At 42.9% G+C, this 288,358-nt stretch overlaps 8 protein-coding genes and 3 pseudogenes across 12 annotated transcripts in view; 10 read left to right on the top strand and 1 right to left on the bottom strand.

Annotated features, from left to right (window-relative positions):
* Positions 1 to 14,028, top strand: part of LOC308433305 (uncharacterized protein C2orf80 homolog) — a gene marked incomplete at its 5' end in the record, with an annotated part of 19,455 nt that extends 5,427 nt beyond the window's left edge. The window contains 5 exons of the mRNA XM_080933305.1: positions 143 to 230; positions 1,039 to 1,110; positions 11,011 to 11,098; positions 11,379 to 11,499; positions 13,898 to 14,028. Of these exons, the coding sequence (XP_080789431.1) occupies positions 143 to 230; positions 1,039 to 1,110; positions 11,011 to 11,098; positions 11,379 to 11,499; positions 13,898 to 13,919 (391 nt within the window). The 3' untranslated portion in view covers positions 13,920 to 14,028. The remainder of the gene's footprint in view (positions 1 to 142; positions 231 to 1,038; positions 1,111 to 11,010; positions 11,099 to 11,378; positions 11,500 to 13,897) is intronic.
* Positions 14,029 to 16,290: 2,262 nt separating this feature from the next.
* Positions 16,291 to 18,080, top strand: LOC308433373 (gamma-crystallin A; the record flags this gene model as incomplete). Its single annotated transcript, XM_080933404.1, has 2 exons — positions 16,291 to 16,413; positions 17,808 to 18,080. The coding sequence occupies 2 exons, from the start codon at positions 16,291 to 16,293 to the stop codon at positions 18,078 to 18,080; spliced, it is 396 nt and encodes a 131-aa protein (XP_080789530.1).
* Positions 18,081 to 28,646: 10,566 nt separating this feature from the next.
* LOC308433091 (gamma-crystallin B) lies at positions 28,647 to 30,629 on the top strand (the record flags this gene model as incomplete). Its single annotated transcript, XM_080932968.1, has 3 exons — positions 28,647 to 28,655; positions 28,746 to 28,985; positions 30,354 to 30,629. The coding sequence occupies 3 exons, from the start codon at positions 28,647 to 28,649 to the stop codon at positions 30,627 to 30,629; spliced, it is 525 nt and encodes a 174-aa protein (XP_080789094.1).
* A 7,135-nt stretch (positions 30,630 to 37,764) lies between these two features.
* On the top strand, positions 37,765 to 39,683 carry LOC308432977 (gamma-crystallin C; the record flags this gene model as incomplete). Of its 2 annotated transcripts, none has more annotated exons than XM_080932875.1 (3): positions 37,765 to 37,773; positions 37,866 to 38,108; positions 39,411 to 39,683. In XM_080932875.1, the coding sequence occupies 3 exons, from the start codon at positions 37,765 to 37,767 to the stop codon at positions 39,681 to 39,683; spliced, it is 525 nt and encodes a 174-aa protein (XP_080789001.1). The 2 variants fall into 2 exon arrangements, with proteins under 2 accessions (XP_080789001.1, XP_080789000.1); XM_080932874.1 differs by having other exon boundaries at positions 39,408 to 39,683.
* Positions 39,684 to 47,947: 8,264 nt separating this feature from the next.
* LOC308432978 (gamma-crystallin D) lies at positions 47,948 to 49,328 on the top strand (the record flags this gene model as incomplete). The annotated part of the gene is made up of 2 exons (XM_080932876.1): positions 47,948 to 48,070; positions 49,056 to 49,328. 2 exons carry the CDS (start codon positions 47,948 to 47,950, stop codon positions 49,326 to 49,328), a joined length of 396 nt encoding a protein of 131 aa, XP_080789002.1.
* A 9,575-nt stretch (positions 49,329 to 58,903) lies between these two features.
* Positions 58,904 to 60,237, top strand: LOC308433334 (gamma-crystallin E; the record flags this gene model as incomplete). Its single annotated transcript, XM_080933357.1, has 2 exons — positions 58,904 to 59,026; positions 59,965 to 60,237. The coding sequence occupies 2 exons, from the start codon at positions 58,904 to 58,906 to the stop codon at positions 60,235 to 60,237; spliced, it is 396 nt and encodes a 131-aa protein (XP_080789483.1).
* Positions 60,238 to 67,557: 7,320 nt separating this feature from the next.
* LOC308433069 (prostaglandin-E(2) 9-reductase-like) lies at positions 67,558 to 89,155 on the top strand. The gene is made up of 10 exons (XM_080932929.1): positions 67,558 to 67,727; positions 78,833 to 78,951; positions 79,880 to 80,047; positions 80,776 to 80,892; positions 83,596 to 83,673; positions 84,076 to 84,198; positions 85,602 to 85,711; positions 86,152 to 86,317; positions 87,634 to 87,716; positions 88,919 to 89,155. The coding sequence occupies exons 2-10, from the start codon at positions 78,871 to 78,873 to the stop codon at positions 88,959 to 88,961; spliced, it is 969 nt and encodes a 322-aa protein (XP_080789055.1). The 5' UTR covers positions 67,558 to 67,727; positions 78,833 to 78,870; the 3' UTR covers positions 88,962 to 89,155.
* A 42,975-nt stretch (positions 89,156 to 132,130) lies between these two features.
* PLEKHM3 (pleckstrin homology domain containing M3) lies at positions 132,131 to 282,211 on the top strand (the record flags this gene model as incomplete). The annotated part of the gene is made up of 9 exons (XM_080932667.1): positions 132,131 to 132,251; positions 139,471 to 139,560; positions 150,970 to 151,800; positions 165,007 to 165,939; positions 189,678 to 189,823; positions 198,203 to 198,396; positions 220,347 to 220,410; positions 259,867 to 260,024; positions 282,034 to 282,211. Exons 3-9 carry the CDS (start codon positions 151,197 to 151,199, stop codon positions 282,209 to 282,211), a joined length of 2,277 nt encoding a protein of 758 aa, XP_080788793.1. The 5' UTR covers positions 132,131 to 132,251; positions 139,471 to 139,560; positions 150,970 to 151,196.
* On the top strand, positions 229,817 to 233,549 carry LOC308432987 (ubiquitin-conjugating enzyme E2 S-like; annotated as a pseudogene). Its single transcript has 2 exons — positions 229,817 to 230,114; positions 233,008 to 233,549. The product of its transcript is annotated as a ubiquitin-conjugating enzyme E2 S-like (transcript).
* On the bottom strand, positions 236,962 to 237,733 carry LOC308432986 (large ribosomal subunit protein eL13-like; annotated as a pseudogene). Its single transcript has one exon. The product of its transcript is annotated as a large ribosomal subunit protein eL13-like (transcript).
* Positions 257,034 to 257,545, top strand: LOC308433409 (large ribosomal subunit protein eL18-like; annotated as a pseudogene). Its single transcript has one exon. The product of its transcript is annotated as a large ribosomal subunit protein eL18-like (transcript).
* Positions 282,212 to 288,358: the final 6,147 nt, after the last annotated feature.

Genomic DNA, 288,358 nt, shown 5'->3' with positions numbered 1-288,358 from the left:
TCAAAAAAATCTATGGTGAGTGGCTCCACAGGATGTCCTCTGAGGTTGACCTCTGTTCTCCACATGCATGCGCACATACTCACACCTCACCACCCCCAACACACACCACCCCCAACTCTTCTCCGTCCATATTCCCCCACAGGAGAGCACCACTTCATGGCAGACCCGTGTATCCAAACCGCAAAGAGCGAGAGGCAGTGATTTTATCATCTTACGCCGGAGTCTTAATGGTGAGGGAAAGAGCACTTTGTGTCTTCTAAGATTATTTGGCTCTAGTGCTTTTTTACATGTATTTAATAGTTTCTAAATGCCTTGGGCTTACCAACAGTAAAATGTATTATTTTAAATGTATAATGAGCAATATGAATTCCATACCATATCACAAAAGTAGTTTTGGGAGATGATGATACAGGAATAAAAGGATGAGAGACAGTAATGTCTAGAAAACTTGTTTACCCATTAATTTAGAAATTATTTTCTAAAATACCCAAGAAACAACTCACAGACCATATGAAGCTCAAAAAAAAAAAAAAAAAAAAAAAAAAAAGCCAAAAAGTGGAAGCCTCAGTCCTTCTTAGGAAAAAAAGTGTATAGTACCCTCTCAGAGTGTGGTACACCTAGACCTTAAATCATTAATAATTTAAGAGCTAATAGTGTAGCCTTGTGGCAATTCTTGGTATTTAAAAATCATTATTAATATTGGTGCTAATCTTTACACACCAAGAAAACTTTGACTATTTCCATGTTACGTTTTGTTTCGCATGTACTTTATGCTCATTGTAACTAGTAAGATTTCAATGCATACTATCAACCCTTTAAAAAAAATTAAGTACTGACAAAAATATATTCATATAGTCTTATGCAAAAATGCTTTCAAAATCTGTACATTTGCCTCTCTTTTTTTAAAATAAAGTTGTTTAATTAAAAAGAAAACAAAAGAAATGATTATCTAGTTGCTGTACTCATCCAGGAGCTGCAGTCGCCTGTTTATAATGAAGAAAAGGCACAATGTAGCAACACGCTGTTTTTATTTCACAGAACAGTATCCCCATTGAAGAAGTCCTTAAAATTTATGGGGCCAATCCTTCTGCCAGTCCTGATTCTGCCCAGGTAAGCATGATACGGGACTGTTAATACCTGAGATGTATATGGGCCCGAATATGGTATACGCTAAGCAAGTGATCTACCACTAACATATATTTCCAAGCCACACATAAAGAGGTGTGTGTGTGTGTGTGTGTGTGTGCTCTCGAGCATGCGTATTCATGCTCCTGGGGACTCTACTCAGAGTCTTATATATGCTAAGCCTACATTCTACCGCTCTGCTACAATCCACAGCCCCTGAATAAGATTATTTGGCATATACTTTTATAATGATATATTTTCATTTTCAGGCATCAGATACGTTTATGATAATATAGTTTCAGGCATCAGATCAATAACAATTGTATGTCAAAAGGTCGAAACTGAGATATTGAGATTGCTCAGCAAGCAAAGGCTCCTGCAGGCAATCCCGACTCCCTGATCCAGTTCCCCAAACCTATGTAATGGAAGGAGGAAACTCACTCCAGGAGGCTACCCTCTAACCGCATGAATACCTGTGCACACACACCTGCCCACCCCACCCTGAATAAACAACTGTACTTTTCATAAAGGCAAAAGCTGGGAGCAACCACATCCTAACCGAGTCACACAGGCTTGTAAAGGTAGAGTAGTTGAGTCTGGCAGCAGAGAGCGTGGGGCTGGGAGTCCGGATCCTGTTGCTTCCGCACACCATACGTTCTCACTCCAGCATTCAGTAATGTGAACTAACAAGCCTCACTCCACCACTGGATTCTTCCATCCAGGATGAAGACCCGATCCATGAAGCTTATGGCACACACCTGTAACCCCAGCACTTAGGCGAGGGAGGCAGGAGCATCAGGAGTCCAAGGTCACCCTTGGCAACTGAGAATTCGGGCCAGCCTGGGCTACACGAGGTTTAGCATTTGAGAAGCTAAAGTATTCTGAGTGATTTTTCAAGCAGTTCCATTTTCACAGTTCTTGAGTGTGTGGACACCCAGTAAGAATTTCAACACTGGGAATGATCCTCTTACCACTGGAAACGTCTCTGGGCCGGGTGGGTGTCAGGGGTGGAGGCAGGGCAGGAGTAAAGGAAGCTGAGCCAGCATGCTCACCCCTGGCCCTCTGCTCACTGTCCCTGGCAATGTCTCCCATCTAGATTTAAAAGGTAGTCAACCGCAGGGCCAGGGTCATGAAAACAACCACAGGACAAGTGCCCACCCTGTTTCTTTTACCTGTGGATGACGGCAAATAAGCAACAGGTCCCAACCATAAGGCAGTTTGGAAGGATTCAGAAAGAGGCCAGGGGGAGGCCAAGGTCATGAACACAGGCCAGTTATTTATCTCCTCTTCTTGTACCCACAAACCAGTGTGTAAGTAATGGCTCACAGCCACAAAGCAGTCTTGAAGGACTCAGAAGGAGGCCAGGGCCGTAGACGCAGGACAATGATGTATCCCGTTCGTATACCTGAAGACTAGACTGTATGAACAGTTTGTCACAGAAGTTCAGGTGCCGACCTCATCCACCTCCACGGCCAAGGTGTCTATGTACTAAGTCTTATGGCTTTGAAACCAACCTCTTAGCATCTTCCTCTTGCTGAGACCCTCACTCCCTTGACTCCTGAAGGAACTGCAGCTTTCTCCCTGACCACAGTAATGGCTTGTTGCTCCTCCTTTCGCTCTTTCACAATATGTAACTGAATGGCACAGATTCGGCAGTGAGCAAGTTGGGCAGGTGCCTTGTTTTATATAGATCGTCTATCTGTATCGGGGCTCATCTTGACCGGGGCTCTAACGAGACGAAGCAGCTTTTTGTTTTTTGTTTTTTTTTTGAAATGCAAGTGGATACCACATGACCTGATTTGATTTCTATGATTTTTTTCATTATTATTTTATGTGTGTGTGTGGGTGCCAGATTCCCTGGAACTAGAGTTACAGATAGTTGTGAGCTGCCGTGTGGGTCCTGGGAATTGACCCCATGTCTCCTGGAAAAGCAGCCAATGATCTTAACCACTGAACCACCTCTCCATCTCTCAAGCAGATTTTGGGTTTTTTGGTTTTGTCGTTGTTGTTGTTTTAAGTTGAAGAAAGGCCCGCTTTTGTTGTGTTCGGGCTCCACACCCTACCCTGCCCAGTTTCTGCGAGTTCGCTGCTGCGTTCTCACCTCTCGCCTGTCTCCTCTCTCCTTCACCCCAAACCTAAGCCTGGATGGCTGTTTTTCACTTAGATTTTCTCTTCTTCTAGCCTTGGGGGAGGTGTCAGTCACGCTGTCTGGGTGACGGACGGCCGTCTCAGTCCCCATACTTCATTCTGAAGGGGATTGCATGGTGACTCTGGTTTGCTGGCGTCATCCATCAGTCAGGGTTTGCAAATGTGAGTGTCTGAGCAGCTGGGCTAAGTGCTGCCTACATCGTGGAGCTAAAACAGGAGGCCACACTGGCCGTCCTCCGGATCACTCCGGATCTTTCAGTCATGAAAGAGCCTCAGCTCCGTAACATAGAGCTGCGATCCTCAGAATCATACAAACAGTGGGACAGTTCAAAATTCCTCCCGACTGCCAAATAAATGTGCCCCGTGGACAAAAATCACGTCTAATAGAGACTCGAAGTATCTAAACATTAAATAGCTAATCAAATGTGTATATTATTAGCAATGCAAATGTGGCCTATCTGGGGGTAACTCCCCAAATGATTATGGTTTGAGGAAGCAATACCAGCAGCCCCTCCCTCCCACCAGAGTTTCTACCCACGCCATACAGAGTTGCAGGCTACTCCTCCCACAAGCCTTCTCTTCCACTTAGACGAAGAACCGGCAGGATCTCTCGGAGGCAATGTAGCATTTCAAACATTAAACTGTAGGGCTGTTTTAAGACAGCCTTTTGGAGTTTAACATCACTTCAAAAATTAAAATGGTTTTAATGATAAGTCTGAGCGGTTTGAGAACAATAGATGTTATCGAAGGCTCTTTGATTACCACTTATATTAGAATGCCCTTTGATTCTTTCGGATAAAATGTCTCCTAAGCAACAACTGAAATCGTTTCTAAGCCAGAGTTTAAAGCCAAAAGGAATACAAATCAGATTGGAAAGAATTTCCGGCAACTAGAAAGGACTTGTGGGAACTGTGGCTTTCTCTGGGATTCTTCTCTGCCCCCTGGTGGTCAGAGAGCAGCAAGGCATGTACTGTTCGCTACTGGCCACAGGCTCCTGCTAAATGGCCATTTTTTTGTTGATAAGGAATTCAAGTTTCCGTTTGTTTTGTTTTGTTTTCCTGTTGAAGACCTTGGACCCAGAAAAGCTCAGTTAAAGACTTTACATAAGTTCAGGATATTTACAACTGTGTCCAAATAATAAATACAAAATGCCCAACTTGATTTAAACTAAAAAAAAAAAAAAAAAAAAAAAAAAAAAAGCATAAATATGCCTTAAGCTTATAAAGCAATTGATAAAAAAAAAAAAAAAAAACATTCTTCTGTCTCATTTGATGGAAGAAAGGGGGTCAAGGGAAAAAAAGGCAGAGAAAAATAAAAGCGGGCGAAAGGAGATAAAGGTGCTGAACCCCTGAGACCTCAGATCTCCTCTGTGTTCCCAAGGGTCATTCCATTTTAAAAGCCAGCTTTGAGCCTGTCATGGTGGTGCACACATGCCTGTAGTCCCAGCACTGAGGAGGCAGAGGCAGGTGGATCTCTGTGAGTCCCAGGCTAGCCTGGTCTACAAAGGGAATCCAGAACAGCCAGGGCTCTGTTGCACAGAGAAAAACATACCTCAAAAATCAAAAGAAAAAGGGCAGCATTCACATCCATCCATCCTAACTAACACTCAAATACCATGACTCTAGAGGCAAAGCAGACAGGGCCCAGACTCAGACCCACTGCTTCCAAGTTGGATGCTTTCGTGGCCCAGGAGTCTCCTCCAAAACCACACAAACACTGATCTCAACCAGACAGGGAGAGTTTATTGAGCATAATGCCCCAGGAATGATCCATCAGGGATACAAATCCAGACTCAGGAGCTGGTGGTGACTTTGAATTAAGATCCTACATGGCTTTTAAGCCTAAAGTCCACAAACAGCCGTGTCAAGTTATTACACCAAACACGATGTAAGGATAAGAGATTTAGGAACAAATCTTTGTTTTACACTTATCCTGCTCCCACTGGTTTCGGTAGCCAAGAGTGGCAGGGAGCTTGTATTGTCTAACATTCTGTCTTAACTTGCCAACTAGGATGTCAGTTACCCAAGAACATATCTCTTTCTGCCAAGTAGGATGTCAGTTTGCAGGGAGGTCCTGGGAACATGAACTTTACTCGACCACTACTCCAAATGCAAGTCTTATTCCAAGTAGTTTCTTAAATTGCTGGCAGTGTCTGTCTCTCTTATGTTAGGGCCCATCCCAGGGGCAGTTTGTAAAAGCAAATGTCATAAAAGCTTATACACGGGTGCAGGAAGTGCTACTGAGTGGTTGGTTTGGGTCCAAACTTATTGTGGGTATTATGAAATATAATGCAGAGGTAGGCGGGGATGCCTGGTAGGCCCATGCCAAGGTTTATTTGGGGGAAGGAAGGGAGTGAGGACCTGGAGAAGTAGAGGCAGGCAGAGCCAGGAGGACAGGGGGCAGAGAAGGGATGGGTAGGGGTACTGAGGACAGAAAGAGAGGCTGGCTGGGAACACATAGAACAGAAAAGAAGAGACAGAGAATGAGAGAGAGAGAGAGAGAGATCTGGGGTAGCAAGCAGTCCTCTTATATGTCACCAGTGCAACACCCACACCTGGTGGTGATGTAAGCTGTTGCTAGGTTGCTAGGTCCTTGGGAGGAGTTTAGCAGAACTGCTTGCAAGCCAGCAGTGGGTAACTGTTCAAAATACCTCTACTGACTTCTGTCATGACTGGTTTCTTTTTTTTTTAAATATTTATTTATTTTATACGAGTACACTGTAGCTGTTTTTAGACACACCCGAAGAGGGCATTTGATCCCATTACAGATGATTGTGAGCCACCATGTGGCTGCTGGGATTTGAACTCAGGACCTTTGGAAGAGCCAGTCAGTGCTCTTAAACTGCTGAGCCATCTCTCCAACCCAATGACTGGTTTCTAAGTGCACAGAATAACAGAGTATGTAATCAACTTGGGCCTAAAAAGGTTTCATAGTAATATCAAAATTGTATCAGAAAATGTCCTTATAATATTAGTAACAGGCATTAAATGGCAGGCTACCCAGGAACTGTTTCCTATGTGTAAGTAAGTCTGATGTCACATCTCAGGCTATTCTGGGGATTAAATGGGACTGTACACATCAATTACTCAATGGCCCAAGGGGAACCTGCCATGTGACTGGTACCACTACCAAGTCCACCCTGCTAGGCACGCCAGCCCCCTCTCTCCTGCCAGCAGCTGCTTCTGCCAGGAGCAGACGGCCTCTACCCTCTCACATTTACTCCAAGCATCTTCTCTCCTTGAAGGATTTACCCTCAAATTTGTACAGACGTGAAAATGTGGCTATGTCACAAACGGTGGAACCTACTACATTTACATCCAAAGCTGGAGATCCACAACTCAGAGGAATCAGAGATTCAATCCCATGCCTTTGATATTGGGGGCTCGGTAGAGCATCAGTACTAAGTATGTCGTAACCAACACCTCATGTGTTTGAAGTCTAAGGACTAAATGAACACGTCCACCAAGTGCACTGAGCCAAGCTTACCATCCTCACCGGCCCCTTATGCTTTCTGAGCATCTTTGACTTTAAGTAGACGCCAATTAAACTTGCACAGTGGTGGGGTTTGGTTATGTTTTTGCAGTGCTGAGATTGAAGACAGGGCCTTGTGCCTTTTGCTGCACCCCCTTGACAAGCATTCTATGTGTGTGTGTGTGTGTGTGTGTGTGTGTGTGTGTGTGTGTGTGTGTGTGTGTGTGTGTGGTATGTGTGTGTGTGTGTGTGGTGTGTGTGAGTGTGTGTGTGGTGTGTGTGCACATGTACACCTGTGTTTGGAGGCATGAGGTTAATGTTGTGTGTCTTCCTCAATCACACACCTTGATTTTAGTTTACTTCTGTGTGTATTGTGCATGTACATGTACATGATGCACATTTGCACGTGTGTATATGCCTATGTATTCGAGCCTTGTGTAAAGCAGAGGCTTATGTCAGATCTTCTATCCTTCTCCTTTTTATTGAGGTCAGGTATCTCTCGGAGTAAAAGGGAACTTAGACCTCTGAGTGTTTCCTCTGTGTTTTTGTTGAGTAGCAGCAGAGTTCCTGGATGGTGTGTGTCTAGGAGGTTGCTGAGCTTAGAGGATGAAGTCAATTAGGCTCCAATGTGATTATACTGTTCTGCCAGCAGTATATGCTGTCTCACTGATGAGAGAGTGTATCAAAATGTGGAATTTGTTTTGGGGATGCTGTTGTGGATTTTTTTCTTGTGTTTGTTTGTTGTGTGTTGTTTGAAAGTGAGTCTTGTATAGCACAGGCTGACCTCAAACTCACTATGTAGAAAAAGATGACTTTAAACTCGTAATCCTCCTGCCTCCACCTTCTGTGTGCTAGGATCATCCTTGGCTCCTGTGACTTTGATTCTTATTCTGATTATCAACCAACAACAGCATATATTTCCTCTTTGGAAAATCACACATTAAAGTCATTTTCCTTTTTTTTTTTTTTTTTGGTGGTGAAATATTGTTCTGTCATTTTCGACTGATCTCTGAGCTCCAGAAGTCCACAGCACTAGTGTCACAAGCATGTGACACTATGTGACACTTTTACGTGGGAGCTGGGGTTCTGAACTCAGGCCCTCATGTGTGCACAGTAGGTGTTTTGACAACTGAGAAATACATTCTGAGAAAGGCATTCAACAAAATGCAATGCATTTTACCCTTTTAAAAATGAACAGCTTTGGAATTTGGTAATGAAGTTCTGTGTGTAGGGGGAAACTGGGGATGTGTGTGTAGATTTCCTATATAGTCTCCACCATTTTTCCCTGAACCTGAAACTGCTGTTTGTGTCAAAGTTAACAATTTAAAACATGTAAATAGTTAAGAAAATACTTTGATGTTATTTTTTTTTATTATGGTAAAGAAATACTTACCAAAATAAGACAATAGAAAATTGTCTTAACCTGTTAAAGTATATTTTAAAATCTATAGCAAACATACTTAATATCAGTAAGAAATAGATCAGGGAGTGGAAAAATGGCTCAGCGGTTAAGAGTACTAACTACTCTTCTAGAGGTCCTGAGTTCAATTCCGAGCAACCACATGGTGGCTCTCAACCACCCATAACAGAATATGATGCCGTCTTTTGGTCTGCAGACAAACATGCAGACAGAGAACTCATATGAGTAAATAAATAAACCTTTGGGACTGGAGAGATGGTACAGCGGTTAAGAGCACTGGCTGCTCTTCCAGAGGACACGGATTGACTTCTCAGCACCCACATGACAGCTCATAAACTGTGACTCCACTTTCAGAGGACCTGACACCCTCATATAAACATACATCAGTCAAAGCACTGATGCATATAAGAAAGAGGGAGAGAAATAGATCTATAGTACTTGCTGCCTTCCTTCCTATTTCATGCTACACTGGCAATCTTAATCAGCAGAAATAATTAAGTAAAAAGTCAACAGACATACAGAAACCGTCAGTCTCTAAAATGACAAAATGAATACGTTAAAAGCCCAAAAGAATCCACATAGTATTTTACTAATAAATGGGGCTAGCAACGTTGCTGAATGCAGGGTCAGTGTAAAACCTTAATTATAAGCCAGAAATAAAGAGAAAACAAAGTACGAACAGATGACATTGGCTATAAAGTTTAAAAAAAAAAAAATGGACTTGGGAGTAAATCTAAGAGCATCTGCACTGGGAAGTGCAATGCCTGTGTGGGTGGAGGAATGAGAATTTGTGAGGCTGTGAAATTCTCAACCTTCCTCACAAGTAACTAGCTCACTCCAGAAAGTGCTCTGTTTCCCTCCCTCCCTCCCTCCCTCCCTCCCTCCCCCTCTCTCTCCCCCTTCCTTCCTCCCTCCCCTGTTTCCTTCTTTCACCCCTCAGCTCACTTCTCTTTCTCTCTTCACATACTGAAAAGCAGTTATCAAATTTGTAGGAAGCACAAGCAGGCGAGAGTAGACAAACCATCTTGGCAAATGCAGCCCCAGCTGGAGACAGCTGCTTTGGCTTCTACTGTTGAACTATGGGACAACATAGACAAGAGTCAGGATTGGCCACATGACCAGGAACCAAAACATAGCTGACAGCAAATACAGAAGCTCACTGGACTTAGGACAGGGGTGGCACTAACGTGCGTGGGAAGGATAAACTGTCAACAAACAGTATTGGTTCACTTTTGTCCTCCCCTCACGCCATGAACGGAAGTCCCTCCTGAAGGACTGTAGGTTCCCATGTGAAAGACCAAAGCAAGAATACCATCAGGGGAAGTGTGAGAGACTGTATCCATGACTGTGGGCCACCACCTATGGCCCTGAGTTTCTCTCATCATCATCTCTGGGACGCTTTCCCCATTCCGATGATGCTGGGACTTGGAAAGGACAAGCAATCCATTGGTAGAGTTTGTGTGCCTATCTGGCAATCACATGTACATGCTGATTCCTTTTTATGAAGTGGAGTCACATGTGTCTTCATAAGCACCCTTGTCATCCCGTGCAAGGCCACACATGCTGTGACAGTGCAGCTCACCTCCAAACACAGTCAAATTAGAAACAACATCCGTGCTAGTGCCTTGACTAACATAGTAGTTATTCAGACACGTAAGAACTTTGGGTGGGAGGGGGACTGTTATCTGTTGGCACACTCTGAGGCTCGGAAATTAAATGGTTACTGTGCTTCCACCTCCCCATGTGTTCCTCACACAGAAGCCAAGGTGATCTTTTTGTTTCATTTAGTTATTAAATACACACACACACACACACACATGCACGAGCAGTGAGAGTGAATCCAGGGCCTTTGCATGGTAAACAAGAATTCTTCAACTGAGTCCCAAACTGCTTTTTAAAAATCTACATCAGACTCTGTTGGTCTTTAAAGTCTGTCTAGAACTTTAAAACATTCCAACGGGGAATAAGCCTCACCCAGGCCACACCTCTTAATTGGTTTTCTAGTACAAAACAGTCATCCTCGGATCACATACGCACAAGCCTCACTAAATGGATTCAGCAGCTTGTATTGCTATATATATATATATATATATATATATATATAGAGAGAGAGAGAGAGAGAGAGAGAGAGAGAGGGAGGGTTTCTTTGTATAGCTCTGGCTGTCATGAAACTTGCTTTGTAGACCAGGCCGGTCTTGAGCTCAGAGATCTGCATTTGAGTGCTGGGGTTAAAGGTGTGCACCACCATGCCTGACATTGCGTTTATATACACGTAACAATAGTAATAAAAAAGAGGCTACCAGTTAGAGACAGAAGGACATGGGAGGAGTTGGAGGAATAAGAGAGAATGGGGGAAGTAATGTAACTCTAATCTTTAATTTGTTTTTAATTAAAAGATTATTGATAAAGTTAAGGGCATGTTAAAAGCATTCCAATTGCATAAGTAGCAATCCCCTGCCTGTAGTGGGAGCCGGTCTGGGTAAGTTTCTCAGGCAAGGGAATACGTGAGCTCCACAGCAATTAAAAAAAAAAAAAAAAAAAAAAAAAAAAAAGGCAGGAGCCTAGGGCAGAAAAGAGGAAGTGGCTATGCCAGGGGAGGAGTGTGAGGAATGTCCTGTGCAAAGGGGACTTCTGTGTCATGAGAACCAAGCACAAAGTAGAGACTGAAAATGAAGTCCACGGTCACCAGCGGTTTAGGTACCTCAGCCTTTAGGTGCCCCGTGAACACAGTTTGCCGGGACTCGGGTTGGTGAGACCGAGACATACCAGGTACCGTAAGTAGCAGGTGCTCCCCACCCAAAACTCACACTGCAGTAAAGTGGAACTGTCATTTCTTTTCTTTCCAGGTCTCCCAGGCCCAGCTGCCCCGCCGCTCCTTGCACCCTTTCGCCATGTTGACCGCACCGAGGGCCGCGGAATGTAACTGCAGACAGAGTAAGCCTGCTCCCTTCTGCACGTAGAGAAAGTTAACTAGGAGGTGGGCCCACTACGTTAGCTTAAACAAGAACACCTGGTTAGATCTCTATCTAGTAAGACTTAAAAAATATAAAATAAAATTCAGCGTCCCTTATAACTTGGTGTACGCCTCCTAACTTAGACACTTTGGCGAGGGGGTGGGGGTGGGGTCAATGCAGCCCAGAAAGACAAGATTTAACACTGTCCTGGACACATTTTTAAATTTTATGCTCAGGTGTGGTGCTGCCTATGTCTGCAGGTGTGAAGTTGAGGAGAGGAGCGATGAATAAAAAAGTCACCGGCGGCTCTACGAAGACAGCAACGGTGCGGAACGGAGTTGCTGCCGGGAAAGGCGGCCATAGGCACACCCCAAGAACAGAGTAAGACTAAAAACGGGGTTGCCTAAATGGTGCTGAAAGTTGAGTATTTGGAGTTCAAGCTCTGGGTGTGAATACAGAGCCCATTGCTTATCAGCTGTGTGGTTTTGAACAGGCTGCTTAACCACTCTGTGCCTTAGGCTCCTCCTCCACCCCACCCCCCTCCCCGCATGAGAAGAATAATGCTACCCACCTCTTAAAGCCATGGATTAATCGGAATTAGTGGTGAGAATGGTCCATCGTGATGCCCAAATAGACATCAGCCATGATTAGCTTTGAATCCTTGAAAACTACTTGTCTCAAGTCATCTGACGTTTTTCCATATATTCAATCAACTAGGGTGGTTGGTTTTAGCATCTGCACCTAAAATGTTCCGGATGATAATTTTACCACAAAGAGAGAATTTTGTCTTTTAGTTTCATAGCATCCCTCCAACCCCTGCCCTTTCTTCTGCCCTGTCCTTCCACTCCTCAACTGTCGTGTGGAGCAATTTAGAGAGCTCCAGAGGTGAAGCTGGTAGTCTGGGGTATTTTAGGGATCAGTGGTCCATAGACTGGGAGACTCCAGGGGTAGGAAATAGAAGAGGTAGGAACTGAGTAACAAGTCTGTGTTTGTAGTTGGAACGGAAATGATACTTGTAACTATTGTAGGTACTCGAACAGTAGCAAATGGCTCTGGGGTCTTAGTCTGACCAGCAGACCTCTTTCTAAGCACAACACAGTTCTCCTGACTCCATCTGAGACCCAAGCCCATTTTTAAATAAATCCCTTCCAACAAGATGTCTTATTGAAAACAGAAAACCCACTGGTGCTTTCTTTTCATACATATTATTTGTATAATTTAGGCATTTTTGCAACTCCTTGGTGTTTTTTTAAACTGCTTCATAAAATATAATAATAAATCAAAATTACAATAGAAAAATAAAAAATTCTCTTTTCCTTACACTTCTTTTCCATGATTTATAATTAGCAGCTATTAACATTCCTTATGATATGTCAATATTTGTTATACATAGACATATGTGTATGTACCATTGGTTTGTCATAATTAAATATTTTATTAAATGTATATGAAGTATGCTTTTTGTTGTTTTGTTTTTGAGACCGGATCTCTCTGTATAGTCCTGGCTGTCCTGGAACTCACTCTGTAGACCAGGTGGCTTCAAACTCAGACACCCACCTGCCTCTCCTCCTGAGTGCTGGGATCAAACACACTCACCACCACCACCTGGCTGAAAGCTTGCTTTTATGGCTTTTCATTTGAGGAAATTGTTTATCTTATGTATTTGGAATGCCTCATTTTTCCTTTATAGCTTATGGATATAATGTTGTATCTTTGGGATGGGAAAAAAAAAGCAACTTTTAAAACCCCTATGTAACAAATCTTTCTTCATAAACTAAGAGAAAGACAAAGACTTTTTAAAACCACTAGCTTTTCTCTGAAACATTTAAGTGTTTTTTGTTTGGTTTGGTTATTGTTTTTTTTGTCTAGTACTGGTAGCTTATTTTAATCGAAATGGATATGAGCAAGTATTCCCTGGAAAAGCTGGTCTCCCTTTCTATAAAAGAAAATGTACTGTGTACCTTACAGGGTCATTCCAAAAATGAAATGAATATATATATATATTAATATATATATTTTATATATATGCTCAGAGAATCACCAAAAATACCCGTCCACTCTCTTCCCGTTCCTGGAAAACCTGCAGCGTCCTGGAATGAAGGCAGAAAGAAGGAGGAGGATCTAAGTTCAAAGTCTTAGATGGGAATCTGAAATAATATGTACAGAGCTGAAAAGCGACTTAGGTTGGGCAGCACTGGTCCAAAGAAGTTTCACTTTCATAATTTTTTTAAAAATTTAATTTAGAGATAGTTGCAAGCTTAAAGAAATGTTGCCATACAACAAAGGGCTCAGATTCACATCTGCGTTGCCGTTCCTCCCACCAGCTTAATGTCTTCCTCTTTGTTCTCCCTGCTGTCTTTTCGTTTGTTTATAGAACTGATGAACAACCTTTTCTGAGCTATTAGAACTCGTACCTGCCCTGTCAACCCACTCTGTATGTTTTTACTTTGTCCCTCCTAAAAGCACTGTCATTTTCTTAAGTAACCAATTATTAACTTCAGAATCTAAAACATTGCCACCTTTTATCTAATCTACTCAAACAGCATTCTTTCCACTTGCCTGGATAAAGTCCCCTTTAAGGATCCAAAGTAAGATCCCATACTGCCCCTAGTTGAGAAATACTATTCATTTTCAGATATCTCAGACCGTTTCATGAAAATTCTATCTACTCCACTTCTGTTGGTATCTGATATTTGACCTTAACTTCAAAGGAAAGCTGGCCTGTGTGTCTGTCTTGTGCAAATGTGCTTGGTACCAAAGCCATCCTTTCTCTCTACAGGTCACTTAGAAATGTGGAGTAGCGCTGTGGACACGGAAGAGCTTCCCGGAGCAGCCAGGATGCATCACCCTCAAGCTGTGGCTGTCACCAGCACACACACACACACTCGCTCTCTCTGCAGTTAGCTCTTGATGCAAACTGCAGTGACTACCATGTTTGTCACTGAACTGTCTTCTTTTGGAAGCATATCGCACACCTGTATTTTGACAAAAGGAAGCAGTGTGTCTGTCCTATTCTATTTCATTCTATGCCTGGAAGATGTCAGAGCATGGGGGAGAGGTTGCTATTTCTGGGTGTGATCAGACAATCTGCCTTTGATACTCATTTTAGCAAATGTATATCATTAAATACTGCATAGGGTTCTAGAGATGGGGGCAGCTTTCCAAAGTTTTAACTCCAAATAAAATCAATTTTCTCACTAGCGTTGTTCCAAATAGAGAAAACGTAAACTCATTCCATTTCAATAAAGTCTGAAAAGAGAAATGGATGCTCTTTCTGGGTAGACCAGGATGACCAGTAGGGAAAGAGAATGTGCTGCTCATTTCTGGCCTTTCCCAAGGGCCAACAAGGCACATGGCTTAAGCAGCAAAACAGCTTCAGCAGACGGGTGTCAGATCCCATCCTACTGGCTCTACGTTCTTGACAACTGGGGCAGCCATCTTTCTGCACAAAAGTCTCAGGGGAGTTTCTTGCCCTCTTCTGAAAATAGTGAGGTACTCCCATGTGGGGTCATGGGTGGGGAGGTCTGGGCCTTTCCACATGGGTGTTAATCACAGCTGTACTTGAGGTTCACCAGGACACTTGGAACGCTAGGAGAGAGAAAGAGGAGGACATCGGGGTCCTGTAGTTCTCGACAACGCTCCAGCCACTGAGGACTTTGCCCAGACTGCTTCTGTACAGCCTCAGTAACCATGAGAAGACACTTCTTGCTGTCTATTCTCTCATCACCTCATGCCCTGTAATCATGAGGATTTTCGTGCAGCTATTGTGGCTGCATTGCCAGCTCTAGTTGGGTGTCCTCATGGGTGTCACTTCGATACCTAAAATATGCACAAGGTAACAGCAGATGACCCCATGCCTGCAGTAGACAAGCACACCAAGTCGGTCTTCCCGCTGTCATCCTGGCTCGGTGAAACTGACCGTTTGATGGAAACACAGACAAGCCAGAGCACTGGTTTTAAGGACAAAGGGTAATCCTGGAAGAAGGCTGGTAACAGCAAAAATGGCTGTCTTCTCCTAACCGGTGTGCCTCAGGTCTTGGGAGATCTGTTTATTTTAGACCAAGAAGAAATGTTTCACCTTATCATCATCCCAAATATGTATGTGTGTCTGTGTGTGTGTATACATATATATAAAACATATAATGTATATTTATATGTTATATAGCTCATAGATACTTATATATTTTACATATATGCTTATAACCATTAATTTAAAAATCACACATTTAAAATTGATTTTGCTACTCTTTCATCCACTGAATTTGTGACATATATACATATATATATATATATATATACATATATATATATACATTTATAATAGAAAAATTAAAGAAATAAAATGAAGACCTCTTTATAAACGTAACATTCACTGATGACCATGGTTGGCATTTTAGTCTATGCACAAGTCTAATCTTTTTATCTTAAACACGTGCCAGTGTTAAAAACCTCAAACCGGTGAAGGGCAGATAAAGACACGCAACTGTTTTTCAATTAGAGAAAAGTGTTTGTTTTCCTGCTGCTGCCTCTGGAACCCGTGGGATTCTCATGAGCTTCCACAAATGGAAGAAGCGCCCTCCACCTCAGCAGTTTCTATAGGCAAACGCTGCAAAATGCTGGGTACAGAATGCGTTTCTAGAGCACTGCATAGGGTGAGAAGCGCGCCCTTTGTCTCCAAGGTCATAATGGCTCTGCTGACTTGAATTCCTTTCACTGAACCAGTGAGGACAACTCGAAAATGCCAGAGAGAATGAGAGCCCCCTACCCCATGATCCCTAAAGAAAAAGCAAGAGAACACAGAAATCCCCTTACACATCACCCCCAGGCCCCTTTTGTGTTGTTCCTGCCAACACAGCAACCCTCCCGCTGTGTGTATATATATCTCGGCTGCCACTCCTGTCCCCATCACACTCAACACCGACCATTTGCTATCAACAAGATGGGAAAGGTGAGCCAACTGAGAATCCTCCAGGTCTGCTGAGCGCCCCCCTCTGCGTGGCGGATTCGCCTTCCAGTTGGCCATGTGCTGTTACCCCTTCTCTTCCCTTACAGATCACCTTCTACGAGGACAGAGGCTTCCAGGGCCGCTGCTACGAGTGCAGCAGTGACTGCCCCAACCTGCAGACTTACTTCAGCCGCTGCAACTCCATCCGCGTGGACAGTGGCTGCTGGATGCTCTATGAGCGCCCCAACTACCAGGGCCACCAGTACTTCCTGCGTCGCGGGGACTACCCTGACTACCAGCAGTGGATGGGCTTCAGTGACTCCATCCGCTCCTGCCGTTCCATTCCATATGTGAGTCTTGCTTTCAGCCTGGCTGATGTGAGAACACTGGCTCTTCCTGTTGGCCAGTTTGTTCCCTTTCGTGTTCTCCCGTTCTCTGTAAGGATAGGAATGCTTGACAAAGGCTCACACGAAAATCAAGGGCCGACTCTTAAGGCTAAATAGAATGACTGTGACCGTACCTATGAACCGCAGCCTAAGCCATGGATTATTTCTTACTTAAGGGCATCAGAGTTTTAAGACCCAAGAGGCCACAATATGACCTTTAAAATTAAACTTGGCTGAATAAGCACATACGCTTCAGCCATAAAAGAGGGAAATCCTGTCATTTTCGATGACGTGGATGAACCTAGAGGGCACTGTGCTCAAAGAAAGGAGCCAGGGATGTGACGATAAAGGCCACACGTTCTCATTCGCACGTGGGATCTACAGCAGCAGGTTTGTGCGGGGAAGATCAGGGTTGGGGTGTAGCTCAGCTGTAGTGTTTGTCAAGCATGCAGCCTTAAGTTCTATTCTCAACACCAGGTATGAGAGGGAGAGGGAGAGGGAGGGAGAGAGAGAGGATGGTGGTTACTAGAGGCTAGAGTGGTAAAGCAGGGAATCAGAGGCTTGGAGTGACAGAAAAAGAAAAAGATTACAGCTAGGGAGAAGAACTATGTTCTAGAGATCTACTGTGTAATGCGGTGACAACAATTCCTGTTACGTATTAGAGTTATTTTAAAATGCTGAAAGGCGAGGCTGGAAGATGGCTCAGTGGTTAAGAGCCCTGGCTACCCTTCTAGAGGACCTGGGTTCAGTTCCCAGCACCCACTCCTATGCTTTCTTTTGGTTAGAGCTAATGTATTCTGATTTTACTGGTGAGCTTTTTTTCCCCTCACTATACACTCTCACACTCACCTAGAGCCTAAAACAATGGGTGTGTCAGCTCCTGTGGTTTTGTATATTTTATGAGTCATTATTGATTAGACTCTTATGAAACACGTGATCACAATTTTATGAGATATAGTCTACACCACAGTCAGAAAGAAAGAAAGAAAGAAAGAAAGAAAGAAAGAAAGAAAGAAGGGAAGGAAGAAAAGAAAGAAAAAGAAATGTTTGTGGACTCAAAGTAAATCCGAATCATTTCACATCATGCATACAAACGGCAGCTTTGAAGTAAGCTTGGTCGGATTTGGTTACTCGGGCAGTAAATGCTTTCACTCCCTGCCTTTCGGTATTAGTTTCCTTCACAAGAATTCGCTGCTCAGGTCAGCTTTATGTTAGTGCATTTCCTAATTTGTTACAACAACAGCGCGAGCAGTGGGCTTAGGGAAGACGCACACTTGACCCGTTCGCCCAAAAGCTGTGTTTTGTGACGGGGCAATCTGGCTGCCACGCCGAGTGTGTAAATCATTGTTTTTCCACAGACCAGCTCTCACAGGATAAGGCTGTATGAGAGAGATGACTACCGGGGCCTTGTGTCTGAGCTCACGGAAGACTGTTCCTGCATCCACGATCGCTTCCGCCTCAATGAGATCTACTCCATGCACGTGCTCGAAGGCTGCTGGGTCCTCTACGAGATGCCCAACTACCGGGGCCGCCAGTACCTGCTGAGGCCTGGAGACTACAGGCGCTACCATGACTGGGGCGCCATGGATGCCAAAGTCGGCTCTCTGAGACGGGTCATGGATTTGTACTAAGCCCCCTTTGCTTGTTACAACCCACAATGCAATAAATATACAACTTGTGTTCCTGGCACTAAGCGACTCTTGCTTATCTTCAGTTACTAAACCCTATTAAGTGGTGTCCTAGTAAGCCTAACCCTGAAAGAGGTTTCAAATGCCCACCCACTTCCTTCCAGTCAGGGAACAGTACTTACTGGAAGGTTCATACCTTGGTGACCTTTAAGTCTGCAGGAGGAAAGACAAACATGATTCTTCAGAACCCAGAGAAGGGACAAAATGTGAGGCCTGCCTGTGGCTGCACCATTAAAGACAAGGGATTGCTCAGAGGGAGGGGGAAGCCGCTATCTCACAAGACAGTATTAAGGAAAGATGCCTGAGGGGCTGGGAGAGGTTCGGGGGAATAAAGCACTTGTTGCACAAGCCTGGGGAGCAGAGTTCTGGTTCCCAGAGCAAAAGTAAAGACAGAAGCAGTAGAGCACATGTGTAATACCAGCGTGCCTGCCGTAAGACGGGAGACCGAGGCAGGAGAATCCCTACAAGTCCACAGGCCAGAGAGCCTTGCCTGATCCAGGGTGAATAAGAGAGTCTTCAAACAAGGGGGAGGGCAAATACGTATACCCAAAGTTGTCTTCTGACTTCTGCACACGCCTACATTCACAGACACATAAACGTGCATAAGCATGTAAATGCACATGCATATATGCACAGACCTCAGATACACATATACACACACTTTTCTTTTAAGAAGAAAAGATTTATGAAGAGATAGGTTAAAGCAGAACTTTCCAAAGGAGATGCCTGATCAATCAGTGTTTGGAAAGTACTAAGAGTTAAACAGCTGAAGGCTTGCCCTGCCTCTGTTACTTAGTGACCAGCCCAGTCCAGATCCCTTAAGACATCTGCTGGTCTAGCACCACGTAGGTAAGCCAGAACAGATACTTTCTACCCCATCTCTCTGAACAAGTCAGTTTTTATCTTCTCTGTGATACATTACTTTATGGAAAATTGCCAGTGATTATGGATTCATGCCTCTCTAAATCTCAGAGATGTTATGATGAAAAAATGAGAAAAATTGTGAATACATTTGTTCTCCAAGTTACCATATAAGCATAAAGGAAGCACATACCCTCAGTCTCCCCACCCCACCCCCACACACACCAAGGTTGTGTTTATTTTGGACTCCAGTGTGAACTGTTCTCAGGACTCAAATGCACAGAGCAAGATGTTAGTATTTGCTGTTGAGTATGTCTCGTCCCAAGAGAACAGTTCTCTGAGAGTGCTGTGTCTTCTTACACATTCATAGAAGTATGAAATTATACACTTGTATCTTTGGCTTTCTTGCAGAAATTGATAAGTTAATTCTAAAGTCCATATAGAACTTCAAGGGACCCAGAAAAGCCAATGTAATCCTGAGAAAGGGCAAAAGTAAGAATATTCATACTTCACTATTTCCAAACTGACCTACAACACACTGGAATGAACACAGTGCTCTGCTGGCCGGAGGACAGACTCTAGATACATAGAACAACCCACTAGTCCCAAAATAAAATCCTATGTCTATGTTTGTCTTAGTTTGGGTTTGACTGCTGTGAAGAGACACCATGACCAAAGCAACTCTTATAAAGGACAACTGGCTTACAGTTTCTGAGGTTCAGTCCATTTTCATCTTGGTAGGAAGCATGGTGGCATGCAGGCAGACATGGTGCTGGAGGAGCCCAGAGTTCTAACTCAGGACCTGAAGGCAGCTAGGAGGAAATTCTCTTCTGCACTGGGTAGAGCCCGAGTATTAGGAGACCTCAGAGCCCAACTACACAGTGATGCACTTTATCCAACAAGACCATACCTCCTCCAATAAGGTCACACCTCCTAATAGTGACACTCCCTATGACCAAATAAATATTCAAAGACATGAATCTATGAGTGCCAAACCTATACAAACCTCCACAATGTTCAACTGAGTATTGTTGAAATGAGAAGATTATTTATTGAGAAATAATAGTCTTTTAAGCAAATAGTATTGAGACAATTTCACACACACACACACACACACACACACACACACACACACAAGACTGAACCCTCACCCATACTTTATATAAATGTTCACTCAAAATGTTATATAGACCTGAATGTAAGAAGTTAAGCTATAAAACTTTCAAGAGTAATTATATAAATAACTATATATGATCTTTTATGAAACATTTTTTTAAATATAGCATTAAAACCACATGGAGTATGGGCTGGTATGATGGCTCAGCAGGTAAAAGTACTTGCTGCTAAGCCTGAAGACCTGAGTTCAATCCTTGGAACCCACCTGGTAGAAAGACCCAAAAATCAACTTAAAAAATTTAAGATCATGCAGCTAAATAATAGTAAGTTAAATTCTATAAAATTAAATATTTTATGAACCACAAAAGCTTAATAAAACAAAATGATGACTTATAGAATGTTTTAAAATAATTGGTCTGTTAAGGTTTTAGAATCTAGAATATATATATATATATATTTAAAAAATACCTTTCAACTAAACAATAGCAGCAACAACAACAAAACAACAATTAAAACTGACAAAGATTGAAGCTAAGTGGTTAAGAGCATTGTTTGCTCTTCCAGAGGTCCTAAGTTGAATTCCCAGCAACCATATGGTAGCTCACAACCATTTGTAATGGGATCTGATGCCCTTTCTGGTGTGTCTGAAGACAATGACAGTGTACTTACATATATAAAATAAATAAATCTTTTTTTAAAATGGCAAGGATTACTGAACATAGGGACACCAATGAAGGAGCTAGAGAAAGGACTAAAGGAGCTGAAAGGGTCTGCAACCTCATGGGAAAAACAACATTATCAACCAACAAACCTACAAATTCCAGGGACTAAAACACCAACCATTGAGCACACATGGAGAGACCCATGGCTGCATATGTAGCAGAGGATAGCATTGTCTGGCACCAGTATGAGAAGAGGTCTTAGGTCCACTGGAGGCACGTTTTTACAGTGTAAGGGAATGCCAAGGCACTGAGGTGGAGAGGGTGATTGGGAGAGGGTGCACCTTTATGGAGACAAGTGGAGGGGGAGAGGGGATCAGACTGGGGAAGGGGATAACATTTGAAATGTAAATACAGAGAGTATCCAATACAAAATGGCAAGGATTGAAATATATAATTTTTTTTCTAAAGAAGACAAATAAATAGCCAGCTAACAAATTGGGGGGGAAAAATCTCAACACTGTTAGTGATTAGAAAAATTTAAGATAAACCCAGGGTCAAGTGACACTTAATGTTTATTCTAATGGATACAATAATATTTTAGTTTTTGTTTTTTAAGCTTCTATTGACTCTTTGTGAGTCTCCCATCTTGCACCCCCATCCCATTCATCTTTTCATCCCTTCAAATCTGCCCTTTGCCCTTGCACTCCCCTCAAAGTAAAAACACACACACAAACAACAAATCCTGGAGAACGTCTCACCGTGGAAGCTGTGGTGTGTCACAGGGTGCCCCACAGTGTGTCCCTCTGTTCACACATCTTCTCTTGCAAATGTTCATTGCAGTGAGTCATTGGTCTGGTTCATGGTCCTGGCTATCCTGTTGTTGTCGGTCCTGTGTCATAGAGGTCCTGCAGCTTTGGATCAGCAGAACTGGCTCGTTCACTTGTCCCAGTCATTTGCAGATGATGTACATTTTGGGGTGGGCCATCAGAGCCCTGAATCGGGGCCTGGTTGGTCAGCCTGCCGGCTTGCCCTTATTTGTACCACGGGGACAAGGTCTCTAGCACTGCTCTGGCTAGGCCACCCAGTGCTGCCACTGGCAGGATGCAGGGACAGCTCTCCCACTCTCTCACCCTCTCGACTGGCTCAACCCTGCCTTCGCCATCAAGGCCAACTCCACTGTGTTGTCCAGGCAAGGTACATGGCTATACTGAGCACTACAGCCAGGGAGGGGACAAGGATAGCTCTCCCATTCTCATGATCCCAGAGCCAGCTCTCCCAGCTGCCACAGGTGGTGAAAGGAGTGAGGGGGGACAGATGTGGCATCACCCTGCACCTATCCCACCTCATAGCAAATGAGGGACAGGGCCAGCTCTCCTGAATGCTGCAGCTGGTGAGGGGCAGGGCCAGCTCTCCTGCTCTCATGACCCCAGGGCCAACTCTTCCAGCCGCCCCAGGCAGTGGAGACATGGGAGGGGAGGTATCTTTGTTTTTGTTTGAGACAGGGTTTCTCTGTGTAGCCTTGGTTGTTCAGGAACTCACTATGTAGACCACATTGGTCTCAAATTTAGAGATCCCCCTGCCTCTGCTTCTGGAGTGCTGGGATTAAAGGTGTGAGCCACCACCATTTGTTGATGATATGTTTAAATTAAATTAATTTAAAAATTAATGTTAGTTAAATCCCACCAAAGAGAAAACAAAACGTGTTGGTGAGGATGTGGAAAAGTCAGAACTCTCTTAAATTTTCGATGGGAATGTAAAATTTCTGTAGAAACTGACTTTGCAATTCCTCTAAAGCAGTTTGCCTTACACCTAGCAGTTTTACTCATGGCTAAACAATCAAAGGAACTGAAAATAAGTGTCCAAACAGAAACTTATACATGAATTTGCATAGTAATGCTCTTTATAGTATTATAAAGTATTTATAGTGTTATAAGGTGGACACAGCCCAGTGTTCATATGTCAATAGATTACCAAACATAGTGAAATCTGTCAATACAAGGACATGATATCTGTTACGTGCCATGACAGTGTGCAAAGAACAGTCACACCGACTACAGACGGCACAGGTCACACACGAGTCATACAGTTATACGAAGTACCCAAAACTAGAGTGACAGCAAGAAAGTTAGTGGCTGCTCAGGGCTGAGGGGACAGTTAAATAAGGTGTGATCTCTAAAGTGTAACTTTTCGTTGTGATGATTAACATATCTGTAAACACAATAAACTGAGTTGTGGACGACATGGAATGGTATGACCAAAGCTGTCTTAAAACACTCCCCATCTAATTAAGATAAAAAAGCTTCCTAATTAAAGGTACTCTTTCTTACTGAAAGAATATTCGGGGTAAATTGGTATTAGGAAGCTCAAAACACTGGGACTCTTGCCAATATCAAATATGCAGAAAATCTGTGTTTTGGTGTTAGCTTAGCTAATTCACTGTGTTAGGTGACTAATGACATACAGCTGGTATCTTCACGCTTTGTTTTATTTTTTTAACAAAAAAAGACAAAGGTATGGGTCATGTCTCAAGGAAAAGTTTTGTTAACTTGAAATCTTATATTATTTTAGTCTAGAAGAACTGGAAAATACAGAAAACTGCATTTTGGTTCATAAAGTTTAAAGCATTACAGTTTTCATTTTCCGATATAAGGGGTGTAATAAGATGAGTCCTTTAAGCTCAGACATGATAATGCTCTATAGAGTTTCTGTAAATATTAAAAAATAGAAACCTTTTATCCTGCACTAAGGCCAGCACCCATTGGACCACATGGCACTGCAGAGTATCTCTAATTTAGCAGCTCCATACCACCTCTAAGAACTCAGGCACAGTTCACTCTACCGCCCCAGCATGTTGTTTTCACTCACTCTCCTCTACTGCCCAGTAGAAAGATGACTTCATAATCATTAACTTATCAAACAGGTTTATATGTTAAATTCTCAATCCACAAACCCTCTACACATTAAGCTTACAACCAGTGGACAAAGATATAAACTGCACATCTAGATAAGATAAATAGACCCGAACATATGTGGATACCCGAGACATTTACGTTCAAATAGCCACCAGTGTGATGGTACTAAAATATGGGACTTCTGAGAGGTGACTGGGACACAAGGGCAGAGCTATCATGAATGCAGTGAATGCCCTTGTTAATGAGGTAGTGAGAAATCCAATTGTCTTTTTTTCCCCAAGTGGTGACACAGTATAAGATGTGACTCTGTGAACCAAGAAGCTAGACCTCAGTAGGCAAGGAATCCATGAATTTTTTGATCATCATTTCTATAGCCTTCATGACTAGGCCAAATATTTTGTTTAAAACCACCCTAAAAAAAGATAAATAGACCCATAGAAACCCTTAGAAATAATCATAGCAACCTTATCAATCTAGAGATGCATCGAGAGAAACATTCATATCTGTTTCCATTTTCTCCTCTCGAATCTCCGCCTCCTTCTCAACCTCTTCCACTTTCCTAGACTTTTCCCCACCTCACTCTCTACTGTCCAATCATGTATCGCCTTGACATCAATCTACAGGTTTCTAGGTGAAATACATCTGTGGTTCAGTGCAGGGTCTGGAGCCTATAAACTTGGTTTTCATCTGTCTTCCTTGTGACTGTGTGATCTTGAGCAAGGCCTGTATTCTCCCAAGTTTTAATTCTGCACTTTCATGCTTTTGTCCATGCCTGCATGAAACTGTCCAAAAGGAAAGAGTTCTCTGGGATCTTAAATAGTTACATACTGAAAACAAAATGTTCTTCCTTAGGCCTCATGCGTTGAACTTTGACCCTGAGCTGATGACCCTGCTTGAAAAGGGATTGGAAACCATGAGAGGTAAAGACTAGACTGAGGGGCAGAGGGTCAAGTCAAGGAGTTAGGAGTGCCTTTGAAGGTTATGCTTGGTCTTGGCCCCCTTCTCTGCTTCCTGTCTGTCTAATGTGAAGAACCTCCTACACACACACCCACAGATGTTTTTCCTTACCACAGGCCCCAAAACAATAGAGCTAAGGACTATAGAATCTCAAAACCAAGAACTAAAAATGAGCCTTTCTCCCCTCCTTTGTGTCTCATTGTTGTGGTACAATACACCTGACTAGTATATGTTTCCCTTGAACATCAGACTGTAAATAAAAATGTGGGTTATTTAAGTCACAATAATTAAGCTTACTCACTGAGGTTTCATTACCATCCTCAAACACCAAGTGACATTGAATATATTGAGTTATGTATAAAATGAAGTCATGGGGTTTGGAGAGATGGCTCAGCCGTTAAGAGCACTAACTGCTTTTCCAGAGGTCCTGAGTTCAATTCTCAGCAACCACATGGCGGCTCACAAACCATCTGTAATGGGATCTGATGCCCTCTTCTGGTGTGTACTCATACACATAAAATAAAAGTGTACTCATATACATTAAATAAATAAATATTAAAATAAAATAAAGTTGTGACGTTTCCCCTTTTAAGGGTAGGAAGTCTTAGCACACAAAAACGGCATAGTATTTTTCAGTGAGTTCTCCCAGGTGAGTACTGGACAAGCTTCAATCAGGATATGGCTAAGAGTCCGGCATGATCATTAGTTTCTCGTCACTGAAAGATAACCTTTCATTAAAAGGCTAATGTGATCACCTTAGCTGATGTTGCCGTTCGCTGTATTTGAAAGAGGGCTCAGGATAAAAGACAGATGTGCTTCATAGTACAGATACTACAATCATAACAATAGGAAATGGGCTTTACATGCATTGACACCTGGAAGCTAGACACTGCTGTATTACCTGTGATTACCTTAGCTACTGGGATTGAGATAAGTGCTTGTTTTCTTCTTGGAGTGAGCACTGTGGTACACTGTCCATATCATCACTTGGGACCAAGGTACTCCTTCCCAGAGACACTGACAGCTCAAAGCTCTACGCAGTGAGCCAAAGGAAGCTGCTGAGTCTAGTTATCCTACATTATCTCTCCGTGATAGCAGCCTACATCAATTTACTGAGCATTAAAGGGGCACAAAGTCCCAGTCCCTGTTCAGTTCATGATGGCTCTAGAGTTCCCTGTGGAAAGTCACCACCATTTTATTTTCTCACAACTCTAATGGCATGCAAGAGACCCTGTGATCATCTGACTGGTGGGCACAGTTCACTAATGACTTGGCTTGATATATGGGTTCAAGCCAAAATTAGTGTTATTGCATGATGAGACCTGTGGTGATTTGTATATGGTTGGCCCAAGGAGTGGCACTATTAGGAGGTGTGGCCTTGTTGGAGTAGGTGTGGCCTTGAGGGAGGAGGTGTTTCACTGTAGGAGTAGGATTTGAGAGCCTCCTCCTAGCCACATGGATGCCAGTTTTTTAGTTAGGGTTTTACTGCTGTGAACAGACACCATGACCAAGGCAACTCTTATAAAAACATTTAATTGGGGCTGGCTTACAGGTTCAAAGGTTCTGTCTATTATCATCAAGGTGGGAGCATGGAAGGGTCCAGGCAGACATGGTGCAGGAGGAGCTGAGAGTTCTACGTCTTCATCTGAAGGCTGCTAGGATAAGACTGGCTTCTAGGCAGCTAGGATGAGGGTCTTAAAGCCCATGCCCACAGTGACACACCTACTCCAAGACCACACCTCCTAACAGTGCCACTCCCTGGAACAAGCATATTTAAACCACCACAGCCAGTCTTCTCCTGTTTGCCTTTGGATCAAGAGGCAGAATTTTTGTTCTTCCAGCCCCATGTCTTCCTAGACGCTGCCATCTTCCTGCCATGATGATAATGAACTGAACCTCTAAACCTGTAAGCCAGCCCCAACTAAATGTTGTTCCTTCACAGCAATGGAAATCTTATCTGGGACACCACCTCACTCAGGTGGTTCCCAAAACATCAATGAGGGTAGTTTTTCTAGTGGGGCAACCTTAAAGAAGTGAGCCTTGTGCTGGAGAGGTGGCTCCGTGGTTAAAGGTGTTTGCTGTTCTTGCAGAGGACTTGGGTTTGATTCCCAGCACCCACTTGTCAGCTGACAGTCATCTGTAACTGCAGTCCCAGAGGATCCAAAGCCTGCTTCTGATCTCTGTAGGCACCAGGTGTGTGTGTGTGGTATTCGTACAAATCTGTAGGTAAACACTCATAAAATAAGAAAATGAATAACTATTTAAAGCATTTAGGTTTTTTTCCTTAATTTAAAAAAAAACCCTAAAACTGAAAACTAACAAAGTAAATAACTTTAAAGTATTATATTTATTTTCTTAAAACAAAGCTAGCTGGTCATCCGCCCACTTTGAGTCCAGGGCTGACAGAGTCACTGAGCGTGGTGGGTCACTTAGTTATTTGATTGGGAGTAAGAGGGTCTAGGGTAGAGGTGTGTGCATGGAGAGACAGAAAGAGCTGCTCGGTACAAAGATGACTCTGTCACATGCTGGCGCCTAACATAGCGCATACACCATGAAAAACTCTAAACCATCTAAGCAACTGACAGATTAGAACAAAGAACTCGAAAAGATCGTGTCCGTGGTAGCTCAGGGGAAGGCTGTGCCTAACTGCTCCTGACAACATTAATTCAGCCATTACTATTACGCAGTGTCCAATCCACCTGCAGACAGAAGAGCCATGGGCCTTTGAGGAAGTCCACCAGCCTCTTGGTGGCAAATGGACTGACGAGATCCTTCCCATCATCCTTGTCGGCATCCGAGTCTGTCATAGGTGTTTGTTACCTGAAGGGTCTTGAACAGTAAACTTCTCACGGGCTAAATGAATAGTATATGTTCGTGAGTAATTACCATACTTCCCCAAACGAGACAACGAAAAGGTGCATTGCTGTGCACTTCTGCAAATCCTTAATGTGGGAGAAGGTCACAAAAGTACTCATTTGTGAAAGAGTAATATTTTCTTAAAATAGCAAATAAGCTCCGTATTATCCTGAAAACTGTCCTGACAAGATAATCACTTTGAAGTCAACTGGGGGACCCCAGGATTCCCACAATGCATTATGAGGCATACTGTCAAGAAACCCTCCCCACTCCTCCTACCCTCTACTCTCCCCACCCTCCGTGCCCCACCCACCCTTCCACTCCCAAAGCTTGTTAGGATGGTACCATACTATTTTGATGATAGCTCCTGAAAAAAAAAAAAAAGGCCTTTGTACATTTAAAGGAGAGACAGATTCTGGGCAGGCATCAGCAGAAGGAAGATTTAGGTTCTCCAAGGAAATTAGAAATGGAAGAAGCGTATGAATAGCTGCTTTTTTTTTTTCTTCTAGTCAGAGCCATGGTAAGGTCTTCGTGTGCACCGATCCTCTCTTCTAGGTACAAGACACCACAAGCTCCCATTAACAATTCTATTTCAGACCATCCCCCAACAGACATTAATGATCACAGAATCTTGAATTTGAACTAAACTTTATGCCTTTCGGAATGTTTCCTCAGATTGCATCTCCCTGGTCCCTCTTTCTCAAGATTCCTCACTGTTTACGTTTTCGCTTTTTAAAAGTTTAAAGCATACAATCAAAATCCGAAGCACGTGCAATTGCTAAGTCGGATTCGCTTTGAGAAGTCGATTAAGCCGAGTAAGCTATAAAATAAACGCATAGAATTAGAGCTCCGCTCATCCTTTTGCAAAAACAAGAGCAAAGACCTTTTCTCATTGGTAGCAACAACACAACAGCTCTAGTGAATTAGAGCAACCCGAACCTACCAGAAAGAATGAGAGTAAACCATTCAGCCAACCCCAATGGGCAGAGGGAGAGAGCTCTCCGAGCTTGCAAATCCCCTTACTCATGGAATGGGCCCTTTTGTGTGATTTCCTGTGCAGACAGCAGTCCTGACAGCTATATATACCAGGGGCGCTCCTCTCCTCCAGCCTCACAGCTACCAGGGCATCTCTTACTCTCAGCGAGATGGGAAAGGTAAGTCCTAGAACCCCTGACCTTTGCCCACAAGCAGCTTCCCTGCTGGCAGAAATCACTTACTTGTCTGGTCTCCTTCTGCCCTTACAGATCACCTTCTACGAGGACAGAGGCTTCCAGGGCCGCTGCTACGAGTGCAGCAGTGACTGCCCCAACCTGCAGACTTACTTCAGCCGCTGCAACTCCATCCGCGTGGACAGTGGCTGCTGGATGCTCTATGAGCGCCCCAACTACCAGGGCCACCAGTACTTCCTGCGTCGCGGGGACTACCCTGACTACCAGCAGTGGATGGGCTTCAGTGACTCCATCCGCTCCTGCCGCCTCATCCCCCACGTGAGCTTGGCTCTGTCTTTATTATTGGTCTGGGGGGGGGGGGGACACAAAGATCATCTTAAACCAAGTCGTTTCAACTAGAGCCGAGGGTGGGGATGACACCTAGTGTGTGTGTTCAGTAGGATACCTGAGAGAGGATTCTTATTTCTCAGGAACTTAGTGGCTTTATTTTAGAAAACTGACATCTGCGTGTTTACTTTGTATATATCATCAAGAATTCAAACACCAGAGAGTAGTAAAAAAAAAAAAAAGAAGAAGACAACGAATTTATTATTTGCTTAACATATAAGCCCCCTCCATATATATAGTTCATTCCAAACCACTTCAAGTCAGAAATTCAATGTTTCTTAATCTAAAAATTTAATGAACTACTGGGTGGGTGTTTTAAAATACATTGGGTGGGTAGAAGATGCTGAAGAGACAGCCGCAAGAGTTCAAGGTCAGCCTGAGCTACCCACTTTGTATAGTTCATAGCACCCTGAAGGCCTTGATCCCATCTAAAAGCGTGTTGGCTTGTGTGGCCTTACGTTTCTTTCTACTTGATTATTTCTCCCGTCTTCTGTCTTGACTCACATGTAGTGGGCAGTACCTACTGGCTCACTTGGCGGAATGCACCAGCTAAAAGGCCAAATCTAAAACTAACGTTCAAGATTCATGCTCTCCGGAGAATAGCCACTGCATCCTAGTCAGGTGCAGTTGTGGGAGACATGAGACGCCGTGCCTCGGAAGGGAAACATCACCCTGGCAAGCTGCCCCTGACAGGAAGGGTCAGTCCACGTGAAGGAAGCCAGGAAAGGAAGGGTTGATTTGGACTGAAACGGAGTCTAGGAAAGAGAAACAAGAAAAATAACGCCCTATTTATCACAGGGGCTCGGCCTGCTGAGCTATAGAGATGTGAGCCAATACTTGGGTTTATCAGAAAATCGCTGAAGGTTGATACCTTTTCAACCAGGGAGATAAATCACAATGCTGCCCTTCTGGTAACTTTTGGATTTCCTCCCCTGCAAAGGGCTGCCTCCACAGCTGAGGTATCATGAGGAGGTAGTTTTATTTTAACCATTTCTAAATTAAGTGTGATGAAGCTTTATCGTAAGCAACTTTTAATTGCCAGGGACTATGGGCAGGTAGATAGGTTTGGAGTGAGTGCTGTTTCTCAATTGGCCATTGACACCCTAGATTCTTCAGGTGACACCCTACGCTTTAGGTATAGAGACTTCTGTACTCTGTAACGTGCTAGTTCTGGATGCAAACTTGGACTCTGGATTTCGAGGCTGGAGGTGATGGGATAGGAAACTTAGCTTCTATTTGTGCTCATTGGCTTTTTTTCTTCTTTCTGTGACCCCGCCCCTCCCTTCCCCTGCCCAGCACCCTGGCACTTACAGGATGAGAATCTACGAGAGGGATGACTTCAGAGGACAAATGTCGGAGATCACAGATGACTGTCTCTCTCTTCAGGACCGCTTCCACCTCAGCGAAATCCACTCCCTCAATGTGCTGGAGGGCTGCTGGGTCCTCTATGAGATGCCAAGCTACAGGGGACGGCAGTACCTGCTGAGGCCGGGAGAGTACAGGAGATATCTTGACTGGGGGGCTGCGAATGCCAAGGTTGGCTCTTTTAGAAGGGTCATGGATTTTTACTGAGGCATTTCAAGACTCTACTTTTCTTCTTTAGAAACTAATAAAATATGTAGTTTATGATTCCGGCACCGCAAGAGTCCTGCCTTTCTTTTCATCTCTTAAACATTCCAAAGCAAATATGTCACCAAACCAAACATGATAATCGAGATGGGAAGGAACCTCCTATTTGGGGAAATAGCATTCTGGGTAAAACCACATTCTCTCATAACTAAATATGTAAGATTAAAGACAAGCTGAAATTGTCAAGAAAAGTCACAGCTGGCCTAGTGGCAGAATTTAGCAGGTAAAGATGCCTGTCCAAAGTCTGAATGTCCCGTGTTTGATTCCCAAGACCTAACAGAAGGAGAACGTCAATTCTACTGAGATTTATATTTTTTGGTTCACCCCCACCCTCCCACAAATAAATAAATAAAAATGCAATGGAAAAAGTTTTAAAGATAAGTCAAACTATGCCCAGTACAAAAAGAGGTAGCTGAGCAAAAATTGAGCAAAATGGCCTACATTTAGTAAATGAGGTTATAGGGCTGTTTCCCGTAAAGCTCATAAAATAAATCTGATGAGTTCGGTTCAAAATTTAACAGATTACCCTATCCTTTGAGAAGTTAGTGAATTGCCTCAAATGTCCATCTTGCTTGCAGTGAGAACTTTATATATCAACCCCTTCCCACTCAGACATAACCAATATCTACTGGAGAAAGGATGAGTGGGCTATGCCTTGCCCATCAGCGCCCAGCCCTAGACTCTCCTGCCTCAACACTGGATGGTCGAGTGCTGATTTTCCCATGGGCCACTCTGACCCAGATGGAGAACTCATTCTTCAGTGACCCCTGACCTACCTCTCACATACGGCTTCAATGCACGCAACTGTTTTGTTACAGAGGTTCTGGGGCAGGAGCGTAAGCTTATATTAAAGCAGTACAATTATAGAAATTTAATGTAGAGTATTTGCCTAACATATATAAGGCCATAAATTCAATCTCCGATATTAGAAAAAACTGAAAGTATTAGACAGCCACTATGTTGGATGGCCTGTAGTCTGTAGGCATCAGCAGGCCTGCCTCCTGTCTTTCCTTGTTCCCCTCACCTTCATGCTTATCCATATACACAAGGCTGCTTATTTCTTTTGGGTTTCTTGTCTTTTCATGTCTTTGGAAACTTCATGTTCAATACCTAAGTACTGTAATGATACAGTAAGCATATATTCGGCACATAAAATTTGGTCACTTTCGAGAGTTAAGGAACTTCCTATTAAGAATCATTTATAATTCTGGTCAAAAACCTGTTTGGAAAAATCTGGGGCATATGACTATATATTTTATGTAAACATATATTTGGTCAGTAAACATATTATAAAATGTTACATATAAATATTACTTAATCCTAGTTCTTTAACCTTTGAATCCCAACAGCAGTTTATCTGTTAGACTCCACTCCTGAGATAAATTTAATTCTCTGTTCACCACCAACAACATACCTAACAAGTCAGCTTTGCAGAAATGGCTTGCCTGTTGACTTTCACACTATTTGCTTGGGAATCAGAAAGATCACACCTGAGCCAAAAGAAATTATTAGTAAACACCTGAAGTGAAAATGCACCAAAACAAAACAGACAAAACAGAACCTCCCTTAACCTTTTTCTTCTTGGAAGGTGGTGGTAGTTTGAGATTGTGTCTCTCTACACAGCCCTAGCTGTCCTGGAACTCTATAGACCAAGATGGCCTCAAACCCAGAGATCAGCCTGCCTTTTCCTTCCAAGTGCTGGGATTAAAGGTGGGGACCGTTACCATCATCTTCCCTGCATCTTTTTCTTGCAGTCATTGTTCTTGAAAATTCTCTGCTCTCCTCTGTGAAATACAGACAAAGAGATAGGTGCTCTCCCCCAGCATAAAGAAAAAGTCACCAAAGGAGAAGGGCTTGGGGAAGGTACTACACCCAAACCACCACCACAAACTATTACTACCTCTCCTTCTTCCCCTCCCCCTTCCCTTTCTCCTCCCCCTTCTTTTCCTCCTTCTTTGATTTTTTTTTTTTTTTTTTTTTTTTTTGAGATAGGGGGTTTCACTATACAGTCTTGGCTGTCCCGGAACTCACTCTGTAGATCAGGTTTGTCCTGACTCATAAAGATCTGCCTACCCCTGCCTCCCTAGTGCTGGGACTAAAGCCATGTGCCACCACCCCCCCAGGCCCAAACAAACTTTTAATCCAACCAGTTACTCATTCCCTCCCTCCTTCCTATGGCTTCTTCCTATTCTCTGGCTCATTCTGCCTTCACCTGTGTCAGTAAAACTGTCATATACACACCACATCCCACCACACCCTCTCTGTGTGTGTCTTGCTGCTCTCAACTAGCCTTTTTCTTGTCTGCGCTCATGAAAATTGGACATATCCTATCTGACTCGTTCTGTCAAATCTTTCTTTGATCCACTACTTTGTCTGCCAGTCAAAGACATCATTTTCAAACATGGCCACTGCCTTCTACAAACTAACTTTATCTTCATTGTATGGGATTAAAGGTGTTTACTAAAAGCATGTCTGAATTCCAGCCAGAGGGAGTAAAGGTGTCATTCCAGCCAGATCACAGACCTAGAAAGCCTTTGGATGTGATTCCTTGCCAGGGCAGCCATGTTGTTGGATTAAAATTCCTCAACAGTTTGTTTTTGTGTTTTGCTTTTCAGTAGGCTGTGGAAATTGCCGAGATTCACAAGTGGTCAATGTGATAGATTAAGGGATAGTCTAATGTCCAGCATAAACTGAACATGTGTATCACACCATTCAAACGAGGCTCAGGAAACATCACAGAAGAAGATAAAGAACTGTGTGGAACATCAGCTGCTGGGAAGGACGTGGCCACTGCACCCCTGAACTCACAGCAGCTATGGTCACCTGCACAGAGCTGACCTGCTATTATTCTGTGATGGAGCTGGAGGAAGTGACAGGTTCTACCCCTCCCTGAGAACTTACACCTTGGTGATGGACGCTGTTGGAAGGAAAGGCATTTTCTTCAGTGGTAGAGCCACTGTGAAGGACACAGGCTCCTGTAAACAACCCCTCACCCATTCTTCTGTAAACACCCAAATGCAACTCATGGAGTCATAGTAAACAACAACACACACACACAGAAGAACAAATTAGTGTCTTAAGAGTTTTATTGCTGTGAAGAGATGCTATGACAAAGGCACCTCTTATAAAGGAAAACATTTAATTTAATTAATAAACAGTTTCAGAAGTTCAGTCCATTACTGTCATGGTGAGAAGCATGGCGGTGTGCTGGCAGACATGGTGCTGGAGAAGGAGCTGGGAGTTGTAGAATCTTGATCCTCAGGCAGCAGAAGGAGACTGTGTGCCACACTGGGCATAGCTTTTGCACATAAGACCTGAAAGCCCGCCCCCACAGTGACACACCTCCTCCAACAAGGCCATTGCTCCTGATAGTGCCACTCCCTATAGCCAAATGCCTCTGGGGGGTGTCCTATTCCAACCGCCAGTTGGGGAGACTAATTAAGAAGATGATTAGTAAGAGCATGAAGGAGATAAGAGGGTAAGGGGGTGAGTATGATCAAAATATAATATGTACACATGTGAAAGAGTTATAGTGAAACCTATCCTAAATAATTAGCCTATACTAATAAACATAAAAAAGAGAATCTTAATAAGTTTCTAGCAAGCCCTTATCTGTGGATTTTTTGTTTTTAAAGAAAGAAATCAAGGAATGAGCTAGGCAAGTTGGTGCAGCCCATAATCCCAGCACTTGGGAAGGTGAGACAGGAAGATCATGAGTTCAAGGCCAGTCCATACCACATATCAAATTTAAATCCAACCTGAGCTATATACAAAGACTTCGAATTAAAACGAATCTTAGAAAAGTTTTTTTTTTGGGGGGGTAGGGGAGGTTGAGACAGGGTTTCTCTGTGTATCCCTAGGTATCCTGGATCTCATTCTGTAGACCAGGCTAGACTCAAACTCAGAGATCTGACTGCCTCTGCCTCCCAAGTCTGAGATAAAAGGTATGTACCAGCACTATCCTAAGACAATGTTTAAAGCAAAACGGAAGGTTTTATTTGTTAATAATTTTAGTTAGCATACCCCAAAATGGATTTCACTGTGACATTCTCACCCTGTTTATCACAATGCCATTGTACTTGGATCATATTTACCCCTGACTTTACCTATCTCCCTCCTACCCACTCCCACTGATCCCCTTCCCCTTTTGTTACCATGTCATATTATTTTAACAATAAAGTTTCCACACATGAGAGAATAGTGTTTGTTTATCTTTCTGAGTCTGGATGATTTTATTTAATATCAAGGTCTCTGGTTCCATCCATTTCTTCATAAGTAACATAATTTTTTTTCCTTCCTTCTGAATAAAACTCCCTTAAGTAGGCATGCCGTGTTTCCTCATCCACGCATCCATATCTGCTGAAGGGTGTTTAAGCTGCTTCCTACCTTGGCTGCCATGCACAGTGCTGAGATACATGCAGATGAGCAGGTATTTCTCACCTATATGATCTTCAAAGTTTAGTCCAAGAGCTATCTGGTCTTGATTAAAACATACAGATGCTAAGGTCCTTGTCTTCATTTAATAAGGTAGAATCTTGGGAGATATTAGGGCTCAGCAATATGCAATTTTACGAACACAGTAAATTACAAACAGTAATAAATACACAGTAGTTTACAAACTATGACAAGATTTCTTCTTCTTCTTCTCCTCCTCCTCCTCCTCCCCCTTCTCTTCCTCTTCTTCCTCCTCCTCTTCCTCCTCCTCCTAGTCTTCTTCATTTGTCTTTTTCTTTCTTCTTTGAGACAGGCCTCTCTACATAGCTCTGGCTGTCCTAGAACTCACTATATAATCCAGGCTGGTCTTTAAAGCACAGAGATGCACCTTCCTATGCCAAGTTCGGGGGATTAAAGGCATGCACCACCACTCCCAGCCCCACTGACAAGAATCCCAACGTCTGTTTCAAGTCTTGCCTTTGTTAACCACAAGATGGCTCTGTAGAAGCAAGCCTTTTGGGAACACTTAATCTTTGGTCAGAAAGCAGGTTGACATTATCATTAATAATGTCACTCTAATGCTACTGTTCTTGTCACTATTATTTCCAGTGTTCATCTGCACCAAGTAGTGTCCTATAAACCATGTAGTCTGGTTAAAGAACACTAATGTCTATCAGCTAAACATCTCTAGGAACTGTTTGCCTGTAAACGAGTTAAGACTTGCTGTTTGGAGGCCAAGCACATAGCCTGAGGAAATGGGAGTTTTCCAATAGCTGGCTTTAGAAGAGTTGTGTCTTAGATGTATACCTTGATTGAGTGGTTTGAGAAAGGTCTGAAAAAAAATAGAGATCTAGGTGGAGAAGCCCAGTGGGTTTAGTATGCATGCTCGCCTAGCATGCATGAATAGGGCCTTGGGTTCAATCCCTACCCCTGCCAAACCCGGGAAGAGAGAGACTAGAGTGGAGGTGGAAGGGAGGAGAAAAGAGGGAGGGAGGAAAGAACACAAGAGGGAAGCTCGGAAATTTGCCAGAGTTGGCTATGCACACCTGTAATCACAGTGCCAAGATGGCTGAAGCAGGAGAACAGCAATGTGTTCAGGGCTTGGGTGAGGCCCTAGGGTGGGGGTGGGGTGGGAGAGAAACAGAGACAAAGCTATGAATAAAGAAATAGCAGTTTGATGTTGGATTCAGAGAGTGGAGTTGTGTGTGTGCGTGTGGTATGTGATGTGATGTGTGTGTGTGTGTGTGATGTATGGATGTGTGTGTGTGTGTGTGTGTATGTGATGTATGTATGAATGTGTAATGTGTGTGGTGTGTGGTGTGTATGGATGTGTGTATGTGTGTGTGTGATGTATGGATGTGTGTGTGTGTGTATGTGATGTATGTATGAATGTGTAATGTGTGTGTGGTGTGTGGTGTGTATGGATGTGTGTGTGTGATGTGTGTGTGTGTGTGTGTTCATTATCAAGGCTCTGCTGAGCATCTATGAGGCATTGTATTTGATTAACAAATTTCTAAAAAGTATTTAAAAGTAATGGTTAATCATCTGGGCACTGAGTAGGACAGTGCTCAGTATTCTCTGGGTGGTATGTTGGCTTTAGGTTTGTCTTTGTTCAGACAAAACACACTGAATAACCTTGTCTGAGGGTATTTATTAAGACTGTTTGTATCTAATAGCTGAATAGCAGGTCCTAGGCAGAGGTGCTGGATCAGCTGCCAAATGATAGACACTCTTTTTTTCTTCCTCCTTCTCTCTCTCTTCCTCCCTCCCTTCCTCCCTCTCTCTGCCTCTATCTGTGTGTCTCTATCTCTCTCTGTGTCTCTCTGTCTCTCTCTGTATCTCTGTGTGTCTCTCCTTTCTTTCCTTCTCATCATCTACTCTCCCACAAAGAGATTTATGCTGTCCTTGCAGCTCTACAGCTGAAGTTCAAATCTCATCTCACATAGGAAATACAGGCCTTCCCTGGCCTTAGAAATGAGGAAGCAATTCGTACATATTTGTCAGTCTTGGGCCTCAGGACCACAGGAATTTTTTTTCCTTTGTTCTTAACACAAGCTTATTACTAAGGGTGGATTTTGACTCACACAGTGTGAAACCACCAAGGGGGAAGCTTAGCTTAGATACTAAAACATCATATAGCCAGGAAAAGCCAAGAACAAAATCTCGATTTGTGTCCTGTACTGAACAAGCAAACCCCGGAAAGAACAGAAGGGGGAAGGGGAATAAAGTTACCTGGTCTCAGTTGCGCTTGTCAGTGTTTGCGGTATTTGCAGAATTACTCAGTCTCAGTTCTGGGGATACTTCTACAAACGCACAGATGCCTCCCAGTATAATGGAATCAAAATGCAGGGGCGTGGACCTCAGGTCAAAAGTTCAGACTGATGTGCTGATAAATTTCAGAAACAGTAAGAATCTGAATAAAGCAACACTGAGCAGGTCATCCAGGGCAGCGTTGGAACACACTAGAGAACCACCAGGCGAATGTACAATCCCCACCACTGAATGCAGCACAGAAACGCAATCCAGGAAATTCTCTCAGCCTGGAGGGCCCCTTTTGTACAGTTCCGCTAACGCAGCAAGCCTCCTGCTATATAGACCGGCCCCGCTCTGGCTGGACACTGAACTCACCACGGGTCAGCCAGCCATGGGGAAGGTGAGCAGAACGCTAACTAAACGAGAAGTCAGACTGAGCAGACTTAACACAAGGAGCAAAGGATCTCATTCAGAATTGCCCTTCCTTTACAGATCACCTTCTACGAGGACAGAGGCTTCCAGGGCCGCTGCTACGAGTGCAGCAGTGACTGCCCCAACCTGCAGACTTACTTCAGCCGCTGCAACTCCATCCGCGTGGACAGTGGCTGCTGGATGCTCTATGAGCGCCCCAACTACCAGGGCCACCAGTACTTCCTGCGTCGCGGGGACTACCCTGACTACCAGCAGTGGATGGGCTTCAGTGACTCCATCCGCTCCTGCCGCCTCATCCCCCACGTGAGTCCTGTTTGATTTCATTTCTTGTTGCCCAGGGGTCCTCACTGTTTTACTAATGTGCGATCCAGAGAGCAAGTTTTTGTTTTGTTTTGTTTCTGCAGAAGTAGCTAAGGGTTAAGTGATTCTCAAATGCCTAAGTTCACGGAATACAGGCAGGAAGACAGAATTATAAGAAAGAACAAACTTACAGAAGGTCCAGGTTTATTTTTCGTTGCGACCATTAGATTAATCAAAAGTTGTCCCAACGAATGTAATCTTATACAGGGGTATAAAACAAAACTTGGGACTGGGTGGGTAACTAGCTTGGAACGAGAGGGTAATTACATCCATCAGACTTTTGTCTATGTATTTAGTAAAGAGATTTCTGATGAGTGAGTCAATTAAACTTTATTGTAGACTAGAAAACATTGTAAAGTACGGCGATCAGAAACTGGACAGGCAGAACTCAGATTTGAAAATGATAATTTTCCTTAATTTTGAAAATCGGCTAAGTTCTCATTATACGTGGTTATTTAAATGAACCGTCCTTGGAAGTATATGGTTTTTCTGAACTCTGCTCTAACCAGGCGCAGTGATAGCCTGTATTCCTAGCTCCCAGGAAGCTGAGGATTTTAACCTTGATGACAATCTAGGTTATAAGATAAGCAGAATGGGACAGATGGAAATGTAAATTCAGTAATTTATGAAATTCTCAAGAAAAATGTAAGTAAAAAAATCCCATTTTAAGGATGGGCTTTTGTGTTATAAATATATATAAAACTAAGAAAAAACTAGTCAGAATATGTTCTTTGTATACCCTCCAACATACAGCTTAGAATGAACATAGGAAATTGTGAATTAATATATCTTAATTTTTGATAAGGTCAAATTCACTTTTAACATCTTAAAAGTTCTGCCTCCTAGATCAGTGGGTTCTCAACTTTCCTAATGCCACAACCTGTTAATAAAGCTCCTTATGTTGTAGTGACCCCTAGCCATAAAATTGCTTTTGTTGCTATTTTCTAACTGTAATTTTGCTACTGTTACGTCTCATAATATAAATATCTGTGTTTTCCGATGGTCTTCTGCCATCCCTGTAAAAGGGTCATTAGACTACCCCCCCCGGGGTCGCGACCTATAGATTGAGAGCCACTGTCCTAAATAAAAACCGGAGTCTGGGTGCCTGTAATGCTAGCAGGAGACCCATCCATGCATAACTCTCCAAAACCCCACAGGCTCGGATCTTATGCCAACAGCCTCCTGCCTCCATTCCGGAAGAGACTCAATTGCTTTTTCTTATCTTTCTTTGTGTGACCCAAGCAGACAGGGTCCCACAGGATGCGGCTGTACGAGAAAGAAGACCACAAAGGCGTCATGATGGAGTTGAGTGAGGATTGCTCCTGTATCCAGGACCGCTTCCACCTCAGTGAGGTGCGCTCGCTGCATGTGCTGGAGGGCTGCTGGGTCCTCTATGAGATGCCTAACTACCGAGGCCGCCAGTACCTGCTGAGGCCTCAAGAGTACAGGCGCTACCACGACTGGGGCGCTGTTGACTCTAAGGCGGGCTCTTTGCGGAGGGTGGTAGATTTATACTAAAATAGGTTAACGCTACCATTTTCTCATTTTGGAACCTAATAAAGTATTTAGTCTGTATTGTTGGCAAACCCTGGCTTCTGCTCTTCTTTCATTGTCTGCACATCCCTAACCTGTAAACTGTCCCTACCAAAGGTTGAGTGGAGAATGGAGACGTTAGGGTGCTCAAGAACTTTTCAATGGTGTTAATTTTGAACAAGTCTTACATGGCTGGGGATATATGTATGTACCTCTGTGATGGAGCTTTTATTTAGTGTGCACAAGGTCCTGAGTTCAATCCCTAGCACAACCAGAAATAAAAGAAAAGAGTTCAGGTTGAGGGAGAATCTACCTAGTGTGGTAGGGAGGGTATGTGGTAATGGAGAGGGTATACAGTAATGGAAAGGGTATATGGTAATGGAGAGGGTATATGGTAGTGGAGAGGGTATATGGTAGTGGAGAGGGTATATGGTAATGGAGATGGTATATGGTAATGGAGAGGGTATATGGTAATGGAAAGGGTATATGGTAATGGAGAGGGTATATGGTAGTGGAGAGGGTATATGGTAGAGGAGAGGGTATTGGTAATGGAGAGGGTATATGGTAATGGAAAGGGTATATGGTAATGGAGAGGGTATACGGTAATGGAAAGGGTATATGGTAATGGAGAGGGTATATGGTAGTGGAGAGGGTATATGGTAGTGGAGAGGGTATATGGCAGTGGAGAGGGTATATGGTAGTAGAGAGGGTATATGGTAATGGAGAGGGTATATGGTAATGGAGAGGATATACCCATCTGGCAATGAAACGCCAGGTCAAGCCAATGACATGTCAACAAGATGACTACTGGCAAGGAAGCAGTAAGCTGACAGGCTTGAAGAATAATACGGTCAAAGTTGTCTTCTCATCCTGGAAGTAACTAGAGTTCAATTTTGACAAACAGCCTCTCAAGACTCATAAGAGAACTAATTTCATTTACTATAGAGCACAATTATCCAATCTAAACAATTCTCCATTAAGACTCTCTTCCTGTTGGGCAGTAGTGGTGCAGGCCTTTATTCCCAGCAGTCAGTAGGCAGAGGCAGGGGGAATCTCTGAATTTGAGGAGGCCATCCTGATCTACAGAGTGAGTTCCAGGATAACCAGAGTTTCTACACAGAGAAACCCTGTTTGGGAGATAGGCAAATGAGACTTTCTTTCCAAGTCATTTTGGGTTGTGTCAAGTTGCTGATTGTATTAGTTACATTTCTATTTTCTATTGTCATCAAAAGGAACTTACAAGAGAAAGCATGTATGTAAGCTTATAGTTCTGAAGGGAGTCTACAATGGCTGGGGAAGCATTAGAGCAGGCCAGAACAGACAGTTGAGAAATCAGATCCTTAACTGCAAATACAGGCACTAGGAGCAAACTGGAAGTGGGAAAGGCTGTAAACTCTCAGCTCAACCCTGTGACAAACGTCCTTCCTGGAAGCTATACCTCCCAAAAACCTTCTCAAAGCTCTTCTACTTTCTAGGGACCAAGTGTTCACATTTGTGAGATTATGGAGATTATTTTTTTACAAACCACAACAATTACAGCAAACCATCACAGCCACTCATAACCTTACCACTTCACAAATTCTATCAATAGAGAGGTAAAGTCTTCCTGATATCGGATAATCCTCATGTATATTTGGTGGGCACCCTCCTGGGATTCTTCCCTTATCCACAGAGCTAAAATAGACAATACATATTGTTGGGATTCTGTAAACCCCACCCCTCAGTTACCTAACAACAGCCAGGTATGTTCTGCCCCAGTGACCTGACACTACAAAAGGGGCTGCTTGCCCCCTCCTCTCTCTCTTGCTTCTCTTACACTCTTGCCCTCCTTTCTCTTGCCCCCCCCCTTACCCTTCCTCCCTCTTTCTCCACGTGCTCATGGCTGGCCTCTACTCCTCTACTTCTCTATTCCTTTCTTCTCTCTCTCTCTCTCTCTCTCTCTCTCTCTCTCTCTCTCTCTCTCTCCCTCTCTCCCTCTCCCTCTCCCTCCCCCCCTCTCTCTGCCTCTACTACCCTCTTAACTCCCCCATGACCTGAATAAACTCTATTCTGTACTATACATCATGTGGCTGGTCCCTTAGGGGGAAGGGATTCCCAACATGGGTCCCCCAGAGGCATCTCCTTTGCCCCCAAGCCTCACCGCACCTCCATAGGCCATATCCCCCCCCACACACACTCTCTTCATTTTTTTCCTAACATTGGTGCCAAAACCCAGGATGTCATCTTTAAACAACATTGGTGCCCCGTGTGAGATTTAGGTTTCCTCACGACTGGATATCTCTTTATCCTTACTTTGCTCATGCCGGCTTCAATCTTTCTACCTTAGCTTTCTGAAAGATGGGATTATAAGTGGGTATCACTGTGCAGGGCTGTATGCTGTGTTCAAAAAAAATGTAATACAATATGGAGTTATATTTAAGTCAGTATACCTTATTCTGATTCACAGCCTAGTGGTGTGCACTGTTTGGAGGTTCCCTAAATCTCTCCATCTTTTCTGCATTGGTTACTGGGCTCTCATGTTGACATGCCATGGTATCAGGAAATTAGAGACCCAGAAGGAAGACTAACTGTTCAGAGAGGAAGTTGTTTGCTTGTTTTTGTTTTTATTTTTAATTTTGTTTCTATGGATTTCCCAGTGCTTAGCTACTAAGATAGACTCTTAGCTGTTTATTGAGCATTTATCATGGGATTGCCATCCTTGAGTATGAAACACCAAACAGTCCCCCTACTACACTGAGCCGAATCTAGAAATACTGTCACGTACTGGTTCAAACAGTGAGATACGATCACCTTCTTAAAGTCAGTTCCTAAGTCTGGGTAGGGTAGCACACCTAGAGTCCCATTGCTCTGCAGTCTGCGACAGGGGGATCACAGCAAGTGAAGTCAGCCTGGGCTTCACTGTAAGTTCTGGGCAAGCCTGGTCTATACACTGACAATAAGCAAACAAACAAATAAATAACTATCAACAAGTAATAGAAACTGATCACTTTTGCTTGAGTGCTTTTAATTTCAATGTATTTTCAGAATCATCCTGTGACAGACTTCTAGAGGAAATAGTCACGAGGTGTTGTTGTTGGCTTTCTTTCTTCCTTTCTTTCTCTCACAGTTTTTCTACTATGTGTTTATGTTCTTGAATATTTGGGGAATAAAAAAAAATGTCTACATCACAAAATCCTCATTTAATATTTTTATTTGTTTCTTTGACACTTCCTTGTTTTCCAGTCTAGAACAATATCCCAAATGAGTAGTTTCTGAAGAGTGTGAAACGCTGTCCTTGCTGCAGGTATCAGACAGAAACTAGGAGACTGCACACTACCTGCAAATGAATTTTATCAATGACACAGTCCAGTCCGGGTACCTGTGCTAACAGTATTTAAGATTCATGTATCACTCTCCCAAGAAATAAACTTCAGAAACAATCTAAGTTTGTTTGTTTGGTTGGATGGTTTGGTTTTAGTTTTTCAAGACAAGATTTCTTTGTGAATCTCCTGAAACTCGCTCTGTAGACCAGGCTAGCCTTGAATTCAGAGATCCTCTTGCCCCTGCCTCCCAAGTGCTGAGATTAAAGATGTGCCCCTACTGGGGACTGGGGAGATGGCTCAGTGGTTAAGAGCACTGACTGCTCTTCCAGAGGTGCTGAGTTCAACTCCCAGAAACCACATGGTGGCTCATAACCACCTGTAATGAGATCTGATGCCCTCTTCTGGTGTGTCTGAAGGTAGTAACAGTGTACTCACATAAAATAAATACATCTTTAAAAAAATGTGTGCCACCACAGCCAGACTCTTTTTTAATATTATATTTATTTGTAAATGTATTAATAGATATTGGATGGATACAAAGAACTAACTTGGAGGAGGTTTGGCAGGTAACGGGAGTCATGTTTTTTAGTGTGTCTTTACACTATTTTGAGGAGTTTTCTTTTGTTTATTTGTTTTAATGTGTCTATAACTATTATTTTTAATTACTCTAATTTAACTCTATATATAAAATATGATTTTGAAATTTACATTTCTATAAGTAAAATTATTGTTTATTTTCAAGTAAAACCAAACTGTTTACCTACTGTATTTGTTCTGCCTGATTCCTCACAGCCTTAACAAGCCTTTTACATCATTCCTAGCGAGGGCACAGACCCGCCCTGCAGCACAATGGCCAGGATGTGGGAAGCCAGGATCTGTCTTCATCCTCTATCCAATATCTGACTATTTTTTAAAATACCTTACTTTATGTCTGTCTCTCATACCAAGTTACAATAAGCTTTTTACTTCTTTTGAATTCCAAGAAAGTAACACTGAGGAGCCCAGTTCCCATCATGCATGCACACGTGAACTTAACCCAGGATGATCTTAAACTTAAAGTGAACCCCACTGACTCAGCTTTCCAATTACTGGAATTATAGACATGAGGAAGAACATGGTTTCGAAGGCTTTCTCCCTCCCTCCCTCCCTCCCTCCCTCCCCCTCCCTCTCTCCCTCCCTCCCTCCCCCTCCCTCCCTCCCTCCCTCCCTCCTGCCTTCCCTCCCTCCCTCTCTCTCTCTCTCTCCCTCCCTCCCCCTCCCTTCCTCCCTCCTCTCTCTCTCTCTCTCTCTCTCTCTCTCTCTCTCTCTCTGTTTTTTAGGTCCTATAAGAAGCCTCTATCCTAGACAAATTAAGTCTCTAGGTGAAGATAAAACACTATTTTTGCTAAATTAAAGAACATACTAGGTTCTTACAGCTAGTCAGGAAGAGCAATGATGCTAGAGTCCATGTGGATCAATTAACTCCGTTATTCCTAACATGGAGGAATGCATTTCTAGGGTTGCATTTGGAAAAGATACGGCAAACAGATAAACCCAAATGCTCATCTGTTGTTTTAGATTCTTAAAACTAAGCAATTCTCATCGTTTTAGGTTTAGTAAACCAGATTTCTTCCATTGGAACAAACATAATAGTGTCATTTTTGCTTTGTTTTATTTGTTTTTGGATAAGCAAAAACATATAAAACAAAAACAAAAATAGAACTAATCATTCTCTTACTCTTACTTTTATAGTCCCAACTATAAAAGTCCCTAATAAAATATGCTGCTGGCCAAGATCCCACACTTGGCAACTAGACTTGATACTTTCTCAACTGGTCAAAGCAACCGTGTTTCAGACAAGATCTCTCTGTGAAGCCCCGGCTGACCTAGAACTCAAACTCACAGAAATCTTCCTGCCTCTGTCTCCCAGGTACTGAGACCAAAAACATGCACCCCCTACTCCCAGCAGAATTTGAAAGCTCTTGTATGGATTTGGAAGTTGGTGACTTCATGTGCCAAGCTGATGACATAAATATATGAGGAAATACATTTTTGCTTTAAAAAAATGGAATGGTTGTGGGTAAATATAAACATAAAACTATAAACATATTGAATGAGTAAAGAATTTACAAAGATATAGTTATTGATAGTATAGACTGATCCAGAACGTTACAATTCCCATCTAATGCCACACACACATCTGCTTCCACCATCCTCACGGTACCGTCCACACTCCCAGGCTCACTTCTGAGAAAACTGGAGAAACTCCCAATCCGCAGACTCTACAGGAATCCCTTATGTGTCCCCTCTCTCCTCAAGAAAACACCTTAGCACTATGGAGCTTGGGAAAATGAGAGAAGAAGAGCCCAATAAAGAATGGACAGAACATTTTCTCCCCATTCCAGTGGTACAAGACTCTCAGATTTGAGCTGGAGAGATGGCTCAGTGGTTAAGAGCACTGAATGTTCTTCCAAAGGTCCTGAGTTCAAATCCCAGCAACCACATGGTGGCTTACAACCATCTGTCATGGGATCCGATGCCCTCTTCTGGTGTGTCTGAAGACAGCTACAGTGTACTTATATATAATAAAAGATCTTTTAAAAAAAAAGACTCTCAGATTTATCAAACATGTTGAGCTCTCAGAAATCGGGAAAACGATTTTCACTTACTTCCTTTTGCCTATTCTTCATGCACACTGACTACACAGATTACTTACATAGAGCAAAACCCTGGCTTGAGATGATAGTCTCTTCTTGTATCATTTTTAAAATTACTGAGATAACTAGGGGCTGATCACAGGTCACCTCCTGGAAGAGACATCACTCGAGGCAAGGGTACACGCTCATCTCCAGTTCCCCTTTCAGTGACAACCCCAGTCATCCCAGATGGCTTGGAAAGAGTTCTGTGGCTTACAGATCTCACGCCTGGCACATGCTCACCCCACATACTGTGTCCAACATGTGGGCACTGAGTCTAACATAACCTTGTCACCAGCGGAACTTCCTGCCGGCATTTAAACAGAGCCACATTTTGACCCAACCATTAGCTTTTCTGCTCCATAGGAAGTCTGCAGTGTTTCCCTGGTTTGTTCAACCTGTGCCTGATAGAAAGCTGTCAAAATGATCAAGAAAATCCCCTTGTTTGGACTGGTGTATTCAAAGCATCCCCCAGATCCCACCCAAATCCTGCACCTTGGGAACTGGTTTTCAACAAAGGCAGTGGATTCCCCTGATATACACACATATCCCCTTGTGATATTTTCCTCCTGATCCATCCGTCAGACTTTTTGTTGCTCTGACTAATAGTTGTCAGTTTTGGCCAAGCAGTGCTCTCCCCACCCCCGCCCCAGAACCCTAGACTCAGAAACAACTGACAAACTTAACATTGCTCTCAATTTATATTTTATTATTGAAAAGGCTCTTACGATAATGATTGTCTGTGTGAGACGTCTCGTCTGCCTACCCTCCACTTTCAGAAGTGAATCTGTAACATGTGTCTACATGTGATCAGAAAGCCCGGAAAAAAAAATCGTTTAAATCATCAACAGTGCACATTGTTGTGGTTTCAAGTTCGTAAGTCCCCACTTAGAGATCTGGATGAGTGAAAGGCACCACTAGGTCCTTCTGTGGAGTAACAGAGCTGTGAATAATGCTTTTGAACATGAAAGAAGCTAGACTTGACAGACATCTTCCACTTGAGTGCTCTCTCCAGCTCATCAAGCTTTTCCAAACCAATGAATCCTTCCTAAAGTCTTCCTAGACAGCCTGCTTCTGGGCATTTATCCTTTCCTCTTGGGCTGCATGGCAGCTGTGACTCCTCTAGCCTGTTTTCTCAGAGTGAAACATTCTGTTTACGCCTGTCTTCCACAGAATGAAAGCGTCCCCCAGATGCCGCCCAGACTCTGCACCTTGGGAATTGGTTTTCTTTTATAATCTAAGGCGTGATGAGTTTTTTGTTTGTGTGTGTCTTTGGTGGATCAGGTTTCCTCGGTTCCTCAGACTTTCTCTTTTAGTCCTGTGATTAAGCATCTTAAAACTAGTTTTCCCTTTCAGATGCAGAACCACACATTGCCAAAAAGAGATGGTTTACTTTGCCTCCTACTTCCAACAAAGGCACAAGCAGTACTGAAGTCCATGTTGACTTGTGTGGAATTGGTTTGGTTTGTCACAGTGAAAGTATGAAATTCTATAAATTCTCTTAGGAAAATAATTCCACTTTCTTATAACCTTTCAGTCTAAAGGACTTGATCTCCAAGAGACTTGAAATTTTCACCATTCAGTTGAAGCTATTTCTTTTTTATTAATCCATGTTCAGAGTCGGGACACCCATAAGTAGTCCAGCAGATTCTACAGAAAACTTACATTTACCACATTAAGACGTTATCTGCTCCCCACTTACACATTTCGTTTTGTCCAACTATACAAAGAAGGGTGTGGTCTACCTATGAAATGGTTGAAGCCCTGCTTCTATTATTAAAAAATAATGTGCCAAATTACTTTTTTTCCAAACACTCCCAATAGCATCAGCTAGTGATCTCAACCTGAATACTCCAGAGTGAATAGAACCAAACCCCACAATGAATCCCGTGGGCTATGACAGCAAAGAGAAAAGAGGAGAACATGAACGTGCCCTGCCCCCCACGGGCCCCTTTTGTGCTGTTTCTGCCAACGCAGCAGACCTCCTGCTATATAGACCCCACTGCACTCAGCCCCACACACCCAACAGCACCATCCCATCCGCAAACACCAGCCATGGGGAAGGTGAGCCCAGGACACCCAGGGCCTGGGAAGGGACCTTGCCTAGAGGGCCAGGCCACATGAGGCCTCTGACCCCTGCCTTGCCTTACAGATCACCTTCTATGAGGACCGCGGCTTCCAAGGCCGCCACTATGAGTGCAGCAGCGACCACTCCAACCTGCAGCCCTACTTCAGCCGCTGCAACTCTGTGCGTGTGGACAGTGGCTGCTGGATGCTCTATGAGCAGCCCAACTTCTCGGGCTGCCAGTACTTCCTGCGTCGCGGGGACTACCCTGACTACCAGCAGTGGATGGGCTTCAGTGACTCCATCCGCTCCTGCCGCCTCATCCCCCACGTGAGTCTAGATTCTGGTCAATATTGAGGCACCGAGGACCCTGACTTCAGTTGCCAGTATAAGGTTAAAAATTGGAACTAAAGCTGAGTCTGTTTGAAAAAAAAAAAAAAAAGGAAGGAAGGAAGGAAGAAAGAAAGAAAAGAAAGGAAGGAAGGAAGGAAGGAAGGAAGGAAGGAAGGAAGGAAGAAAGAAAGAAAAGAAATTATAACTAGACTTGATTAGGTCAAAAGTTCCCACAACATCCAAAAAGCAAAGTGTTACCCAGTTAGAAATTGGCCATACGTATTTGTTGAGTAGGAAGAACGCATTAGCTGTAAGGGGGATGTATGAAATCTGAGTCCTGCCTTGCAATCCTTTAGGATAGAAACTGAATGACTAAATATGCTATATGGTGGCTTTTGAACACAGGGGTAATATGCTTAAAGTCTCCTTTCTGTTTTGGTCCCCTACCTGCATGCATATCTGGGTGTTCCTCTATCTGATCCAGTCAAAGTCCTTTCCCCACAGCAACACAGATGTTTTATAGCTGAAAAAAGTGGCCCCTGGGCTTACTGATTTTATCTCTCCACTGTTCTCTCATTATATCTTTAAATTATTAACTGTACGGTCATTGTTGTCTGATACTTAAGATACTGAATATTTTAATATATCTTAATATAAAAACATGTTTCCCAAATGGCAGACCAAGTAGTAAGAAGCTGTTGAAGGGCATGATTTTACTCTGGCGATTGCTTTAAAGTGTGCTGCACAGGAGGTGGTTTGAACCAGAGAGTTTCTGAACACATTTATAGTTCCTTCTCCAATTCATTTCCTCTACTTCCTGATCTTAGAAAATTCCAGAATCTGCCCTCATAGTGATGAGTTTACAGGTGATGGGTTAATTAATGTGTTTATTATCTATTTCAAATGGCTTGACGCAGCTGAGGCCATCCTAAGTCATTAGAATGGCTTCTTCATTGTTGCTTCTTCATTCTGGGACTGCCAGGCCGGCTCTCACAGGATCAGACTGTACGAGAGGGAAGAATACAGAGGCCAGATGGTAGAGTTCACTGAGGACTGCCCCTCTCTCCAGGACCGATTCCACTTCAATGAGATCTACTCCCTCAATGTGCTAGAGGGCTGCTGGGTCCTCTACGAGATGCCCAACTACCGCGGGCGGCAGTACCTGCTGAGGCCCGGGGAGTACAGGCGCTACCACGACTGGGGCGCCATGAACGCCAGGGTGGGCTCTCTGCGGAGAGTGATGGATTTCTATTAAACTGGTTTTTTTACTCTACCCTTTCTCCATCTGGAAGCTAATAAAGTATTTTCTGTGTGTTCCCGGCACTGACTTGCTTCTGTTATTTTCTTTTGTCTCATCTCCTGTTTGCTTATGTTTATTGTTTCAAAACAGGGTCTCACGATTTAGCCTATGCTAAGCCCAAGTTTGTGACTCTTGTGTGTGTATGTGCATGGGTGCATGTAAATGTGTGGGTGAAGTGTGTGCATGTGTGTGTCCATGTATGTGTGCATATGTGTGTGATATGTGTGCATGTGAGATGTATGTGCTTGTGTGTAATGTGCATGCATGTGTATGTGTGCGCAAGTGAATGTGTGACGTGTGTCCATGTATGTGATGTGTGTGCAGTGTATGTGCATGTGTGTGCACATGTGTGTGATGTGTTAACATGTGTATAGCCCATTCATACAGAGGCTGCAGGCTAACCTGGTTGTTCCTTGAGAGTCATCTATCTTGGTTTCCTTTAAAACAGGCCTCCTGCTGGGCTGCACTTCCATGCATAGGTCAGAATAGCTATGAAACTGAAGAAATTCCTCTCTCTGATACCCTGATGCCTAAATTATATACAGTAGCCATCATGCGGGGATTTTCACATGGGTTCTGAGCATCAAACTCAATCATGACTGCACAGCAAGTACTGTACAGAATAAGCCATCCCTCCAGTTCTCAGTTACAGATGTGCACCACCCTGTCTAGCTCATTATTTTATTTAAATGTAAATAATTTTTATTTTACACACACACACTCACAGAGAGAGAGAGAGAGAGAATTCAAGTGTCAACCAAACTGTGTGATAATTCAGGAGTAAAAAAAAGAAAATCCTCACAATAGAAATACATCATCATACAGAGAGAACTTTACCATATATAAAACATCTTTATTGAGCTGAAAAGCTGCCTCAGAAGTCAAGAGCACTTCTGCAGAGGAACTAGGTCAAGATCCAACACCAATATGGTGACTCACAGCTGTTTATAACTCCAGTTCCAGAGGATGCAACCCCCTTTTCCGGCACAAGCAGGCATATATCACATGTACGCACATGCAGGCAAAACACTCACGTAAAAAAGCGTCTTAAAAAGTAAAATAACCTTCATACCACTATTCCATAGAGTTTCCGGGCTTTAACAAAACGTGTGGCTTCTAAATGATTAGAAATCTGTTCTACTTGCAGTTTCTTTGAGGAGTGAGCATCTGGAAGCCAAGTTCAAATAGGGTATTCCCAACTTTAAAATCAGGTTTCTGCGACTGGGGACCATAAAGAGTTTCAGGGTAACTTTCCGTTGTTTTCTTTTTTGTGTGACTGAGTGTTTTACCTGAATGTATGTCTGTACATTGCTTGCAAGGCGGTACACACAGAGGCTGTTGGGCCCTTGGAACTTGCATAATAGCTGTGAGCAGCCATGTAGCATTGAACTAGATTTCTCCTTTGGAACTTTCAGAGAAGTCTTGGTCCTCCAAACATTGTATGAAAAGGATGAGTTTGCAGATGTCTGCCAGACTTCCTTTCTGCTGATGTGGTCACCAGACACCAATATGGCCATTGAAATGTAAGAGTGTTGAACTTAGTAGGACAGGAAACTTTCACTTTCCCAACCTGAAAGGGCAGATTCTCCTAGCAATATGTCCCCATTACTTAAATCATCTTATATCAGGAAGGTGACAGTTATGAAGGAAGGGACATGAAAATTTCAGTGATACAGACCTTGATGTCCTCAAAACTCCAAATCAACACCAATAACCTTGAGATCTCTGGTAATGGGGTCAAAACAAAACAAAACAAAAACCCTGTGTCTGCATAATGGGACCTCAAGCAGGTGTCCCGTTGTCTTTAGTACAATGGACATGTGTAGCTCAGATAGAAAAAAAAACAAGATTTATTTTAGAAATTACTGGGTTTTAGTATGTAATCAGGGAGATTTCTGCTAAAACAATGACAGCACACATTTCAGATTCTTACCATGAAGTTAATGCAAACAGCCAAACAACAGTTGAGTTGTTTTGGGGTGGTAGTGGAGCATCCTTTTAGTCTAGCACTCAGGAGGCAGAGACAGGCAGATCTCTGAGTCTGAAGAAAGTCTAGTCTACAGATCGAGTTCCAGAACAGCCAGAGGTACAAAGAGAAGCCCTATCTCAAAGAACAACCCAGCCAAAGAAGAAGAAGAAGAAGAAGAAGAAGAAGAAGAAGAAGAAGAAGAAGAAGAAGAAGAAGAAGAAGAAGAAGAAGAAGAATTAAATTCATAACTTCATCCCTTTGTATATAATGCACTTTTACAAAGTTATATATGTTCCTGTACATACACAACATGCAATTGTGTGTTAGCACACTATATATAAACCCAGGATTTAAGAAACTAAGACCTGGATTCGTTTATGTTGGTTCTCTCTTTGCCTCTTATATTTTGTAACTTCTCTTCTGTTGTGTTGCTATTGCTAGATGTTTTTTTAAAAGAATGTTCTGGTAAGAACGTAAACATGGGTCTGGTTGTATCATCTCTCTCTTCCACAGGATGGAACTCTAGTCCAGTACCATAAATGTGGTCAAAAGCCAGGGGCTGAGGAGGTCATAGGCCCTAGATGGAAAGCTCTTTGTCTTAGTCAGGGTTTCTGTTCCTGCACAAACATCATGACCAAGAAGCAAGTTGGGGAGGAAAGGGTTTATTCAGCTTACACTTCCATATTGTTGTTCATCACCAAAGGAATTCAGGACTGGAACTCAAGCAGGTCAGGAAGCAGGAGCTGATGCAGAGACCACGGAGAGATGTTACTTACTGGCTTGTTTCCCTTGGCTTGCTCAGCCTACTTTCTTTTAGAACCCAGGTCTACCAGCCTAGGAATGGCACCACCCACAATGGGCTCCCCCCACTGCCTTGATCACTAGTTGAGAAAATGCCTTACAGTTGGATCTCATGGAGGCATTTCCTTAACTGAGGCTCCTTTCTCTGTGATAACTCCAGCTTGTGTCAAGTTGACACAAAACCAGCAAGTATACACCTCCTGCTGTTTTTGTGTACCTATTGCCTTGTAAATAATTATCTTGAATCCCATATGTTAATGCTAGTACCAGCTGTGGTCAGAGAAGCTTCTTTTGGCAGTGGGCAGCAATAGCTACAGTGAGAGACTCATGACTGTACAAAGTCCTGATAGTAAGTGACTATTGAATGCTCAGCCATGAATGGGACCTCTATACTGTGCTACCCAAGGCTCAGGAAAAATTGTGGAAAAGAGAGCAGAAAAACTGTAAAAACCAGAGGATGAGTTCAAGTGTAGAAAATACTATCTTTCCATCATAACTTTAGTCTTAGTTAAATTTCCATCACTATAATGAAACACCATCAACAAGGCAGTGGATGAGAGCAAGTGTTTAATTTGGCTTCTGGTTTCAGAGGGTCAGAGTCTGTGATGGCACACTAAGGGAACTCTCTTTTTGTCCTCTTGATTGTCAAACATGAGCTAAACAGAGAGAGAGAGAGAGAGAGAGAGAGAGAGAGAGAGAGAGAGAGAGAGAGAGAGAATTGAAACTTCAAAGCCCACACCCACTAGCATACTTCCTCCAACAAGACCAAATCTCTTAATCCTCCCCCAAACAGTTCCACTAACTGGAAACCAAGTATTCAAATGTAAGCCTGTGGGACCATTCTCATTCAAATCACCACACAACACCACTTTGGAACTCATAACAACTGTAATTACCTACACAAGACCTGCATAAAAACAACGTCTGGTCTGGGGATTGAGAGGCATCCAAGATAACAACAGTTGCTGAAGGAGAAAGGAATTTCTTCAGTAGTATAACCACTGGTAAGGGACATATGTTCCTTTAGACAGACTTTCATCCAACCTTAACAAAACCTTGATGATTTGTTGCTTAGTCAGAGTTGGGGAAGGGGGTTATTATAGGGATTACAGGCTAGGGAAAAGATGCATTATATACAGCTACAAAAATAATAAAACCATTATTATGTATAATTAATATATGATAATTTAAAAACTCAAGCAGGTCAGGAAGCAGAAGCTGTTGCAGAGGCCATGGAGGGATATTACTTACTGGCTTGTTTCCCCTGACTTGTTCAGCTTGCTTTCTTATAGAACCCAGGTCTACCAGCCCAGGGATGGCGCTACCCACAATGGACTAGGCCCTCCCCCCTTGATCACTAGTAGAGAAAAATGCCTTACGGTTGGATGATCTCTTGGAGGCATTTCCTCAAAGGAGGCTCTTTTCTCCATGATAACTCCAGCTTGTGTTAAGTTATCACAAAAGTAGCCAGTGCAGCCACCCTTGGCTCTCACCTTCAGGATCCTCCACACACCAAACATGGTATCTGTCTTCTTCCACATCTTTCACCTGGATTACTCTTTCTCTCTGACCTGCTGAGCTGCTGGTTCTCCACCAGTCCTTCAAACCAGCTCGAAACACCCTAATTCCACAGACAGAATGAGGTCAGAGTTAGTTGGTAGGGCTGCCTTAAACTCAAGGATAACAACAACTCCATGTTAAATAGATAAGTAAGGTGGACACCAATTACTTTAGTGACTAGAAGTCCCCAGATAGCAGCAGAATTAGAGCAATCTCAGGTGTTATGCACTGTAACCAGCATCTGCGTTGTCCTAAAGTTGGTTAGTATCCTTGGTAACCAGAGGGTAGTTGCAAGATGCATCTGAGTTAATATGCAGGTAAGGTTGGCTGAAGGAAAACACTAGCAGCAATCTTTAACTGTGCCTAGAGCACACACTCCCAGGTTTCAAGAGGACATTAAAATATTATCAGAGTCTTGAGAGTGGTATAAATAAATCAGAAGGGAACAACTAAATAAAGATGGAGAAGGAAGCGCAAGGTGAGTAAGGTGCTGCCTGAGAAGAAGAACTTAAATATTGTTGGAGAACCCTGCCATTGAGATTGCAGGCCCATGTGACCAGATGGCTTCCTGAGCTCAGCAAAATGGAGGACTCCCCTCTTCAGCTGGGCTTCTCTGTCTCTGTCTGCCTCTGTCTAGAGAGTGTCCCTGAACACATGTGGAAACACACTGTCTGAAAAGTGCCCTTGTACAGAGCTCTCTGCAAGGCTGTATACCTCAGTACACACTCCCCGCTCTGGCTTCCTGCCCACATGATAAATAGGTGTTCTATTATGACCAATCAGCTTTCCCTTTATACTCCATTGATGCTATGATCAAGTAGACCTTTCCAACCACACCCGCTAAAAAAAGCCCTTATATACCCTATCACTGAAACAATAAAGTAGACTTGTCCCAATGCAGCAATCTCCGGTGGTCCTTTTGACACACGCACACACACCCCACCCATGACTGGAGTGCTGGTGGAAGCAAACTGCCAATATGGGAGAAAGAGGACTCTGACTGGTAGGGGGACGGGAGATAGAATTGCATCCCCTGCACACAGGTATCACCTGTGGGAGACCCTCATTTATGTTTGCCCTGGAAATGGAAAAAGTCAGACAGAAGTTCAACAACCAGTTTTATTGCACCACCTTGGAATTCAAGACTACAGGAGACACCTACTGGAAACCCTCCTCCTCTTGGGACTTGATCACAGTAAAAAAAAAATTACACAATGGGGGTGGCGGCTAGTAGGATTAGAACAACCCCTGTGCAAATGCCACCTGTAATCCAGTAATAATCAGATTCACTCAGAAAGAAAAAGAAGCAACGGGGTGGCTAAATGGAAAAACTTAGGGACTCGGGTTGTACAAACTATGGTGTGATGATGGCCAAGGAGAGAGAAGGGCTAGCCATGTAAAAGAGAGAGAACAGAGTCAGGGCAGGTTCGAGTCTTGGTTTAATTCCTCCCCTTGGTTAACCATCCTCATATCCACCTTGTTAGCACCCTTAATTGTTCTCCTGCTATTGTTGACCTTTAGACGCTACATATTGAACAAGCTTATGGCCTTTATAAAAAAGAGAATAGATGCAGTTCATCTGATGGTCCTGAGCCAACAATATGAGACCCTGAGACAGGACCTGAAGAATGTGAGTTAGTTACAGGAGACCCCTGAGTGTAGCTCCAAGACTGGAGCTTGTACAAGAAAAAGGGGCAATGAAGGACCCTAGGGACTTTCACCAGCCTTACACCCACCCACCTCAGGTCAAAGCTAGGCCAAATTCAACATTCTTAAAAAATCACAGAATATACTGACTAATAGTCACCTGACGCTATGGTCCCAGATAGAGTTCAAATGAGTGTCCTAATCTGTTCATGCTTCTAGCCAATAAATTCAAAAGTCAATATGCTTAGCCAATAAGTTTAAACTGTAACCTTGCTGATATAACCTGTACCCCTAAAAAGTATAAAAACTGCTAGTTTTAGCCATTTGGGGTCACCTTCTAGTCACTTGACATGAAGGACTGCTTGAGGGTTGACCCTGATGCACCAAAAAATAAACCTCTTGCCTTTGCGTTAAACTCTATTTTGTGTTTCTCTTTAGGGGTCTCCAAGTAGTTAAGACTCACTTCGAGTCTTACAGTTCTTTTCCAAGTTTGTTTTAGCTGTTTGGGTTCTTTGAGAAGCCAACTGAGATCTCAGGGAACATTTTTATGTTTCTGAATAAAAGATTGCTAGGATTTTGTCAGAATGGTCTTGACTCTGTACATTACTTTGGATAGTTGCGATATCTTAATAATATTAGATTATTATGATCCACAAGTGCAAGATTTCTTTCTATGTGTTTATAATATCTTTATTCTTATCTCAGAAGTACTTTTCGGGGCTAGAGAGATGGCTCAGCGATTAAGTGCACCAACTGCTCTTCCAGAGATCCTGAATTCAATTCCCAGCAACCACATGGTGGCTCACAACCATCTGTGATGAAATCTGATGCCCTCTTCTGGTGTGTCTGAAGACAGTGACAATGTACTCAATACATAAAATAAATAAATAAATCTTTTTTAAAAAGTGTTTTGCAGTTTTATGTGCAATATACTTACTCTAGTCTCCTTAAGATATGATGAACATTTTCTATATCTTTAAACAAATTCTCAGAAATTTTAGAGATGATTTTGATGGTCACAAACAGATGTTTCATAATTAATTAACATACTATTTTGGACATTTCTTTTATATCTATTTTTTAAATAAGCTACCACTTCTTTAGAGAAGAACTATTCCTCTTAAACTATTTCCTTCAGAGAGATTTTAGAGATACACATATTAAATGCAAGGAATAAGGATTAAACTTAAAAAAAAAAAAAATATGTCAACAGCCAGCAGGTGATGGCACACACCTTTAATCCCAGCATTGAGAGTTCGAGGCCAGCCTGGTCTACATAATGAGTTCCAGGTAAGTCAGGGCTACACAGAGAAACCCTGTCTCAAGAAACCAACAAAGAAAATACATCAAAAAGGGCTAGAAAAATAGACAGCAGTTAAGAACCCTGTCTGTTCTTCCTGAGGACTCAGCTCCCAGTTCAAGCACAGTGACTCAGAACTATTTTGTGACTCGAGTTTCAGCGGATATAACCTCCATTTTCTGACTATTATAAGCATTGTGTTTGCATGTGATGTATGTACATACATGCAGGAAAAATGCTCATATACATAAAATAAATATTTTTAAAATTAGAAATAAATAATAAAAATATACATCAATGGTGCCTTGCTTTTGTGCAAGACCCTGTTCTTGTTTCTCCTACTGATTTATAAATCCCAAATTAATAATTTTTAAAAGACAAAGATGTGACCAGGCTTACGACTCAATCAAGTTAAAGTTGCTCAGGGAAAACAATTTTGAGTATGTCACACACACACATACACACTCAAGCACATATATGCACAGGGAAATTTTAAAATAATAAAAGTAAATCTATTTTAAAAAGAAATGAAACTTTAAAATTTAAGGAGAATGTGAGGTATTAGGATTTCTCTAACCCTATTAGGGATGCCTTTTTTTTTTTTCTTCCTTAGAAGTGCCTGAGATGCAATAGAAGGCCTCACCCACGTTAGACAATTCCCATCACTTAATATGATAAAGCTTAATTGGGAAACCACATCTGGTACTAAGGTGAAGCTGTCTCCAAGGCCAAGGGGAAGGAGATATTGTCTTCCAGTGACAGCTGGGGCTGTAATCTATCACAATTAGCTGAGTGTGTCAGCTGACACCTGCTGGTACAGACAGCATGCTAAGAAGTGTGTTGCATTTCTCTGGACTGTCCCATACATCAGAACATTTCAGCCAGAATGACAAACCTGTGCTGAGGTTGAGAGGCCTTGCTTTACAGAGAGTGAGGTACCTGTTGCTGGGGACAGCAGGAGAGAGTCCAGCCCTTTTAGCCAGTACACTTAGGACAACCAGGGTTTGCTCCCGTGTAATGATGAAGTCCTTACAAGGTTGTGTGATTCCAAATGTCCTCCTTATGCGCTGTTACCTTGCATTTATCGGCAGCAACAGAAACAGAAACTGATGTTTCTGCAGCAAACTGATATTTTGCTGCAAAGACAATTTGAATAAAGGCTTACCATGGTAAAACAGCTGTGAGTCACCTTGTGAACCCCAAGACTAAAAGCCTGTGCTTAGCAAGGCATGGGGGAGGAAGCCCAAGCAGATGGGCATGGTCACACTGGAGGAGGGGGCTGAACTGAGGCGTCTAAATTTAGCTTTTCCTTAGTCACATTAGTTCTCTGGTTCCTAGCTGATCACCACAGAGCTTATAAGAAAGTTCTCTTTTTTGTTTTTTTGTTTTTGTTTTCAAGACAGGATTTCTCCGTGCAACAGCCCTGCCTTTCCTGGAACTCATTTTTGTAGACCAAACTGTGCTGGCCTCGAACTCACCCAGATCCTCTCCTGCCCTTCTCTACCCTCAAATCTCCCGCCTGCCTCTGTCTCCAGAGGACAGGACAGAGGAGAACACTAGTGGATTCCCATCATCCTGTGGAGAAGGTACATTCTCCCCCGCCCAACTCCCCGTCCCCCTCCACGTTTTCAGGACGTTAACTATACTGCATTGTTAGTCATATACACACTGTTTTGAAACTGTAAAGTAGCGAAAACATTTCATTACAAATGATAACGAGTTAAGCATCTTTGCTCTATTTCAGTTTTTTCCAAATCAGCTTCATTTAAAGGCTGGGGCAGCATCAAGTGACCCTTTTAACCAGGTCAGTGATTCGTCATGCATTCGAAAGCTCTGGAGAGTCTAAGGGAAAACATACAATAACCCGCACCTCCCCCACAGTCATTATATAGAAAAGGGAGAGAAAACGTGCCCTGTCCCACCGCGGGCCCCTTTTGTGCTGTTCCTGCCAACGCAGCAGACCTCCTGCTATATAGACCCTGCTCCCAGCCCCACACACCCAACAGCACCATCCCATTCGAACTGCCAGCACCAGCCATGGGGAAGGTGAGCCCAGGGCATCCTCAGTCAGGGAAGGGACCTGCCCTGGGGTCCAGGCCACATGAGGCCTCTGACCCCTGCCTTCCCTTACAGATCACCTTCTATGAGGACCGCGGCTTCCAAGGCCGCCACTATGAGTGCAGCAGCGACCACTCCAACCTGCAGCCCTACTTCAGCCGCTGCAACTCTGTGCGTGTGGACAGTGGCTGCTGGATGCTCTATGAGCAGCCCAACTTCTCGGGCTGCCAGTACTTCCTGCGTCGCGGGGACTACCCTGACTACCAGCAGTGGATGGGCTTCAGTGACTCCATCCGCTCCTGCCGCCTCATCCCCCACGTGAGTCTCTTCCTAGGGCCCCTGCCCACTTTCAGTTATGTGATCCTGACCAGCCATTCACATCTGGGGCCAGCTCAAGCCTCAGTGGCAGTCACCTTCCTCCGGTTCTGTGTCCTCTATGATTACTAAGTTCTCCAAGGTTCCCTCAAAAAACGTGTCTGGGAAGTAAAGTTCTCCGCTGGTCATTTTCGTGTAGGAAGGTTGAGCCCCCTGCTCTCAAGGTTTACACTCCTGATCCCACACAGGCCTCTTCAGGATCTCAAACGTTCAGTTTTGGGATTGCCCAAACCTGATTCAACAGAGCACACATCTGAGCCAGAGCCGAACCTCAGTCTTTGAGATAGCCTTGCTTTTCATCGTCTGAGGCTGTAAAGGGTCTGTCTGAGGTAACAACGAAAGATAGAGGGACGTCTGGATTGAGTATTCTTCCTGATTTGGCCAGTCCTCTTCCTGTGGGAGAGACATTTTGACTTCTCTCCCTCTACTTCTTCCTAATGCTACTGAGACTCGAGTTAGTGCTTTTTTGAAAACTAAAGATACATTTGGATTTTTCACCGTAATCCCAAGTTAATTTTATACCTTCTTAAGAGAACCTCAGATCGTCAAGAATCTAGGGGGCTGGGAGTGGGAGACAAGGGGAAAAAACAAAACAGAAAAATAGTTGTTTAAAATGCTGCTAAGGAGAACCAGTACATGGGTGGTAAGTAATTCCAGAAAACTCCACAGACCACGGTCTATGTCAAAGAAACGGCTGGTGCTGATCTCACATTACACTGTGAACAACATCCTGAATCGAGCACAGCGGTCTTTCTTTCAATTTAGTGACCTCCGGCATAGGAAAGATAGGGACCACCCTCTCCCAGGCAGCGCGTGCCGGACTGGCAAACTCAGGTCAGGGTTTCTGACGTCCCCTTGTCTGCTGTTCCCCGGACCCACAGTCCAGCTCCCACAGGATCAGGATCTACGAGCGAGAGGACTACAGAGGCCAGATGGTGGAGATCACAGACGACTGCTCCCACCTGCAGGACCGCTTCCACTTCAGTGACTTCCACTCCTTCCACGTGATGGAGGGCTACTGGGTCCTCTACGAGATGCCCAACTACCGCGGGCGGCAGTACCTGCTGAGGCCCGGGGAGTACAGGCGCTACCACGACTGGGGTGCCATGAACGCCAGGGTGGGCTCTCTGCGGAGAATCATGGATTTCTATTGAAATATATTTACTCTACCATTTTCTCCATCTGGACATTAATAAAATATTTCCTGTGTGTTTCATGCAATAACAGAGTCCTCTGTTCCTTTCACCCTCGATGGAAGGGCACAGCAAAGCTAGTCAGAAACAATGTGGATGGTCTCATATATATGGGTGGGTGGGACCGGAAAAGCAGACAAGAAAACACGCAATTTAAGACAAAAGCACAGATTTGGGGGGACACCAGAAGAGGGGGACATGCCTCTGTAAGAGTTAGATCCTTTTGACCGCTTGCAAGCTGGGGTGGTTTAAGCATTGGGGAGGAGGGCAGGTCAAAATGTTTCCCTTTAAGACCCATAGTTGGCCATTACTAGAGGCAAAGATTGAACAGTTTAAGAACATCAGGCAATCCAGACCTGCCTGGTCATTACTAGGAGTCCAGAGGGCAAGGCAGTCAAGAATCTAAACGGAAAAGTAACCATATCTCTAGAAACCAAATCACTGTAGATACAGAAATGAGCTATGGCTGGTCCAGAATGGAGGAGATTTCGCAAGATGCCATAGCCCAGGCTAAGACCTGTGTCCTTCCCTGTCACTAGCGACCAGTGGTGAATTATGTCACTTAACATTTCTGTGCCTCAGTTTCCTAGTTTGTGAAGGTGAGAGGAATTGATCCTGACCTGATGAAGATCAAATATGGATTTTTGTGATCCAGTTGTGATGATTGCTTTGTTATGGGGCCACATCCAAAGTGACTGCTGCCTGTTTGCTGAACTTGTAACATAAAGGTATACCAAATGCGTCTTATACAGCATTTGTACCTAAGCCAGTGCTTATCAGAGTATAATGAATTGAAGCTGGGCTACATCAAACTCTCTCCGGGTACATCCTCAAATGTTTAGATCCTACACTTCACTCCCTGGTAGCTAATCATTTTGCATGAAAAATTAAAGAGTTTTAAGTCTGGTTTTGTAGCTCAGAGTCATATCCTAAAGGGTTCACATCTTCACCTTAGATACTGTGCTCTACTGCAAGATGTGTGTGTGTGTGTGTGTGTGTGTGTGTGTGTGTGTGTGTGTGTGTGTGTGTGTGTGTGTGTAATAGTGAATAGTGTTTGTTATATGGGTGTGTGGAAGGTGAGTCATGCCACAGTATGTATGTAGAAGCCACCTTTACATGGATTCTGGGGTTTGAACTCAGGTTACCTGGCTTATGGTAAGGGCTTTTACACACTGAGCCTTATAAATGACACCATCCCTTCCCCCTGTTCTCCCTCCCTCCTTTCCTTCCTCCTTCCACTCCTCACCCCCTCCTTTATTCCTTCCTTCCTTCCTTCCTTCCTCCCATTCTTAAGATGAAAATCTGAAATCCTTCTGTGACACGAAGATTAAGTGGTGGAAAATTCCTTAAATGTCAAACTTTTCCCAACGTCTGCCTGTCTTCTCCCATTGAGGAAGCCTGTAGTCTAGTGAAGACCGCCACCTAGTGCTCACTAGAGGAAAGGCAATTGTCGGAGAGTTCCAGTATCACGGATGCTGAGTTCTATTTGCACCGCTTAAATATAAATTCAGTGTCTGCCCGCAAAGAAAACAATCTAATTTTATTTTTAAAATATAAATTTTACTTAAAATAACTCCTTAACATTGTGTTTCATGAGAGCCCTAGCGATTATTGGCAGGGAGCAGCTCTCTTATGGAGAAGTCAGCATTTGTGTTGTGCTCAGTTCAGAGTCCTCCCCGCACCCCCAGTCTCTCAGGTCTGGGGATAACAGAGAGGTTTCTGTTCAGGTGAGAATCGAACTCAGCTCTGATCTATCACCATACCCACAAATGATTTCATGTGATTCTTGGGAATCTGTTTCCCTGCCTCTTGAAACCCCCTGTCCCAAGAGAAGTAAGTAGTTTTCCAAGATTTTCAAACAGGAAAGTTGGAAGGAAGGCTTTAGGTGCCCTGCTGTCTGTCTGTCTGTCTGAACAGCACGAGGCTCCCAGACAGGAGTTCTCTGCTCACAGCAGTGTTTGCTGATGACATCTCCAGTGATGTGCATCTCCGGCCACCGAACTTGGGTTCAGTCTGAACGGTCCCGTGTGCTCCGCCCGAGCTCCCTGCGCAACATTAGCTAATATTTACTGCCGACTCACAGTGCTGATGGCAGCAGATTTGTGCAACTTGCTGACCCTCCATGATTTCTGAGAAATTTAGTTTTAGAACATCCATAATAGTCACCAATACTCATTTGCCAGCAAGGACTGATGGTACAAGCCTATACAGATGATATTCAAATCTCTTTGTATTCTATATAAAACACTAATTTTCCAAAGGCTATGTAAAACACAACTCCCCTCATGTGGACACGAAATAGCTTGGCGGTCTCACAGTATTTGTTTCTAAGTTATGGAGTTTACTGAGTTATCCAAGAGAGTTTGCTTATGTGCTGTTACAGTCTGAATATAATACGAGTGTGTAAAAGCTTATTTCCCTCTGGGCAGTGTTAAGAGGTCATCCCTAGTGCAAGGTAACCTGCCGTTGAAGGTCCCATTATTGAGTGAGATTAATGAATGCAGGTCTTATGGGACTCTAGATAGTTTTCTCACAGTGAAGTTCTTGCACTGTTTTTATGGCTGACACGACTTCCATGCACTGTCAATGGAATCTACACACTGTTTCAGGAGTGAGTCTGCACATGAGATGCTCAGCAGGTTACAGGCCGCCAAAGGAGGCTGTGTGGGGAGGGGCAGTAGCTGCTGAGAACCAGGCACAGCAGCATTATGGGGCAGTGGCCACAGTACCAGTCACCACGGAGTTTTCCATCTATTCCACCTTCACTTTTACAGTGGATACTAGAAAGTGTTTGACTAAGAGATTTGATTATCATGCAAATTCTGAGAGAGAGAGAGAGAGAGAGAGGAAGATCATGTTTGCCACTACTAATGTAACGAATTACACATATTCACACTAATGTTGGATATGAGGTATTATTCCTAAGGAAGAGAATGTCAGTGGTTTGATAATGTGAAATTTTTAGATCTCATGTTAGAGTTAGAATTCTCAAACCTGACTGTTAAAGGTGAAACAGTAGAAAGCCAACAAAAACTCTCCCAGATCAATTATCCTGGATAAACTATTCTGGGATATTCATACCTTTTGGATGAAGCTACAACAGGCCATTTGTCAGGGATGATTTTTCTTCAAATTAATTAGTTCTCAGAGAAGAGTCAGTCTATGTTCAAAGATTGGGTTCTAGTCAGAGCTGAGTCAAGCTCCAGCACAGTGAAGGAAGAAAACCTCAACAAATCATGGTGAATCTAGATCTCGTATTTAATCTAGATTTTAAAATAAATCTGGGAGCTTTTTTCCCTATCTTATTTAGAAAGATTTGAGATGGGTGAGTCTTTCTTTTGTGACATGGGTCAATCAGGGCAGGAAAGGAGGGGGGAAGGAAGGGTAACAATAATTAGCCAGAAGTTCTTAGACCCAACCACCTGGAAGTCAGTGGTGACAGAAATGCTGCCCTTAAAGCCATTTCTTATATTCCCAGGTAGAAGGCAATTTCAGTGGTTTGTCTGGATAGATAGATAGATAGATAGATAGATAGATAGATAGATAGGTAGATAGATAGATAGATGATAGATAGATAGATAGATAGATAGATAGATAGATAGATAGATAGATGATAGGTAGGTAGATAGATAGATAGATAGATAGATAGGTAGGTAGGTAGGTAGGTAGGTAGATAGATAGATAGATAGATAGATAGATAGATAGATAGATAGATAGATGAATAGACTGGAACTCTGTCTTTCTTTCTAGACTTTGTCCTGACTCCAGAGAACATGAAAGCAACTGACAACCTCACCGGAAACTTTTGACAGGTTGAGATGCCATCGTACGTGACTCCTCTAGACTTCATCATAGGTCGTTTGCTTTTTGTTACATGCAGGTGAGCCCTGAAGATGTTCTGTATGATCCAGGAAATGATCAGTGTAGCTACCCTTTTGGGTTTTTTTTTTTTTTGAAACAGTGAATCTATCACCTATGTAACAAATAAAAGTAATAGAATCAATAGCGAGAGACAGGCAAACAGCAAATATGATTACACTGTGTGCTCAAATGTCTAGAAGTTGGCTGAGAGAGCACTTTTAAAGCAGCCAGCCTGAGCGCTCAGTAGAGTCCTGGGGGAAGTACAGGGTCCGCTCAGGTGAGGCTTCTGGGTAAAAGGACAAGTAGCAACAGAAAGGTTAACATCATTAACCTGGAGGCTTTACAACTATCCAGCTAACAGCACTTGGGAAAGTTGAGGCAGTCAGCTAGGGTTCCTAATATAGGTGAGCAGAGGAAAACGAATGACCCCCTAGGGTGAGGGTTCTAACTAGAACTAACAGCAGAAGACAGAGAAGTTGTTCTCAAAGTGGGTGCTTACTGTTGGGGTCCAGAAATTGCCTCACAAACCACACAAACACTGAACTCTGATCTCAGTCAGAAAGGGAGAGTTTATTGAGTATACTCTTCAGACCTGGTCAACCAGGGCCATGGACCAGATTCAGAAACTGAACAGTGACCCTGACTTAATATCCTACAGAGGTTTTAAGCCCAAAATCTACAAATATCTGTGCTGAGTTATTTAACCAATGAGGACTTCATTTTCTTAGGAACATGTCTTTGTTGTACACTATCCTGCTCCCATTGGTTGGGGTATTCAGCTGTGGCAGGGGACGTGCCTAGCTTAACATTTATCATGTCCTAACTTATCTACCAGGATAAGACTTGTCTGACATCCTTGTCTTAACTTGCCAACAAGGATGTCAGTTATACACATACATGTCTCTTTCTGCCAAGTAGAATGTCAGTTCCCAGGGAGGTCTTGGGAACTTAAACTTTACTCAACCACGACTCAAAACAGAAGTCTTATTCCAAATAGTTTCTCATATTGGTGAAGGCGTCTCTCCTATTTTGGGGTCCATCCCAGGGTCAGCTTATAAAGGCAAATGCAATAATCTTGCGCACAGGTGCAGGAAGTGCTGCTGGGTGGTTGGTTGAGGTCCAAGCTTATCGAGAGTAACTACAAAACAGTTCCACTGACTTCCATCATGATTGGTTGCCAAGCACACAGAACATAACAATGTAATCAGTCTTGTCATTAGGAAGTTTCCTAGTAACAGCAGAAACCTATGAGGAAGTTTCCTTATAAAAGCAGACTAACCCGGTAACTGCTACTACCAAGGCCTTAATATTTTACCTACATCCCAACACTTCAAACAGCCAGCAGAAGCCAACTGGGAATATGGAAATGTACCAGTAATGGATGCTGAGGAAGTGAGGTCAAATTCAAGACTAAACAGAACCAGGGGGCTCTAGGCTCTGCGGCTCAACAGTGCCTTGGTGGGCATTGAGTGAAACTTTCTTCTGGATAGCTCAGAGTTCAAAGCAGGAAGAGAAACAACAAATGGAGTATTTCTCACCATCACTGGACTTGCTCAAGATAGAGGACCTTGGGGCTGAATAGAATCTGTTTGCATAAAGTCCTTGACTGAACTATGCTGTGCAGCTGGGGGTGGGGGGGGAGCATCTTGCCCTTAGCATTCTTTGGCATGTGAAAGTTTTCTTCCCAATGGAGTAAACAAAGTTCTCTGGGACCAGAGTTCACAGCAGGACAGTATGTGAAAGTCAGTACCCAAGGCCGAACTGGTTTCTCTTTCCCACTACAGGCTAGCTGTTCTCAACCATGTTTTCACTCTTGGGGTGCTTTGAGGTTTGTTTGGCTTTTGTTTTTATTGCTTTCTTCCCCTGTCAGAATTGGGCGACGGGATGCATCGCAATCTTAGACAAGGAGCCTTGGGGGATAAGTTGAGACAAAATTCTTGTATCTTAAACGCAGGAGGTGGCAACTCAGCTTCCAGAGGCAGCTTCTCAGGGAGCACAAACAACAGGTGAAAACTTTCAGTGTAATGTCATTACAGAAGACATACCCGGTTTTCAGAATAGGTGTGCAACAAGTTTTCCTGTTGACCTCGGAAGAGGGATTTCTTCTGAAGTCCATGATGTGTAGGGAGACTTAGGACCAACCCCTTTTCAAAACTGGACAAGCTGGGACGGTAGCGCAGCGCTGCCCTGCCTTCCTTCCCGAGCTTGTACAGAGCCCTCATTCTGATACAGATCCCACTCTTCCCAACCCTCCGGAGGAGGAAACAGAGGATCTGAAGTTTAAGGTCGTCCTCTATTAATTACTCGGTGAGTTTAAGGTAAACCCAGAATACATATGACCTCGTCCAAAGAAAGTCAAAGTTGTGTCTGTTTTTTTTACAGGCGTTTCCACCACCACCACTACCACCACTACCACTTCTCACCAGATCACCTTTTCTGTCAACTGACAGTCAGCTGGAGCAAAGTCCCCAGAGGTGTGAGGGAAGACATATCTGCGTCACTTTCCGAAGTACAACATCAAGTTGTTTATCCTAAAGATTCTTGTGTTTTGAAAGAGTCATTTGTTTTTATTTTACACATGTGAGCAATTTTGCCTGCGTGCATGTGAATAATGCCCATGTCCATGGAGAGAAGCAAGGGGGATGGGTGTGTGTGTGTGTGTCTGTGTGTGTCTGTGTGTGTGTGTGTCTGAGTCTGTGTGACAGATCACCTGGAACTGGAGCTACAGATGGTTGTGAGCCACCATGTGAATGCTGAGAGCCTGGTTCTTCTGTAAAAGCAACAAGTGCCTTTAAACACTAGGCCATTTTACCAGACCCTACCCTAAAGATTCTTGCCTGCTCCTTTTTCTGTGACCTCAGTGTTCCTCTGACTCCTTCTGACATCATCCATATTGCCCTAGAAGTCTAGGGCAGGAGGTGGGAAATGAAGACATTCTTTTCATAGGCATTTTTGGGTGGGAGTTGGAAACATTTTCAACATTTAGGAAATTAGCAGTAAGAGGTTATTGACGAGTCAATATTCCTTAAATCCTTTTGTTGGGAACAAGCAAAAGAAACTTACTCTAAGTGCCATCATTTTATTTTCAGACTCCATGTAATCATAGGGAGAAGCTAAATTCAAGGCCCTTGGCCCAAGTGAAGCTGAGGTCTTCTCAACAGCTGAAGTGCTTCTTTAAACAGGAAACAGTTGTCTAAGCCCAGACATCTCAAAGACTTCTTTTCTTGCTGGCAGGGTCAAAGTAAGTTCATGTTCCAAGGCCCAGGAAACTGCTCCTAACTCCACTGTTGAAAAGTTTCTTGCTCAACCCCTAATGTCAAATATGATTGGGCAATGCTACAGCCCACCCCACTGCCCTCACTTTATGATTTCATCCTTTAAACATGCTGTGAAATGTCCCATTAGAGTGATATAGTTCAAGGTTCTGGATTCTGTTTTGCAGCCCTGGTTCATCGGTAGCAGCTTAATTGCAATAATTTTTGTCAACCTCATTGGCCTGGTATTTGAGTTATATTGAATTTAAACGGACCCACAACCCTTTGAGGAAGAAGAAAATACTCCGTGGATCCTCCGCTCTTCTTAATTTGGAGGTGAGGCAGGGGTGACAGGGGGGACTAAGAGTCCTAGGGCTTCCTCCAACAGCCCGAAGACTAGAGCTCCGGGAGCCTGGAGAGTAAGTTCTGTGTGTGTGTGTATGTGTGTGTGTATGTGTGTGTGTGTGTGTGTGTGTATGTGTGTGTGTGTGTGTGTGTGTGTGTGTGTGTGTATGTGTGTGTGTGTATGTGTGTGTGTGTATGTGTGTGTGTATGTGTGTGTGTGTGTATGTGTGTGTGTGTGTATGTGTGTGTGTGTATGTGTGTGTGTGTATGTGTGTGTGTGTATGTGTGTGTGTGTGTGTGTATGTATGTGTGTGTGTGTATGTGTGTGTGTGTGTGTATGTGTGTGTGTGTGTATGTGTGTGTGTGTGTGTATGTGTGTGTGTGTATGTGTGTGTGTGTATGTGTGTGTGTGTATGTGTGTGTGTGTGTGTATGTGTGTGTGTGTGTGTGTGTATGTGTGTGTGTGTGTGTATGTATGTGTGTGTGTATGTGTGTGTGTGTATGTGTGTGTGTGTGTATGTGTGTGTGTGTGTGTGTGTGTGTGTGTGTGTTAGGGGTAGGGAGTGGTTGGTAAAATGGGAATAAATCTAAAAGAATCATCATGACCCAGATGTAGGAGACTGTGGAGAAGAAGGCTGAACACTCCGCTCTGGAAATATATGTATCATCTTTTGTTGGTAATCACATGATACAGGAAAAAGGGGAATCTACACATTTTTTTCCCAAGACAGCTAGATTTGATATTTTTTTTAACATTTTTTGATGTTTTTACAAGGGTTTCAGCGATCGCCTTAATTAGCTATTATAGGAATCAAATCAATTCATATGAATACAAATTCCACATTCAAATTTTCTCATATTTAAAACTTGATTTGTGAAAATTGATCTACTATATTTATAGGTAAACAAGTCAGATTCATAAAATACAAAATATCTCAAATATATTAAATTATGTTGTCCAAATAATTTTTTTATAAATTGAACAACTTTATTTTAAAAAACAAAGATAAATGTACAGATTTTTAGCATTTTTGCATAAAAGTATACGAATACATTTTTGTCAGTACTTGATTTTTTTTAAAGGTTTGATAGTATGCATTAAAATCTTACTAGTTACAATGAGCATAAAGTACATGTAAAACAAGATGTAATCTGGAAATGGTCAAAGTTTCTTTGGTGTGTAAAGATTAAGCATACTGGTTTTTCTTTTTCTTTTTTTTTTTGGCCTTTTTTTTTTTTTTTTTTTGAACTTCATATCGTCTGTGAGTTGTTTCTGGGGTGTTCAGAGCTTTCTGGGGTAGTATCCAATTATCAGTGACTGCATATTATGTCTGTTCTTTTGTGACTGGGTTATCTCACTCAGAATGATATTCTCTAGATGCATCCATTTTCTTAAGAATTTCATGAAGTCATTGTTTCCGATAGCTGAGTAGTACTCAATTGTGTAAATGTACCACAAGTTTTGTATTCATTCATCTAGTGAAGGACATCTGGGTTCTTTCCAGCTTCTGGCTATTATAAATAGAGCTGCAATGAACATTGTGGTACATGTATCTTTGTTGTATGTTGGAGCTTCTCTGGGGTATATGCCCAGAAGTGGAATAACTGGGTCTTCAGGTAGTACTATGTCCAATTTTCTGAGGTATCGCCAGACTGAATTCCAGAGTGGTTGTATCAGTTTACAACCCCACCAACAGTGAAGAAATGTTCCTCTTTCTCCACATCCTTGCCAGCATCTGCTGTCATCTGAATTTTTGATCTTAGCCATTCTGGTTGGTGTGAGGTGGAATCTCAGGGTTGTTTTGATTTGCATTTCCCTGATGGCTAATGATATCAAGCATTTCCTTAGATGCTTCTCAGCCATTCAGTATTCCTCAATTGAGAACTTTTTGTTTAGCTCTATACCCCATTTTTTAATAGGGTTGTTTGATTCTCTGGTATCTAACTTCTTGAGTTCTTTGTATACCTTGGATATTAGGCCCCTATCAGATGTGGGGTTGGTAAAGATCTTTTCCCAATCTGTTGGCTGCCATTTTGTTTTCTTGACAGTGTCCTTAGCCTTACAGAAACTTTGCAATCTCATTAAGTCCCATTTGTCGATATTTGACCTCAGAGCACGAGCCATTGGTGTTCTGTTCAGGAAATTTTCTCCTGTGCCTATGTGTTCTAAGGTTTTCCCTACTTTCTCTTCTAATAATTTCAGTGTACCTGGTTTAATGTGGAGATCTTTGATCCACTTGAGCTTTGTACAAGGAGATAAGAAAGGGTCTATTTTCATTCTTCTGCATGCTGAGTGCCAGTTGGACCAACACCATTTGTTGAACAGGCTGTCCTTTTTCCATTGACTGTTTACAGCTCCTTTGTCAAAAATCAAGTGACCATATATGTGAGGGCTCATTTCTGGATCTTCTATTCTATTCCATTGATCCACGTGCCTATCTCTGTACCAGTACCATGCAGTTTTTAGCACAATTGCCTTGTAATAATATACTTTGAGGTCAGGAATAGTGGTTCCCACAGATGTTTACTTGTTGTTGAGGATGGATTTCACTATTCCAGGTCTTTTGTTATTCCAGATGAAATTGCACATTGCTCTTTCAAACTCTATGAAGAATTGGGTTGGAATTTTGATGGGGATTGCATTGAATCTGTAGATTGCTTTTGGTAAGATGGCCATTTTTACAATGTTGATCCTTCCTATCTCCACCTGGGGATTCATCCCATATGCAGTCTCCAAACCCATTACTATTGCTGAAGCCACAACGTGCTTGCTAAGAAGAGCCTGATGTGGATGTGTCCTGAGAGGCTATACCAGATCCTTACTGATACAGATGAGGATGCCTGTAGCTAACCATCAGACAAAGCTCAGGGACCCCAACAAAAGAGTTAGAGAAGGGACTGAGGGAGCTGAAGGGGTTGCAACTCCATAGGAAGAACAACAATTTTAACACACCAGGCCCCCTAGAACTTCCCGGCACTAAACCACCAATCAATGAATATACATGGAGGAACCCTTGGCTTCAGCCACATGTGTACCAAAGAATGGCCTTGTCAGGCATCTATGGGGGAATAGGACCTTGGTCCTCTGAAAGCTTGGTGCCCCAGTATGGTGTAATGCCAGGGTGGTGAGGTGGGAATGGATGGGTCAGAGAGAGAGCATCTTCATAGAAGCAGAGGGAAGATAAGAAAGGACCAGGAAAGGAGATAACATTTAAAATGTAAATACTTAAAAAAAAAAAAACAATGTTGATCCTTGCAATCCATGAACATAAGAGATCTTTCCATTTTCTGAGATCTTCTTTGATTTCCTTCTTTAGAGATTTGAAGTTCATACAGGTCCTTCACTTGCTTAGTTAGAGTCACACCAATGTATTTCATATTGTTTCTGACTATTGTGAAGGGTATTTTTTCCCTAATTTCTTTCTCCACATGTTTGTCCTTTGAGTAGAGAAAGGCTACTGATTTGTTTGAGTTAATTTTATATCCAGCCACTTTGCTGAACTTGTTTATCAGCTGTAAAAGTTTTCTGGTGGAATTTTTGGGGTCACTTAAGTACACTATCATGTCATCTGCAAACAGTGATGTTTTTACGTCTTCCTTTCCAATTTGTATCCCTTTGATTTCCTTTTGCTGTCTAATTGCTCTGGCCAGGACTTCCAATACAATGTTGAATAGGTAGGGGGAGAGTGGGCAGCCTTGTCAAGTCCCTGATTTAGTGGGATTGTTTCAAGTTTCTCACCATTAAGTTTGATGTTGGCTGTTGGTTTGCTGTATATTGCTTTTATTATGTTTAGGTATGGGCCCTGGATTCCTGTTCTTTCCAAGACTTTCAACATGAAGGGGTGTTGAATTTTGTCAAATGCTTTCTCAGCATCTAAGATGACCATGGTTTTTTTCTTTGAATTTGTTTATATGGTGGATTACGTTGATGGATTTCCATATATTAAAGAATCCCTGCATCCCAGGGATGAAGCCTACTTGATCATGGTGAATGATCATTTTGATGTGTTCATGGATTCGGTTCACAAGGATTTTGTTGAGTATTTTTGCATCAATGTTCATAAGTGAGATTGGTGTGAAGTTCTCTTTCCTTGTAGGGTCTTTGTGTGGTTTAGGAACGAGGGTTATTGTGGCCTCGAAATATGAGTTAGGTAGTGTTCCATCTGATTCTATTTTGTGGAAGAGTTTGGAGAGTATTGGTATTAGGTCATCAATAAATGCCTGATAGAATTCTGCACTGAACCCATCTGGACCTTGGCTTTTTTTTGGTTGAGAGGTTTTGATGACTGCTTCTATTTCTTTAGATGTTATGGGATTATGTAGATGGTTTACCTGGTCCTGGTTTAACTTTAGTATCTGGTATCTGTCTAGGAATTCATCCATTTCCTCCAGATTTTCCAGCTTTGTTGAGTATAGGCTTTTGTAGTAGGATCCGATGACTTCTTGAATTTCCTCAGTTTCAGTTATTATGTCTTTACTTTCCTTTTTTATTTTGTCAATTTGTATACTCTCTCTTTGCCCTCTACTTAGTCTGGTTAAGGATTTATCAATCTTGTTAATTTTCTCAAAGAACCAGGTCTTGGTTTTGTAGATTCTTTGAATGGTTCTTTTTGTTTCTATTTGGTCAATTTCTGCTCTGAGTTTGATTATTTCTTGCCATCTACTCCTCTTGGGTATATCTGCTTCCTTTTGTTCTAGAGCTTTCAACTGTGCTGTCAGGATGCTAGTGTATGCTCTCTCCAGTTTCTTTTTGGAGGCACTCAGAGCTATGCGTTTTCCTCTCAGTACTGCTTTCATTGCATCCCATAGGTTTGGGTATGTTGTGTTTTCGTTTTCATTAAATTCTAGAAAATTCTTAATTTTTTTCTTTATTTCTTCTTTGACCATGGTATCGTTTAATAGAGCATTGTTTAGTTTCCATGTGTATATGGGCTTTCTGTTGTCTTTGTTGTTATTAAAGACCAGCCTTAGACCATGGTGATCTGATAGGATGCATGGGAGTATTTCAATCTTCTTATATCTATTGAGGCTTGTTTTGTGATAGATTATATGGTCAATTTTGGAGAAGGTGCCGTGAGGTGCTTAGAAGAAGGTGTATTCTTTAGTTTTGGGATTATATGTTCTGTAGATGTCTATTAATTCCAATTGGTTCATAAACTCTGCTAGTTTTACTGTGTCCTTGTTCAGTTTCTGTTTTCATGATCTGTACATTGATGAGAGTGGGGTGTTAATGTCTCCCACTATTATTGTGTGGGGTGCAATGTATTTTTTGAGCTTTAGTAGGGTTTCTTTTATGAATATGGGTGCTCTTGTGTTTGGAGCATATATGTTAAGGATTGAGAGTTCCTACAGATACATTTTCCTTGTAATGAGTAAAAAGCGTCCTTCCTTATCTTTTTTAATATCTTTTGGCTGAAAATCTACTTTATTCGATATTAGAATGGGTACTCCAGCTTCTTTCTTGGGGCCATATGCTTGGAAGGTTTTTCCCTAAACTTATACTCTGAGATTGTTTCTGTCTTTGTCTCTGAGACGAGTTTCCTGTATGTGGCAAAATGTTGGATTCTGTTTATCTATCCAGTCTGATAGCGTATGTCTTTTTATTGGGGAATTGAGTCCATTTATGTTAACAGATATTAAGGAATAGTGGTTGCTGTTTCCTGGTATTTTTGCTTTTAGAGGTAGAATCGTGCCTGTGTGTCTTTCTTCTTTTGGTTTTCTAGCTTAGATATTCTTGTTTTTACTAGGATGTAGTTTCCCTCCTTGTATTGGGTTTTCCACCTCTAATTCATTGTAGTGCTGGGTTTGTGGTCAGATACTGTGTAAATATAGTTTTGTCCTGGAATATCTTGGTCTCTCCATCTATGGTGATTGAGAGTTTTGCTGGGTATAGCAGCTTGGGCTGACACTTGTGTTCTCTTAGGGTCTGCATGATGTCTGTCCAGGATCTTCTAGCTTTCATAGTCTCTGTTGAGAAGTTGGGTGTGATTCTGATTGGTCTTCTTTTATATGTTACATGACCTTTTTCCCTTACTGCTTTTAGTATTCTTTCTTTGCATTGGGCACTTGGCATTTTGACTATTATATGTTGGGAGGAATTTCTTTTCTGGTCCACTCTATTTGGAGTTCTGTAGGCTTCTTTTATGCTCATGGTCATCTCATTCTTAAGGGTAGGGAAGTTTTCTTCTATGATTTTGTTGAAGATATTTACTGTGCCTCTTAGTTGATATTCTTCACCCTCTTCTATTCCTATTATCCTTAGGTTTGGTCTTCTCATTGTGTCCTGGATCCCCTGGACATTTTGGGTTAGGAGCTTTTTGGCTTTTGCATCTTCTCTGACTGTTTTGTCTATGTTTTCAATGTTGTCTTCAGCCCCCGAGATTCTCTCTTCCATCTCTTGTAGTCTGTTGGAGATGCTTGCATCTGTGACTCCTGATTTTTTTTTTTTTTTTTTTTTTTTTTTTTAGGTTTTCTACCTCCAGGGTTGTCTCTTTTAGTGTTTTTTTTTTATTGTTTCCATTTCCATTTTAAATTCCTTCATCTCTTTGGTTCTGTTTTCCTCTAGTTCTTTGATTTCTTTGAGTGTTTTTCTTGTTTCCTCTTTAATAGCTTCTATTTCTTTATGCTTTTCCTCCTGTTCTTGTTTAAGGATCTCTATCATCATCTTGAGGTATGATTTTGGGTCTGAGTCTTCTTTTTCTGGAGTGTTTGGCATTCCGCTGTTTGCTGTGATGGGAGAGCTGGGTCCTAGTGTTGCTAGGTTGTCTTGGTTTCCTTGGGTAAGTTTTTTTGCTTTCTTTTTGCCATCTTGTTGTCTGTGATTATACATGGTCTTGTTGTCAGTGATTGATTCCCGTCTCTCCCGTATACCTGGCCTGTGTCCCTGGATCTCTGCTGTTCCCAGTGGCAGATGGCCTGAGCATTTGTTCTGCACGCAAGGGCCTTCTGGGTGGAAACAGAATCCCTATGGCAGAGTTCCTGCTCCCCTGAACCAACTGGGGGGAGGGCACTTTCTGGGCGCTCAGCCCAGACCTCTCTGCACCTCGGCTACTCGCAGTGCAGTCTCACATGCCTATGTCCGTGGATCCTTGCTGTTCCTCGTGCTGTCCAAATAATATTAAAGGATGTACAATATATTTAATGCAGTCAATGCTTTTAATTTTCAAAAATTATTTTAAGCACTATACTTGAGTCAGCACTTGGTTTTAAAAATTGTTAACTTTTAGTAATAGCCTTAGCACAGAGCATATCTTAAAAGAAATCAAAGAGAAAAGACAGTAGGGTTATGTTTATAGAAAATCCAGAAGAATGTAAAGGTAAATTGTTTTAAAAGCTGGAAAGAGAGACAGAGGATCCCTGGGCTCCATCTTACTTCACTCATATTCCAAGTAGGACCAACCTGGCCTTAGGAGTGAACCACAGGTCCCAGCGGAGACTTTGTCTCAAAAACAAAGTGAACAGCTTCTAAAGAATGACCCCTGAGTGTAATCTCTAACCTCCAAGTACATGGGCACACAAGGACACCCACACAAACACGAACACACATCAATGCATACATGCACAGGCACATACATTCACACATAAACACACATATGCACACACAAAAGCACACATACATGCACAGGCATACACACACATGCACACACGCACATACAAGCACATTTTTTTATTTACCAGGTTTCACGGATCCAATTGAATTTATATACTTCATTAATAAATATCTAACATTTTCTCATTATTTACTCCTGACTGATCTGAAACTTGCTATGTAAACCAGGTATCCTGAAACTCACAGAGATCCACCTGCCCCTGCCTCTAGAATACTCAGATTAACGGCTTACACACTATACTTCTCTACTTGAAGACTCTTAGAGAAAAAGAAAAATTATCAAAAAGCAATAAAATTACAGCTTCACATTAATAAGTCTAACAAAATGTGAATAAATAACTCAGTGAAAATGGTATGAAATTATTGAAATGTGATGATACAATGAAACTGCAATGCTTCTATTAATAAAGTGAATAAAATAGATAAATGTTATAATAGGGAATATGAAATTTCTTGAGATATATTAAAGAACAGAATAAAACTAGATATTTATATCATGATCACAATCTCAGTATCGATAGTATCAATGAGTCAGTTCTGAGCCAATCAAAGGTTCCAGGGCAAAATCAAATAAATGCTTAAACTCACTGGGAATTTATAAGGTGGTTGTAAATTTTATTTAACAAATCACTGTGTCTAAATAAAGTTACTCTTAAACAGAAGGAGCTATGGGGAAGTTTCTATTCTATATAAGGTTGACTTTGGACAACTATAAACAGAGTAGATAAATTAAATACACTAGACTGAAGTAATGGTTCAGCCAGAAAATTATGTGCTTTGAAATTATTAAGATCTGAGTTTGACCCTAGAGCCCACATTTTAAAAGCTGGGTGAGGTAACTCATGCAGTTGTAAATTTAGTGTTGGGGAAGCAGAGGCAGGTGAATCTGTGGTTACCTAACCTACTTGGCAGGCTCCAGACTCTTGAGAGATCGAGTCAGAGAAAAAAATAAAAAAGATAAACACAAACCCAAACAGGAAAATGGACAGTACCTGTAAAACACCAAAGGCTGTCTGTCCTCTGGATCCCACACACCCACACATGGGCATGTGCACACAGTGTATACAATGAGATTAAGTGAACTCCTGAAAGAGAATACATATTGTTACAGAGAAAATAGTTATACTTTCTTTGGTTTCATTGTATCAGTTCTCAAGTCAGAAAAGTAAAACCAGCAAGGCCAACACCAACTAAGCAAATTCATATTGGCTCCTGTTCTAAGGTTCACAGTGAGTTACTGAGAATGCTATAAGACTGAGGCAGAGGCCAGAGAAGGTAAAGGGGACAGTTTGCTTGGAAGGATGCTGTTCAATTCCTTATAATGAAAGAATTAGATAATGTCTTGAAAACAGTGACTGTTGGGTGCTTTAGCACCCAGGAGACTAAGCCATAAATGAGGGTGAATTTGGGGTTAGCCTGGGCTCTGTGGTGAATCTGAGGCTACTTTGAGCTCTATAATGTATGCGCGACTGAACTGAAGGATCAGGAAGCACTACGGGTTATAAAGATTTGGAATTCTTAATTCCCGAATATCAAAAATCAAAGTAGCTACAGTCAACATGGCTATGGTATTTTATTACCTACTTACTTTTAATTTTGCTTCAATTGACAGACAATTGTGTATCGTGTGGAACACACTGAGGCTTTGGTCAGGTGCTCTGAGTTGTAATAAGGAAAGACTTCTTGTGTGAAAGGAGAGGAAGAAATCGCAAGAAATCACACTTCTACCTTTATTATTTTTATCTAAAAAAAATTTTTTTGAGGTTGGGTCTCATGTAGCCCAGACTGTCTTCTCCCTTTGCTACACAGCCAAGGATGACCTTGAACTTCAGTTTTCTGAGCGCTGGGGGTACAGGTCTGAGACATTGTGTCTGCTGATCTAGTGCTAGACATGAAAGGCAGGGAGAGCTTTGTAATGAGAACAGTATCTTACTCACTGTGACACACCTTCAGCCCCATTTCTGCCTTTATGGAACCCAGGTACTTGGAAGGAAAGGCTAACCACCAGATGGCTGACCCTTCAGTTTCTCTGGACTTGGTAGATGGAGCCTATGCTAAACCGGACCCAGACTCAAAGGTCTACTAACTAGTTGTCTCTCTATATGTAGCATTTTCTGCAATGACTAACCATGGAATGGTTACCCAAGTTTGATCCCACATAGGGTGCCTTTTCTCTCTTGGAACCACAGACCCAGTAAACAAGGGTGAACTTCAGCTGTGAAGAAAAATATTCTTGGACAAAGAGTAGGAGAAGCTGAAACAAAAGACCACAGTGTGCTTTTTGATGCATGGACTGTAATGTCCCAAATTAACCTGTAAGTGTGGGACCCTAAAGACACAGAAATGGCTGAAATCAGACTCAGAGACTTTCCAGTCATTCCAAGGCTATGAGGTCCCACCTGTGCCTGACAAATAAAAACAATGGCCCAGAGTAATTCTCAGACAAACCACAGAATATACTGACTGATAGCTACCTGGCCCTCTAGAAAGCCCTAGATAGGGTCCTGACTTAAGTCATAGTTAGCTCATGCTCTAATCACCCAATTTTGAGAAACAAAACAAGGACAAAAACCCACAGAATTTGCTGGCTGACAGCCACCAGGTCTCATGAAAAAGACCCAAACATACATCAGAAACAGCCTGACCCTGCCTGACCACCCAGTCCCCGCCCCCGCTTAGGGACTTTCCATCCTGGCCCCTTCCCCAAGGCCAAGCACAGGGCTAGATGAGGAAATGAATAACTAAGCCAAAAACAGCCCCTTGAGCGGGCTAGCCAATACCTGAACAGATCCTTTGTCCTGAGATCCACCAATGAAAATAAGCTAACTAACCCTGTTGCTGAAATCTGCCTGACGTAAAGAATAAAAGATGTGTGTTTTTTGAGTTCGGGGTTGACTCTCCCTGCGAGAATGAGCAACCCCATGTACGTGGAATTAAACCTCTTGCCATTGCAGTGATCTATCGTCTAATTGTGTTCTGTGGGTCGTGCTCCTGAGCTAAGACTCCTCGGGGTCTCACAACATTAGTCCCACCCGACCAGGAACTTTCTAGAATTCTGGGAGTTGTAGTTCTTGGAAAATAGCAAAGCCTCGTGGAAAAACTATAGGTATGTCCTTAAAAATTCCTGCAACACGTGGCTCGAGGCCATTCCAGCTGGGAGATTCCAGATAGTGGCCCTAACCAATGTGCATTTTTTGGTCAGTATTTAATATTTAATAAATCTTGGTTCAAATTTGGCCCAACACGATGGGGTTGGTTTCTCTGGGAAATTTTAGGAACAATGCAACTATAATGAGAACACCTGTTAAAAAACGAAATTTTTTATCAGAATGTATTAATGTACTCTGAAGTTCTCATTGAACTGGTCCCACTTCTCTGGGAGCTATCACCTCTCTCCTCCACACAGTACTATATAGAAATGGGACAGGAAGTGAGTTATGGTTAATCTCACATGCTACAGTGGCTGTGTTATCTTCCTATTACTCAGTCCCCAGTGATTGCGAGCACATCAGGAGAGCCTGCAGAATGAATCTCGAGCGCTCTGTGGGACTAAATGACGGCCGCCACATCCCTGTACTTGGCTTTGGAACCTTTGCCCTAGAAGAGGTAAGAAAGGTATTGGGGTTCAGAAGAAAACCCACAGGACCAACAGAAGCTGCAGATTCGAACATGTGGTTAACAACTGTAGCTTTAGGTTACGCCGTCACTTTTATTTCAAGCCGGCTTCCAGCGGGGTGTGAGAGAGAAAACTTAATGTCCATCCTCCCTGCATAATTGCTAGTCACAGAGCATGTGTGTCATGTCTTTGTGGGTTGTTTTCATGTCTTTTTTTTTTCCAGATGTGTCTATTCATGTCACTTCCCCTCTATGTCACTGATTTCTGAGTTCTTCATGAATCCCGGATAGTCATTGTTTTCCAGATAACACATTAATTATGGTGTTTTGATTTTTTTTTTTTTTTTTTTTTTTTTTTTTTGGTTTTGGTTTTGGTTTATAGTCCCCGAGCTGCAGTCCACTGTAGCCAGCTTTGCCTGAGCAGAACGTGGAGGTGGTGGGAGTGCTAGGGTCTGTGGAAACAGCTGTCTGTTTTCCCACGGTGGAAGATAAGCGGGAAGAGGAGAGGCAAAGAAAGAAGCTAGGGCAGGATTTAGTCCAAGGACACAAAGACACTCCCAGCCCCCTACTTCCTCCAAAGGATCACACCCAAACAGATTTCCATCCCCAACACACACACAATAAAATGAAATCAAGGGATTAATCTAATGATTGGATCATGATCTAATTACTTCTGTAAAAGCCAATATCTCTCGCAGTGTACATTTTCTTAGTTTGTCTTACTTTATGACCACTTTAGTCTTGGGCTGAAAACTTTTCTCAGATGCCCAACTCTCATTATTTAAGAAGAAAAGACCCAGTCAAACCTGAGAAGACACATCACCCTGAAGACAGAGATCATGCCACACAGCAGAAACATGTAGTTTGTAAATAATTCAGTCACACGGATCTTAAAATACTCCGCTTGTTGCTGTTCTAGGTCCCCAAGTCTCTGGCTATGGAAGCCACCAAGATTGCAATAGATGCTGGATTTCGCCATATTGATTCAGCTTATTGCTACCAAAACGAGGAGGAAGTAGGGCTGGCCATCCGGAGCAAGATTGCTGACGGCACTGTGAAAAGAGAAGATATATTCTACACTTCAAAGGTATTGCACATATATGGTATGTTGGTGTGCAAATGAATCAAATTGGTGTGTTGATACTTATATGATTTGATCAGTAGACAAATCAGGCATATTGATCTAGTGTTTAATTACATACTTTCAACCAGTGCTGAAAACAGGAAGCTTATGATCTCTCCTCACCAATGTTTGAATTGTAACTTTAGTGTAAAATTATTATTTTTTAGTCTTATCTGAAAGCAGTGTAATTTAACATGGACAGAGCTATGATCAGACTACAGTTTCCTAATCTCTTGGGTGACTGATATTTCTTAAGATTCTTGACGTCCAATCCAATATTTACTTTCATCGGTGTTAGAGAAGTAGAAAATTTCATAAACATTGCTAGAGTCTTGTATTGCATCTAATATATATTAAAATCTTAGGAATATTTCATTTTATTTATATGAAAGGAAATGTTAACTCTTTCCCATTGAGTGAATGAATAAAGGAATAAGATAGAAGCCTCCTTTGTAAACGCTTGTGAAATATATCTCAGAGGTTGGTTGTTACTGTTATTATATCCAATCTTTACACAAGTATTAATAATTTCCTTCCATTGTCCTACAGATTTACTAATAAGACTCAAATATATTTCAGACTTGACAATGATTTAGACAATGGAAAACTCAAAATTTGAGTAGTTTTGCTCTGCAGCCCTCAGTTTCTGATCAGTTTAACAAGTCTCAATTTTCACTCTATAACATTTGCAGCTTCCCTCCACATGTCATAGACCAGAGCTGGTCCGGCCTTGCTTGGAACAATCACTGGAAAAGCTTCAGCTGGATTATGTTGACCTCTATCTTATTCATTTCCCAGTGTCAATGAAGGTAAGCAGCCAGCATCTTCATTGTGGCCATAATTTCATTGGTGACCTAAACTTCATTTAGACCTAAGCAAATAGAAATGTAATGCATGTAACCACGAAAACCATTCAAGATGGTTCATGGGAAAAACAAGAAACCCAAATCATGCTAGGACTCTTGGCCTGCCCACAGAGAGCTGAGCACCCAGGAGCCCCAGAAGTGCTCTCCCTCCTAATCCGGGGAGAGAGAGACTGCTGGGAACTCTCGGGTGCAAGTATTGAAGACCGTCCCAGCTTCCATCTGTGCCCAGAGCTAGATCCAGCTCATCACTATAGGAACTCAACAGCCTGCCTGCAGAGAGCGGAACACCAGGAGCAATGCTCTTCCTGAGCCCACAGGCCCACAGAGAGAAAAGCTCCAGTCAGAGACATGATCAATCAGCATCACAGATAACAAGAGGGCAAGAGGCAAGCACAAGAACCTAAGCAATGGAAATCAAGACAACCTGGCAACATCAGAACCCAGCTCTCCCACCACAGCAAGTAGTAGATTTCCCAACACAACAGAAAAGCAAGATTTGGACTTAAAATCATACCTCATGATGCTGATAGAGGTTCTCAAGAAGTGCTTAAACTCCCTTAAAGAAATACAGGAGGATACAGGTGAACAAGTAGAAACCCTTAAAGAGGAAACACAAAAATCACTTAAAGAGCTATAGGAAAACACAACCAAACAGGTGAAGGAATCGAACAAAACCATTCAGGATCTAAAAACGGAAATAATCTTGACTTAGTCTTTATCCTCATTTCAAACTGTGGGCCCTTTTTATTTTTAATCTTTGTTTTTTAAGTTACTCTCTTTACTTTTTGTTTTGTTTTGTTTTGTTTTGTTTGTTTGTTTGTTTGAGATGGCTGTGTAGCCAAAGCTAACATTAAATCCAGATCCCTTTGCCCCCATATGCTGAGAATATGCACTGTCATGGTCACTGATCCACCGACATTGATAACTGCATAGAGTTAGGCAAGTGGAAGGAACAAAAAGGTGATTTAATAAATAAAGTAGTGTCTCCTGGGGAAGAGCGCTGTGCTGGCAGATTGTACATTCGTAGTCTTAAACGGGTTCCAGTTCTGCTGGCCTGCTGGCCTGGACTGCAGCTTTGGACTGTCACTGAGTGCTGGGGTGACAGTGGGCATCAGCATACCTGGCTCACACTGAATGGTTTTGAACTTTTTGTTCCAATTGGCTGGTTTTCAGTCGCTTCTTAAAATCTATGACTTTCTTCTCATTTGTAAATGTCAACAAGAATATTACCACATAACTCACAGAGAAGAAAACAGATGAAATGAATTGATATAGTGCCTGGAACATGGCCAGTACTTGGTAAATGCATGTGATTTAATATTCGTGAAACAGAATGTAACAAAACAAATTATAATTCTTGCTTCATGTCTAGCAATAATGGAAATTGCACCCATCTTGATATTGTTTAGTCAACAAAAAGATGACATTTGACTCTTGATATCTTCCCTGTGACTCAGTGCCCTTTGTATGACCCTTAACATACTGCACTTAAAAAAAAAAACAAAAGCAAAAACTTAAAATCAAACACAGGATGACAGATGTAAACCATAAACGGTGCTTTTTGAGAGACATTAGTCGAGGATAGAAAAACCTTAGTATATTGCTCATTAGGATGTTTAATCTTACGACCTGGAAAACAGACTCCTCAGTAAACACACGCAACATCTGAAAAGAATCCAAGCCCAAGGAATTCCTGGGTCATACTTTTTAGGTGAACTCGGGATCTGTCTATACTTTATCTGCCACTGAAAGGGCTGCGGATGGGACTCCTCACCCTGCAGAGTTTCTGGAAGCTTCGGACTCTGCAGCTGAATGTTGCTGCTATTGATTTTTTTCTTTTCTGACTTATCTTTGATGTTTAGAGAAAATTAATCTAAAGGGTTATTCTGATCCCAAGGTCTTATCTACTCTCGCATTTCCATGCTTTCTTTCTTCTTAGTTCATACTGAAAATAAAGCCGGCAGACCCAGCCAGTGTTCCTTTATTCACTCGCTTGCTTTCTAAACAAGGCCTCGTGTCACGTAGCTCACCAGTTGAGGGTGATCTTGAACTTCTCATCCTTCTGTCTCCGTCCCCTAAGATCTGGAATTACAGCCATGTGCCACCATACTTGATACACGCAGAGTTGGGGGATTGAATCTAAGGCCTTGTGCCTTAGATCTAATTTAATCACACACTCTACCTACCAGCTAAGCTGTATCTCCAGTTCCTCGATGGACAATATTTAGCTGCCATGTCTAACCTTTGACCTTTGACATGCTCATGGAAATTAACCCTGATGGAAATACGAATTCTGTAACCATGTCAAGACTGCGATTTCTTATTTGTCTGGGATCATAGCCATGTAATTACTGACTTTCTCAGTGGCAGACAGAGGTTTCTCCAGGGGGGAAATCGCACTGGAATTAAATGGTAATGCAGATCAAAGAGACCTAGGGAAATGTGAATCAACACATATGATAGATGTCAGGGAAGAAAAGACATCTGTCACCTTAAATATTCCTTACAACTTCATATGCAAAATCTCCCGCAAACATAAACCTAATCTATGGGAATTATGGAAGCCGATATATGTAGACTGTATGTGTTGCTATGGGGACAGTCATGAAATGGGTGAGATAGCTGCAATGGCTGTTTCTATTCTAGCCAGGCAAGGATCTCACTCCAATGGATGAAAATGGGATATTGTTATTCGACACAGTGGATCTCCGGGACACGTGGGAGGTGAGTACTTGGGACAAAGAACACAGGGGAAGTTAAGAGAGGGAAGCGTGTCTCTACTTCACATGTGAGGGTCAGACATGCATCTTTAGATCAAGAAACTCATACCTTTACTGGGGTTATTTTGCCACCGTGGGGAGGAAGGTATTATTGGAATATATTAGAGATGACTGGGAAAGCATTGGGGGAAATACTGTCCACTGTGCGCAACAGCCTCTGTGCTTCCTAAGGAGAACAAAGGCATCCTTTCTGTCATCTTCTGCCCCTCTTTCAACTGGTTTCTCTCTTCTTCATAAACAGTGCAGCTGGCTTTATTTTCCTCCCCTGACAGTGTTCTTTCTAGCAGTGTGACAGCCATCTACCATGCCTTCATAATGTACTCTTTACTACCTGCCCCTACCTCAGGCCATGGAGAAGTGTAAAGACGCAGGGCTGGCCAAGTCCATCGGGGTGTCCAACTTCAACCGCAGGCAGCTGGAGATGATCCTGAACAAGCCAGGGCTCAAGTACAAGCCTGTGTGCAACCAGGTGAGTGCTGTGTAGGGATTCTTTATCATCAATCAAAGCCAGCCAGGGGCACGGACCCTCAGGTCTGGAAGCTCGACTTTTGGGAGCCAAAATAAGACAGAGCATCAGAACCAATTCCCAACATGCCCCAGCGGTGTTTTTAGTTTGGGGGGGAAAAAACAAAAAAAGTTTTATTGATTCTTTATGAGTTTCATGTCATGCACCTCACCCCAATCTCAGTCATCTCCCTTTCCCTTCATAGCTGCCCTCACCTCCACCCAAAATAAAATTTAAAATAATAATAACAAAACAAAACAAAATCCTACTGTGGAGACTTCAGTGTGTCACCATGTATCCCCGATACACCATTTTGTCCACACATCTTTACTTGCAATTTTTCATTGCAATGAGTTGTTGATCTGGTTGGACACCTCTGGCTTCTGCTGTACCATCAATACTGGATCCCCACCCAGACTCCTCTCAGATATCCTGTTATTGCCCTGTGTCGTGAGGTCCTGCGACTTTGCAGGACCAACCCCTTCATGCACTCCAGCAGTTCACAGATCGGGTAGATGTTGAGCCTGGCCAGCTCAAAGTCCTAGATCTGAGCCTGGGTGGTAGCTGTTGGCCAGCCTACCAGCTCTCCTGTAACCACACCCCAGGTGGACAGACACCTCAGCCCTGCCAGGGCTAGCTCCCCAAACGCAAGCAGGGGGCGCTCCTGCTCTCCTAATCTCAAACCCGGTCAACCACACCTTATCCAGCAGGGCCAGCCCTGCTGTACTGCTCAGGTGAGCGCTATAGCTAAAGAGGGGCTGAGCCAACTCTTCATAGCCCGTGAGGGGTAAGACATCAACATGGTCCCAGGCAGCAGCTCAGACCAGGGACACCCACATGGCCTTTGGAGGTCATGTGAGACCCTGATACTGTATGGCCGTGGACCCAGACATGGTCCTCAGCGGCGGCAGTGCCAGGACCTCACTATGGCCTTAGGTGGCGGGACCGACTACTCACACAGGTTCTCTCCACCCTCACCTCTCCAATTCTGCCTCTTTTCGCAGTGCTTAAACCATCCCATGTCTCTCTGTCCCATCTCTCCACGGCATACCGCCACAGTTGTATCGGTTCACACTGCGGCAGGCCACACTTTGGGAGGGTTGAGCAGGTAGGCGGGCAGGACAGCAGGCAGGCAGGCAGGCAGGCGAGCGGGCAAGCCTCTGGGGGTCTTCAGTCCGCCTGCGCTGCGGCCTCTCTATTTTTACTTTTAAAAAGAGGATTATTACTGCAGTTGAGTGAGGTTTTCTGTTTGGATTTCACACAGTATAGACTTTTTAATTCAGCGTCTTTTACTTATGAACACTTCTTTTTCATAGTTATGTGGAGTTTTCTACAATCTGGTACCTTTCTATCTTGTCCACCTACAGGTAGAATGTCATCCTTATCTGAACCAGAGCAAGCTCCTGGATTACTGCAAATCCAAAGACATTGTTCTGGTTGCCTATGGTGCTCTAGGCACCCAACGAAGTAAGATCTGGTAATAAAGGTTGTAACTAAAGCTGAACCATGGTGGTCCACATCTTTAGTCCCAGCACTTGGGAAGCAGAGGCAGGGGAATCTCTGAGTTTGAGGCCAGCCTGGTCTACAGAATGAGTTCTAAGACAACCAGGGCTACACAGAGAAGCCCTGTCTCAAAAATAAAAACAAAAATGATTGTAACTAAATCATATGTAAGACATATAAAATAATTTCAGCTTTACAGTTTTGAGGGGGACTTTTTGAGGTTTATTCAACAAGCTCAAAAAGGAAGGGATATCAACATCTGAAAATATTTCAGATGATGCTCGCCTTCCTGGCTTAGGGGTCACATTTAAGAGTCCTAGGTCTAGGGTGAGCATATCTATTTGTTCTGTAAGCATCCTAACACATCAGATCTTGACCTTAAGCAGTCAATAGTCAATAGTCCTTTCTCTTCAGGATAGAGGAGAACGCTCCATATCTCTTGGAAGACCCAACCCTTCGTGCCATGGCGGAAAAGCACAAACAAACTCCAGCCCTAATTTCCCTCCGGTATCTGCTACAGCGTGGGATTGTGGCTGTCACCAAGAGTTTCAATGAGAATCGGATCAAGGAGAACATAAAGGTGAGGCGCAGGCTGTGGGCACCAGGGTCCCTGCCCAGTGTCTCTCCTGTGAAGACCTCTTGGTGAGCTCCCAGCTGAGGGTCTGTCCCTGGCATCCCCTGGCCATGTGTCCTCCTTCCTGTGCACACATGAGCATTTTCTTCTCTACCACGGCATTCTGGGTTCATGCTGTGAAGGACTAAGGTGGATTTCAGTTAGCAGTGTGCTCTGTAGCCTTATGTGAGGCAAAGTCCTGTCATCCAATCCCTGAAATAAGGGAACTGGACCGTGTGATTTCAGCCCACAGTAAAAACTCATTCTATGTGTCTTTGAGGCTCATAAAGAACAGATTTTAAACACGGTGGGTTGATCGTCTTTATTTTCCAGTGAGAAAATGTCATTGCCTGTAACAGTTGTCCAGTCAGCCAGCTTCCACACACAAGTTTAAAATGAAATGAAAGGGACAAGGCAATGCTTTTATTCCGTTTCTCCCTCTGTCTCTTTGTCAGACAGAGTCTCTCTACGCAATCCAGACTAACCTCAGACTCACTGTCTTCTGCCGTTAGCCCCCTGAGAGCTGGGGTTGTAGGTGTGCTCCACAATGTAGGATGGATACTTGGAAACTCTTTTCCTGTCTAGGTTTAAAACTGCCGCCTGGTTGCTTTCATTCTCTAGGGGCCATTGTAAATACAAAGCAGGAAAAACTCAAGCAATGGGGAGACAGATGCCATCCAGTGCTGGCTAAACTCACTTCGAGGGTTTGGTAATGAGTAAAAATCGTTTTTTGATCCTTAAAGCGTTACAAATTTAGACAGTGACATCCTTTTTATAGGCAGCTCCTGGATTTTTTTCAACAAAGTATCATTGGCATTTGAGAGCTTGCTGGTTACAAAAGAAAGTGTATTTTTCACTTTCTCATCACTCATTGGTTGGATATTTACAGCCAAGGGTATCCGTGGAAATGATTGCTATCTCATATATTTTAAAAAGTAGTCGTTAGATTCCTCTGGATCTTGCATGAAATTTGTCCTGTGATCTTTGCATATGGCAGATTTGTTTCTTCTCCAGCCTCCTTTGAGCTCTGATGTTTGTCTGTAGTATCATAATAATGGTTTTGATATATTACACGTAGTAATATATTTGCACTCAACTTTCATTTGGAATTCATTAATAATTTTATTTGATCTTAGCCCAAAGGCTGAGAAGCATCTCATTGATAATTTAAATCCTCTTTCTTGCTATTATCTTCTGGGAGCTATTAGCCCCACACCTTTCAGTCTGATTAGCTCGTGCTTTTCAGATGTAGTCACACTAAAATCTGTCTACTTGTGTGACAGGTTTTTGAGTTCCATTTGCCAGCAGAGGACATGGCAGTTATAGACAGACTGAACAAAAATTACCGATACGCTACTGTTCGTATGTAAGTAACCTTGGAAAATACATAGCTCAATTTATTTTCTGATAGTGAATTTAATATGGTTGTTAAGAGCTGCCTTGATACTGGGGGAGGGGGGCGTGTGAGATTGAGATGGGAGCTTTTGGGAACTCTGGTCCCAGACTCTTCACAGAGATCTGTTACATTAACAGGGTTCCCGCAACCCGGGTTAACCTGGGTCACCACACATGGACTTCTGTGTTTACTATACACAGACGTCACGTCAGCCAGTATTGATGACTTCAGACCAACATGTAAACCACTGTATTTGACAACTGTATGGTAGATATGCAGTTTATAGTAGCCTAATTAGAAGGGTTCGAAATTTTAAAATATTTTTGTTGTTTATATTTGTGCTGTTTTTCAAGTGTGGAGGTCTAAAAATCATGGGATAAGCTTCTTCAACATGGAAGTATATCCCATAATTCTGTCCTTTTCATTTCTAAATTACATATGGTATCTTATGTGATGGACTGTGAGTTAAAGCTTAAGGAATTATAAATCTGAGATTACCAACACTCAACTGTACACACACACACACACACACACACACGCACGCACACACACACACACAGACACACACACACACACACACACACACACACACACACACGTACATATCGCCGGATCTCAACTTATGTGTCACACCCCCTTTGGGGGTCAAATGATTCTTTCCCACGGTTGCATATCAGACATTTTCATGATGTCTCCTAACAGTAGCAAAATTATAGTTATAAAGTAACAACAAAATAATTTTATGGTTGGGGGTCACCACAACATGAAGAAAGGGTCACAGCATTAGGAAGGTTAAGAACGCTGGTCTACACACACATACATATATATTTGAGTCATATCTGCAGAAATGCTATACACAAGTCATAAGCACATTCTGTTTGTACTGAATGTTTGGGATAAGAAAGGATGAGCTACTGCTTCAGCAAACTGGTGATGCAGTTGAAGGAAGCGAAGAGGTTTGCACATTTGAATGCCCAGGTTCTATGACATTCCAAGCAGGGGGACAAACATGAAATAATTTTGTTGTGGCTAACGAGCATTTACTGTGCAGTCATTTTGTGGCGATGAGACAGATTATAGCCAGTAGATAAAAGCCTTCTATTGTGGTAACAGTCAGGAGCATCATCGTCCTATAGTCTGAGCCTTCACTATACATTTCTTTACCATTTCAGTACTTCTGCTCATCCCAATTACCCATACTCGGATGAATATTAACATGGAAGCCTTTGTTAGCACATCAACCTGGAGGGAGCAATGTGGAAGATGCTGTGGATACTGATGAACATCACCTCTGGTCAGTGTTGACATTACCTTCAACCCACACTGAGCTAGACTGAGAGGAGTGAGTTGAGCTTGGCGTTTTTGTGACACTTTGAAGACAATAAAGTCTCGGTCTATGAGGTGCATGTGACCACCACTGCTGTCTTGTATTCGTATGGTCTGTTTCCGCCTGAGCCACTGAAGTCAAGTAGTATCTGAGTGTTGACATGGAAGGGAGTGAGTAGCCAGTTTGGAAGGATTAGTGGTTGGGTGTGTTGAGTTGAGGAGAGGGCACTTGAACAATCCTCTGCTTGAGATATATGAATATGTTGATAGGTTTATCATTTAGACAAAAGAGAACTTTCCTCCCAAGAGCCAGAGTTGAAGCTAAAAACCAAATTAACTAGCAGGTGAAAACCTGCTGAATACTTATTTTGTATCTAACTTGCTTAGTTTTAAAAAAAAAAACAACTTGATTTGATATGCATTATCCTTTCAAAATTTTTTATTTTTATTTTTATTTTTATTGTGTATGATGGATGTATTCTGTGGACATGCATATAACAATGCACATGAAAGCCAGAAGACAGCTCAGCAGTGGGGTCTCGCCCCTGCTTCTATGAGTATGCCCCCCCAACCCCCACTCCCTCCCACCTCCCCGCCCTGACATTTCCCTACACTGGGGCATCGAGCCTTGTCAAGACCAAGGGCTTCTCTTCCCATTGATGCTTAACAAGGCCACCCTCTGCTACATATGCAGCTGGAACCATGGGTCCCTCCATGTGTACTCTTTGGATAGTGGTTTAGTCCCTGGAAACTCTGGTTAGTTGATATTGTTGTTCTTGTGGGGTTGTAAACCCCTTCAGCTCCTTCAGTCTTTTCTCTAACTCCTCCGTTGAAAACCCTGTTCTCAGTTCAATAGTTGGCTGTGAGCATCCGACTCTGTATTTGTTACGATCTGGCAGAGCCTCTCAGGGGACAGCTATATCAGGTTCCTGTCAGCATGTACTTCTTGGCATCAGCAATATTGTCTGGGTTTGGTGGCTGTATATGGGCTGGATCTCCAGGTGGGTCAGTCTCTGGATAGACTTTGCTTCAGTCTCTGCTTCAAATTTTGTCTCTGTATTTCCTCCTGTGAATTTTTGTTCCTTCTTCTAAGAATGACTGAAGCATCTGCACTTTGTGCAATCCCCATCAAAATCCCAACTCAATTCTTCATAGAGTTAGAAAGAGCAATTTGAAAATTTATTTGGAATAACAAAAAAAAAAAAAAAAAAAAAAAAAAAAAAAAAAAAGAACAGGATAGCTGTACTGGCTGGTTTTGTGTCACTTGACACAGGCTGGAGTTATCACAGAGAAAAGAGCCTCAGTTGGGAAAATGCCTCCATGAAATCCAGCTGTAAGGATTTTCTCAACTGGGCCCTCAAGTGGAGTGGGTCCAGCCCATTGTGGGTGGTGCCATCCCTGGGCTGGTAGACCTGGGTGGTGCCATCCCTGGGCTGGTAGACCTGGGTTCTATAAGAAAGCAGGCTGAGCAAGCCATGGGAAGCAAGCCAGTAAGTAACATCCCTCCATGGCCTCTGCATCAGCTCCTGCTTTCTGACCTGCTTGAGTTCCAGCCCCAACTTTCTCTGGTGATGAACATCGATATGGAAATGTAAGCTGAATAAACTCTTTCCTCCCCAACTTGCTTCTTGGTCATGATGTTTGTGCAGGAATAGAAACCCTGACTAAGACAATAGTAAAAACTATTCTCAAAAATAAAAGAACTTCTGGAGGAATCACTATCCCTGACCTCAAACTGTATTACAGAGCAATAGTGATTAAAAAAAAAAACTGTATGGTATTAGTACAGAAAAAGGTAGGTAGGTCAATGGAATAGAATTGAAGACCCAGAAATGAACCCACACACCTATGGTCACTTGATCTTTGACAAAGGAGCTTATACCATTCAGTGGGGAAAAAAGATAGCATTTTCAACAAATGGTGCAGATTCAACTGGTGGTCAGCATGTAGAAGAATGCAAATTGATTCATTCTTATTGCCCTGTACAAATTTCAAGTAGATCAAGGACCTCCACATAAAACCAGATATACTCAAACTAACAGAAGAGAAAGTGGGGAAGAACCTAGAACACATGGGCACTGGGAGAAAGTTCCTAAACAGAACACCAATGGCTTATGCTCTAAGATTAAGAATTGATAAATGTGACCTCACAAAATTGCAAAGCTTCTGTAAGGCAAAGGACAGTGTCATTAGGATAAAATGGCAACCAACAGAATTGGAAAGGATAATTGCCAATCCTACATCTGATAAAGGTTTAATGTCTAATATATACAAAGAACTCAAGAAGTTAGACTCCAGAGAACCAAATAACCCTATTAAAAAACGGGAGACAGGAATAGCGAATGGCCTAAAGAAATGCTCAGCATCCTTAGTCATCAGGGAAATGCAAGTCAAAACAACCCTGAGATTCCACCTCACACCAGTCAGAATGACTAAGATAAAAAACTCTGGTGACAGCAGATACTGGTGAGGATGTCAAGAAAGAGAAACACTCCTCCATTGGTGAGATTGCAAGCTGGTACAACCACTCTGGAAATCAGTCTCAGAAAATTGGACATAGTACTAAAAAGGACCCAGCTATACCACTCCTTGGCATATACCCAAAATATGCTCCAACATATAACAAGGACACATGCTCCACTATGTTCATAGCAGCCTTATTTATAATAGCCAGAAGCTGGAAAAAAAAAAACAGATATTCTTCAAATGGAGGAATGAGTGGTACATTTATACAATGGAGTACACCTCAGCTGTTAGAAACAATAGCTTCATGAAATTCTTAGGCAAATGAATGGAACCAGAAAATATCCTGAGTGAGGTGACCCTGACACAAAAGAACATACATGGTATGCACTCACAGATTAGTGGATATTAATTAGCCCAAAAACTTGGAATACCCAAGATATAATTCACAGACCACATGAAGCTCAAGAAAAAGACCAAAGTGTGGATGCTTTAGTCCTTCTTAGAAGAGGGAACAAAATACTCACAGGAAGAAATACAGGGACAAAGTGTAGAGCAGAGACAGAAGTAATGGCCATCCAGAGATTGCCCTACCTGGGGATTCATCCTATATACAGAAACCAAATGCAGACACTATTGTGTGATGCCAATAAGTGCTTGCTGACAAGAGTCTGATATAACTGTCTTGTGAAAGGTTCTGCCAGATCATGACAAACAAAGGCTGATGCTCGCAGCCAACCATTGGGTGTCCCCAATGGAGGAGTTAGAGAAAGAACTGAAGGAGCTGAAGGCGTTTGCAACCCATAGGAAGAACAACAATATCAACCAACCAGACCCCCCCCCCCCGCGCCCCAGAGCAACCACAAACCAAAGAGTACACATGGAGGGACCAATGCCTCCAGTTGCATATGTAGCAAAGGATGGCCTTGCCAGACATCAAGGGGAGGAGAGGTCCTTGGTCCTGGGAAGGCTTGATGCTCCTGTGTAAGGAAATGCCAGGGCAAGAGTGGGTGGGTGGGGGAGCACCCTCATAGAAGCAGGGGGGAGGGGGATGAGCTAGGGGAGTTATGCAGGGGAAACCTAGAAAGGAAATAACATTTGAAATGTAAATAAATAAAATATCCAATAAAAACTTAAATATTAGAGGGATGGGGGATGGGAGCAGGGTGGGGTAAGGGGATAACATCTCAAATGTAAATACAGAGTATCTAATAAAAAGGGGGGGACTTAAATATTGGGCTGGAGAGATAGCTCAGTTAAGAGCACTGACTGCTCTTCCAGAGGTCCTGAGTTCAAATCCCAGGAACCACATGGTGGCTTACAACCATCTGTAATGAGATCTGATGCCCTCTTCTGGTGTGTCTGCAGACAGCTACACTGTACTTATAAATAATAAATACATCTTTTAAAAAACTTAAATATTAAATAAAAATAAAGTAAAATCCACAACACATAGTTTGGTAATTGCTGATTTCCCACCAATCAACCAGCAGGCTGAAAGGAAGTTAGATTAACTTCTCTGAGGCCCTTTATACAAAATGGCTGACACAGTTACTATGTATGTTTACTGCATAGCGCAGACCTTGGAGACATTAAGTTCTCCATACCGTAGGCTTCTTCTGCTGCTCTTATAACATCTGTAGTATCTTATAAATTGTATCATTGGTCAGCCAATGCAGCATTCTTCATTTCACAGATCAGAACTGAATTTTTCTTTAGTTTCAACCCACTACAAATAGCCACTTTGATTTTTTTTTTTTTTTAAAGAACTCAATTCTGAAGTTTCTGTTTCCATCACAATAAGAACAAAACCATTGGTCTTATCTCCTGGGAATGAAACAGACAATGAAGGCTTGATATGATTTGGGGTATAAAGTGGTTCCCAAATGGCTCATTGTTGGAGAGTTGACCACCAGTTGCTGATGCCATTTGAGACAATCTGGGGCATTATAAAAGATGAACCTACCTGAAGGAGGTAAGTTTCTGGAGTGGGCGTAGGGCTGCATATTGTTTTGGGTTGATCTCTTTCTCTCTTTGCTTCCTGTCTGCCCCTGGGTAGGCAGCCTACTCCTCCACCCATTTTTCCCATCACAAAAGACTGAAACTTCTCAGTTCACAGGACTAAACTCAACCTCCCTTCCCTTGAGTTGTTTATGTCAGAGATTTTTGTCATATCAGATATACAGGACACCAAATTCAGCGGGTCTTTTCCCTAAAAAACACATGCTAATTTTGGGGGTTTTTTTGTTTGTTTGTTTTTGTTTTTTTAGAATCTTTTACTTTCTTGCATACCTATTCATGTCTTTCTTTTAAAATTTTTATTGCTTTAAAATTACTTTTAGTTTTTAATCATGTCTACATGTCTGGATAGGGGTACATGCGTGAAGGCATCCGGGCTGGAGGTGGCAGATTCCCCTCAAGCTGGAGACGCAGGCTGTTGGGAGGAACCTAACATGGTTGCTGGAAACTGAGCTCAGATCCCCAGCTACACGTGCTTTTAACCACTGGGCTGCCTCTCCAGATCATCTTTTTAGTTAGAATTTCATTTATTATTTTTGTGTGCTTATGTGTGTGTACAGGACATAGCACACTCGAGTACAAGCTTTGGGAATCAGTTCTCTCCCTCCACCATGTGGGTCTCAGGAATCAAATCCTGGTCATCAGTCTTGACAGCAGGGATCTTTACCTGCTGAGCCATCTCTCTGGCCTTTTTTTTTTTTTCTTTTCTTTTTTATTTTAAAGATTTATTATTTACTATATACAAGCACACTGTAGCTGTCTTCAAACACACCAGAAGAGGGCATCAGATCTCATTACAGATGGTTGTAAGCCACCATATGGTTGCTGGAATTTGAACTCAGAACCTCTGGAAGAGTAGTCAGTGCTCTTAACCACTGAGCCATCTCTCCAGCCCCAGCCTTTTTTTTCCCTAATGGTTGAAGTCTTGAAAATACATTTTCAACTTCAAAAGTTTTCTTGTTTACATTTTTCAGCAAGTATGAAATTTTGATGGTCTTTTCCATCACCTAATGTAAAGTTAAAACTAGACAAAGCTGAGTGCTTACAATAGAAACCCAAATGTAAAACTACTTCTGTAGCTAAAGATACAGTTTGGATGTTTTATACTCATTCTTTAAGTGGATTTGCATTTGGTTAGAAGGTGCTGAGTGAAACTTACAGCCATCATAAAGCTTGGCCCTGCCTGGTCTGTACACTTGTCTTCTAGCCAACCAGGAAGGTCCACATCAGCACACAGAAAATGGATCATTGTTATAACCTCTTTGGCCAACAACTTCAAATGACCAATCAGGGTGCAGCAGGGACTGCCTTCATTTCTAGGTTCTCTTGTGGACTAAGCAGGAAAATGGTTTGAGCTCAGAAGCTCAGGCAACACAATGAGATCCTAATTGTTAATTAAGAATCACAGAAAGAGAATTTATTGTTCTATACAATTTAAAAGCTCCATGCACAGCTTTGAAGTGGAAACATGGTTTCTTTGGAAAGTCAGTTCTGTCAGACAGTGTTCTGAAGTGATGTCTTGCTAAATAAAGCAAGAGCGTGAAAGAACGAGTGATAAAGGATTCTCTGCTAACAACACACACACACACACACACACACACACACACACACACATACACACATACACACACGCGCACGTATTGGTTCGCCTTACAATGCATTGCTGAGCTCTGTTTGTTATGACTCTGTAAAGAGAAACATACCAAAAACCTTCTGGTGGTATTCTAACGGCTTCTTGCCACTCCCTCAGACTCAGGCTGATTGGCAGAATGATATCAGCTGAGACAGACACACATGGACTTTTGCTGAGACAGACTCATATGCTAAAGGAAGACACGTGATAAGGCAAGACCTGTGGAGGACACATGATGTTTGAAGGGAGTATAAATAGGACTCAATGGACAGTCATGGGGGCTGGCTTACATGGCTAGCTTTGCAACGCATCACTGGTTTCATGTCTTAGCTGATCTTCATTGAGAGAGGCACAGCAAAGAACTCCTGGTGTAATTGTTCCTGCTGACTTGTGTTCACTCAGCTGAGGCCTGGCTGTTCTTGCTAGGTCATGCAACAGCTGCTGACTCGTGTTTACTATCTTGACACTACTGAACGGGACTGCTGGTGTGTTTCTGGAATGTTTGCTACCACTGCTGACTTCTGTGAGCTGAACTGCTGATTTCCTGACAACGCAGATTGGATTTGCTCCAAAGAACAACATCTAAACAGAGCTATTTCCCCTGTATCCTAATAACCCCTTTCTTTTCCACTACCTCTGGTAGGCAGTGGGCTATAAGGGAAGTCAATGCATTTAAGAACCCATATTAAAAGCAGATCTTTGGAAAAATGGATGCCTACACCAGGCTCAGTGATTTGTGCTTTCCCATTAGCATCACTTGCAGAATCAGACCCTGGTCAATGATCAGGAGGCTGTCATCATTACTTGAAGTACTAGATGGTTGACAAAGAATCATTTCTGGGTATGTCTGTGAGGGTCCTATTAGGGTCCAAGAGTCGCTTAAGGAAGACCCCAGACTCAAATAGTATACAAAAGCAAAGAAAATATATTTTGCACAAGTCACCAGCATATGGAGGTCAGCCATCCATCAAAATGGCGGTGACCTAAGGGGTTCTTGGGCCACCTTTTATGCAGGGCTGGGTGAATTTTCTAGAAGGGTTAGATAACCTCTAACATAATTGCAAAGCAGCAACATTAGTACAATTTTGCTTGTTTACTATGTTAAGTTTCATTATATTTGGTGAGACCTTGAAGAATTTCAGAGACCAGCTCAGCTCTAGCCTTGTTATCTCCTTCGGCCAAGTGTCCCTGGAACTGACTCAGCTCTGGGCTCATCCGCTCTAGTTCTGGGTCGTCATTGATTAAAGACCCATTGTCAGTGGCTTTCTCTGAGGAGCATAGTTTGCTTCCCTCAGTACTACCCAGAGAGACTGACATCTGAACTAGTGGATTAAGTCAGAAGGTTGCTCTTCCCAGTGTTGGCAGCACTGTCAAATCCACAGGGTGCCTGTAAAGACTGATGTAGGATAGATGAAATCTCTCTCCCTCTCCTTCTTCCTCTCATGAACAGATCCTCTGGTTATGGGGAAATCTTCTCCTATTCTTAGACATGAAAATCTCCAGGTTCTCTGGCCTTCAGACTCTAGGACTCACACCAGCAGTCTCCCAGGTCATCAGGTCTGCAGACTTGGATTAGGCCATGCTATTGAAATTTCTGTTAGGGGTTATGTATAGTTTTGGTTTATGATACATTCATGTGCTTGGAACAGAGCTGAATCCAGAGAAGGTGCTTTGCTCAGTGGTGCTTGGATGGATGGATAGATGGATAGATGGATGGATGGATGCATGGATGGATGGATTGTGAATTGGTGGATGGATTGATGGGATAGATGGGTAGGTGGATGGATGAATGGGTGTGTAGATGAAGGGGAACATGACATCCTAACAAAGGAGCAAGGTACATCATCCTGTTATGCCCAGGAATCATCAAGAAGCATATTACCAGTGGAAGTGTCTATTTGCTGTGAAGAGACACCATGGCCAAGGCAACTCTTATAAAGGAGAACATTTAATTTGGGCTGGCTTACAGTTTCAGAGGTTCAGTCCATTATCATCATGGTGGGGAGGATGCCAACATCCAGGTAAACATGGTGCTGGAGAAAGAGCTAAGAATTCTACCTCTTGATCCACAAGCAGCAGAAGGGAACTGTGTTCCACACTGGGTGTAGCTTGAGCATAGGAAACCTCAAAGCCTGCCCCCAAAGTGGCACATTTCCTCCAAGACCACACCTACTCCAACTAGGCCACACCTCCTAACAGTGCCATTTCCAATGAGCCCAACCTTCAAACACATGAGTCTATGGGGTGACAAATCTATCGAAACCACCACAAGAACATAGGGTATAAGGTATAAATTAGGAGAAAATGTAGCTAAACAAATAAGCTGGAGGCATCACTTGAAGCACATGTGTACACATGCTTCTGTTCTGAGTACAGCAAAAAACCACGGCTTCCAGTTTAAGTAAAGGAATACTATCACGTTAATAAGTTACAAAAACACAACCTAGACAGAAGATGAATGTGGGAAGAAGCACAAAAATCAGTGTCTCCACTTAAGAGTTGATTCCTAGTTCTAGCTACATTGGGCTACTCGACTTAACAGATTCCTTCCGGTTGACCCCTGGCAGCCCTTAGCCACACATTGTATCAGCTGAGTGAACATTTTCTTCTTGCTCTATCTTGCATCTATCATATGAAATTTGGAGCCACTGCCTTCTACCACGTTTGTCAGATTCACTAGTTTATCTTCACAAAGGAATTTTAGGAGAGGGACGAACGTTGTAAAAAAAACGGTCTAAAAGAGAATTGAATTGTATTGACACTGTCCCTCGTGGCTCTCAGCAAAATGCTTCTCAGCAGAAATGCAGGCAGGAACCAACCTCAAGAGGGCTGGTGAGATACAAAGAGGGCAAGTGGAAGATAGTTTTGGAAAGTTCAGAGAATAGCAACTGGCATCCGTTGAACTAAGGGGACTTGAAAACCTATGTTAGTGTAAAAGTTAAGAGTCTAGAGCCTGCCTGTGCGTGTTTTTCCACTTACCATATGAACTTTCACAAGGTGTTTAAATTGTGACTTCTTTACCCAACCCTCTGTTGAGTAGACAGAATAATAACACGTATGTCATAGGACTGTGGGACGAAGAGTTAATATGTAAAAGGCAGAAGAACGTCTGTTCTAGTACCAGCACTCGGTGAACATGGCAGTGATTTCTATTTTATTATTCTGTCTGCATTTGCCAACCTTGAAGATGTGCAGTGATTGTCTTCCAAGGAAAGGCTCTGTTCACTTTTTATTGCTATTTTAGTTTGAGACCAGGTCTTATGTACCCCGGACTGATCTTAAGCTCACTATACTGCTGAGGATGGTCTTGAACTTTTTTTTTTTTTTATGTTTATGAGTACACTGTAGCTGTCTCCAGACACACCAGAAGAGGCATCAGATCTCATTACCGATGGTTGAGCCACCATGTGGTGGCTGGGAATTGAACTCAGGACCTCTGGAAGAGCAGTCAGTGCTCTTAACCACTGAGCCATCTCTCCAGCCCTGGTCTTGAACTTCTTATTTTCCTTCCTCCACCTCTCAAGTGCTGGAACTATAGACATGAGCCACCATATTCAGATTTTCTACCATGATCTTTTATAATTAAACACCAAATTATCTTCTCTCTCTTCTTTTTCTCCCCCCCCCCCCACCTTGGTTTTTTTGTTTGTTTGTTTGTTTTTGTTTCTTTTTTGGTTTTTAGTTTTTGGTTGTTTGTTTGTTTAGTTTTTTGATACAGGGTTTCTCTGTGTAGCCCTGGCTGCCCTAGAACTTGGTTTGTAGACCAGGCAGGCCTTGAACTCACAGAGATTCACCTGCCCATGCCTCTTGAGTGCTGGGATTAAAGGCTTGTGCTACCATCACCTGGCCAACAACAAATTACTTTTATGAGCAAGATAGATATGCATGTGTCCAAAACATTTCCTGAAGTCATTATCATGAAAGATAAAAATGATAGATGGATTGAGGCTATTTTCAACAAAATAGGCTTATTTATAGTGTTGTGAGCCAGGTCAGGAAATCAAAGGTCCGATGCGGTAGGCAGGGGTAGGGGTGGGGGGGGCTAGCAACAGGATTTTGTTACATCTTCCAGACTCCCCAGCATCAGAGTCAAGGAAAAGAGGGAGTGTTGCAACCCAGAAAGGCTAAGCCTGTAGAGAGACCATCTGACATGGTCTGTGGTCTCCAGAAGAAGGATGCTATCAAGCTTTGAGCACACAGCACAAATCCTCTGCCTCACCCTGCACCCTACCCCACCCCACACCCCCACACCCCGTCCCATGATGGTGGTCTCTATTGTCCAATCCCAAGCCATAGATCAACAAAGTAGTGTGAGGCCCAAACAAAGGCTGCACATTGCTCTGTTAGAACTTGGAAAGACTGATGATATCTGAGTTCCATATCCCAGACGCCATGTCTTCATGACTCACACACACCCCTGGACTCACGATGTTTTGATGAGTGAATGTTTTCATCGGAAGTTGCCCATAGGCTGTAAGTAAACAATTAGATACTTACTTCACTCAAATCATCTTACACCAAACTACCTTCACTCCCTTCTTTCAGAACTAGTGATTAACTAACAATTTTATGATTCAGAGCAGGTAGAAAATAAAAAAAGATTCAATTGATTTTTCTCTTTAAAATCAGCTTTATTTCCACATACCTGGCAGGGAAAATACCATGACAATGAAGGTGGTTTTCACAGGGTGCAACCAGTCCATTGAATCCAGCTGTGCTGACTCCTGCACCTTCTCCAAATGTGGGAAATGACTGCATATTGGTGCCTGTGTGGAACTGTGCTATGCTCCTCTCTGAACTCTTCCAAGTTGTTTAAATATTTAGTTCATGGATTGTCTTAATCAGGGTTTATTGCTTTATTACAGAACCCATATCTACCAGCCAGAGATGGCATCACCCACAGTGGGCTGGGTCCTCCCACCCTTGATCACTAGTTGAGAAAATGCCTTACAGCTGGATCTCATGGAGGTGTTTTCTCAACCGAGGCTCCTTTCTCTGTGGTAACTCCAGCTTGTGTCAGGTTGACACAAAACCAGCCAGCACATGGATCAACAACTGTTTTTAAAGGATGAAGGGAACACCTGCCCGCCACTCGCTATGCTGTGAGGCCGATGCTTGAGCAAAGGGCACACACAGAGGTTACTCAAGCCTTTGCCCACACTCATTTAGAAAACATGGTACGTGAAAAGACCTTTGGTTTAAAGCAACTGTGGATGTCCCATACTTCTCATTCATACAACGCAGACCTTTCCAGGTGTCTTCAGCTGGCCTCGGAACGACTAAATAAGACCATCACTTTTAACAGGCATTTATTTTAATTGAACAACTTTATTTTAAAAAACAGAGATAAATGTACAGATTTTAAGAGCATTTTTGCATAAAAGTATAGGAATACATTTTTGTCAGTACTTGATTTTTTTAAAGGTTTGATAGTATGCATTGAGATCTTACTAGTTACAATGAGCATAAAGTACATGTAAAACAAGATATAACTTGGAAATAGTCTAAGTTTTCTTGGTGTGTAAAGATTAAGCATAACGGTTTTTCATTTTCTTTTTCTTTTTCTTTTGGCCTTTGTTTTTCTTGAACTTCATATAGTCTGTGAGTTGTTTCTGGGGTGTTCAGAGCTTTCTGGGGTTGGTATCCAATTATCAGTGACTGCATATTATGTCTGTTATTTTGTGACTGGGTTACCTCACTCAGGATGATATTCTCTAGATGCAGCCATTTTCTTAAGAATTTCATAAAGTCGTTGTTTCTGATAGCTGAGTAGTACTCCATTGTGTAAATATACCACAATTTTTGTATCCATTCATCTACTGAAGGATATCTGGGTTCTTTCCAGCTTCTGGCTATTATAAATAGAGCTGCTATGAACATTGTGGTACATGTGTCTTTGTTGTATGTTGGAGCGTCTCTGGGGTATATGCCCAGAAGTGGAATAACTGGGTCTTCAGGTAGTACTATGTCCAATTTTCTGAGAAACCACCAGAGTGATTTCCAGAGTGGTTGTACCAGTTTACAACCCCACCAACAGTGGAGAAGTGTTCCTCTTTCTCTGAATCCTTGCCAGCATCTGCTGTCATCTGAATTTTTGATCTTAGCTGTTCTGACTGGTGTGAGGTGGAATCTCAGGGTTGTTTTGATTCGCATTTCCCTTAACAGGCATTTATTGAACACTTACTATAAGCTAGCAAATGACTATAACTCAGTCCCTATATAACAGAACCCCAGTTTGCAGCCATCCTGACCACAGACCCAAGCTTGTTTTTCATAGAGTTTAGAGAAAAGGGGGAAATGCCTGTAGGAACAAAATTGTCTCGTGGGCAGAAAAGAGTAAGCCTATTTTCGAAGAAAAACAAAATTAGAATATATAAAGCCAGGATAAATGGAAGCAGTCCTGGTCTTTCAACCAGAGGAGATTTTCATAAAAGACAGATTAGAAAAGCGACCGAATTGCTGAGACATAAAATCCATCGGTGGGAGAATGTTCACATTGCAGTCACTAAACACCTGGCGGAAATCAAACTTAAGGGGTGGGGAGGGAGATCTGGGCTCACAGTTTCTAGGGGTATCTCACTCCTTTACGGCAGGGAAGTTGTGATGAATGGGTTCTGTCCATGGGGGTAGGAACACGGGCAGCAGCTGTTTGTGCTGTGAACCAGAAAGCACTAACCACTGAACAGAACCAGGGGCAGTAAACACCTTCGAAGGTCCACCCCCTAGTGACCTGCTTCTGACAACTAGGCTCCACCCCCTAAAGGATCCACAGCCTTCACCACATCCTCAAAAAGTGAAGTTCAAACTCTCTCGTGTGCCTGAGGAGGACATTTCCAATTCCACCCGTCTCGCAGGTGATCCAGAGGTAACCAGCAGGATGTGTAAGTTAACAGGTTTAGAGCCGCAGTGTAGGTGGGGAGGGAGAGTATTAGCAAAGCCTAAAAGGTGGGGTTGTCTGGGTTGAAGCACAACCCCTGGAGAGGTTCTTTGGTCAGGGGTATGGACGTTGGACGTTGGACGGGAAGGGGAGAGCGGGGGCGGGGGGGCGGTTGGGGGGAGCAGGGGGTGTTTCCAGAAGGAGTTAAAGCCTTGGAGACTGCAACAGACACCAATGGGAAGAACAGAGGCAGGATAGCCCCAAACTCCTCTGCCTCTCCCTTCCCCTTCTTTCTTTCTTTCCTGCCTTTCCTTTCACGATGTCTTTCATTGGCAGACTATGCATAACCCCCAGAACTAGGAAACCAGCAAATCGAAGTTTTCTGCAACAAAGCACAGGCAGTGAAGGAAACCCCTCTAGGTGTAGAGGTCAGAAGACTAACAGGAAGGACATCTTTAAACCTTGGTTCTAATCAACCTTTAACATGCCAGGATAATGTGTTAGGTTAATTGCTTAATAATGCGACTCTACATTAGTAGGTCACAGGAGCACAACTCAAGAAGGATTTCCTCAGACAGCCTCAACCTTAATATTCCAAAGAATGAGGCTCAGGACAGGCTACGCCAAAGGTGCTCTCTTGCTCTCATTCCTCCCCCCCATCCCTCCTCTTCCCATCCCCCCCTCCCTGCGTGCTCATGGCCGGCTTCTGCCTCTCTACTACTCTTCTCCTCCTCTCCTTTTCTCTTCTCTTTCTTTCTCTTCTCTTCTTCTTCTTCTTCTTCTTCTTCTTCTTCTTCTTCTTCTTCTTCTTCTTCTTCTTCTTCTTCCTCTTTCTCTCTCCCTCTCTCTCTCTCTCTCTCTCTCTCTCTCTCTCTCTCTCTCTCTGCCTCTACTACTCTTTTAACTACCTCCATGACCTGAATAAACTCTATTCTGTACAATACGAAGAAGGAGGGGGGAATTTTAAAGAAATAGCAGAAGCAGAAGGGCCACCTTAACCTCTGGCCACCCCTCTTGTTACTAAAGATGTCACAGGCGCCTCTTGTTCTCCCTCTGTGAATCTGGGGAAAAGGGCATCCTTATCTAGAGAGTGAAGGTCACCAAGAAGAATCTGCCAAACAGACCTAACTAGGTGTCCCCGTACGGTTACCATGACATGATGCTTTTCCTTCATCTTATTTCTGTCCACTCCTTATCAAACCTACTAGCTTAACCATGACCTCCATTCCATATTTCTTTCTGAAGGTTCCAGTCTTCTGTAAAACTTAAAACCATGTGCCTTGGGCTTTTGTTACGATGTCTCCTAGCTTAAAAAACAAAACAAACAAGCAAAAAAAAAAAAAAAAAAAACTCATCAGCTGGACTGAGAACTCAGTAAAAGTAAAGGAAAAATGATTGTCCCTCCATTACAAGACTCTGTGGAATAATTTCATTTTAACAGATGAAAATTAGATAGGGGATACTTTCCCCAAAAGCATAAAAGCCCAAGTAAGAGCTCAGTCCTAGTCGTAGCACCAGCCACGTGTTCATTCTTCCATTTATACCAATGAGACTGCCTCCCGGGGAAAGCAGATCTCTGCTGAGGTGCAGCGGCAGGGCTGAGGTGCAGTGTCAGTGCTGAGGTGCAGTGACAGGGCTGAGGTGCAGTGGCAGTGCTGAGGTGCAGTAGCAGTGGTGAGGTGCAGTGACAGGGCTGAGGTGCAGTGGCAGTGCTGAGGTGCAGTGGCTGATGTGCAGTGGCAGTGGTGAGGTGCAGTGACAGGGCTGAGGTGCAGTGGCTGATGTGCAGTGGCAGTGGTGAGGTGCAGTGGCAGTGCTGATGTGCAGTGGCGGTGCTGAGGTGCAGTGACAGGGCTGAGGTGCAGTGACAGGGCTGAGGTGCAGTGGCTGATGTGCAGTGGCAGTGGTGAGGTGCAGTGGCTGATGTGCAGTGGTGGTGCTGAGGTGCAGTGACAGGGCTGAGGTGCAGTGCTGAGGTGCAGTGGCTGATGTGCAGTGACAGTGGTGAGATGCAGTGGCAGTGCTGATGTGCAGTGACAGGGCTGAGGTGCAGTGACAGGGCTGAGGTGCAGTGACAGGGCTGAGGCGCAGTGGTGGTGCTGATGTGCAGTGGCAGGGCTGAGGTGCAGTGGCAGTGCTGATGTGCAGTGGCAGGGCTGAGGTGCAGTGACAGGGCTGAGGTGCAGTGACAGGGCTGAGGTGCAGTGACAGGGCTGAGGTGCAGTGGCAGGGCTGAGGTGCAGTGGTATTGGGAGATCCCCACTGTGTCGCTCCGCTGCTCCCTTACTGTGGTTTGGTAGACCCATGGCTTCACCGAGGAACGCCATTTTCAGCTTTTTCTCATCTTTACTATTCTAGCATTATCGTGCTGTGATAACTAAACCTGGACATACGTAGCTTAAGGGAGATGGGGCTTAGTTTAGCTCACAGTTCCAGGTTACCATTCTTCATAACAGGAAGTCAGTCACGGGGCTTGATCACATCCACAGTCAAGAGCAGAGACGAATGAACGAATGGATGCTGCTTATTTTTTCTTGCTTATTTTTTAGTTCTGTTTCTCACTAGGTTATCTTTCAGCACCCCCACCTCTACTCCACCCCTGCCTAGGGAATGTTGTTGCTCATACTGGACTGAGTCTTCACAGGCTAACCCAAAGTAGACAATCCCTCCTTAAGACACTCTTCCTAGGTATTGTAGGGTGTGTCAAATTTAACAGAATTACCAATTTATCAATACCAAGACACTTAAAATGTATTCCTTTGTATTTCACATTTGTCATGAAAAAAAGTCACAAAATAATTCCCAAGACATATTCCCTCCACCATTTGTATTGACTTTTATTTCCTTCTTTCATATTTCAACATATACTCCTCCCACCCCAATCTCAATTCACCTCAAATCAGGAAATACATGGATGAAAACACACACACAAAGAGACAGACAGACAGTTACAGAGACAGACAGACACAGAGACAGACAGACACAGAGACAGACAAACAGACAGACAGACAGACAGACAGACAAGAAGGAAGAAGGGCCCATAAAGTCAAAGATGGGAGGAACAATAGCAGTGTAGCAGGGAGACCCAAGCGTGTGAACTGGAAAAGAAGCTGCCAAGAATGAAAGTCACAGATAAAATACAGACCAAAACCAGACCTATGCAGAATGGTATACAATCTTTGAGTCTGTGTTTATAAAATCCAAAGCAAATGAAAGAATCTACGCTATTCAAGTCACCACCATGGTTGGCCTAGACTAGGACAGAGACCACAAAGGGCATCGCTATGGTTCTGAGTGTTCTGTTTCTCCGTGTGTACTGATCCTTCTGATGTGAACGGTTTTGAAGGTCCACTGAGCTCTATGTACTCTAAGACCCACGTGATTTTCTGCATAGGTGTTATGCTTTCAAGAAGAAGTTTGGAAATTAAGTAGCATAGATTGGTTTAAAGCATCACAGGCCATGAGGTACTTTCTCCTCTCACTGCAGCCGACCATGGGACACCTACGCTTTCATCTCCCTTCAGTTACTAGCACTGGCCTTTTAGTTGATTGGTTGGTTTTTCAAAACAGGGTTTCTCTGTATAGCCTTGGATGTTGTAGACCAAGCTGGCCTCGAACTCACAGAGATCCACCTGCCTCTGTCTCCTGACTCTGTCTCCTGACTCCAGACATTAAAGGCCACCACTGCCCAGTAACTAACACTAGTCTTTGATACCAGGCAAACTAGGAAACAGAAAGGCCTTGCCTTGTGCAGTGCCCAGCTCAGAGCAGGAAAGGAGGCAGGTGTCAATCAGCCTTACACAGCCACACAAGCCAGTGTAAGAGACAGCAAGAAGAGGGGATGCGGAAAATAAGAAACAGACCCACAAGGGAAGGACAATAAAGGTAAGTTCATCTAGTCCACTAGAGGGCAACCACAGACAAGTGTTTGCAGCGACTCCTATGAGTGGCTTACTTCAGTCTTGGGAGTCCTTGGATGAGCAAAAACTACTGAATAAGAATTCAAGTGCGATTTTATGAACGAAAGTGCTGCTTTAATCAATAATATAATAATGAGTTCCACTAAATTCTTGATCCTACAATTAAAAACAATAAATAAGGTGTGATTAAAGGAATCATCTAAGCAAAATCTCCCGCCCCCCATTCCCCTCTTTGCAGACAAAGCCACACAGCCCCCAGGCTGGTCTTGAACTCATTATTTAGACAAGGACGATCTTGGACTTCCAGTCCTCTTGTCTCCATCACATGATAGGCATGTGTCACCATTCAGTTTAATATTTTGTTGGGGACTGAACCCAAGGCTTTGTACATCCTAAGCAAGCGCTGGACCACACCGAGCTACAGCCATGAAAGTCATTGTCTTGACTTCCACACATCCGCAGTAAGCTGACAGCAAGCATAGACACACTATGTGGGGAGGGAGGGATGGAGGAGAAAGGGGGGGAGGAAAACAACACGGTGATGGTGATGGGTGGAGAACTGTATGGTTTGATCATTACCCATCTCTCAGACTCATCTCCTTTAATTACTGTCTTCCTCACTACACATCAGGACCCAGTTTCCTTGATATATGACAGGAACTTAGTGTGTGTGTGTGTGTATGTCTATGTGTGTGTGATTGTATATTTGTGTCGTGTGTATGTATGGGTATGTGTGTGTCTCTGTGTGTATATGTATATATGTGTGTGTGTGTGTCTATTTGTCTGTGTCGGGGGTGTATGTGTGTGTCTGTATCTATGTTTGTGTCTGTGTGTGAGAATATATGTGTATGTAAATGTGTGGCTATGTGTGTGTGTGTGTATGTGTGTGTATGTCTATTTGTGTGTGTGGTTATATGTGTGTATGTGTGTATGTCTGTATCTGTGTATGGGGGAATATATGTGTGTGTGTGTCTATGTGTGTATGAATGTGTGTGTCTGTGTGTGTCTCTGTGAGTCCCTCTGTGTGTATGTGTATGTATGTGTGTGTGTCTCTGTGTCTGTATGTGTAAGATGTGTGTATGTGTGTATGTATATATGTGTATTGTCTGTATGTGTGTATATGTGTGTATATGTGTGTGCCTGTAAGTGTGTGTGTATATATGTGTGTATGTATGTGTGTCCAACTGTGTGTGTATGTATCAAAGGTCTCATATATCTTGAGCAATTTTTTTACCCTTGAGCTACATCCCTAGCTCTTTTTGAAATTTATATTATGAAATCCACAAATATTTTCCATCTGCTATTTTCCTTGCCTGAAACATTCTGGTGGTCATTTAAGTACCAGGCACTTTGTCACTGCATGGGGAGGAACACTTAGGTCACTCACAGGATCCTCATTCAGTGGACATTGTGCTTTCATTTTACTTTCAGTTTCCCGCCTCACCAGCGGCCGGATACGATTATACATCTGGATGCAGATGGAAAGAAACATCCGGTGGAGTTGTCTAGAAGCATCTCTGCATTTATGTGGACAACATACCTTCTGTTCTACTTTCTCCTGCCTCAAAAAGCAACTGGAGCTCCTGGAGGACCCTGGCAGGGCAGCAAGAGTAGAAAGAAGGAAGATGGGAATGGAAAGCGCTCTACTGAGTCTGTATGGTGGCAGGCGGTGTGGACTGTATCCGCTTCTAGATGTCTTTGATGAGAAGAAGAAATAGACTTGCTGCTTTTTGCTGCATCCCCCTAAGCTTCAACACTGATGAAATGTACTATCCCACCCCAGACACAACACCCTATTTTCTTCAACACCATTTTATGCACCTTGACCACCCATGTTAACCCAGGAGCTGGGGTGTGGTTGGTAGGTTCAATACATCTCCACGTGGGAATGCTTCCCTATGATTTCACTAGAAGTTGATATTTTTTCTGAACTGTGGGGGTGCTAAACTCAGTTCAAACCCAGGAGAAGATGCATAATTCTTCCTACAAGTAACAAAGCTTAACAATTTTCATGGAGGTTACTAGTTTGGAATTCCAGAAGTAGCAACAGAGAGTTGTGGAAACAGTAGTGATAGAAGCCCTTGGGTTGTTCCCAGCTGGTGCACCCCATCCTGGTGTACCACATCCTGGTACACCCCATCCTGGTGCACCCCATCCTGGTGTACCCCAACCTGGTGCACCCCATCCCGGTGCACTCCATCCCAGTGCACCCCATCCTGGTGTACCACATCCTCTTGCTGTGGCAAAAGCACTCAAAAGATTGAAGCATCAAAAAACAAGAGACAAAGCAAATGCTGTGCAGACTTCAACCCCGAGAGAGAAGAAAGTAAGGAGCTCGGCTGGGGAGACACGGCGGACACGGGACACCGTCAAGTACAGTCTGTAATATGTTTTCTGGCAACTTGTAGAAGAAAAACGGTAGACATGATTAAATTTTCTCCAACAAGAAATTGTTGTTTACAATAAAAATGAGAAGAAAAAGAAGCCACTAGTCATTTACGATTGCAAAACAATTAAGAGCTGTATGAATGAAAAAAGCCACAGTGTAATTGTTTTATAAACACAGAAGCTGTAACACCAGTGGAGAAAGGAATATGAAATTAGAAAAGACGCTAGAGGGCTTAAAACCGATCCGATTAGCACTTGAAGCGTGAGTACTCGGGCGTTAACATAATCGTAAGAAGAATTTTGCTTTGAGAAGGATGAATTTATGAAAAACGGGGGTGGGGTGGGGCTTAAAATCCAGGAAGGATAGATGAGTGTGTGATGGGCAAGGGCACCACACTCGTGACTTTAAAGTGCTTTCCACGGATTCCTAACGACCCAAAGAGGCGACTGTGAGAGAGTCTGGAATGTTAATCACAGAGCAAGGATCAAGACAGGCAGATGGTGTGACTCATGCCTGAGGTACTCTAATTCGGTTTTGACCAGCTCTTCCTTTTAGTTAAATGAGGAGGATGGGAATATTATCTCTTGCCAGGTCAATCTTCATTTGGGAGACTTCGAAAATGTCCTCCTCTTTTCTTTTAAATTAAATTTGTTGGGAACCGATTCATTTAAAAATAAAGCAAAACAAAACCATTGTGGGCCACAAAGATGGCTCAGTGGGTAAAGGCACCTGCTGCCAAGCCTGAAGACCTAAGTTCAATCCCACAGAGGAAGGAGGGAGACTGATTCCAGCCAGCTGTCCTCTGGCTTCCGTACGCATGCTGTGGCATGGACACATTCACGTATGCCCACACAAATACATAAACAAATAAGTAAAAATAAAACAATTCAAAGGCAGTGATTTTTCAAATGTAACAATGTCAGTAATGGGTTGATGTGATATTTGCCCATGCGTATGTTGTGAAATGCTTAAACCAAGTCAAATCCAGGCATCTCCTCAAAGACTTCATTCCTTTATGGGAAAACTCTGACTCCTTCTGTAGATTTATGAAGGAATCAGGAGATTGTTGTTCTCTGTGGTCACACTGCCGCTGCTGAGTGTGAGCTCACAGGAGGTAAGCCTGCTTGTGCCTGCTCCTCTGCAACTGTACACATTGGGCAATTGGTCCCAGCTTTCCTTCCCTCCCTCCCTCACTCCCTCCCTCCCAGACTTTGACAACCACCACCTTACTTTCAGCTTCTGTGAGATCCACTCGTTTAGATCCTACAAGCAGGTGAGATCGTGTGGTACTTCTGTCTTTCTGGCTTACTCACACAACGATCGCCAGTTCCGTCTTTTTTGTAGGAACTGCCAGAATTTCATTTTTCTCGTATGGCTCCAAAGCTCCTTGTTGCGCTTGTGCCACACTTTTATAAATCCATCCATCACTTAGTAGGTGCAAAAGCTGCTTATATTCCTTGGCTGTTTCTTTAATAGTGCTGCAATGAGTGGGGGGTTGGAAACGTCGCTTTAAATTTTGCTTTAGAAAGAGAACTTTAGGACTGGAGAGATGGCTCAGGGGTTAAGAATGCTTGCTGTTCTTCTAGTCTCCCATGCATACACGTACACACACACACACACACACACACACACACACGCTCACACACACACAAATAAATAAAAATAAATTTTAAAAAGGATAATGATTAAGTAGAGACACATACCTGCAGTCTTAGCACTTGGGAGGCAGAGTCAAGAGGATCAAGCAACTCAGGGTCATCCTTGGCTACAGAGTCTGACTCCAGCCTGGGTTGCATGAGACCCTGTCTCAAACCAAAGCTGTAACCTTTTCATTTTAAATACTTTCCTATTATCATTTCATCTAACTCAGTGATTATTTTGCATTAAGTTTCCTTGTTTTAAGATTCTCTGTTACCCAGTGCCTATGTTGGGTAAAGAGCATATTTAAACATCACTGGTGATTCTGACTTACATATGTCAGTAACAATAAGAAACCCAAACCCCATGCATTTATCACCACTGTTTTATTTGGGATTTTGCTTATTTTGGGCTTTGGTTTTCCAGAACATATTAGAAACTTTAACATTTTTATTACAGTAGAAAGAACTCACTATTTACCACAATGGCCAGTCGCTGTCAGCTAAATGTATTTATGTTAGCTTGCTCTCTGTTGCTGTGTTCTATGATCTAACACTCTGGTAATGCCAGCTTAAGGGAGGGAAGGGTTTATTTAGCTTGCACTTCCACATTGTAGTCCATTACTGAGGGAAGTCGGGGCAGGAACTAAGTAGAGGCCTTGGAGAAATGTAGGTTTATGTCAAGGAGATACATGATTGGACAGTAGAGAGTGGGGTAGGGACAAAGTTTTTGTAAGGAGAAAGAGAGGGGGAGTGAGGGAGGGAGGGGGAGGGAGAAGGAAGAGGAGGAGGAGGAGGAGGAGGAGGAGGGGAGAATCAACATGGAAGACAAAGATGACCTATCACCATCGGAGCCTCTGAGTAGCCATAAGTAGTTATGTGTACTTTCTAAGGGATGGATTTCTATACGTCAGCTTATCTAAGTAGGCAGTTATATCTTTGTCAACTGGTTGTAAGCTTATTGTGTGGATAATTTGTAGATTTCAAATTTAACATATAAATCTGATTGATAAATTATTGATTGTTGAGTCATGATTTTACCGGGCTGAGGGGGATGTGAGCTAAAGTTCCTGGCTGATAGGGAGACAGCTGGGAGAGGGCAGTTTGCGGACTGCATGGTAGAGAAAGAGACCAGGCACACGGCTCCACTGGAGCAGCTCCCACGGAGTGAGAACTCCATGCGGACTGAAACCTCTTGGGACAGGTAGCAGCTGATTCATTTTTTAATTTTACCACACCAGAGAAACATTGCTAACTGGCTTTCTCAGCCACTTTCTTAAACAACCGAGTGGTAGCACCACAGGGAACTTCAGTGTCAATCATTCACCAAGAAAACCACCCACAGACTTGCCTCATAGGTGTTTAGACGGAGGCAATTCTTCCTGAATGACTCCAGCTTGTGTCAAACTGACAAAAAATCAAACTACCCACCAAAATGTAGACAGAAGGCACTAAGCAAACAAAACAAAACAACTAAAACAACAACAACAACAACAAAAACCAAAACAACAATGAAAACAACCCATCACAAAATACTTAGGAGATTTTGAGAATCTCTTTAGAATTCTAATTTCTTAGTCAAGAATCCTAAAGATTAATGTGCCAGCAGACACTGGTACAATGCCTGAGGCATTCCGCACACTGGTCAAATAGGTGGGGAGGATGGTTGTTACTGTGTGATCTATTTCCACTGCTCTGATAAAACACCTTGATAAGAAGCAATTTAGAAGCCAGGCATGGTGGCACATGCTTCTAATCCCAGCACTCAGAGGCAGAGGCAGGAAGATGTCCATAAATTCAAGGCCAGCTTGGTTCACAAAGTAGATTGCAGGACATCCAGGGCAATGTCTATCTCAAAAGCAAAGCAAAACAAACAAACAAAACGTAAGAAAAAGAAAGATCATATTAATTCTTGCAACTCCAGGTATAGTCTAGTATGTAGGGGAAATCAAGGCAGCAAGAATTTGAAACAGATCACCACATCACATCACAGTCAAGAGCAAAGAGAAATGACTTGAGCAACTCTTACACAGTTCAGGGCCTCCTGACTAGGGAGTGTAGCCACCCACATTGGGCTGGGTTTTCTCAAATCATTTAAATTAATTAGGACAGTCTCCTGCAGGTATGCCCACAGGCCAAAACCAGTTTAGACAATCCTTTCTTTGAGAGAGTCTAACCAAGTGAATCTGGGCCCCAAACCAATCTATTGCTCAAAATAACCAGATGAAAGAAGATGGCTCAGGTTCCATCCCAGTGGGGAGAGTTTAAAGGAACATGTGGGTGTCTTTGCTCAGCCATTGTTCTATTACTATGGTTATAATACTATAGTAAATCCCAGTAATAATAAACACACTATCTGAATGCTTCCCTGGATGATTTGGAAACACTGGTTTTCCTGTGCATATTTAGCATCAGTTAGCATTAGAAAACTTGTTGTTTTTTTATTAAAATTGGGATTTAAATGTTGAGCTGGAGACAACTGACCAGATTTTATCCAAGAATAGGGACTGTGTTAAATGGAGCTTTGCAGCATATTTTAGCATCCAGCAAGGCCAGGCCCTACCACGATACCCCTTTTTATTGTTACTTTAACCATTCCTTCCTATCTTCCTCGTCTTTTTCATGTAAGGCTCAGTAACAACCTGCTTGGTTCTATAAGAAATAAAGAAAAACAAAAGAGAGGCTGGAGTTCTTCCAAAAGGCCCAAGTTCAATTCCCAGAACCGACATCGAAAAACTTACTGTCACCTTTGACTCCAGCTCTTGGGGAGTCCAATATCTCTGGCCTCCACAGGTATCTTCACTCATATGCATAGACTGACACAGAGATGCACATCCACATACATGGTTAAAAATAGAAATAAATTATCTAGCCATGATGGCATACGCCTTTAGTCCCAGCCCTTGGACAGCAGAAGTAGGTGGATCTCTGTCTATATTTCAAACCAGCCAGGGCTAAATGGTGAGACTCCGCCTCTAAATGAAAAGATATAATAATAAAAGATGTTACATATTTTCACTGGAGTTGTAATAAACTAACTCGGAGAGAACTGACATTTCTCAAGTCTGATAACTTCAAACCAGCTATTTCAAATGAACACATACATATACACTGGAATCGGAGAGCAGGATCCAATTATTAAATTGCGAATCACAAACCTTAATTAATTCAGCGATTATTTTACAGATATATGTAAATCACTTGTAGAATATAGGGTGAGTCTCCGGCTTCAACAAGACAACCGCCTACAGGGGGCAGTAAGCATTTACATAAATGATTACAGGGACGTTTCCTAGCATCTCAAACAGGATCCTTTAGGTGATCAGCTCTCTGAGCCACAGAGACAACAGCCTAAATACCCACAGGCACCATGGAAACATCCACAATGACTCATGAGCAGCTGTCGCTTAACACAGGTGGCCTTCTGACTTACTGTCCCCAGGCATCCCAGTTGCCGTCATTGTCAAAGTGGTTCGCAGCAGAAGAAAGGATTAAGAGGAAATCATTCACAGATTCCACAGGTATGTGTTGAGTCACTCATGTGTGGAGAACTACTCAGAGAGTAAGGAGGACCACGTTCTTCCTTGCAGAGTTTGCCTTCCCGAGACAGAGACAAAAGGCAAACTCATTAAGTGGCACATTATGACTTCCACTCATGATAAGGAACATAAAGGAACAGGAAGGAGAGAAAGCTCAAGATGCTATTTTCAATAAGGTGTGTGTGCAGGGGGAGAAAGTCCTCTTGCAATAGTGCATTTGAGCATCCTTGTATGCTGTGGGTAATTAAAACACTTGGTGGTAAGAATAGAACAACAAAAACCCAGGAACATCCTTTGCAAAGCCCGTGTACACACAGGGAACATCTGGAGAGCAAAAAGTATCACGAAGACCCACAGGGCAGGGGAAGAAAAGGAGGAAGAGACAGGGCAGCTGTGTCTACATAGAGTAGGCACTTCCTTCTGCGGAGGGGATGCCTTTTCAGCAGAGATATGGTGTGCACGATCTAATGGATGCTTTACATCTGGCTGCCATGGAGAAAATGGGCTGGAGTGAGGGTTGGAGGGGGAGAGGCATTAAAGGCCATTGTGCTGCTTGTATAAGAGCTTTTGGGACTGAGACCCTGAGACCCTGAGACCGAGGGTCTGATGTGGAGGAGAGGTGGAAAGTTGAGGGCTGAGAGGTGCTTTGGAAGGACTTGCTGGTGGGCTGAATTCTGGAGTGAAAGGAAGAGAAGGACCACCAACAGATGGACTTATGGATTCGGGTAGTTTGGAGCAAAGCTCAAGAAATGCCTTTGGACCCCTTCCTCAAGTCAGGTGTTTCCCACTCAGTGTTAATGTCCCAGCATAAGCTCTACTTTCTGTTTCTATTTTCCTCTCATTCCAATCAGACTTGTTTCCAGGAAAATCTTTAAGATGTATAAAAAGTTGTTGTAAGTGATCATTCGATCCTTCCTCAAAGTTTCAAATGCTAACTATGTATAGCAATGATTAAAGCAACATTAGTGTTGAAATTAAAAAGCCGTTGAGGCTGGAGAGACGGCTCAGCAGTTAAGAGCACTGGTTGCTCTTCCAGAGGATCCAGGTTCAATTCCCAGAACTCACATAACTCAAGACTGTCAGTAACTGTAGTTCCAGAGGATCTGACACCCTCACACAGACATATATGTATGTCTGCATATACTGAGCACATAAAATAATAAATAAGTCAATAAGAAACTGTTGGATCTAGTTGATTTTAACCATAATCAAGTAGAGAGAATAATGCTGGAAGATGGAGTTGTTTCTAGTAATTTCACACTGGGGGCTGAGGTGACCATCTAACTAGCAGCAGGCTCTTTGTTTGCCTGGTTGGGTGAGTTTCATGCTACACCCAAGCTCTGGTGGCATCTCTGGTGTAGAATCATAGTACCTTTTCTTAGCATCTGTCACCTACAATGCACTGCTCCGGGGACCTTCCCCCATGTGTGATACTGTCACTTATTCCCAGAAGGTGTCCCATAATCCCCTAGGTGCATCTGATATTTTGGGTTTTGTCTGTAGAACTGTGAAAAGTCTTTAAAACCAATGAGAGAGTTAACAGCTAGGGAAATGCTTTCTGAGACTTAGGTGTAAAAAATAAATAAATAAAACATCTTTACCAAAGGTTCAGGTAAGAATCAGCAGATCTCTCCCTGGGCTAAGTGAGACCCACCACCATCATGTGAAAGAGAAACAAGCCACTTTAGCCCCCAGCACCAAGTCATACTGGACAGAACAGATGTCTAACAGCTGATTTGAATCATAGGTTATTTTCATAGTTTATAGGAAAAGAACAGAAAGATTTGGCCAGATCTCTCCTTTCACCATGCAGTTCCCTGGTCCTACCTCAAGTCTTCAGACATGGTGCCAAGCACCTTTATTGGCTGAGCCATTTTACCAGACCCATGTCTTACATTTTTAAGCATCAAACATGTAGTTTCCCTAACAACAACAACAACAACAACAAAAACACTTTTCTAATGAAAAAGTAATATAAACTTTATACTTTAAAAATGTTTTAACACAAACACATTTTTTTCCCTGTGAGGCTGGGTCTCAAGTATCCCAGGTTGGTCTCCAACTTAATATGTAGCCAAGGATTGCCCTGAAATTTCTTCTTTCTACCCCTCACTCCCATGCCCCAAAGTGCTGGAGTTATAGTCTTGTACCGCCACACCCCATTTTCTGCAATGCTGGGGCTTCAACCCCAAGCGCTCTACCAACTGAACTACATTCCCAGCCAAAAAACTATATAAAAACAAAAACAAAAACAAAAACAAAAAAAAAACAAGAAGAGAAAGTTAAGTACAACCACTCAGAAATTATCAGTGCTAATACCATATATATTTTTTACTTATATACATATTTATATGCACACAAATATATGTAAATGTATATGTGTGTGCTTGTATAGAAGTCATCTTTAGGAATACTGAATTAGGTCTATGTGTTTATTCTTTAAAAAAACAGATATGGTGGAGGATATTTGTAAATTGAAAACCAGTCAGGGCTTCATCATGTGACCTTGTCTCGATTTACAATAAAGCCCTCTGAGTTATAGTAAAAGGTTGTTCAGTATGGGCATAACAAGTGCTTTCATTTCTCAGTATGCCGTATATTTATTATCTCTTGATATATATTTGTATTTATTATCAACATGAGATATAGCTAATTTATTAACATCATGACTGGTATTGTTGCAATAATAAGAACAGAGCAAGGGTTATCTTTCGGGGAGACATAAATCCCAGCCCCTCAGTTTCCTTAAGCATCTACACCTTGGGCTGAATGAGGCCCGAGCCTTTTCCAATTTTAGAATCCTGTCCAAGTCTTATTTTGGAATACAGATACTGAGATGTGTTTGTTAAGATGCAAATTTTTACTTTCAAATATTTTTATCTGCAATATTCCTTATTTTCAAGTTCAGGGGGAAAAATGGATCATGTTCTGAAGAAAATTCAAAGGCTTTGAAGATCGGGCCTATTTACAGAGACCAATTTGTTTCTCTGCATTATTTTAGCGTGCAACTCTCCTCGGCTCCCTCACGAAGCCTCCCAGGCTCCGAGGCTCCGGAAAGTGGGGGGTGGAAGAAGCCCATTACCATGGAGACGGATGAGAGCAAATGGTCACATCATCAAAAGCAAACTAGAAATGTACAAAGCTTTTGTGATGCTGATCCTTTTTCTTTTTTTAAGTAAGAAGAAGAAGGGAAAAGGCACAAATAAAAGGACAGATCTCTCTCATTAAGTCCAACACTAATTTAGTAATCAGTGTAATAAAGGTTCCCTTGAAAGCCCGCTGTGGGGAAAACACAGTGCGACAAAGAGGCACAAAAGGTTGCTGGCTGCCAGGTATAATTTCCAGGTACTCCAAGGACATTTGCACCCTCGTTCTCTCCGTCTCTTTTCTTTACCCTCTGGCCGTCTTCACGGTGGATTCGAACTATCCATTTAGTCACCCTTGTGTATTATCCAAATATTTTGAAGGGGAGAAATTGCAGGAAAATAGCTCTGTATTTTATGATTCTGAAAAGGCAACTTCAAAATTAAGAGGTACGAGGGGTCAAGAGCGAGCACTGCTGTGTTTTTCTCTGCATTACCTATCACTTTGGATAATCCAGAAACAGTTTTGATAGTGAGATAAGAATGGAAGTGGGTAAAAGTCCAAAAATACAGTCAGTTATCTCCAAATAAAGCCATCGATTGAACTGCTTGCACACTGCATCTCTATCTGCTTATCTATCTGCCTATCTATCTGTCTATCTATCTATCTACCCATCTATCTGTCTATCTATCTGTCTATCTATCTGTCTATCTATCTATCTATCTATCTATCTGTCTGTCTATCTATCTATCTGTCCATCTATCTATCTACCCATCTATCTGTCTATCTATCTGTCTATCTATCTATCTGTCTGTCTGTCTATCTATCTATCTATCTATCTATCCATCCATCCATCTTCTATCCTCTTTCTACCTATCTACCTGTACCTGAAATTTCTGCTACACCAGTTCTTTAGTCTTTCTTACTTGATGGAAGCTGACAAAATATTATAGAGAGCAAAGTGTGGGCCCAAAGTATATGCTTAGCACATGTGAGGATCCAAGTTCCCACATACCTGCTCATGGTTGAGAGCACACAAACATACACATATACACAGAGATGTACACACGTTCATATACACAAACATATACATGCACACACAAATATATACACACACAGAGACACATACATCTGAATGCACACACATGCATGCATGCACATAAGTACACATGCTTGTGCACACACACTCACACATATGTGTATGCACACATGAATGCACTCACATGTACACATATATATGCTTGTATACATACACATACATGTGCACAAATACACACATTTACATACACATACATACACACATATAGACAGGTACACATACATACATAAGCACACACACACATATATACATACAGACAGACACATATAAACACACACATGCACACACTCATATACATGCAGACATATACACACAAATATGTACATACTGTATTAGTTACTTTTCTCAAGCCATGACAAAGAATCTGACAAAAATAAAACAATGGTTTATCTTGGCTCATAGTTTGGTAGGAAGGGCAGGATAGCAGAAGCATGGGATAAACTGGTCATGTCTGATGCACAGTCAGGAAACAGAAAGTGATAATATATGTCTAGGGTCTGATATCTACATTACTGATTTGAAGCAAATCACTGAATTCATAATCCATCAAAACATAGGGAGGACTTATCTGACATTCTTGGGTATGAAGTTCAAACAACATGTCTAATACCGAATGACATCAGCTGGTCCCTCCTCAAATGAATTGATTTACATAAAGAATTTGCCCTTCTTCAGGTATCAGATCCGGTGTCTTTTTTTGATCTAAATTCTCTGTATCACTCATACACAGAAGGACAATGCTCCTTCCAGAACCCTAGGTTACCAAGAAGCCCAGCGTTGTATGTGGGATACTGTCCTTTCAGCTGTTGGGAAAGGAAGTCCCAGAGACACATAAACAGTGCCTGGCTCTTGGTTCTTCACCGAAACATAATGGTAACACCCCAGTGTTGAAGACTCACATAGCTGGGTCAGAAGAAATCAAGCTGACCTAGAAGCATTCTCCCTGCTGGCTAGTTTACTTTACCCCAGAAGGGGCTTTGCAGGCTGCTGGTGTGGTAGTTGGGACATGGGGAGTTATCTACAGCCTTACCGGCTGTCAAACTCTGCATGACAATAATGACTACCTTGGTGCAGTAGTCACACCTATGTTATGGGGGTAAAAGCACTTTCTCCTGGGACTTGAAGTAATCGAGGAGTGGTGCCTGTAAAGGATGCCCCTGCAAGGAGGCACAGGGAGGTTGGCTCAGCTCTGGGGGGTGGATCTGAGGGGTCCACAAGTGACCTTCTCTCCAGACCTCTGATGACAGCATTCATTCCACTAGTCAGGGAATAGGCTGAAGAGCACGTTTGGGGGAACCTTCCGTATAGGTGTCACTTATTTTGTTTATGGAAGAGGGAGGAGAGCGAAACACTGTGACCTAGAAGAGAAAGCACAGAAGGATGAAGGAAATGGTTTATACTATAGAACATGGAAAGAAACCAGGAGGGCTGGAGAGATGGCCCAGTGGTTAAGAGTACTGACTGCTCTTCCAGAGGTCCTGAGTTCAATTCCCAGCAACCACATGGTGGCTCACAACCATCTGTAATGAGATCTGATGCCCTCTTCTGGTGAGCCTGAAATCAGCTACAGTGAACTCATATATAATAAAGAAATCTTTTTTTTAAAATACAGATGAGAACAATGAAGGAAAGACACCCAGTATCTAAACCCTGGCCTCCGAATGTGTGGGCACACATACACTCACTTTCATAGTAAGTACATACATCACACACATACTACACTACACCACATATTCATGCACACACAGAAAAGAAGAGAGAGAGAGAGAGAGAAAGAGAGAGAGAGAGAGAGAGAGAGAGAGAGAGAGAGAGAGATAGAGAGAGAGAGAGAACATGAGAAAAGAAGGAAGGAAAGTAAGGGTAGAAAGAAAGGAGATACTTGGGGGAGATGGTTTTAGTGAGTGAAATTCTTGCCTTGTAAGCTCGAAGTCCTGAGTCCAGATCTCTAGATCTAATCACAGTTATGATAACAAGTTTACCTGGGATCTCGTGGTTGGAAAAGGGAGACAGCAAAATACCAGAGACTTTCTGGTCAGCCAGCCTAGCTGGAAAGAGAAACTACAGGTTCAGTGGAAACCTACCTCCTGATGATGATGGTGCAGATAAGGAAGAGGAAGAGGAGGAGAAGAAAGAGGAGACAGAGGAGGAGGCAGCAAAGGGCTTAGGAGATGGTTCATGACTGCAAACATACCAGTTACCCCAGTGCTGGGGTGAAGACGGGCAAATCCAGGAGCTCATTGGCAGTTAACCTATCTGAAATGTGAGCCCCTGTACGAATGGGTACACACACACACACACACACACACACACACACACACATACACTCACACTCACTCACACAAGAGGGTGGGGCTTGGCTGAGGGTCTAGCTCAGGTTAGAATTCTTGCTTTCGAGACTAATTTTCTGTAGGCCAAGATGACTTTATGTTTCTATCCTTTTGTATTTTAATATTTTGTATATTAGAATTTTTTTCTGATGTGATAAAGTACATCAAAATCATATGTTACCACATTTAAGCACAGAAACTCCCCCCCCCCCCCGGGACCTAGGAAGGTCACCTTTGACCTCTATGTAGGTAAACAATGATAGAGAGATGCCTTTACTTTGTGAAGGCAGTTCCTTCACGGAGCCAAAGGTTTTCTGAGAACACTTTGCTTTTTCTTTTTAAAATCACAAAGGCGTCTTTTTCTGGCTGCCAGATGAAATCAGTTTGCACTAACTTGGCAGACTTCTGAGCTTGGCTGATGCCACTTGGTAATAATAGAGTATTCTAAATCTAGGCGTCCACAATAAGTGCGAAGCCTTAAATCTGCAACAGACTTCTAGCTTCCATTTTTAAGCGGCATGACGGATGTGAGCATTCAGATTGCCCCTGTAAGGATGTCTGGTCCCATCGATGTGAGGACAGTGACTGCACAGTGGTGGCGAGCAGCCTGGTTTGATGGAGGTAACTCTAGGGCATCTCCTAGCAACAGAGCACACACCCAGCCATGCTGCACCCACACACACACACCTACTGAGGCTCATCCATCTCTCTCCAACCAGTAGAGAATCCTCTCATTTCCGTGGGGACCAGAGACTGTAGGAGTAACCTCATCCATCGTCTCTGTAAGCTTGTCTGCAGTGCCACAATGATCTTCAGCTGTCCTCCTTGCCAAGACTCCATTTTCCTTCCCAGTGGGTCTTGAGAAACATTATTGAAGTGTGTGTGTGTGTGTGTGTGTGTGTGTGTTTGTATGTGTATAGTACACGGTATGTTTGTGTGTATGAAAATAAAATGTTTTTTGAGACAAGGTATATTTACCCTGGCTTGTGTAGAACCTGCCATATAAACCAGGCTGATCTCAGCCTCACAGAGACGGTCTTTCCTCTGCTTTCCAAGAGCTGGGATTGGAGACATGTGTTCCATGCCCCGCCTTCTTTTTGAGACAGGATCTGACTGTATAGCCCTGGCTAGTATGAGAGATCAACCAGCCTCTGCCTCCAGATTTAAGGCTCTGCCACCCGCCTGGCGATTCACCTTGCATTGTAAGACAGGGTTTCTTGCTGAACCTAGAGCTCATTGGTTCAAGATAGAATGTCTGGCCAGTGAGCTACAGGGGCACACCTCCTGTGCCCTGAGCAGATACTTGGCACTGAGGATCTGAACTCAGGTCTTTGTCCTTGCACAGTACAGACAACCAAATGAGCCATTTCATCATCCTATAATGTGATTACTGAGGCTGGATGAAGCTATATTACAAAGTCTGTGAAGTTTACCCATCAGGAATAGTAAAGAGTGTTTCTAATTCTAGCCCCCAAACTAGAAAGTTTCTTAATCTTATAGAAAGTCTCAGTACCTACATCAAATGAAAAATAGAGATGCAGGTGTCCCCAAATACAACCAATAGTCATCAGGGCCTCTCGGGCATCAAGCTTTATTGTTATTCATTAAATGTAGCAATGGAAGCGTTTGTATGTAACAGGCGCAAGGAATGGGACAGAGTAACTCAAATCACTGTCTACAGCACCACAACTTTATTTACTTAACTGCTTACTTATTTAAGACTGGGTCTTGTTATGCCAGGCTGCTCTTAAACATACATCCTATGTAGCCCAGGCTGCTCTTGATCTTGTATCCATCCTGTCTTGGCCTCACAAGTGATGATAGGTATGAGTCGCTGAGAGAGCTGAAGGAGGAGTGGAGGCTGCCAGGGCAAAGGATCTAGGCAGAAAGACATGCCAGAAATGAATAGGTGTGTTAATGGTTTTGTAAAGGGCCTCAGTGGGTGGGGCTGACAGATGACGGGGGCGGGGCTAAGTCTCATCTTCTAGCTGGGGCTAAGAAGTCAGAGGGGCAGTAGGAAGCCACAAAATGCTTAATCAGGTTTCTCTTTGGAATGAGCTGCTGTGGTGTCAGAGAATGGTCCCGGGTGGAGGATGGGATCTGAGTGTGGGTGCTGATGGTACTTTAGCCGTCATTACAGGGTGGGGTAGATGGAAGCTTTGGACAGGTTTGAAGGGGGAAAGGAAAAGAAGTAAGAACGCAGCTGGGCAATAGAGACACAAGCCTTTAATCCAGCCCTTGGGACCCAGCAAGCGGATCTGAGGTCAGCCTGGTCTACAGAGCCGAGTTCCAGGACAGCCAGGACTAATTTGAGCTCCCTGGTGTGATCCAATCCTTCAAGAAAGCTGAGCAGTTGTGGTGTTTGGTTTGCAACTAGACAGGTAGCTGATATACCACAGCAGTTTGGGCGGGGGCTTCAATACTAAACACTTGACTGACTCCCAGCCTCCTACTTTCTCTAGACTAGAGTTGAGGAAAATGAATAGAAGCAGTAAGTGGGACACATTCCTCAGGAGTGTGGTGCTGCTGTTTCTAGGGACAAATTCCCAATAACCCGATGGCCAAGACCAAAAAGAGGGGTCCTGGGGGATGTGGCCTTGGAATAAGAGAGTGCAAGGAAGACAAACTTGTTTTCTAATTCTGGAAATCGGAGTCCCGAGCAAGCAGGGGTCCACACCAAGTTCTTGTGAAAGTCGTCTTGCAGAATGATAACTTCTGGCTTTGGCCACTGCCTCTCTAAAGACAGTCTTTAGGACAAAGAGGCCAAGAAGGGGGCTGTTTTAGAACCATTACTGTTCTCCCTCCCCCACAGTCCCATTAGTGGGCCTTATTAAACCAACTCAGACAAAGAGCAAAGGCGCCCTAGTTAATGGAGGGTCTCCGTAATTACTCTGCACAGCAGCTTCTTTTCGGGGCTGAATGGTCTTTAAATAATGTTTCTCTTGCTGTGGTCGGAGACAATGACCTAGCAGTCTGCTCTAAGCGGTGCCAATCCCATTAGCTAAAGAATAGCAGAGCTCTGAGTGTGTTTGCATGCCAAGGTGGGGGGGAGGGGGAGATAGGAGGGGAGGGGGAGGAAGAGAAACAGAGGGAGGGAGGGAAGGAAAGAGGAGGGGGAGGGAGGATGGGAGGGAGGATGGGAGGGAGGGAGGGAGGGAGGGAGAGAGTGCGCATGAGCGAGCTAGGTGGTGGTCAGCTAGGTGGGAGTCAGGTGTAAATGCCATGCAGAAGGGATTGAAACCCACTCTTGGTTCACGTGTCCATTCTGAAAACAGCAAAGGCCTCCCACTAAGGTGAGGAAGAAGAAGAGACCCCCCTCCTTCTTTACTATCGATTTCTCTGTAGGGTGTAATCTTTATTTTTCTTTTTAAATTTTAAATGTTTTAGAGTACCACATAATGCATTTCATTATGACATTTTCATTTATTGCGTTCTGCTTACATCTGCCCCAGACACCTACATCTGTCTGTGTCCTTCCACTCCGCAAAGAGTTTCTCTCCTTATTGCTTTCTTGTTTGGTGTATGTGTGCGTGTGTGTGTGTGTGTGTGTGTGTGTGTGTGTGTGTGTGTGTGTAGGTAGGTAGATCTCACGAATAAGAGAAGAGATGAAATGTTTGACCTTCCAGGGTTGGCTTATTTTACTTGGCAGGATGATTTTCAGTTCTAGCCATTTTTTTTTCAGGATGTGATGTCCCTGCACCATGAAAGTATTACAACTCCAAACCGGCATGGATATAAAGTCACTCCAATAAATACCTGTCATTTAGAAAGCAAATGTTACAGGCCAGAGTTCCGAGATCTCAAACCTTCCCCTCTGTGGCCCTCTTTCTTAATTGCCACTCCCACCCCCGATAACCAGAGCACTTGATGACAATCAAAGCCAAATTTTACCCTTGGCAGAGAATATGGGAGACCGACAACTGCAATCCATCCAAGAAGGGCAGAATTCTCCAGTGCAAAAGTTCAGCCATCAGCTACTTTGTAGCAAAAATGTGTACAACAATAGTAAGAAATGCAGCTGGTTGGAACCCGATTTTGCCTGCCTTTGTCTGAGGGACTTTTTTTTCCCCAGAGTTTTCAAGGTGATCTGACTGGTGTTTTTGAACAAACAGCCTAAGCCTAAGGAAGAGATTGTCTCTAGTTACACAAATGTGTTAGTAGATCCCTGTCACCCCCACCTTTCCCTGACAACACAGATCACATGGACCCCAAGGAAAAAAAATAATAAAGTATCCCCAGCAGAATAAAAGAGACAGTGTCAGATTTTCTGTTCTAGTTTCACCAGAAAAACTAAGAACTCCACTTTGGGTCTTCAGGCTTTGACTTCAGTTTGCCTTCCATTCTCTGGACTCATTTGGGCTAAAGGGTAAGGACCTGGGGAGGGGATTGGTCACACACAGACACACAGACACACACACACACACACACACACACACACAATTTCTTACTTAGAGATAGGACTGGACAGTGGGTCAGACTTTAAAATGAGAAAAAGAAGCTAACCACCTTTAAGAAATTTAAAACTCAAATAGAATTTCGGAATCATTTTTGACATTAAAATCAAAATTCCTCACTAGATTTTACTAGAGACCATCACTGGGCTTAGTGTTACATATATTTAAAAAGGCAGAGTAAGTATACTTTCTGATTCTGGACTCATTGGTTCAGATCATAATTCAGAAGTCGTGAGTCTGAGTCCAGTGTGTTTTCCAGACCACAGAATCCTCCTTTGTGGATCGTTTTCTTACTGCAGTCCCACTGGTCTAAAGATGGCACGTTTCCTTCACAGGCTTGACCTAGTGCCAGTGAGAGGCTCCTCTGGTAAGGGTGTTTGCAGAGCTAGCCTGGCTACCTGAGTCCAGTCTCTAGTACCAACTCCACAGGGCAGTCCTTTGGCCTGCTTATGCATGGTGTGGAGTACAAGCACACACACGAGTGTGCATACTCATATACAGACATTCACATACGCATGCACACACACTCATGCACACACACACACACACACACACACACACACACACTGATAATAATGTAGTAAGAAGGCTGGATTTGGATGTCAAGACCTCTGGAACCTGGAGCAAAACAAACACTAAAAGAAACCTCTCATCTTATCACTTAACTGGTCTCTGGTATTTTGTTACATCAGCAGAAAATGGAGTAAGAGTCCTCTAAGGCCTGAGGAGTGGATGTAGCTAGGGTTGCAGTAGATAGGATAGCACCTGGTAACTAAGGTGTTAACAGATATCCTGTTGACAAAGCCTAGGCAGGGAAACTGAACTCACCCATCTGTTTTCTCAAATTTTGCCTGCTATGGAGAACCATCCTGATGAGGTGAATTTATCGCTATCTTTCAAAAAAATTCTTCTGGCAAATTAGTTCTGAGCACATCACAATTTTGCTTGTTTGTTTTTAAACTTTCTTCCCACCACAGCAATGCCAAGCAAAACTTCATTCCTGGCAAAGAAGAAAGTAGACCTTCTTAAAAGTTCTCTATTCTTGCTATACCTTTTTTAAAAATGTATTATATATATATATATATATATATATATATATATATATATATATATATATATATATATATATATGTACACTGTAGCTGTCTTCAGACATACTAGAAGAGGGCATCGGATCCCATTACAGATGGTTGTGAGTCACCATGTGGTTGCTGAGGTTTGAACTCAGGACCTCTGGAAGCACAGTCAGTGCTCTTAACCGATGAGCCATCCCCCTAGCCCTCTTGCTATACCCTTTCCTCTGCTCAGTTCAACCTCCTTCTCTTTCTTGTATGCACACGGATTTCCTATATGCTAGGCTTTCTTTTCCACTTTGTCCTCTGGGACATTCAACTTGCAAGAAAAACTCTTCAGAGTCCTAAAGTTTCTGTACACTGTTCATTTTATGTAGAGGCTTTATTGGACTTCTGGACTTTCTCCTTTGTAGGATTTAAAATACTTCCTCATTCATAGTAGCACATAGTGACCCATGGTCACTCTAGGTCCTTACCTAGTGACAAGGGGGTCTCTCTAGAATATATTGATTGGTCACATTCAAATTGCTTGATTAGAGACTTTTTCTATCTCTTATTTTAAGCACTCAGGATAAAGAGCCTTGGTAGACAGAGGTGGTGGAGAATCATTGAATATTTTGCTTTGCTGAAAGTTTTTCCATTATAATTTTTTACTGTTTGTAAAACATGATGGTCAAAAGACTTTGGAACATTATGACCTAGCTATCACCTGATTAGAAAGGGTCCTGTCTATAATTCAAGGGCAGAAGCTTAGTGATACCATCCTAGCAAACAGGGTCAGGAATTAATACTCTAGGTGCTGGATCTAAGGAAGTTTCTTAGGGAGTTTGCTGAGAGAAGCTAGTTCTCAGCCTCTAGGGGACTATTTCAACATTTAATGGTTGCTACAGCCTTGGGAAGTCCCTATTGTTAAACAGCCCATGGTTTTATACTTTAGAAAATCACTATCTTTGTAATCTTAATATTTGTCTTAGTTAGGATTACTATTGCTGTGATGAAAGAAACATCATGACAAAAGAAAAGTTGGGGAGGAAAGGGTTTATTGAGTTTACACTTTCACGGCACTGTTCATCATTGAAGGAAGTCAAGACAGGAATCCAAAAGGGCAGGACCTAGAAACAGGAGCTGGTGCAGAGACCTTCGAGGATTGTGGCTTACTAGCTTGCTCCTCATAGCTTGCTCAGCATTCTGTCTTATAGAACCCAGGGCCAATAGACCGGGGTAGTATCATCCATAATAGGTTCTCCCAAACATATCACTGATTAAGGAGATGCCTTACAACTATGCAGATAGCACATTTTTAAAGATTTATTTATTTTTATTATATATGAGTATACTGTAGCTATCTTCAGACACACCAGAAGAGGCATCAGATCCCATTAAAGATGGTTGTGAGCCACCATGTGGTTGCTGGGATTTGAACTCAGGACCTCTGGAAGAGCAGTCAGTGCTCTTAACCACTGAGCCATCTCTCCAGCCCCAGATAGCTTAATCTTATGGAGGCATTTTCTCATTTGAGGCTCCTTCCTCTCTAGGAACTAGCTTATGTCAAACTGACATAAAACTAGCCAGCACAATACATCTCAAATGACTTTAATTTGCTAAAGAAAACTAGTGTGTGTGTGTGTGTGTGTGTGTGTGTGTGTGTGTGTGTGTGCATCTTGAAAGAAAATGGCCTCCATAGGCTCATAGGAAGTGGCACTATTAGAATGTGAGGACTTGTTGGGGTAGGCGTGGCCTTGTTGGAGAAAGTGGGTCACTGAAGGTCAATTTTGAGGTCTCAGAAGCTCGTCTGGCCGATGGTCTCAGTCTTCCTTCTACTACCTGAGGGTCAAGATGTAGAACTCTCAGCTCCTCCAGTACCATGTCTGCATGCACACTGCCATGCTTCCTACCATTATGATAATGGACTAAATCTCTGAACTATAAGCCAGCCCCAATTAAATGTTTCTTTATAAGAGTTGCCATGGTTATGGTGTCTCTTCAGAGCAATAGAAACCCTAAGACATACATACATACACACATACATACATACATACATACATACATACATACATATATACATACATACATATGTGTGTATGTATGTTTGAGACAGAGTTTCTCTGTGTAGCCCTGGCCATCCTGAAATTTACTCTGTGGACCATGCTGGCCTTTTTTACTCAGAGATCTGTCTGCCTCCAGAATGCTTGAATTAAAGGCATGCACCACCATCACCTGGCTATGTTATTTTTACTTTAATGAGTATTCAACTTTACTTGGGTATATTTTACAGAGTAAGACAAATATATTTATTAGTTTGCATTTACAGCTTATAAGTAACCTTCATTCGCCCCCCCCCATCACTGCACTTGCATGCCGTGGTGTGCACATGGTGAAAGGACAACTTTCGAAGACAATTCTCTTCTTCAACCTTGCAGGGGTTTTGCTTGTTTCTGCCCTGCTACTTACATTAGGCTATCAGGACTGAAGACTTCTGGAAGATTCTCATGCTCTGTTTCCTTTCTCACTGTAGAAGCACTGGGATTACAGATTGAATCCCATCAAATCCAACTTTTTAAAGTGGGTCCCAAGGATAAAACTCAGATTTTCAGGCTTATGTGGCAAGAACTTTTATTCACTAAACCATTTTGCTGGCCATAATTTTTTTTGGTGAGAGTTTCATTTTATATTTTGAAAGAATAAAGCCTTACTTTATTCTAGCCTGGTTTGAACTAATCATTCAATAATGATATCTACTTACACATCACCTGGTATTTTGTTTTATTTGGTTTACTTGGGGAGGTTCTGAAGATTTCCGGGCCTTACACATGTTAGGCAATAATGCTACTTCTGAATAATACCCCTAATTTTACTATTTCACCTTAACAACTGTTATTTGGGGTAAAAAGCAGCATTAGGGGTGAAAATCAAGGCCTTGTGCATATTAAGTAAGTGTTCTGCCTTTGAGCCTTTATCAAACATTTAGTGAGACAGTTTACTAGGTACCTTGGGAAATGGTATATAACATTTAAACATAAATGTGACAGAGCCTCTGCCCTTTGGGAGGCACGAAGGGGACATAGTGACACTGTTTGCCAATTGTACCCCAGTAAACCTGTAATAAACACACAGGAAATGTCTGGTAACCAAGAGTTTTTTGTTTTTAAGTGTATCTGGATTATGTGAAGAAAGAAGTATATGTTAGAGATAAGCCAGGAAGAGTGGTCTGTCAGTTACACTACTAATTATAAATGAGCAAACACAGATTTCATCAGCGACACAGTCAGAGGTAAAGTTAGTCCAGATGGAAGGAGATTTTGGAGGCTCAGGTAAGGCTATTTGCTTTTTTTTCCCCTTAGCTTCCCACTCTCTTCAACCCCAAGTCTCCATCAAGCTCTTGATGTTCACCTACTCCCACCCCATCCAAATTTCTTTCTTCCTTCTTCAGAACTAGATTCTCTATGTGATAGGAAAGATGGCCACTGGAAGCCTCCAGCCCCGCCCCAGCCCCCATAGGCTCATGTATTTGAACATCTAGTCCACAGTTGAAGCAGGACTGTGAGATGGGGCCCGGCTTGAGGAAGCTGCTCAGCCCCATTTGCTGTCCTCTCTCTCACTTACTGCATATACAGGGTGGCTGCCTATCTCACTCTCCCCTGCCATGCCGGGCTCTATTCCCTCCAATTACAAGACAAAGCAAATCTTTTCCCTCTAAAGTTGCTTTTTGTCACGTATCTGCCCATGACAAAGTAACTTAGACAAATGTCCATCCTTGGATCAACCACCATGGCCAAGATGAAGGCACCACAGAGAGTAGGATGTGCTTAGCATCCCTTACATACTTACGTTGGGATTTAGAGGCAGGTGCAAGCTTCCTAAGGAAGATGAGTGCTGAGTACAGAGGAAAAAGGGTATATGTCCAAGTAAATGCCGATGGGGTAGAGAGCTATGCAGTCTGAACTCTGCTCCTATAACGAAGGCCACTGCAAACATTAAAGTAGCTGTGGACAATAGTTATAGTAGATGAACTTTGGAGTCTCTTTCTCTCTCTCTTTTTTATTTTAAAGATTTATTTCTTTATTATATATCAGTACACTGTAGCTGTCTTCAGACACACCAGAAGAAGGCATCAGATCTCATTACAGATGGTTGTGAGCCGCTATGTGGTTGCTGGGAATTGAACTCAGGACCTCTGGAAGAGAGCAGTCAGTGCTCTTAACCACTGGGCCATCTCTCCAGCCCTTGGTGTCTCTTTCTATTCTCTATTAAAATGTTTCTGATTGCTCAAAGAGAGGCCTTCCTGGTTGACAGTGTACAGTGGAGGTAAAGATAGTGGTCCTAATGCAAACTGTAGACTAATGATTCCCCGTGGAGGTTCATAGATGATGATGAATGTCCCACTGTGATGCAGGATGCTCATAGGCAGGGAGGTGGTTCTTACACGGTGGCAAGAAGTCCGAGAACTCTTCCTTAGCTCCTCTGAGAATCTAAAACTTCTCTAAAAACACAGTTTATTAAAAATAGCGAGGATGACGGCAGTTGACAGCCTTCTGAATGCTGTTGTGAGTTTAACTATTTTTAATTTAAAGGAACAAAATGTTCCCAGATATCAACTAGCCTAGAAGGCAGCAGCTTCTCAGATGGATTTATTATTGGAGTTCCGTGTTGGTGACAGGAAGTAAATTTAGTCACTTTGCAAACATAGACTAAAAACAATAAATGTTTGAATAGTTTTCTTAAGTCTAAGTTGTTACACTCTGAATTCGCCTTCAGAAATGAAATCCAAGTACAGAAAATGCTGGAATCGTCTTTTCTTAACTAGGATAAAAATTGTAACTGCTTATGTTGTGTTTCTTGTTTCAGTGTCTTTTAGTCTCCTGACTACAGACTATATTTGGAATTTTATTCCTAAATTTGAAATTTTAAAATACAATTAACATGTAGTACATATTATATTTGGGAGCTATATGGTTATAAATTTGTGTCTTAATTAGACAAGCATATCTCTACTTCTGACTTAGGGTTTTCATAGCTATGGTTTTCACACCATAACAAAGGCAACTCTTATAAAGGCAAACATATCATTGGGGCTGGCTTAACAGTTGCAAATGTTCAGTCCATTATCATCAAGGCAGGAAGCATGGCAGCATCCAGGTAGACTTGGTGCTAGAGGACCCAAGAGTTCTATATCTAGATGCCAAGGCAGCCAGAAGGAGAGAGTCTACTGCAGGCAACTGGGAGGAGACTCTGATTCCACACTGGGCAGAGTTTAGGCATAGGCAGTCTCAAAGTTTTTCTAGTGTCACACTTCCTGCAATAAGGCCACACCTATTCCAATAAGATCACACCTCCTGATAGTGCCACTCCCTATGGCAAACACTGGAACACATGAATCTATGGAGGCCAAACAACCACAGTTTGATTCTGTACTTCTCAAGGATTTGACTTTCAAAAAATATTGTATATTCGGTCCGAGTCCTAATTCTTTCCACTATTAAACAGGCTATTAATAGGGGTCATTGTCTTACACATATTTTTTGTTTTGTTTTTGCTTTGTTTGTTTTTGTTGTTTTTTGTTTTGAGACAAGGTTTCTCTGTGTAGCCCTAGCTGTCCTGGAACTCACTCTGTAGAGGGGTGGTGGAGGGAGAGGTGGGGGACTCAGACTCACAGAGATCCACCTGCTTCTGTCTCCTGAGTGCTGGAATTAAAGGCATGGGACACCACCACTTGGGTTGCCTTTTGCTTTTGGGACAAGTCTGTAGCTCTGGTTGGCCTGGAACTTTCTGTGTAGGCCAGATTGGCCTCAATCTAACACAGGTTCACCTGCCTATGCCTCCTGAGTGCCAGTGTGTGTGTGTGTGTGTGTGTGTGTGTGTGTGTGTGTGTGTGTGTGTGTGTGGTGTGTATGTGTATGTGTGGTGCTGGGGGATTAAAGGTATGTGCCACCACGCCACACCCCTCTCACTAATCTTAATTGAAAAAACGACGAAGTATGCTGTGATGGAGATTTAAGGCTGGAAACTGAAAGGAAGATGCACATCCTTGCAAAGTGGCTGGTCACAGGGAGACCTCAGGAGAGGTGACCCATTTCCCATACCCACGCCCTAGCAGCTAGACTAGGAATCCACAGCCAGGTTAGAGACCTTTCCCTTCAACCACATTCTTTAAAACCGTGCACCTAACCCAAAGATGAAAAGCAGTTCGTGCACCTAACCAAAGACGAAAAGCAGTTCTTTCCTACTTTTGGAAAGCACCATTTATGAAAAATTCTCTTATTCTTGGCAATTACTGATAGCTGACCCAGCCCTGGTAGGTTCCAAGTGACAATTTTAACTGCAAGCATCCTTTTCGGCCACGAGAAGAGCCGGGAAGGGTCCAAACCGGAGATAAAGGCTGGATGGGAAACAATAAGATAAGGAGGTCAGGCCCCGCCCGGCCTGCTCCTCCCGCAGGAGGGACTGGTCCTCGCCCGCTGGAACCCTGGGTAATCGGATCCTGTTGCCGGGCTGCTGCGGGGAAGCATTTGGGCGTGGGACCGCGAGAAGCCGCTTGTAAACAGAGCCGAGCCGGGATGGTTGGCAGCCAGAGCGCAGCCGCTGGCGGTGAGGAGGGCGGGCTGCCTGGGTCGGGGACCTGCCGGGGGTCGGCTGCAGGCCTCACGGGCGACGGGACCAAAGCCGCGGTGAGCATCCGCCTCCCGGCGGCCGCAGACCGACGGGCGGGCGGGCGGGGAGGGGGACGGAATGACGCATCCTTGGAGCTCCCCGGGGTCGCGGGGGTTCTTCCCATGCACAGCTTTCTCTGGTGTTTCGCGCTGGGGATAGCATTTCATTTGTGGGTGGTTAAGTGAGGGGGAAGACATGACCCGCTGTTTATTTTTGAGAATCAAGTAAACGCAAATTAGAAAGTAGTTGAATAAGGTGATCCTGTTCTCTGCGTTGTTTTTAGTAACCCCTCCCCAGCGATCATAGAAACCAAACCCCAGAAGAGCTTTTAGCCACAGAGAAACGCGACGATTGTCCTCTCTGTTGACTGTGCCCATTTTGAATGTATAGTAAATGACGCCACAGGACTAATGACAAATTGGTCTTGTACGAAAAGCTTACTAAGCTAAAAAACAAAACAAAACAGAACATGATAAGGAGTTCTTAGGCCCATCCTTTAAGCCGGAAAAAAAATGCTGATTTCGAAATACAAATAGAGACTGGGCTTATGTGTATAGTTTGCAAAGCAAGGCGCCTTTTACTTTTACAGGTTAAATAGACTGAGCTATGTTGTTGTAAACATTATTTAGTTTTCCACCCCCTTTTTCCACTAATACATGGAACCAGAAAGAAACTTCTGTGTTTTTTTTTTCTTTAAAATATTTTCAATAAATCATAATAAATTGTGACTTGTACTTTTATGCAGCATTATAGACTAGCACATGTTGAAAATGATTTGCTTAAAACACTAAGTAGTTCTTATTTCATTTACTTAAAGAAATACCATAGCAAAAAACGAGGTCTTTAAAAGGTCAATAGACATGTGTTACCTTGGTAACATAATCTAACTTTTAGCTAGGAGTCAAATATTAGGTTAAATTGACAAGGAGAAGTGTGTAAATGTCATGGACCAAGAAATAAAATCAATACCTTATGTGTTTGTCTTTATAGTAAATACTTTCACAATGATATGGTTCTAGCAAGATCTTTAAAGCTTACCTCAGCTTAAATTCTTGTTTGGTCACTTTCTCGTTGCATCATCCTGGAAATTTTACTCAATTTGGCTGTTTCCTAATCTGTAGAATGGGAATAATAGCCACCTCATCAAAGATTTAATGAGGTTTAAATATGTTTGTTTTTTTGAGAGAGTCTCTCTATGTAACTACATAGCCTGGAAATTGCTATGTAGATCAGGTTGGCCTTGAACTCACAGAGATCTACCTGCCTCTGCTTGGATTAAAGGAGTGTGCCACTGTGCCTGGCAACTTGATGTTTTTAAAGTGCCTGGAAGTACCTAGAGTAAGTGTTTGATGGATGTATCAAGTAAAAAAAAAAATCCATTATTGCAAAGCAGGTGGATAATTGTCAAGTGTTCAGGGAGGGATGAATCGAGCAGTGAGGATTGGGCTGCATGGTCATGAGTAGCTTAGTAGTTACCATGGTAAATATTTTATTGCCACACAGCAGCCTCATCCACGCTCACCTTTAGCGCTGTGAAAATGCACCTTGTGGTGCTGTATTTGGTAGATTCACACACCCTGGAGATTTATCCTAAAGCCTACAAAGAAATTATAAAAGACACCCAAGACTCTGGGATAGCCATAGCTCCCAACGTGTCCTGCTGCCCACATGCTTGTTTGTTTTGTTGATGTTTTTTTTCCTCTAATGCCCACCACCTACACACAGAAGACATTTCTACCTATGTTAGATTACATGACACACTGGGAATTAGAATGGATTGTCAAGGTGGATCTGACTGAAGAGTACCCATAAAAGTGTTGAGCTTTGTATGGCTGGGAAATCGAGAAGACTCAACATACTGTGGCTGATTTGAAGGTGGACGACACTGTTAGGCAGCCTTGAGGAATTTGGAAGGTGTAAAACTACTGAGAGTGGTCCCCTGGCTGACAACCACCAGGACATTAGCAAAACCAGGATTTCTGTCAACAATCCAGATAAGTTTGAATCTGGACTATTTACCAGAATTTCTAGATAGGAGCCCAGCCCACCTGAACCAACATCTTAGTGACTATGAGATAAGAAATATTTTTTTTTTCAAAATTATTTTTATTTTATGTGCATTTTATATTTTGGCTGAATATTTCTGTATGAGGGTTTCAGATCCCTTGGAACAGGAGTGACAAACAATTGTGAGCTGCCCTGTGGGTGCTCGGAGTTGAACCCGGGTCCTCTGGAAGAGCAGCCACTGCTCTTAACCACTAAGCCATCTCTTCAGCCCTAAGAAATGTTTTTTAAAGCAACCCAGAGTGTGAAAATTTGTTGTGTCATGATAGAAAAGCAATATAGAATCTAGCAAAAAAAAAAAAAAAAAAAAAAAAGAGAACAAAAAATTTAAATACACTGTTACTATGGGATATCCCCAAGGCCTGTGTGTTAAAATCTTAGTCCCTTTAGAGGCATTTTGAAATGGTGGGCCTGGAGAGATGGTTCACTGATTAAGAGCACTGACTGTTCTTTCTGAGAGGTCATGAGTTCAATTCCCGGCAACCACATGTTGGCTCACAATCATCTGTAATGGGATCTGATGCCCTCTTCTGGTGTGTCTGAAGACAGCTACAAGGTACTCATATACATAAAATAAACACTTTTGTTTTTAAAAAGGATGCCCTTAGGAGAGGTAGAAGTCTTTAAGGAATGCCAACCAAGGGTGTTGTGAGCTCTGGGTCCTCCTGTTCTGTTGTTTGAAGTGCTTTTGCTCTGTTGTACATCCTGACCCAGATGTGGCCCTGCCACAGTCCCCGATATAATGGCCCGACTGATGGTGGGCTGTAAGCTCTGAAACTGGGAGCCGAAATGAACCCTTTACAAGTTGATTTCTGTGGGAATTCCCTTATAGCTATAGAAAGGAACTAGATTAAATAGCTAATATATTAAATGGAGTTCTTTCCATTAATCAAAGACTTGAACATGGAAACAACAGCAAGACAACACTTCTCCTGCTCAAAGAGTTTTCATGGTCATGTCAAACAGTGTGTCACGGAGCAGACATTCTCAAATGCCACAGAGGCAGACAGTGAGTACAACCTTTCTGAAAGCACAGTGACTGAGTGTGTAAAATGTCTTAGCAATGCTCCTGCCCTTCGACTTAGCAGTTCTTCCTTGAGAAGCCCTCAGGAACTTGTGAGAATAGTTAGGTTCATCATGTCACTGAGTCTGCCTCTGTGTAGAACAGAACTGGAATATTATAAATGCCCAGTAACAGGGGAACAGTCACATTATGGTTCCATCAAAAGACATGACATAATGCAAATATTAAAAAGATATTAATGAAGGATTTAACAGAGGAGAGGGTTCAGTTATTGCTAAGTGGGGGAAAGACAAGAGAACTGTATCTGCAGTATGCTTTCAATTAACTTACATCGTCTTTCCCTCTTATCCTCTCTTTTTTCTTTTTTGTTATACAGCACTTTTTTTCCCTGTTAGAGGGCAAATAAGAATTGTTTAGTTTTCCTTTATGCTTTTCAATACCCTGAACAATGTGTAGTTCTTTATTACCATAAAGTTCAATAAATGTTTCAATGTTGTCTGCATTGTAGTGAGTGCATTTTGAATCTAAAATTCTGCACTAACAGTGGGACAGTAAATCAGAACTAATTTAGGCACAAAGCAGAGAGTCTTTCAGAAAATGTTGAGGTAGAAAACAAAATACCGCAAAGAAGGCACAGTGTCTCTCAATGGGACGGTCAGTGCAGCCTTCTGTTGAAAGGACACTCAGTGTGACATTGAGGACATAGAAAAAGCTTGTGGGTGAAATTTCACTGAGCATTCTTGTTCCTTTGTCTCTTTTCCTTTTCTTTTATAATTAATTAATTTTTCTCTAAGAAACGGTCTCATGGTAGAGCCTAGGTAGGCCTGGAACTTGTTGTGTAGCTCAGGTTAGCTTTGAACTAGCAGACTTGTCCACAGCTAGTCTGTCCTGAGTGCTCCTCGTCTTACCTGAGCTAGAGATCTTCCTCCCTGGGCCTCTGGAGTGCTGGGATTATAGGCATGTGCTGCTGCCACGTCTAGCTAAAAGTTCTTGTGTTCTTTAAGTTGAATGGGCTTAGGTGTTAGATTAACAACCCTCTTTCCTCTCCCTTGTTGATGTATACAGCAGCTAAGAAATAAGAAACAGAGGAATATGTAATCATTCAACAGAAGGGGAAAGAAGAGCTTGTCATTAGGACCAGGAAAGCCAAGCTAGAGGCTACTACCACCGTCGCTACAAGCATGTAAAGCTTGTGCGTGTTGAATATTTATCAGAAAGCAGACGTATTGTGATCTCAGTATGTAGTCCTTTCAAAAGATTTGAAATCAGGTCATGCATTTACACATTTACAAAGCAGGCTGAGATATTGATAGTACTAAACTAGTTTCAGAAGGTCTGATTTCAACTAGAAAAGATTAGTAATATAGGCTTAGTTTTTAGGGTTCCTCTTTTCTAGACATCTTTTTTCCCCAGGGGCATCAGGCTATGGCTGCTCCTTCTCTTTCCCTAATGACTGCCCCCTCTTCTGTCTCACATCACCCTCACCACACCTTCAGAGAAGGACCAAAATGTCTGTATTCACAGTGACTCCTGACCGTTTGCTGACTTGCATCATAACAGATGCTTACTCCTTGGAAGAAGAGGTATGGAGGAATACCTAGCAAGGAGTTGCTGTCTTCGTTTTCATTTTTTGCTCAGAGCTGATGTGGTATATGGGTCCCAAGGAGCCACACTAGCTTCAAGTGCACAGCAAATAATTCAGAGGACTTAGTGGCAAGTGTGTCGAAGTCATTGCCAGTAGCAAAGTCCATATATGATTTGCTCCTATCTCATTGGTATGTGTAGATAAAAACAAATACTGAAGAACTCACCGCTTACTTTCCTGCAGACTATGCAGTAAATAAATGCTTTGGTCAGTGAGCATCATTAATCTTGTGAACGTAGAGAGGCAGTGTTATTTATTTAACTCATTTATTGTTGAGATAAGGTTTCCCTGTGAAGTGCTCACTGGGCTTGGACTCGGAGATCCTCCTGCTTCTGCCTCCCAAGTTCTGGGATTGAAGATGTGCTCCACCGTGCCCAGCTGAGAGACCATTTTTTTGAGATGTCATACATACTGCTTTTATTAACATTTTTTATTAACATTTGTTAATTTGAACTTGGTTTCAAATAGGATTCCCTTGTTATGCACAGCATTCATGAGTGAGGCAGGGGCTTATTTATCTCTAGCTATCTTGAGTAACCAGTTAATTCAGCATAAACTAAAGCTGCCTTGTTCTGTACCCAGTTTACTTATAGATAATTAGCTAACTGGGAAGTGGGTAGGCATACACTCTACTATGCGGTCTGTAGGTATAATAACCCTGAACAAGACACACAGTTTTGTCTTTAGAAAGCTTACTATTTGTTAGGGAGACAGAAGAAAACAGGCCTCTTTAAAGTACTGTCTGATCTGACTATGGAGGCAGTCAGGATGCTGTAGGGGACTGTAAGGGCAGGGCCAAATGTAGGGGACTATAAGGGCAGGGCCAGATGTAGGGGACTATAAGGGCAGGGTCAAATGGACCTAGGAAGTCAGGGGAAAGCACACATGTCTGCCCAAACCTGAAGGCTTAGATGCAGCCACTCCAGGGTGGGGCACTTTGGGAGGAACAGTGCTGGTAAATCGGTTCAGAATGGTGGCTGTGAAAAAAAAAAAAAAACAAAAAAAAAAAACCAGCTTCCAAGCAAAGAAAACAGGCATAGATTCTGATTCTTATAAATTCTTTATGACCAGAGACAGAATGGGATTGTGGTAGGAGTGCAGAGGGAAATGTAAGAACTAAGGGCTGGAAGGAAAGTGATTCGAGCTCTTCTGAGAAATGCTTATTCAGAAGGCAGCGGGGTTTTGATTTCAGAAAGCCCACTTGGGTGACAGATTTAGAGGAGATGGCTTGTGGTGGTGACTGGACTGTGGAGGTAGAGACAGACAGTGGGAAGATTTTGCAGAGGCAGAGGTCATAGGGCTTGCTAATTTGTATTGGTCGCTGGTGACTCAGCTAGAAATGCCAGAGTGGATATTCATCTTTATTAGGGGATGGTGTCCTTTGCTCTGTAGCGAATGTTTGAAGGAGGCAGGCTGGAGGGTAAGATGAGTAGTTGTGCATTGTAGGAATTAGGGTGTATATAAAAGGCCATCTATCTCAGGAGATGGAGAAGTTCTCTATCTGCCATGTCAATTGTAGCTAAAGCCATGGACATGGAAGAGGTACTTGGGAATATGGAAGAGATGCTAGGTTAGACTATGGGGTATTTATCATCTGAGCACAGGAACAGGAGAGAGGAGCATCCATAGGCAAAGGAGAAAGGGCAGAGGTGGCAGTGGATTCACGAGTGTAACACAGTGTGGGTAGCCATAAGTTGCACTGATAGTGGTCAGTCAGACGTGTTGGAAGACAGTTCCTAGACTGGGCCATCTAGAGATGGCCAGTGACCTTTGACCTTTGCACGCAAAGTTTTGCTTGGTACAGAACCACGCTGCTGCTTGGAGAGTGAATGGGGTAGTAAAAAGTAGATCCTGAAAGTATAAAAGTCAACACTTTTCCAGAAACTTAGGTGAGAGAGAGGAAGGAAATGTGTCCTAGATCTAGAAAAGTATAGGAGGCATATAGGGTCTTATCTGTAGTTCTTATTGAGGACAGGTTTTCTTTTTTGTTTTTATTTTAAAAACTTTTTACATACAGTATTTTTTTTTGATATTCTTTCCTTCTAACTCCTCCCAGATCTTCCTCATCTCTCTGCCCACACCACTTCAAGCTTGTACTCTTTCCTGTCTCTGTCTCTGTCTTTCTCTCTCAACCCATAAATCAAAACAACAACAACAACAAAACCTAGTGAGATAAAAATACCAAACCAAACAGTGCACAGTGAGCAGACAGTCACTTTGTGTTAGCCAGCTACTTCTGAGTATGGGGCCTGCCCTAGAGTGAGGTTGACACGCCCAGCTCGAGGAAACTGATTTCTCCTTTCCAGCAGCTACCAACTACCCTTAGCTTTTTGGTTAGAGGTGAGATTTTGTGTCCATTTCCCCTTCTCTGCTGGGATTTTTGTCTGTTTGAACCTGTGCACATCTTGTGCACCTGTCACAGTCTCTGTTGTGTCTGGAAAGGTTTCTTTGGAGTCATCCACTACCTCTGGCCCTTACATCCATCCCGTCTTTTCTTACACAGATCTCTGGGCCTGGAGGGGAAGGATTTGATGAAGACATTCCATCTGGGACTGACTGCTCCAAAATCTCTCCCTCTCTGCCTGCTGTCCAGGTTTGGGTCTCTGTTAATTCCACTCTACTGCAAAGGGAAGTTCTGTTGCGGCTAGGGTGGTGCTGTTCTCTGAACCTGCCCGAACTGTTCTGTTAAGTCCTGCAGCAAGTGCACCACTGAATCCTGCCAGGTCAGAGCCACTGAGAAGCAGGTGCAGAGCAGCCCACACTGCCTTTAATTCTTCAGAAGAGATGCTTGAGTACATTAAGACTTCCTATCAAAGGGAAAGGAGTAATCTTTTCCTTGGTAGTAGATACCCAGGGTATCCTGTACCCTGCTTTGGGGGTCATAAAGAATAGCATTCTGTTTTTTGATTTGCATCCCCAAACCACCTTTGAAAGTATCACAGGGATCTTTATTTGCCCTATATGTTGACAAGTAGCTCAAGTTCAGGATCAAGAAAATTGCCCCAAATCATACTTTGGAAACAGTGAAAAGAAAACTGAGACCCATGCCTTCCACTTTAAATCTTATAGCCCAAGAAGGTACCTTTTACTGGAGGATTCTGTGTGTGTGTGTCTGCCTTTTCTGTTGACTGGCAGTGTTAAAACTGGCATATTATCTTCTTAATAGATTTCAAATAAATTATCAGTCAGTCTTGTGATTTTTCTTGAACTTCATGCTAACTTTGAGGTAGCTTTAAAAGGAGTCTATTTATTTAGACGTGTTTTAATAGTTAAAATATGTTAGAGTTATCTACAGTAGCATCCGGTTTGAAAATATTTCTTTTAATTTTCTCAGCAGAAACATTTGTTTGCAAGTTCTTTTAAGCAAACATTTTTACGAGTGTTTCTCTTTATTGCCACAATGAAGTATGATTTCTTAGGGAAGCAGTAAGAGGTTTGGGCAGTTGGGACTAAACATTTCTAAAAGCACTTGTTTAAATGAAGTCACAGATATTATAGATAGTCTAAGTAACATGTCCAAGGTCACAAAGAGAATTGAGGCCAGTTCTTCAGTAGAGAATAGGTTTTTACTCTGTTCAGGGACTTCTCATATACCACTCCCTTGGAGAATTCACAGTGACACAGAAAGATTGTAGAAGTGATTCCTATTTTCTTTGCAAATCAGGTATCAACCATTTCCCTGGGTATAAGTATGACACTTATCAATCCCTGAGTCATGGGATTAACAAACAAAACAATACAAAATAAACAGTAGTTACAGTTGCTGGTGTTTGATACTGAAATTTGAAACACTATGCATAGAAATATTCGTATATTATTTAGGACCATTAATTAGCTTTGAATTGCATATGGGACTAAGCATCTAGTGTTGATTTTAATCGGCCATATTACCCAAGACAAAGAAATTTTCAAGTTTCCATTTCTTTGAAAAGAGAAAATAATAAAGATATCAGCTCCTAAAAGACTTGTTAGAAGGATTTAACGACTCTGTATGCATAGGGAGCTTAACATAATGCCTGCCCTTTAATAAGTATTAAGCGAATCTGAACTATTTATAATTTGTCATTGGTCTTAAGAGTTAGAAGAACTATGCTTTACTTTTCATCATTTGATAAGCCCATCTTTCACCTTTAACATCAGTTCACCCGTATTGAAAGGGACTTCTGCAGCATATTTACTTTTTCCCCTTCTTTGTGTAGCCTTGGCTGTCCTGGAACTATCTCTGTAGACCAAGCTGTCCTTGTACTCAGACCCACCTGCCTTTGCCTCCTGAGATTCAAGGCATGTGTCACCACTGCCAGACTTTCTGTAGGACATTTGTAAAGGGCTTATTTAGGGCAGTGGTGGGCCGGACTCTGATGATGGGCAGCTGTTTAAGTATTTGTTCTCACAGGTTTATCGCTTAGTACCAGGTCAGATCAGCCGAGTGTCAGTCAGTCAGATCCCTTGAGTTTATACCTCACACCCTTGGAATTTGTTGGGATTAGGTTCTGTGAAGTCTGTTTGACCTCAAACTTACTACATACGCTGTGGAGGCTGGCCTTAAACCGACCCTCCTGGACCATCATGGTGCCTACCCTGCAGAATTATTTTGGGAATCTATCTTACATTAATGGTAATAGTCCATAATGTAGTTAATTTAAGGGGCTGGGGAGATGGCTCAGTGGTTAGGAGTAGATACTGCTCTTCCTCTAAGTGCTAGTCCCATCTCAGGCAGCTTACAACTGCCTGCACCTCTAATCGCTGGGGGTTCAGATGCCTCTGGCCTCCACAGGCACCTGTACTCACATGTATGTACCTCCACAGAAAACACACTCACACGGAACTTCCCCCCCCACATTCACCGCACTCACAATTACAAATAAAAATAAATCTTTAAAAAAAAAAATAGATGGCTCCTACTACTCTGTGTTGTAAAACTTTTCCTCTGCCCTATATGGCAGGCACCTTTTCTGGTCCAATTAAGTTCTTTCTGTTGTTTGTCCTTATCTCGGAGTCAGAGCGTTTTGTCTGCCTTTGCTGGCTGTGCCTCCTTCCTGACTAAATTGGTTAGAGGCAGATTGATAGCCAAGGTCAATGTCAGATTAAGTCCTAAGGAGAAAGGAGGCTCAAGGATGCAGCCTGTCACTGCAGAACAGTAACACTTCAGATAAAGAGAAGCACCATTTGCTTAGATCTGATCACTGGCTTGGAACTCTTGAGAAAACATTTCAGCAAAGACCCTCACTTTTTAGCAGATTCAAATATAACAGAAGGAAAGAAAAAAAGTACTTATCAAAATATTCTTTCTAAGCACCTTGAAGCTGGTAGGTTGGTAATATTTTCAAATTCCATTTTGTGTGTGTGTGTGTGTGTGTGTGTGTGTGTGTGTGTGTTTGTGTTTCCTCCTTGTGTACATATCATTCTCATTTGACTGATTTGTGCCTGCTTACTAATGATACTGTCTACCTGCTTCCCCCAGTTGTTAACCCTTTCAAGGGTAGACCTGTATTTTACACCTCCACAGTCTAAAGTAGCCCTTGAGCACTTGATCCATCCTTTTCGATTTTTCTGAGAAATTATATAAACATTATTTACTTCTGTGCTTCTCAACTGTTAGGTAGTTTGGGGCAGACACAGCAGGACTGCTGTTTCACAGATGTGGTCCAAAGGCCTTGTATCAGTCAGCCTGACGTGCTGGATGTCATTTAACTGGGAATGAGTTAGAACAGAGCCTTTTCCTGGGGCCCATGGATTGACTGTGTTCATTGCCACATTTGTTCCGCTGTGCGACCTGGGTGGCTCAGGGCTTAGCTTCTGAATACCTACTTATGGCTCTGCCGCTGTGGCACCTATGAGCCTTAAGGTGATTTAAAAGGTTGAATTTGGGGGGCCCACAGGACTTGGTAATTAGACAAGGATTTCAGAAAGTCTTTGTCTTCCCCATGGGACAATAGATGTGTCATGTGGTCTCTTTCATCATGGCTGAAACAATCCTTTCACCTACTGAGATCTTTCTAAGTATTTATTAAAAGGCTCACCAAGCACTTTATAAACCATAGTCTAAATTCTCATGTGGAAAATGAGTATTTTCAGTAAAACCATGTAATTTCCCCCACAGGTTAAATAAATTTTGAGGCATTATGCAAGAAAAAAAATGAAAGAAACTCCAGCTTAGATTTGAAAAAACTTCCAACCCCATTTGTGTTCAGAAGATTCTAAATAGTTCTATGAGCTGATGATAATCTTTAGGTCTGAAGGCACTTCCCTAGCCCTTTTGGATTATGAGGCACATGGGGCTAAACACGCCACCTCTTTGTTCTGCTCATTGTTATAGTATGTCACACTTTCGGGCTGTGCTGTGGTGACTAGGTACGCCTCACAATTATTCCCTGTTATAGTTAGGGGCTGACTCTAGCAGCATGACCTTTGGCTGTTGTGGGGCTGGGAATTGAACTTAGGGCCTGCTGCCTGCTAGGCAAGTACCCTACTACTGAGCTGCATCCCTGGCTCTCCTTTTCCTTTTCCTTTTGAGGCAGAGTCTCAATAAATAGTGTGGGCAGGCCTTGAACTCACTGGCTTCATGCTTCAGCCTCTGTATAGCTAGGGTGACAGTCCTGCAGCACCAGGCAAGAGTATCATGTCACTTCTGTGATGGAAGTTGTCATTTTCACCTCAGTCTCAGGATGAAAGAGATTGGAGTGATTCATTTGCTTGATCTTTCATCACTGTTCCCCAAAGTGGAGGCAAAGGGAGATGGGAAACATTAAGTCTGCAGCTTTAGACATTTGCACAACTGAAGTCTGTCTGTTGTTTCTAAGAGCTGGGCATGTTAGAACACTGGTGGTTATAGGAATATAGACTTTCTAGTCAGGTGGATGACGTAGGGGGCGATAATGTTGCTGCCTTTGGTAGCAGAGCAGTCTGAGATTTGAAGTCTGTGTGCTTATATTTAGCTGGATTGCTAGAAAAATGTCTATGGCATCATATGTTCCAAGATTTTGCAGTTGGAAAATGATAAACAAGTATAGAGATGAACTGAAAAGTATTTGGAATTAATTGTTGGAGGTATTTCAAAGAGGGCATCTCAGTGCTAGCATTATGAAGGGCTTGAACTCGGAGTCACTGGAAAATAAGACAAGCCAAGTCATTGAGAGAGAGAGAGAGAGAGAGAGAGAGAGAGAGAGAGAGAGAGAGAGAGAGAGAGAGAGAGAGAGAATGTGTGTGTGTGTGTGTGTGTGTGTGTTGATTATCACAGTATAGTCCTATGTTCTGCAGTGGTGCCTTTATTTCTATCCAAGGTCTTAGTGAGGTCTTTGGTATCTGCCATTTGCCATGTTTCGGCAAGGAAGCTTTCTCTGCTTGGGTATAATTTAAAACTTAGATGAACATGAGGTTTTAGAAAATAAGTAATATTTTAGTAAAGAAATCTTACTCAAATACATCTTTGCCAGGAAAAAAAGGCTAATATGAAATTTAAAAGCTTGAAAAATATGGTGTTTTAGAGACTAAGTCAAATGAAGATTACTCAGTGGCCATCACCAAGTGACCGTCACACAGAGGTCATCATTCAGGAGTTTCACACTATGGCCATTGCAAAGTAATGGTCATACAGTGACCATAGGGTAGCCTAGTAATGATCACTAGTAAAGACTTGGAATTTGAAAAGCATAAAATTTAATCAGTAGTGTTTTTGTTCCAAGTAAAAGAGGTTTGTACAGAAGAGAAGTGCAAAACTGGAAAAGCAAACTGAGCCAAGGATGCAGAAGGCCTTGAATGTCAGGTTAAAGAGTTCTGCCTACAATAGTGCCAGTCCATAGTGGACACTCCGCTGATATTACAGATTAAACAACTTGAGTATGGTTTCAGATACATTGAGTATAGTTTTGCCTATTGGTCTAGTGGGCTAGGTAGAAATGTCTTACACTTATTTGGAAACATAGGACCAGAGGTCAGTCTGTGTTTGCGAATGAAGGCAGAAGTTTGAAATTGAAGGCATACTTAAATTGATTGTGTAGCTTAAGTCAGTGAAGACAACTGTCTTCTGAGGAGACCCAGAAGGGGAGATTGGTTGAAATTAAGTGAGCAGAAATAAGAGGGAAGTAAGTAGTATATTGCCAAGTATATTGGTTCTATTGTTGCTGTGACCAAGTACTTGTAAGCGATGTAAGGGAGGATTATTTCAACTCATCAACTGAGAGTACGGCCCATTATGATAGGGACATCCTATCAGCGGGAGTGGGAAATGGCTGTCACATTGCACTTCCTTCAGGAAATGACATGAAGTCTGACATTCCTTTCACCTGTTTTATTCTCCCTGGAACCCCAGCACATAGATGGTGCTGCCCTTTTTGTAGATATGTCTTCCTACCTCTGTAAATGCCATCAGACAGAGCAAGAGGTCTATTTCCTAAATTCCGTTAAGCTGACTGTCAAGATTAACCAAACCAGGAGCTGGAGAGATGGCTTGGCAGGTAAAGGTACTTGCAGCCAAACATGATGACCTGAATTTTATTCCCAGAATCCATTTGGTAGAAGGAGAGAACTGACTCTGGGAAGTTGTCACCTGACCTCCACACAAACTGTAGAGGCATGTGTAGCACGTGTATGAATGCAGACACGTGTACACACACACAATAGATCTCAAAAGAATCAATACTACCAGGAAATTTTGGGTGAGGCTTCTATGGAGGACCAACACTGTGTAGGAGAACGTGGGCTTTGAAAATAGTAACAGCTAAGTACCGAGGAGGTCCCTGGATGATGTGTGGTACCCAAACTGTGTGTATAGTTGTGTGTGTGTGTGTGTGTGTGTGTGTGTGTGTGTGTGTGTACAGTCTTGATTCCTATTGCATATGGGACAGAACCTCCCTGTACTATTCATCTGCTTTCTCTGACTTATGAGTTCATGACTGAATTTTATTTTGTTTCATATCTGTCAGTATGTCTCAGAACTTCTATGAGCATTTATTACTGTACAAATACTTTATATGACCTTAGTTGTAAAAGTAACTTTTATTTGCCTTAAGTAATTATCGTCTAGGAGGCTTTCTGCTGAATAAGCTCACCTTTTCTAGTTCTGAACTCTGGCTGGCTGGTTCAACTCAGCTGTTCTGGCTCAGACTTGTCCCCAAACTGACTGATTCAATCAGGCTTCTCTGGGTTTCTGCCTGAATTGCTCCGTGTGGCCTCATACAAACTTGGACAATATGTTCTAATATTTTGGCTCCTTCTTATTCTCTGGCTTCAACTGCCTCTGCTGCCCTGCACTGAACTGCATGAACTCACGAAGGGATTCAATTCCACTGTACTCACTCGCCCGCCCACTCGCTCACTCACTCACCCACTCACCTACCCACCCACTCACCCACCCACCCACTCACCCACCCACCCACCCACTCACCCACTCACTCACCCACCCACCCACCCACTCACTCACCCACCCACCCACCCACCCACTCACTCACTCACCCACTCACCCACTCACCCACTCACTCACCCACTCACCCACTCACCCACTCACTCACCCAATCACCCACCCACCCACTCACTCACCCACTCACCCACTCACCCACTCGACAGAATGAGTCACAAGAGCTCAGAAGTCTGCTTGCCTCTATCTTCTGAGTGCCGGGATTAATCACCACACCTGGACCTAAGCTTTTCTTTACTTTGCTTTATACAGGCTGGCCTTGAACTCCTTGCCTCAGGCTCCTGGGATTAAAGGTGTGTCATCCTAGCCAGATCACACAGACCTAGGAGTGATCCCTTGCCAGAGCAGCCATGTTGCTGGATTAAAATTCCTCTACACTTAGTGCTCTTCTCACAACTTAGCAGGCGGGTGTTTTTTTTTTTTTTTGAGTTTGGATACAATGAGGCTGTTTCATGCTCATCCCAAGCCTTTCACAATGGACTTCTGCCTGAGTTCCAAGCTGTTTCATCTGGAAGCAGCCAAGTGCCCTGATCTGCTGCCGGCGCGTCTGTCCCATCAGTGTATTTACTTTGTCTTTGTTATAGAGCACTATAAAAAGCGACACACTTCAGGGTCCAGAAAGGTCCTTTTGCTGGTCAGGTTTTCTGGTGGCTCCATTACATTGTGTAACTTAGAAAATCCCCAGTCAGCTCCAACTTTAATGGAAGCAGAGAGCATGTGAGAGCCCTGAGTCCTGTCCACCACCCTGTGGCCATCCTCGCTCTCACTTTACAAATAGATTGGCAGAAGCAGGTTATCTGAGCTGTCTCTGCACTGCTTTGTTCTTCCCAGTCCTGCACTCATTCCCTCTGACTCGTCACCTGGAGGAAGTCAGCACCTTTGTCAGCTCAGGCATCCATCCTTCTTCCTTGTGTGAGCCCTGCTGTTATTACTCACACCTGCTTCCACCTCTGTATAGGAGGGCTGCTGGATTCCACCGGTTAATCAGCCTTGCCCAGTAAGCACGTAAACAGCAGATTTCCTTGTTAGAAAATAGCAACACAGTGATTCTCTATCCTGTTATGTCTTATTGCATGCACAGGATTCTTTGGTTTGAGCTCCTGATTACCACATTGAGAAATGATCCTTATTTTTCTTCCTAATTCAGTGGGAAAAATTATTCCTTTTTATAGAAAAGTTATTCTGTGCCTGTGGTTGGGGAGATGGCTCAGCTGTTAAGAGCACTTGCTGGTCTTCCAGAGGACTGGGCTTTGGTTTCCAGCACCTACATGACAGCTTACAACCATCTGCAACTCCAGTTCCAGGCAATCCAGTGCTCTTTTCTGGCCTCTTCTGGGTATCAGACATGTACATATATACAGGCAAAACATTCGTGTCCATATAAAATAATTTTTTTTAAATCTAAAAAATATCCTATAATTCACTGAATTTGAAAGACAAATAGTTTCAGTAGTTGATTCTGATTTTTGACTTGGCCTTTGTTGCTGCTGAGTCTTTCCAGGGGGAGCCTGTCCTTGATGAAGGGGTGTGGTCCAGTAGAACTTTGGTGGCACTTGTGTTGCTAGAGGCAGGCTGGGACAGCTACCTAGTGAATGAGCTACGTGCAAAATAATTTGATATCTGCAACTTTAATGGCTCCAGGTAGGTGAGTAAGGCACCCAGAGCTTAAATGTTTGCCGCAGGCCACCCAGCAAGTGTGTGGTTGAACCAGATTTAGAACAGAGTTCTAATTAACTCATGACTTCCAGCTTTGTGCTAAGGCTCACCACCCTGCACTGACACACTGGAGTTCGTTTGTCAGAGGAAGGGACACTTCATATTTGACCTGTCTACATGTTTAGTTAATTCAAAACCAAATGAGGTAGGAATGATGATGATGATGATGATGATGATGATGATGATAATAAATAGAGACTGAAGTCTACTCAAAGAAAATACAGTGCAAGAAAAAGACATTCCCAAAAATAAAAAGTAACTCTAGAAAAGTGAGCCCCTAAAGATGACAGTGTATAGTACAGGAGGACAGAGGTACTGTGGCAGGCCGTCAAGTTCTCAGAGTTTACAGTGGAGTCTGAGAGAATGGCTTGGTCACTGTAACACAGTACAGCAAACCTCAGTTGTGTAGCTGGTAACTCGGGCAGAAGGTGGCAGAGTAGGTGTTGGAGATCGGCTTTGAAAGGCTACATATATTCAACATGTATCTAAGGGTATGCATGTGTGCACTCTCTCTGTGTGTGTGTGTGTGTGTGTGTGTGTGTGTGTGTATGAGAGAGAGACCGATAGAGAGATTTTTATATGCTTGAACAAGAATGAGCATACACTCCTGAGCTCTTAGAGCTTATTTTGGTGGGGAGAAGAAACACTAGCATTAAATCAATAAGGAAGTTATATGAAAATATTAAAGTATGTCAGCTATTTAAGGAAGAAGGTGATTAAGGTTTGTTCAGACGTGCAGGCCCTGGTGACTGTACACACTTCTGACTTGACAGGACAACAGTGGCATTTCCATTTTATGTTATTCTTTCTCAAAACATGTAGCTTCAGTTTAATCATGAAGAAAATATAAGAACAAACAAACATAAGGCCCACATAAAGGAGGTGGGAGATGGCTCAGTTGGCCAAGTGCATGCTCTACAAGTATGGGGGCCTGAGTTTGGATCCCTAGCTCTACTGCACGATTTAAAGATGGCTTCTTCAGCTTTGCAATGTCTGGATTGATCCTTAGTATACACACACACACACACACACACACACACACACACACACACACACACGCCTGCTAGGTTTGAAATTAGGAGCTTAATGTAATGTAATTGGTATCTCTTCTATAAAATGAGTATCTTTATGTTTGTTTGATTACATTAGTTTTTCTTAGTCTCTGGTACACAAGATGAAATTGGAAAAAAAAAAATCCCATTTCAAATTTCAGAATTACTAAAACTAGTTACAGAATTCAGAGACTCAGACAGAATTAACAAACCTAAACCTCGTTTGTAGCTAGAAAAGTTGGAAACACTGTATGAAGTTCTGTGCAGTACATATTCATACATACATAAGTAGTCAAGTTCATAGTTACCACCTCTTTATAAGAGAAGCTGACTAGTTTCTAGGCTCTGTATATACCACTGATACAGCTAAAGGAAAGATTTTGGTCTTGATATGGTTCAGTTGATAGAGTGTTTGCTTGGCATGCTCAGAGCCCTGAGTTTGATCTCCAACACCACTTAAAATCAGGTGGGGTGGTGAACACCTAAAATCTCAGTGGTTGGGATATGGAGGCCAGGGAATCAACAGTCAGGGCATTTTCAGCTTTTTAGTGGGGTTGAGGTCAGCTTGGTAAATAGATAAGTAAACTGTGTGTTTATTAGTTTAATTTAATATATTAAACAACATAGTTTGGTGCTATTGATTTAAATCAGTGCTATTGGTTTAATGACCTAGCCACTGAAAATTAAGTGATTAGTCATACGGTTTGAAAAAACAAAAGCATATGTCTCTGCCTTTTTAGTGATGTGTAATGGTATTACTTATTGATAGTTTTACCTACTTATAAGCAATAAGACGAAAAGTATGTTGCCTTATTTTATCCCTTCTTTTGTTAAAGACACACAGGTATATATGACTTCTGGGTACTTGAAATGCAGTCAGTGTGACTGAATTTAAATCATCAAAAAGGTTGCTGTTTACTGTATTGGATTCTGTCATAATCAAGGTCTGTTCTAATTGTACTGAACCATGGCGGTCTAGTATTTTCCGGAGAGCGTGGGTTAGTGCTCATGTAGCATTATTGCTGCTCAGTTCGGGCCATGAGGTTTGGTACCTCAGATCCAGAAGGAAGAAACGACAACCTAAAGCTTGATACTTGGGCCATATTTTGCCATAGGCCTTTGCCTGGATCCCCACCCAGTCATCAGTCCATAATTCCCTGACCTTTAGTCCCGGGCAGTACAGCCTCCTGGACTCAGAGGCCAATATGGAAGCCAGGAAGTTTGGCACTTGAAACCGCTTTCCAGGAAAACTGGAGAATTCTGAGGGCAAGACTCATCATTAGGCCTTATTTATTATAACCCAAGGAAGGGCAAACAATGAGGTTTAGTCAGAGGACAGGCTCCCTCTCCGCTTCTCCTGCACCTTTATAGCCAACAGACTGGGTGATTTTAAGTGTTGTGAAAGCATTCATGACTTTTAGGCCTATTGCAATTTAAGCCCAAGCAGAGAATCCCTGGTGTCTTTTGCTTACTATTTTAGGTCACCAGATCAGAGGGTTTTTTTTTTTTTTTTTTTTTTTTTTTTGTTGTTGTTGTTGTTTTTGCCAGGACAGTCTTTTTACAGCTACTCTCAAAGGCTTCTCCGTGAGAATAAAAGCTGTTGGCCTTATTTCCCATCATCAGGTGCTCCACGCTGCTCTGCTTACGTTCTCATACAAAATGAGGAGTCCTGTGCATTCCTGATACACAATAGGAAGTTTGTATAGGTGATGTCCTACCCCTGTGTGCATGGCTGCCATAGAAGAGGCATAAAAATGGGCAGCCGTGTGCACCTCAGAACACAGTAAACTGTGCCAATGTTGTCTTGTTTGTTTTCTCCCAGGAAACTGAGGGTTGGCGATACATCGCTTTGGCAAGCACTGCCCTGCTGTCGTCACTGAGAACTTCAAGAACAAGCCCCCGTACTGCTGTGCTTGGCCTTCTCTTGGCAGCCAGATGAAGATTGCTTCCTCTTGTTTCCACAGCTGCATTGCTGAACCACCTCTCTCTGTTGGCTGAATGTTCACGACACCTTTTCCTGAAGCCGTTTAGAAGCTTGGACCCTGTGTCATGGAAGCTTTGGAAGTAGATGACATCAGCCCTGCCTTAGAGGTTACTGAGGATTTCTTTAGTACTTTTGACAGTAAGCTAGAAAAGGTTGTGCAACAAGCAGAGGTTTATGGGATCCAGGAAGTCCCTGAACTTGTGGGGCATGAGGTACTTGGTAACATAACAGACAATGGTGCTTTGAGAAGCGTTGCTGCCCTGGGCAAGGGGACAATGATTTGGGACCACTGTAAGAGCAGGCTCCTAGAAACCAAAGGTCAAAATGTCTTCCCTGCCAAAGAACAGCTTATGGTCCAGAGAGGGACAGCCCCAGATAATCTTTCCTGGATGGAACAAAAGGAAGCGTCAACCTTCAACTTTTTCAACATCTGTCAGCGTCGGAGGGACAGACCTCGTTCTGTGAATGACTTATTGGATGAGACCACAACTTTCAAGCCAGGACACGCCCGGTCCAGGTCCGACGTTACCCACGTAGACTGGCGGGTCGTCCTTAACACCATGCCTTTGCAGCAGCAGCAACAGGCGTCCCTTCAAGGCCCTCACTTTCCCAGGCCCTCTTTTCTGTTGTCTTCACCCAGTAAGGTTGAAGATGCTCAAGGAAATACAGGTATGTTTTACATCAAACTTCTAGAGACCAGCTGTTGGCTTCTCCTTTGTCATGTTTACTTCTGCTGACTCTCCAACACCCACTTAGGGCTTTTCTTTCTCCCACACGTTTGTATCTTTGCTTCAAATCAGCTCTCTTTTTATCTTCTGAAGAGGTATTTAGGGAAATTATGACTATGGTTAAGTTTCCCTTTCTAATCTTCTATGTTAGAATGTTCTTACACCTAAAGTAGTATTTTCCTCTGAACATTGTGTGATACGGCTTATTCATATCATATGTTTATTAAATCACACATTGGACTTTATTAATCTTGCTGTGTGTGTGTGTGTGTGTGTGTGTGTGTGTGTGTGTGTGTGTAGACATACTGTCCTCCAGAACTTTTCATCCAGCTGAAAGCATCAGGCATCAATGAAGTTTCAGAAACTTACTTAGAATGAGGGACAGTGAATGTCCACCGGAAATGCTTCTCACCCCATATACACCTGAGTGGTAGTGACACTTAGAGGACACAGGAAAGAGAAGTCACTGTGGCCTGGCTGCTCAGAAAAAGCTCATAGGAGGCATGAAATGAGCTAGCCCTTGAAGGACATGAAAATTTAGAAAAAAACAATCGTAGAAGATGATAGTTAAAATCAGAGTGTGAACAAAGGTGAAATGGGTGGGGTGTAGCCCACTTGTAGAACACCTGCCTAGCATGAAAGGCCCCAGTCTGGGGGAGAACCGAAATGTGAATGCAGGGAGAGTGAGTGTGACCTGAGACAAGATAGCCTTTGGAATGTTGATTAAGGCAATGCAAGATTCTGTCCATGATGTGCCTCATTTTACAAACAGCACAGAGTCGCCCTTTAAGACACTTCTTCCTGTCATACCCACAACTCGTCACTTTTCTTCTTTCCTTCTAGATCAGTGGTTCTCAACCTTCCTAATTCTACCATCCTTCCATACAGTTCCTTATTTTGTGACCCGTAACCATAAAAAATTTTAGTAACTACTTCAGAACTGTAACTTTGTCATTGCTACGAATTTTAATGTACATATCTGATATGCTGGACATCTGATATACAGCTCCCAAAGGGATCACAGCCCACAGGTCTTCAAGAACAGCTAGAAGGGTTATAACAGTAGAAGCAGAAGGAAAGGTGAGTTTCCTTATAAAGCAAGGCCGTGGTGACTGCTCACACACTAGGGAGACAACACATCACTGGGATCCCTGGGCCTGGAAGAATTGATAGCTTTGTATTTGATCGGTTACATTCATGTAATAGCTGAACTCTTCAACCAGCACACAACCACAGTAGATGTCTACGGAACTCACATGGAATTTTGTCAGTAAGTTACTGTAACCATTTGTAGATTTTGGCAGGATCCCAGATGAAAAGGTTATCATATTTTCAACTTTATTTCTCTAGTGTGTTATGATTATAAATCCAATAATTGGGCACCCTAGAGTTCTCTAATACACTGGTCTTTCCCTTTGAGTACCTGAGAAGCCATGGTTGTTACTATTTTTTTATTTTACTTATTTTTTTTCTAAGATAGGATTTCTTTGTGTACAACTGTCTGTCCTTGAACTCTCTCTGTATACCAGGGTAGCTTTGAACTCAGAGACATCTGCCTGGGTGCTGGGTTTAAAGACATTCACCACTACTCCTGGCTTGTGATTTAAAATTCTGGATACTGATTTATAGTGAAATATAAGTAAATTTTGGAAAAGATACTGTAACACATGAGCTTTGTGGGATTAGAATAACCCATCTTAGCCACCGCTGGGTCATTGCAACAGTAGGCAAACTTGGGCAAACATGGTGTCATATCATACTTCTTTCTTTCTTTCTTTCTTTCTTTCTTTCTTTCTTTCTTTCTTTCTTTCTTTCTTTCTTTCTTTCTTTCAAAGATTTTATTTTATTTATATATGAGTACACCTCGGCTGTCAGACACACCAGAAGAGGGCATCAGATTCCATTGCAGATGGTTGTGAGCCACCATGGGGAATTGAACTCAGGACCTCTGGAAGAGCAGTCAGTGCTCTTAACCACTGAGCCATCTCTCCAGCCCCCTCACACCTCTTTCTAACAAGCTCTGGGGAGCAGGAAAGATGTGTCATGATTGCATGGCTTCTATGTAAAGAGCAGGGCCCAGCCACAGCCTGGTGCTGAGGCTGGGAGTCGATATGCATTCTAGATTTGTGGTTGACTACCCATTCTTAGCAGTACACCATTCTCATCTAGGTGTGTACAGAGAGCTGATGGGAACTGCCCTATGGATTTGTAGGACAGAAGTCAGCCAGTCTGCCTCTGGGGTCAGGGTTGTCTCTCAGGGTGAGTCCCTAGTAGCTGAGCCACCCAAGGCACAGCAGATACTGGGAAGGCAGCGAGGCATGAACTGACATGGTTTTTCACTGTCTTATTTCATAAGCTTGTGAATGTGTTCTGGAAAGTATAGTGCCTCAAACATAGGCAGTCCAGGGCTGACTTTCACAGGAATGTTGGCTGAACTAGTGAAGAAAGGGTGCTTCAGGGGGTCCAGGCATGGAATGAAGCTTGAATTCAATTTTATTATTACAGTATGCATTATCTGAAAATGATTGGCTAATAATGTATGTGTGTGTGGGGGGGGGGTTAGGTCATAAAATGCTAAACAGGAACAGACCTGAGGCATAGTGGTAACAGTTCTTCTAAAGAGTTTCAGAGTATGTGGTAGAATCCAAAGTTTTGTTAGGACCAGCATCTTCCTAACATCCCAGCATGTGCTGTCCCTGGGCAGCAGCACCACTCTGAGGCTTTGACTCCACTGAGAATGCCTGACATGCTCTGAACATAGATGAGTGTCTGTTCTTAATGTCCCCTCTGCATCACTGTCACGTTACTTCCTGAGGAACAGAACACACTCATAGTCATGAAAGAATTCCCCAGAGGATAAAGGAGGTAGAGTCACAGAATGAATTCCAGACATATACATCTTAAGGTAAAATGTCTAATGACCTGGGTGTCAGATATGTTTTTGGATATGAGTGGTAGATTGTCTACACACACTTGCACCTGTATCTTTTATAGCTTTTGTGTATATTTAATAGATTGCACACTTGTTCATGGTGGATGAAGATTCGACTGTCTAGTAAGACTCAGGAGTCTTTTCCAAGCGCTACTTCTGATTCACCATATAGATCTGGGAAAACCTTTTACTGTGTCTTTAAACCTACCAAGACAGATTAACCTACCTCTGCAGTCCTCCCCAGCCCTGAAGCTGTATCATTCTGGGTGTGCTTAATGGATTCTGACCCATGGTGCTCTGGGAACTAATGGCTATATTCAGATTAAATTCAACAATTAAGGAATGAGACAAGCATGGGTAGGATTTTTTCACAAGTGAGAGATTTCTATATAACTCGTAAGTCTACTGCTACATGAACTGCAGTGGAAACTTTTTAAATGAAAAAAAAATTAAAGGAATCTTTTATATTCGCTGTAGAGTCCCGAACCTCAACCAACTTCCAGAATGGAACGCACTCCTCCCTGACTGTGTCACATTTTCATCTGCTTGGCAAGGGCAGTGGTCAGCTGGGCTTTTGTTTCTGTAGGTGCCGCTCTCTGGTGACCTGGCATGCTCCTGGGCCTGTGTTTTCTTGTTCTGAGTACTTTAGGAGAAGGTCTCAAGCAGAGATTTTCTTTACGGCTAGACAAGCCACTGCAGTCTAGTCCTTTATCCTAAGCTTTGCTACCGCTTCAGTTCTCTGGTCCCCATCTTTCACAAAAAAAAAAAAAAAAAGGAACAAATCTGGGACTTGTACTAAAATGACTGCTTTTCAATTACACTGTTTCTCAAAAGCCCTGGAGCCAGGAGACATGGAAATATTCATGTGGGCTTAGAGAAAGTGAGGTCACCAGGACACTGTGTCTTGCTGAATTTGTGATTCACCCTCTCACAGATTAGTCAGTACAAAGAAGTTGCTAAAATAGGTCACAGGAAGTTGATTGTGTATGGTCACAATTTCCGCTGGTTAATGATCCCCTTTTGGCCATGGCAGCCATAGGAGACCCAGTGCACTTCACTGACAGCCCATATTCCGATTCCTAAAACTGCTGTAAGAGACCCGTGAAAATGGAATGTTTGAGGGTCTTTGTGGGTTTTCCCTTAGTGCACTTGACTAGAAAAATTGTGGGTATTAATTTTTCAAACTGCTGGAGTTATCTTTCTAAATCACAGGTCTTTTGTGCTACTGTGTTTGTAGAGACAAACTGTATGGGGCTGGAGAGATGGCTCAGAGGTTAAATAAGAGTACTGGCTGCTCTTGCAGAGGACCCGGGCTTGATTCCCAGCACCCATACAGTGGCTTCCTGTAACTCCTGGTCCAGGAGATGTGATGCCCTCTCTGACCTCTACAGGAGCCGTACACATACAGTAAACAGACATACATGTAGGCAAAGATTCATACAATAAAAATAAAAGTATGAAATTGAAACGAAGCGTGGCTCACTATTACTAGTGAAGGTTTGTGAACTTCATGAAGCATTCAGAATCTTTTCAGACTTATCGCCTGTGTTGTTCTCTGCTGAGGCTTTTTGCCATTTTTGAATGGACCTTGGCTTTTGCCCAAGTTGTGTCTTCATAACAGAGATTCTCCTCGTCCTTTTTTTGCATTACATAAATCCTTCCTTATCTTTCAAGGGCCAACTCAAATGCCGCATTGTCCCTCAGACTTTTCCAGGTTTTTTTCCTTCTTCCAGTACCTGTTTTATAAATTCCAAGCACACTTTATTCTGTTGTATATTATAGCCAATTGTTTTCTATCAGTCTTCTATCTTAGACCAGAAGCTTTTCAAAAATGCAAACCCTATTGTAGAATACTTTGTACTAAGTAAGAGCCTATGGAGAGTTGGGTTCTGTATGTGTTTGTGTGTGTGAGAGAGAATATGTATGAATATCTGTGGGTGTGTATCTGTAAGTATGTGTGATTATGTGTGAGTGTGTGTACATGTGTGTATATTTGTAGGTATGTGTATAAGTGTGTGCGTGCATGCGTGTGGAGGCCAGAGAGCCCCATTAGATGTCTTCCTCTATTATTCTTTCTAAGGTAGGGTTTCTTTCCTGTCCTGGCTCTTGCTCATTCTGTTGGATTGGCTAGCCAGCAAGCTCCAGGGACCAACCCTTATATCTCAGCTTCACTAGAGCTGGCTATTTGCATTGGTATTAAGAATTGAAGTTAGGTCTTGATGCTTCTTCCATGACAAGCACTTTTCCAACTGAGCCATTTCCTGTCCCTTGTTAGGCTGAAGTCTATGCATTGACGCTCAGGAAAACCAGGACAGGTAATGAGCTGGTGTGCTCTTCCTGGGTCAGACTCTTTCTCTCTGCATTCCTTAGTTACCTGTAGGCTTGGGCTTTCTCTGTCCACTTTAGTGTGTCTGTTGTTTTTGTGCAGCTCATGTTTAGGCAGTGATGTTGGCAAGACTTGATGGGTGTAGTTTCTGACATTACTAGCCTTGAAAACATACAAATACGTTATACAGACTGAACAGGTTGTGTTTGTGTATTTAGGGTATACATATATATGTGCACATATATGAATGTAACAATAATTAATGGAAAAGAGACCATGAATTTGAAAGAGAGCAGGGAGTGGTATATGGGAAGGTTTGGAAGGATGAAAGGAAAAGAGGAAGTGGTTTAATTATATTATAATCTCCAAAAATAAAGGAAATAATTTAATTAAAATCAGGACAGAATAGCTCTATTTTTCCTCCTAAAATGGAAAAGGCTTCTGTTCCCTTTCCTTACCTTTACCTGTGTCTAGTTGAATAAAACGTGTTATTAATATTCATAGTAAGAGTTAATTTTGTGCCCAGTCCCCTGCTAAGAAGTGTTCATTCATTATCTTATTTACAGTATATATATATATTTAATATAATGGGTAATGTTGCTTCGATTCTACAAGTGGAAATGGGGACTTAGGTGAACTGACCCACAGCCATCTGGGTGAGAGTAGGATACAACCAGACATAATCCCAGGGGGATATGCTCCTGCTCTATTGCATTACCTCCTATCTCTAAAAATGTCTAGGACTTACTTGCTCCATCACAGATAAAACAGTTTGATCTAGATTGAAGTTCTGGAGGTTTGAGTTCTACTCTCAACTTGCCAGCTTTGTAACATAATCGTTGCCAAGTCAGTTTGCTTCCTGGAACCTCTTTGTAGTCTTAAATCAGAATGTTTTCAAAAGCCAATGAACAGTGGCATAGTTGTCATTGTAAGGCCATTAACACCTTTCCTTAGCATCAGTTACCAAACACTTGGCTAATGCCAGGCACCATGTGCAGCAATACTTACCCTGGGGTTTTTCTCCTTTGCTCTTATCCTCAGTACATTAATGATGTCTCTTTTCTGTTCTTTGGTGTCACATGGCTCCAGCTGCTCCAAGGCTCACCTTCTATGTCAACAGTCAGACTCAGAAGCAGGAGACATGCTTTTGGGTCTCTTTCCCAGAGGTTCCCAATAGCACCCCAGTCTCAGACTGGGTGGCACGCTCAATCTCAAGGCAAATTCTAGTGAAGGACAATAGAGTATTGTAAGTGGTTTAAACAAATTATGACTTTTTTTTTTTTTTTTTTTTTTTTTTTTTTTGTGCTAGAAGAGAGGCTGTGTTCTCTGATCAAAACTTTGGTTTTTCTGGAGAAGCATTTCACAATCTTTGCCTTAGCTGGAGTGGTGAGAGTAGAATTTTTAGACTCCTCCTGGCTCTTACGTTTCTTTCTTTCTTCCTTCCTTCCTTTCTTTCTCTCTTTCTTTTTATTAGATACTCTCTGGTATTTACATTTGAAATGTTATCCCCTTCCCCCACACTGCTCCCATCCCCTCTCTCCCTCCACTTGTCTCCCCAAAGGTGCACCCTCTCCTGACCACTCTCTCTCCACCTCAGTGCCCTGGCATTCCCTTACACTGGGAAAATGCTCCCTCACTAGACCAAAGGCCTTTTCTCACATTGATGCCAGACACTGCTATCTTCTGCTACATATACAACTGGAGCTGTGGTCCCCTCAATGCGTGCTCAGTGGTTGGTGTTTTGGCTCTTACATTTCTATGATTTAAGTTACACAAAGATTTGGTAATGGAATGCCAAACCCCTTAGAGTCTAAGTTACGGAGATTTTAAAGTTTATTTTCTTTAGATCATATAAGCAGAGCAAAAGCTCGCTATGCCACCTAATGACACAAGTTTTTACCTGGGGTCATTTGGTAAAGTTAGGTTTGTGATATCCTAGTCAAGTTCACATCAGAACAGAGAAATAGACCAGGACTTGATTGCCTATGGCTACTACTGCCTACCACAAAAATAACATATCCAGCTCATATTATTTTTAGAGCCTATGCAGGTGACCTGTATTTTCTTCTAGGTTTAGGAGGGAAAATAAATAAGATGCTTTTACTCCTTAGGAAGGTTCTCCCATGTAGCTGTAAAGAATATTATCTGATGCTGGCACCAAATAACCTTTTCTGACAGAGTAAGTTTATTAAGAAAATTCTGTGGGGACAACAGCAGGATATTTAAGAGGAAGTGAACATCTAGTACTGATGGTGTAGCAAAAGCCAGAGGCCTCAAGCCAGACCAGTGACTCATTGAAATGAACATTTACAAGTAAAGCTACGTGGACAAAAGGGTAGAATGTGGGATGCACCACAGCTTCCGTGACTAGGTTGTGTTTTATTTTTGTTTTTGATGTGTGTGTTTCTTATTATTTGTTTTATTTTATTTTGGAGGGGGTTAGAAGGGAGGAGAGTGGGCACAAAGGGATGGGAAGATGTATAGGATTGGGATGTATGATGTGAAATTCACAAAGAATCGATAAAAAGTTAAATAGAAAGAAACTGAAATGAAAAAAGGAAGCATGTGTGCGGTAGTGTGTGTGTGTTATGCTGGGCAGAAGTGCACTGGCACCGAGGAGCATGCTTAGCATGTGTCATGGGGAACGCATGATGAGTGTCATCTCGTAGTCTCACTTTTCCGCTGTGCTGAAATAAAGAGAGCAAAGCTTTAAATTAGTTCAGAGTAAACACTAGGCTCTGCCTTGAACACAATTGAAAACTATAAATAGGAAACAAATTAGAGAGTTGTCAGCTGTGTTTTATGAGCTAAAATTGCGAAGAACAGAGTAATGTTAGTGACCGAGGATGCCAGAGAGGAAAGAGTATTTCACCTGAGGTCTGAGGGGCGTCCACTAAGCTAAGGTGGTGAGAACACCTCACTCTATGTTCTCATATGTTAGGCCAGGGAACTAACTAACCTGCACAGGAGAGCAGGGGCCCAGGCTCCATGTCTCAAATCTCTTTCAGGACAATCAAAAATATCTTTAGTGTTGAGATTAGGATCCTTTACAGGAAGTTTGGAAGTTGGCAGGAACAGAGGGTAGAGGTAAAACAGCCACCTTTCTAGTAGCCATTAATGCCCAAGTAATGGACCGCCAATTAGAATAACATTCTTGGCTTTCATTTGCATGCTCCACCCTGGGAAGGAGGGGTGACCTCTTGGTATATTACTAGAGGAACTAGGTGAGAGTCTTTCACCAGACCTACCAGTTCTGCTTTCAGCCGGCTCCACATCTGTTCCTGCACATCCCTGGCCTTTCATGTGAGTCTCTCAGAAGGGGAGGACTGTGGCTGTTGAGGGCTGCTTGTAACACTACCTATAATCCTGGGATTGAGTTTGCTACAAGCCTAAGTTGCATCCTCCAACCAGCTGATCATTTTATCCTTTTGTGTCTGACGACCTTCAGGCTCAGTTGGTTTAAATCTTTGGTAGGAAAAAGGATGCGGTTTACTGGGTCTCTTCAGTTTCATCAGCATGCATAATGGATCGATAGGTAAAAAACTAGAGAAGCCAGTTGTGCCCAACACTTCAGCAGGCTGTGACAGGAGAAACAGAGTTTGAGGCTAACCTGGACTTAAGAGCTAGACCATGTCTTAAGGAAGAACAGTAGGACTGAGTGGGAGGCCCTGCTAGCTTTATCATGTGAGAACTTACGTCAGACTGAGTGTGGCAAGGAAAAGGAAGTAGGACATGTGAATAAAGAGGATGAACTTGGGGCAGATGGAGTGTAACCCGATAAGGAAAGAAGCCCACCATTTGAATGCCGTTTCACCTTCCTGCCTTTTCTCAATAACCAGCTCCACCCTGTCCAACACTGACACTGCCCTCTCCTCAAAACATGACAGAACTTCTCAGATGGAGATCTTTCTTCTCTGAACCCATTAGCTGAACTTGTTGAAGTATCAGCACAGCACAGACAGTACCCCTCAGAGCATGGATTATTAATGTGGGATTGTAAAAATAACATGAATTTGAAAGTTCCCATTTTTGCCAGCTGGTGGTGGTGCACACCTTTAATCCCAGCACTTGGGAGACAGACAGGCAGAACTCTGAGTACAGAGAGAGTTCCAGGACAGTTAAGATTATATAGGCAAACCCTGTCTTAAAAAAAAAAAAAGTCCTGATTGTTTAGATAGAGATATATGTATAGTTGAAATGCTATAATGCCTTTAATGTACTTTTAGACAATCTAGGAAAATAATGAAATAAAAATTGAGAGTTAAAGAGATAGAGGTAGCAAAAAAAAAAAAAAAAAAACTGTGTGTGTGTGTGTGTGTGTGTGTGTGTGTGTGTGTGTGTGTGTGTTGAATACATATGTATGTGTGCATGCTTGTGGATATACTTTTTTTTTTCTTTTTTTTCTTTTTTTTTTTTGAGGCAGACTTCTCACTGAATCTGGAGCTCACTGTTTTGGCTAGATTGGCTAGCCTGCAAGTCCTCAGGACCTTCCAGCCCCTAAGTGCAGGAGTTACAGATCTGCACCCCTGCCTGGCTTTTTACTTAAGTGCTTGGGATCCAAACTCAGGTCCTCATTTGTATCTACCTGCTGAACCATCTCCCCACCCAAATGCTTTTTGAAGCTGAATGAATGAATAATCTTCACTTTCTACACGGTTTTGATGGTGTTTGAAAATTTCCATAATGGAATATTGAAGGTTAAGCTTGGGAGCTGAGACTAAGTCAGTATGGCTTTTACTGTGTGACTGGGTTTAACCTGACAAGGACTAAGGAAAGGGCTAAGAGACCCAGAAAGCTATGGGATACCAGGAAGGAGGCAGCTGGCTCTTGATAAAGATGGATGTCATGGGAATGGAAACTTTTTGGAGAGCCGATGAGGAAATAATAATGGTAAAGAGGAACGCAGTGGGCCAGCATCTGGTGGGCGGGGCATGTCTGGTGGGCCAGCATCTGGTGGGCGTGGTGTGCAGAAGTCTGTCGGGCTGGCCAGAGAGTTCTCCTTCCTCTTTAGTTAGCTGCAGTCAGGTTTTGATACCGCTGCTCTGGGGAGGACCAGGAGAAGAGGAAAGGGACTTTATTAAAGAGGAAGTGAGCCAGCATTGGCTGCCAGCAGGAACGCTAGGCAGCGGGGAGTTCAGGTGGTGGGTGGGTGGGCTCACTTGCGTCTTAGATTTATGAAGAATTTCTGTAGTTGCTTCATTATGATAGTTGTGGGTTATGGTGATTTTTAAAAAAAAGATGTTTCTGCATTTTCGGAGAAATGGTATAAATCTTATTATTGATCTATCTGAATCACTTATATTAAGATTGAAATTTTGAGCACTTTAAAATGTATGTTTAAATTAAATGAGTTAAAATGATAAGATCTAGGAAAAACTCCAACTATGGCAAAATAATGAGTTTACATAACTGTATGTATGGATATGTGTGTGTATATATGTATTTGCACAACTGTATCTTCTCATTTGTCAGTAGCAAAAAAATATTTAATATAAATTTCAGATTAAATAGAAAGTAATAGTTGCTAGAAATCAGAGAGACATGGTAGTTCTCCAGCCCCTATAGTTAAAGACGGTTAATCCTTCAAGCACAAAATTTAAGAAAATATGATATGAACACTGCTAATCTGAGAAAGGAATAGCTCCCCAAGGAGCTTCCCGGCCTTCCCAGCCTTCCTGCCTTGTTTCTTGTTTGAGACAGGATTTTTCATGGCAGCCTAGGCTGGCCTCAGACACACGGTATTCCTGCTTCCACTTCACGCAGGCTCAACCTAGAGGAGAACAAAGATACACGTTCCTCTTGGGTGGGGAAACAGTGTTGGAGCACACTTTGGCTTCAGTACCCTGAGATTTCCCAGTGAAAGTTCTTGTCCCTTCATCTGACCTGTCATCTACATCTGAGCGAATACCTGGGAGAGGAGCGAGCATGGGCTGCTGTGCTCCTGGGCCGAGGCACAATTACAGTCCAGCTCGGAATTCCCAGCAGCTGCAGTAAAAGGCTCTCAGGAAAGGAAGACAAGGAGGTGGTAATTTCTGTCTAAAAGCAAGAGAGGTGGTTTCTGCTTCACGCAGGAACTCAGCTGAGCCGCCAGGTCACAGGAGGGCTGAGTGGGACACAGCCTAAGTCTGTGAGAATGCAGCCTGATGGAAGGAAGAGGGCAGAGGTGCAGCAGTGCCACTCGCAGCCTGCCTACCTCCTGCACTGCCAGGAGAGAGGCGCCGGAGCGTAGGTGCCCATTAGCCCTCTCTACAAAGGCGCCAGGATTGGGAGAGATTAGCAGCATTTTAGTTACTGCAGCATCAGTAATGAATTAACGTTAGGACCAGAGTGTGAAGCAGCCAAAATAGGCCTTTCTCCACCTCCTGTCTCTCCATTCCTCTGGTGGTTGGTATTTTAAGATAAGAGCTAGCTAATCTGTCCATCTGTCCTTCCTCCCTTCCTCCCTTCCTTCTCCCCCTCCCTCCTTCTTTTCTTTTTCCCTTTGCAAGTGTGATCTGTCTTCAGGGAATGACTGAGTTTGTGGCTGTCTGTAGAATGTGTATCTCCCATGGTTACTCCTTCATGGCAGACTAAGGGCTCAGGAGCCCAGGCATGGCAGCCGTTGCCTATAGTTTCTGCACCGAGGAGGTCTCTTACTGACAGTCCCTTTTATTAAAGTATGACATGGCATTCGGTGAGGGTTATCACAGATTAAAGATGCTGTGACTGGATAAATTTGCAAGTGAGGGGAAGGGAGAGAAGAAGATGTGAGGGGATTGTGGCCCTCGTGGGCTAGGTATTGTGCTAGAAGCTTTACTTCTAGTTTATCAAGTATTCTTCTTTTTTGTTTTTCATTTTTAAATTTATTTAAGAAAAATACTTGCTTGTAGGATAGGCCAGTATGGTTCTCAGTGTGTAGCAGGCTGTTCTTGAACTCTTGAGCTCCGAAATCCTGCCTCAGTTTTTCTAGTGCTGAGATTACAAGATTACCTGTACCCACCTAACAATACTGTACTTACTAAGGACCTGCTTTTGTAGTGATAAGGCATTGTCAAATGTGCTGTACTGTAGAAAGGAAAAAGATCTTACTTCATCAGTGAAGACAGACTTTAAAATATAAACTTTAAAATATCATTTGTTTGGACATTCAATAGCTTACGATAATATAGTCTGACAAAAGCCTGTGATAGAGGAATAATATTGTAGGGTTACCTGTTGCTCACCAGGGCTGTGTGTGTACTGATGAGATGAGGGGAGGTGAGAGAAGTCAGGAGGAAAGTTAAGTACGTGGTCGCTTACTGAAGGAGTGGGACAGAACCTCATCAGCCAAGGACACGGCATACACACAGTAGACGCAGAGAGAAAACTGCACCGAGGAAAGACCTTGAAGGTGATGTAGCAAAGCCAGGGGCTGAGGTGGTGATGGGTGGAAGGACCTGGTGCTGTCTTGAGGGCTGGTGGGCTTGCCTGAGGAACAGGAGTTTCTAAGCTTCACGGTTCACACTGCTGTTCTCCCCTTCTGGCTTTACCAGCCTAGGAAAAGACAGGAGCACAGCAAGGAATTAGCTTGTGTGCAGGAGCGCGCGCTTGTGTTTTGGAGCTCTGTAGAATTTAGAACGGAGGGACCTGGCAGTCTGACCGACGCATGGGGCATATGTGCTGTTCACTGCACCCAGGCCTCTGCGCCACATCGACGTTGTCTACTCTGTGTGGACTCCTGCATGCTCATTACCTCAGGGTAAAACTTTTCCCAGATGTGGCTTGCCAGTTAGGTGCCACCCTGGAATGTCACTATTTTGTTTCATCTGAGCCAAAAAGATGTCACATACACACACTCTGCCCCCATGTGATTGGTTTCATGTGCCTGCCTACTCATAATTAATTAATACTTTGACTTTTCTTCTTTCTAGAACACAAGCAGACATTCCCAAACATACTGAAGAAGGGTTATCTGGAGATCAGAAAGAACCATGACAGTTACTGGCAAAGCTGTTATGCAGAACTCTCACCCTACAACTTAAACTTCTACAGCCTTGATAGCAGCGGGAATCAAAGCCCGTATGCCACGTACCAGCTTTCCCACTTCCAGAGCATATCTGTTTTAGGCAATCTTGAGGCCAGGATGGTAGACACTGTTCTCTATGACAATTCTCAGCTGCAGCTAAAGGCAGAGTCTCCGTGGGAGGCATTGGACTGGGGGCAGAAGCTCTGGGAAGTCGTGCATGCTGCTGTGCCCAGTTACATGGGACGGCAGGATGAGATGGCAAACTCTCCAGGACGTGGTCATCATGTTGACTACGCACAGAACCACTGTTTACAGAAGAAATCCAGTGGGCTGCTGGCCTCCCCTGTCTTGGATAGCCCCAAACAGTACCAAAACATCCTCAAATCAGGGACACTCTACAGACTGACTGTCCAAAACAACTGGAAGGCCTTTACATTTGTGCTGAGCAAGGCCTATCTTATGGCTTTTCACCCGGGCAAGCTAGACGAAGATCCCCTGTTGAGCTACAATGTAGATGTGTGTCTGGCTGTGCAGATAGACAACCTGGATGGTTGTGACTCTTGCTTTCAAGTAATTTTCCCCCAGGATGTCCTCCGCCTCCGGGCTGAGACCCGACAGAGGGCTCAGGAATGGATGGAGGCTCTGAAGACAGCAGCCAATGCTGCAAGGAGTTCCGAGCAAAACCTGCAAGTCACACTGAGAAACAAACCCAAGGATCAGCTAGGTGGCCATGAGCTGCGGAAGAACAAACGCCAGTCAGTGACCACCAGCTTCCTGAGCATCCTGACTACGCTGTCTTTGGAGCGAGGACTCACTGCTCAGAGTTTCAAATGTGCAGGTATGGAGTGCACATCTGGTCTGATGCTCACACTGGAGCTTCCTCAAGCCCTATGATGGCAGTTCACCTTTAAACCTTCTCACACAACAGTATAGATGTTTGTGTTAAAAATGTCTATTTATAAAAAGTATCTCTCCTCTAAGAAGTGTACTTTCCAGATCAGCTAGGACTCTGTCCCACCCACATTCCCCGGGGAAAAAAAAACTTTAAAATCTAAGTAGTGCACAGGAGGCTAAGTCAGGTTGAAAGCTAGTGTGTGTAAGTATCAAGTATCAGGTCTGCCAGGGCTACTGAGTTACAGTGTGAGACCTTATTTAAAAAATAACCCAAACCAAATCTATTCACCCTAATATCCTTTGGTAATGCAAATAGAAGCAGCCAAGTTGTACCTTAGTGAATCAAAATGACTTGGCCAAAGCCTGCTCGGAATGGAATTTAGGCTTCCTGAGCCAGCCGTGATTCTCTCTCCTCTGTTCTTGAATAAAGATCACTCTGACTGTGTATGTCACAGATGGTTTCAGGACAGAGCTTCGCCTCCCTTAGGCAAGGCAAACGATCCTAGCTAGCAGCTGAAATTGATCATGGCCTTGTCAGATGCTGTCACAGTAGAATCCATAGGAAGTCAGCATTGAGGACAGTGTGGAGCCGGCCACAAGGAGGGTGAACAGTGATGGCTGAGATAGGGGAGCCCAGGGACACAGTGTGACACAAGCTCAGTGCTCGGACACAGTTTGGACTCTGTTATTCCTCTGATTCCCCATTCTTGCCTCCCGCAAACACTGAAATAGGAAGAGAAAGGCCATCCATCCCCAGAACCAGATTTGTCCATCTACTAAGCTAAATTAAAGTTACCTCCCTTCCTTCAACCTCCCATTTATGATGATAATGAGAACACACGGAGCTCACCACCAGCCAAGCTCAGGTTTTATAAAGTTCCTGCCCTGCATTGAAAAAAAGCAAATGGTGCACTTTAAATTCAGTGCAGTCATGATGGCCACCTTTGTACTGGAAAACATTGGGATTTAAGGAGGGTCTCAGTAACGATACATAGGAACGTTCAGTGGGGTTGGCAAAAGGAGAAACTCTGAGCCAGAAATACCAGCTCAACCAGATGTGGCAGTACCCACCTATAGTTCTAGCACTTGGAAGGCTTTGAAGCAGGAGAATTGTCAGTTTGAGGCCAGTCTGGGATAGAGCATGAAAACCTGTCTCAGAAAACAAATGAAAACACATTGAGAGAAACACTGAGCCAGCACAGAAGGCACAGGAGGTAATATGTGTGTATATATATGACAGCAGGCCTTGTGCTGAGCTAGTTAGCTACTTTTGCAAGTGGTTTTGATAAGAAAATACTACTTTTAGTAGTTTTGGTTTGTTTAATTTGTCCTTTTTTGTTTTTGTTTTTTACTTATTTTAGAAGTTGTTAACATTTCAGTGTCTTTTTGGTGCATGTATTATATTTCAGAATTCAGGCATTCAACAATACTATACTAATTGCTTACAAGATAGGCATTCTGAATTCATAATATACTTGTGTGACATCCGATTGCTGATAGAGGCGTACATTTCTTCTTATTGGAAAAGAGGAGATTGGTCCAGCCTTGTTCTGCAGGCTGTCATTGGATCTGCCTTGAGAGACTGTATAGTGAGAATGAAGAAAGCATCTCTCACCTGTCTCTCCGTTTGCTCCTAAAGGACTACACATTGCCTTTGTGTTGCATTGCATTGAGAAAAGCAAATGTTGGAGAGCAAGCCCAGTGCATCTAAAACTTGGGGAGATTAAAAACAGGAAAGGCAAAGAGGAGCCAAGGCACAGAGAAGGGAGTGAAGTAGAGAAGGAAAGGATTACATAATGGACAAGAGCAGAACTTTCTGGCAGTGTCTGCCACCCGGTTCCCTGTGATAGGATGCCTCCCTTGGCTGTCTAAATTTGGAGCTTGGTAAGTCTGGATTGTTGGAGGCTAGCTGAGTAGGGGGAGCTCGGGAAGCCCAGGCACAGGGGAACAAGTGTAATATGGGTTGCTCTGCTCAGCTGTTACTTCATGCTTTGGTTTGGCACTCCAGTGGGGTCAGGTGTGTTTCTAATTTAGGGTAGAGATGCTAACTCTCATATGTAATGTACAATGTAGCATTCCAGAGTAGAACCGGTTCTGTTTCCCCTCTCCATTAGAGGATGGTATTCACTCCTTTACAATGTGTGGTTTGCAGGCCTTTTCATTCCCAGTACTAAACTGGGAAGGAAGATTGGTTTCCTGCCTCAGGCTGGGAATTATTCTGTGTGTCCTGTAGGGGGCAGAGTCTCAAAAGAAAAAGAAAAAAGAAAAAACCTTGTTACAAACCTGAATGTTTTTTAAATTACTTGGGGGCTGTTTGTTTGTCTGTCTCAGAGGTTGTTATGCAGATGGCCCTTTTAAGGATCCATGTTTCTCACAGGATTGGTAATTTAAATCACTTGATTTGCTTTTTTGCAACTGTGTCCTCCTGATGACACAGCCTGGGTGGGAAAGCAGCTAGAGCCTAGCTTGTTTGCCTTCTGGGCTGTCAATCAGTCCAGCACATTGGACTTTATGCATTCTTTGAGAAGCAAATTCACAGACTTTCATGGCTTTAGTGTATTTCTTTAGACTGTTAAGTTTTTAATGTGTGTCTACTTAGTCTCTCCCCCATTAAATATTTTGGATGAATAAGTGTTAAGTGGAAGGTTGCACTGAGTAGGCTCTTTATACTGTTGTCATTTGGTTACTATTCAGAGGAGCCGCAAATACTGGCTTTTACATATATAAAAAAAGGACAGTTGGCCCTATTTCACTAAATTCTTTCTCTAAGTGAAGACTTCTTAGGTCTCTTAAGTTGTAAACAGTTCCTACAGAGAAAATGGAGCATGACTATACCAGGATGCCAGAGGTTATGGTTCTGACGTTATATGCTGAGCCATACCTGCATATGTCTTGGCTTGTGCTTGGACTTAGGATAGTTGTGTATAATGGCTGCATAGCTTCCTCTTCAGCTCCTTGGCTGTTTAGGGAGCTCTTGCTACAGAGACCTAACCATGTTCATGCCTGTCTCCCGAGGACCCCTGAGCTTGCTTGTCCCACTTCCTGACATCTGAGAACCCATTCCTGTACTCGTTTGATTCTTTTCTGCTGGCCCAGTATTTGGGTGTGCCTGAGGTCTGAGCTTTAGAAATGTGGATGTAGCCCCTTTCCTCATTAGACTGTAGGCAGCTAGGAAAGCCAGATTGCACTTATTAAATAATTACACTGGTAACTTCCAAATAGCAGCCACAGCCAGATTCACAGACCTGAGAGCCACATTCCAGGTTCCAGAACCTTCAGAGGTAGACAGAGCCAGGTAGGACTGTGGAAGATCATTTCTGGACTGTAAAAAAAAGGTACTCAATGCAGTTGAACTTCACATTTCAATATTGCCTCTGTGGAAAGCTTCTGCAATAGAAAATGAGGTGGACTGGAATTCAGAATTGTATTTGACAATGAGGAATTTATGCTGTTAAAATATTAATGCTTAAAAGTGATTGTTCAGTTTATTAAAAATATTTATGAAGTACATAGCCCTAAGTGGTTCTAAATTTGGTTATTCACTACTGCCGTATAAATTAGACTAAAAGACAACATGCTTGTTTTCTTTAGGAATTTGACATGTACCTACTCAGCAGATACATAGTTTTCTTGGTGTTGGGGCACACAGTAATTTCTCAGCAATTAAGAAGCCTAGCAATTGAGTACCTTGGTTTGAAGAGCCTGTGACTATATGGTGTGACAGGGATTCAGTGCTCACCTTCAGAACTGTTCCTTGTGTGACTATTCTGTAATCTGGATGTGATTTAGATGGTCCACTCAGGGCAGTCCTCAGGAGTGGTTCTGCAGTTGAGTGTGGGAAGGGATGAAGAGTGGGCCTATGGCTTTCTCCTGTGCTTCCCTCGGCTGTTTCTTATGGTTTGTTCCCTGGCTGCTGTTTAACCTCTGGGGACTGTTGTTGGCGATTGTGCATCTCTGGCATCAAGAGCTGTTACTTTCCTTTTCCTTCCCCTCCAGCCTTGGGAGGGGGAAACTCAAAGGGGGGAAAAGTTTTGCTGTGAATTCTTCAGCCATTTAGTGCAAATTCCTGTAATTACCAGCATTGTGTCTCCTCTGAATGGCACATAATACAGCAGAAGCCATTCCTAATTGAGACCTTACAGGAGGTACAAATCCCCTCTTTGTTCAGCCTGACAAATTAGTGCCAGAAAGTGGCAGGGTCCGAATGGGAATCAAAGGCAAGAAGCACAAAGATGGGACTTAAGGCTACAGTAATAACCCTCTCTTGTCCTGAAGGAAAAAAGTAATGACCAATGAAAATGAAGGCTTTTTCCCCCTTGTGTGTGTGTTGTTGTTGTTATAAATTCCCTTGACATGACAGCACCTCAGGGCTGCTCTATTTATTTAGTAGAAGTGATTAAATAGTAATACAACAGGGTAGACCATTGTTTCCCTGGGCACCCCCCATCTCACAGACCCCTGTTGCCTTGGCTAATTGATTGACAATGGACCTCTGAAAAAGAAGTTTGTTGTTAGGAGCTGGGATGTGGAGCATCCCTGCACCCTGCTGTGTGCATGCACCGGTCATTTCAGTGTGAACTGCACTCCAGTTTTCCTTTGCCTCACCTCACTGCTTCTTCCTCCCTTTGCTCTCTTTCTGTCCTGCATTACTTCTCTGCTCCCTCTTTCCTCCCTGACACAGATAGGCTGGTAGCAGGGAGTTAGAATTTGAGTACAGGCTTTGGAGAGATTTATCTTTGGGGTCAGCTCTCCATCCCTGCTCTGGGGGTAAGACAGAAGGACAGAATGAGGGAGGAAAGGGATTGCGGGTGCTTTCTGGCGGCTTTTAATGTGTGGGAATGGTTGTGTGGAAGTAGTGTTTGCTCTTAAGAGTTTTCTCCCTGAAATTTCTTGCTCAGTTCCGTGAAGGGGGAAAAAGTTCTTACATCAATTGCATTTACATGTTGGGGGAGGGGGAGTTTGGAGCCAAAAACAAATCCTTTTTTCAGGGGTTTTCGGTTTCTGAGAAACCAGACTTGATTACTTGAAAATCAGATCTGTTTGTTGGTGTAACTCAGGACCTTAAGGATGCTGGAGGCTGTGGGAGGATGGCGAAAGGCCTCTAGGCAGATAATTAATGCGCCCCCCAGTTGTATATGCTCAACTAGCTAAACTGAAGATAAATCCCTAATTTAACTCTGTTACAGCTGCAAAAACAAATCATTTTAAGCCCCCAGGAAAGCAAAATATGTTAAACAAACATTATCGACCTCGCTAATACCAGGTGGCATTTCGTGTGATAAATGAGGACATATTTCTGGCAAGTGCCTGTTTTATGACATCGTTTAGACATAAAAAATACCTTTACCCTAGCAATACAAGCATCCCCGATAGAAAGTATAGAGAGGTTAATTATTAATTTGGTAGCTACCAGTTTGGAAATAAGCAACAATTCTTTCTGCCTTGGGCCTCATCAGTTACTTATTGGCCTTGAAGTAAATCCTGCAAAGTGGTAATTGTTGAGAAAAAGACATTGAATCTGGCAGCTGATGGTGTGAATCTACTTAAAGGAAGACCTTGGTTCCCAGGTGGAAAGAGGAGCAGTTATGTATTTTACTCTTAGGGGGGAAAAGTATGAACATGCTAAGGAAAATTTGTTTTCACCCTGTGTGAAAAATTAAGGGGTAATTTGGCATACCACAGTTCTGGTCTTCTAAGGAAATCAACTTGGAAAGCGGAAGGAAGAGGTTCTTGTTTGTGTTTGCTATCCTTTTATTTACTACTGCTTCAGCTTTGTCTCCCTTTTGGTAGGAATAGTAATAAATTTATTATAATAACAAAATTTATCTGATTAGTGTATTTGACTAGTTTGTTTGAAAGAGTATTTGATTAGTGTAGAGAATTAGAGGAAGAAAAAAATGGAAGAAAAATGCAAATTATCCTACAAGGCGTAGAATCGGCTTGAATAAATAAAAAGCACTTAATCTGATGTTTCGTTGTCATATTGTCTAAATTATTTCGCTGTTTTGTGTTGTAGTTTCTGATACAAAGGAGAGATCACTAGGGTTTTGTGTGCCCGTGTGTGCACTAAATGGCTAAATTTTATTTCTCTAACCTTGAATATGAACACAAATGTTGCTCATAGTAAAAAAAAATCTTCAAGTAGAATTTTAATTTTAGTGTTCATCATGTTAACAAATATTTAGAAGGGAGAAATCATATTTATTTATTAAATTTATTAAAAATGTATTAAAAACTTTACATGTATCACACACACTCTCCCAGGATCCATGGGATATGGAAACAGGAATGACGTGTAGGCTGAGGCCTCCAAAGCTGAGTAGAAAGTCCCGTCCCTCAAATGGTGTGTAATTGGAGGGAATGCTCAAGAGAATGAGTGTGGGTAGCCACTGACTTGAGACTCTTGCAAGAGAATCCCCATTGTGATTTGAAAATTGAAGAGTTAAAAAGGCCTTCCATTTTAGACTTTGTTTGTAACCCCCAGGGAAATCCCCTTGGCTTTTATTACATCTAGAATAGATGATATTGTATGCCCATTATGCAGTAGGTACCATGTGAGGCACAAGAGAAGGCAGAGGTGTGGCCTGAAATGCCCAGGATTTAGTTGGTTGTTGTTGAGGATGCACTAAAGGGAAATGAGGCTACTGGGATACGAGGTCAGGTCTCCCGTGCAGTGCCTGGTGTTTAGAAAGACACCGGCGAGGCCTAGCCTAATCACCAACACTATGAAACAGGTTATCACAGGTCACAGTTATGTTGTTGTGTGAATGACTGACAGTTTTATCCAAGCATTGCTGACTAATAGGTCCATGTTTGTCTAAAAGGTTGTCCAGGAAGATTCAGAATTTATTAAGATAAACACTGGAGTCCTGCCTGGGTTTCTAGTTCTTCCCTGGATAAATCACTTTATTTCTCTGTACTTTCATGTTTTTCATCTCAAATGTGAGAACACAATCACATCTACCTTATTACTTTGACTGCAGATAATTTGAATTTAAGAGCTTAGGACAGGGCCTGGTACCTAGTAAGGCTAGCTTTTATTGATATTTGCCTACATATGACAATTGCCCTGATAAGATCACGTAAATGTATATACCATAGTTATAGCTATCACAAAACTGAGTTGGACCATTAAGATGTAAAATGACAGAACTGAGCAAGTCAAGCTAGAGAAGGGGCTGAAGGCAAATGAGATGAAACTTAGAGTGATAGCTACCCAGTCTTTACTCATATTCAGAACCCTGACTTCGGAGATGGAGGGCAGAGGAGACTTGACCAGCAGCAGTCCGTGTAGGCACACACGTGAGACAACTGGAAGCCAGCATTGGGTCTGCTTTGGCTCCATCAAAAGCATTTACAAAACAGGCCCCAGAAGAAATGCTTATCTAGCTGGTAAAGGCACCTGCTGCAGAGCATACCCACCTGAGTTAAGTTAGATCTCATGACCCACAGGTAAAAGGAGAGAACAGACTTCTACATGTGCCCTGTAGCTCCAACACCCCCCACATAAGTGAATGCATACAACATAAACTTTTTTTAAAAAAGAGATACCCTTAATGTCCCCGGTCCTGGACAGACCACATCTGGAATTTTCAGTTACAGATGTTGCTTTTTTAACACCCACATCTGTTGATATAGAAGATGGGTAAGGTACTAAAATCAGTGTACACGTGTGACTAGAAGAGGGAGGACAGAATGTTAGTGTTGGATGTTTGAAAGCTGCCACTTATGAAATAGGCTCACTTGGTGTAATTCCATTTGACTAATGTGGCAGAACTACTGAGAGTGGGTTGGACTTCTGTGGCCAAGGGGAGAGATGAGCAGAGGCTTGTCTAGTGGGATTAGAAAACCTCGAATTTCCAATGTCAGGATACTTAGATTGACAGCTGGAGAGATGGCTCAGAGGACAAGAACACTGGCTGCTTTTCTAGAGTCCTGGGTTCTATACCTAACACCTACACGACAGTTCACAATGATCTGACTCCAGTTCCAAGGGCTCTAGTGCCCTCACAGGGATGCTGTGGACACCAGCTATACAAGTGGTACACAGAAATACATGTGCCAAAGCATCATACACACAAAACAAAATTAACATGAACACATTGCTTAAAGATACTTGGATTGTGTGAATTTGTCTCTCTGCAAGACAGATGTCTTAATTCGGGCCTCCTCCAAGTGTTTATTGAGCCCCTACTAAGTTCTGCGCACCATGCCTGGTATACAGAAAACAAGACAGCCCTATTCTGTGTAAGTAATTATAACACAATTAAATTGAGACCTTTAGTTCTTTGCACACACCCCCCCCCCAAGTGTTCTTGCTCTATACAGTTCTGTTTTCTCTCATATCCTGTTGTTTTCTTAGTGTCTGTGGTTTAGACATAAATGAGATTAATGCCTTCCATTTAACTATCATCCAGTAAACCCCCTTTCCTTTGGTATGCCAGAAGAAATATCAATTGGAAAAGACGGATGATGGGAATCCTCTTCCAGGCTCTGATGTCTGTCCTTGTATAAATTACTCTACTTTCTATTTTTTTTAAGAGTCTAAGTTTCTAGGTCTAGGGAAAAAAAATCTTATGGGTAGCAAGAATATGAATGTACACTGAAACAGTAACATGGGTCTATGAAGAACAGTGTTATATAATTTGTATTTTAAACTATTTCACATCCCGAAATTCAAGGAGATTTGATCACTTTATGTAAGTAGGCCGTTTGATTTTATAGGATATAAATTTGCCTTTTTGATTTATTCCTAGTATTTTCATCACAGAAGTCACATGTATCTCTTTGATATATTTCAGAAGAAAAAGATCATTTTGAATTTCAGAAGACAGGGATCTTTTGATAGACCTTCCTGAACTTCATAGGCATCACTGTGCTTTTTTTTAAGCTGTTCATTTCTCTGAGTCTTTGTTGCTATACTTTGGTCTGGAAAGTTCTTGTCCCTTTTTGTAGCTTCCTTTTTGGCTAACATTGTTCTCATCACGTGTTCGTTTCTGCTCAAACTTCTGAAGAAAGTGTTACTGGACGATTGGACTCCACATTGAGTTAAAAGTTTCTATTTACTGACCTTTTCCTGGGAGAGAAATTGGTCTAGGTGTGGTTTAGGATAGACTGGGTAAGTTGAGACCCTTCTTAATTCCTACCGAGGATCTTTCAATGTCTAAGCCTCTTATGGAGTCCTAAGAGTAAGAATTCTTAAGAGGCTTTCTAAAATCTGTCTAAGGCAGAACCAAAATTATATAAAAATTTACCTTCTTTTTTATTTTTTGGACAGGATTTTTCTATGTAGTTCAGGCTAGCATTGAACTTAACTATGATCCTTCTTTCTTGAGCCTCCCAGGTACCTAAGGGTTACCCCTAGACTTGACATTTTTAACTCATCTGTAAATAAGGTAGTCTAATAGAGCAATCCAATTTATTTCTTGAATTAATTTTTAAAAAAAAACTAATTATTTAATTTTTTTGGGAACATGGTCGATAGTCTCAGAAATTGAACTGAGGGGTTACTTAAAAGTTAATTTTATAGAAGGAAATATGACTTTATGCCCATATATCTTTACACATTGATAAATGCTAACATTGAAAATGTTTTAATGAAATCAAATCAATAAAAACCCAAAGAGCACCAAGCTCCTTTCTTGCTTTGGATGGAAATTAGGGCACGCTAACCAAGCAGTGAACGCTAAGATCGGGGGTGGTGGCTGCTGTGGGAGTCCTTGGCTGTGGTTGTGGATGTAGTTCTGTACTGTACACTCTGTTCAACCTCCCCGTGTATCTTAAATGTTCTCTTTCCTAAGTCTTTCTTGACCATCTCTATCTCTGCTCCTTCCTTTTTCTCATGTCCCAGGAAGAACATTATCCTCACGAGCTTCCCTTGTCTACTTGGGTGGACCACTGTTATAGCCTGTGACTTTGTCTCACTTTTTACCGGGAAGACCTTAGTATCCTAAGATGCCTATCAAAGATCTGTCTACCCCAAGACAAACCCAATCAAAGGATGTCTTAGTGTCCACATTAGAATCATGTGCGTGATGTGAGAAGGACAGTCTGGACCCATCCTATGACCTATTGAAGTCAGAATATGATATTTTCAAATTAACTAAATGTATATAGACTTGGAGAAAGTACTAACCCAGCTATAAAATCTTGTGCTGCTGTTGTTCCTTTGGTTTTTCTAGAAAGGATCTCTCTGTGTAACAGCCCTGGCTTTCCTGGAACTTTCTCTGTAGATCAGACTGGCCTTTGCCTCCCATGTGCTGGGATCAAAGGTGTGTACCACCACCCGCTGGTAATAGAATGTTCTTATAGGTAAACCATCCTTTAGTTTTTCCAAGGTTATATGAGCATATTCCTTTAAAGTGTTTCTTCTGTGTATGTTAAACATTTCAACCATGAAGGTATTGATTTTCTGAAAAAGCACTAGGTTTTCATGTTACCTTATACTATGGAAGCATTCATGATATTCTAACAGGGTTCTAGGCTGTGCTGAATTTAAAGAAAGTACAGGGATAGTTCTAACTATTTACCTACATTCTGACTTCAATTTGTCTGACAACCATAGTTGGTGTTTGAATTTTGGGACAGCATTTTTATCATTTAGATTTGCCTCCAACTCCAGTGTCTTTCACTCAGATAGCCACACGGGCTCATAACTAGCGTTACATTCTAAGTTCCCTGTGGGATGTGTCAGTTACATCCATGTGTGAGCATGTTAAAGTTCAGACTGGCCCTATTTACAGGTGCTTTTACAGCTTTCAGTTGCTTCCCACTAGTTTGGCTTGAATTTCCTCATCCCTGTTGGCCTGCCCACTGGGTTTTAGACCCTTTGCCTAAGCATTAGCACTGGATTCATTTTTTTTTTTTCCTCTCTCAAGCTTTCAGTTGATTCTTTCTGAAGAGTGCTACTCCCAGCATTATCCAAACTCATATTTCAGGTCAGTGCTCTGATGCCCCTTCCTTAAGAGCACTTTTTGCAACCCCTCAAACTGCTTAGGATTTATTAAATCACCTCACTATGATGCAAGCTTAGTGCCCCTTGCTCAACTGCTATGCACAAATGAGATTGTAAGATTTTGTGTGTGTGTGGTTGTTTCCTGTGTGTGGCTGAAGGTACTGCCCTGGCAGTTGCTGTGTCCATCCTGTTCATTGCCATCTGCCTAACTCTGAATCTGCTGTAGCTTAGATGTGAGCTGAATGGTTGTGGTGACTGGACCTTCCTTCAGCACGCCACATGGGCTTCGCTGCTCTCCCACCGTTTCTAGGGATCTCAGGCAGGAGTCTTCTGCACAACAAATTCACATGTTCACCACTAAGCCGTCTAAGTTGTTTAAGATTACTAGTAGATGATGAGTGTGAAACCCACTCATGCCAAACTTGTGATGACGTTGCATCTTCAGCTTCTAGGCACTTCTGGGAACTCTATTATCAGAACTTACTTGGCACATCTGTACATACTCTGTTTCACCTGTTATTCACCACAGTTCAAGTATGACACTCAGTCTTCTATAAGGCCATTCCATTTCACATGCCAGCTACAGTTGTCAGGACCACTGGGTCACATTCACTCTGACTGGCTATAAATGCTCAGAGGTCTGTGTGATAATTTGCTAAAACAACCAACAGGACTCAGAAAAGAGCTATACTTAGAATTAACTGTTTTATTATAAAGGATATGAATCAGAAGCAACCAAATGAACAGACTGTCTGCTCTTGGGGATCAGAGTGCACCACCATCTCATCACATGATCGGTTCAAAGAGCGGAAACTCCCCAAAATTTTGTGCCCAAGCTGTGTACATTGTAAATAGGTCAATAGTTGATTCACCAGCCGCATGATTGAACTCAGTCTTCAGCCAATCTTTCTCCCTGGGTTCAGGCTGACTAGAAGACTGTAACTCTCTATTCACGCGCTGGTTCTTTCTGGTGACCAGCTCTCTTCCTGAAGCCACCTAGTAGCTTCACTACTGTAAACTCAGGTGTGATTTAATGGGCTCATGAATAGTAAAGGCATTTGAATCATTTAGGGAAAATTCCAAGAATTCTAGAAGCTCCCAGGGTGATCCAGGGTGAAGACTACACATGCTATTATATAGCAGCACAGGGTAGTATATAACTATTTCCAAAAACAAAATGGCACCTAGCTGGAAGGGGGATGTATCATGTATGTGGTTTCCCCTCGGCACTCAGCTGCCCCATCGTTTCAGTCAGCTGACTTTCAGCACTGACTAGCTGTCTAGGGGAGGAGATGGTTGGTGATATTTTCCTGGGTGCTCCTGGGGCCAAAATGCTTCAGAGGCAGGCTAGAACATACCAGCTTTATTCTGTCTACCCCCTGCAATCCCCCAGAGCACCAGCTGCCCCAATGCAGATACCACTCTCAAGTTTTACCTTAAAATGGCATGTTTATTTTTTAAATATATACAAAATCACAAACTAAATTACTTTTCTCTATTACTTTTGACCAAAAAGAAAATCTATTTGATGTATGCATACCACAGGAACTAGGATTCTAACATGTTAGATGTGGATGGGAAGCTATTTCCAACAAGAGTAGAAATCACACACACACCAAAGCTTATGTCTTCCTCATTTAATTCATACAGGGCTGAACCAAAAGCCATACTGAAAGTTACTATCCTTTCAAATCACCAGGCCTGTGCCTCTGACTTAGAGGATCGGACTTATCTTGACAGTCTTGATCTCTTTCTCCTATTTCATCAATAAAGATGTCCTTCTCAAGCCCCAGACTCTTTAGAGACCACACAGAATAATAGGCACACCTGATGTGTGGCTGGGGGGCATCCAGACTCAGTGGGTCAGTAATAAATTAGGAACACAGAAGCCTGGTCTCCTGCCACTGACTTACAACCTCAAGCCAGCCTTTCCAGTCCTGTGAGTCAGCACCAACACTTTGTCCTGTGGGAAGGATTAGCCACTTTGTCTGTAGTTTATTTACCACAAAATTCTAGCCAAACCAAAGTCATATATCTTAAGTCAGCAATACTGTACATCACTGTATTTTTGACCAGAAAACATGGGGAGGGTCCTCAGTGATGTCTTAGATAAAGAGAAGTCTGTGGCCTAACAATGAATAAGCCATCTTTGGGAAAATGATGTTTCTCATCCATTGCTAGGATGAGGGATTTTAGCTTGAATAAAAGGTGCCAGACAATGCCAAATGCTTCCTGGCATCTCCTGAAGCTTAATCTTACCAATAACCATACCAGCGTGCACATGTCAGTTGCTTTCCTCTTTCCTTCCCTACCTGGATGCTCTCTGTCTAAGCCGTGAGCTTTAAGGAGTTTTACAGGACTATTAAGCAATGTCTTCCTTTTCCTTTCGGATATTGCAAAGAAGAGATAAAAATTGTATTGTCCAGAGACCTCATTTATTATTTTGTAATAAACCCCTACATTACATTCCTTTATGCATCTGGCCACAGCTGGAATCCCTGAGATAATACCTCTTACTGCGGTAGGCAGAATACCAGCTCTCTGAGGTCAAGCTGAACATGCCAGGAACCTTCTTTTAAACTCACTTGTTAGGGAGATACCTCAGATGAATGGCATTTGTCACACAAGTCTGGTGACCTGAGTTTGATCCCCAGAACCCATGTAAAGGTAGAAGAAGAGAACCAGGTCCCTAATATTGTCTCTTGGCTTCTACAACTGCACAGTTGTACGTGCACACCCCCATCACAATAATACATAAATATTTAAAAACTAAACACCACTTGGATACTTCATTTCTTCATCTGTGAAGAGTTCTGATTGGGGGCTGAGAGAGAATTAGGGATTATTAGCTAAGAAATTCCTTTGAAATGGCAAAGTGAGGACCAGAAAATAGGAAATTTCTACTTATATCAGCAGTTCTTTAATTTTCCCTACCCTGTCTAAATAAAAGCATTAAATAGCCTGTCTTTCATACCAAACATTTAGTTAAAAGATTCACTTTGGAAATGTTCTCAGATGTATTTTTAGGAGAAACAAAAACCTGGAACTCGAAAAACAGAGGAATAAAGGAAAGAAGCAAGGCAAGGTACTCTCCAAAACTCATAAGGCATTTGGAATGTGGTGGGAATGAAAATGAGATCCAAGCACGGACTGATAGGAACCTGATGAAAGTCATCTCTTTCCATTTTGAGACTGTCCCTAGGACTCTTTGGGTCCACTCTCATGACTTTAATTTTATCAGATTGTTGTCATTACTGAAATAGCTCAAGTAGGCATTACTCTGTGAGATGCTGTCGGGGAAGAAGGAAGATTGTGTTTTAAAGATACAGTAAGGTTCAAAGAGATGAGACCTCATGCAGTATGAGGGAAGAGAAGCAGTGTTAAGAACAGGGAGAGGCGTGAGGGGAAGTCAGAGGGCGCGGTGCAACACTACATGTGATTAAGCCACAGACTGAATGGGGCTAAAGCAAGTAGAGACTTCTAAATCCAAGCTGGAAGAGAAGATAAGGTCCAGAAACAGAGAAGAAACGGCTTCTCTCTCAGATAAACCAAAAGGAGAATATCAACTTTTAAGCTGCTAAAAGGTTGTTGACCTTTGAGACCAGTCATAATAGAGATGTAACTAGGAAATCACACAGAGAGAGCTAGTGGTGATTTAACAGAACATTAAATGCCAGGGGAAGGCACTGTAGAAAGAACATAATTGGAGCATACATTGGATTCTTGGCAAGATAAAGTATTTGGAGCAGGGTATGTTGGGCCAGATTCTTGTTTTAGCATGGGATCTTTTAGAAGACACAAATGATTAAGATACAAAATAATATAACATCTTCAACATGAAAATAATGCCAAAGGAAGGTCCTGAATTAAGAGACAGGGTTTCTTCTTTTCTCGCGCTAAGCTCATTACAGAGGAACACTCCAGTAAGGCAGCTCATTTAGTGCACTTCTTTCTCCAGCTCTCAGTGTGCAAGTTCTAAGTAGCCTAGCCTAGTCTTTGCATTTTCCATAGTGAGGCTGGCCTGTCCGGATCGCAGGGCTTCAGGCCCAGTATTACAATATTGCCAGTGGAGGAACTAAGCAATGCTCAAGGAGCAGTGTGCCTGTGGCCAGTGGTCTTCAGTAAGGGTCCTCAGTGAGTCACCAGAGGGTTGATTTGTAATTTGTTAAGAAAAAGCCCCAAAGTTCCAAGCAGATTGTCTAAAAGTCCAGGGTGCAACATGACAAGACCTCTTCTGCACGGCACTTCTTTTACCAAGCAGCTTCGTGATTTTCTTTGGGTAAGAAAGTCAAGCTTGTAGAAGGGCTTTCTCCACTTCCTGCTAGAAGTTACAGCCATTGCTGGCACAGGGAGTGATTAAATTGAGTGCGTATAGGGATCTCTGATTTCACTCTCCTGTTTGAACTGGCGAAGGTTTTAGCAATGACGTGTCTGTCATTTTAGCCCATGTGATGTGTTGTTTTGGAGGCTTGCCCTGCGCAACATCACTTTCTCTCCAGACTACCTGTTCCTCTGACTCTGGAGCCCCCCCCTCCCATAGCAGTCGGGGGCTCAGCGCATCATGGTCATATTGACAGACCCATACCCATACCTTCACCCTCCTATAACTGTTCCCAGCCAAGACCCAGTCAAGTTGTGAGTGGTGTAAGGACCAGGTGGTTCTCTCCTCTTCCACTTTGTCTTAGCCTGCCTGAGTCTAAAGCTCAGACTGCCACCATTTGAGACAGCCCCACAGATCCTCTGCCATTACATCACTTTGCCCCAGCAAGGCCTCTCGTGTTTTAGCTTACCATTCCGAGCTCTTTGCCAAGCACCTCTTCTTACAGTGGCACTCGCATAACTGAACACTGTGGTTCCCAAGCATGCTCTTGTTTCTTACTTGAGTCTTCACTGACATGACTTTTTCTAAAATCTTTTCCCCCTCAAAATCCAACAATTGGGGAAGTCAAGTCATTGACTTTAAGAGGAAAACAAGAATAGAGGAATTACTACATTTGGACTGGTTTAAATCCACTAGAAGGTGAATTGTAACCTTAAGTTATGAAACCTGTCTTACACTAATACCTGTCTTACACTAAAATAACCCTGCCACTGAGATGTTTCATAGGAAAAATGAAAAGAAACTTTACCACTCAAATCATGTCTTTTGGAAGTATAGATTTCTCATAGGTCATTCTATTTACAACTCAAGGCAGATACTTAATAGATGAAAAGCGGTCAGTCTCCCCAGAATGGCACACATTATTTGCTTACTCGACTTAGCAAAAATCAAGATTTATTGCCTTTCAAGATAAATTTTGACTAAATATTGACTTTAGATTCTCAATCATTGTTTGCCTGAAAGACAAACAATAAATCCTGACACTTCTCACCAGAAGTTGGAATCAACACAGTATTTATTAATTTATTTCACACAGTTTATAATTAAAACATTTTTTAACTTAAAACTTTTAACATTTATATTGTAGTGTTTATCTGAATGTATGTGTGTGCACCACCTGCTCTTGGTGCCTGTCGAGGTTAGAAGAGGGCATCAGATGCCTTGGAGCTGGAGTTCTGAATGGTTGTGAATCATTGTCTGGGAGCTGGGAATCAAACCTGAGTCCCTGCAAGAGCAAAAGTGCTCTTAACTGCTGATCCATCTTTCTAGCTCACGATTTATAATCTTCATAACAACATTCCACAAGATTGGACAAATACTGTCGAATTTAATAAGCTTATGTTTTCAGTCAGCAGTAATCAATCACCTGGCATGTGATAATCCCTTCATTTCTTAGTTAAATATAGTTCCTATACTACTGTTAGTACAGTCAACATACTGTACATAAAAACTGACTCAACTAGAAATATTCAATACAAAATTCAAACCCCCCAACTAGAAAACCCAAGCCAAACAAAAGCTCACCTAACAGCTTACAGTATGCTTGGAATTTGTGATCCTATTCAGACCATAAAGAAAGAAAAAAATCCAATGGCTGACTTTTTTGGCTGCCATATTCTGCAAATCAGTCAATCAATCAATCAATCAGTCAGTTAATCCACAACAATAATTTGTAGGTAACCTGTGTCTTGATAGTTGCCATCTGCTGGTTCCAGTCTCCTCATCTCTCACTGCTGTGTCTCTAGATAAAATGGGCACCAGACTCTTAGTGCATCAAGGAACAGTGCTAGTACTTTACGAGTAATGTTTGCCACACTGCTGCTGAAATCTCGGGTCTGGGAGATGGTCACATGCATCTCCCAGCCCCAGAGGAGCTGTTCACTTCTGCTGTATTCCTAAGGACAGAGCTGTGCTAGGAACAGCTGCCGTTCATTCTGCAAATACCAACGCACGTTAACCTAAGTACCTAAGTGTGACAACCATGCTAGGGACAGCTTCCTTCCATGCCTAGTTTATGCTTTTGAGCGCGTGTCAGCCCTCGGACTGCACAGCAGAACTTTATGAGGCAAGTTCCAGACAATAAGTAGTGACTTTACCCTATACGCCTCCCAGTGCGTAGATGAACATAAAATGAAACCCAGCAGACAAACGTTATTCTGTAATAAACAGAAGTGACTTCAGGATAGGTTTGGAGACCATTGGTGAGTATGTTTTAGGGTCATGTTTAAGCTAGAAAGGTCATATTTAAAGCTGGGGGTGAGGCATTGGTCACTAAGCAGCACCTATTCTTATCTTTTTGACCAGTTGATGAGTCTTTACACTGTTTTCCACTGCTGAAAGAAGTTTCTCTCACTAAGGTTGAGAACAGCTCTAGTGCGGCTTTAGAAGGTAGGTCTCTAAATGATAGCCCAGGTTATCCTTGAACTTGTTCCCGATCCTCCTGCCTCCGCATCCCGAGTGCTGGGATTACAGTACACACCTCTACCATCAGGCCTTTTCTTTCCCCCTTTTGCGAAGGCACGTTCTTCTGTTCTTCTGTCTTCTGGTTCTATTTCTGATTCTTTAGAGCATCTCTACCTGCCATGAGCTCATGGAAGTGTGTGCATGCTCACGTTACAGGATGGAAAGTGCTTAGAGTAGACACTGAGTCACCTAGGAATGGATCCAGCCTCAGCTCGTGTCCTTCCCTGTTGGACGTCTGGGTGCCCTGGTTTAGGGTAGGCAGCAGAAGTTGACAGCTATTAAGCAAGGAGAAGGCTGTTGGCCCCTGCTCAAGACCTTGGCCTCAATAGCTCCATATTGCAGCCGGCCAAGCTAAGTAGGTACATTTGTGGAAGAAAGATTGTGCTTTGTGGAAAATTATGCCAGAATTTCTGTTCCAAGCCTTAGACTCTTTTGGATGTCTTCTTAAAGACTGTTTGTAAAATGGACTGTATATGCAGCAAACAGGGTTCTGGGTAAATGGTAACATTTGTTTCCAAAAGAGTATCAGGGGGAAGCTGAACTCTTAGAGCATGTGTTCATTAAAGATGTGAAGTGGGGTGGGAAGCAATAAAAAAAAAGGGCCAGTGAGCGCTCTTGTGAAATACTTTTTTGTTCTTATGAATTGAACAGTCTGAAAAGTTTCAAAAAGAACCTGGGAGAATGTGTTTGCTTTGATCTGACAAGTAGAGTGTCCCCTTCCACAAATGCCCTTGAATTTAGAAAGTTATTGAAAATCTGTTTGAAAGTACATAAAAATATATGTAAATAAGCCCTAATTAGTTATTTCAATTAATTATTGTCTGTCTACTTTGCAGCTCTATTTTTCCCCCATAATGTTGCTTTTCAGGGTCCACTTTTGGCACTCTTGAAAAAAATGTTTCTTAACAGTCATTTTTAAGAAAGCACACTTTCCCCTGTTGAAAACTTCACACACACAATGATAAATTAAAATCCCAGATTGTGCCTGTTTGTGAAGAGTTGCTTCTGATGTTTTCAGTTCATGACCTACAGTATGACAGTGAGGGAACCTTCACTGGAATCAGCAGAGCAGGGTTTCCTTCTTGAAACAAATGATATGTGCTGTCTGGAAGACAATGACTCTGTCAGGTCAGTAGTCTCTCTCCCAACCACACTGTCTCAGAGGAAAGTACGTTGGATTCAAGGCTAAAAAGCTGTAATTCTTTCTCAGCTGAACAGGCTTCCTGGTCATAATGAGAATGCTCTGGCAGTAGAGCTCTTGCAGAGCATGCTCAGATCTTTAGTTCCATCTGCAGTATGGGGAATAAATACTTCTAGACTGGGTTTGGGGTTCTTTTCCATAGCTAATGTTTAGAAATTGACCAAGAACTGAGACTTAATTTTGGAAGACATGGCAGTATAATTTGCACTGTCATGTAGAGCTTCAAGAGACCTGAGGTCTCTGAGAAACCAGGGAACCAGTCCTAGCCTTTATCATCAGAGTCCCTGAAAAGGAATAGGGAAAGATGCTCATGAGAAACATGGACCCAACCAGAATTGTCTCAAGGAGGGCTCTACATTTGCCACAAACCACTAGAAAACTTGGATGCTCACTGCATTTGACTGTCCACTGATCTTAGCTATCCAGTTTATTCTATTGTGAGGCAGCAAGCCTAGAGAGTTGGATGAGTCAGGTTCACAACATGCACTGGACAGGAGTGCCCTAGGCTTCCTGGACTCTGGATTAGCACTTCTCTGTACACAAAGTAGACTTTGGCATGCAGACAGGTCAGAAACGACTTGAGAACTGAGCAGATGGCACGGTTCCACAGAAGGAAGTGAAGGCACTCAGGGGCCACAGGTAGCAGTTACACAGTTGCCCATGTCTGACCTAAAACCCCAAAGAGCCTTAGCTGCGTTCTCTCAGTCCTCTTCCTCACCGTCCGTGAGCCCAGAAACCCGTGCAGAGTTCTGAGAATGCTGAGCGTGTCTCAGTGGCACATGTAGTTGGATATCTGCTTAGGACCTGTGTGCCCAGTTGAAATAATAAACATTTTAGACTATATATTTTGTATGCATATTTCTATATGCAAATTTTAAAATGTTGCATATATATTATAGAACATTATAGTAAAGTCATTAAAATTACAGACTGGTAAGCCCATTTCTATTAATCTTCAGAAGATGCTTACTAGTATTTAATATACACCAAACAATTGAAACCCCAAACCTACCTAATTAATTTTTTCAGTGCTCTGTGGTGGGAATTTGCCTATAGCGATGATTCTGACTGTGCATCTGCAAGATCACAGTCACTTGTTAATCCATTAGGAAAGATTGAATTCTGTTGTTTGCTGCTCTAAGGCAGTGAGTGGGACCTGGAGAACAGAGCTGATAAATGAGGCAGAATAAAGTCTGATGTGATAGCCAACTTTATTCAGAGCATCAGACAACTTATACTCTGAGAGTTACGAGGAATAGCCTGAGTAAAGCATATATGTAATCTCAAGGGCAAGCCATCCATGGCTGACAAACAGCACATGGAAAAAACACGGCTTTCCATAGAGGCACATACATAAATACCAATAGCCAGGTGTCATGAGTAATCTGAAGTCAATGCAGTCCTATCCGATACACCTGGGAGGAATATAGAAACACATTCCAAGAACGATTCTGTGTTTTCTTAGAGACTTCTCTTAGGTCCCAAGACTTCTTGGAGTTTTCTCACAAGCACTCAGAAATCTCGCACGACTCCGTTCTTGCTCATGCTCTGCCACTATGTCTTTCAATGTTAACTCAGTTTGACTGCACTAATTATCAGGGACAGCAGTGTCCTCAGGGTTTGGACGTGTCAGCTCCCTCTTGACACTGTTTACTGATTACAGGTAAACACGTTAACGTGCAAGCTTTAGAACTGTAATAGGAATAGTGATGAAAGCAGGCCGTTTGAAGAGGCAGGCAACAAGGTTCGGAGGATTAATTTGGGGATAGCTGTAGGAAATTACAGTCTTTTATGTGTATGTTTGTTGCATGGGCCAGAGGGTTCCTAGTTTATCATGCCTTGACACAAACATTTATTGGTTGTCCACTATGTGTTAAACTCTCTGTTAAGTGCTGAGGTTTAAAAAGCATATCTGAAAAGTTTACAGTGTGCCTGGCTGGAGAGGCTCATAAAAATGCATCCCAGTTCAAGGAGGCAGGTGCTAAATGCCAAATGAGTAATGCAGTCTGTGAGTACAGCAAATAGCATTCTGGCATTTACTACCCAGGAAGCTGACAATTTCCCTATCAACAGAAGCTTCTGTGGGCCTTCTCGTCTGCCTGTAGTTTCTCATTCTGAGGCTAGCCTAAAAGCAGGCTCATAATGATTCTGTTGCTACTCAATAAGTTAAGAAAGGATAATCATTTTAAGAACTATGGGAAGATCTGCTTATTGGAACATGCCACTAACATATGTGTGTTTCAGTCCCCTCTGTTTGTAGACATGCAGAGGATGCCCTGTGAAATGGAATGGTGATTAATGCCATCTTATTTGTGATGGAAATTCTGCTAGCTTTTGTGGTATTTTCACAGAATTTATATGTATCCTTGTAGATAGGTAGTTTGTATTAAATAAATAGTTTGGGTTTTTTTTTGGGGGGGGGGTAATGGAAATAGGTTTTAAAACTGATTGCCACACACCATTTGTCATCATAATCACCATCATCACTGGAAAAGTAACTCAGTTTTATATTTAGGTCATGAACTTGTGTCAGGTCTCTTTATGTATTTCTGACAGCCAACCATGAGGAATGGCACCGGGAAGGAATTCCATATCGAGAGCTCTGAAGGCATGTCAGGATAGTGATGCTGACTGCATGGTATTCATCAGCCTCTCCAGGGCTTGGAGGGGTAGGATGCTTGTGCCAGGGTTTCTGTGTTAGTAAACGGAAACTAAGGAAACATAGTCTCTTTGGGAGCAGGGCCCTAGTGATTGCCAGGTCCCCTGACAGTCCCTGGATAGCGCTTATAGAACCATGAACTCCCAGGATAGGAAAAGGGCATGAACAGTCATCTACCAGCAGCCAGTGGTCTTGATAGCGGGCAAGACTTGTTGAGGTAGCAAGCGCTGAAGGCATTGGGTAGAAACCATCTGCTGTGTTGGGTGCAGTGAGCACACTGTTTACCTGGGGATGATGTGGGAAGTTCTTGGGCTGGAATACATAGGTTATATTTCCAAAGGAGGGGCATAGGAAGGAAAGCTGCAAACATGAGATGAGGCCAGTCAAATCCAGACTCCTCACATTGACATTTGTCAGCAAAGAAATGCTGTGTGTCAATTTGGAGTCATGTCGTCACTAGACCAGCTGACAGCCTGATTTGCTGAGTAAGCTTACACAATGCATTTAACATTGAAAAATCCTTCCTTTCTTCCTTTGTCCCTACCTGCCTTTATTTTTCTTCCTTTTATTGTTTTTTTTTTTTTTTTTTTTTTTTTTTTTTTTTTTTTTGGTCTTGGTTTAGTTTTGATTTTCTTTTTGTGGTCAACGTGTGATGTCACACAGGCTAACCTCAAACTTGATATATAGCCAAAATGACCTTTAACTTCTGATGTTCTTCCCTCTATCTTTGCAATGCCTCTAGGGGCAAGTGCCACTACATCAGTTTTATGCAGTGCTGAGGGTTGAACTTAGCGCCTCTTTTATGCTTGGCAAGTACTCCATCAGCTCCTGGTTTTGTTTATTTGAGACAGGGGCTGGCTAAGTATAGCCCAGGCTGCTTAGAACTCTAGAACTTGCCATGTAACCTACACTGGCCTTGAACCTTGCTCCAGGTTTTGGGACTCCACAGGTAGGCTACTACTATACCTGGTGCCATGTTTTTTTGTTTGTTTGTTTGTTTTGTTTTTTTTAAAGATAATTTTGTGATTATATTTATGTACAGAAAACTTAGTGTACATTTAACCCAGTTTAGTGGCGAGTTCTTTAGCCTTTGCCTTTTCCAGCTTGGCAATGCGAGCCACAGACTTAGGACCCAGAGTGTTGCCTCCCCAGTGGCTGCGGATCTCGTCATATCTGTCATTATGATTGGTCCTAATAGCTTCTACCAGCTTAGCCAGAGCACCCTTGTCTTCTGAGTTAACCTGTGTGAAGGCAACAGTGGTGCATGTCTTCCTGTGAACCAGGTGCTCCAGCCTGGCCTTTCCCTTGATGATATAGCAGGGCACCCCGATCTTTAGACACAGGGCAGGCAGGAAAACCACCAGCTCAAAGGGGTCTACATCTTGAGCAATCACCACCAGCTGAGCCTTCTTGTTCTCCACCAAGGTGGTGACTGTATTGACTCCTGCTCGGAGGACAGGTGGTCTCTTAGTTGGGACGTTTCCTTTGCCAGCAGCTTTCTTCTTGACATGGGCCAGTAACCTCTGCTTCTTCTCCTGCTTTGTCTCTGGCCTGTACTTGTGGGCAAGCTTAAGCACCTGAGTAGCTGTTTGCCTGTCCAGGGCCTGGGTGAATGGATTAATGGCAGGAGGTACTTTGGGCTGCTTATAGAGGATGGCTCTCTTTCGCTGTAGTCTGATGTAGTGGGGCCATTTGACAAAGCTCCCAGCTGAATGTGTAGTATGAATTAGTTTCTGAAGAGGAAAGTGAGAAAATAAAGGTAGAGTTGTGGAGAAACTACTCTTTGGTAGCCACGTGCAGAAGAAAATGAATCAGAGAAGACTAAAGACAGGGGTCTAGTTAGATGACACAATTTTTGTCCCTCAAGAGGTGAAGGGGTCAAGGTTCCCAGGCTAGGAAGGAGGTGACACATGGGTCCACACATTCTCTGCAGCTTTTTTCTGCTGTAGATGTCACTGAACTATAGATGTCACAGGCCGTATAGCTCTGTTCTGTGGTCATAGTCTGTCTTTTGCCTTGAACAGGGTGCCAGCGATCTATTGGTCTCTCTAATGGCAAGGCCAAAGTGTGCAATTACAGTGGGTGGTACTACTGCAGCAGCTGCCATGTGGACGACAGCTTTCTCATCCCAGCACGCATCGTTCACAACTGGGACACCTCGAAATACAAGGTAGGTGCCAACCTTGGGTGCACTTGACGGTGTTAATTAGGGTGTTTGTATATTATCAGGTGGATTTTAAAGATAACTATAAACTGAGGTAAATTTGATTAGGTAACAAACTAAAACACAGGATTTCAGTTTGTAGTTCAGACTGGCACTGAATTCATAGTCCCTCTGTCTCTAGCAGACAGAGTTGGGCTGACAGACATATCCCATCATGCCCAAATGTGCCACTAGACTTTATCTAATGCTTCTTACCCACCTAACTGTAAAGACTTTTAAATTATTCTTATCAGTTTCTTAAGTTAAAAATATATGTATATGTATATAATTTTCAATCTATTTATCTGTCTAAGTTTTTGCCTCTAGGCCTTGATAATTAAGTATAGATCCTAAGAGAATTCTATACAGTTGGAGGCCTTCCTTGTATTTTTATTAGAAAATGGAGACTATTCATGATTATGCCTCTGATCTCTGGAGAAGGCATATGTAACCCAAAGCGTTTCTTGTGATCACGTAGTACTGATTTTGGTGAAGGCCAGTTGGTCTTCACATGCATTCAGCCCTTGGAACTGGAATCCTAGGAGAAGCCATGAGGACTTCTGGGTATCAGCCCACAGAAGGAAGAGTACAGTTGGTGATCTTCAAGCACTTACCAGAACTCCTGTTTATTAAAGAGTGGGAGCTTATGAGAAATGTTGGGATAAGCTAAGAGCTTTGCACAGTAATGACTAGCAAGCAAGTAGTGTGAATAGCACATTTGTCAGCTGTAAAAATGTAAGTCAAGGGGGCTGGAGAGTTGGCTTGGTGGTTAAGAGCACTCACTGCCTGTTCTTCCAAAGGTCCTGAGTTCAATTCCCAGCAACCATGGTGGCTCACAACCATCTGTAATGAGATCTGATGCCCTCTTCTGGTGTGTCTGAAGACAGCTGCAGAGTATTCACATAAAATAAATAAATAAATATTAAAAGAAAAAAATGCAAGTCAACAGGGGAGGAGGAATGCTCAAGACATGTTGGGTCATCCTAATGTAGAAGGGTAGAGAGAAGAGGGGCAGCAAAGGGTGGCAGGAGACCAGGGGTGAGTGAGCAGTGAGGTAGAAGGAGTTCAGGCTGCTTGACAAGCCATGTGAAGAAAGTGCTTCCAGATCAACTGTGACAGATGCTGATAGGTCACATAAGATGAGCCCTGAGGACTGACCACTGGCTTCAGTCATGTGGAGGTAATTAGAGACCCTAATGAGAGCAGTGTGAATGGAAAGGCAGGAGCACAGTCTGACTGGAACGGGCTCAACATAGAATAGGAAGGAAGAAAGAAAATGACAAGAATAGGAGAAGCTTTACTCAGAAGGGGAGAAGACAGGTGGGGAGGAGCTCAAAGGGGAACGGGGTCAGTCAGGTTTGACTTTTGTTTTAATAGAAAAAAATAACAATAACAGCATGGCTTTTTTTTTTTTTTTTTTTTTAATGCTGATGTGAACTCCCCAGGAGAGAGGAGAAAGGCTGGAGTAATGGGGGGGGGGGCAGTCTGAGAGTGGGTGACAGATTGGAAGTTCATGGAAGCTTGTCTTTTGCACCAGTGGTTTTGATCAGATTTCTTGGTTTCGATATGTGTGATCTTAAGAGACTGAGTTTTCCTCTTCCTCTGAGATATCCTGGAGACTCCTGCTAATAGGGAAAATTGGCTGATTAGGAAATAGCTCCATAAATTTACCTACAGGCTTCTCTGAGCCACATAGTCCTCACCATCCCTCCATGAGGAGCCACACTCCTCTTAGAGAAGGTTTATTCTGCTGCTGTGTCAACCTTAGTCCCTCCTTTCCCCTCATAGTTTTACTAACTCTGGTGGATTGGTGTTAATTAAACATCTGTTCAAAGCATACCTCAGTGTTTGGTTAGTGGGGGACAAATTTCTTGAACTCTCCCAAGCTTCAGTTTGCTAATATATAAAATGAGCCCAGCCTTTGAATGTTCAAGTCTTGGCTTTGTCCCTTACTGGCGTTGTGACCTGGATAAGTTATTTAGACTCTCGGTGTTTTAGTTTTCTTGGTTACAAGGCGAGGATAATATTGCCTTAACTTACTTCACCTTCAATATTGCCACTGGTTGAACGGCTGACATATGTGAAGTCAATGGGACAATGCCCTTCATACACCGCACACCAGATCAGCACTGCTCTTTGTAATGCACACAGGTAGAGCTGAGAGTTGTATAGAGTAGGTTGTTAAAAGACAAAAGCACAAAAAGGCTGGAGGTTTGAGCTCTCTCGGGGATTCCATCCTTGTACTTGAGGGCTGGACAGACGTTGAAAGCACAGTGTTCTTGCAGAGTGCTTCATTTCGCAGCACCCAGTCAGACAGTTCAGAGCTGCCTGAACTCTAGCTCCAGGGGATTTGACACCCTTTTTTGGACTCCTTGGGCACCTACACTCGTACGTGTATATTCTTCCACACACAGACACTTAATTACATGGTTGTTTGATTTGTTTGTTTGTTTTAGTTTAGTTTAAAAAGCAAAGCATTCCAAATGGGCTGGAGAGATGGCTTAGCTCTAAAGGCTAGACTCACAAACAAAAATGTAAGGAATGTGTGATCAGTACTTACAGAATATTTATATAATTAATTGCTGGCTGAGTGTTCTCTCTGTGAAAGTGGGCTGAGGAGGGAGATGTGGCTTAGCACAGTTGGTGGCACACAGTTGAGGTTAAGCAGGGGTGGCTGCAGATTGACCAAGAGTGAAGCCTGTCCCATGGGCACCTCAGACTCAACACACTCTACATTCCACATGACCTTCATCACACTCACCAAATGCACACTGCCTGCAAGTACAGATGGAGATATTCATAGTTGCATGGATGGCCCCACATCTCCACTGCCAAGTATAGGAGATATCCTCAGTTATCCCCTCCCCCAGTGTGGGAACGGTACAGATGCCCTGGCAATACAAGAACCAAGGCAGGCATAGTTCTTGAAGGCCATGGCTGTTCACAGAGAGCTCTGAAGACTACGGAAACCACCAGGCTAGCTGGTGCTGAAGCCTAGGATCTTTCTGTAAGATGGCCCAGGTTTTGGTGGTCCTTAAATTAACTAGACTTGATTTGAGGGAATAGGTAGCTAATTAAAGATATTTATTAGGTACACTCACTTCATTCACTGCACATGAGGAGTCAGATCTCTGCTTCCCACATTCTCAGTGGACCAGGAACAATTTTACTGCAGGAGCACAGCTGATTTTATCTGGGTCATCTGTCACTGGCATTGAGGAACTATATCCCATTTAGTCTAGCATCTGTCTGTCTTTGCTCAGATACCAGGAATTAGCTTAATGCTCCTAATTGTGAGGATCAATTTAGACCTATCAGTTTCTAAATCCAGACATCGTTTTGTTAGATCTGCCTACTGTCCTTAATAGCAAGTACGTGACTGCTTGACTACCCGTTGAAAAAATGGTTTTTCAGAGCAGGATGAAATTGTCATCTTAAGCATTTCCTGGCTGCCCTCTGGAGTATTAGTAATTGTAATTACTTTCAAAAGCAGGATAGCATCCATTTCTGCTGTCTGTGCTGCAGGCCGAACTAGGCTTCATGGTTGGAGAAGGAGTTGAACCCTGTCTTTAAATTCTGTAGCCATTTTCTAATGAAATTCTCTTTGAAGGTAAAGTCCCTCCTCCCTATTCAGACCAATCAGAACCAATTCAAAACACTTAACTTTCCTACCACTTCCCCATAGTTGTGTTTTTAAAAACTGTTTTTTATGTCCTAGCCTCATTAGGGGTTTTCCATGTTACACAAGCCTATCTCTTCATCTTGAGAGGCGTTCAAGACAAGTTTTCTTGCCTCTAGCTGCCTTTCCTCTTTCTTCATTATTGTCTCTGAAAGTGTTATAAACTTAGAAATAAAACCAAACTGTTAGAATTGTGTCTGAAGTAAGAGTGTGTGGCTCAAAGGGAATGTGGTTCCTGCTTTTACTTCGGTAGAGGGGGCAAGACGTTAAACAACCACATAAATACAAAACTGACTTCAGACATGGAATACTTCTTCATGTTCGTCATTGTTTTAGAATAGAGCTCAAATGTGCGCCTACATGCCAGCGCTGCCTAATTACATCAGTCTGTCTCTGTTTGCAGCCTACCTGCCTTCTGACAGGGAAGGATGGAGGAGGGACAGGGAGCACTTCTTTTAGAACAGTGAGCAGATAAGTTATGGCAGAGTAATTAAAAACCGAAGGCACTGTGACTGCAGACTGTGGAACACGGAGCAGCGTGTCCAGAGTTCTGAGTCCTGGCTCCACTCTGCCATGACATGACCATAAATAAGTCAGCTGGGGTCTCTGGACTTGATTAGATACAGACAATGAATTAATTCGATATTTTTCAAAGTGGATTCTGTGGAATACTCACAAGTTTTGCACTTGTGAGTAGGGCTCTGTTGGAAGGCCACCATCTTGGTGAGGATTGGAAAAAGCCAATGGGGTTACAGCTTGGTCAGAGGAGACAATGGAGGTAGAGAAGGACGTTCAGCTTCCAGTAGGTGAGTGAGCATAGATCAGCCTTTCTCCCATCCTTCTGACCACAGCAGGGCTGCAACCACACAAAACTGAAGTAAGTGGAGGGATAGATGGGTTAATTAACCCTCCACTCCTTGTCTCCCTCTCTTCCTATCCCTCCTTCCCTCTGTTCTTCTTCTTCCCCTTGTCATTACCACAGAGTTACATCTTAACTCAACCCAAGCAGCTTTTCTTTACTCCCTAGTGTCTGAGGGTTTGGACGTGAGAACATGCTTCCTTTCGAATCACCAAGAAAGTACTGTGCAGCCTATTCATTTTCCAACACTGCGGGATCTTTTCTGTGGGACCAGTAATCTTGGGAACGTAGATTGAGAAAATTTGACTAGTTTATTTTTTTCCTTTCCTTGCTATGCTAAGATTATGTCCCCCCGTGTTTTCTTTGGCCTTTTCCTCCTTTAATAAAAATGGGGTACACTGCCTCATTTTCAGATGGCATCTGTGGTTGACTGTTTATTTCCTTTGCCCATTACTTCTTTACCCAGGGCTGTTTTGTGGGTGAACATGCCAGAACAGTATTCCAGAATCCTCCCTCAGGATTATGCAAACCTGAGCAACATCCAGTAATTCTGCAGTTAAGAGGTAGTTGTTACCATTGTGACAAAATGCATGCTGTGTTCAAATCTGCAATGATTACACTTAGTGTTCAGATTACTTGTGTTCATCTGTCAGTGCATGCGTGCAGTCACAGATTTGGTCATCATTAGTTTGTAACTAATTTCAATGTGATTGTGCTGTTCTCTCTAATTCTCCTTATTGTGACAAGGAGGGGACATGTTTTTAGTTGGGCTTCTTTCCTCATAAGTCATGTAGCTCAAGAAACCAGAAACATAAGCACAGCAATGATGTTGAGTCCCTGTGACATAAACTGTTGTTTATGTGCTACAAGAGCGAAGAGACCAGGCATAGTAGTGTGTATCTCTAACCCAGTGTTCTAGGGTAGTCTAGGCTAGCCCATAGTTCATACTACAATCTGAAGACCTAACATGAAAGGAGAGAAGTCAGTCCTGAAAGTTGTCCTCTAACCCTCAGAAGTAAAACACGGCATGAAAATGTTGCCCGCTGATCACCCACAACCATAGACTCGCACAATAACGATAAGCAAAAATAAAAAAAAATAGCACTCTGGCATTTCATGTTCTGATTTGCAAGAAGGACAGTAGCTCAGCTATTTATTGGGACACACCTGATGTTAACAGGTGGCTCATGGCATGTTTAGATTAGCAGAAAAAGAAACTCCTACCCAAGAATACTATTGACTGCTTCCTTTAGGTTACTAGGAGTATAGCTTCTTCCTTAGGCCAATACTCATTTAAAAGTTTTTCTTCTTGGAAAGAGCTTTTTTATGATAGAAGATTTGCGTGTTAAATCATCTTGCCAATAAAGGGAGGAAAACTGAGAGCTCAAGGAATCAGAAGCTTAATTATAAAGCTCTGTTTTGCAAAAACTAGCATTTATTTTATGCCAAATTGCAAGTTTTCCTCAAACCTACCTCACTAGTCTTTGTGAATGGAGTAGAAATCAAAGGAATCTGGGCTCTGAATACAGACCATGAGCTCAGCCTCATTGCCAAAAATGGCTGCAACAGCCAGGGATGTGTTCATGCACCCAAGCAACCAGTGATGCGCTCTGTGGGAGGAGAGCTCGCTAATAAATTGGGAAGGCAGTGCCTTGCCGTTACTGAAGCCAGCTCTGTTTCTCTTTTTCCCTCATCTTAGTTTATCAGTAGTTGCTGTCCCATTAGTCCCCCTGCCTTTACAGTCTCTGTAAAAGATTTTTTTTTTTTCTCTTTTGCTTTTGGGCTTAAGTAGCACCTGAAGAGAGAAGCCTTTTAAGGCCTGGGAGACTGGCCAGTGCCCTTTGTCCTTCTGTTCACCTACTAAAAGGTAGCATTGTTAACCTAATTCAGCAGGGCTGGGACTCAGTATAAACACTGCTCTGTACACCCAGGAAGACTAATTGAATTGTACAATACATCACTTTTTAGCAACAGTTTCAAGTGGATTATACTTCACTTCCCTGAACACCATCAGGCTTGTTTTCCTCATTGAAAATATGTAAGTGCAGCTGATATTTAAACACAGTAAATACGGCATGTGATTCAGTTTTGTCTTTCTGCATGGAGCTGGAGCTGGGAGGTGCTGAGGACAGGGCCACAGCTGCTTTGTTCTTCACGGAAGGCCTGGCCTGCTATGCTGTCTGACGTGTACATATGTCTTTGCTTCGCAGATGAGAGTAGAGGCTACTGAACCCTGCTACCTTGTTGTTTCTGATCTGGTAAAGCAGCTAAAGATCTTGGCTAATTCTGGGGATGCTTCATTTCAGTCTATTAAGTGCCTTTAACTTTGTCACTCTCTGCATGACATCATAGGGTCAGACCGCACAACAGATATCTCAGAAATAATTGCTTATAAACACACACACACACACACACACACACACACACACACACACAATATACTTACTTTAAAAAATTATGCACTTCCATAGCCCTATAGGAGATGTAAACTTAGACGTGAGCTTTCCAGTTTATGAAGATGGTGATGCTGAACTTGATGATTGTGTAAAAATAGTATACTTTAATAGGTGCATAGTAGACTCAGATCCCGTAGTTACACTTCCATAGTGTGTGTTGTGGGACTTAGTGATTAGCCCGTTGTTTTCTCCTCATACTTCCCTGGCCATTCTGTCCATCAAATGAGTTTCCACTTGTAATTCCAGATCCAGACCTAGTGTTGGCTTCACCAGGCCTACCTGGCTCCTTGCCCCTTCCTTAGGAAAGATGATTCCCCTCTTTGAGCTACCTGTGAGCTCGCTGTGATAGCAGGCTGTATGTGGTTTTGTTTTGAGTCTTTATCTTTCCTATTAAATAGCCACATGAGGGTGGGGCTTGTGTTCTCCTCATTAGTAAGCTGCAGCTGTGGGGCAGACAGCATAGTGGATTTGCAGTTTCCCCTTTAATGAACAGCATTGTTTATGTTAGTGCTGGATCCCAGCCTTGCTTCTGGAGACGGTTAGTGGGAACTGTGGACAGGCTTACCTTACATAAACAGAGACTGAGCCAGCTCTTTATGTCACTGGGCCATTTCCATCCATATCAGCAAACCGGTCTGGAGAGAGTCCAGTGACCCCCAAGACATATGTAGAGCTGAAGTTTCTCTGTTGTGGGTGCCCTGGTGCTGCTGTCTCTTTCTCTGGTGCATTGTATTTCCAGTGCACTATTTACCTGGCCCTAGAACAATGCTGTTTACAAAGAACCCAAAGGTTAGAGGTGGATGGATCATAGTACATGTGGTTTTTCTGCTTTAAAAATACTTTTAAGAGTATTATGGAATATATGTTCATGTTTACATATTTATACAGTTTTTAAAGACTATAAGGGTTTTGTTTGGTTGGTTTGTTTGGTTTTTTGTTTTTTTGTTTTTTTTTTTTTTTGTTTTTTGGGTTTTTTGTTTTTTTACATTGCTTGAAATAATTACAGAGCTATAACAAATCAAACAGATGGGAAGCATTTGAGTACTTTTCACCAAATTTCCTTCTTGGTCATATCTTAGTTCATTACAGTGGGATATATAAAACCAAACAAATCAGAAACATGGCATTGGTGTGGTTTGTACCATCACGGGTACAGGTTTAGGTAATTCCTAACACAGCTGGGCTTCGAGAAGGTGAGAAGAAACTACATGGTGTTTAGCTCCTTCCTCTGTGACCTTCTTCCCTTGCAGTGACCAGAAACACTTCCTATTTTGTGTGGCTCCTAGGCAGAGCAGACAGGTGTGGAAGGCTGGGGGACTTGCCAGTGCTGACAGCCAAGACTTGTTTTGCAGGTGTCCAAACAGGCCAAGGAGTTTCTGGAGTATGTGTACGAAGAGCCCCTGATCGACATCCAGCAGGAGAACCCCATGCTGTACCTGCATGCTGAGCCGCTGGCCACCGTGGTACGGCTTCGGCAGCGGTTGAAGTCACTCCGAGCCTATCTGTTCAGCTGCCGGGCAGCAGTGGCAGAGGATCTGCGCCGCAGGTAAGTCACTGAATGCCAGCTCAAGGAGCCAGTCAGATGCCCCTGAGCCCCTTTCCAAGGCAGCCCGTTTTCCAGGTCTTTAGGTCCCTCCACCACCTCTGCCCTGGTTCTTTGTCCTCAGTCAGTTGAGCCAAGCAAAGGTGAGCATCACTGCTCAGCCTTTTCCACCAACGTGTTAACCTACGGTCATAACCCCATGGGGTTTTCACAGGTCACGTAGGCAGGGGTTAGTACTTTTCCTAGGTTTTACTTGTTGCTTATCATGCATAAGCTTGAAATATTTCACAACTAAAAAGTACTTTAATGGGAAAAATGCAAATGATCATTCAAATCATTTTTTTCCCTGCACACAAAATGTACTAACTTGGTAACTGCTGCAGGCAGGAAAGCATAGCATTAAGACACATACCCTAGGATTCTGCCCTTCACCTTGCACTTGGTACAGGCTGCTCTCCTTTCTGTAACTGATTCAGCTCATAGTTCATAGAACACACAAGGCCAAACCAAACTCAGATCCTTAAAATGAAATTAAAATGTGCTCACTCTTACCAAATTCCTTCTTTTACAGTCGTATTTTATGAGCATTTAAATTCTCACCCTTAGCATATATGAACCAGTTTATACTTGAAATAATTGTTGATGGCATGCACAAGTCCCTAAAATCCCTTTTGATATTTTCATTGTAATAGAAATGACCAGCAGCACATATTAATCATAGTAAATGTTTCTGGAATCCCACCTGGATAAGAGCTTTTGGAAGGATTCAAGATGATAGTGTTTACAATGTAAAATTCAGTTTGCTCCTAAGAAGTTGATGTGACTCCAGGCTTCTGAAGAAGACATTTAGGAAAGAAGTAACTATAGTGAAAGGTGCATGCTATGCAGTGAGCTCTTGGGAAGTAATGATGGAAAAGCAGATCCTGGAGCAGCATGCTTCCCACTCAGTCACCTAGGTGTTTTTCCAGTAGAGACTTACTTTCATAGAAGCTAGGCAGATTTTAATTTTAAAAGCTCAGAGCTTTCCTGGGGGGTGGCTGGAAAGGTGGCTCAGCAGTCAAAAGCACTTACTTGTATCCCAGAGGGTTTGGCTCCAAGCACCCAGCATGGCAGCTGACAACTGTTTGTAACCCCACTTCCAGGGCATCCTATGTCCTCTTCTGATGGGCAGTTGATGGGCATTTGGAAATTAGATAGAAGGTCCCTCCTCTTCTGGATGACTAACAGCTCCACTCCAGCAGGCCCCTGGCTTGCCACCATGCACTGTGTTCATGCACTTGGTGCACATACATACATGCATGCACACAGAACATCCATACGCATGAATTAAAAAATAAACACATCTAAAAATGTCTTAGGACTGTCCTTGAAGGATGGTTGAGTTCTGTGGCTCCAATTCATTTAGCAACTGAATTAGATAGAAACCAAATGTCTTTCAGCCCTCAAAATGTTCTCGTTTGCTGCTTCAGTACTTTTTGGATTTTGCTCAGAGCTTGAGTTCCTTGTGCCTATGATTGTGGATGATATGAAAAGCTACACGTGGGAATCCTATTAGATACCCGTCCGTTATAATGTAAAATTGAAAAAATAATTGATCAGATGGATCAAAATATTCAGTCGGCCCTGTCTCTCGGGAAGGCCGGGCATGTGGTACTCCTCTTTACTTACCTTTCTGCCTGCATCGATTTTGAAGTCTTTCCTTAATAAACTCCAATTTTGCTACATTTAAAAAATGCTCAGTGCAGTTTCTGAGATAACTGTCAGATCTTTCCTCTTCCAGAACAGCTTTACTACCTTTATAGCTAGTCTAGCTAATATCACTCTTCTCCTCTCCAGTCAGACCTTTACATTAGATGCATTATTAGGGCTCAGATAAGGGGTTCAGAGTTTGCCCAAATGTAGTGTATTGTTCTACTTTCTCTCATATCCTGTACTTCAAACAAAGACTATTGTCTAACACAGGATAGTCATAGTAGTGGGAATGAAACCGTTTGCATAACTGAAGCATTCACAGCAGTGCTGGTCCATAGTAGGTGCTCAGTATATAGCGTTATTGTTATTAACAGTGCTTTCATACCAGATTGTTCTTGCATCTGACTCGGTGAGAGCTAGTGCAGTTCTGCTGCTGTCTAGAGAGGCACACAGGGAAGTGTTGTAGGAAGCTGCCCTGCTGTCCAAGCGCCGGACTCACCGAGTGCAAGCAATGAGATGCTGTTTCATAGCAGGCCTTACAAGAAGCCCATCCTTCTTTGTTTATTTTCATTGTTTTGGATTCTCTATACTCAGGCATATTAAGACGATGTTGGGGTTATTACATGCCTGTCCCAGGACTTAAGTAGATGGAGGTAAGATCAGAGGTTCAAGGTTATCTTTGGCTATATCGTATATTCAAGGCAAGTCTGTGCTACCAGAGATTCTGTCACAATAAAGTACAATAAAAATAAATAAATAACATTTGGTGGCTGGATGATGAGGCACACACTTCTAATCCTGCATTTATGAGGCTAAGGCAGGAAGGGTGCAGGCTCAAAGCCATTCTGTGCCACATGAGGAGACTGGGGTCAGCCAGGGCTATATTGCAAGACTCTAAACAAACAAGCAAACAAACAAAGAAGGGTGGCCAAACGGGCAAAGGTCCTTGTTTCTAAGTCTGATAAACCTGAATTTGACCCCCAGAACCCATGTGGTAAAAGAAAACCAGCACCTACAAACTTGTCCTTACAGTTTCTCGTGCCCCACGGCACAAAAGTGTGTGCACAGGCACACATACACATGAAGTGAATTAAAAAACAAAAGGAAAAAGATAAGTACGCCAGGGATAAGTAGTTCACTTACAGCTTTCTTTTCATAGGGGAGAGAATGTGAACAGGGTGGGTCCTTTTCTATTACTTCAAATCCCTGTGACCTTGCTGAAATATGCCTGTTTAATGCAGTAATCTCAGACTTTCTGAGGTGACAGTGCTTCCTACAGTAACATGTATATGATTTCAACTCTGCTGTCTTCTGTGTATGCAAACACTGCTGTAAACATGATTATTACCTATTCCAAATGTTAAAATTCCCATTTCCAGAGTCACTTTACACCTGTTTTTTTCATTTTTATAGAAATGAGATTTTTATAACTAAATGAACCAACAATGTCTTTCAAGATGCCAAGCTCATTCACAGTGTGCATTTTAGGTTCCGTTTTTGAGTAGAGTGCAGAGCATCTCAGGGCAGGGGAAGGAGCTGAATCAGTTAGAGGAGAATGAGTATCCTCAGACAGAGGGAGGTGCCAGTGGGCCCCAGGGAAGCAACAACAAAAACAGCAGCGAATGTGGCTCCTAACTAGTCATGAAAGGCATTTTCTTCCTGCCTGGTTTTACCTCAGAATGAGAGTAGTCATTAATCACTAGCAAGTAGGTCCAACATGCTGAAGACCTGTCAGCACCATATAAACAGAGTAAAGCAAACTGTTAATATTGCTGTCGCGAGAAAACTGGAAACAGACTGATTAATCGGATTGGCGCTTGACCGCCAGGGAGCCAACTTGGGTCTCTGCCTTATTAGGGAAGTCACAGTTTGCTTTTAGGCCCTTGTTATTGTGACTGTACGGTTTTCATCCTCACTGGTCTTGTTATTGTTGTTAAATGGATGTCTCGTTCTTGAATCTCTGCTGCAAATCTTGACTGGCAGCACTGATTGGTTTAGAAAGAGGCAGTGTCTTCCTTGAAGCCTAAAATGTTTACAGTGCTGACAGTTCTCTGTTTCTGATGACTCCCAGATGGTGACCCTGCCGAATTAGCTCAAGGCCTTGTTAACTTTCTGTTAGAAGAGTTATTTATCGTGTCCACACATGAAGGTGTGAAGAACTCTGGGCAATCTCGGCAGTGTCAGGAAGCATGGGATCAGCAGCCATTAAGGGACATAGGAAGAACTGTCTACATGCTCAACTAAGTTTGGGTCTAGGAGGATGGTGTAAATCACAAGTCCTAAGTGAGGTAATCAAAGTTAAACTTGGCCAACAGACCTGTTCTGTTTGACCTTACAGGGATGGCTCTGCTAAGCTCTGAAATGACATCTTAAAAGGAGTTTCCCATATAACACACACATGCACATATGCATAGACCATATAACACACATACACAGACCATATGACACACACACATGTACAGACAGATACATACAAGCTGGGCATGCTGTTGTGCGTCTGTAATCCAGAAACTCCTAGGGAAGATGGAAGGCAGCAGAGCCAAGAGAATCTCTGGAAGCTCACAGGCCAGCAGGCCTGGCCTGCGGCCAAGGAGAAAGACAGGAAGGTCATTGTCATCCCCCTTCTTCAAAGAAAAAAGGGGGAAAACCTTTTACCCCAGGTTGATACTTCAGGTTTCCTATGGCTTTTATGCATGCTCTATGGTACACACGTACACCCACAACCCACGATCACATATGTGCACACATATGCAGTCACATCACATATATAAAATAAAGAAGAATTTCATATATACTTATATCCAGATTCCTGCTTCTTTTTGAAATTCAGAAGCTCTCATTCCATAGGACTTCTGTCATTTTTATGTAGCAGTAATCTGCTTTAGATGTCCGACTCTGCCTTACTGTAGTTTCTGTTACTCCTATCGTTCCTTCAAGCCCAGCATCTCTTGGAAGATACAATAAACCCTGTCCTGTTTTTCAGCCCCAGCCCATCCATCCATTCATAGTGGTTCCTGGCATTTGTAGGCATTTGCAAATTTTAAACCTGGGTTTATGTGTATAAATGATGAGAACAATGTGTCTTGGATACTTAGCCTTAGCTCCCATTTCAGGTTGGAACACCAAAGATTGGCAGCTGTCTTAGGTTCTGTTCTATCAAAAGACAAACATGAAGGTGCTCATAGAACTAGCAGAAACAGCACTAGGTCAACATGAACATTTCTCACAGGATGGGTTAGGGATTCCCGGTGCTTGTGCTAGGCCGGAATAGCATACTCTCCAGGCATTTGCTCCTGTATCCCTGGAGCAGTGCTTCCAGGTCACTAGAAAGCCAAATATTGCGGCTGGGCCACCAAGAGTGAAGAGGAAAACAAAATAATAAAGAGCGAGCAGTAGCTTTGTTTCCTGAAGTTAGACATCCCTGCCCCAGTGCTCACCCCTGCAACAGCTTTCAAGCTGTGTGCTTGCCTCACCTGTAAACGAGACACTCCAGACTTAAGGGGAGGTGCCCGGAGCTCAGTGCGGTTAGCTCCCATCTTTCAATAAGCACTGAAGCTCAGGAGGAGACTTGAGCTAAAACAAGAAGCAGCAGGAAGCTGAGCCTAGAGGCACTGAAGAACGAGGGTCTTCCTGTGTGAGGAATGTGTTGCCTGGAGGAGTCCCCAGGTGGGGATTGTGACCCTGCAGTGGAGGCACAGAAGAATCCCCCAGAGAACATGCCCCAGTTCCTCTAGCACAATTAATTAATACCTTACCCCTTCGTTTCCTTTACCTGGATAGTCAAACACAAAAGCAGAATATCCCTTTCTCCCAGCACTGTACAAGCTGCATCTTCTGACATTCCTCTGGCTACTAAACTTACAGGAACTCTCTGCTTTCTTTTTGCCCGTAACTTATTGTCCACCTGGCTGGGAATTGCATTCTTTGAAAACATTGTGGCTTTTTCAGGCTCCTGTTTCAGGGACCTTCTGGCCATCATGGCTACACTTTCTCCTGGGTCTCTTATGACCTTCATCCTCTGGCTGTTTGAGATTCCCCTTCTCTGCAACCTTGCTGCCTCCATGCCTCTTCCCAGCTCCTGAATAGAGGAATGAGAGGCCAGTCTCGGCTACCTTTCCTCAAGTTCCTAGTCCCTGACTTGCGTCTGTCTGGCAACTCCTTGCATGTTGGAAGGTATTTAAGATTCACTAAGAGTTGGTCACCACTCTCCTTTACTTCCTGTTCCCGTCACCCGCTGGGTCTGGCCTCTTATCACCTTTTTCTCTAGTTTGCTAACTAGGACTCCTGTTTGCTCTGGATCCCTTGACTAGTCAACAGCCATTCAGCCATAGAGCAGACGAGACTGTATATAGTTCAGCTACCTGAGGGATATCACAGCATGCCTGGTTGGCCATCTGATCCCAGTGACCTGGCCATGGCCCACATGTTTGGCTTCATCTTGCACATGGCCCTTGGTGGGTCATAGACACCCCAGTCAAAATCAAATGCTCATTTCCTTGATATACCATCCACCTCTCCCACCTACAGGTCACTCTTAACTTTCGGCCGACTCAAATGTCGCCTCTTCTTGTCCTTGTTCTGTGATAACTAACAACAGCGATCATCTGGGTCACTCAGTTGGTGCTTAAGTGCTAGGTGACTTATATCTCTTCAGGCTCATTTCCTATCAGTTAGCTGTGCAATAAGAGTTTATGAATCATTAAAATTATGTCATCTCACGTTTTTCACAACTACTTAAAATTATTGGGATTTTTATCAATAAGAGGGACTTTTCTGGAAATCTATAATTTTCTTTATAGCAGTCCCTTGAGGCACATATGACAAAGGCTACTTAGGAAAGAAGGAGAGGACAGAGATGGAGAGGCTCTCTGACGTGCCCACAGTGAAAGGCTGGTGAGCAGCAGAGTGCAGCTGGAGCCATGTTTGCTCATGCTGAGATCACTGCTTCTTGCCTCGTAAATGATGGTGATGTCTGGAGGTCTCCAAACTCTTTTAAAATGTGCTTTAGACAAGGTCTTTCTATTGGATTGGCTCCCACTATGTAGAATAGACTGACCTTGAACTGGGAGTGATCCACTTGCCACTGCCTCCCAGATGTTTACAGCCACTCCTGGCTCATGTTCTGAATGGCCTTTCTTTCATTCCTCCTGAAGACTTGATCAAGGTTTTTTAGAAGAGTGTGAAGAAAGATGAGGTAGACACAGGCTCAGTGATTCCTAGGGAGCCATGCAGAGCAGCTGGCTCAGTGCCAGCAAGTGCCTTTTCTATAGGTCACAGTTTGCCACACCTTTCTATTTCCCAGACCTAGAAACTTAATGCAAAAGTATAGCAGCATCTCCAGGATTGTTTTATGTATGCCTCTAGTCAAAACACACACTAAAACAAATTATTATTTCTCACTACCATTTCATAAAGAATATAGTAATACTAAAAAACCAAAGGCAAACAGCCTCAGAAATCAAACACCTTAAAAAAAGAAAATCCAGTTTAAAAGCTTTCTAGTGTATTGCCCCCACCCCCACCCCACTTCACCTTAGAACACTGAAAACATTACCAGCTATTTGACAAGCTTTTCTTCAATCCCATGTTTCTCTTTCCAACACTCAAATCTTTGGGTTCTGAGACATTTACATGGCTTGAGTATTTCCCATTCTCCATCATTGAAAGTGTGAGTTGAGTCCTGATATGCCTAGTAAATCTGAAGTGCCCATCGTGAAGTAAACCTAACTGTTTTCTTTCCCATGCTGCTTGGGGACACTCTTCAATCCCGTGTTCCTGGTGACTCTGAGCAGTGCTGGGTCACATGTCAGGGAAGGAAGTTGGACCTATTGTTTATCAAGTTCCCTCTTTGATTGTTCTGCAGCAGAACACTGACTTGTGGCTTTGTCTTCCTTGTGATTCCCCTTTTCCTGTTTGAGATTTAATTTGAATGGTGAGTATATCTAGCATGATTCCCACTGAAATGTTAGTTCTGCTAAGCGATGGGCTCTTTCTGTCATGAAGAGTGCCACTTTTGTTAACAGTATCCTGTCAGACTCATGCTTTGTCCCCTTCTGTTTTACCCAGAGTTACAATGCTTTCTTAGTGAGTTCACTGACATGTGAGGCTAAGTCCAGATGGTGAAGTGGTCTTTTCAGTTTTAATATTATCTTGAGTTTACCTATGTCCAAACCAAGCTCATAAAATCCCTGTCCTACCTCCTACTACAGACCACACCCTTCCTATATCACTTAAGAGCACCTTAAGTGAGATTCCAAGCCATATACACCTTCCTCTTGGCAGACTGACAGCTTCAGCCTCAAACCGTATCTCCTCTTTCCCACTGTCAGTGCTGCCTCCAGGGTCCAAGGCACCGCCGTGTTCTCTTGGACTATTGCAGTCACTGGTCCCCTGCGGCAGTCTGTTCTTAGGATTCTGGCTGTAGCTAATGTGCAGATTGGATGATGTCACTTCTGGCCCAACTGATGTAATAACTTTACCTTTCACTCTGAGTCAAAGCCAAAGCTGTGCACAGTCTTGTCTCCATTAGTCTCTGTCTTACCTCCCACCACTTCCTGCCTCTGTTCCAGTCACACTGGCCTTTCTGCTAGTAGGAGCATACTAAGAGGGCCCTGCCTGGGTTTCTGTACCACCTGCTTGTTCTTCTAGGTCTTTATGCAGCCATCACTTTAAAGAAACATGCCTGGCTGTATTTTAAATTACAACCAGTGTGCAACTTAATATCTCCACCCCTACCCCTCCCTCCTGTCTTCTTTCATTGCCTATTCACAGACGGCACAGTGCAGTGTCTTGTCTGTCTCCCTGTCTTAAAGTACAAAGTTGTCCTCTGTTCCACATATGCTTCTGCTCTTCCCCCAAGAGGTAAGACACACTGGGCCATGGCTTTTTATATGTATTGCTCACTGCTGTATCCCAGGGCCTGGGACAGCACCTGATATGGAGTGGGAATTAATAAATGCTTGTTGAATAAGTTCATTAAGCAGATAAACTATTGTTACCAAGATTCTAGCAACTTCATTTGGTCCAACTGGGCTGTGCTTAATATAATATATATCATTCATCATAGAAAAATGAAATAAGAAAGCACCTACTATTCTTCTACTTCTGAGCTTGTTTTCTAGATTTTTCTCTCTGTAAATGCTTCTTTCTCAGTAAAATGGCTGCACATGTGCTGTTTGTCATGTAACCATGTCACTTAGTTACTTAGCGTACACCTTGTGTAGACAGGATCTCACTCTGTACTTGGGTTGACCCTAGAGTCATGACAATCTTCCTGTTTCAGCCTCTCAGACCTGGGATTATGTACTATGCCTAATTAAATATCTTTAAAGTCAGTAAATGTTAAAAAATGATGAATTCCTGAACAAAACTACTATTTTGTTGTATCCATAGATGTAAAAGAATCTTATTATTAAGCAGTGCACTCAACAAGAGTCATAGCAAATAATGAGAGAGTAAAATATCTTCATACAGGGATGGAAAGATGGCTTAGTGGGCAGAGTGCCTGCCATATACCATGGGAGACTGCAAGGACCCAGCACCCATGTAAAAGCTGACATAACAGTGTATGTCTGTAACCCCAGTGCTGGGAGGCAAACGCAAAAATGAGCTCATTGGCCAGCCAGCCTAGCAGTGGTGAGCTACAGGCTCAGTGAGAGGCACTGTCTCAAACTAAGGTACAAACAGAGTGTCAACCTTCAGTGCCCAATCGCACAAACATGAACGAACACACACACACACACACACACACACACACACACACAGAGAGAGAGAGAGAGAGAAAGAGAGAGAGAGAGAGAGAGAGAGAGAGAGTTCCACCACATAGTAGGTGGAAGGATTATTTGATCTAAAATACTGAATGCTATTGTGATTCAAATATACTTAATTTAGGATTAGGGAAATGGCTCATTGATTAAAGCACTTGTGACTCAATCATGAGGGCCAGATTTTGGGTACCCAGAAAGCTGTGTAAGTGCTAGCTGGGTGGGCGTGGTCCAGGTAGAATTCTAGCCTCAGAAGGCATAAACCAAGGTGGCTAGCAAGATTAACCAAGTCAGTAAGTTCTGTGTTTGATTGAGAGACCTTGCTTCAACGAATAAGGTGCAAGAACAATTGAGTATGATTCCTCACATTAACTTTCTGGCTTTACAGACATACACATAACACACACACACACACACACACACACACACACACACACACACACACACATTCACATACACTCAGACATACACTCACACACAATGGGTTGGAGAAAATAATATGCTTAATTTAAAAGGCTTATTTATTATGAAGTTCTTAAAAACCCACACAGATTACTTGCTGTGTGTCTGATCTTAAGAATATCTTACTACAAAAAATAGGAGATCTAGGTGTGTAAAATATGGTTAATATTGAATTTTAGAAGAACAAACCCATTTAACAGTAGTATTATCATAAAGTGTGGTATGTGTATGTGTGTGTGTGTGTTTATGTGTGTGTATGTGTATATGTGTGTGTATGTGTGTGTGTTTGTATATGTGTGTGTGTTTGTATATGTGTGTGTCGAGCTCCAGTCATCAGGCCTGCACACCAGCACCTCTCCCAGCTGAGCCCTCTTACAGGCCAATCATCTTCCTAAACTACTATCATTAAAGAATAGTAATTTATTAATACTTAAGTGTATTAATAGCATTTCTTTATGCTCAGTAAATAAATATGACTTTTTTTTAATTCTCTGGAATATTTATTAGCCAGGCTTTTATAGCTAGTTTCAACTTAGTTAATTTAAACTGTCACTAGCTAAAGTTGGGCTCAGTCTTAACAGACCAACTGTACAAATCTACCAGGGCTCAGAAACTATAAAATATATATCCTATTTTGATAATGTCTGAAAGCAACTGTTCTTAGTTTGTTGGGAAGGTGTGTATTAATTGTACTAAACTGTACACATACATAGCTCTTTACTGAAAAATTCTTCAAAATGTTAGGAAATAATTTGATCTCATTCTAAAATTAAATGAAATATAACATTACTTAAATCTTTTTTTTTTTTTTTTTGAAACATTGTAGGAAAAGTACGACATTCCTGTTCTTACTTAAACTACTTTAGGAATTTGGGCTGAGATTTATAAAAGGGATGTAATCTGTCACTGTTATGCCAGGCCCCAGAATAATCACAGCCCAAATTACTTCCCAGGCATTGCTACTCCAGTCTTTAGATTGTTGCTAAGTAGCTTGCACACACTTTCTGAATGACCCGGTAAAGGAAACCCTATTTCTTGTGACTATCTACTCAGATATACCTTGTGCAAGCTTGCCACTTTTTCAACCAATGAGATTAGCAAAATGAGGCATCTAGAGAAATGATTGAAGCTTATTTCTTCAGTGTGGGTTCTCATCGAAATATCTGCCTTTGATTTCAAATTGTTTTTCCATTAGCTCGGAGCATAGTTGGACGCATGAGTCCTCTCCATATCCCGACTAATGTAACTATTTCATGAGAGTTTGCAGCTCATATCACTAACACCAAATTGCTCTTCCTGGGATGCTTCACAGAGCTTTTTACAGATTTCGATGTAGGTGCAAAGTCACAATGGCTTTTGCAACTCAGTACAAATTACCTCCCCTGGATCACATATTCCTGAAAAATGCAGTAGTAATATGTGAATAAATGGTTTTCTTTGTAAATTATCCTTTACTCACCTCTACTTATTTTTCTTTGAGACCCTTATTATTCAGAATCAGATATTCAGGTCTGCATTCGGCATTATCTTTTTATTATGTATATGAATATGTATGTTGTAATTTTTCTTTAAAGTCTGTTTAAATTGAAATAATTCCATTCCAACACCATATACTTTAATCTTTGTGTGTGTGTATGGGGTTGGGGGCATGCGTGTGTGTGCATATATGTGTGCACATGCATATACAGGCCAGAGGCCGGCCTAGGGTATTATTCCTTGGGAGTCATGTACCTTTTGAGACACATTCTTTCACTGGCCTGGGGCTCACTGATTTGGCTTGGCTAGCTGACAGTGGACTATTCCTGTCTCTACCACCCACCAGCACTGGAAGTACCTGAAACTGCAGCTGACTTTTTAAGAAATCTTTTTATTTTTTTGATAATCCCATACATGTATATACTGAATTTAAGTCATTTTTTACCCCATTGCCTTCTTTCACTGAAAGCTCCCTTCTTCCCCAAAAGCCCTCTTCTACTTTCATGTCTTTGTGTGAGACACACTGAGTTTAGTTAGGGTTGCTTGAAGGAGAATGGGTGAGAGGTTATTTACTAGAACATGGCAACATATGGGTGCCTACGCTACTGAAGCAAGTCTCACCCCATCCCCAGCCACTGTTAACTGTCAGGAGTCTTTCCCGGGGCTAGAGAGTTGGCATAGGGTTAGGAGAATGCACTGCTCCTCCCCAGGCTCTGCTTCTTAACAGCTACATCAAGTGCTTCACAACTGCCTGTAACTCCAGCTCCAGTTCAGCTCCAGCTCCAGCTCCAGGGGCATCCAACTTCTCTCACCTCCATGGGCACCTGCATTCATACACAAATCTATACATAGTTAAAAATAATGTTAAGAAATCTATAAAAATAAAAAAGGACACTCAATCTACTTAATAAAGAATCCCTCAGGGAGGGATGAACCATTCTCCCTACTATGATGAAATGTGGGCAGACCTAGTGTTAATGCATGTGTTGTGTTTGAGTGTGGCCACCACACACTTGCCCAGCCTCCAATTCTTCCATTCTGTTTGTCCTAGATGTGTCCTAAGCCTTGCAGAGAGTGATGCAGGTAATCCTACTGAGGGCTGAGAACTTCACTGTCCTTTATTCTCCACACTTAGACAGTGCCAGTCTCCATGTGAACTACTTCCATTGCTGTAAGAAGCCCCTCTGACCAAGGCTAAGAGCTGCACTAATCTATGACCATAAACACGGGTATTTAGAAGGCAGTTTGATCACATGTTGTTTAGCAAAACAATAGGAGTGAGTTCCCCTAGGGTCTGTGATCTTCCCAGCTACCAGTTCTTCTTCTTCTTCTTTTTTTTTTTTTTTTTTTTATGGTTTTTTCTTTTCTTCTTTTTTTTCTTTTCTTGAACTTCACACAGTCTGTGAATTGTTTCTGGGGTGTTCAGAGATTTCTGGGGTTAGTATCCCTTTATCAGTGACTGCATATTGTTATGTCTGTTCTTTTGTGACTGGGTTATCGCACTTAGGATGATATTCTCTAGATGCATCCATTTTCTTAAGAATTTCATTAAGTCATTGTTTCTGATAGCTGAGTAGTACTCCATTGTGTAAATGTACCACAATTTTTGTATCCATTCATCTTCTGAAGGGCATCCAGCTTCTGGCTATTATAAATAGAGCTGCTATGAACATTGTGGTGCATGTGTCTTTGTTGTATATTGGAGTGTCTTTGGGGTATATGCCCAGAAGTGATAACTGGATCTTCAGGTAGTACTATGTCCAATTTTCTGAGAAACCGCCAGACTGATTTCCAGAGTGGTTGTACCAGTTTACAATCCCACCAAAAGTAGAGAAGTGTTCCTCTTTCTCCACAACCTTGCCAGCATCTGTTGTCGTCTGAGTTTTTTGATCTTAGCCATTTTGACTGGTTTGAGGTGGAATCTCAGGGGTTTTTTTTCTTTTTTTGCATTTCCCTGATGACTAAGGATGTCGAGCACTTCCTTAGATGCTTCTCAGCCATTCGATATCCCTCAATTGAGAACTTTTTGTTTAGCTCTGTACCCCATTTTTTAATAGGGTTGTTTGATTCTCTGGTGTCTAGCTTTTTGAGTTCTTTGTATACCTTGGATATTGGGCCTCTATCTGATGTGGGGTCCAGCTACCAGTTCTTGACTGGGTTTACAGTACCACGTATATATTGAATTCAGTATATACAGTACATCCTGTAGGTCAGGCTTTGATTCCAGTCAGAAAGCAGTTAGTTAACCCCATAACATTTAGCAGCTGGCATTTTTATGTATGTTTTGGGGATTGAACTCCTCATGCTTACACAGCAAGAAAGAACTTTTCGAACTAAGCCCTCTCTCCAGCCCCAGTCTTTTGGGTTTTTAAATCCCAATTGTGTATCTCTGAGAACTCAGTTTTCTGGAAATGTAATTTATATATTAACAATTCTATCAAAATCTTGTGAAGAGACTACTTCTCTTACACAACTCTTACTTCTCTACTAACTCAGTCCCTTACTGTCATGAGTACCAGGGTTTGCTGGGAGTTGAAGTCCTCAGAAATTAGTCAGGTTAAATAGGTCTTGATTTGTTTAACTTAGCACAACAGAACAAAATGAAATGAGGTCCCACTTAGTGTTTTGTTTTGTTTGCTTGTTAAGACTACATTGTCTTTGATTTCATAGAAAATTAACTCTGAATGTTTAACCCCAAGTGTCAGCTAATAAAGGGACTCTGAATCATATATGACCTTTCCCCCCTTCCGTTTTCATCTTTTCACGCCTTTCTCATTAAAACAAGCTATAAATGAGTCCTAAGTTACCTTCCCAGTATGTCAGACAGTTCCAAAGATGATTAATAGAAGCGTTGTTACTAGGTCTAGGTGTGCTAGTTGATGGCTGTGGACCTGTAACAAGCTTCTTTGGTATTCTCTGGTACCAGAGAACCTGTCAGTGCTCAAGTTTCCTTTGATGGATGAGACAAGTGTGAAACTGACTCTTATCACTTTTGTCCTTTGACTTGAGTGTCAGGCCCAGCTAGATGAGTTTGCATTGTCATGAGCAGGGCTATGCATGTGGCTGGCCTACTGCAGAAATGCTTCTGGGCCTGGTGATTAGTAGTGTTATGGTGCAGGGAGGTCACTTCATGCATAGAAAGCCCCAAACATAGCAGCCTCATCTGAAAACCAAAGAGATCTTTCGCAGCAAGGATCCCATTTACCAAAGAACTGCTAAGTCAGATAACTTGCTTAGCTTATAGCCTTGAGTCCCTAATATGGTGAAAATTGAAAGTTACGTAGGAGAAATTAATAAATACCTGTTATATAACATTTTAATGAAAACTGAAAACATTTTAATTAACAGTGTGTGTGTGCGTGCGTGCACGTTCTTCAACACACTTCACATACAAGTGCCTGTGTGTGTACGTGTATGAAAGAGCTTCCATTTGGCTCCACAGTTCCCTTTCGTTGGTCAGACCCTGTTACTTACTCCCATGTGTGTGTTTCTATATCCGTATTAGCATTTTTACTTTAGCATATAAATATGCTCAAGTCTCTCCCATTCTTTAACAAAGGAACCTTTTCTCCATCTTGTATCCTTCTTTAGCAGTGGCCTACTTTCTCTGCAGAGTCATATACCACTCTCACCCCTCTGCAGTCTGGCCTTCTTCCTCCTGCCCAAACCATTATCTGAGGTCACCGATGAGTTCCTATTTGGTATGCGAGTTTCCTAGTGTTTGCCCCACCCCACTCCACCCCCAGTTCTTGTGCTGTGGATCCTTTCTTGCCAATTAAAAATCTCCCTTCCTTGGCCTCCCTGATGCAGTTCTGCTGTCAAAGTGTTCCTTCCCAGGCCTCTCCCTGGAAAAATCCTTTCTGGCACTGCTTCTCAAGGGCCAAGTCTTTTCTATTTCCCGGGTGTGTTGTCCTGGACTTCCTTATAATCGTAGCTCCACCTGAAACCCACAGGCCGGAGACAGGAATTTCCTGAACTGACTCAGGAGATTCTATTTGGCCATACCATACAGTTCCCATCTTCTTCAACAGCCCAAACACTCTCTCAGTGAGAGGGCTCCTCTTCCTTCCTCTTCCAGCAAACACAGCTTCCAGCCTCATTCTTGACTCAGTGGGGAAACTGAGGCTTCTTTGTGGCTCACCATGACCCGAAGATTGCAGTGATGGTCTTTATGGTGGAAGATCTTTTTTTGTAAGCCTTTAATTCTCCATAGACCTCTTTATTTTTTATCCAGAGTTTCCTGCCTTCATTCTCCTTCTTTCCCTGTCAGCTCTCACCATGCCCTTGTTTAACTTAGGGCACTTCTGTGGCATTTCTTTTTCTTTTTAAGTAGATTCAGTGTGACAGTCAACATACACATCCTACTGGCTGGCTACATACTAACTTACATACAAACTTTAAGCTTACACTCCATGGTATACCCTTGCCCAGGAGAGGTTTACTAAGCACTGAGCATGCTCCAACCTTTGAGTGCCTGCTACTGCTGCTCTTTCCACCTGGAATACCATCCATCCCTCCACCTCCACTTCCTCCCAGTAACTCTCCACTTCCTGTTAGTGGAGGCCTTCTCTGACCAGGTATCCTGCCAGCTTCCCTCACCCTGCATGAACATCTGTATGTTTAAAAACTGTGCTCTTCCCAATCTTCAGACACAGACACACTGACTGCTGCATACTGTGAGTCCAACATCCACTTAAGTCAGTGAAGTATGTATGTGGCATTTTAGATTTTGATTTTAGGTTCTTAATCATAGTGACAGGTTACAGAATTATTTGTTAAATTCATGGTATATAAGTGATCAGTATTTTCTGACCAATGAATGCAAGTAATTACCCATGGTTTATTGACTATATTAAGTAAAATTAATGCTGACAAAAGTATCTTTAAGGGACACTAAATTTTGCTTCTTGGACATAAACAGCCTAGTCCCTGAAGTGACTGCTTCCCCTGAGGTGCCTTCCTCTGGGCAGATCTGCCTTGGGCATCTTCCTGCTGATGGAACAGGCCTTGCCTGTCTAGGTCCTCTGTAACTCATGTTCTATTCAGACTTGAAGGAGAAAAGACCCTAGGTATCCCTGCTAGTTAAGTCTGATTTCTCAAGAGCCTGTTTCTAATGGGCAGCTTATATGACCCAAGCCACAGTAGAGCAGCTCTTGGTGTCATATTGATGGAAATCACCATGGCCTCCAACCTAATCTTAGTGTTTGTGTCTCTCCCTGGTTTTTCTCTATAGTCTGCCTGAAGGAAATGTTTAGAGAATGTGTTTCCAATTCAGTTTGCTTCCATGGAGAGGTGAGCAAGGGGCAGCAAGCCTTATCTGCCCTGTTGCCCTGCTGTGGAAATCCATATGCCTCCTGTAGGCACAAGAGCACAGCTCTGTCTCTAAATGTTCGGAGGAAAATCCTCTCCTCTTTCATTTACATTAAAAAGCGTCTCTACAGGAGATGCATTTTACTAGGCTCTTCTGGGGAAATTTATTCTCCCATTTGGCATCAGTGTTTTTATGTCACAACTTCCTTTCTCTTGGGAAGAAGAGCTGATTGACGTTATCTCTTTTAAAAGTCTGGGTTTTAATGGCTACCACTAAATCTTTTGGACACACATCTCCAAACTCAATAGGCTCAGTTCCTTTATCTTCTCTGTATATATTGAATTTTCCAAATTTTATGTCTATCATGACTGACCTCATGTTAATTATGGTGTTCAATACTGGAGCCTGATACAGGGAGACAATAGCTGACAAACTTCTGGAAGAACATAAGAGTCTCCTTTAAAAGGAGAGGGAAAGTAAATTCATGCAAAAATACATTTACACAGTTTGCAACATTGAATAAAGACCAAATTACCTTCAGCTGTACAGAGAATGCTGAAGGAACAGGAGAGATGACAGAAGCCAGAATTGCTTCTGTGAAAGGCATAATGAACAGGGCTTGGAAGGAAGAAGAACCCTGGAAGGAGAAGCTGGAAACTCCTTACTCATCAGTTGTGGTCATTAAAGCAGCAAACTCAGCACCTGTTCTAAGGCCTTCCCCATTGCAGGTAAAACACAAGTGTTTGCTTGTTTGGATAACTAAGTACTCTGTCTGGTGGAGTTCAAGGGCATGCCAGGATGATTTGGTTTACACATAATTCCTTCAGCCTATCTACTTCTAATCATAGAAACATTAGAATTTTAGACCAGAGAGAGTTTCAAGTGTCAAAGCATAACAGATCTGTTCCCTAATGTTTGTCCTTGCTGTAGATTATGTTAGAATCTTCTGTCAGGCCTTTCACACTGAAGGATGGGTCTCTATACCAATGGAAGAGGTCGGTGGAATGGCGTGATGACTGTCCAGCCCACACACGTGGGTCAGTCAGTATGTCTGTTTCTCAACACTGTTGCCTCTTTGCTTTTACTTAAGAAACTTCATTATTTACCTTTCAAGATGATTCCTTCCTTTCATTCACTCCTAGCAACCTCTCTCTCTTACCTGTTAAAATATGATATTTCCTTTTGCCTCCCACTAAAAGACCATGGCCTAGATTTTCTTTTTTTTCCCTATGTGTTTGAGTCTCAAGAGACCTGAAAATACTTAAGTACATCTAACAACAAGACCATAATCTATAAATATAGTATTATACTCTAGAAAGGATCTTGGAACAAAGGAACGTTAGTGAAATAATTGGTGGATTGGAATAAAGTCTGTAACTTGCACAGTCATTAATTGCTTTGTTTTGGCCACTGTCTTATGGATATGTAAACTGTGAGCACTGGGGGAAGCTGGATCAATGCTACAAGGATATGAACATCTTACAAAGAAAGAGGAAACATAGATACCAACTTCTATACCAATGTTCCTTTTAAAACATTTTTTTCCAGGATGAGAAAAATTGTAGACTATCAAAGTATACATTTAGATAGTTCTAGACAGTGGGACATAAAGAGTTAACCTTTCTATATGCTCATCTCCCTTCCTCTTCCGTTTCTGATCTGTTGCATCAGTCTGTGCTGATGTTTGAGTGTCTGGCTCTCTGCATCCCCCACACCCTGCCTGTCTCTGGATAGTTAGCACATACAGGCATAACTTGGTCATTCCCCCCCCCCCCCCCGCACCCCTCCATAGCCTGGTCTCATGTTGGCCAGGGGAATCACCATCTACTCGCCCACAGTGGACACTCAGACTCATCTTTGACTTCTTCCTCATCTTTCACCCATTCTAAACGTCGTCAGTCCTTAGAAAAAGCCCCTTATAAGTGTGCACCTGCTGCTTTCAGTATCCCTTTGTCATTACCCCGGAAAGAGCTTCTGACATCTTGTGAGGAATACCTGCCAGATTCTCTCCATCTTTTCCACTGTCCTTGGAGAGAAGGCACAGGAGCCAGTATAGGGAGGTTCACCTGCATTGGTTGAATGTTGGAAACTGAAGCAGGATGATGACCACGAGTGGAAACCAGCTTAACAAAGAGAAACCAGTCTCTCAAAAAAGAAAACAAAACCAGATTGGGAGATGCCCTGATTTGATAAAGTGTTACTGTGCATGCACAAAGACTTGAGATTGGAGCCCCCAGCACCCATGTAAAAGATTGTTAGCAGTCATGCATGTCTGTGATCCTAGCACTGGACTGTCAGAGGCTGGAGAATCTCTGAGACCCACTGGCCAGCCAGCTCAACCATATTGGTAAGCCCAATGCCAATGAGAGACCCTATGTCAAAGACCTTGGTGGGAGCAGTCAACCTCTGGCCTCTACATGTATTTTCACACCCGTGCTTGCACTCTCACGTGCATACACACACATACACACACACACACACACACATACACACACACACACACACACACTCACACTCATGTGCACAAAGGTCAGTGATTATTTTGCTGTTGCCCAAAAGAAATACACCAAAGAGCACAAACACCATAGCTAAATTAGATGTTCAGTGCGAATCCACCTTTCCTTCCGGTCTCCAACTTCAAGGAACTGGAAAGAGCATAGTCCTTTGTGCTCAGAAAGTCTGACCTTGAATCCCAGTTTCATGATCGTAGGTACATCAGTCTTTACCTCTGAGTCCATATGTAATTCTCAGAGCAGCTGGAAGATGGGATGACATGTATACAGAGTTAAAAGTTTTACTGTTTATTATTGTTGCTTAACACTAGGTGCTTAAAATGAGGAATGGTCTCTTGATCATCTCCGTACTGTGTGTTAATGATGTGGAGATTGGTTGTATCTCTTGGTTCCTTAAACTATGGTCCACTTCCCACAGCAGGGGCCCTTCTCTGCAAAGTCTACTGCAGCCTGCAGAGCCGAGCACTGGTCCTATATCTTGCCAGCTGCCCAGGGGTTGTGTCCTGCTTCCTACTACAGGTCAGCCCTAGGCCATTAGAGATGAAGGAGCCTGGCCTCAGGACCAAAGTTCTATTTCCTAGAATACAATGCCCTTGTCACTTGGTCTATGGATGGAACTGTTTTTTAAAACAGAATTCTTCCATTCCTACAGTTTCAAGAATGGCTGTTTGGTCCTCCACTAGCCAAGGCTTTGTCCAGTGATCCATTACCCTTTTCTTCAGTAGTGTGGTACTTTGTTTGGTATGTAGTATGTGCTTAATTAGCATTAGATGGATTGAGAACTGAACATATTAATTTATCTCTAGAGTTTGGTGACTAATCTGTCCTTAATTAACAGATTAAGTAATAAATTCTCCAGCAAGTTACATATTAGGCCAGGGCTTCTAACCATGGGTTGTGCTGGTAATAGGAGGACTTTTGCCTTCACTGTTTTCTGCTCTCTACCTATGTGTGTGTTCTTTCACATCCTAAAACCGTCCCTGTGATCCTGATGGTAGCCAGAATTGAGATCTGCCATTCTAAAAGGATGTGTCCCACACATCACTCTTAACATCTTCTGTTTCCAGCATGTAGTTTAATTATCAGTTTGTTTATATCCTTTGGCTGTAGTTGGCTGCATGCTTCTTGAACTCAGATATTGAGACTTCCTCATGCTTGGCGTCTAAAGGATAGTCATAAATGTTAGTTCAATAAATTGGGAATTTCATTTAAAATACAAGTTAGAGCTAGAGAGATAGCATATTAAAACATACCCATTAAAGCCTAAGGTTCACAGCCAACCACAGTATTATTGTACTCAATACACAGTATTATTACCATGCATGGCAGAGAGAGTGCTAACAGCTGAGTTTGGCTTTGCTTTGAATATATAGTATTTTCTTTTTGTTGTTTATTTATTTTGAGTCAGGGTCACTGTAAAGCCCAGGTTGACATCCAACTCAAGATTCTCCTTCCTTAGCTTCTCAAGTACAAGTGTATACCGCCCTCTATCGTGTGTATGTGTGTGTGTGTGTGTGTGTGTGTGTGTGTGTGTGTGTTTGCGCATGTTGTTTCTGTCTCTACCCTGTGCTCTTTCCTGGAAGCTGCTTGCCCACAGTTGTTTGTTTTTTCTGTTTGCTCACAGTCATCTTTCTAGGTCCTAGAAATTAACAACAGCTAGTAAAATTTGTTGAAATGTCTCCATTTACAGTTTTATGTTATTGTTACCATCTGTGCCCAAAATCTAAAAGTTAATTTTAATGTGCCCTTAAGAGAATATATCATGAATGTGACATTCAGTAGGATTGTCCCCCGCCCATAGGAGATTCTAGAGAAACACATAGGTTGCCATTCTAATATTCCTTAACTCTAAAATTAGTTAGTTTAGATATACAGTTGTATTAGTTACTTTTCTATTGCTGTAACAATATGGCATCTTATAAAAGAAAGTATTTAATTGGGCCTAGTTTCTGATGGTTACATGTCCATGATGACAGAGCAAAGTCATGGCAGCAGGAATAGCTTGCAAACTTATGTCTTGATCCACAAGCAGAAGGTAGGAGAGAGGCACACTGGGAATAACATGATTTTTTTTTAAAACCTCAAAGTTCATCTCTCATAACAACAGGCTCTTCAACAAGGTCACACCCCCTAATCCTTCCCAAACAATTCTACCAAATGGAGACCAATATGCAAACATGAGCCTATTAGGGAAAACTGAGGGCATTTTTATTCAAACCAGCACATTACTGTCCTACCTACAACAATGTTAGCACCAGCAAGTTCAGTTGTCCTTGTTACACAGTATAGCAGCTGTTTGAGATGTGTGTAAATGACACATTTGTTAGAAACATAAGTAGTGTGAGAAACCAGAAGCAGGACAGGCATAGTGGTGCACTTCTATAATCCCGCTTCTGTCGAGCTGAAGCAGGAAGATTTCGAGTTGAAGGCCACAGTGGGCTACATATCAAAAACTTATCTCCAAAACCCAAAACAACAAAAACAAAACAAAACAAAAATTAGATGTGGTCTATAATGCTGTATGCCATTTCAGATAACATAGAAATGAAAAATCATATTTACTTGTAGTGTTTACATTACCAAAAACCATAACAGAGGAAAGGGTTGCTTTTTCTGAGGATTGGGTTCTCAGAGTGTTGGGAACATAGGCAGATGTGAAAGGGGTTCTGAAAGAGACTTAACAGGAAACGTGTCTTATGGCACCACTGGTCACTGTGTATCTGCCTTTGTTTCCAGAATTTTCCCCAGAGAATACCTCCTTCAACAGATCCACCTGTACTCTCTCGCTGACCTGCAGCAGGTATGTGCTCGGAGAGAGGGCTTTTCATTTTCATTTTCTGTCAGAAGTCACTTTGTGGATTGTAGTGTGGGCACTGAATTAAGAATGTCATTGTGGTAATTTCTTCACAAGTAACTAGTTTTTATTCAAAATGGGGGAGATTCGATATAAAAACAGTACTATGAGACCATGACAAATATTGGCAAGAGTGTGGATTCCCTGGAGCACTCATACTTCTGTACTGGGGAGGTTAAGTGGAATAGCCACTTTGGAAAGCAGTTTAACTGCTCCATATAACCCAGAGAGTCCTCTCCCAATTGAATGCCCAAGAGTTTATGAAGGCTTGTCCATGAATGGGTAGGGGTTTTGTCCCTGCAGTTCCAGCCACTTTGAGATTGAGACAACCTAGGCTCCAGTTGTAAGACTGGTCCCCAAAACAGATAAAGCCAAACCTTTGTGAGAATGCCAAGTGCAGCGTGAGTCACAATAGAAAAAAGTGGGGGACAGCTAGATGTTTATAAACTGAGAGATGGGTGGATAAGATGTAGTTTGTCATTATTATATTACATTGTCTAGCCATAGAAAAGTGAGATAGTGACATGCACCGCAACATGGATGAGCCCTTGAGACACCGTGTGAAGTTAAGGATGCAGAGAGGAAAATATGTCATTACAACTATTTAGATGCCATGTTCACAATGAGCAAATTAATAGCTACAGAAAGGAGATTAGCGGTTCCAGGCTCTGGAAAGAATAGAAGTAAGCAGAGACTGCCAATGGGTGTGGGATCTCTTCCAGGCCTAAACAGATAGTGATGATACCTTGTGAATATATGGAAGATAAATTGACTGTTTTATTTAAAATAATGAGTTTTATGTGAGGTGAATATTTCAACTTAAAACTATGTGAAGGATAAAAAAAAAAGACGTGGGAAAGGCAGTGAGCGAATGCACAAAGCCTTCAGACGCTGAAATCTAACATTGGATACAGTTAAATAAAACATAGCAGAGCCCAGAAGAGAGGCAAAACCAGCCTTTAGGATTTTGTTAGTACATGCACTTTTAATGATTGACAGGTTAGCAGCCAGGAAGAAAGCAAGGTCTTGTATGCTCAGCGCTGAGATCTGAGTTGCTTAGCTTTAGTTAATCATTTAAACCAATCTTACTCACTGCCTAAGAAGCTGTCAGACACTGAATGAAAGCACCAACTTTACTTTCTAAATAAATACTGATTCTTTTAAGAATCAAAAAATAATTGTGACAACTTTAGAAATCTCAAACTGCTGGGAGTCTGTGTCTGTTTCCTCACTGATTATTTTGCCCAAAAGAAGTGAGATCAGCTTAAAAACTCGCCTGTGTCCTGTGCTTACTTCTTAGACTTTAAATCACCTCTCAAGGTTTCTGGTATACATCTTTTGTTCCTTTCAAAAATTTAAGACTTTTACGATCATTATCATTTGGAGGTAAGACAATTGTTTTAAATGGAAGAAATAGCATAGCATTGGTTGGATGTGCTTGAGAGAAGGCTAGCTTTAATCTAGACTCCTTTGCAAATGTAGACCCACTTGCTCCTTCAGACCTGCCTGCCTCTCCTGCATAGACAAGCCCTCATGGAAGCTGCTGGACAGGGTGCAGAGGGGTGTGTCTCCAGCTACAGTCACCTGGCGGTATTTTAGAGGAGAATTGATTGAATTTGCTGTTATACTTTTATTTGTCTATCTTCTTAGCAGTCTGGCCCATAGTAGCTGAGGGCCCAGATACTACCATTGAGACGTGTGTTTAAAGGCACCACACATTCTTATAAAGGAGGTTTAAATAGAGTAGCTGCTCTTTCAGGAGGCCCTTCAAAAATGAGTTTAGTGCCAGATGAAGAGAGAATTAGGGTAATTCCATAGTCATTTTAGGGTGTCAAAGTGGCATATCCATTTAGAATAATAGAGCCTGCTTTTTAAAGCTTCCCTGTACCCCGCTGTCTCCCCCACATAACCCTTTCTTTCTCCTTCTTCTAATAATCAAACCGTCAGTGCCAAGCAGCTTACTTCAGTCAATGACAGTGGCGTTCTTGGTGGGCCAGGCCATTAGTCCCCCAAACTGCATAAGTAGCTTAATCAGTTTTCAGCTGGGCAGTGGAGTGATAGAAGCCGTCACCAGCTTATCAAACTCCCTGTGGGCAGGGGCTGGAGCACAGCACATCCATTTATGTAGCAGCTCCATATAACCTGGTTCTTTGTGCCTGGCTTTAAGAGCCCTAACTTATCATATTTAGAGGAAGTTTAATTCAATTACTGTTTCAGCCTGAGGTAGACTAAATTGGATTTAGCTTTTGATCTGTCAGTATCTTGGCTATCAGCCCTGAAGAGCACCCCTGCCCATCTCCCTTTGGTTTCTGGGCAAATAACAAGTATGTTTTCTAGGTCTGAAGTGTTCTCAGATATAGGGAAGGAGCTGAAAAACAATGCTATCATTTTTTCCCCCTGAAAGAATGGTTCAGGATAGCAGGAATCCTTCCGTGCTGCACGTGGAGCTGAGCCATCTCCGTCTCTCCCTTCCAGTCTGTCAGCTTCGGGAGTGTTGAAGTCAGTGATTTCTCTCCCATTTCTTACTCTTTGTTTTTTTGTTCATTTATTTATTTATTCACATTATATCTCAATATCCAGATCCCCTCATTCATTTTAAGCGCTTCTGTAAAAGCAGACTTTTCTATTTTATACAGTAACTATAGAAAAGGGAATTTTTAGGTGTGTGTTTTATAGTTAAAAAAGAAAGAAATTCACAAATTATTGAGCAGTCATAGCTCCTGAACAATAACATATTCCTTTTTACAGATTCCTCTTGAATTTGATTGTTTTAAGAGCATTTCAAAGGAAGTTATGATCCAGTAGTCAAGTAGCTGGTGAGATGGTTCTGAGGAGAAGGCGCTGGCCTAGCCTGGCAAGCTGCCTGTGATCTCTGGGACCTCCCATAGTGGAAGGAGAGAACTGAATAAAACTTACTAGCTGACTTTGCACATGCAGACATGTGTGTATGTGTGTTCAAGTGCAGACACACACACACACTCCCTCTCTCTCACATACACACACAAATAATAGACATAGTAAAGAGGATGTTGATATTTATGCATAATTTTAAATAGCGTGCATAGTATATAAATGATTAGTATTATTTAAAGATAACCGAAAACATTCTGGTACCAAAAAAATTGCACCCCCCTTGTAAGTTTTAAATTTATAACAATACTCAAAATAGCAAATATACTCAATCAACAATGACTGGAAACTTTTAGCTACCTAATAATACACCTTTTGTTACAGTCAAGAAATTAGTGTTTTAGTTCTCTGACACCTTTGGGTGTATTCATTCTCTTGGTATACTTGGGTATGTGGGAATAAATTGCAAGTGCTGGCATTTGTTGAGCAAAGAGCAAATCACCAGCTAGCTATGGGCACACAGAGTGCCAGTGCTAAGCCTTCGTGTTTCACCGGTGATTAGGCTGCGCTCTGGGTAGTACATGCATGGAAAGGTAGCCGTTGTTCAGCACATTATGTGACTGGTCAGTTGGCAGCATTTCTGGGAGCATGTAAGATGGAGCCAAGGATCACTAATGGCAGAGCTGAGGGTTATTAGAACAGGCAAAGGTTCTCCCATTCCTGGGAGATCTAGGACACACCAGCTCAACTTATTTCTTAAAACTTGATTCCAAATGAATTTCTGTCAACCAAAAGGGTCTTAGGAAATGTTATTCAGGCTGAGGTGGCAGCACATGCCTTCCATCCCAGCATTTAGGACCGGAAGCATGTGGGTCTCTGTTCAAGTCTACTTCGGTCTACAGAGCAAGTTCCAGGATAGCCAGGGTTCTATAATGAGACCGGCTCAAAGGAAAAGAAGACATTAGTCTTTTAAAATACTTTTTCTCAGTCCTCTACCTGAGAAGCAAGAATTCTCAGCTGCTGAGCATCTTTCCAGCCCCTGCTATTGGCACACTTTGTTTGTTTTGTTTGGGGTACTAATACATTGAAAACAGCTATTTCAGGAAGAAACATTTCAATAGATTACAGTTTTTTGGTTTTTTTTAAAAGTGTTTCGAGTCAGGATTTCTCTGTGTAACCATGATGTTGTAGAACTCACTCTGGTTGGCTGGCCTATAACTCTGCCTCTTAAGTGCTGAGATTAAAGATGTGTGGCACCACCGCCTAGTGCAATAGATTGTTTTTAATGAAGAAAAGAGATGGAAAAGTTGAGAGTTTTCCATAGAGTTGTAAATGGGAGGGATACCAAAGAGGATGGGCCTGAAGACCAGGAGAGTCATGAAAAGACTAAGTTATAGCCAAATGCAAAATACTTCTCCAGAATGTGCTAGAATGGTCGCAACTGCTTGTTTAACGATGAAGCAATTAGCATTTGAGCTGAGCAACTCATATCTCACACGTGCACATTCAGTGAATCTGTGGCTGGATAGGGATGCATATCTCTGTGTGTGTGTCTGTCTGTCTGTATGTTCACATACCCATGTACATGTATACACATTCCAGAAGATTATGTCAGGTGTCTTCCTCTATCCATTTCCACCTGCTTCTCTCACTAACCCTGCACCTTGCCATTAGTCTCGGCTGGCTAACCCTGAGCTTTCAGAGACGAGACATATTTTATACATGGGTTCTTAGGAGCCGAACTCAGGTCCTCCCTCACTGCGCCATCTCTTCATCCCCTGGTCTCTGCTTTTGACTATCAAAATAATTGCAAGTTGTTTAATGATGCCCACTCTTTGTTTGTATTTTAGACAGGTCTTGCTATGCCACCCAGGCTGACTTCCATTCCAGTCTTCCTGCTTTAGCCTCCCGAGTGCTGGGTTTGCAGGCATACACTAAGACGAGCTTATTTTTGCAGTCTTTCTGAATACTCACTAAACGTCCCTGGATGGCAAACTTCTCAGCTGAGATTTTACAGAGTTGCCCTATTCATCACTGTGACACATAAATGTCTGTCAGGAGTGTTGTACAGGAACAATGTATCTGGTGGTCCACTTCAGAGGCTCCCTAGAGCTGTAGCTAGTAAGTTCACAAAAAGGCCATGTCCAAGGCAGTTCAAGGCCAGCCTTTGAAGATATGTTTTGCTGAATTCTTCAAGGATGTTTGGTGAATCACTTTGTATGCTCTGCCCCCACCAAGCAAACAGACTCACAGAGTGTTGTTCTCTGTGGGCACTCTACACAGTGGCAGTAGACAAAGGAAAGGCCTAAGTGGGCACTCAGGGCAGCTGCCCTTCTGCCAAAGCACTAACAGGTGATGACCTTTATTCACATGTGGGTTGATGTCACTGAGTCCACAGCCAGCAGGAACACAGTGCTTCAGTGCCCACAACCAAGTCCCCAGTCCCCAGGCCTCAGGAGGCTGAGGAACTTGTATTCAAAGCCTCGGCACCCCTGATCCCTGCACCATTGTCCACCCAGGCATTATGGGGCAGAATAACTAATTAGGAGCATTTGGATTTAACAAGCAGAAACACAAAGCGTGACAGCTCGCCTGTGTCACTCCCTAAACAGTGCTTGTGTCTGCTGTAGCTACTGTGCCTTTAGAAACCCCTGGACACACTCTGGGATACAGCAGGAGTGAGCTGTCATTAAGATGTCAGTAAATCTGTTAACGCTCTATGGGGCTGTTCTACACAATAAATGAACTAGGGGGAAAGCATAAGGTGTTTGGGAAAACGCTTTTTAAGCAAATGAATATTTAAAAAACGAATGTGCCTACTTTCCTCAAAGGTTTTTTTCTGAGGTGGTGGGAAGGGGTTGAATGTTACTCTTTGAGGGCCCTGTTGCTTGGCAGTCTCAAGGGAGCAGGTGTTTCTTGAGTAGGTGCTGGACACTTCATGCCTCCTTCTCAGGCTCCAGGCTGTTCCTGGTCCTGTGTGGCAGGGGAAGGGACAGAATGATAAATACCATGTCCGAGTCCTAGAACCAGAACTGAAGCCTTCGGTCTTGGACTTCAGTCTGTGCTTCCCACTGACCATAATGCCTGCGTTTTTGGGATTTAGGTTTGGTTAGTATAGTTTAGTTCAGTTCAGTTTAGTTCTTGATTTGTGTGTGTGTGTGTGTGTGTGTGTGTGTGTGTGTGTGTGTGTGTGTGTGTGGATAGGACCTGTTAGCTGAAGGGAATAAAGCAAGTAAATAACAAGGTAGTGTCAAAGGTTGTGCTCTCTAGCTCCATGCCCAACTGAAGTGTGGCACAGATGCATTAAAGGAGTCGGGGAGAGTGAGCAGAGTGAACAGGATTGTAGCAGAAGAAATGCTAAAATTCAAGTACAGAGTTAATGAATTTCTTTTAAAAACCAGCTCAGAATGATGACCTTGTATGGATTTGGATAGAAAGCCCATTACCCAGGTGAAGAAAGCTCAGTTGATGGTCCAGAAGCTACCCATAAGCCCCTTTGGTACAAGTACCTAATGCCTGAAGATGCAGCCACAGAATTGGAAGGTGGCCAGTCAGTATTGAAATCACTTTCCTGGGATCCTTGGCTCCTACTTATTTTCAACCATCTGTGTGTTAGTGGTGATTTTTGTGTTGTTTCCCATTTCTATAAAATCTATCATAATATGGACTCACCAGGGACTGTTTCCAAGGAACACTTGCTGCCAGTGGTATTATTGAGCTGTCCATAGCCTGAGTGCCTGGCCTGACACCTCACACAGAGAGGCTGCAGAACCCGTCGTGCTATTGGTCAGTGGGGCATATTTCTGTGTATTCATTATCTATTGCTATACAACAAATTACCCCCAAACATATAATTTAACACAAGAGTGAACAGTAATTGTCTCTCATGGTTGTTATAGGCCAGGAATTCCTGAGAAGTTCAGTTGAGCTGAGGTTGCAAGGAGTACACTGGGTGGGGCCTGTGGTCACCAGTGGAGCAGCGTCAGCTACTCCCACAGCTGGCAGATGGGGCTGACTGCTAGTGGGAAGCCTCTTGTCTTAGCCACATGGGCCACGCTACAGGATGCCCAAGGTGATGTGACAGCTGACTTGAGAATGGTTTGACAGGGTAAGAGGTGGATGATGTCATTCTTTCTGTGTGGCCTAGCCTCGGAAGTCCAGGTGCTCTCATTTCTGCCATATTCTGGTGGTTAAAAAAGAATTGCTAAAGTACATTCCAGTGGTGCAGACTATTAGCAAGTAGTGCCCAAAGAGAAGAATCAGACTCTATTTCTGTCTTTCATTTGTGTGTGTATATTTATGTGTGTTCATGCATGTGCACATATAAACCAGAGAAGAACCTTCAGTATGATTTCTCAGGTACTGCCCACCGTTAGTGGTTTGTTGGTTTTTTGATAGGTCTCTTACTAGTGGCCTAGGGTTCCCCATGTAGGCTGGGCTGGCTGCTTAGCAAGTCCAGGGACCTGTCTCTGTGGCTTCTGCAGAGCTTGTGTTACAAGTCATGCCACCACATCCAGCCTTTTTATGTGGGCTCTGGGGATGGAACCCAGGTCTTTTGTGTGTGTGTGTTTGTATGTATGTGTGCGTGCATACATGCACACAAAACAAGCACTTTATTTACCACCTCTCCAGCCCTCACTTTTCACATTGTAAAGAACATATAAGCATATTATAAACTACCCTGCTCTGTAATAATACCACCTCACATCTGCACATCCCTTATATTTAATCCCCTAAACAACTTTGTGAGGTAAATATGGCTACCTTTCATTTCTGATATACTCGGTTACTTGTGGAGCGCATATGCCACAGTGTATGTGGAAGTTAAGGGGCAGCTTATGCAGGTTAGCCCTGTCCTTTTACTGCATGGGCTCTGGTACCAAAGTCGGATTAGGCTTCAGGAAAACCTCTTGGCCACTCACCTGTCTTGCCAGCTCTGGCCCTTTTTAAAAACCCATTTTTACTTTTTAAATCTGTGTGTATGTTGGAAAGTATGCACACATGTAGGTGCCCATGGATGCCAGAAGAGCCAGGCATGCTCTCCTCCATTTGTCCCAGTGTATTTGAGTAAAGGGGGATGAACAGTACCTCCTCTCCCATGGGGCTTTCTTACCTGTCACTTACCTATTCCCCCTTCCCTGAATCTAGTTGGGTGGCTGTGACTTTGAAAGTTTTTCCATGTGGTTTTTCAAGGCCAGGATATAAAAAAGGTAACAGAGCATCACGTTTTAAGGTACCCCATGGAGGGAGCACATGTAGTCGCCATGGTTGACATTCCAGCTGAGCTCAAATTGGCAGCCACCATCTACCACTGAGTATATGGGACAACTCCAGCCTTGACTTTCGTGTCCTATTAGCTGAGGGTGTAAATGAGTGTGTGCATAGTTTAGAACACACCAAGTCACCTCCACTGTGTCCCACGTGATCTACAGGCTTTGGGAATAATAATATGATTGTTTTATGCCACTAGATTGAGGGTAATTTGCTACGTAGCGATAGTAATTGGAACCTCCCCGTAATTTGCTGTCAGGGAAGGCTTCCTAGGGGCAGATTATAAGTTAGATTCAGGGCCTGTAGATGTGAGCCAGGCACACAGGAGTGGGAAGAGGACTCTGGTCCTCGCCCTCTATGACATGAGTTGTAATATTCCCATCACTAAAAGCAGAAAGAAAAAAAAATATATCACTAACCATGACATTCCTGAAGAACATTCCATTTAGTGCATAAGGATTATTTGGGCAATTGTCTCAGTAAAACATTCATGCAATGAGTTGGATAGTGGCATTCCTCTAAGAAGTAAAAGATTCCAGTGTGCCCAGAGCTACAAAGAATGGGGTTTGTAATCCTCACTTTCTACTTGGGCACCAGAAGCATGAGCCCAGTTTTCTGTTACCAAGCCCCTGGCTGGCTCTTCCTGGCACAGTCACCCTCGTGGTGTCCATGGGGTTTTACCCCTTGGTACCAAATGCCAGTCTCCTAGCAGGTTTTCACCTGGTCTTCAACGACACCAGAAGAGTACAGAAGGCACTCTCTAGTCAGGGACTGAAGGCCTCAGGAAGTCTGGTCCTTTCCCAACTTTATTCACTTGCAGTGTCCTGAGGAACCAGGAAGTACAGCAGCCCTATGAGCCACTTAGCACACTGTCCTAGCTGACACCATTGCCTCCTTGTGATCCTGGCTTATAATTCTGTCTGTACTCACAGCTTTCAGCAGTAGCATATCTATCTTCTGAGGGAAAATGAGAAGACTTACAGTGGCAACTTTTCCCATTGCTGTTTGGTTTTTAACTTCTCATTAAGTCTCAGTAAAGCATGAATGCTTTTGCTCCTGGGATATTGAGCAAGATTAGGGATCAGTTGTGACAGCAGGGGTGATCTTTATAGCAGAAGGTGTAGGCAGCAGCAGCGGTACCGCACAAGCTGCTGAAGCATTCCTAAGCCCAGCATCAGCTGCTGAATGGGTTCTTGTCTCAGAATTCTGTATTTCTAAGAGTTAGGCATTCATGTATTCACCTATACAGAAGAAAGTGGCAAATGACTTGTGTGCGCCAAGCATTCATGACAAATGCCAGGAACTGGATAGAAAGCCCCCCTTAACCACCACTGATGCCATTCAGAATGGCAGCCTCTCAAGTCTCTTCAGCATTGTAAAGGAGAGAAATACAGATTTAGAACAGAGCTACATTGGCTGGGATTCCTGCGGAGACTCTGGAAGTGGATTCAGACTGAAATGGCCAGAAGCGAGGCTTCAGATTGAGACAGTGAACCTGAGAGCACCTCTGAGGAAACAGCTGTTATTCGGTAGCCCCCAGAGTCACCAGCTCTGTCCCTTTTCTGAGAGAAGCCGGAAATCCGTATTTTATGTGAAATTTCTCAATATTTAAACACTCTGCAGGCCAAACAAAACACAGCCACTGGTTTTGACCTCTGCTTTATAGTAGAGAATGCCTGCCTTTGTTCCTGGAAACTAATGAATGCTCAATTAAGAGAAGGAATTTGGAGGTTAGTGTAAGATTGTGTTCTTCAATGGGCTACAGACCCCATCCCAAACCCTTGAGATACTAATTGACAGGCTTGCCCAGGCTGACAGCCTGGCTCTGAAGTGGACACACACAAGGAAGTAGGAAAGCTATTCCAGGTCACTCTGCAAGGTCAGGGCAGCAATGCAAACATTAGGAAGGCTGAAAACACAGGTCAGGTGGCTGTAAGAATGCCCCACAGTCCAGATAGCTGTAGTTAATAAATCATATTGGAAAGGTATCAGCGCCTCTCTCCCTGGCATTGGTCTGTGAGGTAGAAAATTAAATAGAAATCAAACTGCAGATGGCTGTCAGGAGCTTTTAGGAGACCAGCACGCCCAGTGTGAGGTCAACATGGGATGAAGTTTCTGCCTGGAGCAAAGGTCTCCAAAAGGATAATGATATACACTATTGGGCATCAGAGGGGGCTGGGTACCACAGTGCCTCCTTCCTCACGTTTTGTAGTTCACCTGCCCATGTTTAAATGCCCATTCACGCAAGTATACCTTGGTCAAAGAGCCTTGGTCAAGGAACTTCTTTGGGCCAAAGGAACTTTGTCTCTGAAATGGGAATGAATATTACTTGCCCTAAAAGGGAGTTGTGAGCTCAGTGTTAGTGCGATAGAGTCTGCCTGACACGCCAGGCTTTAGAAGCTGTGCTCTTTACTCATGGTGTACATAGCAGCACTTATGTGCAGGGAGAGCCAGCCTCCTCAGTGGCTCTCTGGAACCTCTTCAGTGTCACTGAGACACCTATCTGTAGATGCTCAGCTGCAACTGTCACTGCAGAAGCAGTGCTGCACCTTAGTTCTGCCCATCAAACTCTGAAGGGGATGTTGACCACGAGAGCCCAGGATCATCTCAGCTGCCTCGCCTTCACCATATGGAGTGACAAATTGGTAGAAAAACTCTGGTGCGCACACACCCATTGCTTTCAGCATGGTCCTAGACCTCCCTGTGGGCCCACAAGGAAATGAACATGGAGACCCCCATTCTTCAAAGTGTCTCACTTCCTTGCACTTCACCAGAGTGACTTTGGTACTGTGACCCTGCTATCAGCTTGCCTCCTCTCTGCTGTTGTAAAAAGGTTTTCAGAGCTTGTGCCAAAGGTGAGTTAGTGTTTGCTAAGAAAGGTGAGTGTCCTCCACACCCATTTCTCTGAAGGATGAATACCTCTTTGGTAGGCTATGCACAGGTATCTTTTCAAGTGTCAGAAAAAGCAGCCTTTTATAGAATTATAGAAGACACATTTTTGTACTCAAGGAAAACCACCAAAACCATACTGTTTCTGCTGCTATAAGAGAAGTTCAGCATCCTGAGAGGTTGGCAGAAACAAAAGGCAACCTTGTTTCTTCCCACCTGCAATTATAGTTTTACTAGCTTGTAAAGGGCACATAGAATTTGTGGTACATTCTTGTCTTGCAGTAGGGGAGCGGCCCTGCTGGGAATGTAATTGGCTTTCTCTGTTTCTTCAACACTGAGGTGGAAAGGAGCTGGCCTAAAGGGCCTTTACGCTTAGAATTTCTCTATGCTGAATTGTGTTTAAATTCTATACATCTCCCTGAATGCATGGTTCCATTAAATCCTAGTTAGAGGTGGAAACAAGGCTTACCTCTGGGTATAGCCCCTTCCCTGCCATTTCTTGTCCCTTTGTAAAAGCCGAATCTCTCTCTCTTCCCTTCTCTTACCCTGACCTGTCTCTTTAACTTAACTTACTAGTAGGGATTATTTTGAACCCTGTTAGCCCCTGTTAAAGATACATGATATCTGAGTGTGACAAGTTTATTCAGTACATCTCATTTGGATCACCTTCTCCCATTTCCTGCCTCAGTTTTACACAGATTCTCTTCCCAAGCCAGGGGTCACTAGACACATCTTGGAGAGAAACTTTATTTTTACTCCTGATTCCGGCATGTCTTATTGAAAGGTAGAGCTACACAATCTTTAGAGCCTCTTCCAGCTCCCAGGGGCCTGGTTTGAAGCTTCTTGAGAATTTACTACAATGGGGAAGCCACTCCAAATGTGTCTGTCTTCCAGGACTTTGTAGCCAGGTTGCCCAGAATAGGCAGCTACAGCAAGGAGCCAAATGAGCCAGACCATACCAGGGAAACACTGTTGGCTCTAAGGAACAAATGGAAGACTTCCATGTGCCAGAAGTCAGCCGTTTTAGCTTTTTGTCAATAAGTAGCAACCTTAAATATTGTTACACATACAGTCTGAAAGAACTTGTAAGAACACATTCAGTAGATAATCTTGCATCCTGTGGCTATCAAACAGGCTCTGAAAAATGCACTGTTAGGCAGTCCATTGTTGTAGACATCATAGAGGACACCTAGACAAATCTGTGTGGTACAGGTCAACCAGCATGTGGACTCATAGCACCACCAAGAGATGCTGAGACTGACAGAACACAGAATACTTTTAAAGGAAACCCATTCCCCTTCAAAAGTAAAAAGACTACATTTTAATGATTAAAAATGATGAATAGAGTACGTCCGGGCAGACATAATGTTGTGAGCATTTTTGCATGGGGCTTCGGAGTTAGTGGGGAGCTCGTGCCTCGCTAGGGCCACAGCAGTTGGCAGTTGGGCCCTCCTGCCCTGGCCGGTGGTCTGAGAAATGCAGGAAGGGGGCCGGGGGAATCCGCCCCCAGCCAGTTGGAGTCATGAACTTCAGTGTACAAGGAGGTGACAATGCTGATGGCAGACCCTCCTGATGGCATTAAAGTCTTCCCCAATGAGGAGGATCTCACGGGCTTGCAGGTTACCATCAGTTTCTGAAGGGACTCCCTATGAAGAAGGATTTCCCTGCCTCCCCACCCAAGGGCTACTTTCTGACTAAAACCTTCCACCCAAATGTGGACCCCAGTGGTGAGATCTGTGTCAATGTGCTCAAGAGGGACTGGACGGCTGAGTTGGGCAAACGGCATGTGCTGCTGAGCATCAAGTGCCTGCTGATCCACCCTCACCCAGAGTCCGCGTATGCTGCCCGGGCCATTGGCTCACAGAGATCCATGGGGGCGCATGTAGCACCAGCAGCAGGAGGGCTGAGGCTACACTGGATCTGGCCAGTGGGGCTTCAGCCTCCTCTGCTGACCCTATGACTCCAGGGGTCCTAGGAGGAGCTGAGGGTCCCATGACCAAGAACATGCAGTTGAGAGAGATAAGAAGCCAGCAGCCAAGAAGTTGGACAAAAAGCAAGCACTGAGGCAGCTGTAGTGGGATTCTTCTCTCTCCTTCCTTCCCTTCTGTCCTGTCCCCTACCACTCTGTCTCTAAGTTATTTAAATTATGGCTGGGGTGGGGAAGGGTGTTGGGGGGGCACCAGGACCTGGATTTGGTTTTCTAAATAAAAAGTTGGAAAAGCAAAAAAAAAAAAAAAAAAAACAGTAACAGGTTTTACAAACCATAATTAATTGTTTATTATCAATACCAACTACAATGGATTGGAGATATCTGTGTGACTGTGGTGATATGTTCTAAGAAATGTACCGTTTTCTTCATGCAAATGCAGAGTTCTTGTACAAACTAAGATGGCTAATTCACAGGAGCTAGAATCTTAGAGGGCTGCCATTGTACATTGGTGACTGAAATGTTTAAATGACACAAAACTATGGCAACTTTATATACTCCTTAAAAACAAGTCCTATTTATACCCCCTAATCCAATGGCAGTTAAACTAATGTCCAACACTCAAACATAGGCCATTAAAATAATATGACACCTGGTGCAGTTAACTAGTGAAGGGGGAGCAGCCATTGCCTTGGGGTTAAAAGCAGGGAGCCAGAGGCCATTTGCAGCTCTGATGTGTAAGACAGGTTACTTAGGAACTTGTGATGCAAGGGATATTAAAGCAATGGGGTAAGATTTTAAGGCTGGATAATACAGGAGCGTTAAGAAGGCTGTGACAGGACTCCTGAGTGGAACAGAGGTCAAGGGGACAGGGAGAAAGTAGGCAAAGCAGCTGGAGGTAATAAAACTACTGCTCTTAGTTTCACCTTCTCTGCCTGCTGCCTTCAGGGACAGGTCAATGCTCATACAGCAAGAGGCAGGGGCCAGAGAAGCCAAGATTCTCAGCCTTCTAATACCATCCCTGAGTTGCTAAGATACAATCCCACTGAAGGCAAGGGGCTTGTGCATTTAATTTTCCTTTCATATTTGGTCACAAGAGAACAGAATGAGACAATCTCCAAACCCCCATGACCCACAAGGACAGTAACAGTTTATCCTTTACCAAGTCATGTAATATCTCTGGTACTTAAAATCTTTGTGTGTAAAACGAGAAGGTTGTGCTAAATAATTAGATTAATAACAGCTTCTCTTTATTATGTGCTCAACAAATACCATTTACTTTTATGTTAGAGGACTGACTTTAGGCAAGTCCCTGTTTTAAATCTACATGGATTATCTCATTTGATCCTCAGAAGAGCCCTTTGAGATAGGTACTATTATTATCCATGTTTTACCAACGAGATGAACTTACTCAAGGCCATCCTGCTGGCATGGAGGAGCTGGCATTCAAACTCACGCTCTCCTGCCTAGCCACTTGATGTTATTTTCAGTTTTGTGTGAAATGTTTCAAACGTTTCAAAACATAAAGAACGGCTACTACCAGCTTTATAATTAACCTGGCAGTTGAAAGAGTCCCTGAGTTGGAGAAATAAAAACCGTCACGTTGAACTTTTTCTTTCTAGCTCCAAACCTCATCCTTTGTAGTAACAAACTGCTACCAAGATCCTCTTGTTGAAGAAGCAAAGGCCTCCTCTGCCAGGCTGGAGCTCTTGGCCTTTCCCGGGCTGAGGACAGGAACAGTGGGTCAAAGGGAGATAGAACTAGACTTACAAACCCTCACTAGCTAGAGTGCCAGCCCTACCCAGTGTCCACGGAGACTCTGGGCACATTGTGATCCTGTTGATCAGGGCCACTTTCCTGCCCCAGCTCCCCTAAATAGGCCTTATAAGCCCCAGTATTATTAATGGGTCAGTTGTAAATAGTGCTGTTGTGGTCAGAAATTCTCATTCTATCTGTACCAATAAAAACCAGCAATTCTGGAACAAAGCACCTGAGTCACTCACTGAGTATATCGTGGTTCACAAGGAAAGCAGAAGTTCTAAGTTCTTATTTTTCTCAAGTTTGGGGTTATCATATCCTGTATTTACAACTTGTGTCAGGGTTTCCACCCCTTACTCCCTGTGTATACATTTTTAACTGACTGCTCTTTAATTCCCTCCTCTCCAGTTGGTGGGAGTCATTGACATGTGTGTGGAGTTCAGCTAGTGCCCCTCCCACAGAATGTGGTTAGAAAACCCAACTCTTCTAGAATTGCCATCAGCCTAAAGGTTCCTTCTGGAGGGACCAAAGCAAAATCTCTGATGCAGCTGACATTTTAGGTGTGTATACAATTTACCAAATTGTTGGCCACTTGGCTCTGAGTTGGTGGTCACAAAAGGAATTAGCAGCCCTCGCCTTCTATCCCCAAAATATGAAAAGGGAAGGGCGTTACTTGGCATTGGCCCAAAGTACTGCTGGCACACAGAGTCAAACAGCAGCACAATGGTACATTTGGCCACAAAAGGCTTTGGGATGGCAAGAGGGGCCAAAATAGTTGTGGCATACATTGGCTAGAATCTTAAGCAAATCTGAGTTTAATTTAACATAGAGATAACACCCCCACACACACCCAAAACTGGTTGTTGCTTCCTCTGCCTCTGTGGGATGAGAGATGCAGCCAGGAGTTACTTCACAGGGGCATCTATGTGCTTTCAAACAAGACACACAGTGGTCTTTACATAGGTTTGACATCTGCCTGGGCAAGATGGAATAAGGGTAAAAAGACATAGGGGTAGCTGGGGAAAGCTGAAAATGGATCCTGAGGTTTGAATTCCTTCTGTGAGTTTGCTTAAGCCACACTGCTTGAGCTTAGACTAGAGAGGCAGGCAGTCTGTCTCCTTGGGATAAGGAAGGATTTGGAACGCAGTGAATGTGAGGTCTTGGCCCCACTGTGTTTTCTGGTTTGTTTTGTTAGCAGAAGCAAGTTATTCTAGTTTCTTGCTTCTGGCTTTCCCCTCAGCACACTTTAAGCAATGAGTCTCCACCCCGTTGATGGCAACGGGGTGGATGGAATGGGATAATGAAAGGGTGGACAGAGACGTTGATTCAGCTTCCTAGGCTGAGGAAGGCAGGGAGATTTCAGACCTCAGAGCTAGCTTCTCAATCCATCAAGGATAGTGAGGGAAGGGGGACCACAGGGCTGAAGTTGAAGTCTCCAAGAAACAACTATGGCCAGCAGTTGTTAACTGGGAAAACCAGCTTTTGTCACTTGGAAATAGCAGGAGAGATGCTATACAGAAAGAAAACCAGTGCAGTCACCAACCAAAACTAATTAGGACCATAAAATGGCTGAAATGGTATGATGCATATACATATATAAACACTTAAACATTTAGTAAGGAAAGGACTGCCTTCCCTTTAAACACCAAGCAACTGCAAGCACTTCAGGAAAGCCCCAGCACTTCTGGACTGTGGACTCTAGTTTACAACCTTGAATTTTTACTAAGTGCTTGTCACTATGTTGAAGCAAATTCAAAACAAGACACGTTTTAGGTGAGCAAGTGCTGAAACAGTCCACCGAGTCATGAGAAGACGTCCTGTAGGAAGGCACACCAGCCTTTCACACCCAGCAAGGTCTGTGGTTCACAGGGGCAAAAGTGTACAGGGTACAACTTGGTGGTTTTGGGGGGCTTTTTTGTTTTGCTTTGTTTTGTTTGCTTTATGGAAAATTTATTACAACTCTCTAACTGCGCATTATTTTTTTTTTCAACATCTTGCTCTGCAGCTTCCTTCGCCCTTTTTGCTTGGATGCCAGGCAGCTGGGCATTGGCACGGGCCATTCAAAGACTAGCAAAAGCCTTAAAAGTTCTTCTCTTCTTTGATGACTCTGGCCTTTTCCTTTATGTGCACATTCCAATGGGCACCACAGGTCCTGTTAGCTGGGTGGTCAGTTTAAGTTCCTCTTTGGGGCAGAAGGCTTCCTGGGGAAAAGGATGAGCTTGGAGCGGCTTCTTCAGGCACTGCACATTGGTCTGTAGTGACTCTGTAAATTCGTTTCACTTCTTGGATCCACAGAGATGCCAATGGTGCGAGCCATTTTCTTGTGGATACCGGCCACCCTGAGTTCCTCCAGACGGAAGCCCCTGCCAGCCCGGTCTTTGGTGTGGTATCTAACTCTAGGGCACCTCACGATGGGCCTGATGGGACCGGACGAGGGGCAGTGCCGTGCGCTTTCCCCTGCCGAGCCTTGCGTCTACAGATCTTGTGTGCCGGCTGGTTGGAGCAAGTGTCCACTCGCTGCTGCCAATCCTTGTGGAACTGGGGCTTCAGGATCACGCCATTCCAGCTGGGCATCGTGGCTGCCTCCTGTATAGGAGAACAGCCGAGCGGAAAGAGGTGGTTCTTTTCATGTGTATGGGCAGAGGCAGGGTCTCACTGTGTAGCCTTGGGTGTCCTGGAACTCACTATGTAGACCAGGCTGGCCTAGAACTCACAGAGATCCACCTGGCTCTACCTCACAAGTGCCAAGACTAAAGGCATGTACTACCATGCCAGCCTTAACTTAGTGGTTCTTGACAAAGCTCCTGTTAGGGCTTCCCAGAAGAAAATGTCACCTGAGTTACCTAGCTCTTTTAAAACAGTCTCCGAGTGAAAGAGTCAGCCTAGAATCCAAGTCTTTCCCTTGTTATCCCTGGTTATGTTACTGTGAGTAATGCTTGGCAAGAAGGAAATGCCCAAAAAATACACAGTAGAATGAGTCAGTTCCAGGGAGAAGGCAGAGATGGACATGAACTCAGAAGGGGGCATTGGTTCCTTCCAGCAGTGCTGTTGTGTATTTGTGAGCTGACGCTGTCATTAATAGGTTTTCTCTTTAGTGCTACTTGGTTCTGAGTTCAAGTAAATAGTTGGCTTTCAAGTAATTCTTTAAATAACCCTGGTGTGTGAGCTTCCTTCAGCATGACCTCTAAGGGGCACCTTAGCAAGGTTGCTGAGGCCATAGTGTCTGAAGCCGGGCAGTGTGAGAATGTCAGCTGTGCCCTTCAGCCAACCTCTAAGCCTTAGTATGTTACTTAAACTTGCTACAGCTCAGTTTCCTTCCCATAAACTACCTCACTAGGGTGTGAGTTTAAGTGAGGTGCCTATGTGTGTAGTGCCGAGTGGAATGGTTAACAATACAGAGTTAGTGCTCTTAGTGGAAGTCCCCTGTGATGTGAAAAGCGACCTCTTGGTCAGTAGCACTGTAATGCTCCTGTATTATGGCCCATCTTACCACAGTTTCTTTCTTTGCTTATGTTTCTTGTTCTGACCACCAGTTAAGCTCTCTGTGAACAACAAGAACATACTAATGGACACTAGAAATTGTCTGAAGCATTACAGCAGGGATATCTAGGCACTTGGTTTTATATTCAGTTTATACCACTTTTCTAGCACAACTCTAGTCTTTTCTAGGTCCACCCCCCACCCAGTATTTCTGTCTCTGACATGAATAGTAATTTAACCCACATGACTTATAAGGAAACTATGTAAGTATTGAATTTTTATTTCTATGTTAGTAAATAGTTAAATGTCATAAAAATGCTTTCAGATGGCCCAACAGAAGCCATTGGTACTACCACAAGGGAAGCTGAGTGGAAGTAACAGTTGGTCACCTGCGGTGCACCTTCCCTTTAGAAACACTAGTATGCAGCAGAGTGTGATGGCCCAATAGGAAATAAGCAAAAGAGCAAAGCAGAAGTAAACACCCAGCAGTGTGAGCTAAACGTGACAACACGCCTGCAGTCTCAGGGCTCAGGAAGTTAGGCAGGAACTTCAGGCATTTGGAGAGATCCCGGGAGACAGAAAAGTTCTAGAGCAACTTGGATAATAACTCAAAACCTCACCTCAAGAAACCAAGGGCCATGGGCCACATAGTTCAGTAGTCAAGTACCTGTCTACGACTGCTTGATTCTGGGTTCTATGATTCCTAGCACCAGGAAAAGAAAAGATATTCAGTGAGGTGGCATTGCTAACAGAATTGTGCTCTTACACGAGGGATTTTTCTGTTGTCAGAACTCAGTGTGTTCTTAGAAATACGGATATGCAAATTATAGTTTTTATTATAGTGTATTTAAACAAATGTTCTCCTTTCTAAAATTTGGAAATTCTTGGTAACTCCATTTTATTTTATTTACTTCAGGTACCTTCTTACTTGATCACATCTACATATTTTATAGGATACCCTATGATATGTTCTCTTGAAATTACCTTAGATAAGACTTGTGAGCACTATACCAAACTGCAGTTCTTGTTTGTTTGAGAGAGATTGCTGTCTAACTCACTGGTGGGAGTTGTCCTGCAAAGAAGAAAAAGTAATGGCCTGGGACTGGGTAAGGTGGGGGTGGAGAGAGGAAGGCAAGAAGGCAGCTTGGCCCCAAATGGCTTTGGAACCCAAGAGAAGGGAGAACTGACTGCCCCAGACGTGTTATTTTTCCTGTGGCTTCCACCCCCACCTCTTCCAGTCTGAGCTATGAGTACAGTTGAATTTTTCACCACAGAACTTGGCTATGCTTCCTAAGGGACTTCCCCCCCCCCCATCTTTCCATAAATTATAGGTTTGTACATGAGAGCAGAACAGATGATTCTCATTATCTTTTGGGTTGGGTTCATGTGTGCATGTGTGTGTTTGAGAAACCTCCCGCTGTCCACTCTTAAATCTATATTGAAACTCAAAGCTGAATAACTTTTGTTAACAGGAGCGCCTGATGACCAATGAATTAGGCCTTCCTTCTCAATAGGATGATTTTAACTTGACTTATGTCAGCTGCAGGAAACAGGAAGTCAGGCTCTATTTACTCACAGCCCTGATATCAGGTACAGTACCCAATAGACACCCTGTGTTGAAGCCTCTTTGTGAGTGTATCTGCTGATTTGTCATTTGACATTTCAAAAATACCTTTTACTTCCAAAATTAACCAATTCAGATGGATGAAATAATAGGACAAATCTGAAGAGTTAACTGTCCCCAGGATATAGAAACTACTTATAAGTAGTTATATAATTTATTAAAGGCTAAAGCCACTATGTAGTAGTTACTTTTTCTGCTGCCATGATAAAACACCCTGACCAACAGTAACTTATAGAAAAGAGGAGTTTATTTTAGCTTACAGATCCACAGAGGGTCCATAATGGTGAAGCATTGCAAGTAGGCATAGGGAACCGAGAGATCACATCTTTATTCACACAGATGAAGCAGAGGGAAGCCAGGCTGTAAACTCCCAGCCCTCTCCATGTCACATGCTTCTTCCAACAAAGTGTCACCTCCCTAAGGTTCCAAACATTACACCAAGCAGATATCTAGTATCCAGATGTGAAAGCCTATAAATGTATTTCTCATTCAAACAGCCACACACTGCTAATGGTTAAGCACAGAGAACTCCTATTCGGGGCACTCCTTTTGCTTAGGTACTCAGTCTAGGTGCAATACAATGACAGGTCAGGGGAAAGAATAAACTGTGATACATTGTTGGAATCCTAAAATAGACAGGCTAAGACTCTGGAAGAAAAAGGTCCTCAGGGAACAGCACAAAGAAAATGAAAAAATGTGACCTACACGGGAGCAAAATATACTTTACTTGGGATCTGATCATTTTGTCATTCACAGGCATAATGGGATTGGAGTGAAATAATTACTTGAAAAAGCACCCCGTGACAGGATGAGAGAAAGAAGAAAAGCAGGAAAGAACAGGCAACATATTTAAGGAAGCAGAGTTAATGTTGGGCATTCATTTCAATAGAAAAGTTGAACTTACAGAAAGAGCAAGCAAGGATGGTCACATCGTCTACTCCCAGAAGGAACATAACACTCTGGGCTGCAGAAGCAGACTTCAGAACAAAGGGAGAGCTGAAGTGAATGCGATGCTTGAAGAAGAGTTAGCCATGAGCAGAGAAAGGGGAGATACTGCAAGAAGCATGCTAGAGAGATGGAGAAACTGGCTGAGGAAGACAGTTTTATAATCCAGGAACTTCTGAATGAGACCGCCATCAAGGTAGCCCCCCAAATGGCCTAGAAAGTGCTATAAATTCCCACTACAACCTTGTCTTGGAGTTTAATAAGTCAAATATGTATTTGCCTGCTGTCTCCTGCCCTAACCTTGACCAAGTCCTACTGAATTAATACCCTCTCTTTCTACTGGACTGCCTTGGCAATTCTTTTGTTCTTGCTGTACTAAAAATAGTTCCAGGGACAAAAGGGATGAGATACATGAAAGGCAACAGCTTAGGATATGTTAATATAAGTCTTTCTTGTTCAGGACCAACTAATCCATCTTAGGAGCCCCTAGAACTCATGCTTTTTGATGTTGGCATTTTAGTCAATGATTTATTGATGGCTGACCCTTTTACTGTATTTCATAATATGAATTCAAATTTAACACATGAAGTCACTCTGAGGATTAAATCCTATGTTAATTCTGTTGTTTACTCTTAAATAGACAAGATATCGATTGCATAATTAAAAAGTTAATATACTTAGCCTTGTTTACCTAGGTATTGATTTAAAGCTAAGATTATGATCTGTGGTATGAAGTTTTTTTTGTGTGTCAAATGTGCCATGTGCTATGCTTTATTTAAAGACAAAACTATATAATTTAAACATGTTTGTCAGGTACATGAGGCCTGGCAGAAACTTAAGAGCAAAGTGCACAGTAAGTTACATTAAATGTATGTGTGACGTGTTTTAATTTGAGCAAGATGCTTGTTGTCATTCTAGAGCAATATGGTTTTTCTAAAAATGTTCTCCACAATTGTGTGCCTGACAGAGTCTAGCATAGGCCTGTACCAAGCTGTGACATGGTGTTTCCAAAATGTGGAATAAGAGATTTGATTTGTGCTAATGACTGTTGTAAGAGCCACTTGTGTATGTTCTATGTTTGTTGGATTTGCATTGGATCCTGTTGTTGTTCTTGTTCTCCAGATGAAAACCTCAGCAGGGAGGCTTGCTCTAGATCACCAGTTAGTACATTTACATTTCAGAATTTGGTTTCAGGCAGGCTTTTTTCAGCAGCACTCTTAGTAAGCAGGGGGTGCCTCTGGCTCCACAGACTGTTGATCACAGTGATATGAGTTGTTACAATCATTTTAGGTGTGGATTAAAATATTTTATGGAAAGAAAGATGTCCTTTTATTTGTCTCCATTCTTCGGGTTAAGTCAGGTTTCATTCTGGTGCTGCTGGGATTTGAATCTTTGATGTTTGATGTCTTCTTTTCAACAGAATTGATGTCAACAGCAGGGCCAGCAAATAGACAGGGGCTCAGGCTCTGGCAGGGTCACCTTGATTTCCTGGCTTTTGACCTATGATATTCATAGAAGACTTTATTTTAAATAAATGTTTTTAGAGTGTCCAAACTGTCTAATTTAAACAAAGTATTGAATAAACCACATCCATGGAATGCAGCTGTGACATGGTCACCATTTCTTTTCATATGATTGAAGTTTTAGAAACACGGTCATTATCTGGCATTTTGAAACTCACTCTACTAGAATGACTTTAGCTTTCAGTGGCTTTTAACCTGTAAGTTTCTTTCTTTCTTTCCCCCTGTGAAATCCCCATGTGCTTCTATCAAAGAAGTTCCCTGAGGCTGGAGAGATAGCGTAGTTGATAAAGTGCATTGCAGGCATGGGAACCTAGGTTCAATCCCTGAATCCATGTTAAAAAAAAAAAAAATCCAGGCCTGGTGGTACAAATGTATAACCCAGTCCTAGGGAACAGAAACAGAAGGTTTCTGGTGTATCCTGGCCAGCCAGTGTAGCTGGTTCAGTACTAGTATGAAATCTTATCTCAGAGAGAAAGGTTGATGGTTCCTGAGGAGTGACACCCAGGATTGTCCTCTGATCACACGAAAGTGAAAACACATTTATGCTCACCTACACAAGTGCATACAAAGATTCCCAGTGCCCCTCTGTGGATTTGGTGTTTTCACCAGATCTTGATAATGTCACACCCATAAAGAGATCAATTTTAAATACTTCTTTTTCCTGAAATAATTCCATTCCTACATTCTTTGTGGTTTAAAAATCTTCCTTTGTAAAGTGAAGCTGATCTAGAAAACCAGACTGTGAGGGCCTTTCCTGTCACTCTGTGCTCACAGTAGAGCCCTTCTCGGTTGCCTAGTAGTCTTGAGTATCTCAGGCACGGTGATATGGATTTATGCCAAACTTTATTTCTAAAGCATATTCAAGCATTTTCTTCAGGGACATTATTAAAAAGGCCTCTGCTTGTGGCACTCTTGTGTCTGTTCCCTTTGTTTATAGTTTTGCTTTCCAAAATAGCTCTTCTGTCCTTCAGTATCCATGAGTGATTACCTCCTACTGTTTCAGACGGGTATTAGCTACCTTGTTCTACAGCTGTTTCCTTGGCTTATAGTTTGTTCAATACATATCTTACACATGCCTACCACCAAGACTCCCAGTCCTTACTATATAAGGAAATGTCTAGAAGGCTTTAAAAGATTATATATGTACTGTAGCTGTCTTTAGACACACCAGAAGAGGGCATCAGATCCCACTACAGATGGTTGTGAGCCACCATGTGGTTGCTGGGAATTGAATTCAGGGCCTCTGGAAGAGCAGTCTTTGCTTTTAACCACTGAGCCATCTCTCCAGCCCCTAGAAACTTTTACTATTGCATATTTACTCTCAAATGGATTGGTTCTCATCAACCCTTAATGTAGGAGATGGCTGTGGAAGCCTGAACTCATTGGCTTCTTAGTTCTAGATTCTTTAGTGATAAGTTAGTTTTCCAGTTCGTGTGCTCTTGCTAGACCACCATCCAATCCAGCTTTTATGGCTGGGTCCCAAGATCAAAAATCCACCATTAGCCTTTGATGTTGCAGTGCTCAGCCTTATATCGTCAGAATAGACTTAAGGTCACAGGCAAAAAGCTCTCTGGAGTTTTTTTCTATTTTGACTTGTGCCAGCCATGGCTTTGGAAAACAGTCACTAAACAAGACTTGGGCTCCACATTCCTATCTCAGTCACTTTCCCGGGGAAGAAGAAGACATAACCTGCCTGGCACAAGGTGGGTACCAAAGCCTGTGATGCGAAGTCACAGATGTGGACCCTCTCAAGTTTAGAGTGCATACTAGCACGCATACATCATTATGAGTAAATGTGCCAAGCTGGTGTAACCGGTACCAAGTTACACCAGCCTTTTAGTCTTAAAAAGATCTATCAGTGGAAGATAATTTTTGTTATTTGATTAGATCTGTATAGTTAGCCAATTCCTACTGTGATAGCCCAGGCCTTCTGTAATATTTTAAAGAAAAGAAAAGAAAACAAGCGTACATTTCTGACTGTGTTTGAGAGCCAGGCTTCTGTCACTAAGCAATGAAGTAGCTCAAGTAGCCTGGCATAAGTGGGAATTTGTGGTTTCTAAAGCTGCCCATTCTCCCAAACGACTAAAATATGTTATTGGCATTTGGCTGTTTTCTATGTTTTGCTCTCCTTAAGTTTCTTTTTAAAGGGGTTTGAGTTTAAAGGCACAACCACTGAAAAATGCAATTTAATCATAGAACTGTGAAAGGCTAAGCCCAGAGTTAACCCCAGGATGCTCTGGGCTGTTTGGCTAAACCAAAGCTTAGAATAAGCCTTAATCCCAGGGCCTGATAGCAAGCAAGAAGGAAGTGGAGAGTTAGGCCAGAGACAGAGGCCTGGCCAGTCTGGCTGTGAGTCCCACTTACTTAATCCCTTTCCACTGGGAGGCCAAGCAGCTGATTGACACTGGAAAGAACAAGAGAAAGGAAAGGGGAGTCAGTAAAGGGAACAAGAGCCACGATGGATAGGAGGGCTCCTCCGTGGGAGTACTGTCACACACAGTGCATCACAGAGTAGAACGCCAAAGGCTTCCTTAGTCCCAGTTCACTTTATAACCAGAAAGGTATGTGATGGCAGGGAATTTGGAATTGTGACCAGTTGCTAAAGAGAAAGTCATCTTTTAGGCAGCTCAGCAAGGAAGTTCATAGCCCAGCCATTTCTAGACCTGAAATGGGATGCCAATATGATAATGTTGTGAGGACATAGGGAGGAATCTCTGCCTGGCAGGAGTCAGCTACCCTATACTTCACTCTTCAGAGGCAGGGCTGAGCACAGGGCTGAGTGCTGGCTGGGGTGCAGGGCTCAGCTCTGCCTCTAAATTGCACTTTCTAAGATTTGTATTGTATGTTTAGTAATTTAGTACATATTTCGAAATCATCTTAATTTTTGGTATGAAATGACGCTACATCTTCCTCTTTTTCCCCAAATGGATAAATTGCTTCAGCCTTGCCTTTAATAACCTATCTTTCCTGTGGTGACTCTTGATAAATGTCCCTTCTAAGCTCCTTTGAGTATTTGAGCAATCGTTTGTGTTCCTTAATATCAGTTTCAATTTCAGAATCAATCCTGTAGACCTCATTCATGTCTTCAAAACGATTGTACTTATTCCTCACGTTCGCTCTTTGAGAGAACTGGTGATCATTGCATCAACCCAATTTTAAATTAGTTTTAAGGATTGTACTTTCTTTACGTGGAATTTTTTAACATCTTAAGCAGTTAAAATTATTTATTTGGGACTTGAGAAAGCACATGTATAGTTTAAATTTTAGATGACTATTAATTTAAAGAAGTAACTTAATTTTGTAGTCTTAAGTAAGACTGAGTAAAAACAACCATATGCCTCAGAACATCCCAAGCAGCACTTGCAGAGTAGGGCATAGTGTGCCGAGCCAAGAAGCTTAAAGGCTGCACACTCACAAGTCCAACTTTGTCTCTACAGAGATCTGAACATGCCCCACGTGTCAGATGTTTGTGTGCTTATTTATACCACATAATGGACAAGAATGCCAACTGTCCCAGTGTTAAAATGTTTTTCCAGATCAATGCAGAAGTTGCCTGTGTTGGCCTTTCTAGCTGTCCACAAAAGTTACCCAGTGTTGTCTTGCTGCACAGAGAGCTGACAAACACATCCCCTAGGAGTTGTGAAGCACGCATCCCCGGAAGTTTTCTTGAGCTGCTTGCGGCGCTCCCCTGGCAGCAACTTCTCCATGTGCCCTCTGTTCATTCCCTTAGACCAGAATGCTCTCTGGTCAGAGATTTGCCATTGGTTTGGATAGGGCTGTAATTTAAATGTTTGGATCCTAGGCCTGCCCTAGGAATGTTTCTGCGACATTCAGTTTTAGGTCTTGATGCAAAGGCTAAATGTGCTTAGGCAAGCCTAAAACTGAAGTGACACAGAAGCCATTTCTTCTTCATGACAGGTCATCTGTTCTAGAACTGTGGAAGCCATCAGAGCTACAGGAGACAGACTGGGGACCAAAGTCAAGTCTAGCTACAAGGTGACACTTGAGCCAAGTGTGAAGGACTGTGTCTTAAGGGAAGTGTAGAAATGGAAAAAACAGAAACAAAGAAACAAGCACTGAGGTCGGGTGGACCTGAACAGAACTGCAGCCTGGCCATGCCGGTCCTGATGGCTCCAGTCACGGCTCCTGGACGTAACACACAATAATACTGACTTGGAAAAGTTGCAGTTAGAACTAGACATAAACATAGAAAGCTTCCAGAAATTACACTTGATAATCGCAGTGAAGGGTAGTTAGTTGTACAGGGATAAGAAGCAGGCAGAAGAGAGCAGAAAATGGGCATTATGAGAGAACATCATGAACAAATGTGGGCAAATAGCTGTGCTGAGCTTGAAAGGCAAGCTAGAGAGGATAAACCGCATCCTGAAGGGACTGAAGAAACGTCAGGGATTTGGTTAAACAGATGCCATCTCTAGAAAGACACAGGGTTAGGGCTTGGGCTCTGGGATTCAAGCTTTCTACACTTCCAAGCTGAGTGAGCTATTCCTGGCCCCCATTGATCTGCCAGTGTTCTAGGTGTCTCACATGCATTCTCCGAAGAGGGAAGTGAGTTCAAATGGAAGTAACAGTTGGTTACTGTGTGAGGATGGTGGGGAGTCCTGCTAATGCCATCGCTATTTGGATCGTCTGGTCCAGTCTGGGTTTTGTAAGATCACAGAGGTTAGAGTGACTGGAATGAAGGCTGAAGGAACAAGAGAGAAAGTAACACCTGTGTGGTTTAAGAGTTGGGTAAGATGTCTACATGTGCACTGGGAGAGAACTTGCCTAGTGTTTACAAGACTCCAGAATCCTTCCCAGCACTGTGATATGTAGCCTGTATATGTTCTATGATTTTTAAATAGAGGGAACTCTGAACTCCTTCCCCTAGTTTATCCTAACCAGTGCGCAACTGCTTGAGACTTTGCTTGCGCTCTCATCACGATGGAAAATGGACTGTTGAACACTCAGTGCTGTTCTTTCTCATTTATGCTCGCTGGTGGAGGGCCACGGGCTCAAACCTCCTCATCAGATTCTCCTGGTCTGTACTTCCTCCTTGTTAGAACTGTTAGTCCTTCTTCTAGCCTGAGGTGACAAGGTGCTTCGGGGGTGTAGAGCTAAAGGACATTGGGGTTACCTCGGATGGCACAGTCTACCCTCAGCCTGCTGGGAAATTGCCTGGTTCTGGTTTCCTTTCCTAGGCCTCTTTCCCTTTAGATTTTACTGAAGCTCTGAACGTGGCTCACTTGGGCATGGTATTCAAAATGCCTTTCTCTTTGAACCTAATCTTATCTTTAATTGTCCTCCTGTTGTAAAACCATAGTTTCCATTTCTTTCTGGAGGCCAAGGCTAGGGCGGGTCACTTGATACGCTTTTTCTTGGATTGACATTGAACTAGGAGTAAAATTATTGAATTGGAAAAATACTTCCTCTGTGCAATAGCCCAGGAGTGGACACCTCAGAATACATGGAGAACTTAACTTCAAAACCTATCAATACTGTTTCTCTGCTTTATAAAGCTGTTCATTATTATAAACAAACAGCAAAACCAATAAAACCCCCATGCAAAACTACTACATTTTACCTAGCCAACCATGTTAGCAAAGCTGAAAAGGTACAGGCAGAGGATGAAGCCAGGGAGAGCCAGTTAGAGGAGGTCTGCTTAACAGGGCTGCAAGGGAAAACCTCAGCCACCACTAGCTAGATCATAGCTGGAAGAGAGTACCAAAAAACATTCCAGTGAATTCTTAGAAAACACAGCATTCATCCTAACTGATTGCCTACTAACTCCCAGTCTAGTATTGAAAGAGATAAGATTAAATGTGCCGAATTAAATGATAATTATGTAAACAAAACCAACCTTGAATTACCTGGCATTAGATATGGCTGTTGACTCTGCACCTATCTTATAAATCGTTCTAATTGAGTGGGCAGTGTTACCTTCCAAACCTGAAAAACTCCTAAGTAGGGAACATTCTGAGGAGGCTGCCAGGTCTCCCTGGATACAAGCATCAAGTCTGCTGTGAGCAAGACAGGTTCACTGATAGGAAATTGTGTGAAAGGAAATGTTTTTAGGAGCAAATATAAATATAGGCTATACAGAACCAAAACTGAGACAAGTTTTCTACATTTTAATAATAATTACAAATGTATATATCCAAATTTATATATTACTGAACTAGACTTCGAACCACAGAATTATATTTTAAAATCCAGCTTTTCTTATAGCCTGTCCTCCCAACAGAACTTTTGTTAACTGGTGGCAATCTGTGTCTTTCTGGGCAATTCTGTACTTCTTACAAAGACCAGTTTTTAAAAGTGGAATCACAGTGTGCTGTCTTTCTGGGGCTTCCGCTCGGCGGCCTAGCAGTGGGCTCTTGAGCATCGGTGGGCGTTTGGGCACACATGCACACTCAGTACTAATAAAGGTTTGTCTCGTTCTCCTCATTAGCTGCAGGCTCTGTCAGATCAGTTAACTTAAGCTGTGCCCACTCAGTGACCTAGCTATAAGGATACTCGCTAGTATAACACTCCACATGTTCTAGAATGCGATAACACAGTTTCATTTTTCCCATGTGAGGTGGAGCATCTTTTTAATATCGTCACTGTTACCTGTTAAGTTTATTTAAATTATCAGGGTTTATTCCTTGCTAATGTAGAAGAGAGCTTTGTATATTGTAGAACTTGGCCTATTTCATGTAAGTATTTTCCTGGGTTTTGTCATTTTATTTTGTAAATGATATTTTTTTTTTTTTTTACTTTATATATAAGATTCACAACTTTTGTAAAAGTACTTATTCTACATGAATATTTTCATGAATACACTTTTAAATTTTTACAATATTTTTATGGCTTTCTTTTGTATTTAAATCTTCGGTTTATGGGGAATTACAGTTTTTATGAGTTTAGTAATTTAGCTGTATTTTTGCTGTTGATCACTACACAGCTGCTACAACATCATGTATTGGTTAATTTACCTGTCCCCACTTTATGTGCACTGAATTTATTGTGCACAGATATCTGAATTCCTATCCTGGGTCTTGAGAGGCCTGGGTACAGACCCCGTCAGCATGCCAGATACTACTGGAGAAACAGGATGTGTGGGAATCCTCAATTCGGCGAGCAGTGTTTACTGCCCGTTGACACCTTGAGGCAAAGAGACTTAAAAATCGCCAACAATCTCAGACAGCAGCATGAACATTGTAGAGCATCAGTTCAGTTTGTGTGGGTCTTGTCTGTCTTCATCAGTGACCTAGAGATTTATTAGACCACAGCCTTCTAGCCAGGAACTCACTTTAATTTCTCACTTAATCTCAGGCATTGTTGGTCCCATAAAAGCAGCTAAGTCATAATAATGTCAAGTGCTTACACTATACTTTCCATCCCCAAAGTGCTATCCAAACACTGACTAATTAAATGCTTTGATGAAAGGAGCCTCAGAGGAGCCCCCGGATCTGGTTGCACACCTGTGAGGGGCCCGTCCTGAAGGCCCTGCTCCTCTCTGAACGGCAGCGGCGAGCAGGAGAATAAAAAGGCTGCTGACATCATTTATTTCACTGCTGCTGAAATTTCCTAGGGTATCTTCTAATTAGCCCGGCTAAACTCACCTTTTATCTGTCTCCCCACATATTCCCTTTCTACATTCCTGGGGCTATTCAACTGGCCTCTTTTGATGTTTCCCCCCCATGGTTAATCACAAAATCATAGACTCTTCAAATGAAGGGGGATCCTTGTTGATCATTTAGCACTCTGTTTTGTACAAGAGGAAACTGAGGCATGGAAAAGTGTATGCCCTAAGAAAAGTCTTTCAGTTCTGTGGGGACATCCCTGAGGACAGAAACCAAGATTGCTAAGTCCCATTCTAAGTCCAAACACCCTGTCTTCTTTCTCTCTGTGCCTGTGTCACTTTTCTGTTTTCTTTCCACTTCTGTGTCTCTCCTGACTCTTAAAATCCTTCTTTATGTGATCAGGTACAGTTGATGCTGTTTTTCTTCTCTCTTCCTTTCAGTGGAGTCTCTTAAGCCTCATGTCCTCTACTCAAAGTCTGCTCTGGAAACTCGTAAATCTCCAATCTTCCCTATATTAATTCTTACATACGTAGAATTGGGTTGTTATTGTTGTTTTTTTTCTCTCCGGTTGTATTTGCCTCTCCTGGAGTTCAACCAGTAATGTGTGCGATTATCTCTATATTGAAAATATCCTTAAATGTGACCATTTAAGAAAATGTTTGTGCTGATGTTCCCTTAGCCAAAGGTAGATCTAGTACAGATCAAAACTATTAGTGCAGCCCAGCAGGTGCAGTGACACACACTTAATCCCAGTAGAGGCAGGTGGAGTTCCTTGAGCGCAAGGCCAGCCCAGTTTGTATAGTGAGTTCCAGGCCAGTGGACTAGATAAAATAATAATAGTAACAACAACAATAACAGAAACAACAAACAAATAAATGCAAGCCTGGGCGTCCTGGGTTACTTCTGCTTTTCCACTGAAGGCAAATAGGCACACAGTGACTTCAGAATGCCTGCCAAGTCAGAACCTGGCCGGCCTAACCTCTGACCCCTTCCTAGTTGTGAAGACAGGAAGCCAGACTGGCGCTGGGAAGTTAGGGGATTGCTTCCCTTCTTTGGGTAACTTTTCATTTATTAAGTAAATAAGGAAAGTGAATTTAAATGACTATTTGGGTCTTTTTCTCATATTTAATAAAGCAATAATGCTGTGCCAAAGTGACTAGTAGGAGATTAAATCAGATTAACCTCAAACATATGAGTAACTCAATAGAGAATAGGTTCTGCTGGTCATCCTTGAGAATTTCCTGGAACTGTTTCAGTTTTAAATATTTACAGCTATTTTCCACACGTGTAATATGAAGACTTCTTAGTTTTCTAAGGCTTGGGCATTGGAGTTGCATAGCTGTCCTTATTCTGCAAGACCTTCATTCATACTGATGGGTGCATGGCATGACAGTGCCGTTCACAGCACAGAAAACTGTGTGAAATGGGGCCTGACCTGTAGTTAGTATTTTTCATTCTGGGGTTATCTTGACCATTCTAAACAATGGGAGGAAATGGGATTAAAATCCCTTTGTCTTTTATTTTTTAAGACTCCAGCAGGAAGCAAAATGAGGGGAGTGATTATGGGCACTCACTAATCTACCCAATGACATTAAGCCATATCAGATTATCACAGTGTTTCCAAGTCTTAATAGAAACTGTCACACTTAGGAGAGGATCAGATAAGAACTCTTTGGTGGTATCATAATCCTCCTTCAGTACAATGACTGATAAGCCAGCTCAGTCCTGGTGTGCAGTCCTGTGTTGGAGGAAGGAAGATGGGGCTAGTTAGAGAAAAGGAGTTTTGTTCATGTACGCGCCACCGGCTCTGAGCCAGTGAATTACAGAAGAGAGGGTTTTTTCCCCCAACTTTGTGAAGTAGGAATCCCTATATACTTTGGTGGTGTGCGTCTCTGCTTTTGAGGGTTTGTGAGTAGCATTTAGAATGAGCGCACAAAACACTTCCATTGTGGGTCAGGATTTTAGGCTTGAGTAGGATCTAAGTGCTGTTTGTGTTTCGTTTTGAAACAGGGTCTCATGCTGTAGCTCAGGCTGGCCTCCTGCATTTTCACCTCTTCCCTCAGCCTCCAGTACTGGAGCTGTAGACGTTCACACTAACTCGGCTGATCTAGGTCACGAGCCATCTCTCTGTGTGCCTATAAATGCTGAAAAATAGCACACATTTACAAAATACAGTTGTTTGAGGTCATCTAGCCAAGAAAATGCAAGTGTTACAGCATCTGACAGGATAGGACCTTGATCACTGAGCCTGCCTCTTTCTGCCCGTTTCTGGTGGACCTGCTCAACATGAACTGAGTCCTCTCAGTAGGCTTTTATGGTAGGATCATTTTCGTCCAGGGCAGCAGACCTCTTTATCACAAAATTCTCAACGTCGTCCAGAATCTAGATGTTGTATAACGGCCAAAGAATGCTTGCTTTGATATGGGAGTCGTGATGAGTCAGAAGGGAAGCATTAGTAGATGCATAAAGTACATTGAAAGAGCCTTTTTCCTGTGTGACTTCTTGTCACTCTCCTTTCCTGGTCTAAGTTACCAGCGCTTCATCCCCTGTCCCTGTAGATCGTGAACTTCGGAATGGTGCTGTGAAGGTAAACAACATAAAAAAGTGGTGTGTGCCCTTCTTCCAATCCCACAGATCGCTATTGGCTGCAGACCTTGAACGTGACACTGCAATTTCCTGGTGCCACACATGAGTAATGAGCAGCTGTTTCTGAAACTGTGGTCTGGAGAAGGCAGCACTAGGTTATTTTTTAACTTAATTGTAATTTTTGATTGGTCTGCAAGAAAGTAAATCAAATAAAGGCTGTTGTCTTAGTCTGCAGAAAGCCTTAGGCCTCAAATTCCAATGCTGACCATCTTGACCAGAATAGAAGAGGGGAAATGTGTGTATCCCAAACTGGAAGTTCAGCCAGGCAGCTTTTATGGGCTGCTTTTGCACCCAGAGAGTAAGCTTGCTTGGTATTCTCCTCAGATGACAGAATCGTGTAAAGTGAGATTTGACAGTCTCTCAAGTTATGAGAATACTTGAAATGATTTAAGTGAATTTTTAAAAGGGAAGTCTAGTTGTCAGATTGATATTTCATTTTGTTCTTGTCCAACAACACAATAAAATGATAAAATTTTAAATCCCAGATGGAGTTATCTATTCCTTAAACACCCAGTCAGTGTGCACCTCCCAAGTAAACAGGTCGGTTGGTACCTTATTCAGTACAAGACATTAAGTCTAATGGAAAACAGAAATAAACTTTGACTGCAGTTTGGCCATCTGCCTTTTCTCAAGGAAAACTTGGGTACGTGGAGAAAGTGGGTGAGGCTGGGTAGAGAGAGCAGGGAGGCAGGAAGAGCTACGTGTGCTTCCTGCTAATTGCTTTGTGGTGAGATTATTCACGTAGACATGCAGTTTGCAGGAAATAAATGGAAAGATAACTAAACCTCATCCCTCAGGTCCACTTTCCTTGATACAGAGCCAGTTGGTCATCTGGTTCCAAAAGCACCTGATGCTGGAGATGAAGTGTCTTTCTGACTTTGATGGGTTGTTAACACAGATTTATCTGTGACTAACTTACTTGCAAATCAGAAAGGAGTAAGAGACAATTGCCAAGTATTGCTAAGATGTGATTTTAATCACGTTTGAGATATGCCAAATGTCTCTCCAAGCCTTTAGCCTTGTCCAGACTGAGATGTTCACCCAGTGGACCTGAACAATATCAGCAGCAGAGGATATGTCCACTTTACTGTCCTTCCTCCTGATTGCATCAGAACAGAAGAGCCTTTTGAAAACTGCCACGTGAATGCCACACCTTTCTTTCGTACCCCTGCTGTAGACCTAAAGTATTTGTAAGAAAATCCATCTGAATTACTGATTTTTATTTAAATTAAGAGAAGGTAGCAGTTGTTGGCCAAGTACCATCAGACACCATGTTTCCATTGCCCGGCATACTGCACCTGATCCTTTCCTCGGCCCTAGATGTAGAGATTTGCTAGTTTAGGTGAGGAAGCTGCAGCTCAGGGAGCTTGGGAGCCTGCCAGCGTCTCCCAGCTGGAAGGTAGATAACCACCATTTCTGCCTCCCAGTACACCGCTGCCTCCCAGTACACCACTGCCTCCCAGTACACCACTGCCTCCCAGTACACCGCTGCCTCCCAGTACACCGCTGCCTCCCAGTACACCGCTGCCTCCCAGTACACCGCTGCCTCCCAGTACACCGCTGCCTCCCAGTACACCGCTGCCTCCCAGTACACCGCTGCCTCCCAGTACACCGCTGCCTCCCAGTACACCGCTGCCTCCCAGTACACCGCTGCCTCCCAAACCCATGAACAATGAAGTGTGATAGTTGACAAAAGCTGCAAGATTTCAGCTTCTTTGGAGACCCTTTAATGAATCAAACTACTTTGTACTAGGAAAGAAAATACATCTAAGCTGCTGGGAAGCAAACCTGTGCCATCTGTTTTCTCTTTTTAACTATCTTTGACCAATTTTGTTAAAATACTTTTATGCTCACACCAGTAACGGTAATACTGGGGAGGTGGAAGCAGGAAGATTGTGAGTTTAAGACCAGGCTAGTCACGGTCTTTTAATAGCAAGCAGTTAAGAGCACTGACTGCTCTTCCAGGGGTTCTGAGTTCAATTCCCAGCAACCACATGGAAGCTCACAACCATCTGTAATGAGATCCAGTGCCCTCTTCTGCCGTGTCTGAAGAAAGTGACAGTGTACTCATATACATACATACATATACATACATACATACATACATACATACATACATACATACATACATACATACATTAAAAAAAAAAGACCAAGCTAGTCTACATGGTCATGTCAAAACAACAACAAAAACAGAATACTTTTTGCTAGTCAGGTGTAGCGCGCTCTCAGTTACACTGAACAACTGTAGCCTGGGTAGATAATTTGTAAGAGTTCCTTTATGATGAACTTTATAGAGGACTGTTGTAACTCAGGGAGGCACACCAGTTCAAGTGACAGCACAGTTCACTTCCCCCATCAGACTTTCCTCAGGTTGTTTTTGGACAGAACACTTTCCCTGTTTAACTACACCTTGCTCATTGTCTCTGGGTGGAGTGGGGTCCTGATAACGTTGCTCTGGTCTTCATTCTCAGCTAGACACTGAGGGGGACTAGACTATGCTTTGGTCTCACTGAAGGCACCGCCCTCCTAGTGCTTTCAGAATAGGGTCCTAACTTAAGCCATACCAAGATGACTAAGATGTGGAATTCAAAGGTGTAGGCCATTGGTAGTAGAGGTGGTAGAGGGAAGGCTGTGGGAGAGAGGGCACTTGTGTGATTTTGAGCCATTATTCACATAAAAGTATGTCTTATATTTTAAAAGGAACCTTACATAACAGCGCATATGGAGCCCACTTTTTGTGGGCAACCTCTAGTCTAGAAACCATGATGCTAATCCTTCTCCCAAGGCTGCTAGTCATTGTCTTCAGGGCAGAATAGATCCTTGTCACTGGAAGTGTACAAGTATAAAGTTAGTTTTTTCCTTTCCATAATATTAATGGAATGTTTATAAATTCTAAAATTAACCTGAGAACATTACCTCACTTTTCTGGAAAAAAAAAAAAAAAATCTTTAAGCAACTTCAGCCATTAGGAACCTGGCCACAAACTTGAGATCAAGTACAAAGACAGAATCCAGAATGACTGAACTGTCTGCCATCCTGCCAGTGCTGGCTTGGCGTTCCTACTTCACCCTCACAGCACAGTGACTGGAAGTGTTCGTGACATCCAGACAACCCCACAGTTAACTGCAGGAAAGCATCCTCACTCAGTTACCAGGAACTCAGGTGCCTGACAGGGAGGGAATATTTTAAATCAGGCTCAGAGCAGCTTGTCTCTTAAGCTGTCCCATGTGGAGGTCCCAAGTTATATAGTTAAGAGTGGTCAGAAGTTCTCACATTTGTATGTTAAGCATGTAAATGTTCAACACACCATAAGCAAGGTCAGGTAAACAGCAGTAAAGAAATGAACAGCCTTGAGTTTCAGGTTGTTTTAAGCAGTGTGAAAGTAGAGAGTCTGTGACCATTGTAACCAAAAATGAGGCTTTGGTTCAAGCCAGAACAGATCAGAGAACCACGGAGCCTCTGTGAAATCTAAATGAGTGGGAAGAAGCAAAGCCACACCCTCCTAGAGGAAATTGCCTGGAAGGACAGGAAGAAGAGTAAGTATATCCTGTGTCAGCAAGAGGGCTCCCAACTGAAGATGCCTAGACTGAGCATCGCAGTTGGTTTGGTATGTGGGTTCCTGTTGTTTGCCAAGCAAGGGAGACATAAAGTCTAGTTATACACAGTTCTCTTGTAGCAAGCATCAGAGACATAGTAATTTAGCAAGATTCTAGTAAATCAGAGCAGGGTTCTTGTTAAGGCTGAAATGAGCGTTCACTGAAGACTTGAGAGGTGAGAAGTGATGGAAGTGTCTTCACAACTGTCCTATGCATGTGCTCAGCAGTTAGAGGAGAAACACAGGCTTCCAGGATTAACCCTCAAGCCATCTTGGTAATCCAGAGAGAGTGCTAAGAACCTGGAGACTCAGCGTGAGCCTCGGAATACTACGCTCAATGAAGGAAGACACACACACACCTTCACACACACACATACACACACATACATTGTATATGGTTCTATCTCTATGAGATAGCCTTATAGGGACAGAAAGCCCCTATAAGATTACTGACTCATAGCTTTCTGGACCTGGCCGAGCAGGAGGCGCCATCATGGGTGTTGACATTTGTCACAACAAGGACCGAAAGGCTTGGCACAAGGAGCCCAAGAGCCAGGACATCTACCTGCGGCTGCTGGTCAAGCTGTACAGGTTTCTGGCCAGACAGACCAACTCCACCTTCAATCAGGTTGTGCTGAAAAGGTTATTTATGGGCCGCACTAATCGGGCACCCCTGTCCCTGTTCGGAATGATCCGAAAGATGAAACTTCCTGGCCGTGAGAACAAAACCGCTGTGGTTGTGGGGACAGTCACAGATGATGTGCGGATTCTGGAAGTGCCCAAGCTGAAGGCGTGTGCTCTGGGGGTGAGCAGCTGGCCCTGGAGTCTCCCAAGGGGCGAGGCACTGTGCTCCTGTCTGGTCCTCGGAAGGGCCCAGAGGTGTACCAACACTTTGGCAAGGCACCAGGAACTCCACACAGCCACACCAAAACCTATGTTCGTTCCAAGGGCCAGAAGTTGGAGCGTGCCAGAGGCCAAAGGACCAGCCGAGGCTACAAAAACTAACCGTGGATCTTACTGTTAATAAAAAAGCTTTGGACGTTAAAAAAATAAAAGACTACTGGCTCAAAGAATTTGGGAGAATCAAGTGAAAAGGCAGTGGAGATTTAACTACTATACTATACTAGATATTCGATCTAGAAGGAGGGCTAGGGAAGTTGTAAAATTGTTTTTACTAAGACATATAACTATAAATAAACCAAGGTTTACATTTAAATGGCTGAATTGTGTGCTGATGGGTTATGTCTTAATAAAGCTGTTATTTTAAAAAATGGGAGGGAGGATCAGTAAGATATGATGAATGACAGATAGGGTATCAATGTCTGATGGAAATAAATCACTCATGGCAACTGCATAATTTCCAACTTGGCCTTCAATGAATTGCCACTGACACTATTATTACTTTAAATTTATGCTTTCAGAGTACCCTGAAGAATCATATAAATATGACTGCCATCAGTGAAGATTCAGTAGCATGATTCTCTCACTGGACATAAATATCCTAATCTAGCAACAGCTAAAATAATATTAAAAATTTTAACCTTGACATAGCCTGAAGGTAAAAGGAGGTGGCTTCCAAGAGGATAAGCTGGTTCTTATCAGAAACAAAAAGAGAAACATTAGTAACAAGGAGGTCTGGAGGGGCGCTGTGATAGGAAGACTAGATATTGCAAATTAATTTCAAAAAGATCATTAGTTTTCCTAAGTAAGGATAAATATATATCACTATCCAAATCAAGTTGGTAAAATATTTTAGGAGCCTTCAGAATGTTCATACTTTTGTCCTGATGAATTCTATATAGAAAAATAAAACTTAGGTTATGACGCTTAATCTGTTTTAGATCCTGGATGAAAACATGTGTCTCCCTCCAGGTCTTTTTATCACCTGTAGTCACCTGGTTTTCAGACCATCCTAAATCCTCAGGCCTCTCTTTAAATAAGCTATTAGTCATGATTGCTTAAGGAAGCGAAAGGAAACTAAAACTCAACAGGATTGTACTGCAGTGTGGAGACAGCTCTCTGAAGCATGGGAAGGAGCTTGGTGGTTGGGTGTTTCTAGAGAGTGTGTATCAGGTGTTGGTGCTAGGTGTGTGCCTTACTTACTTGGTGGTTGGGTGTTTCTAGAGAGCAAGTATCAGGTGCTGGGTGTGTGCCCTCCTGGGGTTAGTGGAGTTAATGGTCCTGAGAGAAGGGAACTGAAAGAGGTCTACTGTACCTACAGCTTTCTCTGGGCTACAGAGAGAAGTGAGGTGACCACATGCTGGCTTAGCTCAGAAAACAGCCACCGTAACCTCTACCTCCCTGTGAGGAAGAGATTCGTCCCTGAAAAGCAGTAAACTTGTTTTTATATTCACTTTTTGTATTTCAGTGAAAAATAATATGCATTCACTACTGTATGAAAGCAAAGGCCCACACTATACAAAGCAGCAACATGGCACCTCTGACTTATTCCTCATTCCTCTCTCCTGAGTTAACCACTGCTGAAATTATTACCATCATGGTATTGTTCCTAAGCTTAAAATCCTCCATTTCCATCTCTAGTATAGCCTCATATTTTTTAACAAAGGACAAATTACATTCCTTGAAGTCTTACTGTGTCTCCCTTAGGTGTCAGTTGGAGGTAAAATTGTCATTTTAACAGGATACTTAAGGACAGCCCTGTCTCATGGGGAGCAGCAAGGCTTATCGTTGAGCTGGGCTTCAGGCTGGTTTTGGGAGGTCGTTTGTTTTTCAGACATAGACAAACATTTTTGTTTTGTGTTGTTCTTAATGTGAAAATAGCCATTTTAAAAATTTTCTCATTAAAAAAAATGGGAAATGTAAAATTACAAACTGAAAATGGTCCTCAAAATCCCAGGTGACACCTTTCTGAGTTATTGCATTCACCAGCAGCATGAGAAACCCATTTTTCCATATTTGTTGTATTCCTGGGGGAGAGAGTAGAGATGACATCATATTAATGAATCAGAAAGCTGTGCTGCTGACTTCATCACATAGGCACCGTGCCTATATTTCCCTGCCTGTCTTACAAACCTGCCACCCCCTATCCCTGAACTTGTCTCCTCAAGTGGAGCTCACCCTGCCCCACACCACACTGCAGAACCAGAGGAACACAAAAGAAGCTTGGCAGCTTCATTCAAGCCCCAGGGGATAAACCCATTATTTTGGAGCAAAGTCCTGGGCCTTGTGTCCCTTGAGCTGCTGGGAAATTATAATTAGAGGTTTTCCTGTTGGGAGAGGAGAGGAGCCCTTTCCCTCCCTTCCCACATCTGCAAGGCTTTGTGTTCTCAGTGCTGGGCCTCCTGGTCTTGTTTCTGTTTCCACAGGTGATAGAGGGAAAGCTGGCCCCGTTCTTGGGCAAGGTCATTAAGTTTGCCACCACGCACGTCTACAGCTGCAGTCTCTGTAGCCAGAAAGGGTTCATCTGTGAAATCTGTAACAATGGCGAGATCCTCTACCCCTTCGAGGACATTTCAACAAGCAGGTACAGAGTACTTTGTTCTACGGGAATGTATGTGAGAGTCCTGTGTGCTTTTGCCTGGCCAGATCAGGATAGTTGTGAGCTAAGCATTGTCTCTCACACCCACTGGAAGTCAGATCTCCCTCATTTCTGTACATCAGTTTTCTCCCTTTGCTTGCCATTTAGTTCCGATCCTCACTCTCTTTGTGAAGAAGGAGATAGCAGAGCTGCAGATGCTCCCTCTAGTTTGTTAGGTAACAGAGCATGGAGGAAGATGTCCACCCAGCTTCCCGGAGCAACAGGGAAAAGAAATGGGCAACAGCCCCCTCAGAGGAAGGCCAGGCCCACACTGACTGCTAGACCTGCAACTTGAGGCCCTGGTGGGGAGCACATTCTCCACAAAAAACAACGGAGATGAAAGTTTTAAGGCCCTAAGAGAGAAAAGTGGGAGTTGATGTGGGATTAGTTTTCTAACCAAAGTAATGTTTGGGCATCAGTGGGTCCCCCGTTGATGGATGATTTTCCCTCTAACTTGGATCAGAATTTCTACTATGGCTCCTCTAAAATCACAAAATAATACATATCACTTTTCCTTTTATCCCTGAAACATAATAGAAATACTGTGTGTGTGCACACTGGCTTCTTTGGCCACGAATGTCATGGCTCATTTCCACCCTGCAGAGCTCACTTACACTGTGGTTCAGAACAGAAGGTGAGGCATGTAGCCAGGAAAAGCTAAGCATGTAGAACAGCACTGACACGGTGAACACTCAGCACTCTTGGCCACTTTTTAAACCCAAAGACTATTTGTAAACACTGAAGAACTTGGGTTAGCCTGTACATAGAAGGACATACAAGTACACGTGAGTCCAGAGTCCAGTTTCCTGAGTATGGGTCCTTTGTTTCTAATATGTAGATTAGAAGCCTTTTGGAGATCTACACTCTAACCTAAGAACTTCTGCATAGTTTACAGCAGCAATATTTATAAAATCATAAAAAGGAAACAACTTAAATGCCTATCAACTGATAAAGAAACAAAATTTGGTGTGTGTCCCCAGTGAACTACTATTTAGCCTTGAAAAGGGATATAGAATTGTTACATGTTAACAGATGCTGGATGCAAAGAATAAAAAGCCACATAAATGGTTCCCTTTATATGGAATGCCCCAAATAAGCAGATCCTGCGGCTTGAGGGCTTGAGGGAGGGGGTAAAGGCAGACTTCTAATGAGTACAAGGGTTTTGATGATGCAAGTGTTGTAGGGTCTGGATTACAGTGATGGCCACATAATCTTGTGGCTGCTAAACCTCATGAACTAGAGGCCTTGAGGGCCAAGTTCTATGGCACATATTGTGATAAAGAAGAATAATAAAAACTAAGATGCCTCTACTGAATAAGGCAATATGTCACATTACAAAACAAATCTCAATAAACTTAAGGCTGGAACTGCATCATATGTGTTTTCTAGCACATAGAATTAAAAGTTTGCACTAGTAAGGGGCCTGGCAACCCATAAAAGTTTTGCAAACCGAGCAGTACACTTCTGAATTATTCCTGGGTTAAAGGAGCAGTCATGAGAAATTTTGAAGTATTTTTAAGTGAATGAAAGTGAGGTGGGGTAAAGCTAAAGCAGTGTTGGCCAGTGGGCTTGTCCAACCTGGGAAGCTATGAATGTAGCCCAGGGCAAAATTGTGAATTTACTCAAAACATTGTGAGATTTCTATTTTAGTTTAAGTGTGTGATTCTTGAGCGTGAAATTAGCAAATGACACTGTGATATCTCAGCGTCAAGATTAGATACACGTGGAATTTGGAGCTCTAAACATCTATGTTTGGAAAAAAAGGAGAGAATCTCTAAACATATACTTTAGGGAACTAAAGAAGAACAAATAACCCCAAACCAGCAGGAAGAAGAATATAGATTGAAATTCATAGAAATTCAAATAGACTCCTGAACAAAGGCCACGTGGCATAATATGTGAGTCTTCTCAAATATTTAAAAAAAAAAATACTAGTGCTTCACACAAATTCTTAAAAAAAAAAAAAAAAGAAATGGCCTTGAAGACATGTACAAGGACGGACACACACATGCATATCTTTAACACAAACTGATAGAACATCCTGGGGAAATAAACAAGTCTACTGTAACAGAGATGTCACATCTCTGTAAAGGACAGCTTCCGCACACAGAGACTCTGTCTCAGGGGCTGATGTCTGCAGAACACTTGCCAGACAACATAAGAGTGCATGTTCTTCTCAGTCCTGTGTGGACTGTTCACAAGAGACAGCATTCTAAGGCATAAGACAAACCTGAACAAATCCTACCCACTGGAAACCATTCAAACTGTGTTCTCAGATCATGTATTAAATAAGAAATTAGTAATGGGGTAAGGGGGATGGCTTAGTGGGTACTTGCTATGCAAGCTACCACAGGACATGACTTTGAATCCCTGGTACCCACGTAAAGCTGAGCCTGGCCATGCTTACCTTTAACCCTGGTGCCTGGGCTTGGAGGGGCTAAACAAATCCTGAGAATTCTTCATAGCAGCCTAGCTGAAATGGTGAGCTTCGGGTTCAATGAGAGATCTGTCTCAAAACAATAGTGGAGAAAGAAAGGAAGACATTCATTGTCCTCCACTGGCTTCTACATGCACCCACATACACATGTATGTACTTACCACACACACACACACACACACACAATTGAAATTAACAACAGAAAGGTAAAAAAAATCCAAGAGCATCTGGCAATTAAACAAAAAAAAACTTATAAATAACATAAGTTAAATATATTTATTCATGTGAAAGCATACACAAGAGTGTTTATACAAACTTTATTCCTTATTATCCAAAACTGTAAGCAACCATGAACCCATCAGTAGGTAAATAAATGGATAAACAAAATGTAATATATCCATACAGTGGGATGGTAGATCCCAATAGAAGGAATAAATGCACAAGCTACAAAATTCTGTGGTATTGTAGAAAATGGGAAATTGTAGAGATGGTAAAGATCACTGGTGGTCAGGATTCTGGACTGGGGAAGTGTAAGTAGACAAACAGGTTGTTAGGGCACTGTTCTGTGTGATGCTGTAGTTATGTGAACATGACATTATCATACACATTTGTCAAACCCATAGAAGTAGACAACACAGAATGAACAGAACCCGTGGACCGTGGATAAAATAACATGTCAGTATTGGTCTGTTCATTGCAACAGTGCTACCCTGCCTCAGTACTGTCAAGTAGTAAGGAAGATGGATGCTGATGCCCGTGGTCCAGGCTAAGGGAGCTCTGTTAACTCTAAGGGACTCTAAGAGCTTCCAAAGGGGTCTGGGATGTTAGAAGCTTTGTCCACTTGACTAGTTGACTAGATCAAGGGGGAATGTGTTTAAGCAGGCTTTATTAGAACAGAAAAAATTGCAAAGCTAGTGCAGAGTTTCACACACTGCACACCCCACCACCCAGCCCCAGGTTCCTCAACCTCACATGAGGACATTGAATCAGTTGGAATTAGTAAACCAGTGACTCATCATTAACTAAGGTCCATGGGTTGGGGTTTTGGGTTTTTTCCCATATTTCCTTAGTTTTTTCCTCATCCATTTTCTATTCTAGAATAGTACTTTGTATTTAATTTTCATCGTTCAGAACTTTATTGTCATAGATGCAGCTATGACAGTCTCAAAGACTTTACTTATTTTGATGATCTTGTTAGTTTAGTTTTGAAAGACACAGTTGGGGATGTCTGGCTTTTTGTTTTGTTTTGTTTTTTCAAGATTAGACTAAGGGCAAGCATGATTGAGCATTCCTGTAATCTCAGAAACTCAGGAGCCAAGGCAGGAGGACTGCCACAAATGCAAGACGTCCTGAGCTACATAAAAAGTTCCAACCAGCCTGGGCAATGCATAGCAGGAGCCAGTCTCTAAACCAGTAACAGAAAAAGTAGACTAGGCTTTACACTTGGGGTGGGAGTGGGGAAGAACGTGTGGGTAAAGTACCATTTTTATCACATGTGACAAACACAGCACCTTCCAGGCTTCCCGGTGCAGGGTTTGTGGCACGCTTCTCTGCTCTAAAGTCACTTTTCTTCTCCTTCTCATGGAATGGTCTTTGACAGGGGATCACATGAGGCTGTCAGTATGTTCCACCTGCCTGCGAGCAGAGCATGCCCAGAATTGTTTGCAGTCCTGCTGGGGAGGTCTGTCCTTTTCTCTCATTCACTTTTTTAAAAAAACTTGTTTGCTATTCGTGTCTGTGTAGAGTCGTGTGCAGTTACTTTGTACCTTGGGTTGTACAGTATTGATTTATTGTTCAAGCCTTGTCAGCCTTGCGCTGGAGCTCAGCACTGGCTCCAGGATCCCTTTGAGGTAGCTCAGCCATTGTGCGTTTTGTTTGCTAGTTCGATCTTCGTCATTTTCTTCCTTCCTGGCTGTACCAGATGACTTGGGCTCATGCTTTACTTCTCTTACCCTCATCCATGAGGAGCCACATGTCCAGCGAAGCCTTCTCCTCTCACTGAGAATGACCACAGAGGTCACAATCTGAGCATGAGGCATTACACATTTTTAAATGCCACAAGTCCTCAGACTTGTCTTCTTGACATGAATTCCACACGGAATCTTCTGGAAAATGTGGTTTAAGTCTAAAACCTTCAAGGAGATTATATGAAAGAGTATATTCAAAGATATTATGACTCTCAAGGCTCTGAATTCTCACCAAAATGACCTCATTACCCCCATGTGAGAAGCTTCTATCCAGTGGTACTAAATCTGTGGCTATTTAGAATCCTCATTCCCTGCTGGTCATAGGCAGCTCTCCAAGCTTGCAAAGTGTGTGATTCAGAAGAACCTTGAACATCTTTCCCAGAATCCAGGTTGATGATAGTTCTCATAGACCCATTGCACTTCCTTTTGGTGTTCCATTTTCAGTTAAACCCTAAGAGCAGTTGATACAAGCCTTTCAGAAAAGACAAAAGAAAAATCAACATATACCAAAGAAAACTTTTAAGTGAGAAATGCATACCCATCTGTGGAATGTGATAAGTAATTTGAATAATGAGGTTAATGTGTCACTGAAACTTTGTTAATGAAAGACTATGACACATGAGAGTCACCTCAAAATAATCTACCTGTGGGGTGAAGGGAGAGATATAAATTGAAGAGAATGCCATATCAGCAAAATTGAGGCTCAGTGATAGATACACAGGGAGTTATTGTGTTGTGCCCTGTATTTCTGAGTATATTTGAAATTTTCTATAATATATGTATTTAAAAATCTTAGAATGAGAAGCTTAGTGAATTTGTTATCCTTGTAAGAGCCTAATTTTATTTTCTCAGTATTATTATAGTTTAATTTTACAAAAAAAAAAATTCAGGGGTAGGCAGCTGTCTCAGTGAGTAAAATACCTGACATGTAAGGATGGTGTCCTGAGTTTGAAGCCTAAGAACCCATGTAAGAGCCAAATGTGGTACACAGACATTCAGAGCCTCGGCTCTACGAGATGGAATGTGGAGAAAGGTGAATCCCCAGAACCCGGCCACAGCAAACAGCCAATACAAAACCCATTTCAAGCCAGAAGAAATGTGAGAACCTACACACACACACACACACACACACACACACACACACACACACACACACACACACCACTCTCTCAAGAAACAATTTTTGAGTGTATTACCAGCATATAGAAAGCTGGCTGCTAGAGATACAGTGGATGTGCATGAGTTTCAATGTAGTATAGCTTTAGGAACAGAAGAGCCATGAGAAAGGTCTGTTAAAGCATGGTCAGAGCTAAGTGGACTTAGACCTTATCTGCATGATGAAGTGCATGGTAGGAGGGAGAAGCCATCAGTGGTTTCTGGGGAACTTTGTGCTGCTCTAATGCACCAACCTTGGTAAATGGGTTTTAGGGTAGACCGTGTTGTATCACTCTTTCAATTATGATCATATAACAAGCATTGGTCAACTCAGACTTTCTTTTCCTTAAACCATTATCTAAGAGGATGCTTCCTGACTGTAACTTGAAGATATGCCCTTAGTGTAGGGTTTCAATGTGTAGTGTATCATGTAGATACCTGGAACATGTAGAGAACATGCTAGAATCATGGGGGCTGGCATGTCCACCACTAGGTCTAGCAATTTACACATAGCAGCTCTTTCTTCTGCCTGTCCTATAAGTGCTACCTCTGTTTTGACTCTGTTTAGTTTGTGTACCTTCATATTTTTGGGGGGCACTTGTGCCTTAAATATATATGTGGCAGTCAGAGGACAGACAGCTGTGGGAGTTCTCTCTCTCTGTCTGTCACTTGGGTTCTGGAAGTCAAACTCAAGTCATCAAGGCTCAGTGGTAAGTGACTTTACGCACTAAGCCTGCTCCTGACCCATCTCTGCTTTAATGATAAGGAAACCTAAGTTCAGAGAAAACTGTTTACTTGCCCCAACAGATAAGACAAAACACTTAACTATATGTGACTCAACATCCACGTAGTTCATTACACACTACTGCTTCTTCTGTAAGTCTTCAAAGAAGTCCGCAGGGTACACCCTAAGTAATTATGAAGATATCTAGATCTGCCTTTAAAGGTGCCTCCCTGAAGATGTGCTTCTCAATTGTTCCTTTATTTGCCCCAGGAGTTTAGACACCTGGAGCTGTAAGCCGTGGGCAAATGGGATGGGCAGATACACATTTCTGTTAAGTGGAGGAATGGCTATTGAGGCAGGGATAAGAGAAAGGTTGATACCCTGCATCCCTGGGCAGTGAGGTTATCCATGAAGCTAAGCGTACCTTACCTTAACTCCAGATTGTTACACTATCCCAAGCTTCTCAGACCCAAATGAAACACCTACCATCTCCTTTAAGAACCTCTTAAATGTCCAGACTGCAAGATTTAAATACAATGGAAAGACTATTCGGTAACTAAGCCTAATCCATCACTTACCTGTGAGAGGATGCAAGAGAAGCAAGGCTTTAGGAGGAACAAACATTCCACTAAGACAATGGCAAAACCCCACATCCTAGAGAAATAGAAACAACACACTCCTGAGAAAATAAGAAATAAGAGCTCTAACCCTAAAGAATTTCAAGTCAGATTAGCAGATACTGCAGGAAGAGTTAAGGAAAAACAATGAGTATGTGAGCAAAGAAGCCACAGAAGTTCACGGTGGCCCAGAACTTAGATTCTTTTAAGTCTTTAAACTGTCTCCTATACGGCTTTCTGTCATCTCCGCACCTCACTAATATCTCTTGTTACTAAGGACCCTTCCTGGTGCTGCTGAGAAGACACCCTATTCTCATTGTGTCTGTGAAGATGCCATTCCCAAACACTTAAGTGACTCTGAAACACTCTGTAAACTCAGCCAGCCATCTCAAGTCAGTGATGACCTTCTGTCCTGCGACATTTGGCTTGGCTAAATTTTTTTCAGATGACAGGAAAGTTGTATCCACTGGTATTTAAATAGAGAAAACATTGCACTCCAAGACTCTTTGACTACTGCATCCTTTTGAGCTACATCCAGATGTGGGTAAGGAGATTATATGATTATACAGAACACCGAGTTTAGTGTCCTCTAGTGTATGCATTCCATAGATATTCATTGTGTTGCTTCATGAATGCCGACATTTTTTAAATGAACCAGCTAGTTAAGAGAAATTGAAGGCTTCCCAGTCTATAGTAGCATTGCAGAAGTATGGAGTAGAACAGCTTGTATACAGGGTTGGAACCACTGACCTGCCCTTTGAGGGATTCCTTTGGGAAGGCATGAGAATAACACACTTCCTGTGTGTCCCCAGACATATGCAGCTCAGGCATTATTCTTCTAAAAGGGTTTGTTGTTTTAAGTTCTGAATGTAAGACTTAGTCCCAGAAAGTCAGAGTCTGAAGATCTCTAAGTTTGGAGCCAATCTGGTCTACACTGAGTTCCGGGCCAGTCCGAGCTTCCCAGTGACTGAATGTCATAAAACATGAAAGCAGATAACAGTAATAACAATGACAACAGTAAAAAGAAGCAGTACAGACTGAGCGTGACCTGCCAGTTTCTCTTTGTGTACATGTGGTTGGTGGCTTTCTCCTCCAAGAAGTCAGGGTGTCTCACTTGAAATTACTTACACTGAATTCTCACCAGTTGTACCAACACACACTCACACATCCAGTCTCCACACTGCACAACAACTTTCCACATTATCTTAAGAATGAATATTGGCCTCACAGAAATGCCCATAGCAAGTGAGGCTCCAAACAGAACTCATCATTTCAGTACTGAGCTTTATTGTCAGGTTAATTCATATAAGAAAGGGAAACGGAAAACTGTTTTTGAAACAAATCCCTCCCAAGGAACTTAAACCTGAAGCCTGTTACTTTTACCTATCTGGCCAAACTCCAAAACATCCAGTTTATGCAAAAGGACATGAAGAGTCTTCCTGGTATACGAGACCTGTTGAAAATGCTGTTGTGAGTTTCGATCAACTTCCCTAGCACCCTGCCCGCCCCAAGGACCCAAGCTTGGGGAGGCATAGATACTGTTCTTTCCAATGGAGCTTCCTACCCTTCTTTGGAACTCACCTACACGTGGAGTTCCAAATACCCAACTGTAGGCAAACCTGAACGAAAGGTTTGTTTCCGAAGTGACAAGGAAGCTTCTTCCTCCCATGGAAGAAGCTTAAATACCTGGGGCGCGGGGCTTTGTTGTTGCTCTGTTTTTGTTTGTTTGTTTAGTATAGCCTGGGTAGTGGCATTAGAATCAGTGTTTTTAGATTAGGTATGATGGTGCATACCTTTACCCCAGCAGAGGCAAATGGATCCATGTGAGTTGAGGCTAACCTGGTCTACATACTGAGTTCCAGACCAGCCAAGAACACATAGTGAGACCCTGTCTTAAAAAAAAAAGCTGTGTCTTTTCTGTTGTTCTATTGTTCTATTTGCATTTTACTTGCCCAACAACAGGACATATGGAGAGTAAATGTCCAATAAAGCTGTCACATATGTGCCAAAATAATAAACTGTACATTTGTCAGCAACTTGACAAAAGTTTTCCATGTATCTAGTTCAGTTATATTTTTAAGACAAGTGCATGTTAAATGTTTGGTCTGCATTGTGGGGGCGTGGGGAGAGAGTGCAGGTGAACTAAGTGTGAGAAGAAAGAAGTGCTATCCAGAAGCTTCGAGTGTTCCACCGTAGCTTCCTATTTGTTCAGCCTTCATTTCTGAGAGCCCTTGCTCAAACAGACTGAATTCCTGGATTATGGCCTCATGTGGACTTAAATACACACACATTACATACCCTTTTCTCACTAATCAGCCTGACACATTCCTTTGTTGGTAAATGGTTCCAAAGCAAACACTGTCAGTGCACCTAATTACCAGGTTTGTGGGCTGTGCTTGGCAGTCCTGTTACATCCTGTTCAACAACAGAGGGCAACAGCCTTGGCTGGGCTAGGATTAGGGAGGGAAGAACTCACCCCCAATGTCTATAGTCTTTTTTAATGATATTTCCTTTCTGTGGCTTTTCTTGGGAAGCAGCCCACTTAAGAAGTATTGTATTAAGGTGTGTGATCTTAGAAAGAGCCAAAGGAAGCCTGGGATCCTCTTCCTGGGTGCCATTTCTGGGAAACCACCCGCTTCCGTCTGCTGGCTGCTTTCTGACTAGGATTGAAATGCTGGTGCTTTGTTAATGGCTCCCTAACAGACTTGTCCGGATGTAGAACCGTCAATGTCTACAGAGACCATGCATATATATAGGGAGAGGAGAACAGTTCAGAAAGTTTGTGAATGACAGGAGAAAGCAAGGAGAACCAAGATGCAGTTCTCTTCTTTGGTCTCCCAACTGCCCACCCACCCTTGTGTTGATGTACTTGCTATGTCAATGAATGGTTTCCTTGATTTGAAGGAAAGAAAACAAACTTTCCAGCACAGTGCTGGGTGGTTTGGCAGCAGCATCAGGCAGACTTTTATTTTCTTTTGCTAAATCAGAAAACAAACAAAAACTATATTCAATAGCATTGCACCTTGCCTGGCTCCATATTCTCATTCTAAACACTTCAGAATGTCTGCTAACAGAGACAAAACTTGGGCTGACCCCACCCTGTATGCCATTAGCCTCTCAATAAATAAAGCACATTTATAACCACAGTCCTCATGGGGAGGGCATCAGTACCTTTGGTCGTCTCAGTAGATTGCTGTCAAGACATGTTCCTTACTGTGTTTCTAATTAGGTAGCTAGGTTACATGGTCTTGTCTGCACACATGCCAGATGACCTAATTGTCTTGCTTACAAAAGAAAGTAGCCATCATTGTTTAAAATCAAGTTTTTATTTCTAACTGTAAAAAGAATCGGTACACACTGAAGACACAAAAATATAAAGAAATTCTTCATACATTATTATGTTTTCTGCACATATTTTTATATTTTCATATGAACATATAAAAATGGAGTCATGTTGAAATACAATCTTATATGTTCCATTGAGCACATATCTCTAACTCCAAATATAATCAAACTTAATCTGTAAATGTTTATTGGTGAGTACTTCAATTGCTTTAAAAATTATTAAATCACATTATGGACTAGAGAGATGGCTCAGCCATTATAAAGAGCACTGACTACTCTTCCAGAGGCCCTGGCTAATTCCCAGCACACACGTGGCGGTTCACAACTGTCCATAACTGCAATTCCAGGGGACCCAGCACTCTCACACAGATACACATGCGGTGACATACCAATGCACATGAAATTAAAATAAATTACTAAATCAGAATAATACTGTATGAAAAAAACCTTTAAATAAGACAGGTAGAGAGGGGGCTGAGAATTAGATAATTAGTAGAGACAGACTAGTTTACGGAACTACCAATAGGAAAGAGATGAACAAAAATATACATTATTAACTCTGCCACTTGGTTGCTACATGACCCCTAACATGTTACCTTCCTTCTGGACATCTCAGGGAGATGGTACCGATTAACAAAAGATATGAGTGTTTTTTTTCTTTTCTAGACCTGAGATTTAGCATTTTTATATTGATATTCTATATGCTGTTTTATATAATGTTCAAGCAAGCTAACTGATTTTGACACTCTTTACCTGAGGAGCTTAAGATACAAACTCAAGCTGTGATTCTACCTGTCATTTTGTAAGATTCGTTTAAAACGTGAACTCGTTCTGTTTTGCTTTCTGCCTGGTCTAGAGCAGGACAGAGTAACCAACTGCTCAGTGAGTGATTGATGAATGAGTGAGGAGGGAACAGTGGGTTACTGTATTTTAACTTATTCATGTTGTACTTCAGTGATCTTAAAGCTTGAAATCACAGCCCTTTAAAATCAGCTTTTAAACTATTTTAGGAAGTTTTTATTTAAGTAGACATTACCATTATACGTGACTTATTTTTTCTTTTAGTATTGGCTAACATCCTGTCCTATATTAGGGACAGATGTGTTTTACTGGGGCAATGAAGCCTCTATCGTCAGAGAGAAGATATGAAATGTTTGAGTTTGGCTAAACTACTCAGAAAATTTAATTTCAAAACATCTTTTAGGTTACTTCTGTTACTTTCTAGTGTATACTTTCTCTTCCCCTGGGACTGTAAATAAGTAACCTGAATACACAATGCGAAGACAGGAAATGTTTACCTTTCCATACAAAAATGTTGACACTGCAGACGAGCAGTTTGTTCTGAAATTAACTGTTTTGTGCTTTTAAATTACAAAAGGTGCAAAGGTGGCTTTGTTTTGTAACGTATGTTTATATGCTGTAATTATTTTCTATACAATGAATTTGAGAATGGACATGATAGTTTCATTAAAGTTGTCATTTAAAAAATCTTTTTATTTTAACACCTCCCCTAACACACTATCATGTTACCATGTCTTCATTAAGTCTCTTTAGGACTGTATTGAACCACTCAACCGCGCTGCAGCCGTAAACGCTCTTATTCTATAACCACTGACAGTAATGATCTCTTCCATCCCTGATGCTCTCAAAAACCTTAAAATGCACAAAAAGACTTAGCGGATACTGTGCATACTCATGCTATATGAATGCTGCTATATGGACCAAAATTGCCAGACATAGAGCTCAACAGAGCCACGGAGAACTCAGTAGTCACCTGCCAAGGACTAGAATGTTCAACAGAGGCTAGAAAGTCACCCAGCACCACCTACAACTCACAGAGCTTAGGCCACTGACTCTCAGTGGCCTTATCTGTCTTACCTTGTTGTCAGAGCACCAGCCCTGAAATTTGGAAGAACCACAAGCCCATCTTGTAGAATGAGAGACTGCCACCCTAAACTAGTCTCATCTTTGGTGTGGTTTCCAGTAATTTTTGTTCCCACAACCAATGGGAAGAATCATGTAGCCCTTTGATGAGGAGGAAAAAGAAAGACAGCAACACGTATATCTTTTTTTCATGTGAAAGCCAGAAGTTTGTGAATCATCTTACAATAAAATCAGTAACATAGTAGACAAACTTAAGTAGTGACCCTGAAGCTGGTTCAGATCTCAGATCCAGCCGTGGAAACATACAAAGATTTGCATAGATTTAATGTAAACTGGAAGTTGTAGTGTAGGAAGATGACGAAGTGTGATTCAGCCATTCTGTTAAAAGGGAGTTGACGCTACTTCCCTTTCTAGGAAGTAGATCATTGGTGGTAGGAAAAAAGGAAATTGAAATGAAAAAAACTCAGCTGGAAAGCAACATGTCAGACATCATCGATTGAACAGAAAAATCTTCAAAATGTAGAGTGCAAAGAGACAGATTTCTCTGGCAGAGAAGATAGTGTCTTCAAGTGCCAACCCAGGGCTTCAGAGTCACTGGTGACGTGACTGTCTAACCTTCCAATGAGAGAGGTGACATTCTCCTCCACTGCCCAAGCCTATTTATGGTAGACTATTAGGAAGGAGGCCTGTGCATCTTTTATACCTAGGAAGTACCGATGTCCCTCTCAGGTCAACTCCATCTCAATTCCCTCTCCCAGGCCAGCAGTTCCTGCTCAGGCCACGGCCTGAGACAGTCAGGAGGAAGCCAGGCCAGTGATTGGCACAGCTGTTGCTGCAGCCTGAACTGAAGAGTTCCCCAGGGATTCCTTTGTCTAGTCACTAGCCCAGAAAAACCATGAGTAAATTATGTAATCTCGTCTTGTTAAATGGGATCCGTGGCAGGAGATAAATGGGGAATAAAAGTAATAACTGCTTTGTCCCTTCTAAATTCAGACCAGTAACCAAGATTGTATTCCTAAACAACTTTTGCTGCTCTTAAAACTAGGCTTATTTTCTGAACCTCCTGTGCATTTTCTAACACACTCATGCTCAAACTTTCTCTTGCTTTGGCTCTACTAAGTGATGAACTCAGCTGTGCTGCGTGAGTCCCAGTCAGTTCTAGATGAATTACTTCCTTTTAAAGGCATCTTTCATAAATACTTCGTAGTTAAAACTTTTCTTTTAAATGAAAATAAAACCAGTGAGTCAACAGAAGTGCAGGGAGCCAAGAGCACCTGCTGTCATCTCTTGTCATCTGCATCACCTTGGCTGCATTCTGCACTCAGCCCTCTCCGTCCCAGAACCTCCAGGCATTTGAGCCACTCAGAAATCTGTACAAAGAACCACTGCTCCTGTGTCTGGTCCCCAGTAGCCACAGCCACAGTGTATCCCAGCCCTGGAACAGTGGCAGAGATGTTTAAATCCTCCTGCAGTGCCTGTATGTTTTCTAGCAGCAAATTTATTGTCCTGAAATGATCCCAAGAAACGGTGAGCAATTTTTTTCTTGAGAATGATAGTGACTGCCTGGTAAGCCTTAAGATGCAGATGTAGTGTCAGAAATACTAGCTTCCCCTTTCCCGCAGGTTCTCTCTCATTCACATCCGATTTGTTGTGCTTGTAAACATGCCCTAGAGTATGGCTGACTTCTCTCCCAGGCCACAGATTAGCAGGAAAGACTTATTGAGCATTTACACAAAGGATGATGGTGAGTTAATGTCCCCAGTAGGGTAGCAAAATTAACAAATGAATTAATTAACCCTTGTTTGCATTCTATTTTGAATCCAGATTGTAAGTAAAGCTTTTGTAATAGGTATTAGCCAAGCTTAGCTGACAAACTCAAAGTCCAGGACCAAAGAAAGCCCAGTGCTTTGTGGGTTCCAATCAGGGAAGCTCTTCCTTAATTAACTCCGGCTTAAAGGACAGATAAAAGCATCATTACAGGACATGCCAATTGTCTTTCCAAAAGTTGAGGTGTGTATTGAATAACCTGAAGAACTATGTTGTATTTAACTACTAACTGGAGGAGGGCCAGAATTCAAATCACAGAACCGGAATCAAGTCCAAAACTTAGGAGCACAAAAGCCACCAGTTAGCATTTTGTATTATATCCATTAACTTAGAGACAGACATAATAAACATGGGAAAACAAATAATGCCTAACTCAAAGCACAGTTATTTATGGATTTTAAAAGCTAATTTATGTGTCTATACACACACACACACACACACACTCACAACCACCACCACAACACTGTAAAAAAAAAAAAAAAAAAAAAAAAGGCCAAGTAGATGCTGCCTATTTTAAATTTTAAAAGGAAGGGTTGGGGGATGGGTGGGATCTCAGTGAGCAAGTGTAGATGTGCTGTCCTCTGATACAATGCCCTCTGCCTCTGGACTTGCGTACACTTTTCGAGACCTTTGCTCCACTAACCAACATTCCAAGTCCCTTGTTCTCTTCCACTGCTCCTGCTGATAAAGTTGAGGGCTGTTTGGACCGTCAGATTTCTGGTACCTCACTCGTTCATCAGAACACACAGTCAGTTTCTTATTAAAATTGCTTGTCACCGTCTCATTATTTTAATCTTTCTACTTCCCCCCCAAAGAGTGGTCCTACTCAGTGTTCTTATTTGTTATATTGTATTTCATTCATTTTATCTTAGGACCTTTAATAACAGATTCTGTGTATTTTACTGAGCAACATGCACATACATAGATGCATAAGGTATGAACATACACAGATATACAGGCTTATTCATACATGGTCAATTTCCTGTTTAAGGAACTGTTGGATTTTGCTTTTTCCATTTGTATACCCAATGACAGGAGAAAACGGCAAGCCAAACATTAAAGTAACCAGGCTCCAGTAGCTACCTGACTTAGCTAAAAAGTTTAAATAGCCTTCCTACTTTACTGGAAAGTTGGTGACCACTCATGACTGTATGGGCGCCTCACATGGCAGCCTCCCCTAAATGGCACTTGTTTGCCATAATGCACACCTCGGTCTTCTGCTCACCCTGTTCACCAGCCGAAGGCTCTATGCTGCTCTGAAGGCCCACGCTTTGCTTGTCAGAGAGCCAACAAACTAAAGCCTGAATTTTAATCCAAATGAAATATCCAAGGCCAATGCTTGAGCCAAAAATAAAAATGCATCAGGAGGAGAGTTTAACAAGAAGGAGCAGAAGCATTGCTGTGACCTCTGTGGGGGCAGTGTCCTTTAGCAGTTTCCTGTGACCTCCTTGTGTGCACTTTTGAGTCTGGAAGGGGGCAAACGAAGCCATCTAGCCTGTGTCTAATTGGTCTCACATCATCAGCATTCCAGAACAGGAAACAGTCTGCAGCCAGGAATTCTTGCTTCTTTGCCATAAGATTCGAGAAGCAAACCTTTGCCCTTGGATGGATGTAACTCAGCTAGTTTGTAGCAGGTTCTGGTTCTTCGATTCGATAGCCATAATAAAACGTGTCTGTTCAGTCTGTGGTGATTAGATTTCTAGATTACGAATGTCTCCCTTACTTGCCATGGGCTAATAAGATAATATTTAGATCAAAACTGTTCATAAAATGGGTAGTTTTATTCCAAGCAATACTTCTTAAGAAGCAAAATATGACCTATATTGCCCCCAAATAGTGGGCAACTCCTACACCTCTCCCAAACAAGAGTGTATAGATAATTACTAATATTCTCTAGAGCTTGCTTTCAAAGAAGCAGATCTCCAGTTTCCTTTCTGCTCCTGCCAATTTTGCTGTGTCCAGGACTAGTACCATCCTGCCCTTCACAGATCACCACAGTGCAGCTCTGAGACTGTCTGTACTAACCTATATAACCTACCTTATAGCTTAACTAACTCAAATAAACCACACGCAGAGGAATGTAACACACCTTTACTGGACTGAGACTTTCTGGAGAGGAAGTAGCCAGTGCTCCTTGGCACTCATTCCCCCACAGAGCATGGGGCAAGGAGAGTGCAGGTGCTCAAACTGCTTCTACTGCCTGCACAAGTCTGCATATTGGAGGACACTTTAGACATCTAACTGAAGTAGTGAAGAGAGTAAGGTCAAAAGACAAAGGAACTTGCCACTGTCCTGTCAAATTCTCATGCCAAGCTGAACAGAGAAATCAGTCTCCTTATTCGGCTCCTCATAGATGCTCTGCAGCGTCCTCATAGATGCATGGATGCTCTGCAGCGTCCTCATAGATGCACGGATGATCTGCAGCACCCTCATAGATGCATAGATGCTCTGCAGGGTCCTCATAGATGCATGGATGATCTGCAGCGTCCTCATAGATGCATGGATGATCTGCAGCGTCCTCATAGATGCATGGATGATCTGCAGCGTCCTCATAGATGCATGGATGATCTGCAGCGTCCTCATAGATGCATGGATGCTCTGCAGCACCCTCATAGATGCATGGATGATCTGCAGCGTCCTCATAGATGCATGGATGATCTGCAGCACCCTCATAGATGCATGGATGATCTGCAGCGTCCTCATAGATGCATGGATGATCTGCAGCGTCCTCATAGATGCATGGATGATCTGCAGCGTCCTCATAGATGCATGGATGCTCTGCAGCGTCCTCATAGATGCACGGATGATCTGCAGCACCCTCATAGATGCATAGATGCTCTGCAGGGTCCTCATAGATGCATGGATGATCTGCAGCGTCCTCATAGATGCATGGATGATCTGCAGCGTCCTCATAGATGCATGGATGATCTGCAGCGTCCTCATAGATGCATGGATGATCTGCAGCGTCCTCATAGATGCATGGATGCTCTGCAGCACCCTCATAGATGCATGGATGATCTGCAGCGTCCTCATAGATGCATGGATGATCTGCAGCGTCCTCATAGATGCATGGATGATCTGCAGCATCCTCATAGATGCATGGATGATCTGCAGCGTCCTCATAGATGCATGGATGATCTGCAGCGTCCTCATAGATGCATGGATGATCTGCAGCGTCCTCATAGATGCATGGATGATCTGCAGCACCCTCATAGATGCATGGATGATCTGCAGCGTCCTCATAGATGCATGGATGATCTGCAGCGTCCTCATAGATGCATGGATGATCTGCAGCGTCCTCATAGATGCATGGATGATCTGCAGCACCCTCATAGATGCATGGATGCTCTGCAGCACCCTCATAGATGCATGGATGATCTGCAGCGTCCTCATAGATGCATGGATGATCTGCAGCGTCCTCATAGATGCATGGATGATCTGCAGCGTCCTCATAGATGCATGGATGATCTGCAGCACCCTCATAGATGCATGGATGATCTGCAGCGTCCTCATAGATGCATGGATGATCTGCAGCACCCTCATAGATACATGGATGATCTGCAGCGTCCTCGTGGATGCTCTACTGATCTGCTTTCTCAGTGGAAGTTGATGAAGCAACTTCAGAGTTTATAAAAGCAGTGTATTTTATAAAGTACATACAAAAATAAATTGCTTTTGATTTGCCTCGTGGTCTGGGTAGAGTAGGAAAGAATAGAAAGGCCACAGAGTAATTACCCAGTGAATTTTTCCAAAAAACTAATAAGTGCAGCTGAGAGCTACCCAACCAGGGCGGCTCAGGGATCGAGTTGAAAAGGCACTGAGTTGGTAAAAAGTTGAGTTACCAAATGACGCACAGCATTCTCTCATGGTGTTTATATGGAGCGTGATGTGATTTTACTTATGGAAATAGAGTCTCAGTTTTACGACTTTCCTGCCTCAACCTCCCACATCTGGCCTTTGACCTTTCTCTTTTCCAGTGCTGAGAATCAAACCTAGGGTCTTGTTGGACATGCTATCTACAACTGACCTGCATCCAAGCCTTTTTACTTCCTAAATGGTGTTCTAAATGATGTCAAACAACAGGATAATACTAGTTTGTCCAGTATTTTTTTTTATCACATGCTTTACTGAAAATAAGTTTTGAGCATGACATGGAAAAGAGGACTGAGTGGGACGTTGTTGGTTGGCAAGAATGTAAGCCAGCTGGTGGGAAGGGTGCCAGTTAACCCGCGGGGCACTCCTCTGGGATATTTAGGTCAGTGTTTCTCAGCAGGTATTATTTTGGCCCCACAGACATTGTCAGTACCTGTAGCTATTGCTCATTGTCACAGCTCAGGTTGGGGGAGGGTTGCTCTGGCTACTGGATAGAGGCCAGGGATGCTAAGCTCCCTACAGTGATAGGATAGACCCTTTGCTCTGAAGAGAATCCCACTTAAAATGTCAGTGGTGCTGAGGTTGAGACTCCTGGCTTAATGAAGCAGTGTACATACAAGAGAGAAATGGGACCGTCCACAGTGTGCCTTTGGTCAGTAGCAAACACTGCCTGCGGTGGCATCTTATGAAGATACTTTGGTTTGGTGGCTTGCTGCATGGCCAGGGGACTCAGACATAAAGACGGTGGCATTCATTTGAAATGTTTCCTGTTGCAGTTTTTAGTCAGAGATGATTATGATGACAGATTTGCCTCGTATAAAAGACAGACTTCTGAAAAGTTGAGTAGGGTGAATCTTACTTTCTTTTCATTTTAGGTGGAGAGGTGAGTCTTTGCACATGTGTGCTTGGTACATGTGAAGGTCAGAGGTCAACCATGGGATCATCCACTTTGGTTTTTAAAACACAGTCTCTCACTGATCTGTCTAGATGTGCTGGCCAGTGAGATCAGGGATCCTCTAGTCTCTGCCTCCCCTGGGTTGGGTGACAGGCTTGTATTGCCAGATGGGCTAGGAATCAAGTTCTGGTCTTCAGCACAAAGGAAGGGCTGGCTGCAAGCACTTTATGTACTGAACCATCTTCCCCACTCCTGAGTCACATTTAAGATAGTGAAGGAACAGTTAAACTCTTAGAGCCAACCATCTTTCTAAGTAAGACCTCTCTGTGATAGAGCCCTGTTCCCAAGGGAGAGTAGAGCTGTCTGCTGTTCTGCATCTCACACTCCTGTTACAGACCTTTACTAATCTCCTGTAAGAACAGACGTTTCTTTCTCTTCCCTTTTCTGCCATTTTTTTCAAGATTTTTGTTGTTTATTTGAGATAGGGTCTCACTGTGACTCTAGCTGTCCTGGAACTCCCCATATAAACCAGGCTGGGCTCAAACTCATAGAGACCCACCTGCCTCTGCCTCCCAGGTACGAGGATTAAAGGTGTGCCAGCATGCTTAGCCTCTAGAATGAAAATCAGAGAGTGGCGGAAGGAAAGCCAACAAGTGATTGTCTGTGTTGGGAATGTCATTGATCCGTGCATCCATACCTCAGCTGAATAATGCCTCCAGGGTTACAAATTGTTAGAAAACAAGACTTTGTTCTATTTTGAACTCCTTAATTTCTTTATCTCACACTTGTTTCAGTTACTGACCTTTGGCTAGACCAAGCAGGTGCACTGATCCTCCACCACTCCATAGGTGGTTTTCTTCACCAGAAATCCCTGATAAGACTCAATCTCTTCCTTCAGTGCAGGCCTGGTATCAGCAGAGATAAGGGAGTGGCACTGGGGAACTGGGTGTTTCCTCCTTATCAGCCACTGCCCTAGGACCACGGTCCTAGGTGTATAAATCCATGACCAGCCCTGAGGAAATTCACTTGATAAAGCCACCATTAGTGTCATTTGATGATGGGAACTTACAAAGGTGTGACCCAGTGGGGACAGAGCCACTACCCAAAGAGGTAGCTACCCCAGACAGAGGCTCTAGCAGACCTGGCTCTGACCTTCGTCCTGACTGGCAGGAGCAGAGGGGTAGGGAAAGGGAGGGCGTTGAAGTGACCCAGCTGTGTCTAGGAAGGCGCATCAGAGTCGCCTGTAGGGGATGTATCGCTTCTGCGGTCCTTCCATCTGCACTTGCTCATTGCTGTCTCACAGCAAGCATGGTTAAGAGGCAGTTGTGGTCAGCAGCACTAGAAAAAAGGCAACTGATTCATTAAGGAAGCAACAGTGTACCCAGGGCATCCCAGCTATAGAGACATTAGTGACTTGACACTGCTCGTGGTGTATGTATTTGCTCAGCAGGAGCCTTGGCTTGTGCCAGTGCCCCTGAGTCCCAGTGACAGTTCTATCTCCAGCTCTCTGTGTGCCTAGGAAATGGTCACTGTAGCCCTTTAGGAAACTTAGTTTTCTGCTCTGTAAAAGGAAGGGCTTGAGGGGGCTATCCAGACCACACAGTGAAGTCAGGCTGTAGAGAGGCCTCCCAGAAACGCCTGAGGGGCACAGCTTCTCCTGGGCCAGGAACTGCTGGACACTTTACCCATGATCTCATTCAAGGCCTGCAGCATCCCAGTGTGATGGCTGCTCCTGTTATCTCCACTAAGCCTGGGAAGAAACGACGCTCACCAGGTGAGGTCACTTGCTCCAGGGCATCATTTGGTCTGCAGGGTAGCGTACCCACAGGCTGGGTGGCTTAAAGATGTGTTTCTCACAGCTTTGGGGGCTGGAAGGTTCAGAGAAGAGTGCTAACAGGATTTGGTTCTGATGAGGGTTTTCTTACTAGCTCACTGATGGCTTTGCATGGTGCACAGGGAAGGGAGACACTAAGACATTGAGAAGCTCTGCTTCTTACATTAAAGACACACCCTTACCTTAATTAGTGCTACCTACGTACTCTGTCACCAATAGGAGTTACCTTGAGGGAAACTGAACTTCTTTATGGGAACCCCAGGGGGACACATCAAGGATAGAGGAACAATTTGTGGTTCTTCATTTATTATCTTAATAACCACTGTCCCCTCAGATGGGAGAGCTGCGCTGGGAGCAGATACCTGCTAGGGGCAGGAAGCCTCCTTTGGCCAGCTCTTACCAGACCTTCCCAACAATTCTCCACAGGCATGGGTGAGTCAGTGAGAAGACCCTCCCTGGGCCAGGCCACTGAGTCCTGCTTGGTGGTGCTTTAGGTAAGACATTGGCACATTAGGGTATAGTGTCCCAAGATTTAAAAGCCCGGGATGAGTCCTGAAGACAGCTGTGTGTGACACTAGTCAGGGCTGAAGAAGATCATGTAGTTAGCCCCCTGGGCTCCTGGGATGAGGTAACAGTCCCCTTTCACAGCCCATGGTGGCAGAATGAGAGCTCTAGGCACAGGAGCAGGGCTGGGGCGGCCAGGGTCATTAGTCATTACTAAGAACTTCACAGTGAAAACAAGCTCCAGGCAGACTCCTCTGCAGACTCCGGCAGGCCAGACAAGCAGCTAGTCATCCACCTGGAATGTCTCTTCTCCATAACCTATCAAAGCTGCCCTGTTGGTGAGAAAATGTTTCCTTTCCCACTCTTTGACTCGTCCTTGTTCACACTTAGGTCAACAGGTAGGCCTTTAAAAGTGGGGGAATTTTTCCTAATTTTAAAAAGGACAGAGAGTAATGGGTCCCAGGACATCATGCAGAGAATGGAAATGCCCACCGTACCTTCCTGAACTGACACATGAAAGCAGTAAGCAAGAGGGCTGGAGTAGAGCGAGCAGTTGCAGGGCTGCCAAGGCAGGAGGCTACATTCTCAGCCACTCACCCGAGTTTCTACTCCTTCTCTGAGATGGAGAGGAGGCTGGCACACAAAGCCTGTATGCTTGTTGTCACTGGGTCAGTGCTGACTCCCTTCCACCCGAGTCTCATGAGGACAGTTCCAGTCACAGGAAAATGTGTCCCTGGTGAAATCCAACACTGAGCCTTTTGAAAACAGATGTAGCTCCTGTTGTCTCTTCCCAAGCACAGGGATGTCCAGAGGACCAGAGAGCGCCCCAGCACCTTCCCACCCACTGCTGTGCTGCAGTCTTGCTAATGGCTCCCGTGCTTGGCTTTTTGCAGATGTGAAAGCTGTGGCGCTGTCTTCCATTCTGAGTGCAAAGAGAAGTCTGTGCCCTGCCCACGGTGTGTCCGACGGGAGCTGCAGAAGAAGCAGAAGTCCTTCTGGCGGCAGCTGAACGTGGACGAAAGCCTGGAGGAGGCATGCACCATGTTCGAGCTGTCCTACCAGAACACCTGACTACAGGCCGGGCTGCCCTCACCACCACCCAAGGGGCTGCTCGTGCCCATCCTTCAGCTAGATGTAGATAGATAAGTTATTTATTTATATTACATACGCCTATACGTCTTGTACGTATGCTCTGTATAACTCATTGTCCAAGAAGTCCACAAAGTCCTGTGGCTGAACTCCTACAGATAGCTGAGTTACACTTGGCCATGAATTTCAGCTGCTTGCTCCCAGCAAATGTGATCTACACACATTGCTCTGTAGTTAAGACGCCTTTACGCACACTGGCTCTGAGGGCCAGTCTACTGCACAGGTACTGGAGGAAACACCTCTTGCAGCAAGCTTTGCATTGTTACTGAGGCTTAGTCTTTGCTGGGGAAACTGAGTTAAGAGCCACTGTCATCTGCTTCCCAAGGCCATCTTTGAAACACAAGAATGGACACTTCTAGGCCCCAGGGTCCTCAGTAGAGACGAAGAGGGAAGCAGAACCACACAACAGAAAGCATCAGGAGCAGAGCTACACTGGGTTTGAACTTAATCCCCAAAAGTGAGTACAGAACAGGGCCTCGGTGGCCAGTCACTGCCTGTCCTCCATCTGTTGTCTGGTGGAAGCCCACACCTGAGGGTGAGACTGCACAGTGCCTGCCAGAGAGTGCGCATGGTGCCGTAAGGACAGCTTCCCAAGCATGGAGGACACTGGCCATGTTTTTCCCGGTGCTGCCCAGGAGGAAGTGTCGCAGGATTGCGCTCAAGCATATCAGTGCGTAGTCTGCTAGGTCCAGTATGCTGCACGCAGCTTGGAGAACGCGGTGTTTCCTTCCCCAGCGTCCTCCGTCGGCACTGCCCACCTGTCATTTGAGTGTTTTATTTCTCCTTGTTCTTCACAGCACTTTGACCTTTACTCGGTCCATGTGACTTCTCTTGCTTTTGTATTCTGGGTGTTTTGTTTGTTTGGGATGGGGACATATTTTTAGACAGGGTCTTGCTGTGTGTCCCTGGCTGCCCTCAGAGTTGTTACCCTGCTTCCTCAGCCTCCGAATGCTGGGGTTACAGGTGTTCACCACCATACCTGGCTTTACTTGTTTTTAACTATTCCTAAAAAATATTTAAAAGTAATTATAAAAGTTACTAAGAAGTAACATTTTGAAAACTACAAACCTAAACTATTAAGAAAATACCAAACATAAATAGAACTACTGAATGAATATTACTGAAATAAGTAGATATTTACATCTATAATTGCCATCTTACAGTAATGCAGAGAGTACCCAGTATGGAGGGAACGAGGAGAGAAGCGCTCTGCTCTTGGGAGGGCAGTGTGCTCCCACTGTGATCCCTGTAAGAGCCTGTGTAATTTGTCACTGTGACCAGGATGGCTGCTAGGAAGGCACTGAGCCGAGGCCAGCTTTCCTTCTTCCTTAACTCTTTCCAAGGCAGGACAGTGTGCTCACCAGGAAGTGCTTGTTTGTGTCTTTCACATGGAGCCAGGGTCACCCAGTGCCACCCCCGCTTCTGTCCGCTCGGGTTTTTACTGCTGTTGAGATCTGGGGGAAACACTGGCTCACAAAGAACATGGTGTTTCAACTCCAAGTTGCTCCCACAGGCACCAGCTCTTGATGCTTCTGTCCAGTAGGAGACACTCAACTGACTTGTGCAGTTAGAGGCAAGCACTTCACCTCTTGGCCCACACCATTTCCTTTGGCCCCAGACCACACAGTTCAACGCCACACGTGTGTTCATGTCCTAGCTACCCGGAAATGACAGCCAAGGCATGAAACTTGGTAAAAGGCCAGGGCCCTATTTACCAGACACCTCACGGTGCCTTTTATAAACTCTTGGGAAGGCAGGTTGACACCCCGTCACTGGAGGTAGGGAATGTTGCACATAAAGGACAAGGGTGGGAAGTCTCTAACACTTGGAAAACAGGCAAACAGAGTTGAGTATTTCTCTTCCTCCTCCCATTCGTGAAATACAGTATATTTTCCAGCCTCAGAGACGAGAACAGATCATGATCGTTCACTGGAGAATTCTAGACCTGCTTATTATGAAACAGATGTGCTCCCATGGCACAGTGCCTTCTCTCCCCACCCCCAGTCCTCATTGCTGAAGCTTACTCTTGACCTTTGCTGAAATTAATGTATCTGTGATTCTGACTGTCGGAGACACCATTCCCAGCACACTGAGCACAGAGACCTGAAGAGCAGAGCCCCTGACTCCAAGTTGGCCCCATGTTTTGCCCCAACTTACAGATGCCCCGGATCAGACCTAATAAAAGCTGAGAGTAAAACCTGGATCCCTGCTCAACATACCTGAGTTGTCTCTGCTGCCCCGTAGAGGGCCCTGCTGTGTGTGAGCAGACCTCGGGCACTCCTAAGACCTTTCTCCGGACATTGCTTTCTGTTTATTTTTTAAAGGGAAAAAGATAAGGTGGCTGTCATTCACAATCTGGAACTGGAGCCCTGTCCTGCTACTTCTGTTTTCTCTCTGCTGTACATCCCTGACAGCCTGGCCTGTACCAGCTCCACGCTGGCAACAGTGATCTCTGCCACCACCACCCCATTCTGATAGGACACTGTGGAGCCAGCTCTGGAGTTGGATCCGCCATGAAAATTCAAAATTGCTATTTTCAGCCCAGAATGCCTTGGAGTGCATGAAGGCCCTTACTGTTTTCAGGTCTAACAAATTACTTGGTACAGTGTTAGGTAATTGTTCCACTGCTTAGAAACCATCGAAACAAAAGCAAGCCCATGGATTTCCACCCCCTTTTCTTCATCTCAGTAAATATCATACACGTAAAGCATGGTGGGAAACGGTCCATTAAATCTCCTGGAGCTGCAGAATCCAGGGCACTGCTTTTCCTTCCACAGCCCATTCCCTGGTGTAGCACAAGAATTCCCTCCTGTTAGTGCCAGAAACTCATGTGTGACACCATCCAGCCTGGGGGAAGTGTTGGCACCCAACCCCACCGTTAAGAAGCCAGTTCCTAAAATAGACCTGCATTTGCACTGGAGTAGGAAGGCCGCAGGGTACTCAAAAGGCAGTCAACTACGATGGGAGCAAAGTTCTTTCCAGGGACGCCTGCCTGTTCCCAAAGTTGGGAGCAGCCTCATATGAAAACCACGTAAACTCTGTCTTCCCCTTGATTTCATGTGCTGACTAACAGCCATCTTTTGGGAGTTTTACGTTTGACGAGCTAAAAGTTAACAGCTTCTCGATTCTTCTATAATGGCCTCTACCAAAACAACAGAGAGTGGTTACAGAACCGTGGGAGTGGGATTCATAGCTTCCAGTGCAGTCTGAAATAGCCCAGTGTTGTGATTCCCCTTAGCCCCAAAACAAAGGTGTCTCTGTCACTCTGTCACTGTGGCTGAGTTGCAGCACACCCTCTGTGAGGTCTGGCCTCTGTCTCTGCATGTCATGTGTGCACACTGAACGTGAGCAATGACAGGTTGCTTTCTGCACCTCCTGTAGGAGGCTTGGCTTCCAGCCCTGCAAGTTCATTTTCTATCTGTGGGCCAGAAAACTCCAGACACAAACTACCTATGAGAACAGGACCACAGTGATGCCACGGACACAGCACCAGCAGCAAAGCCGCTGCCATCAAGGAAGTAGAGACACATTCTGCTGCTAGCTCAGGGGCGAGCCCTGCCCTGTCACGAGATCAGAGGGCAAATCAGCCCTCTGTCCTCTCCCAGGCTTTGTTGGAATAGCCAGATTAACAACTAGTCTTTGACCCTTGGTTGGGATACTGCCTCATTCCAACACAGACTATTTTATTTTGTCGTTTGCTCTTTCTCATGGTAAAGAGAGAAGTGTGCACTTTTCTTTTGGGGAGTTTTCTACACTATTCATCTTCTGAGATAATGTGGAGATGTCAGGAATTTGAGACAAAAGGGAAAAGCTAGCCCCTTCTTCCTTGGCCACTTTCTCCCCGGAGCCACTGGGCTTTCTCCTTATGCATTCCTTGGCACCAAGTCGGTGGTGGGCATTAGGAACTGGTTCCTGCTCTGCCTCTTCCCACTCGCCTGACCCCAGGATACTACAAACTTCGTGATTAAACCCCTCAGCTAACCTAACAAATGCTGATCTCTGGCACAGGGACAGCTTCTTAACACTTAAGTCTCTCTGTAGGCATGTCTGTCTTTTCTTTGGATTCCAAACTCTCTAACTGGAGAATCTGTTTCTGGCGTATTTTAGTGATTGCAGGACTAAGATATAAAAATTCTACATCACAGTAAAACTCTAGGTGAAAGGGGAAATGTAGATGAGCCTCTCCGGAGTTTGTCAGCATGTAAGATGGGTTCCTGGTGACCATGGCATGTAGCAGTTTCCATAAAGTAGGCTCTGGTGAGTGGGACACAGGCTGCTCTGCTGGGACTCCACTCTGAGGGGAACTGAGCTGACTGCTCGTCATTTTAGAAAGCTCCCTAGTCAAGCCACTTGTTTCCCTGGCCAGATGAACAAGTTGGGTCCCTGTGGCTGGCCATGGGAAAGGCAAACCAGCCCTCTCCCTCCCTTGGTTGCCTGCTTCCTCAGCCCTGGGCCAGACTTGGGCCTCATGCTAATACACCACCTAGTGAACAGCTGGCCAGTGGCCCTTCCCTCCCACTGTTCTGTTTCCCTGTAGGAGTGCCTTATAGTCTAGTCTAGTCTCTGACCCACTTGACGCCCGCAGGACCCTTCGACCAACTATGGATCCCTTCGCGCTCCCCTGCTGGCTCTTCAGTACACAGTCCACTTAGAGCCTGTGTGTTCTGAGAAGCACATCAGACCTTCCACCTTCGCTTAACCCGGTGCCTTAACTTCACATGTAAAGGGATTCACATTGCAAACATGTTATCTGAGTGAAACATCAGTTTCTTCGGTGCCATTGGCACTTTTACCAGGAAATACAATAGGCATAATCATCCAGCGTTTTGACCTTATTTTATGATGTTTCTTGGCCACTCTTGGTTTGCTTGCTTTCATTAACCAAACTCAGGGGAATGTCATGTCACCAAGGTGAATGGGGAAAGAAAGGAAACTAGCCACCCAGGATTGAATGTCAAAGTCTATGAACTTAGTCTTTGTTAGGTTCAAAAGTGACACCAACACAAGTTTTTTTTTTTTTTTTTTTTTTTTTTTTTTTCCTTTACTGCATGAAGATTCTCTTTACTTGCCACCTGTGTTCCACATGGGAGGTTGGAAGCCTCCGGGATGCGTGTGGATGGTAGCATCCCTATGTGCGCCTGTGTGGTCCACCGAGCCACCAGATCAGGCCTTCGCTGTGGAGTGCTCTGCCTGTGGTCACCTGTCCTGCTCCCACTGTAGACAGTTCTTAGCTGTCTCCAGGGAATGGTAAAGAGGAGAAGGCTGAGAGTGCAGGTGAAAAGCAAGAGTGTGGTGGTGTGGATGGGTCCTGAACGGCTCGTTCTCGGGCTCCTGGATCAGAGCCGAGTCGTTTCCCCTTCTGCTCATGCGGTACAGAGGCAATTAGAGCTCTGCATCCGAGCTGTTCCTTCGCTCTGTTAGTTATTGGTAATAGCTAATGTGCCCGTCCATGTGGCCCCTGTTGTCTGGATTTGATTGCCTTTTTGGTTAATTTATTCTTATTTTTGTTTACATTATTTTTTAAGCTAGTTACTGTAATTGTATAAAATCGAAGTTGTGCTGTTGACAGGACATCTTGGGTTTTGTTCTTTTTTTACAGTTATCTGTTATATAATTTAAGTGCACCTGTCCCTAATGTATAAAGTTCTCACCCTCTCAATAAATGACAATGGAAGTACTTTCTCTTGTGTTAGCTTTATTTAAATTTTTTTTCCCGGAAAGTGGGGGTGTGAACCCTTGGCAAAATCAAGTTTGAAGTCTATTGAGGGCTTTTTACTTTTGTGGGAGGAGGGAGGTAAAGCCTTTTTGTTTTACTTTATTTGTGTGAGGGTTTTGCCTTGTGTTTGTGTACCACACTCATGCTCAGTGCTCAAGGAGTTCAACAGAACGCACTGGATCCCCTAGAACCGGTTTTACAGATAGTTGTGATTCACCATATGGATGCTGAGACCTCTGAGACCTCTGAAAGAGCAGCAAGCACCCTTAACTGCCCAGCTATCTCCCCAGGACTACTGCTGTTTAAATATCTCTTCCATCTGGAATTATAACCCTATAGTGTTCTCAGCCTTT

Source organism: Micromys minutus, assembly GCF_963924665.1.
Source record: "Micromys minutus genome assembly, chromosome: 19".
In the NCBI taxonomy this organism is placed as follows: domain Eukaryota; kingdom Metazoa; phylum Chordata; class Mammalia; order Rodentia; family Muridae; genus Micromys; species Micromys minutus.
This window is presented reverse-complemented; position numbering and strand designations above follow the sequence as displayed.

Coding starts and splice junctions, on each gene's coding strand:
- LOC308433069 (XM_080932929.1), top strand. CDS start 78,871: ATGAATCTCGAGCGCTCTGTGGGACTAAATGACGGCCGCCACATCCCT. Junction 80,048..80,775: donor ATATATTCTACACTTCAAAG/GTATTGCACATA, acceptor TAACATTTGCAG/CTTCCCTCCACATGTCATAG. Junction 83,674..84,075: donor ATCTCCGGGACACGTGGGAG/GTGAGTACTTGG, acceptor CCCCTACCTCAG/GCCATGGAGAAGTGTAAAGA.